General features: G+C 36.4%; 1 protein-coding gene across 1 annotated transcript; it reads right to left on the reverse strand.

Moving 5' to 3' along the window:
- Positions 1 to 229,460: 229,460 nt before the first annotated feature.
- Positions 229,461 to 229,934, reverse strand: LOC149166363 (uncharacterized). Its single transcript, XM_089430142.1, has one exon. The coding sequence runs from the start codon at positions 229,932 to 229,934 to the stop codon at positions 229,461 to 229,463; it is 474 nt and encodes a 157-aa protein (XP_089286268.1).
- Positions 229,935 to 288,358: the final 58,424 nt, after the last annotated feature.

A 288,358-nucleotide genomic window follows, 5' to 3' on the forward strand; every position in this document is an offset into this window, starting at 1 on the left:
TAATTCAGCTGGACATAGCGAAAGCCTATGATAAACTTAGTTGGACGTACATAAGAGCAATACTAAAGGCATATGGCTTCGAATATAATTGGATTAAGTGGGTCATGGCTCTAGTTACCATTGCTAACTGTTCAATTCTTCTCAATGGCTCTCCCTCCAAAACCTTCGAGCCTACAAGAGGTCTCAGGCAAGGCGATCCTCTTTCTCATTTCCTTTTCATTTTAATGATGGAAGGGTTAGGTAGAGCAATCAGTTCTGCTAAGGTGGAAGGAAGAATTCAAGGTCTAAGACTCACTCGAGGGGGGTACACGGTGACACATCAGCAATTTGTGGATGAAACTATGTTTCAAGACACACCTACAGTCAAGGAAGCCAAAGCTTTCAAGTTAATTCTGCATGAGTTTGCTATGGCAGTGGGTACTGAGGTAAGTCTTACTAAATCAAAGATTTTCTTTTTCAATACTAATATTTCAATTTAAAGAAATCTATCCAAAATTTTGGGTTTTCAAAGAGATTCTTTGCCCTCGAAGTATCTGGGAGTTCCCCTCACTGATAAACGACAAGGACATCTGGGAGTCTGTTTTAAATAAATTGAAAGACAAAATCAACAAGTGGATAAACAGAGCCCTAAATCTAGCAGGGAGGCTGATTCTCACTAAGGCTATCCTCCAAACCATCCCTATCTATATGCAATCAGCCATTTCGGCGCCAACTGGAGTCACCATTCAAATAAGAAACATTCAAAGAGACTTTCTCTGGGGGAAAGGTGAAGAAAAGAAGAAATGGGCCCTGGTGGCGTGGGAAAGGGTATGCAAACCTAAAGCCCATGGTGGCCTGGGTCTACATGACCCAAAAATTCTAAACAAAGTTCTGGGAGCTAAATTTTGGTGGAGATGGCTAAAGGAAATACAATCCCCCTGGGCCAAACTATGGAAGCAAAAGTATGCAATGAATTGGCAGGATATGAACCTCATAAGAATGACAGAACAAGTAAAAGGTTCTCAAGTTTGGAATAGAGCTTGGGAGAATAGGGCCATAGTCCAAAAACATAGTTTCTGGGAGATCAAAAGTGGAAATTTGGCTTGGTTCTGGGAGGACAATTGGCAGTAGGAGGGCAATCTCAACAGAGAGGATTTAGCTAGTATCCAAACAGATACCATCAGCAAAGGATTAAGGAGGGTAAGTGAGTTTTGGGATCAATCAAGGAACAATGGAAAATGGAAAATATGGAAACTTCCAGTTTATAATGAAATGAGCATGCTGAATACTCAAGCTATTGCCCTTAAAGGTCTTTTTGAAAAAATTAAAATCTTAACCTCAACCTCAGATGTTCAATTAAGATGGGGGAAGAACAAGGCAGGTCTCTTCACCCTTAAAGAGGCCAAAAGAATAGCTACAGGGCTTAACCTTGCAAGCACTGACAAGACTTGGAAAGAACTCTAGGATAACCCTCATTGGATGAAGGTCAAATTGTTCAAGTGGCTAGTTCATCAGGGCAAGATTCTGACATGGGATAATCTAAGACAGAGGCTTTGTTGGCCCCTCAAGATGTCACCTGTGTGGACAACAGGAAGAAACCACAAAACATCTCCTCAACAAATGCTCCTTCACTGTCACACTATGGAACTGGGTTGGAGATGTCTTCGAGCAAATAGACAAGCATGAAGATGACATCATTGCCACGCTGAAAAACTGGCGGAATGTTTTTCGAATAATGATACAATAAACTCAGCCTGGGCCCTGACTCCAGGGTTCTTAAACTAGAATGTTTGGAAGGAACGCAACAACAGGATTTTCAAAGACAAAATGGGCCCGATGAGCAACATCCTAAAGCTAATCCTTATGCAACTCAAGGAGATTTTCGACATTCTGGGGGGTGTTTCTACAGGAAAACCTATAGGACACAGAGAGGCCAGAATCCTGGAAAAGTTGGAGCTTCATGTTCATCTCCCTTAGTGTCCTCTGCAGATCAACAAGAATACCTCAGAAAGAAAGGATTTTTGGCAACCCCTTTCTCAAGGTTTTTTAAAATTTAACATAGATGGAGCCTCGAAAGGAAATCCTGGAGAAGCAGGTTATGGAGGGGTCATGAGAGATGAGGAGGGAAACATACAGGTCATTTTCTACAGTTATCTAGGGAAGGAAACCAACAATATGGCTGAGCTCATGGCGATGGAGCTTTGCTTGGAAATATTGCTCAAACACAACATTCATAATGTCATCATTGAGGCTGACTCGGAATTAGTAATTAATTTGGTCAAGTGGATAAGCGCAGGGGCAGCACCAGAGAAAATCTCAGGTCACTGGTGGCTTCTGCAAGTCTACCAAAGAATTCAATCACACCTAAGAATTCTAAAAACTCTTAAGTTTGTGCATGTTCGCAGGGGAGCCAACAAAGTGGCAGATTGGCTTGCCAATGAGGGGGTTAGAAGCAAGCTTACCGACATGTGCTGCTGGTGGGAAGAGGTAACAGATGACAGAATGAGAGATGAATGCTCAGAGTGGGCCCTCAGCAACAGGCAACAATATTAGAGTAGACAACGAGACAGTATTTCACTTCATGTCAATGAAGTATAAGTATTTCTCAGAAGATGAGCACTGTATGTTCTCACAGGAATCTCGAACAAAAACAGTCATCGGGCCAGGGGATATCTGCTCAAGAAGAAAAAGCTATGAGGAAATGGGCTACCATGAAGATGGACAATGAATGCCATCACATATCCAAGGACATTCCATGCATCAGGTGACATTGGAGGACAGAGGATTAGAAAACCAGATCCAAAAACTACTCGAGAGAAACCACCAGCATCGGCGCCCTTTGACCCGGAAGCAGTTTTCTGGGATGGTAAGCGATGCCACTTAGCAAGCAACGCGTGGCGGGGGAAGAAGAAAAAATACCGCCCTCATCGACAGGTATTCCTCGGGCTTATGGGCAGCGCGATATTGATTGTGACCATCAGATCAGGAGGGGGGAGATCAATGGCCACAGTGTGTCGTGCTAGTTCCTGGGTCTGAAAAGTCAAAACCACTTATGGTTTACCACCTTCATCGGGTGCCCTCAAACCAAAAGATGGTTTTCATGAAAATCCAATGATGCCACATAGTGAGCACCACATGGCAGGTGACGGGAAAGGTAAACCACCCTCATCGCGTGGTATTTATCATGCTTTTAAAGCTGCGTGATATGGATACTAGCCGTCGGATCAGAAGAAGAATATCGATGGCCAGCATTAGTCGAGCAGTTTAGAGGTTATTCCGCGGGCTACTGCACCGCACAATTTGATTTTAGATCACCGGATAAAGAGGAGACCGAACAACGGTGGCTATCTTGTGAGCGGACTTTGGGGTCCACGTGCGTGCTTAGGGTTCTAGAGCTATCTCGGCCTTGGTTTTAGTTTTCCTATGGGTGGGTTTTTTTAGGGCATGTTGTGTATTTTTCCCTCTTCCTTTGTGGCGATTTGCATCTCAGCGTGCTTGCTGTAACCTATGTAATGTATTCTCTTGCCTAAGTCAATAGAAGGACCGTCTCTTGCTTAAGCGAAAAAAGAAAACACAACCTAATGGCCAATAGTTTTATTTATTAAAACATTATATCTATATATATATATATATATAGATAGATAGATATATTATTTTAAAAAAGTAAAAAAAATCTTACCCTTTAAATAATATATATATATATATATATTTCCTATCTTTCATATGTTTTTCCAAAGACTATAAAGTGAAAAAGTACATATAATATATCTATATATATATATATATATATCTATATATATATATATATATATATATATATATATATATATATATATATATATATTATGTTTTAATAAATAAAACTATTGGGCATTAGGATGTGTTTTCATGTAAATGTAAAACCAAAAAATAAATTGTTTTTTAGTCATTTAATTATTTATAAGTGGAGTTGGTTAAACATAAATGTTGTTATCCATAAATGGAGTCAGTTATTAGTAAGTGAGAAATTTTCTGTGAAGAATGTAAAAAGTTTGTAAGAAGTGGGCACATGGGGTGATTCTGAGAATCGCCCTAGCCCCGCCACCCCGCAAAAGCATGCAATTTATGTGATTTGATGCTGCGAGATTAATCACTGTAATCACATAACTTGCATGCTTTTGAGAGGTGGCAGGGCGAGGGCGATTGTCAGAATCACCCCATGTGCCCACTTCTTACACTCTCCAGAATATTTTAAAGCAAACTTCTTACACTCTCCAGAATATTTTAAAGCAGAAAAATTCTCACTTACTAATAAATGACTCCATTTATGGATAACAACATTTATGTTTAACCAACTCCACTTATAAATAATTAAATGACTAAAAAACAATTTAGTTTTTGGTTTTACATTTACATGAAAACACATCCTAATGCCCAACAGTTTTATTTATTAAAACATAATAGATATATATATATATATATATATATATATTAGATGTACTTTTGCACTTTATAGTCTTTGGAAAAGCATATGAAGAGATGCAATGTGTAAATATATAAAGAGACAAAGCAAACAACATGGGACATTTGTTTCATATTATTATTATGCAAATTTCCAAAAAAAAAATGAAAACCAATTAAATTAGTGAAATTAAAATAAATAACAATTTACTTGATTTCAAATTTTCCAACATTTACTTTTAATAAGAAATATATATATATGTTTTTCCAAAAACTGTAAAGTGCAAAAGTACATCATATATATATATATATATATGTATTATGTTTTAATAAATAAAACTGTTGGGAATTAAGATGTGTTTTCATGTAAATATAAAACCAAAAAATAATTTTTTTTATTCATTTAATTATTTATAAGTGGAGTTGGTTAAACATAAATGTTGTTATCCATAAATGGAGTCAGTTATTAGTAAGTGAGAAATTTTCTGCGTGTAAGAAGTTTGCATTAAAATATTCTGGAGAGTGTAAGAAGTGGGCACATGGGGCGATTCTGAGAATCACCCTCACCCCGCCACCCCGAAAAAGCATGCAAGTTATGTGATTACAGTGATTAATCTCCCAGCATCAAATCACATAATTTGCATGCGTTTGCGGGGTGGCGGGGCTAGGGCAATTCTCAGAATCGCCCCATGTGCCCACTTCTTACAAACTTCTTACATTCTCCGTGGAAAATTTCTCACTTACTAATAACTGACTCCATTTATGGATAACAACATTTATGTTTAACCATCTCCACTTATAAATAATTAAATGACTAAAAACAATTTAGCTTTTGGTTTTACATTTACATGAAAACACATCCTAATGCCCAACTAGCCTTTCCCAAAAAAAATTATAAATATGTAGTCAACTCCTTCATCGTAATCTAAGTCAAATTGAGGTAATCAATTTCTATTCTTTCTTTACGTTTCAAAGATGTAATTTTAACTGTTTTGATCTACCATATTCTTTTTTTCTGTTTCCAAAATGTAATTGTAATCATTTTTTTTGGGACAAAATTCGCTTCTCGAAGTGATCTAACGTACTTAAAGTAAATAAAATCTTACCCTTTTAAAAGCTACACTTTTTTGCCTAGTATTCTTTACCTTTTTGATCTTTATCTTTATTTTCTTGGGGTTAATTAAAAAGAACACACAAAAACAAAACTTACAAACAAAAATCCTAGTTATATAGCCAAACTATTTGGCTTTATGGTTCATAAGTTTGTAACTTCGAAGTGACAATTACATAGTACACACCATTGGTCACATCATTGCGGCAACTTGTATCCATGTTATCTCATGTGTTGTGTTAGTGTTATATGGTTTAGAGCTTTTTAAGTATATTTTGTTGGTTGAATTTATTTATAAGTTGGTAGGAATTTGTTAAAAACACAAATTTCAAGTGTAAATTTTTAGTTAAAAGGTTTTAAATTTTTAATTAAAAAGTTTTAAGGATTTTTTTAAGCGTTGAATCTATATATAATTAAAGATTATATTTTAAATAATGAATGATCATGATTTAACCAAAATGATTTCTTTGACTACATAATAGTTAACCAAAGTCCTTTATCCAACTTTTTTGTTGCCTCCAATTTCCTAACTTGCATGAACGTCTTAATGGGAAAAAAACATGCATGAATGTTCTAGTTCATAATTACATTCCCATTGGAGATGCATAAAAGGAAATAGTTATGCTTGTATTCTCAAATATACTATCAGAATTTGTAATCTTACAGGTGTGTTACATGTGTGTTATATATTGTGATCGTGAGTTATAATTGTGAGTTTCTAGATTATATCTTTAGCTAATCAAATCCACTTTCTTAAATGAATAGGCTTAATGGTTAAGAGCATGTGTTTCCTCCTAAGAGTTCACAGGTTTAAAAACGAGAAGGGGTTAGAGTAGGTATGCCTTCGTAGACATAATAATCAAATCGTTGCGTGGAGGTGGGTCTCTTGTCCCACAAACAAGGGGGTCTCATACACCAATTTGGTGTCTGGCTTGGCTGTGAACTTAAAATTGGATAATAATAATAATTAGGATATAGATTGTTAGAAATTCATAATCTATAAGGGTGAAAGCATGGAGTTGGGTTACACTTTTAAGCAAGAGTTGGCACATTTGGGTGGAAAAATGATTGCTCGATTGAGCCCTTTTAAGCGCTCGATCGAGACGTTTGAGCACTTAAACAATGTAACCCAATGTTATTTAGGAGCTTGATTTAGCCATGTCTTTGCTGTAGTCAAATGAAGGAGATGGGGTTTTGGATTTATTTTCTGGCTCAGGTAAATTTTATTATATGGAATTGAATTTCAATATGTTATTTATTAATTTATACGTCATTGTACTAATTTACTTCATTATTTATTTTGTGCTTGATAATTAGGTACAACACTAGCATGTTGCCTTCAAAAAGGAAGAAATTGCATTGCCATTGAAAAAGATCCAATACAGTGCAATTTTATTTAGCAAAGAATTAATGCTCTTCAATTTCTTCCAGGTGCAATGAAAGAAATTGGGTTGAATAAAGGGGACTTTAGTAAATCACGTGTGGCGAAAAAGGCAAAGGAACCCCAACCACCATTACATGGAATGATTGGAAAGGCATACATTGGGAGATTCGCAGACATCAAAGATCCATTAGAGGAGGAAAATGAGAAAAATGAAGCAGAAAATATTGTGGAAGAAGACAATGATGAAACTCCAGAGGACGAAGAGTTTGAATTACGTGACATTGTTGATTAAAAATAATTTATGCTTGGAAATCAAGCTCATTTTTGGAAACTATTAATTAGTTATATTGTAATGTTTTGACTTTGACATTTTATGACAAGAATAAGCACTCAATTAAGGTTGTTATGTGTTCAATATTTGTATTATGTGATTTTCGCATTCATTTTTATGTTAATCATTATTTTTTTGAAAAAAATAGTGATTATTATTATTTTTTGAAAAAAATAGTGATTATTATTATTATTATTATTATTTGACATGAAATTCATAACAAAAACTATTATTTAACCATTTTTAGTTAAAATTTTCCTATAAAAATTGTGATTTTGACATGTCATCTGTAGCAAAAAATTATCAAAACAATTAGTTTTTTAGTTATATTTATGTTAAAAATGGTCTTTTTTTGTCAATTGTTAAAAATTATTGTTTTTTAGAGACAATTATTTCATTTGGATTGAAATATTAATTAACGATGTATAAATATGTAGAATATTGAAAATCCAAAATATCGACCTTCTTTAAATATGCAAAACAATAAAAACCTCACTACAAAAAAAAAAAAAAAAAAAAAAATTATTAAATAAAAACAAGAAAATATGAAGAACAAGACCACTTCAAAAATTATTAAATTTAAAAAATAATTTTTTACATTTCATACATTAGAAAATTTAAAGTCAAAAAATAGGTCTTTTAAAAAAATGGCCTGATGCAAAATTACCACTTTTTTAAATCAGCATGAAAATCACTACCATTCTAAACCGTAATGTACATAAAAAATTTAAAGTGCCAAAAACTATGCTCTAAAAAAGACATGTGTGTTCTGCATCACCCTTTTCCAAAATCGGGTCACTTTTTTGCTATCTCTACAAAACGAGTAACAGTGTCAGTTCCCGTTTTAAAGTTTACATTGTTATAGGCAAATCATCCACAAGGAACAACACAAGAAAATAGGAGCTTGGAGGGCAGAGAGGAAGGCTAAAGAGAAGCGAAGATTTCCTGTGAGAATCTATGAGGATTGCTCTGAAAGCTGGCTAGCTTTGAGAGCTAAGGCTTTGTATAATTCCTATGTATTTCCACCATGTATGATAATACAATAGTGTGGGGTTTTTAGCTGAGGCTTTCCCCAAAGTATTTTCATGTGTATTGTGCCATTGATTCTTCTTCTTCCGGTTATATTGTTCAGCTCGATCTTTAAGCTTCCACAAATTGATAGTAGAAGTAGGTTATAGTATTCTTCTTTGATTTATATTGCATTATTGGGTTAACCTATCACATATTTTCTACAACCCTTAAGGAGTGGGAGGTACCACTAGAATAAAAACATTGGCCCCCATGAACCCCTAAGCCCTAAGTCTATAGACTCAAGCCTATTCATTTACAAGAACCCTTACTCTCCACAGGGCTTGCCCAAACAATTCAAGCTTAAAACAAGGAACCCAATTATCAACATGCAGAGGAAACATCATGAGAAAAAACTAGAAACCAGTAAACATGCCCATGCGAGAAAGGATGTTTCCAAAAAAGATAGAAATTGACATTACATAGTCAAGAAGGCCAATATTTCCAGTCACAGAAACTGCTAATTTAACTAGTGTTTCCTTTCCCCTCTGGACACGAGGCTTATCATGAGTAGCAACCCCCAACCTAGGATACATAGATAACATACCAGACTTTATACGCCAACCTTGAGCTGAGACATGCAGAAGCTGAGTATATCTCTCGCATTCCCAGCGCCACGAACCTATAAACATCAAACTTAGGCTCCCTAAGAAGCTGAGGACCCGATTTTATATGCCAGACAGATGGTCTTAACTCCACCTCCGCTCCCACCACCTGTAGGCACCAAGGGTTACCAACCTTCATGTCGTGGATCTGCCTTGATCTGTGATGCTTCATGTTATCACAGTGAATAAGCATGTGAGGGCATGGGGGATACCACCCACCGTCCCAAACCAATAAATGCTCTGTCATATCAATCAAACCCAAGCAGGCCTCCAACTATTTCACACCCTGATCGGGGATTTTGATTAGGAGCCCGGTCCTCATTCAGAATCAGAATGAATTGGTTCATTCCTTCTTCCACAATCTCTCTTATCCAAGGCTTATCTATATTCACTCCCGGGTGAAGACAACCCCAATTTGCTAAGAAGTCTACAACTTTGTTTCCATTGCGGCGAACATGCGAGGGGATGATATATTCAAAATATTGAATAAGTTCACTGATATCCTGGATCAAACGAGAATTCCTCCAAATTTTACTAATATTTTCCCACTGGGACCCCTGGTTAAGCTTTTTAATAGTATCAATGACCAAAGAAGAGTTGCCTTCCACCACCATTTTTCTAAGCCCTTCCCTTCTGGCTATTATCAATCCATGTTTAACAACATTAAATTCAACTTCATTGTTACTTGCCATGCTACAATCGAAAGCATATATTTGGATAGCCCGACCCTGCGAGCCCCTAATGACCCCTCAAAAGCCTGCATATCCAGGATTACCTTTGGAATCCCCATCGAAGTTTAGCTTGAGAAAACCATCAGGGGGCAAGAGAAGCAAGAAGGGGATTGGCTAGGAGGCACCTTTAACTTCCAGGATGAGGGTGCTAGCATTTGCGAGGATAAGTTGAGAGTAGACAATATCTACGCTTCTTGGGGGGTGACCTTCCAATCATCAGAATGCCATTTCTCTGCTAGTATAGTTTCTCTTACATTTTGGAGTATTCCTTTCCAAATTTCCAAGTGCAATAGTTTTTGGTCCTTGAAAATCCTTCTGTTCCTTTCCTTCCATACTGCCCATAAAATAAAGCAGAGAGAAAGGCTCCAAGCTCGATTTCCAACAGGACTGGAAAAATTCCTTTCCTCCAACTCCCAATGGTGGATCAAATACTAGTATTATCTCGGTCTAGATGACCAAAAAGAGTATCTATATTCTGCTAGAGTTGGGATACAAAGGGGCATAAATTCAAGATATGCTCCATAGTTTTAGTCTGAGAGGCACACATACTATAGAAAGAGGGCCCATGGATTCCTCTCTTCTATAATTGGTCCCAGGTGAGAATCCCTCCACTGCACACTAGCCACAAGAAGTACGTTAGTTTCGGCTAGAATTATCCCATCCATATTTTCCTCTAGAGTGGATCCAGTTGGTAAGCTTCTTTTATGGTGAACATACCTTTGGTTTTATAGCCCCACCTCAAAATGTCCTATCCTTTTGACGATTCAATCCTTCTTGTGTGCAGCTCAGAATCAAATGCATCCCATTGATTTAAGTCAAGAGGGTTGTGCCAGTCTTGTTTCATTTTCCACTGTCTCCATTAAATCACAGGTCCCAAAACTATTTAACTGTCATGTTGTGGGGTTTATTAGTAAAGAGGAAGATCTCAGCTAAATCCTAGCAAATTAAGAATTTTTCCTGTCGTTGCCATGAATCTTACTAAAATAGAGCTCTCCTCCCATCTCTGATTTCCCAGAAGGTATGGTTGCAGATTAACTCTTTATTCTCTGAAGCTAAGTTCCAAATTGAGGATCCTCTTGGAGTTCCATGATTTCTCAGTCTTTCCTCTGTAGTTGAGGGCATGTTATATTTCCGACCCCAAATGACCTTCCAAAGATCAGTACCACCTTGAATCCATCACCACCAGAGTTTTGTCCCCAACACTTGGTTTAGGAGAAAAGGATCCCGAAGACCCAAACCCCCACAGCCATTTTAGGTTTATTCAACCGCTTCCATGAAAGGAGTGCCCATTTTTTAGCTTCCTTAGCCCCTTTCCATAGAATTTTTTTGAAGATATTTGTCATATCAGAGCAAGCTGTTTTAGGAGTAGCTAAACCCAAGAGTTGATATATTAGGATAATATTGCCAGAACTTGATGAAGAAGGAAAAATCATATTATATCCTGAAGCAATCACGAAAAAAATAACCCAAAAACTATGAAATCGATTAATTTCAGAGTATCTCATTAAGTGGAAGAACTTACCTACTGAATATTCCACATGGGAGGATGAGAATTTTATACAAAAGTTTCTAGAACTACTCGAGCATTGAGGACAACACTTTTTTGAAGGAGAGGGGCATGTTAGGTCCCTATAATACTAGTGTATCCCCTTTATTGTTATTTTTAGCGTAGCCCCTATTGGAATTGTTGGGTCCATGTGGCCCCCATATTGTTATTTTTATGCCCCATAGAAGCCCACTATTGTTATTGTCGTGTCCTTACATTATTGTTATTATGTAGGCTCTAGGTATATTGTGACCCCTTACACTCCTATATATAGAAATGATGTCTAGTCATTTGTATCATTCAAGAATTGTTAATTTATGTGATGTAAAGGAGGTTTCCCCCTTGAAGAGGCTAATTTTGAATTCGTTGATATATCTTTTTTATGATCTGATTACATAACAAACTTGCCAATAAACACTTCGAATTGCCCAACAAATTTAGAAACCCTAACACGAGAGAGAGAGAGAGAGGCCCAAAACTTCGATATTTCTCTTCTTCTCATTTTTCATCCTTTTCTAGCTTCTATCTTGGGGAGATCAAACTTGCTTGAGTGAAAATTCTAAAGAGGTTGAGTTCCTTCTTATTTATAGGCTTTTGAGGGGTACAAATTGCTTCTTTTATGCCAACTTGTCCACTTGAGTAGGCCGACTTGAAGGTCTTAGAGGGTCTTTTGACTCAAATAATTTATTCTTTTCAATAAGTAACATTCCCAAAAGGGTCTTTCATACATGAAAATGACTCAATTGACTTGTAGACTCAATGACAAGCCCTAGAAACACTCAATGGGTGATTGAACTAAAAATAAATTTCCTTGAGCATGAAACCCATGCCTCAAGAATAATAATAATAAATTTATTTTACATCAAATACATAAAATCATGATTATGTACGTCATTATGAAGACTGAACCTAGTTACATATTTTAACACTCCCTCTTAACTAGGGAGGTATTCATAATCCATACAAGGTAATTGGACATTATAAATATGAAGAATTATCATAAGAAGAGTCATATTAGCAAGCCATCTATTTGCATCATACCAAATAGCATTGTCACATTGCAAGGCCTTGACTAACAACTCTATCTATCCACAATATCATAGCACAATGCTGACAAGACCAATGACTGAAATACACAATCGTCATTGTCTCTCAAGTCACATACCCCTCCCGGGTGTTCACAGGGTATGCCCTTCAGGGATTATTCTTATCTTGGATTCCCAATCCTCAAAGAATATTGATCCTCTACGAATACTCTTTTCTTATATTTCCTACTACATCCTCAAAGAGTATTAGATGCTAGATTCTTACCCAATCCTCCATTATTTATTGACAATATGAAGACATGAATGATGTGTCTATCGCTCCCTCTCAACTAGGGAAGATATTCCCATTCATATAAAGGAATGTACCCATTCCTACAAAAGGAATGTACTCAAGCTTCCTCTTATCCAGGGACTTTTCCAAGCTCCCGCTTAATTAGGGAATTTCGTCCAACAACCTTTTTCTATTTGGTGGAGATTATGGTACTATCAGCTACTCGTGGGGCTCCTTATTTTTGATGTCATGAATTTCATGATTTTCATTATGGAGCCTTCATTAGTCGTAGGGCATCAACCATCCATCAATTTCATGAACCCAATCAATGATGTCATCCTTCTTTTCATCTGAAAGTGATCTTCTAGTCCACATATGGTTTTTCTTCATACTTCTACCTTTTCCACATCATGTTTAGGATCTTCCACCCAATATCACAAGTGCTAGTTGTAGGTGACATCTACAACTCTCTTTTCAGTAGCCTTGTATAAACCCATCCAGATGTTGTTCAAAAATAAAAAATGAACATGAAATCAAAGTTACCTTTTGTGATGACCTTTCATTATGACATCTTCTTGCTTGCAACATCAACATCCTGCACATTCATAAACACATCTCCAAGACTTCATATTTCAAGGGTATTCTTCCTTTACAAAACTTATCTTGGTCTTCTTCTCTATGGAGATGTTATGATCAAATCTTCTAGTCATTAGATGTTGAATTCCTTTTTCTTACATGACTATAGTTGCACCTTTCAAGATCTCTTCTTTCTTCTCTTCACATATTTCTTCCCAAGAACTTCCATCTATAGTTCCTTCATCTTTATCAACTAACTCATATTCCCTATGAGGACATATTATGTTGATTTCATCTTTTCAATATGTGAACCATGCCTTCATGCATCTTTATAAAGGAAGAGATCCCTTTTATTTTACCAGTCGCATGAGGTAGAGTAATTACCCATGTTATCTGAAACTATATGATGAAATGACTTAATCTATCAAATATATACATACCTCTTTTCTCCTATTTGTCATTTAGACTTCCTTTGGAAAATTCCTTTCCTTGATCGATAGTACTTCAATTATCTTGACCTGCTACACTCCTTTGTCACCATACCATCATCCTTCTAAACAATATATCCCACACATGGTGGAATGATCAACGAGACACTTTCTTCTTCCAAGTAGAGGTGGACCTTCTAATGAAGATTCCAATAGAGGATCAACATTATCCTCATCTGACAAATTCTCCTTTCTCATGATCACGATGTATGACAAATTCCTTCTACCATGCTAGATGAATTTATTTCAACCGAGCTACTTACTTTATATGATGACTACTACAACCATGTAGACTTCTACTTCAACTGTCCTTTCAAGCTTCTCTAATGATGTCATGATCTCTTGCTTCAACAATATGCTTCTAATATGATGCTATATTCTACTAAGATGCATCTCATCATAATGCTTCTCATCTTGATTGCCACGATGGAGGTATTTTCACCTCCTACTTCTCCTTGCTATGCATTGGACAAACCATAATAGTGAAAATCTATCCCTTTGGATTTCTTCTCATCAAGTTCTTCCACATCTTCAATGATATGACCTTCATTTATTTATTTCCTCTTGTTGTCCTTCTTGAATTTCAGACAATATCTTTTGTAATGCCCATATTCCTAACAACCATAATGTTGGATCTTTGACATATTCTTCTTCTTCTTTTTCTGAGGACCAAATTTTCCAAATTTTCTTTTTCTCTTAGCCATGACAGAAAATGCTTCAACTTGTTCATCCAATCCCACATCACTCTTTTCTTTTAACCTGGTTTTTTTAATCTTACATAATGACCAAAGTTCATTGAATGAGGTGGATTCCTTCTTTCCATAAATTCTTGATACGAAGTTTCCCCATTCATAAGGTAGTGCATTATGCACTATAGTGGTAATCTCTTTATCAAGCATTATTTCCCTCAACTCTTGAAGTTGGTCTCGTATTTCTGAAACCCTCATAAAGAATGAGGCTATTCCTTCTTCCTTTTATATCTTCATCTTGTATTATTCGGTTCTTAAGGATATGACTTCTCCAGTGGTGCTTACGGAGAACAATTATACTAACTTCTCATAGATTTCTTTTGATGTCTCCAACTTTGCAAAATATGGTATGAAGGGATCCTTGATGGATCCCATAAGGATCCTTTTGAGCCCTTATTTCCCCTTTCAAATACTTGGCTAGAGCTTAAGCTTCTTCCTTTGGAGGTTTAGTGATTGAACCCTTAACATGTCAAATGAATTCATTTTCTATGAGAATTGAATCTATCCTCTTCTTCCATGCAAGGAAGTTTGATGACCCATCCAGTTTATTGCTCTCCTTGTAAAATGAAGTCATTTTAACAAATTCATATATATCTATATATATATATATATATATATACTTGTGAAGATACTCCTTGATGACACTATCTTCAACTTAATTCCTTCTTGATTTTAATGTTGATGTTGATAGAAGATGCCTTGCTTTAAAAGTGGTCCTTAGCTCAAAGAGAGGGAAATCACCTTGATTCCTTGATCATGATGACAATGCTTCTTATAACTTCCTCGGATGATATAGTAGAGTGTGGTGGCCTTCCCAAGGTATTTCAAATGTAGAGTCTCTCTTTGATTGAGTGGATGTTGGGTCCTTGAGGTCTTCCTTCCTTTAAAGATTGTAAGCTCCCCAAGAATGCTTTAATTGAGAAACCTTCTTCAAATGATCTAGGGTTTCGATGTATTCTTCCTATTGTTGCTTCTAGATGGCGTGATCCTTGAGTATTCATTCTTAATGCTTCTTAGTTTGTTCAACCCTTATGTATCCTTTCTTGATTATTCAATGTCCTTGATGTTTCATGGATGATCTTGTTGTGCTTCGGCCCTTGAGTATCCTTATTTAAGTTGCATTTCCTTGATGTGGTCACCTTCGATCTGATACCATGTTGAACTTTGACCCAACAGTTTCTTCTGGAAATTTGACCCAACTATTTCTTCTGGAACTTCGACCCAATAGTTTCTTCTAGAACTTCAACCCAACCATTTCTTCTGGAACTTCGACCCAACAATTTCTTCCCAACACTTTGACTTTCCCAAGAGAACTTTGACTTGTCTAGTAGCACTTCAACTTGCCCAAAAACACTTTGAATTTCCCAACAACACTTTGACTTGCTTCACATCACTTCAACTTTCCCAAAAAAGCCCTAACACAAGAGAGAGAGAGAGGCCCAAAAGTTTGATCTTGCTCTTCTTCTCCTTTTTCTTCCTTTTCTAGCTTATATCTTGAGGATATTGAACTTTCTTGAGTTAAAATGCTAATTAGGTTGAGTTCCTTCTTATTTATAGGCTTTTGAGGGGTACAAATTGCTTATTTTAGGCTGACTTGTCCACTTGTGCAGGCCGGTTTGATGACAAGGTCTTGGAGGGTCTTTTGACTCTATTTTGACTCAAATACATTTTTATTTTCAATATGTAACTTGCCCAAAAGGGTCTTTCATACACGACAATGACTCATTTGAATTGTAGACTCAATCAGAAGCCTTAGAAGCACTCAATGGGTGCTTGACCTAAAAATAAATTTCCTTGAGCATGAAACCCATGCCAAATAATAACAATAGTAAATTTATTTTACATAAAATACATAAAATCATGATTGCATATGTCATTATGAAGAATGAACCTATTTACATATTTCAACAAGCATTTGCACTAGATGCCCATGGTTGGGCACTTAATGGCTCTTATGCATCCAATTTCTTATACCAATTCCATAAAAAAATGTGTTCAATCTTGTTTTGCAATTCTATAATTTAACTTATTTCTTGTCGTGTTGAATATGAGCCTGACTTGTGTGTGATTAACATGTGTTACCATGTTTCCTATAATTTAAGTTAGTCCATGTTTAAATTATTCCAATTCATTTTAATAGTATATTCAAGAATGCATTCATAATACAAACGACTTAGTTCAAAGGCAAAATATATTTTGTTTGTAATATATTCAAGAATGCATTCATAATACAAACGACTTAGTTCAAAGGCAAAATATATTTTGTTTGTGGTGCCTTTGGTTGGTAAATTGTGAAAAGTGCATTCATAATACACAGGTCTTCTTTCAAAGGAAAAATTTATTATGTTTATGGTGATTTTTGTTGGTAAACAATGAAAAGTTTTAAATTGAGTGAATTGGGTACTTGCATGTTGGTTAGGAATCCATGGATAAGTGACCCATGCTATAATACATCTAGTTACTCATAAAGAGCATCATAATGACAATCTTATTGTACTTTTGAATTGCACCTAATATGAAGGATAATTTTCTCATGAATAATTCAAAATCTACTTCAGGACACAAGTTGGACTTGGGAAGCCATGGTAATTTTGAAATATGTAAGACTACTAAGTGTACCTTTGGTTGTGTTCTTGGTCCTAGGCTTAAATTTCAATGCTTATAAAATGATATATTCTTGTAATCTACATTGGTTTTCAATGCAATGACCCTTTTTGTGCCTTTACATCATAGTGTGAGAGACTTATGACGAAATTATGCTATGAGTTGTTAGAAGCATCAAACATATTGAGTGATTAGAGAAATTTTGAGGTCTAAAATGGGCCTCCTAAGGAATATTATAAAATAATAATGGAAATAATAAAATAAGATTAGATTGCAACATCAAATTTTAGAGGGAAAAAAGAAAAGACTACTTTTTCAACTTGTATTTTCAACTTATCTCCATACAGTTTGTTTGATGTCCTTTAATACATTGATTAAGGCTTGTGTTTAGGCCAAGAGGATCTATAATGTGACTTAAATAATTATCCTAAAATATAGTTGAGTTGGTCATCTTCCCCCTCATTTCAATGGCGGTACATATGATCATTTCTTCAATTTGTCATAAATTATGTAATTGTAAGTATAGAGGATTCAAGTTAAAGATTTGTAGGCCATGTAAGTTTTTTTATTAAAGTATCTCAGGCCTATTACAATTGGCCATGGATGGTCCCATTCGTCCCTACTCTTAGCTCCATTCGTCCTAGATAGGATTAGAGGACTTGGAGTGGATCTCCTAGAGATTCATGAGTTATATAAACCTTTAATTATGTAAGGGTGATCAAAGTTGGAGGGTCAATCCATTTCATGTAATTCACACCTATATCTTTCCACATGGTCATATGTCATAGAGAATACATGAATCCTTGGATTTGGTGCAGTATTCATCAAAAAAATTTCAACATGGAAGTCTTGCAGTTCTCAAAAATTCACATTTCCTGAGACAATTCTGTAGAAATTTTGAATAATTTAACACATATTCAATGGAGATTATCCTGATCATGTACTAATGCGGAAAACATACACAATACATAAGCTCCTCTACGTTGATCAAGAATATAGCAGCATCAATAACAATAAAACATCAAGAGCATTCACACATTAACACAGTATGTATCACGGGGAAAGCATCTCGCTAAAAACCCCACACTATCTGTATATTAATGATTGAGTCATGTAACATTACACAGCATAATACTTCTCACAAGTATCTCCACCTCTGTTACACACAATACAGCTCAGATCTGATCTCCAAATCTCTTCCACTGCTTGCCTGCCTCCACTGCTCAATACCTGCTCAAGAACTGATGAGAATTGCTTCCCAAACTCGATTTTCACCTGCAAAATAGTCACTCACTCTTTGTGGACGTGAGCAAAGGCTAAAATGCGGGCCAAATACGTGAGCAAACTCATTGGCATACTCAATCCTTTGATTGTGCAAGATCTGGTGCACAACTATAGTCACAACTGATAGCAATCTGATTCTCTACCACCTGTCCCTGTTGAACTGAACATGCACTGACATGTAACTGAGTTAGCTGATGTATTCTTTAGTTGTATTATGAGTTAATAATTAGTTTAACAACTCATCATTAGTCTATCTGCAGTTAGACTAACTACAACCAGTTTAACTAAGTTAAACTGAACACAACTCCATCAACTGTACCTCCAGTCCACTAAACTCAACTCACTTGAGTTCTAACTGAAGTCATGCATGCAACAACTCAACTAACTCATAAGAAAAACGAATTTCCTTCTGACAGCTACATGTGCCACTTCCGTAGCTCAAACTGAAGTGCTCCAAGAGAATAAGATTAAGTTTATAGTCCAAATATTATTGTGAGATAATAATATTTGACTTTTCTATTTTTGACAGCCAGTCTAAAAATAGACTTGATCACTCACACTGTGATCACTCACACTTTCATCAAAAATAGAAGTCCATCTATTTTCCCAACTTGATCAATCATCCATAAACATAGACATGATCCATATGTCTAAAAATAGACATAGTCTAAAAATAGACTTGCGCCAAAAATAGCCTGCGGGCCCACTTAGTGAAGGCGACTCTTTTCACTAAGCTCCATCATCTTGTTGCAATCTCAACAAATTCATGTGGTCTCAAGGTCAAAATTCAGGAGGGTCTCAAATTGCTCAGAAATAAAATATAGATGACAGGCCACTTGGAAATTTTCACAAAATATGAAGGCATCATTCAAAAAAATGAGGTCAAAGGTGGCTGAGTGAGACATGGGACTTCCAAGTGGTAAAATAGCATGAATACTTCACATGAATTGGTAAACTTAATGGCAAAAGTTATGCAAAAAATCAACCAGACAAAACACATGTGGAAGAATCCTCAAATTCTCTAGGGTGTTGGAGATATAGCTTCCATGCAAGGTGACATCATCCTTTGGTGGAATGTGGGAGTTAAGAGAAAACTTTGAACCAAATCAAACCTCCTCTTTAATAAATCGACCCTAGTAAAGCGAGTCAAGCCACATCACCTAGTTGCAAGATTTTTAATAGCTTATGGTTAGTTTTCATCATTTTATGCTTCAGTAAAATCAAAGAGAGTGTTGCCTCCTCAAGGGTCAAATCAAGGCAAGTCAAAATATTCATTGTGGATAATCTATGTAATACATTTTTTTTCTCATGATTTACCTAATCTCCAATTTGTGGATGCCAAGTAAAAATTATTTTCTTGAGGGTGAGGTCCAACTATCCATTACTAAGCAAAAACATATAATGCTAGCCCCTCATCTCATTTGGTTGTTGTTGAACTGTGAGATCATTTTATGCCATAATAAAACTTTTCCATTTACAAACATCATGTATTGTGTGGGTTGATATTTTCTATACCTTATCTTCTCAACACTTGTAATAATTGTTATTGATAAGATAAACATTTGTAAATCTAGGATTCATGGTAGTTGGAGGGTTGATCCATTAAGGGGCTACATAGTCACATGGAAGGGATAACCAAGGTGCTAACCTTTATTATCTCCTTCGTTGGAGGTGGGTGTTATCAAATCCAAGTAGTTGGACAATTCCCTATCATGGATATCTTCAACTAAGTGAAGATCTCAACCAAATTGATAGTTGACCCAAAGATCAAAGTCGTTTCACCAAAATTCACTCTTAGTTGAGCTTGGGAACCTATGGGGATATTAGACAAAGTGGGGAAATTAATGGTCTCAACTCCAAGCCCACTTCCTATCCAAATTACAAAGCTAACTTAGAGGAGTTTGTGATTCATGACCTAGCAAGTGGAAAGGTAATATGGGGCCAAGATAAGTCGCATTTACAACAACCATTTATTTATAAAAAACTTCAAATCTTTTATTGTATTGTTAAAAAAAAAAACAAAAAATGTTTACTAGCTTGCATTACTAAATTTGTATATAAAGATAGTTAGTGAACCCTTGGGGTTTTGAGCCACATTTCTTTACTTTATCCAAGGGATAGATATACCTTGATTTTGGGTTCTTAACACTTAAAAGTGGGTTGTAGGAATGAGTCTTCCTTTCTTTCGTACTCATTGATTTGACTTTCCAAAGTAAGTTCTAATTATACAAACCCTTTCACAAGTTTCCATATTTGTTTTCTCAAGTGTATATCCTTGTTTTAGGGATACTTAATACATGTTCTATCCATTAGAAGGCTTATTTATTAGTTGGAATAGAGTTTTGGGATTTCACCCAGTGGAGATTTGGGGTCAAATCTCTACAACAAGTTTAAAGTTTGCAGAAATGAGGATTTTGTTCCAAATCTTAAGCTTAGGAAGGTATATAATTGTATTCTTGTTGTCCTAGCTTCCTCCATCCCTAAATTAGCAATCTAGAATGTACATACACTTTTAAGTGGCCTCAAATGGAGGATTTATTTTGTTGTTTCTACGTTTTTTTTTAAACTAAATTCGTAAGAAAACAAGAAGATTAGCACAGGACAACCCCTTACCAAAGATACACTTCAAGGATATCTTCCATATTTCGTAAGAAAATTATTTGTTTACTCTTTTGTGCTTTTTACAAATTTAATATCTTAATTTGAGAGTAAATTTAGTTACTTGTCTATGTTTTTTTCTACATTGATATTATTACTAGACTATCATAATTAGACACAGTGGACTCCTATCTTCACCATAAACTTCATTTTTAGGAACTAGTCTATTAATCCTTGGGTGAATCATCTTGTGTATAGTGAATCCTCCCATAGCCCTTTAGTAGGAGTTTTGGGTGAAACATCTTATGTATAGTGAAACCTCCCATAACCATTTAGTAGGAGTTCGGGTTAAAGAGTGGGGACTCATGCCAATATGACAAATGACACTTGTCTTGTGTGTTCCATCTTATCATCTTGTAAAGACCTCATCAAGTTTGTGTGGCAAGAGTTGCAAAACCTAAAATCAAGAGAAATTCAACAAAGTCAACAACACAAGAAATGAAAATACCAACAAAAAAAAATGATGACAACTTAGAAAACCTCAACAAGCATAACCTTGAACATAAAAAACTAAAAAAAATACAATAAAGTTAGCAACATGAAAACTCATAAAAGCTCAAAAATATCTCGAGAAATTATAGACATTCATAACACTCTTCAGTAATTGGTGAAAGCCAACTACACATATATATCAAGAAACTCATCAAGACAAATATCGATGTGATATAAATAACTCTAAAGATTTTCCTCTCAATGAAATTATTCATGCTCTATACATGAATGGTATCCTAGAAAAATTAATAAAGAAAAGTTTGTTAAAGAACATTACTCCTGTTAGACTTGATCTATCATTGATGGGTTTTAAAAAAAGATATGGGTGTGAGACAAATGATTCTCAAAGTGTTTACTCTTAAATAAAAGTATTCATGATCTATGCATATATAGTAGCATAGAAAAATTGATAAAATAAATCTTGTTAAAACACATTACTCTTGATAGACTTGATATCTCATTGATGTGTTGTAAAAAAAGACATGGATGTGAGACAAATACCTCCGAAAGGTTTACCCTCAATAAAATTATTCATGCTCTATGCATAGATGGAAGCCTAGAAACATTAATCAATTAAAAGGTAGAAGCTAAGGCATAGCCATTTGAGAGACAATAGCTTCATATAAGCTTCGTAAGGAAAGTTTGAAAGTTTGTTAAAATCCATTAGTATGGATAAACTTGATTTCTCATTGATGAGTTGTAAAAAAAGATATGGGTGTGAAACAAATAATTCCCAAAGCATTTACTCTTAGTAAGATACAAAATTAATAAAATAAAGTTTGTTAAGACACACTCTTATGTTGTAAAAAAATTACATTAGGTTTAGCTCAGTGTTTAGTTTACTGATTCTTTTGTTGATTCCTCATTTTTCTTGTAGGAATCTTGTGTTCTTGAAAAATTCATCTAAAAAACTTTAGCACCATGGATTCATTGGTTAAAATAAGCTACATGCAATTGTCTTCATGAATATACTATGTTGTCTCAAGGTGGATATAGTTTAGTTTTAATATAGTGTTAGACTAAATGGAAGCAATACGTCATTTGATGTATGATTCGTCTCATTGCATGAAAATGTTCAAACATATTCCAACATATCAAAGATTAATTGTCTAATTGTGCAAAAATGAGTTCTCTTCCAACCTACATGAAAATGCAAATGCAAAGGTATAACTTTTAAAATGGTTCAAAGGCAAAAAGACATACAAATAGCAATAAAGTGCCATTCTCACTATATGAGTCCTAAACATCTTGTAAATACACTATTGAAATTCAAAGCAACAATAGATGAAAGAGAAAACACACCATGAAGGTTTTTCAAGGCTAAACTATCTCTTTTTCTCTATGCATAGAGTGTGGCTAAGAAAATGTTATGAAACCAGCTCACAAAAAGATAGAAAAGATAGATGAACACCTTAGAAATAAGCCTCTTCGAGGGGTCAACCTCCTTTACATTACACAAATGAACAATTCTTGGATGATACAAATGACAAGACCTCCTTTCTATATATAGGAGTCTAAGGGATCATAATATAATCAGAGCCAACACAAAAATAATAATGTAAGGGCACAATAATAACAATAGTGGGCTTCTATGGGGCACAATAATAACAATATCGGGAATACCTGGGTACAACAATATAATAAGGGGGTTGTACTAATAACAATAAGGGGTTATACTAGTAGTATAGGGGCCTAACATGCCCCTCTCCTTCAAAAAGTGTTGTCCTCAATGCTTGAGTAGTTCTTTATGCTTTTGTATAAAATTCTTGTCCTCCCATTTGGAATCTTTAGCGGGTAAGTTCTTCCACTTGATGAGATACTCTGAAATTGATCGATTTCGTAGCTGTTGAGTTCTTGTTTCTGTGACTGCTCCAGGTTCCAATATGATTTTTCCTTCCTTTTCAAGTTCTGGCAATATTGTTTGAATTTTGCTTTCAATTTTTCTTTCCCACCTGAATGCCTTCTCCAATGAAACAGGTTCCCAAAGACGAACCTCATGTTGAATGCTATCCTTTAAAGTACCTACGAAGACATCAATCATTTTCTTCTCTGGAATATCATTTACCCTTATATTCAATTTTTGAAAGTCCTCAATGTGCTTTACCATTGAACACTTTTGTTTGAGATTTATCAATTGGCTAAAGAAGGTGTTTCTCTTTGTATCCTCATAATGTGCTATCATTTCCTCCATGAAAATTGACCACGTGACAAGTGGTTTACGAGAACAAAGCCCTTTATACCATAAAAATTGATTCGGTTCTAAATAATTAGATGCAATATGTACCTTTTGTAACAGTGGTACACCATGTAGATCAAAATATTTTTCCATCTGTAGTATCCAATTTACCAAATCCTTGCCATCAAACTTCCTCATCTCGCTTTTTCTTGATTTTAGGAGCTCGATCTTGAAACGACTGCAACTCTATAATTTCAAATCTTCTAGTTCTGAAATCATGATCTGCATTAGCCCTCTGTGTCCTCTTTCCAATGCCACCAATCAGATCAAAATTGGATTCCCCAAGAAAGAGTTATGCACAATCTCCCAAGATGACCTGATTATATACCTTTTCAGAAGAGCGTATACGTACGAAGTGCCACGTATCACTGTTTTTACCTCTGGATCTGAAAAATATACACAAGAAACTACAGTCTGTCCTCTTTCTGTAAATTCTTATGAAATTTCAATCTAATCCTCAGAGAGACAGCTATGACGATTTTCCCAAGGTGACCTGTTTGGAATGTAATTCGAGGGTCTGCCAAAATCCTAACTTCCTCAGACTATATCTCCGAAACTATAGTGAGACAAGCTCTGAAATTTTGAGCCGAAGTTCAGGCCAATTTCTTATCAAATGGGTTTTTGTTTTAGCTTCTGAAACTTTGTAGCGAAAGAGTTATAGCTAAAATCCCAGGATGACCTATTTTAGTTGAAATTCTAGAGCTTGCAAAAACTATAACTTCCTCAGATCATATCTCAGACAATATAGTGGCACAAGATCTGAAATTCGGACCTGAGGTTCAGCGAGATTTCATCTCAATTGGGTTTTATTTTTAGCTTTTGAAACTTTGCAAAAATAAAGTTATAGTGAAAATGTCACAATGACCTGTTTGGAGCAGTGAAAACCCTAGAATCCAAAGCTCTGATACCAAATGTTAGGAAATCAGCTCACAAAAAGATAGAAAAGATAGATGAACGCCTTCAAAATAAGCCTCTTTAAGGGGGAAACCTCCTTTACATTACACAAATGAATAATTCTTGGATGATACAAATGACAAGACCTCCTTTCTATATATAGGAGTCTAAGGGAGCATAATATAATCAGAGCCGACACAAAAATAATAATGTAAGGCACAATAATAACAATAGTGGGCTTCTATGGGGCATAATAATAACAATATCAGGAATACATGGGTACAACAATATAATAAGGGGGTTGTACTAATAACAATAAGGGGTTACACTAGTAGTATAGGGGCCTAACAAAAAACTTACACCAAATAGTCTCGATCTCTCATTGATGGCTTGTAGAAAAAGATGTCATGCTCAACTTGATTTCATGATGTTCATTCTCTTGTTGATTCTTATCAAGACATTGATATCCATGTTCAAAACAACAATTATTCCTCATAGGCTATCTTATGTACTTCAAAACTTTCATTCAGTGCATCCAAAAGATTAACATTATAGATAAATTGTCTAGAATATGTCATATACAATTGTCCTCATGGATACACTACAATGATTTGAAGGTGCATGTAGTTTTTATTTGATATTAGAATAAAATCCCGCGAGACTAAATTCAAGTAATGCAACATCATATTAGAAATTCAACACAATGTGTGCAAATACTTAAACATCCTCATGCATTTCAAATACTAGGATCTTAAAAACCCTTGAATCAAAGTATATTAGATAGTGCAGGTGTGCCAACAAGCTAAACTGCTACTTTATCACCTAATGAAAGTGGAAAATGAAGATAAAAGGCTTCCTTTAGTCAATAATGTTGTCAAAATCCTAGTAATCAAGAATTTTCCAATTATGCCATAATAAGTCCCCTTCCATCTTACTAGGAAAAGGAAAATACCAAGGTATAACTTTCAAAGTGATTCAAAGCAAAAGGGATACAAACAACAAAAATGTGTTTCAATAGTGAAACCTCATTGGCTCACAAATTTACTATTGGATTCAAATTCACTCCAATGGCCTTACTAGATGTTAGGGGTTGTATATATCTCATCATCAACTCTGGAATTTTGGGTTTGGATGATTTCATTGCTTCTTCAATCTTTATCTAGTTTGTGGGGTAGTATTTAACTTTAGTAACTTTTTGAAGTTTATTTTGTCGATTTACGAGGAGGAGGGGAATGCATAAGAGATGGTGATAATTCTTAGTCAAATTTCCATTTCCTTACATGACCCCATATGCTAGTTTGACTTTTTGAGGAATATTCCAAATGTTTTGATCCACACTAGACATCCACATTTTCCTCTTAATTTCTCTAGAATGCATGGTTGAAGTCCACGAAAAATAGATCCATTTCAGTAATAAATTTTGTCCTTTTATTTTAGGAATTGGTGGAATTTTATGAGTTTTCTATACAAGAAATTATAGCATCAAAACAAATATTTTATATATTATTGGTCCAAATAGATGATCATGGATTGATTAAGAGTACATTTGAACCCCAATTATACATTCTTCATTCTTCAATTAGGATCAAATATTTTAAATAGATAGTGTGGAGAAAGAACCTATATATTACTATGAAGAAGAAGAAGCATTCGAAAGATCCATCTTTGTGGCCGGGGACGAGTTGGTGGAAATATAACAAGGATCAAGGTTTTATTGTGATGACTCCACTCCACCATAGAAGATTCGTTAGAGTGTGCTAAGGGTAAACCTAAGTCTAAAAAAAATTCCAATCAATTCTAGGGTAGCAGCCTTAAATGATGCAAAGGGTGATAGGATACCAATACATACAAATTCTAAGATAAATGAATGGCATCCTTTATGAAAGCCAGACATAGATCGGCATGCAGACAAATACAAGTCATCATCAAGGAACAAATACCCAAAATCATGCCTACTAGGGGAGGAAGAAGGAGCAATTTGAAAGTCAAGGGTTCTAGGATAAAAAGAAAGGATTGGATTCAAATATCTATCATGGGAGGAGTTGAGAAGAGAAGGTTTAAGAGAATCCAAGACCAAAGAAATAGAACATACCTAGAGAAAGGATTTTAATGCATGAAAGCGTGTAATGAGAAGGTTAATTTAGTAAAGCAAAGATATGAGATTAGATGACATTACAAACTTAATGAGTAAAGCCCTAATCAACTATTTCATGGGAAAATATAATGTTAGAAGGAGGAATGAAGTGGTGGTTGGAATAAAACACATTCTGATAAGAGAGTGGATTTCCTTCGAGGTCCAAATTGAATGTTGAAGTGGAGAAAATTTTAGCTCATAAGTGGTTCTAGAGTCCATCATACCTTGACATTTAAAGGTGGAAACCCAAGCTTAATCAAACAAAGGAATCCATGTACATGTATCCCATTTGGGTGAAACTTCAAAATTACTAATGTAACTATGGAATGACCTGGAAGAAGGGATTCACTCAAAATTTTATAGAAGGGTAGTTAATATTCTAGTCGAATAACCTAAGGCAAAGTTTAAGTGAGGAGCTAGAAATTAAATGGGTAAATCCCAAGTCTAATCTAAGTTAAGATTGAATCCATCAATGGAACTATGGAATGAGAAAGGTGTTAAAAGTTAAAAGTTGATATAAGGGTAGTTAATATTCTAGTCAAATAACCTAAGGGAAAGTTTAAGTAAGGAGCTAGAAATTAAATGGGTAAACCTAAGGAAAGATTGAATGTATTAATGGAAATATGGAATGAGAAAGGTGTTAAAAGTTTAGAAGATGGAATATGAAAATTTAATGACCTAGAAGAGGTGCCTCAATCAAAAAGATGATAGAAGGGTAGTTACATCGACAATCTGACAGAAGGTTTATCTGATGAGCTAGAAATTACATGAGAAAATGGTATTTTCATTTAAGTTCTCAATTACTAGAAAATTACCTCCAAGTGTTTTAGACACAATGAGATAGGGCATCTCTGGAAACCAAAAGATATTATGAACCCTAAAAAGAATGAATAAAAACTTATGGAGGAAAATGAATTTTAGGGAACTAAGCTAGTGGAAAAAAACTAAAATGAAAGGGCTCAAGGAAATTGGTGAACAAGAGATCCTAAAACATGATGGAAGATCTTATGAACCCTAAAGATAATGAATAAAAACTTGTGGAGGAAAAGGAATTTTAGGGAACTAAGCTAGTGGAAAAATACACAATTAAAGGCTCAAGGGAATTTGTGAACAAGAGATCCTAAAACATAATGGAAAGGTTTAGAAAATGAATGCATCTATAGTTTAACTTGAAAACCCTTTCCCTTTCATATTTCCATAATTCAAAGGGAAGTGTAGATAGAATAATCCCTCTCTCAAGTTGTTTCTTGGGTCAAGAGGAGGGGGTGATAGACAATAAGGGAAACCCTAGTAGTCTAGTAGGAGCTAGCAATTACTACTCGAGTTAAAATCAAGTAGAATGTGTTTCTTGGGTCGAGAGAAAGGGGTAATAGACAATAAGGACAACCTTAGTAGCCTAGTAGGAGCTAGCAATGACTGCTAAGGTTCAACTCAGGTCAAATGTGATAGTAACAATACTACAAGCAAATTCCATGAATCTCCTCTATCCCAAGAATTCAGGAATTCTGCATTGAAGATGATGGTAGAACTAGTCCCAAGTATAACTTATGACCTAGATAATATGGTTCTTAGAAAGACAAAAAAGGGTGGAAGAACAACTAGTAAAACACAACAATCATGTATTAACAATGAGCGAAATATTCTACCTAACCATAGCAAAGAAAAAAGAATTAAGAAGCTTAGAGAAAAAAAAAATGATGATAAAATAGGGTCGTAGATCAAGGAAAGTCAATAAGAGAAACCGAGATAATTCTATCATTAAATGTGAAAGTGGTAGGGGACACCCACAAAAATAGCCTTAGAAGGTTTTTTGCTAAATTCAAACCAAATGTCATGTTGCTACAAGAAACAATGTGAAAGAGTAAGAAAGTAGAGGCTTATTATAAGAATTCCTAAAAGATTCATCATTTATTTCATTAGACTCTGAAGGAATATTGGGAGGCATTATCACCTACTGGAAGAGTAGGTGGCTGTCATTAATTTGTAATTCTTACCTACAAGTATCAAAATAGAACAAAAATCCAAAGAATTGGGGAAATGATTCTCTGCCATGAATTTATATGGGCCATATGATGATAGGAAAACCTTCTCAAAAATCTTCAAAGAGTCAAATAGTATTAAAGGTGACAAAGTAATATTAGGAGGTCATTTAAATTTAACAATGATGGGGAACCTTGGGGAGAAGGAGCCAAATAGAATCCCCTTGTTAGATTCTTTATCTAAATTTTGTTTGAAGAGCTATACTTATGTGCATTATGTTTCTGGTATGGCTATATGTTACAGATGTTGTACTTGATGCAAACTCCCGTGGCAAGGCTCTCAATTTGTTGAAAATTAAGAAGGACGCAGGAAAGCAGTTCAGAAGGTGCATACCCGCAGGTACACCATGCAAGGACTGCGTCCAGGTACGCAGGGCAGCCGTTCAGGAGGTGCGTCCCCCCAGTGCACACATTTCAAGGCAGAGAAAAGCTCACATGGGGTTTCTATTGTTTTACTCCTGGTATTTAGCCGACGGTATTGGGTTATTATGGTGTCGGCTCGTGGTATTGTTCCATGATTTTAGGAGGAGCTTGCCTATATAAAGCAAAGGAGATCATTTGGCATGAGCATGGTTTTGGTTGAATATCTTATGAGGGCTAGATCTGGTCTAGATCTAAACAAGGCGAATCTACTGATGGACCGAGATCTCTTCGGCGCATGTTCAGATCTGTAGATCTGACTGTCTGGGTTACTTCTGAAGTCTTGAAATCATCTATGCCCGGAGGTACGCAGGTGCAGTAAGGGTTCAGGTGCGCCGGGACGCAGCGCAGTAACAGGAGACCTGCGTGGGGACGCAGGGCAGACCAAGTTCAGGTGCGTCCGGGACGCAGTGCAGTAACAGGAGATCTGCGTGGGGACGCAGAGCGACTAAGGTTCAGGTGCGTCTCTGCAGCAAAGTACGCGGTGTGATAGTGTTTCTGCGTGCGTCTCTGCAGCAAAGTACGCGGCGCGATAGTGTTTCTGAGTGCGTCCCTGCAGCAACAGGACGCAGTGCAGTTGAAGGAACAGTGCGTGGGCACGCAGCGCAGCAGAAGGATCTCTGCGTGTGGACGCAGGGGAGCAGAAGGTTAACTGCGTCTGGTCGCAGGCCACAGAAGGGAAAACTGCGTCTCTGTCTTAATATGTTCTGTTGATTGAATTTCTCTGTTGCTAAAGTGTTCTGGGTTAGTTCTGTTATTACTGATTTGATAACTGTAGTGGACTGTAACTGTTATGTACTTGATGATCATTTGATGCTTTATGAAAAGAAGTAGGGGGTTGTAGCTTCCTTCCAGGAGAAGACTGGAAAACGAGAGAGAGTTGTAGCTCTCTACAGGTTGCAGCCTGCGTACTGGTAAAGGACTGCACCAATACAAAATCATTGTAAAAGGAGTTTCTAATTTGAAAGAAGATAGAGACATATTGCAGCAGGTGGTTTTCACCCACATTGGGTTTCCACCTTACATCTTGTGTTCTTTGGTGTGACTATCTGTTGTCTTTGTTCATGCTCATTATTTTATGGTACTGACATGCAAAAATAATTCAAAGATCAAATAAGGAAGATTTATTAAATTGCTAGATAATACTGATTCACCCCCCCTCTCAGTATTATTTTCAACAATTGGTATGAGAGCAGGTCCTTCAGAGAAGCTTGATCGCTTGAAGGTAGATCGTTCATCATGAGCAACTACGAGAGAGAAGCATCAATCAGGCCACCAGTTTTTGATGGGACAAACTTCAATTATTGGAAGGTAAGAGTTACTGCATATCTTCAATCTCTTGGTACAGAAGTTTGGGACATTGTTGAAACCGGCTACGCTTTTCCTTCAGCTACTCCTACAGATCCAGCTGAGAAAAAGAAGTATGAAACAAATGCAAAAGCAGTCAGTACTCTGTTAGGATGTATATCCCAAACGGAATTCATGAAGGTAATGCACTACAAATCCGCAAAAGAGATATGGGACAAAATTGTCACAAGCTATGAAGGAGATGAACAGGTAAAGCGTGATAAACTTCAAACTCTCAGGATTCAGTATGAGACTCTCAAGATGTATAATGATGAAAGTGTGGCTAACTATTTTCTTCGGGTAGATGAGATTGTTAATTGTATGAAAAATTTGGGTGAAGAAATAAGAGAGGCTATAGTGGTTGAAAAGGTTCTAAGATCATTGTCCCCCAAGTTTGAATCTAAAGTATCTGCTATAGAAGAAAAGGAAAATCTACGAATTCTCACTATGTCTCAGCTACATGGAATTCTAACTGCTTATGAAATGAGAAAGGGAGGTCCATCAGACAGAAGAGAAGCTGCTTTCAAGGCATCAGGTAAAGAAGATTATTATGAAGCAAGCCACGTCCCAGAAGAAGAGGAAGAAGAATCAAATTTTGTCAGAAAACTTCAAAGAGGTTCTGGAAGATTCAGAGGTAAGTTACCTTTTAAATGCTTTGCTTGTGGAAGAGTAGGTCATTATGCTGCAAAATGTCCTTATAAGGATAAAGGAAAGGAACCTGCTAGATGGAACAAGAAACAAAGTGCAAATAAGAAAAGCTACTACACCCATGAAGATAGTGATGGTCTATCGAACAGTGATGAAGATGAACGAGGTAATGAATATAAGTTGTTAATGGCATTTGAAGATGATGATTATATGGATGCTATAGATGTGGATAACCTTTATGATGAAATTACTAGACTCAAGAGATGTATAGAAGAAAAGAATGTGATCATTGATACTCTACAATTTCAAATTGATGAAAAGGAAAAACATCTTGAAAAACTAGAAGGAGAAATTGTTGGTCTTAGAAAAGAGATTGAGAAAACAAAAACTATTAATCTTAAGTTTGTCAAAGGATCTGAAACTTTGGATAAGATTATCAATGTGCAGCGGTCTCCTCTAAACAAGACAGGTCTGGGCTACAATGGAGAAACCTCTCAAGCATCCACCGCAAAAAGTTATCTTGATGCAGCAAGAAGAAATGAGCAAAAGAACAATGAAGATCATCAGGTAAAGCAGGGACGAATTACAAACAGAAACTATCAGGGGCAATCCATCTTAAGGGTGAACCAGCCACAGGTAAAATCTTCTCAATTTGGTTCAAGAATAGATGAAAATAGAAATTACAATCAGTTGGCTGGTAGATTCGATAACCGCAGAAGTTTCTTCAATGGACAATGCTTTTCTTGCCATAACTTTGGTCACAAAGCAGCTCAATGTGTTGCATATAAAACAATCATGACTAGGGAAGCTCAAAAACAAAGAAGTATGACAGGGATTACAAAAAGGACCTATAACAACTTTTCGGTTCTTGAAAATGAAGTTGAATGTTCTATATGCAATAATTTTGGGCATGAAGACTCTGAATGTAGGAGCAGGTTTCAGCAGAAAAAGGAACAAGCCTCAAGCACCAAAACATGGAGAATAAAGGAACCTCAAACAGAAAGATGTGGGATAGCTTTTTATGCAGAAGGACAGGAAAATCTATGGTACATTGACAGTGGATGTTCGAAGCATATGACAGGTGATAAAGAAAAACTTGAATCTTATTCTGCTCTAGAAAAGGGAAAGAAAGTCTCTTTTGGAAATGATACTCCTGCAACTATAAAAGGAAAAGGCATTGCTCATTTAAAAGAAAAGGTCAAGGCTGGAAATGTTTTGTATGTTGATGGATTGAAGCATAATCTTCTAAGTGTCAGCCAGATGTGTGATCAAAGAACCGAGGTTATATTCAGATCGAATGGATGTCTTGTTCGTGATCTTGATACAGGTAAAACAGTGCTCAAAGGCAAAAGAAATCCAAATAATCTGTACATATTTGAAGAAGGACAACAACAATGCTATCTAAGCAAGGATGAAGAGCATTGGTTATGGCATCGAAGGTTGGGACATCTAAGCTTCTCACAAATAAGGAAAGCATGCAAATATCAGGCAGTTCGCGATCTTCCAGATATCAAAATTCCTGACAACACCATATGCAAATCATGTCAGTTTGGAAAACAAACCAGAACTAACTTTCCAGAGAAAGAAGGATCAGCTAGCATGCCTCTTGAGCTAGTACATACAGATACATGCGGTCCCTTCAGAAAAAGAACACCTCGAGGAGAAGAATACTTGATATTATTCATTGACGATTTCTCCAGGTTTGTCTGGTTAGGACTTATGAAGCACAAAGATGAAGCATTCGAAAAATTCAAATCCTTCAAAGCCTTGGTTGAAAATGAATCAGGTCACAAAATTAAGTGCCTCAGATCCGACAGAGGTGGGGAATTTACTTCAAATGAATTTTTCGATTTCTGTGAAGAACATGGGATAAGAAGAGAATTCTCTACAGCAAGAACTCCCCAGCAAAATGGAGTTGTGGAAAGAATGAACAGAACAATCCAACAAATGGCTCGTGCTATGCTTGATGAATCAGGAACTCCCGCAACTTTCTGGGGTGAAGCTGCACATGCTGCGGTTGTTATTCTCAACAAAACGAATGTCCGGGTGAACAGCACTCAAACTCCTCATGAGCTTTGGAATGGTAGGACTCCTTCGGTAAAGCACTTCAAAATCTTTGGGAGCAAATGCTATATCAAGAATACTGATGAGCAGCTTGGCAAACTTGAACCTAGAGCAGATGAAGGCATTCTTCTTGGTTATTCTCCATATAGCAAAGCATACAAATGCTACAATAAAAGACTTGGCAGAATTGTTGACAGCATTGATGTAGTGGTTGATGAGAAGGGATACATTCCTAGGCAAGTACATCGTGAAGACATCGAAGAAGATGAAGGCTACCCTCAAAGACAGAATGATGAAGAAGAAGAATCTCAAGAAGAACCTCAAGAAGAACCAGAGGAGCAAACAAGAATAGAAGAAAAGACTCCATCCAGATATGTTCAGAAGAACCATCCAGAATCTCAGATTATGGGACAGAAAGAAGCAGGTGTACAAACTCGAAGAACAATTGCAGAAGCTTCAAGCTATTTAGCATTACTCTCCTCAACTGAACCACAAAATGTGAAAGAGGCATGCAAAGATGAATGTTGGGTGAAAGCAATGGATGAAGAACTTGAGCAGATCGAAAAGAACAACACTTGGGAGCTGGTTCCTAGACCAAAAGATAAGAATGTTATCGGAACAAAATGGGTCTTCAAAAATAAATTGAATGAAAATGGAGAAGTAATTAGAAACAAAGCCAGACTTGTTTGTAAAGGGTATGCGCAGCAAGAAGGAATAGACTTTGAAGAAACCTTTGCTCCTGTTGCAAGACTTGAGGCCATCCGAATGTTCCTTGCTCTCTCAAGTTTTCAAAACTTCAAAGTATTTCAAATGGACGTGAAATCAGCCTTTCTGAATGGAGACTTGGAAGAAGAAGTGTACATTGAACAGCCAGATGGGTTCATTCTTGGAAATGATCCAAATCTTGTATGCAGATTGAAAAAGGCTCTCTATGGTCTCAAACAAGCTCCAAGGGCTTGGTACTACCGTTTGGACAAATATCTTCATCAACAAGGCTTTTCAAAAGGATCAGCAGATAGCAATCTTTATATAAAAGTTGAAAATGACAAATTGCTAATACTTGTTGTATATGTAGATGACATTATTTTTGGGAGCAATGAAGAAGCTATGAGTCAAAACTTTGCCTCGGTCATGCAGAAAGAATTTGAAATGTCCCTGCTAGGAGAACTGACATATTTCCTTGGTTTGCAAATCCAACAAAAAGAAGGAGGAATCTTTTTATCTCAAACAGATTTTGAAGAAATATGGTATGGAAGATGCAAAACCAGTATGTACACCCATGGTCACAGGATGTAGCCTCAGTGCAAATGATGAATCTGCAGCAGTACATCAACCAACCTACAGATCTATGATTGGAAGTTTACTTTATTTGACAGGTACCCGACCAGACATCATGCATGCAGTTGGAATAGTTGGAAGATTTCAGGCAAATCCGAAGGAGACTCATCTTCAGGCAGTGAAGAGAATTTTCAAATATCTTCAAGGGACTCAAAATTATGGCTTATGGTATCCTAGAGATACAGATCTTACACTTCATGCTTATACAGATGCAGATTGGGCCGGAAGCGTGGATGACAGGAAAAGCACAAGTAGTGGTGCGTTCTTTATGGGTTCCAGACTGGTATCTTGGTTCAGCAAGAAACAGAGTTCAATTGCCTTGTCTACAGCTGAAGCGGAATATGTTGCTACTGCATCTTGTTGCACCCAACTCCTTTGGATGATGCAGACTTTGCAGGATTTTCAAATCACTTGTACACCACCAATCCCCATCTTATGTGACAACACAAGTGCAATCAGCATCTCAAAGAATCCTGTTATGCATTCAAAAACCAAGCACATACCAATCAAGTACCATTTTCTCCGGGAACAAGTACTTGAACAGAAGGTCAAGTTGGAGTATGTTCCTTCTAAGGAACAAGTTGCTGATATTTTCACCAAACCATTGCCCAGGGACACTTTTGAATACCTCAGGCAAAAGCTGGGGGTTGTTGATGCATCATCTTATTGTTGAACCCTTTCTGATTGATGGCACAGGTTCAGGGGGAGCATATAATGCATTGTTGGAATTATGGAGGATGGTCAGAAGGAGATCTTGGAAATAGCTGCAATATGTCTCTATCTCTTTCATGATGGATTATGGTTCTTTGTCGCAGATCTGGTTCATTTTCAGGAGGAGCATGATCTTAGGGGGAGCATACCCCTTTGCCCTTGATGTCAAAGGGGGAGAATGAAGCTGAAGTTTGTGAGGTTGCCATCAAGTCCAAAGGGGGAGATTGTTGGCATTATGTTTCTGGTATGGCTATATGTTACAGATGTTGTACTTGATGGCAACTCCCGTGGCAAGGCTCTCAATTTGTTGAAAATTAAGAAGGACGCAGGAAAGCAGTTCAGAAGTTGCGTACCCGCAGGTACACCACGCAGGGACTGCGTCCAGGTACGCAGGGCAGCCGTTCAGGAGGTGCGTCCCCCCAGTGCACACATTTCAAGGCAGAGAAAAGCTCACATGGGGTTTCTTATGTTTTACTCTTGGTATTTAGCCGACGGTATTGGGTTATTATGGTGTCGGCTCGTGGTATTGTTCCATGATTTTAGGAGGAGCTTGCCTATATAAAGCAAAGGAGATCATTTGGCATGAGCATGGTTTTGGTTGAATATCTTATGAGGGCTAGATCTGGTCTAGATCTAAACAAGGCGAATCTACTGATGGACCGAGATCTCTTCGGCGCATGTTCAGATCTGTAGATCTGACTGTCTGGGTTACTTATGAAGTCTTGAAATCATCTATGCCCGGAGGTACGCAGGTGCAGTAAGGGTTCAGGTGCGCCGGGACGCAGCGCAGTAACAGGAGACCTGCGTGGGGACGCAAGGCAGAACAAGTTCAGGTGCGTCCGGGACGCAGTGCAGTAACAGGAGATCTGCGTGGGGACGCAGAGCGACTAAGGTTCAGGTGCGTCTCTGCAGCAAAGTACGCGGTGCGATAGTGTTTCTGCGTGCGTCTCTGCAGCAAAGTATGCGGCGCGATAGTGTTTCTGAGTGCGTCCCTGCAGCAACAGGACACAGTGCAGTTGAAGGAACAGTGCGTGGGCACGCAGCGCAGCAGAAGGATCTCTGCGTGTGGACGCAGGGGAGCAGAAGGTTAACTGCGTCTGGTCGCAGGCCACAGAAGGGAAAACTGCGTCTCTGTCTTAAGATGTTCTGTTGATTGAATTTCTCTGTTGATAAAGTGTTCTGGGTTAGTTCTGTTATTACTGATATGATAACTGTAGTGGACTGTAACTGTTATGTACTTGATGATCATTTGATGCTTTATGAAAAGAAGTAGGGGGTTGTAGCTCCCTTCCAGGAGAAGACTGGAAAACGAGAGAGAGTTGTAGCTCTCTGCAGGTTGCAGCCTGCGTACTGGTAAAGGACTGCACCAGTACAAAATCATTGTAAAAGGAGTTTCTAATTTGAAAGAAGATAGAGACATATTGCAGCAGGTGGTTTTCACCCACATTGGGTTTCCACCTTACATCTTGTGTTCTTTGGTGTGACTATCTGTTTTCTTTGTTCATGCTCATTATTTTATGGTACTGACATGCAAAAATAATTCAAAGATCAAATAAGGAAGATTTATTAAATTGCTAGATAATACTGATTCACCCCCCCTCTCAGTATTATTTTCAACAATTGGTATCAGAGCAGGTCCTTCAGAGAAGCTTGATCGCTTGAAGGTAGATCGTTCATCATGAGCAACTACGAGAGAGAAGCATCAATCAGGCCACCAGTTTTTGATGGGACAAACTTCAATTATTGGAAGGTAAGAGTTACTGCATATCTTCAATCTCTTGGTACAGAAGTTTGGGACATTGTTGAAACAGGCTACGCTTTTCCTTCAGCTACTCCTACAGATCCAGCTGAGAAAAAGAAGTATGAAACAAATGCAAAAGCAGTCAGTACTCTGTTAGGATGTATATCCCAAACGGAATTCATGAAGGTAATGCACTACAAATCCGCAAAAGAGATATGGGACAAAATTGTCACAAGCTATGAAGGAGATGAACAGGTAAAGCGTGCTAAACTTCAAACTCTCAGGATTCAGTATGAGACTCTCAAGATGTATAATGATGAAAGTGTGGCTAACTATTTTCTTCGGGTAGATGAGATTGTTAATTGTATGAAAAATTTGGGTGAAGAAATAAGAGAGGCTATAGTGGTTGAAAAGGTTCTAAGATCATTGTCCCCCAAGTTTGAATCTAAAGTATCTGCTATAGAAGAAAAGGAAAATCTACGAATTCTCACTATGTCTCAGCTACATGGAATTCTAACTGCTTATGAAATGAGAAAGGGAGGTCCATCAGACAGAAGAGAAGCTGCTTTCAAGGCATCAGGTAAAGAAGATTATTATGAAGCAAGCCACGTCCCAGAAGAAGAGGAAGAAGAATCAAATTTTGTCAGAAAACTTCAAAGAGGTTCTGGAAGATTCAGAGGTAAGTTACCTTTTAAATGCTTTGCTTGTGGAAGAGTAGGTCATTATGCTGCAAAATGTCCTTATAAGGATAAAGGAAAGGAACCTGCTAGATGGAACAAGAAACAAAGTGCAAATAAGAAAAGCTACTACACCCATGAAGATAGTGATGGTCTATCAAACAGTGATGAAGATGAACGAGGTAATGAATATAAGTTGTTAATGGCATTTGAAGATGATGATTATATGGATGCTATAGATGTGGATAACCTTTATGATGAAATTACTAGACTCAAGAGATGTATAGAAGAAAAGAATGTGATCATTGATACTTTACAATTTCAAATTGATGAAAAGGAAAAACATCTTGAAAAACTAGAAGGTGAAATTGTTGGTCTTAGAAAAGAGATTGAGAAAACAAAAACTATTAATCTTAAGTTTGTCAAAGGATCTGAAACTTTGGATGAGATTATCAATGTGCAGCGGTCTTCTCTAAACAAGACAGGTCTGGGCTACAATGGAGAAACCTCTCAAGCATCCACCTCTAAGAGTTATCTTGATGCAGCAAGAAGAAATGAGCAAAAGAACAATGAAGATCATCAGGTAAAGCAGGGACGAATTACAAACAGAAACTATCAGGGGCAATCCATCTTAAGGGTGAACCAGCCACAGGTAAAATCTTCTCAATTTGGTTCAAGAATAGATGAAAATAGAAATTACAATCAGTTGGCTGGTAGATTCGATAACCGCAGAAGTTTCTTCAATGGACAATGCTTTTCTTGTCATAACTTTGGTCACAAAGCAGCTCAATGTGTTGCATATAAAACAATCATGACTAGGGAAGATCAAAAACAAAGAAGTATGACAGGGATTACAAAAAGGACCTATAACAACTTTTCGGTTCTTGAAAATGAAGTTGAATGTTCTATTTGCAATAATTTTGGGCATGAAGACTCTGAATGCAGGAGCAGGTTTTAGCAGAAAAAGGAACAAGCCTCAAGCACCAAAACATGGAGAATAAAGGAACCTCAAACAGAAAGATGTGGGATAGCTTTTTATGCAGAAGGACAGGAAAATCTATGGTACATTGACAGTGGATGTTCGAAGCATATGACAGGTGATAAAGAAAAACTTGAATCTTATTCTGCTCTAGAAAAGGGAAAGAAAGTCTCTTTTGGAAATGATACTCCTGCAACTATAAAAGGAAAAGGCATTGCTCATTTAAAAGAAAAGGTCAAGGCTGGAAATGTTTTGTATGTTGATGGATTGAAGCATAATCTTCTAAGTGTCAGCCAGATGTGTGATCAAAGAACCGAGGTTATATTCAGATCGAATGGATGTCTTGTTCGTGATCTTGATACAGGTAAAACAGTGCTCAAAGGCAAAAGAACTCCAAATAATCTGTACATATTTGAAGAAGGACAACAACAATGCTATCTAAGCAAGGATGAAGAGCATTGGTTATGGCATCGAAGGTTGGGACATCTAAGCTTCTCACAAATAAGGAAAGCATGCAAATATCAGGCAGTTCGCGATCTTCCAGATATCAAAATTCCTGACAACACCATATGCAAATCATGTCAGTTTGGAAAACAAACCAGAACTAACTTTCCAGAGAAAGAAGGATCAGCTAGCATGCCTCTTGAGCTAGTACATACAGATACATGCGGTCCCTTCAGAAAAAGAACACCTCGAGGAGAAGAATACTTGATATTATTCATTGACGATTTCTCCAGGTTTGTCTGGTTAGGACTTATGAAGCACAAAGATGAAGCATTCGAAAAATTCAAATCCTTCAAAGCCTTGGTTGAAAATGAATCAGGTCACAAAATTAAGTGCCTCAGATCCGACAGAGGTGGGGAATTTACTTCAAATGAATTTTTCGATTTCTGTGAAGAACATGGGATAAGAAGAGAATTCTCTACAGCAAGAACTCCCCAGCAAAATGGAGTTGTGGAAAGAATGAACAGAACATTTCAACAAATGGCTCGTGCTATGCTTGATGAATCAGGAACTCCCGCTACTTTCTGGGGTGAAGCTGCACATGCTGCGGTTGTTATTCTCAACAAAACGAATGTCCGGGTGAACAGCACTCAAACTCCTCATGAGCTTTGGAATGGTAGGACTCCTTCGGTAAAGCACTTCAAAATCTTTGGGAGCAAATGCTATATCAAGAATACTGATGAGCAGCTTGGCAAACTTGAACCTAGAGCAGATGAAGGCATTCTTCTTGGTTATTCTCCATATAGCAAAGCATACAAATGCTACAATAAAAGACTTGGCAGAATTGTTGACAGCATTGATGTAGTGGTTGATGAGAAGGGATACATTCCTAGGCAAGTACATCGTGAAGACATCGAAGAAGATGAAGGCTACCCTCAAAGACAGAATGATGAAGAAGAAGAATCTCAAGAAGAACCAGAGGAGCAAACAAGAATAGAAGAAAAGACTCCATCCAGATATGTTCAGAAGAACCATCCAGAATCTCAGATTATGGGACAAAAAGAAGCAGGTGTACAAACTCGAAGAACAATTGCAGAAGCTTCAAGCTATTTAGCATTACTCTCCTCAACTGAACCACAAAATGTGAAAGAGGCATGCAAAGATGAATGTTGGGTGAAAGCAATGGATGAAGAACTTGAGCAGATCGAAAAGAACAACACTTGGGAGCTGGTTCCTAGACCAAAAGATAAGAATGTTATCGGAACAAAATGGGTCTTCAAAAATAAATTGAATGAAAATGGAGAAGTAATTAGAAACAAAGCCAGACTTGTTTGTAAAGGGTATGCGCAGCAAGAAGGAATAGACTTTGAAGAAACCTTTGCTCCTGTTGCAAGACTTGAGGCCATCCGAATGTTCCTTGCTCTCTCAAGTTTTCAAAACTTCAAAGTATTTCAAATGGACGTGAAATCATCCTTTCTGAATGGAGACTTGGAAGAAGAAGTGTACATTGAACAGCCAGATGGGTTCATTCTTGGAAATGATCCAAATCTTGTATGCAGATTGAAAAAGGCTCTCTATGGTCTCAAACAAGCTCCAAGGGCTTGGTACTACCGTTTGGACAAATATCTTCATCAACAAGGCTTTTCAAAAGGATCAGCAGATAGCAATCTTTATATAAAAGTTCAAAATGACAAATTGCTAATACTTGTTGTATATGTAGATGACATTATTTTTGGGAGCAATGAAGAAGCTATGAGTCAAAACTTTGCCTCGGTCATGCAGAAAGAATTTGAAATGTCCCTGCTAGGAGAACTGACATATTTCCTTGGTTTGCAAATCCAACAAAAAGAAGGAGGAATCTTTTTATCTCAAACAGATTTTGAAGAAATATGGTATGGAAGATGCAAAACCAGTATGTACACCCATGGTCACAGGATGTAGCCTCAGTACAAATGATGAATCTGCAGCAGTACATCAACCAACCTACAGATCTATGATTGGAAGTTTACTTTATTTGACAGGTACCCAACCAGACATCATGCATGCAGTTGGAATAGTTGGAAGATTTCAGGCAAATCCGAAGGAGACTCATCTTCAGGCAGTGAAGAGAATTTTCAAATATCTTCAAGGGACTCAAAATTATGGCTTATGGTATCCTAGAGATACAGATCTTACACTTCATGCTTATACAGATGCAGATTGGGCCGGAAGCGTGGATGACAGGAAAAGCACAAGTGGTGGTGCGTTCTTTATGGGTTCCAGACTGGTATCTTGGTTCAGCAAGAAACAGAGTTCAATTGCCTTGTCTACAGCTGAAGCGGAATATGTTGCTGCTGCATCTTGTTGCACCCAACTCCTTTGGATTATGCAGACCTTGCAGGATTTTCAAATCACTTGTACACCACCAATCCCCATCTTATGTGACAACACAAGTGCAATCAGCATCTCAAAGAATCTTGTTATGCATTCAAAAACCAAGCACATACCAATCAAGTACCATTTTCTCCGGGAACAAGTACTTGAACAGAAGGTCAAGTTGGAGTATGTTCCTTCTAAGGAACAAGTTGCTGATATTTTCACCAAACCATTGCCCAGGGACACTTTTGAATACCTCAGGCAAAAGCTGGGGGTTGTTGATGCATCATCTTATTGTTGAACCTTTTCTGATTGATGGCACAGGTTCAGGGGGAGCATATAATGCATTGCTGGCATTATGGAGGATGGTCAGAAGGAGATCTTGGAAATAGCTGCAATATGTCTCTATCTCTTTCATGGTGGATTATGGTTCTTTGTTGCAGATCTGGTTCATTTTCAGGAGGAGCATGATCTTAGGGGGAGCATACCCCTTTGCCCTTGATGTCAAAGGGGGAGAATGAAGCTGAAGTTTGTGAGGTTGCCATCAAGTCCAAAGGGGGAGATTGTTGGCATTATGTTTCTGGTATGGCTATATGTTACAGATGTTGTACTTGATGGCAACTCCCGTGGCAAGGCTCTCAATTTGTTGAAAATTAAGAAGGACGCAGGAAAGCAGTTCAGAAGGTGCGTACCCGCAGGTACACCATGCAGGGACTGTGTCCAGGTACGCAGGGCAGCCGTTCAGGAGGTGCGTCCCCCCAGTGCACACATTTCAAGGCAGAGAGAAGCTCACATGGGGTTTCTTATGTTTTACTCTTGGTATTTAGCCGACGGTATTGGGTTATTATGGTGTCGGCTCGTGGTATTGTTCCATGATTTTAGGAGGAGCTTGCCTATATAAAGCAAAGGAGATCATTTGGCATGAGCATGGTTTTGGTTGAATATCTTATGAGGGCTAGATCTGGTCTAGATCTAAACAAGGCGAATCTACTGATGGACCGAGATCTCTTCGGCGCATGTTCAAATCTGTAGATCTGACTGTCTGGGTTACTTCTGAAGTCTTGAAATCATCTATGCCCGGAGGTACGCAGGTGCAGTAAGGGTTCAGGTGCGCCGGGACGCAGCGCAGTAACAGGAGACCTGCGTGGGGACGCAGGGCAGACCAAGTTCAGGTGCGTCCGGGACGCAGTGCAGTAACAGGAGATCTGCGTGGGGACGCAGAGCGACTAAGGTTCAGGTGCGTCTCTGCAGCAAAGTACGCGGTGCGATAGTGTTTCTGCGTGCGTCTCTGCAGCAAAGTACGCGGCGCGATAGTGTTTCTGAGTGCGTCCCTGCAGCAACAGGACGCAGTGCAGTTGAAGGAATAGTGCGTGGGCACGCAGCGCAGCAGAAGGATCTCTGCGTGTGGACGCAGGGGAGCAGAAGGTTAACTGCGTCTGGTCGCAGGCCACAGAAGGGAAAACTGCGTCTCTGTCTTAAGATGTTCTGTTGATTGAATTTCTCTGTTGATAAAGTGTTCTGGGTTAGTTCTGTTATTACTGATCTGATAACTGTAGTGGACTGTAACTGTTATGTACTTTATGATCATTTGATGCTTTATGAAAAGAAGTAGGGGGTTGTAGCTTCCTTCCAGGAGAAGACTGGAAAACGAGAGAGAGTTGTAGCTCTCTGCAGGTTGCAGCCTGCGTACTGGTAAAGGACTGCACCAGTACAAAATCATTGTAAAAGGAGTTTCTAATTTGAAAGAAGATAGAGACATATTGCAGCAGGTGGTTTTCACCCACATTGGGTTTCCACCTTACATCTTGTGTTCTTTGGTGTGACTATCTGTTGTCTTTGTTCATGCTCATTATTTTATGGTACTGACATGCAAAAATAATTCAAAGATCAAATAAGGAAGATTTATTAAATTGCTAGATAATACTGATTCACCCCCCCTCTCAGTATTATTTTCAACAATGTGGAGCCTATTGAGATGGTTCCAACATGGAGAAACTTCAAAAGTGGTAAATGAGTGTCAAAAGAATGTTTGGAAAAATTTCTAATTGTAGAAAGGGTTGTGGAACAAACAAATAGAATCAAGTCACGTGTTGGAGAAGGAAGTGGCTTTGACCATTTACCTATATTGTTATAAATTAATAACAATGGAAAAAAACCTCTAGATTCCTTCAAATTTAACCATACTTGGCTAGAAGAAGAAAGGTTCAAAACTCAGTCGTACCGCATTAGAGGAAATACAATCCAAATATAGGAGAATCAACATTTTAGTTTGCATAAAATTTGAAAAAAGTCAAGAGATTAATATTATAATGGGCAAAAAGAAAGCTTAGGAAGATCAAAATATCTAGTAGAGATAAAGGAACAAATTAAATTAATGTTTAGCATAAATAAAGAAGTTATCTTCTCGAAGCAAGTACTCAATGATGTATATGCTCCATAGTTCCACAGAGTTTTGAGTCAACTCTGTATTTAAATCCAACTCATTGAGTGGTTTGTCAGCCCAAGCTAGCACTCAAAAAATCACAAGCACTGAGTGGTTTCTCAGCGCAAGCAAGTACTCAGTGGTGGTTATATTGCTCCACATAGTAATTTCATATAGCTCCATCCTCAAGTCCAACTCACTGAGTGGTTTTTTATCCCCAAGGAAAGAACTCAGTGGCAATCATATTGATTCACACAATATTTTCATATAGTTACAAATAAGACCCACCCCTCCCCTCCCCCTCTCACTTACCTCCCAGTGAGCGCGGGCATCTACCATCATGGTAGTCTTCTAAATGGTTTGTCAACCTAAGCTAGCACTCAGCGAACTGTAAACACTGAGTGGTTGCTTTGTACGAGAATCCATTTAGTGCTTGTAAAGCCAAGAGAAACAATAAGGATAAGTATCCATTATCAATTTTAAAAAAAATTATGTTTAAGTTATGATTTAATATGTTCTCAAGTTTTTATGATTAATCTTATAAGAATTGTGTGTTTATGATGTAGGTGAACTACTGAACCATCTAACACAAATGTACGAGGTTAATTACATAAGAAAATAATAATAGCATGATAACATCAAAGTACAAAGCAAAAGCATGATGGAGTTGAAGAACCTGAAAACTAGGCCATTGTAGTGACACTCTAGATGCATGATGTGCAATAATCACCATGAAATGTTATGACCATGTGTTGTGTTATTAAAACAAGCTAGAGGGATGCCTTGGCTATGAAGAATTTTCTTATGTGAGGAAGCCTTTGCCAATTGATGGATTGCCTGAGGCACTGATAAAGAAGAGAAGGGGATCCTTGAACTTGGAAGGTGTGTGCCTGCAAGGAAGGGGAAACCAAAATAAATTGTTTCTCAAGAGGTCATGTTAATACTTTGTTGGAACCATACATGCATCACATATGCTCTAGAAAGTAATGAGATGAATATATTATGGTGTAAGACATTGAATGATGTGGTTGGATTGATAATTTCAAGACATAACAATTGTCACTGATGTAAGGAACCATGGATATATGGCCCAGTTGTCGTTGTTCCCTATTATAGAACACCCGAGGATGGTGTTCCTTTAAGGGGGTGAGGTTTTTAACACCCCCTATCTACTATGCTATTGTAAGTATAACATCGACAACCACACCAACATAGAGACAACCACGACTAGTAAAAACTCCAAATTAACGATCTATATTATATTTATTAATTAATACAACTGAAGTTACACCGCCTTAGGAATATTTGGTAGGAAGAACTTGTCAAGTTTTGCCTATTACCATGAAAGGCCACACCTTTATCCATTGAGTCAAATATCTAAACCCTCTATAGTTGAGAAAATTCAACTCCCTATTCTTAATAAGATATTAATTAATGTAATTATATCACTCCTACGTTAAAAAAATCCTTATAAACACTTTGCGTAAAAGGGAATGAGTATAGTAAATTAATAATGACAATAAATAAAACAAATGCAAGTTATTAAATACTCCAAATCATAAATAATAGTAATTATCAAAATTTATCATAAATAATTAATTTTAAATTATGTTCCAACTGTAATTTATTTTAAATTAAACTGTAATTAATTATTAATACAAATTAGGAAATTTAACAAAGGGTGGCACATAAAACAAAGTATGAAGTGGAAGACTGTGAGTGTACTCTCTCTTAGAAATTTAAAGGGACAAGGTGTTTTTGACCCAAAAAAAAAAAAAATTTAAGAGGGTGCCCTTTGCCCCCACTCAACCAAAAGAGGAGGTGAGGAGGTGTGGAAAAATGAGATAAATACATATCATCACCCACTAAATAGCATGCACTGCATATCATTTCTTCATTGTGACCATCACACCCATTTTGTTTACGGATTGAGATTTCATTATCGAGCCTTTTCTTCCTCATAACTTGGAAAGTGATCAGAGAACTACAATATAGATGATCTATGATTGAGAGGAGAGCGAAAATATCTACTTTAGTTGCCCACTGAATCATCCAAATAAGTATTCTATTTGTGTTTGTGAATTTTAAAATTACAATAAACTTGTGAAATATCATACATGATCAACCCTATTACTGTTTCTGGATCAATTTACACTGAGCAATTTATCTTGAGTAATTTATCTTTGATGAATGGCCTCTATTAAATGTCATGTGCGTGTGTGTGTTATGTATAGTTACAAAAGAGAACCGACAGGCTTTGTGATCAATCAATCGTACAGTAAAATTCAGTGAAATTTGAATGTAAAATGGCTTATGATGGTGCACTATATACTAGTACCAACTCTGCAGTACTCCTTTGTTTAATCCTGGCCGTAATCTGGCCTCAATTATTTCCCAACGAAACACCACACCATGCTTTTTTTGTTCGGTTAAAAATGTTGATCAAGTAATCTATTCTTGGTAAAACTTGATCTCGTATTAACATTAACTACTCATATTGAATTATTGGTACGATGAATAGTACTCATGTCGACTGTATTTTTATTGTGAGATAATTTATATATGTATTTTAGAACAATTAATTTGGTAGGAGTCATAAATATTCTGAGAAGTGGGTCGTCTAAAGTCGACCCTTCAAATTTTTTTATTCCACCCGTGTTTGATAAGTGAAAGTGATTTCTTGTTTGATTCTAATCACCTAACTATTATGGGTTGTCTGTTCGCAATTCATAAAACTGTTTTAGCAAATTGCTAGTAGATTGAGCCTTTGTGATAAGGCGCTAAGTGTGATTTTCTCAACTTTGTTAATTTATATATGGTTAGTGCAAGGGTGGATCGTAATTACTAACACTGGTGTGGGTAATATTATGTTGATTATATGATTAATACTGTTGGCATGGGTGTATGCTTAATTTGTTCCAGTCCCGAGGATGTGGTCCAATAGTTAGGTGTGGAGATTTGGTCCTCACAAGTCTCGTGGTGCAATGTTGGGAGGACTATGTACACCTCAGAGCTGCTCCAGGTGTGATTTCTTCAGGTGAAAAATAAAAACTAGTCCTAGGTCTTCCTTTTGAGTTGTTTATTTGAAGGTTGGGCACTGCCATCCTCATGTGTTGGTTCTCATATATTTTAACTATGAGAATTCTAATGTGTTGGCATTGTAGTTTTTTCTTGAAAGGAAGAAATGACATTTGAAACTTTCAGACGTATATAGTCATGCCCAGAATTGGACCTCAAAACTTGTGGAGACCAAACCTCCATACTTAGCCGTTAGACCACAACCTTGGGACTAACAAATTAGACTTAATTATACAAGTTCCCAAGCGAATCAAGCCCTTTTATACATATGAACCGGTATCAAGTTGATTTTACCCTTTTATACATATGAACCGGTCTCGAGTTGTTTAAAATCAGTATGTATATATGACTTTTTTCAGAATAAAATACACACCTGTACTCATAATGTGGTCACCCCTAAAGACACTTCATTAAATATTTATTTAGTTTTTGAAAATTATATATATAAACTATTTGTTTCACGCTTTTATATTTAGATCTTATAAAATTAATTGTATTATTACATTACTATATGTCACTGCTCATATAATGTGGGTACCCCCTTAAAGACACTATACTAAATATTCGTTTAACATGTTTATATATATATTTATTTATTTATTTATTTCTCTTTCATATATATATATATATATATATAAACTCTTTTTTACATTTTTACGTCTCTATTCATATAAAGACATTTTACAAATGTTTGTTTAAAATGTTTATATATATATATATATATATATATATATATATATATATAATCTTTTTTACGCTTTTATGTTTAGATCTTATGGAATTAATTGTAATATTACATTAGTTAGATTCACATATATTATATGTTCATGTTCTATATAATTAAACTTACTCGTTTAATTTTATATTTGTTATGCATGGCCTTACCTATATTGAACATCAACATATTTATTATTGATATATTTTTCAAATCATATATATATATAAAGTTTTATATAATAGTATTAATTCATAATTTTTAAGAAAAATGATATTTTATTACCAGTTTATTGTTAAATATTGAGAAATTTGAGCATCGGGCTACATTCAAGATCTCGTGAAGCAAAGACTTAATGGAATCTTAATCAACAAACAAAATGGATATGGTGGTCACGATGAAGAAATTATGTCTAGTTTGTGACAACTCCAACATTGGAATTAACTAAACAAGAGAAAAGAATGGTAGAAATTATGTGTAAGTTGTCACAACTCCAACGTTACAATTAACCAAACTAGAGAAAAGCATGGTGCTTAACGCGTGATGATACATATTTATCTTATTTTTCCCAAGCGCGTCACCACATCCTACGGTCAACATAGGGCCCACTCTAGTTTCTTCTTAAGAAAGTTTTGTCCCTTTAAACTTCGAGGGGAAAATATGCTAACAACATTTCATCTCATGGTTTGTATTATATATCACCCATTATCAAATCTATTAATTTGTATCATATACATAACAAAACAAGAGCCAGATAGTGATAATGTCACTTCTTACCAAATGACACTTGTTATAATAACTTTAATAATAACCTTACAACATCCCTTTAGTACTAGACTAAAAAGCACTTTGGCGAAATAAATTCGATATTTTTATTTATACTTAATTTTATAATATTGAAAAAACAAAATAAATCTAAGCATATAAAAGAAATAAAAATCAAATAAATAAATATATATATATATATATATATATATATATATATATTTTAAAAAAAATCTATTAATTTCTATCAAAATCATCGAAATGCTATTCTATTTTTTAAATGTCCTTTAATTTTGGCACCATATAAAATATAAAATACATAATTGGGTGAGAAAAGAATGATGTAATGATTACACTGCCACCATATAACATATGAAATACATAATTGGGTGAGAAAAGAATGATGTTATGATTACACTTGAGCATCATAACATATGAAATACATTTTTTTTAATTTCTTTTAATTTGGGTAACATATAAGATATAAAATACATAATTGGGTGAAAAAAGAATGATGTTAGGATTACACTTGCACCATATAACATATGAAATACATAATTTGGGTGAGAAAAGAATGATGTTATGATTGCACTTGAGCATCATAACATATGAAATACATAATTGGGTGAGAAAATAATGATGTTATGATTACACTTGAGCATCTTGTCCAGTTAAAGTTAGAATTTGAATATATACACGTTACCTAGCTAAACCTAATGGGTTAATAACTAAAAACATATAAAGTTAAAATAATTAATTTTTTATAAAGTTAAAATAAACAATTTTTGATAGAATATATGTATCAAGTTAGGGATTTGTTTATAAATTTTTTCCTTTCTTTATTCAATCTCGATTTGAAATCACGGAAACTCCTATTTCCAACTCTATAGAAAAGTAAATGCGCTCTGACATGCGAGGCAAATAGCGCTCGCCCTCTCTCTCCACGCTGCTATCTCATTCACGTGCTGTCACTCAGAGGGCAAGCTCTATTTGCCTCACATGTCAGAGCGCATTTACTTTTCTATAAAGTTGAAAATACAAGTTTCCTGAAATCACATGCCTTTGTACGTTGGAATCGGTAATGATTAAAATGTGTATCTTTAAGTCCGGAATTCAGGTAGTCAAATAGTATGGAAACTCCTGTTGCACTGACATTGGATGTGAGCCGGTGGCGGGGACCCATTTGATTTATGACTCACAACTGCAGTGACTTCATGAACGTTCAACAATCCTAACCATGGTAGACACTATTGTTTTGTTGACATTGGATAAAGGCTTTGGGAGGCAGTACAAGTTTGGAAACTTCGGGCCTTAGAGCCTTACGTTGGTAAGCCCGCTGATGTCCGCAAGAAATTCATATACAAAACTAAAGTTCCCGTTAGCAAAGAAAAAAAAAAAAACCTAAATTTTTTATTTAGGACTAACCACTGCGATGACTCCATGAGAGTTCAACAACTAAAATGCACGTGGTTCTCTTTCATCCCAAGTATGATGGACACTATTGTTTTGTTGACACCGGATAAAGGCCCACGGAGTAAGTACAAGTTTGGCGGAGTATGATTTATCAATCGCAACTGGACATTAATGAAATACAATTGGCGGAGTATGATTTATCAATAGCAAGTAAACATAATTGAACATTAATGAAATTTGTATGTTCCATGTCTAATCTAGAAATAAATAAATACAACGAAGGATGATGACTCATGAAAAACCTCGGGCATTAAAGTTCTACTCTGGCTGCAGAATGATATTCGCAAGAAATTTATATGCAAACCCAAAATTCACAATAGATAAAAACAAAAAATTTATAGTACAGATGAAATAATACAACACCAACGTCCCTATATGTCACTGTTATGGTAGTGACATAAAAACAGGATCGGTAGAATCCGGGTGCTATATATATAGATATGCCTTTGTTTAAAAGTAGACTATATATATATATATATATATATATATATATATATATATATATACCGAGGGGTTATATACATTTGAAATCGACCTTTATTTAAACCCTCTATATATATATATATGACTCAGGCTGTATATAATTTCACGGCAGTTCAGGCTTCGGTTGTAGTTAAAAACAATGGAAATAGGCATTAAATCATATGTCTACTTAATTATCATTAGTAAGATTATCGAACTCTTTGTTTCAACTCCCATTTATTTAGTTTGGACCTCTATATGTCAACCACAATTTTATACAAATATATATTATAGCATAACTCTCATTTATTTAGTTTGAACCTCCATATCCAATAACAATTTTATATAAATATATTATGGCATTTAATAAAGGTAGTTTAAAAAGACCATAAATTAATTTGGAAAATAATGGAAATTCTGGCAAGATTATGATAAAATTTGTGTCATCTACCGAGGTTGAGGAATTGCCCAGATAGCCAAAGGTGGCTGGAATCTGGCCAAAAAATTTCAAAAAAACTTGCAATAACAGTTTTTGAATCATGTTTTTGATGGTGGAAATGGATTCAGCACTATCAAAAACCTTTGGGGCACCCAAAATCTTGAAGTTTGACAGTTGTAACTTGGATTTACAAAAATCCCTGCAGGATTTTATCAAAATGTTGCCAGAATTTCCATGCTTTTAAGGGCAAAAAAATAGTCTGGTTACTGGTGGAAATTTTTGAAAAGCTGAGTTGTAGCTGTTAAACTTAAGAATTTTGGTTGTCTCAAGGGTTTTTGATTGTTCTGAATCCATTTCCACCATAAAAAACCATTCAAACACTTTGATTTTTTAATTTTTTTTTACCAAATTCCGACCAAAAAAACCACTGTATGTGTATGTGATATCGATAAGCAACGCCCATTTAATTTTGTATCAACGCTTTTACGAAGCTATTTGGTCAACTAATTTCTTCATATTAAAGAGTTATAAATGTATATGTCGATACATGACGTGGATTTGATATACTTAACAGTGTGTTTAAGTATATCCAAGGTTATATACACACATTGGGTTACCAACGTCTACAGTCGATTACACAATCTATAATTATTACAATTCGGCATTCCAATTTACGTGGTCATATGGTAGTTCAAATACCTCGAAAACCAACCCTTTTTTATTAAACTGATTGTTAGCGGAGTGTCTTTATTAATTAAGAATTAATAAATTTCATTAAAAGAAAGGACAAGGCTCGACCAAACCTTAGTTAATTAGAAATGCACTGACTTTCAATAGGTGACATTAATAGTAGTTTTTTTTTTTAAACATAGTTGTTAATCACTTTTCACTTAATTAGAAATGCACTCGTCTTTTAATAGGTGATAAAGGTGATTAATAAGACGAATTTCTTTTCCCACCCAAACAAGTTGTTAATCAGTTTCATAGATTGTAATTAATCAGTTTCATAGATTGTAATTAGTTAGTTTTATGGTCTAAAATTTGGTATTTTGATTTTGTAATTTCAATGAAGCATGGTCCCTGTTTGATTTGGACCTTCTAAAATCTATATTTCTCTATAAAACTTTCAAGAACGTTCATGCTTTCCTTATTAGTGAAATTGTACACCCTTAATTTTTTTTCCCTTTTTATTTTTTCCTACACACATAGTTAGTGTTCCTAACTTTGTAATGAAATGAACAGTTAACTTTGTAATGAAATGAACAGTTAGTGTAGACAGTTTGTTTTATATATATATATATATATATATATTCGTAAGTCATTGCCATAGCAGTGACATTTAGAGATGGTGTTATGTTTTTTTGAATTCTTTAAACCATACAAAAAAAATTCAATTGTACAATTTTTCTAGTTATTTTTGTCATGTTAGCTTTCAGTTTCAAAATTTTTTTCTTGAGGGCATCACCTGGCCACTAGGGTAGGGCTCCAATGCCTGAGGTTTCTCGTCAACCTATCAAGTGATCCATATTTATGAAGGAACAAAATGAAATACAAATTTAAATAGGACACAAAGATATAACAAAAGAACAAAACTTTAATTAATTAATAACAAGTACTGGAAATTGTTTACATGTAGAATGGAGCAAACTAGCTCAAGCGATGGTAGCTTATCTCTGATAAGAGATGCGATGGTTGCATGCCTTGTTAATTGCATTACAATGAAGCTCGAAGGTCTTTTTATCATAAAGAAGAAGTGTGAAACCCTAACCCTAGAAGATGAAGCGCCAACAGATTTGGGCCCCATTGGGGTGAGTTGGACCACCAACTTCCTAGGGTCGTAACTTTGACATCCCAAAAAATCTCTTTTAGAACCTCAAAACGACTTCAGAAGTTTAGGAACTTAAAAACTGCCAAAAATAGAAAGTTGTGCTAGAATTAAGGAAACTGAAAGGAAACAATGTTGGGGTCAAAGTGGAATAGGTGGGTGGCCATCAATATCCACCTAGATGATCAAGTCTGTAAATCTATGTGTATTTTCACTGTGTCAGATTGTTTTGTTATGTTGGGAGTACTGGCACGCAATGCTCACATGTTGGGGGTACACTGTCTGCACCTATAGTTGTTTGGTATGAACAATAAGTGATATAATTCTAATACAATATTTGCACCCACAACCCTTTCATGTTAGAAAAGGCTCATTTCATTTAAATGATATATTTGGTTGGAGACCTTGCGATTTCACAAATTATGATGTGCATTATGTTTAATTAAATATCACTGACCGCAATGCTCGCATTAACTTTGACTCAATTTGAATGTAGTGTCACATATTGACATGGAAAGAGTTAGGTGAAATAGAAATTGGATTGATGGCTTCAGTCTGTTAGTCATTGCAAACTATAGATTTCCCTTATTACACTCTGTGCATTCGTAGTCGCTTGAGTCTACGTGTGCATTCCATTATTTTAGGTTATTACAATACTGCAAAGTGACCCAATTTATACTGATTCACAAAGAATTTTTTGTCTTGTCTTAAGACCCTCCCTTATCATCTGGTGTGTGCTATATGGTAGCCTCGGAGATTGCATAATAGCTAGCATTCCCATGGTTTGGTTCGAAAATATATAAGGCTTTTGGTGTCAATTCCAAAAGTTATGCTCAAAATATGATTGGATTTGTAACTAGAAGGTATACTTAGTGCATGAGAAGATCCGGTGTGTAGGAATATACGTTTATAAATTCATAGAGTCTAAATCTGTGTGTTAATTACACTCTTTTTGCTTATTATAGTGCTGCAAATGGACCTAATTTGGATGATCCAGATCTTTTAACTTCAAGGATGCATTCAGAATGCATATAAAAGAGCATAATAACCAAGGAACTTAAACGACATGAAAAGAAGCAGAAATCATAAGCAGACATGTGAACAAAGACACAATGATTTGATTACGGAGTTCACCCAAAGTGGGCTACATCTTCGGGCCCTACTCAAAAGTGGGGAGGCCTTCTTTCATTAAGTAGAATCAAAGAAATTAGTTACAAACAACTTTACAAAAAATGACCCTTATACCTCCAATTCGGATGATGGCCTGAAAATGGGGAGCTCAGCTAGAGAAACATATTACATGAATGGATTCCTAGCATGAAAACATGCAAAATTGACTATAAACTTGCCCAATTCTGACACTTGCACCTCTGACACTCTAAGGGAATCTTTTCAACATCTCAATGATACCCTCACTCATTGTTCCACAGCTCTGCCGCTCAGGGTTCCGCTCCGCTTTCCATCGCTGAGCCTCTCCCGTCGAATGGCACGAATGGGTTCTTATGTAATTGTATGGGCGGACTTAACAACAAATGAGGGTTTGGCTTATTAGTAAGTCACGATGATTATTGCGGGGGCGGGCTGGGTTCAAAACCTGCCCACCCCAATTTTAAGCATGACATAACTGTTATGTGTTGATAGTATGTTATAATCGACAAATTCATTGTAACCGTCGACAATCACCAGTTGACGGTCTTTTGGAATGGTGTGTGTGTGTGTGTGTGGTGTATATGGGTTGGAATGACAACAATGCAAAATTTTACTAACATCCAAACCATCATAAATTTCTTTCAGACTTATCATTTTTCTCTTACCATTGCTTGATTCATCACCTAATTGGCTATTAGGATAATATCAATCTATTGATCTGCTTGAATATCCATGCTGCTAAAAAAATATTGGAGTCCTTGTTTGTGTCCACTCTTATGATTCTTGCTGCTCCTTCTTTGCTACATCCTCTTCTTCCATCAATGACACTTGTACATCAATTGTCTTGTCTATACTCCCATTCCATGACTCTTGTTCTTTGAACACAACATCTCTGCTAATTATGGTCTTCTTGGTGACAAGGTTATACAACTTGTAAGCTTTTGATTGCTCACTATAACCAATAAATATGCATTTTTCACTTTTATCATCCAACTTTCCTCTTAGCTCTTTAGGCACATGTGCATAAGCTACACATCCAAACACTCTAAGATGAGATACACTGTAAGACATACCTGCACATGCTCCTTTTGGTACTCTATTCATAATGCTCTTTGTAGGAGATATGTTTATCACATAAATAATACATGTAACTGCTTTTGCCCAATATTCATTAGACAAGTTTCTTCCTTTTAATATGCTCCTTTCCATATTCATAATGGTTATGTTATTTCTCTCTTCTACACCATTTTTTTGTGGTGTGTATCTAGATGAAAATTGTCTTCCAATTCCATGTTGTTTGCAATAATCATGGAATGCCTTTGAATCATATTCTTCACCACGATCTGACCTCAATACCTTGATTTGTTGATCACTTTGGTTCTCTGCTAAGGATTTGAATTCTTTTAACTTTGCAAAAGTTTCAGACTTCTACTTCAGGAAGTAAACCCATGTCTTTCTGCTATAATCATCAATGAAAGTGAGGAAACAACAACTTCCACCAACGATTGTGTCCTCATAGGTCCACACAAGTCTATATGCACTAGCTCAAGAGGTTGCTTTGCTTGGTATGCAACTCCCTTTGGAAAACTTTCACAGTGTTGATTTCCCAAGATGCAACACTCACAAGTACTCGTAGGTTCTTTGATGGGAGGTAATCCTCTAACCATTTGTTTCTATTGCAACAATCTTAAACCAGAGAAGTGTAAGTGTCTGAATCGAAAGTGTCATAACCAATATTCATTAGAACATGCAACTGTAAAAGAACTGACTTGATCACTGCAATTCATAACTAGAGGAAAGAGTTTGTTCCTCGTCATTTGTACCTTTGCTATCAGTTACTTTCTTGGGGGCTTGTCATATATAACACACTATTGTCCTTGAAAGATAACTATGTATCCTTTCTGCGTCAATTGACCAACACTTATCAAATTATGTTTGAGACCAAGGACATAATATACCTCTGAGTTTGTCTTCGACTCCCTCTTCTTGCTCAGAATGTTGACCACTCCTTTTCCATATACATCCATAGTCTTGTCAGTCCCCAAATTTACCTTTGTTTTCATAGATTGATCCAAATTTGCAACCAAATTCTTGTTGCTTGTCATGTGGTTACTACAACCACTGTCTAATAGCCACACATTATTAGAAGGTTCATGCATGGTATGGAAAGCTAGGAACATGGAGTTAGTACTCTTTGTAGTGACATTAGCTCTCTGGTTTCCTTGATCAACTATCCTCTTCCTGCAATCACGGGCATAGTGACCAAATTTATTGCAATAATAACATCTCACCTTTGATTTGTCAACTCTTTGATTATTGTTGAAGCTTTTGTTGTTGCTTCCACTTTCATGTTCATGCTCTTCTCAGCCATCTCTCTGACCACCATGTCTTCCACCTCGTCCTCTGCCTCTCGATCTACTTCTACCTCGACCTCTATCTCTTGAAATAGAAACCTGACTTTTGAAAGCAGTTTCTAAAGTGGAATCCTTATTTCTGTCTATCCTTGCCTCATGTGATAGAAGTGATCCCATCAACTCATCAACTATTAATAATTCCAAATCCATGGCTTCTTCTATGGCTGCTACCGCAACATCAAATTTGGTAGACAAATATTTGAGGACCTTGTCAACCACTATTTGATCTTTGATATCTCCATCATAATTGTTTAACTGATTTGTGATATTCACGACCTGATTCATGAATGAATCGATGTCCTTTGTCTCTTTCATCTACATACTTTCAAAATATCTCCTAGTATTATGCAACTTAACAATATTCAATTTGGTCATACCTTTATAGCTTGTTGTCAATGTCTCCCATGTTGTCTTTGCTGAAGACATGATCATAATCTTCTGGAACACTACTCGGTCCACCCTTTGCTGGATAAGCCGCAACGCTTGTGCATTCTTCTTTTTGTCTTTCTTCCATAATTCTATCTCTGCATTAGTGAGAGCTTGTTCTTCTGCTTCATCTTTAGGTTCTAAAAACCCAAACTGGACATTATCCCAAACATCATGCGCCTTCAACGTGGTCTCCATCTTAATGGCCCCCACATCATAATATTTCCCAGTAAACGGTGGGAACTGGGGCTAGAAATTTGAGAAAGCCATATTTCTTCAAAAAATACTCTTCAAATAATAAAACCCTCTTTTGCTAGAGAACTTTGTAAGCTTTTTTCAATAAATTCCCTTTTAAAAATACCTTTTTTATAAAAAAAAATTAAATAAACTCTCTCTTTAATATGAAAACCCCTATATAAATTTTTTTATAAACCTATTTCATAAAATAACTCTTCAAAAAAGTGAAAAGGTGTGCATAATATTTTGAAAAGGATGTCCACAAATCACTTTTGAATAAAAACCACATGCTCTTTTGACTTACTCACAGCCACACACTTCTTTTGACTCACTGTACACGTGACTTTGATTTTTCAAAATACGTTGGGATAATGATTTTTTTAACCTTTTAATGCCTCACGAGGTTTGTGCACCCCGACACAATTGTCCAACGCATATTACCCGAAATTCACCACCTGCACACTTGTCACTCGTTAATAAGGCGATGATTTTGCAACGCAATTTTAAAAAAGAATTGTTGGCCTTCTTCACTTGGCCTTTTTCTTACTGTCTCTGCAGACACCACAAATATTTTGATCCTTCCTCGACTCTGATACCAATTTGTTGGAAAGGAAGAGGAGGCAAGGCACAAAATAGCACAAATAATTCACACACAATAACACGAGTTGTGGCTCTTCTATTGATCACACAAAAACTTGATTATTACAATGAACCTGGTGAGGGGTATTTAAACCTTTTTTGACTAGCGACTTGCCTAAAATAACTTGACATGCAACCACACACTAAATTCAGCTATGAATTAACTTGACTTGACTCAACTTCTTTTTTTTTATGTAAGCATGGCAATACCTTTCTATTAATCAAATGTAAAGTAGGTTACTGAAAATATGTCCGGTGGCCTCAACCTGCTAAAAAAAAACCATGTTTGCTAGCCACCGATCAACATCATAAGCCGTCCAAAACATAAACAGTTTGAGTATGTCCATCCAAGATTTATAGGTTGCCATATCTATCACCCATCTATATGTACTGCTGACAATGTAAATGCTATCTGACCAGATCATAAAAACAAAAAAATCAAAAACTTTTGGAAATCTCATGACTTCCCGGTGGTCAATAGCCAAACGATTATACTAGGGTAGGGTCCTTTGCACTCGACCCTGGAATTTCATTTTGTTGTAGAATTTGTAGCTATTTTTCCATGCGACCAAGGCATACATTCTGATGGTACTGTTGTACCTGTATTACCCGTGTTTCCTGTTGAATGTCCTTGAGGCTCGGTTCAGATTTCTGGGTTTGTTGGGGGCCATCCAAGTTCTGGGTTTCCGACATGTCTCTCGCCAGTAAGCTTTTCATAACCCAATATAGTTGGACTGACTATTTGAGCAGAGTCAACCTTCCGTGGGTGTGTCTAGGGTCCATTACCAAAGGTTCCTAGTCCTCTATTGAAATCGGTTATGTTGTTGCCTTGGCATTCAATTCCACCTCCCATGACGAGATTACAGACTTCACTTGTGCCGGGGATCCAACACTGTAAGCATGCATGATATTTTGCATGCTCTCCTCCCCTGTTTTCCTTCCTTTTTTACGTTGGGGCTTGCTGGACGAAGCCAACAACACTTTCCCTTTTCTGTTGTTCTGGTTGCTATCGCGACGATGCCCTCGCTTCCCCACGACAGCCTCTACCTTCACCATTCTATCGTCAACTAGGTCTCCTAATGACTGTAGCACCTCCCATTCCCTAACCGTAGCGAGAACCAGTAGTTCTGGAGCCGAAGGAGTTTTCAGTTTAGGTAGACCTAAAAGGGTAGTCCACACAGATGGTTTAATAAATATTTTCCATCCAAATGCCAAATGCAGGCTTTACCGTCCATCTCTTTCCTATGGGATACAATTTTGGTTCCTCATTTCCTATTATGAGGAATGAAAGCACAAAGAACATCGACACCCTTGGCCTTTGCCTTTAGGCTGGCAAAAGACCTGACCATCACCATATCTTTCAAATGGCTCGGTTTCCTTACTCCTCCGAGACTCTCTAAACGACTCTAGGCCCAACCAATCCTCTGACTGCAGGAATTAAACAAAGCCTTCACAGGATTTACTGACCAGACGTTGGGTGATGACCCCAACTCCCCATACATGCCCATTTGGTCCGGAAGACTTCCAAAAGACGCCAGACTCTCTAACCGACCCCAGACCCATCTAGGCCTTAGACGCCTAGAATTAAAGGACTCATTAACAAAATTTACAGATAGATTCCTAAATGCAGGCCCCGAATCCCCATACATGCCCATCTGAGCTAGTAGATTTCCATAAAAGACTAAAATCGACATTCCAGACGCTAACAAAGAAAGACTTAACCCAATCCCAATTAACACATGCACTACCATCACCAAACCCTACCATTTTGGCTTCATTTCTTGCAACAATATCCCCATTTCATGGATTAATAAGGCTTGAGATACATCCTAGTAGCCCTGCCTTGCCATCACGTCGTTGACTTCGCCCTGGGTGCTTTGCTTATGGCATAGGTCTCTAGTCCCGTGAGAAAACTTCACCACCCCACAACAGCTCTTAAGGTGAAACCACAATGTTTGCATGCAAAATGAAAAACTTACCACTTGTAAAACCCAAATTTCCACACTCAAGGTCTGCGTTGCCACTTGGTTACGGGTCGTTAGATCCTTAATTACCTTGAGTGTCTGGTTGCATTGGGTGGGCCGCCTACTTGCCCTGCTCCACACTTGTTTAATCATAACGAAGATCCTCGCGGGGGTCTCGCATCCCATCACACCCCGATCGAGGGGACTTGAATCAACTTGACTCAGTTAACAAACTCTCTAATTTTAGCCAACTGTTCATGCGAGAGTAATTAGCTATTTTAACATTTCATAAGTGAATGCAATTCCCAGTTTGATTCTAATCACCCACCTATTATCGGTTGTTTGTTCACAATTCTTAAAATTGTTTGCTGAGTAGATTGAGCCTTTGTGATAAAGTGTTGAGTGTGATCTTCTCAACTTGTTAATTTATATATGGTTAGTGCAAGGGCGAATCATAATCACTGACACTAGTGTGGGCAGTGTTAGGTTGATTACTGTTTAATTATGTTTATGATTGACATTACTAGCTTGGACGTATGTTTAATTTGTTCCAGTCCCAAGGATGTGGTCCAACGATTAGGTGGGCAGGTTTAGTCCCCACAAGTCTTGTGGTCCAATGTTGGGTAAGACTATGTACACCTCATAGCTGCTCCAGGTGCGATTTCTTCAGGTTAAAAATAAAACTAGTCCCAGGCCTTCCTTTTGAGTTGTTTATATGAAGGTTTGACACTGTCGAGCTCCATATTGGTTCTCATATATTGGTTTGCACTTGAAACTTTCAAACATACATAGTCCTGCCCAAGATTAGACCGTGGAACTTGTGGAGACCAAACCTCCACACCTAACCATTAGACCACAACCTTGGGACTAACAAACCAAGTGTAATTATGTAAGGTTCCAAGCCATTGAATCGAGCCCTTATATATATATATATATATATATATATATATATATATATATATATATATATATATGAATCGGTCCGGGTTGTTTAAAATAAGTGTGTGTGTATATATGTCCTAAGCTATATATAATTTCACGTGGCAGGTGATGATCCGACTGTAGCTAAAGCAATGAAAATTAAAAAGATAGACATTAAATCATATGCCTGATTAATTATCATTGGTAAGAACATCAAATTCTTTGCATTAACTATAGAACTCTTTTTGTTAACTCTCATTCATGAAGTTTGAACCACCATATGACAACAACAATTTTATATAAACATATCATAGCATTCAATTGTGTATCATATGCTTTTAGGGCGTGTTATTTGGTCTTCACAACACATTTATTCATATTTATAAATAAAATATTTCATAAATTAATTGATATAAATTATTGTGATATTAATATTTTGTAAATATATTATTTATATAAAAATATGGTAGTTTTTCTTTCTTGTTTCTAACAATCTTATGGTTATTAGTGAAGATCAATGGTTGGAATGGCTTGAATAGGTGGAGTTAAGTTCTGAAATATCTTCAATTATGCTTTTTAATTTAACGAATGGACTCTTCATCGGTGTTTACAGTGGAGATGCCCTTGAAGGCAGTCCCAAATAGTAATTGTAGTTCCCGTTAATTTCTTAGAGACGGCCAAACCATTTTATTTAGTTGCTATCGGTGATACTTGCCCTACTTTTGGCTTTTAACTTTTGCCTCTTTTGAATAAATAGTCGCCGCCTTTCATTTTCTATTCTTAAATTGGATCTCGTATCCACTTTCAATACTAGTTTTTAGTTGATTATAATTCGAACTATGCCCACTTATGCGTGTTCCTTCCTGATCTTATATTTCTACAGGTTAGTAAACATGAATTCACAAGGTCTGCTTTGATATATATATATATATATATATATATATATATATATATATACCTTCTGGATTTTCACACAGACACATATAGAACACATAAAAGATGTTGACCTCAACAAAATGTAATTTCTTAAAAAGTAATGAAAAATTAGGATTCTGGATTTTTATATATAAAATGTGGGCACTCCTTAAAGACGGTTCACTAAATATTCGTTTAAAATGTTTTTTTTTAAGAATTATATATATATATATATATATATATATATATATATATATATTACGCTTCTATGTTTAGATCTTAGGGAATTAATTGTACTATTACATTACTTAGGCTCACATATATTATATGTTGCATGGGCTTGAACATGAACATGTTTTTTATTGATATATTTTTTATTGAGAAATTTGAGTCTCTAGCCATATTCAAAATCTGAAGAAGCAAAAATTTAATAATGAAAATTATATATATATATATATTGTATTTTCACACAGATACATAGAACACATGAAAACTTTAACGACAATAAAATATACATAAATTAATGAAAAATTAAGATTCTAGATTTTTTTATTATATATATATAATCTAGGCACCCACTAAAGACAATTCACTAAATTCTCGTTTAAAAGGTTTGTTTTTGAGAATTATATATATATATATATACTATTTGCTTTATGCTTCTATGTTTAGATCTTATGGAATTAATTGTACAGTTACATTATTTAGATTCCCATATATTATATGTTCATGTTCTATATAGTTAGACTTATTGTTTTAATTTTATATTTATTATGCATGGCCTTAATATTTTTCAAACCAGCTGTGTGTATATATATAGTTTTAAAGATTGAGAAAGTTGAGCCTTAAGCCACATTCAAGATCTGAGGAAACAAAGATTAATAATGAAACCTCAATCAACAAACAAAATGGATGTTGTGGTTACTATGAAAAAATGATGTTTAAGTTGTCACAACTCAAACTCTACAATTAACAGAACTAGATAAAATCATATTGCTTGGGAGGTGATTGTACATATTTATCTCATTTTTCCCCACCATTTCACCACCTTTTGTTGTAGACTAGGCCTATTTCATTTTTCCCCACCGTCTCACCAACTCCTATTGTAGCCTAGGCCTGCACTAGTTTCTTCTCAAGAACGTTTTGTTCCTTCAAACTTCTAGGGGAAAATATGCTAACAAAATTCCATCTCATGCTTTGTATTATATATCACTGATCCAAAAACAACAGAATTGACTATTTGCTCAATTTCTTCAAATATTAACAAAGGTTTCTTTGTAAGTGAATAATAAGGAAAATGGATTTTTATGTGCCTTAAACTCAAAAACTTGAAATCTAAAATTAAACATGAACAACAAATAATAAGAAGCAAACACAGAAAACTTGATGATGGAGTTCGTCCCTCCTGGACTACATCTCCGGGTCCGCTTCCAATGGGCGTCCGTTGTATTGAAAATGTTTATAAAGTCTCTGTACATCAAAATTCACCATTCTGGAATGTGCTTACAGACATCAATGACTATTGTTAGAATATAGACCTCGGCCTCAACTCTCCAACGCAACTTACAAATCTCAAAAAGGCTCAATATTGGCCAAGTTATGCCTCAAAAGGCATATTACAGGCACAATATCACAAATTCATATTCGACTTCTTTCAACTCCTCTTGCTCTGGCGCAATGGAAGAACCTTTTATAATTCCCATGGGAGGTCCCGGGGTCAAACCCGCAGGCCTCCTGGGGTTTGTTTTGGCTGTTTTGGCAAAACATAGCGTTAGGTTACAACCATATGGTATTACATTGAAATATTTAGCAATACGTTGCAACCAAATGTATTAACATAGTTATTAAAATGTCGCCCATACCATATATAACATATGGTTTCAACCAACGCGTGACGGTGACAACTTCGACCTGTGGCATATCATATATTCTGTATGGTTTTTACAATTAATATAAAACTTGTCACGATATAATCTTTGGAATATATCTATCATATGGTTGCTTTGCGCCGAATTTGGTGGAGACTCTGTTAACTATTTGGAGCATCGATTAAATGATCCGTGGGTTTGGTAGGCCGCTAGATATGGCAGGCTCCGCCAACCATTCTCCCAAATGTCAACAATACAACTGTTTAAATATAATATTGTGCCCATGTTTTAATAAAGCCAATGCATGGTTTGTTGGTAAAGTTTTGTATTGTGATTCCGGTGGTCGCGGGTTCGACCCACAACTTGGAAGTTTGACCTGTGCCTAGTTTGACTTAACTACCACATGCCTTGTTGTGAGATTGCCACATGCCCTATTGTGAGACTACCACTTGGCCTACTCTGGCCCCCTTTTCTTGCCTATTTGGGAAAAACTTCAAGACGTGTTTTCTCCCTCATACAAAGGCCATTTTGAAAACCGAACATACCACCGGAATCAGCATGACGAGATCTTCAACTTGGCACTAGTTTCATGATCATCTAATACTATTGAGTTTTAAGCATTTCAAGGATCCTCTTGGATCATTCCTCTCCACTAGAAGCTTTTGGACCACCAAACATTTGGTTTTAAGTAGATATGAGGTGAGGGTACAACTCCCTCACCCTTCCGATCTCCATCCACCTTACTTTACTTGGATTCATGCCTTTGAGTCCCACTCAAATATACTCTACATCTCCTCGCCTGGAAGTGTGTACCTTCCTATCCAAGATGGTATCTTCTTGTAACTCAGTCATACATTCAGGTGCAAAATCATCTATAGTTGGAATTTGAGCATTTTCGTTTGGATCCATGATCATTGGAGGTTCATACAAACTCAAATTTTCAACATTTACAACTGAATATATATGCATGTATGGATGAAAATTCAATGGAATGCATTGTGCCCAGTCTTTTCAACAACTTTAAAAGGACCACACCTTATAGGTTTCAACTTGTTACCTTCACCTTTCATCCTTTCTTTACTGATGTATATCCATACTTGATCACCAACTTGGAAGTGAAGATCCACCCAATGCTTATCATGATGCATTCTGTAATTGGCCTGACTTTTTTCCAACTGATCTTGCACTACTTCATGAATCTTTTGGATTCTTTGAATTAACTTGATTGCTTTGTCGACATCTCCATGTCCATCCTCCTTAGCTTCTTCACCTAACATAAATTCCATTGCTGATTTTGGAAGTACCCAAAACCTGTTTCAAAAGGAGATCTACTAGTAGAAGAACCTACACCAAAATGCCCTGAAACATGAGAAGAATATGCTTCCCTGATCACATGCACTCTTTCTCCCTGTGGTATGCACAACTTGCCAAGATGGTACAATAACCTATCATGAACATAATAATTCACTTGTTCCACCTGAGCACCATGAGTTAGTGATTCATAAAAATCGTTAAAATCAATATCTGTAGCATATTTTTCTATATAACTTTCATGTGCTAAAGAAATGTTTTGCAGAATAACTTAAACATTCAAATAAGTTCTTGATAACATATCAACTACTTTATTGCTGTCACCTTTCTTATATTTGATTACTAAATGAAATTGCTGCAAAAACCCCATCCATCTATAATGTCGATATTGTTGCAACTTAGTTGTGATTGAAGGTACTGAAGTGGCTGATGATCTTTATGAATCACTGTTTCTTTGCCCATTAAATAATGTTTCCATTTTTTAACACTTTCCACTAATGCATACAATTCTTTATCATAAGTTGGATAGTTAGCAACTGCTTTAGAAAATGTTTTTGAATGAAAACAAATAGGCTTTCCTTTTTGCAATAACACTTCTCCCATTGCATATTTACTAGCATCAGTTTCTATTTCAAATGGCTGTCGAAGGTCTGGTAAATGCAAGATTGGAGCTATCACAATTTTCTGATTTCAAGTATCAAATGTTTTTTTGTTGTTTTCCTCCCCACTAGAAGGAGACTTTAGAACTTGTTAAAGCATGAAGTGATGATGCAATAAAAGAGAAATGAGAAATAAGCTTCCTCCAATACTTAGGTGCACCCAAGAAACTTCTAACTTCCGTCACATTTTGAGGTCTTCGCCACTTAACAATAACATCAATCTTAGTTGAATCTATTTTTACTTGACCTCCTCCAACTATGTAACCAAGATATACTAAGGAAGTTTTTCCAAATTCACATTTAGAGAGTTTGAGATACAATTTCTCTTTTTGCAACACATCAAAAACTTATTTCACGTGGTTTACGTGTTCTTCCCAACTTGAACTGAAAATAAGGATATCACCCAGATAGACTATGACAAAATTATCAATAAAAGGACAAAAAACATCATTCATCACTTTCATAAAAGTTGTTGGAGCATTGCATAACCAACCATTCAAAAAGCCCCTATCTAGTCTTAAATGTAGCTTTCCATATATCATCCTCTACAATACGAATATTATGATAACCACTTCTTAAATCCAGTTTTGTAAAGTAAACAACATTCTTTAATTGATCAAGAAAATCATCGATTCTAGGAAGCGGATACTTGTTCTTAATGGCGATTTTATTTAAGGCTCTAAAATCAACACACATTCTCCAAGTTCCGTCTTTCTTTGGGACTAATATGATTGATGATCCACATGGAGAAGAACTAGGTCGAATAAAGCCTTTATCAACCAGTTCCTAAATTTGTTTCTTAATCTCTTCGTTTTCAATGTCTGACATATCATACATGCCAATATTTAGGAGAGGAGCATCCAATTGTAGTCAAATCTCATGTTGTATTTCTCGTTTTGGAGGTAAACATTTTGGTTCTTTAAACAATTCTTTATAAGAATCTACTATTTCAAAAACTTTGTCCTTAAACTAAGGATCACACCCTTGAAAAGCATCATACTTATATTTAGGTTGTTCTTTAACAATCATGAGAATATACTTTTTACTGAATTCATTAGCGCCTTTTCATTTGACTAACATTGATTAAATCCAAGTTTGTCTTAATTCTGTGTGCCCTGACAATGTATGCAGTTCCCTCTATAAAGAGATGATACTTATTCTCCTTTCTATGAAATATGGCATCTCAATCATAAAGATCCAGACTACCCAACACAACTCCACATATATCCAAAGGAATCACAATATAGCTCAACTTCATCAACAAAATTCGTTGTAATTGAAAACCTTAATCGAGACTGTTTTGTCACATGCATCTAAGTATTTTCTTTCAACCATCCTAATGGGTATGGTTTTGGATGATTTTTAGTTTCCGATCCCAATTTCCTTACTAGTTCCTCAGAAATAATATTTTCTTGTGATCCACTATCGAATAATGTGTCTATCTTAGTGTGCTTGGATATGATCCTTATGTGAAACAATTCAACTCTCTTCTTTTCTTCAATCACATTATTAGATTTTGAAGAAGATGCAGAACAAGTAAAACTAGAGCTAGTTTCAGAAGGATTACCTGTCAGATCCATAGCAGTGATCTTATTTTCATCACCAGAGTTAGATCCCAAATCATGTTGGACTGTAGCATTAGCTTTCATCTCACCCTTCTTCTTAAAGAACTTCTTTGGTTTATGTTCAGGATGAAGCTTCCAACATTTGGAGTCATCATGTCCAACCCTCTGACAATGAGTACAATTAGGCATTTCTCCTTCCTTCTTAGTTGTTTCCGATTTCTTCCCTTTCAACTTATTCTTTCCATTTCCTTATTTGGAATGTTTGTTCTCTGAATGATTGAATGGCTTCTTTGAAAAGTTTGACTGAAAAGGTATGCCATCTGATTCAATATGAATGGCTTGTACACACACTTCATCAAAGTCAGTTGGATTAAACATAAGCAAAGTATGCCACAAATAAGAATGAAAACTTCCAATATACTTCAACAAAGTTTCTCATGTGTTTAATGGAACATTAAGTGCTAATTCCTTTTTCCTGAACTCCTATGTAAACTCTTGCACACTCTATCCTTTACCTTGCCTAAAATGTTGCCAATCCATTTCAGCCCATTGCATATATCCTAAAGGATAGAATTTCTTTCTAAGATCTTTAAAAAACTTAGACCATAAAGAGATAATTTTACCTTTTTTCTTCAAATCTGATTGAGTTTTACTTTCCCACCAAATCAAAGTTGTTCCTCCCATTCTAAGTGTAGCTAACTAAATTTTTGCAGATTCATCAAAAACATTTTGAATTCTACAAAACACCTCAAGTTGCTTTATCTAGTTATCTAACTTTTCATGATTCATTTCACCATTATATATTGGCAATTCAATCTTAACATCAAGCTTCAAAAAAGGATATTTGTTTGGTTTCTTTTGTGAGTGTAAATCTGAACTTGAATGATAAGAGAATAAAGAAGAAGATGATGAAGATGGAAGAGAAGGACGTTCATTACCATCAAATTTTTCCTTGCCCTTTTTCTCTTTCATGGCTTTAGAAGATGAAGTTGCATCTCTAGTCTTCTTGTCTTCAAAAAGTTCTGCAATCATCCTTTGCGTATTAAGGAACATTTTCTGAAATTTCTCCTCTCCAACGACCTTTGCTTCAGGAGCTTCTCCTTCATTTGACTCTGCCATCTTCAACTTTTGAGAGACTTTCCTCTTTCCAATCTATGGATTTATCTTCTCAAGTTTCCCTTCTCCACGTTGCAACTTAGATCTAGTCAACATTCACATTGGAAAATATCCTGCTTATACATTATCAACCTCGCTTTGGTACTAAAATATGATCCAAAAACAACATAATTGACTATTTGCTCAATTTCTTCAAATATTAACTAAGGTTGGTTTTTAAGTGAATTAATAAGGAAAATGGATTTTTATGTCCCTTAAACTCAAAAACTTGAAATTTGAAATTAAAAATGAACAACAGAGAATAAGAAGCAAACACAAAAAACTTGATGATGGAGTTCGTCCCTCCCAAACTACATCTCCGGGTTTGCTTCCAATGGGCATCCACCATATTGAAAATGCTCATAAAGTCTTTTTACATCAAAATTCACCATTCTAGAATGTGCTTACAGACATCAATGGCTACGGTTAGAAGACAGGCCTTGGCCTCATCTCTCCAATGAACTTACAGATCTCAAAAAAGCCCAATATTGACCAAGTTATGCCTCAAAACGTTATAGGCACAAATAACACAAATTCATATTCGACTTCATTCAACTCCTCTTGCTCTGGCGCAGTGGAAGAACCTTTTATAATTCCCACAGGAGCTCCTGGGGTCAAACCCGCAGGCCTCCTGGGATTGGTTTTTGCAAAACATAGCATTACGTTACAACCATATGGTATTACATTGAAATATTTAGCAATACATTGCAACAAAATGTATTAACATAGCTATTAAAATGTCACCCATACCATATATAACATATGGTTTCAACCAATGCTTGATGGTGATATAAAACTTCGACCCGTGGCATATCATATATTTTATATGATTTTTACAACGAATATAAAACCTGCCACGATATAATATTTGGTACATAGTTATCATATGGTTGCTCCACGCCGAGTTTGGTGGAGACTCCATTAACTATTTGGAGTACCGATTAAATGATATGTGGGTCTGACGGGCCGCCGGATATGGCGGGCTCCGCCAACCCTTCCCCCACATGTAAACAATACAACTATTCAAATATAATAAATTGCGCTCATGTTTTAATAAAGCCAATGCATGGTCTGTTGGTAAAGTTTTGTATTGTGATTATGGTGATCTCAGGTTCGACCCACAACTTGGAAGTTTGACCTGCGTCTGGTTTGACTTGACTACCATGTGTCTTGCTGTGAGACTGCCACGTGCCTTGTTTTGAGACTTCCACTTGACTTGCTCTGGCCCCTTTTTTTGCCTATTTGGGAAAAACTTCAGAACACGTTTTCTTCCTCATACGAAGGCCATTTTGAAAACCAAACATACCACTAGAATCAATGCAATGAGCTCTTCGACTTGGTGCTAGTTTCATACTATTGAATTTTGGGCATTTCGAGGATCCTCCTGGATCAGTCACCCATTATTGAATTTATTAATTTGTATCACATACATAACAAGAGCCACGTGGTGGCAATGTCACTTCTTACTAAGTGACTCTTGTTATTATAAGTTTAATAATAACTTTACAGCATCACTTTTGTACTAGGTGAGAGAGAACTAATAAATTTGATATTTGGTTAAAGAGCATTAGTAAATTTGACTAAATAAATTTGATATTTTTATATTTAATTTTATAATATTAAATAAAACAAAATAAATTTAAACATTTTTATAACCTCATATAAAAAATAAAATATCTTTAATTTTAAAAATATATATTTTTAAATATTTTAAAATATATTTATTTTAAAATATTTTCTAATTATAATAATTTTATTTCTTGATATTCAAAATGATATTTTTAAAATCTCTTTTAATTTTGTCATGTTGATGTTAGGATTACACTACAACATATAAAACACATAATTAGGTGAGAAAAGAATGAGTTAAAATAATTAGATTTTTATTATTTTCAAATAGTTATATGTTGATCTCTGGTTTGTACATGTTTTAGGTATTGATTTTCTATTTGTACATGTTTTAGGTGAACATCTTGCTAAGTTCAGGTTCAAATGGGAATATATATACCTTTCATATTCAAAAGCTAAACATAAATTTTTAATAATTAAAAATATATAAAATTAATTATTTTAGTTTTAGGTGAGCATCTTGCAAGTTCAGGTTCAAATTTGAATACATACACCTTTAAAATAATTATTTTTTGATGGAATATATGTATCAAGTTAGGTATTTTTTTATAACGTTTTTCTTGCTATATTCAATCCCGATTTGAAATCACTTGCCTTGTAGGTTTTAGTGGGCAATGATAAAAATATGTGTATGTTAAGTCCGAAATTCAGGGAGTCAAATATTATGGAGACTCCTGTTGCGCTGACATTGAATGTGAGCAAGTGAAGCGGGGACTCATTTGATTTATGATTAAATGATTCACAACTGTAATGATTTCGTATTCATTTGTTAAATGTATTTGTTTTTTTTTCACAATTATTATTATTATTATTATTATCATCAAATTTTTAAGGTCATGACCAAAATACCAAATTGGTTTATGAGACGCTCTTGTTTGTGGGACAAAGGATCGACATCCAGGCAGTTTATTCAACGCTATTTGACTTCTAATTGTACGAAAGAATAGATAACTACCTCTCTGGCTTTGAACGTGTGACCTCTTCAGAAGAAACACATGCTTTTAACTATTAAACTCACTCAAACTGTATTCATGATGGACACTATTGTTTTATTGACATCAGATAAAAGCCTCGGGAAGAAGTGCAAGCATGGAGGATTATGATTTATCAAGAGCAACACATCAATGAACTTTGTATGTTCCATGTCCAATCTAGAAATAAATACATCGAAGGATGATGGCTGATGAAAAACCTTGGGCACTGGAGCCTTACTATGCACAACCAAAATTCAGATCAGAAAAAAAAATTAAGATACAAATGAAACAAGGGAGCCACTATCGTAGCAGTAGTCCCTGCAGGGATTGAGAAACTCCAGTTCAAGTGGGCCCATCTGTCAACCACTCGTCCACAGTAAAATACATTTTGTCATTTTGTACATAGCACACACGGAAAGCATATGGCTAATTACAAATAAGTTATTATCTTTGAAAATCTATTGTTTAAGAAAAATTGGAAAACGTGGCATCAATGTTGGTTGTATTATCTCATATATCTCCATGAATGGCAATTAAAAGGATTATACCTCATACCCACCAAAAGCATTTCGAGGATAACAAATATGTTTTTCTGTATTTATTGCGCGTTGAAATAAGTCTAACAATCAATTTGTGAAAGCTAAAACACGAGAATTATTTTTATTTTTTAACCTAGATTAAGTGCAGTCCAGGCAACCCAACCACGAATGAAAACCCATCAATTAAGACCATGGATTTCCGAATACTATGAAAGAGCCGATGAATCTGTTCATAAATTTTATAAAAATAAAGGGAAAGTAATTTGAGTGTAATTTTATTGTATATTCTAAAATATTTTATAAAATTAATGAAAATGAATCAAATTCTATTAACCCAGATTTCCTAAATATTCCATAATCTGAAATCTAGAGATGACAGGGTATTTTGAGCTTCTCTCCACTAGAGATTTAGTCATTTAACCGAAAAAAATGTGATTTAATTAAAAAGTTTGGTCGGATGGAATGGTTTCCGGATTATATGCTCATGTGTATAATCTATGGTTAATTGTTCTGAACATCTAACTCATGTATACAAATTAAATAAACAGCTAAAGTAGAAATACGTGATGCTTTATTTTTTTCTTTTCCCATATGTGTCTCTAGAAAAGACAGACTTATCTATAAGAAGGGAGCCACTGCCGTAGCGGTAGTCCATGCCAGAGAGAGTTTTTACAGCGCCAAGCCAGGTGCAAGTACTGGGGTTTCAAGGATGCGCTCTGGAGCACCCTCTGAGAACATCTCTGAAGCCTATAATTACTACACGGTTTGAGCAAATGCATCACCAAGCAGAAGAGGAATTGATGGCTACAAAGTCTGGTCTAACAACTTATCGATGTGGATCTTCCAGCATGCGCAGAATTCGCAGAGCTTGCTTTAGAGGTGGAGAGGTTCATTAGGAGATCCCAATTATCTGAAGAAGAGAATAACTGGATTTGTGCATCTTTTATGTCTTCATACCTGACAGGAGCACAATCCAAACGCTTCGTTGCCATCATCTTCAATAGCTGCCATCCTTTAAAGCTTATGGTGGCCATTCAAAGTACTGATCCCTCGGACTTTCGAAATTTCAACCTAGCAATGTGGTTGTTGAAGAACTGTGAACCTTGTGCAGGGGATGAAAATGAAGCATTAATTATGTTGGGGATTTTCAATGGGGAAAATACCAAAAACCAAACAAACAAACACCACAGACACCACAGAGGCAATGCTCTGTTTCCTTCTGCCACAGGATCTTTTTGCACAGGGAAGCTTTTTTAAAAAAAATCTCAGAACAGAGTATTACACAGCCATAAAAGTATTTCTATTGATTAAAATATAAAGCCTGAAACAACATTCATCCTCTTTCACTCAGAGGGATTTACCAAAATTTACATTCAGCCAAACTTTGATACATATTCATCCTCTTTGCTGAGAGGGATTCACCAAAAAAAATACATTCAACAAAACACTACTCTGTTTTCACCCTGAGAATTTACTGAGCTGGGTTTACTGCTGTAAAACCCCTTTTACATTTACTGGTGTAAAAACCTTCTTTTACATGCTGCTGTAAAAACAAAATTTACACATGCTTACCCAAGAAAATTATATGCCTCCCCTGCTTGCCGTGTTTTACTTTTCTTCACTTCCAGTTAATAAAAAAAATATTTACAGATGCACTCCCACCTTTTCTTTTCTTCATGCACTGCTGTGCGTTTCCTTGGCTTTGCCTCCTGCTTCGTTTTTACAATATATTCAACTGCATAAAAAAAATTACACAAGAACATATGCGCTCCACATTTTTCATTTACGGATAGCACTGCTGTGCAAATATTTTCATTCTCACACTACTGAGTTACATTACAATGAGCAGCATTTCTTATGCACTACTGTGCATTTCTATAACAAAAACATTCTTCATTTTGTTCGCACGAGATGTGCTTCACCCTTAGTTTTTCGCTGCTCCAACATCTCTCGAATGGTCAACACAAAAGAGACGTATTCCATACACCTTATCTATGTTAACACAACAAAACGATTATAATATAGGCCATATAAAAAAAACTTAAATGCTTTGCCAACCGGAGTAAATGATTTTAATTTCATGACGACGGTCAACCCACATTGAACTTTACTCCACGCAAAATTTAAATTGACGCAGGCCCGTGCACCTTCAGGAAAACAACGGCTGACAACACGCAATCAGATCGGACGGCTGGAGTGGATATCGGGAGGCCTCACTATGCTGAACATTAGCACCCGAGAAAATTACGTTTGCTTACGTATGGGGAGAGCCACGCGTCTGCCCCATATTCCATCGGGTTCAAAAATACGGAAACCACTTTCTGCAGGAAGGCGGTCTGAGAAATCTCAAGCTGGTTTGTGGTTTTGTTCTGGCGGTTTTGGGTGCTGCCGTATTGTCCACGTCCGCCTGCACGGTGTTGCGACCTGCAGTTGGAATTAACCTTCCAACACTCCCCTTTAATTTCAACTGCTGGGCATTCGGTCATACCCAAACACTTCCTCACATGGAGGGATTCCCCAACACTGCTTGTTACAAAAATATCTTCCTCACATAGAGGGATTCACCAACTGCTTCTGATGCAGTTCCACACACAACAAAATAGTCTTCCTCTTAATAGAGGGATTAACCTGTGATTGTGCTAAAGAGCACCTTCCTCATGACAGAGAGATTTACCTGTGACTGTGCTGAAGAGCACCTTCCTCATGACAGAGGGATTCACCATAACAATGTGCTGAAGAGCACCTTCCTCTTGACAGAGGGATTCACCTGTGACTATGCTGAAAAGCATCATCCTCTTGATAGAGGGATTTACCATGTGTATGCTAAAAAGCATCTTCCTCTTGACAGAGGGATTTACCATGACACTGTGCTGAAAAGCACCTTCCTCTTTAACAGAGGGATTTCACCAAATGACTGCTTCAAATGCAGTTCCAAAACAAACAATCATTGCACTGCTGTGTGTGCAAACTCATTACAATGTTCTTTTATGCTGATGCATATTCTCTGCTGCACTGTTGTGCCATCTTCTTTACTGTGTCTACCCCACACTGTTGTGTCTACACTTGCACTGCTTGTGCACTTTTCAAAGACAAAATACTCTGTCTTTTCTGGAACAATTACTCTGTCCCACCTTACAAATTTACACTGTTGTGTGTAAACATTTCTTACATTCACTGCTGTTGCATATGTTGCATTTCAATTCAATGAACAACACATTCACTATACTTACATTTACTGCTGTAAAGAAAAAAATTTCTTTTACATCTGCTGCTGTCCATTACCTTTCATTTCTTCAACAAAAAACTTCATGCTGCTGCATTTTCTTATTTGCATTGCTGTGTGCTTCTCCTTCTTGCCATCATGCTGCTGTCCATAACTTCTTGCTGCTGCATTTTTCATATTCACTGTTGTCCATACCCATAACCATAGACTGTCATCCCTGGGTTTTTATTTGTTGCTACGTTGCCTCTGCAATTTGCACTGTGGCTGCCTTTTGTTTCATCATACTGCTGTGTGCCCATACACTAACTCTTTACTCTCCATTACTTGCACATAGAGAGAAATCATCCTCACGCTATTTTGCGCTGCATTCTCCACACAAGAAAAAATTAACACGGGGTGCTGCCTTTTCTTTTTACACCCTTGCTTCACACAATCTTAGTCTTCATTCATTTTTTTTACACAATGCACTGCTGTGCAGTTCCTTTCATTTTTCTGCTGCCACACATTATCATTCACCCATGTGCATTAAAAATCTGCTGTCCCTGTTTTTCTTTATGCATTTCTTTGCATGTTGCATTGCATATGAAGAAAAACATTACATTTTTTTTTACTGCTATGTATTGTACTCACTCTGCTGTGAGTGTGTTCTCTCACATTACATAGAAGGAAACTACCTTCCATTGCTATGCATTTCAATGCATGTGCTCCATAACAAAAATTTCCAAATTGCTGTTTTATGTTCTGTCTTCCCACTGCTGTGAGGGTCACCATGCTTTGCATACTTTTCTTATTGCGCTGCTGCACTTCACATTTGAGCGCTGCCCCTTTTTCTTCTCTGCTTTTATGGCAGATTTAACTTCATATTTTTCCCTTATAAAAGGTCTTCATCAAAGAGTGACTGTTAAGACAGTTCAACAACAAAAAAATTACAAGCTCCCCTTTAATGTGTGCTTGTCTTCTTTTGGCAGACTCTTCTCAAAACAAATTTAGATCCACTGGGGAGTTCAAGGGGTTTTCAGATTGCATTTCCTTCCTTCTCCATACTTGTGTAACTTTCTTCTTTTGCATGGGTCTAGCTTGTGTAAGAGCCCATGTCAAGTTACAATCTCGTGCCATATGCCCAATGTTATGACACTTGAAACATTCAATATTGTTCATGAATAAGAATTCATGATTTCTTCTTGCAAAATTATTTCTTGGAGATTGTCGGGGACCACAACATCTATCTCCATGAAATGCTCTACAGTCTTTTGCCATATGACCAAAGTTTGAGCAAGCATAACAATAACCAAAAAATGAACTTTGGTACCTGGGAGATGGAGGTTTCCTTGATGCACTTCTGAAGCCTTGCTGCCTTGATATCCTTTGATGATAACCATTGCATCTTGCCTCTTTGACATCAGCTACATTTCTTCTTGGAGTGGGATTTCTTCTATTGCAGCCTTCATTTTTCTCCTTGCCTTTGCTGGAACTAGGAGCATCACCATCTCTTTCTGGCTTCTTCACATCTCCTTTGCTTAAAGCATCCTCATCCTTGTTTGAGGGTTCAGCTACATACCCAAGTCCTGATTTATCAGATGGAGATCTGTGATAGCTGAGCATGTCATCCAAAGCTTGAGAGCTCTTCATGATCTTGTTCATCCCTTCAACCTTCTTCCTGAGGAGGACAATCTCTTCTTCCAACTTTTCACATACATTACTTTTCTTTGCTAGTTGTCCCTCAGTTTCTTCCTTGCTACGAGTAGCTTCAGCTGGTACTATTTTGAAGGAGATAATCTCTGTCTTCATTTTGGAGATTTCTTCATCTTTTGCTTGACTGCTCTTCATTTTCTTTTCAGCTCCTTGTGCCTGATTCTTGGCTTCTTGTAGTTCAGACTTAAGGGAGGAGACCTCTACCTTGTACTGTCCAATCTCTTCCACAAGCTTATTCACTCTCTTGTTTCTTTGTTCAAGTTGACTTGACAAGGCGTCTTCGTGCTTCTTTGCTTCATTCAGCTGATTTGTCATGGATATGACTTCTTCATGATGTTTCTTCTTGCATTGGTCAAGCTCCTTCTTCAGCTTGGTAAGCTCTTCATCCCTTTCTTTAACTTGAAGCTTGATGAGGTCAAGCTTTTCATTCTCAGCTTCTATGATGGGTTCATAAGTTTCTTCTTGACTCATTGTCATGGTCAGTGCTCCCTTTGCATGAAGATCATGCAGTCTGTCCCATATATCCTTTGCTGATGTGTATTTTCCTAGATTCCTCTTCACTGAATCAGGGAGTCCATCCAAGATAGTCTTTGTTGCTTGTGCATCATACTCCATGGATTCTTTATCCATCTTGCTATCATCAATCACTGACTCCCAGACTTCAATCCCCTCAGACATTAGGAAAGCCCTCATCATTATTTCCCATACATCAAAGTTTCCATCAAACTTTGGGGTTTCAAATAAAATGTATTCAAATGGATTGCCTTCTATTTTAGTAGAGGACGGAGACACATTTTTAGCAGGCTTGGAGGCTTTCTTCTTTGACCTTGCCATTCTTATCTAGGCTTTAAATACTTGACTGTGTTTTTTTTTTAAATCACTGACTGTTTCTTCAACAATAACTCAAAAACTTGAGAAATACCTGAATCCCTTTGGCTGAAACTTCACACTGCTGGAGAAGTTTGACTGCTGCAACAAGAGTCTTTCCTTCAGCTTCTTTGAGCCTTCAAAGAGCCTGGACTTGCTCCGATACCACTGTTGGGGATTTTCAATGGGGAAAATACCAAAAACCAAACAAACAAGCACCACAGACACCACAGAGGCAATGCTCTGTTTCCTTCTACCACAGGATCTTTTTGCACAGGGAAGCTTTTAAAAAAAATCTCAGAACAGAGTATTACACAGCCATAAAAGTATTTCTATTGATTAAAATATAAAGCCTGAAACAACATTCATCCTCTTTCACTCAGAGGGATTTACCAAAATTTACATTCAGCCAAACTTTGATACATATTCATCCTCTTTGCTGAGAGGGATTCACCAAAAAAAATACATTCAACAAAACACTACTCTGTTTTCACCCTGAGAATTTACTGAGCTGGGTTTACTGCTGTAAAACCCCTTTTACATTTACTGGTGTAAAAACTTTCTTTTACATGCTGCTGTAAAAACAAAATTTACACATGCTTACCCAAGAAAATTATATGCCTCCCCTGCTTGCCGTGTTTTACTTTTCTTCACTTCCAGTTAATTAAAAAAATATTTACAGATGCGCTCCCACCTTTTCTTTTCTTCATGCACTGCTGTGCGTTTCCTTGGCTTTGCCTCCTGCTTCGTTTTTACAATATATTCAACTGCATAAAAAAAAATTACACAAGAACATATGTGCTCCACATTTTTCATTTACGGATAGCACTGCTGTGCAAAATATTTTCATTCTCACACTACTGAGTTACATTACAATGAGCAGCATTTCTTATGCACTACTGTGCATTTCTATAACAAAAACATTCTTCATTTTGTTCGCACGAGATGTGCTTCACCCTTAGTTTTTCGCTGCTCCAACATCTCTCGAATGGTCAACACAAAAGAGACGTATTCCATACACCTTATCTATGTTAACACAACAAAACGATTATAATATAGGCCGTATAAAAAAAACTTAAATGCTTTGCCAACCGGAGTAAATGATTTTAATTTCATGACGGCGGTCAACCCACATTGAACTTTACTCCACGCAAAATTTAAATTGACGCAGGCCCGTGCACCTTCAGGAAAACAACGGCTGACAACACGCAATTAGATCGGACGGCTGGAGTGGATATCGGGAGGCCTCACTATGCTGAACATTAGCACCCGAGAAAATTACGTTTGCTTACGTATGGGGAGAGCCACGCGTCTGCCCCATATTCCATCGGGTTCAAAAATACGGAAACCACTTTCTGCAGGAAGGCGGTCCGAGAAATCTCAAGCTGGTTTGTGGTTTTGTTCTGGCGGTTTTGGGTGCTGCCGTATTGTCCACGTCCGCCTGCACGGTGTTGCGACCTGCAATTGGAATTAACCTTCCAACAAATTAGGCAATACGTATCTGAGCAGGTGAGAGAGGCATGCATCAGTGTGTTTGGTAGACACCCTGAAGATGCTTTCCAAGCGCTTGTCCTCCACGAACAGGTCGAAGAAATTATCACTGTCGTTAAGTATGTACACGGAGTACTGTAAAGGACACCACCCTTTTCCCACTTCGGGGTCATATTTGATTTTCAAGACGTTTGGCATAGGCGTATTTTGTTTGAAACGTTCTAAGTGATTAGTTAAATCGTGATATCCCTATAAGAAGTTAAACTAAGGTTGAATACAATGCTCAAATGGCTTTCAAATTTTCTGTTTAGTGTTTAGCATTGATGCCCTGATTTGATATGGATAATTGTTTGGCATGGATGAACGCTGAATACAATGCTCAAATGGTTTTGAAATCTTCTGTTTGGTGTGTTTGGCATTGACACCCTATTTTGACGTGGACAATTGTTTGGCATGGATGAACATTGGTATATTTTTATAGGCAGAGGAAGGAATGTAAAGTGTAACTTTTAGCAGGTTAAATTATACATTTACAAAGCAGTATGGGTTGGACTTGGATTTGTTATATACTCTAAGGAGGTGGTTTATCTCTATAGCTATACAGTTTTTAACGCTACTACATATCCTATTCTATATGGGATAGGATATGATACCACACGTTGTTGTTTGAATGACTGTTGTGCATGTTTAATGCCACTACATGTGGGATATACGTTATTAGAATCTGACTATTGTGCATAGTATATAGGCCTTCAAATTTGATGGTCTACGTACCACATCCAACAACAGGGCCAATATTACTCACCATTCAAAGATACCAAACAGAAATACACTATTTGTACCTGTGATGATATAATTCCAGGATACGAAGGACGTAGCATGTATTTAATTTTGAAATAGAACGATCCAGACATTTCTGACTTTACTTAGGTAATTCAGACTTTTACTAAATAGCTATGTTAGTTATATATATGTTATCGTTATGTTTAAATTACTATTATTATTATACTCTATTCCAATTTGTTATGATATTTGTAATGTTCAGTTTTGTTGTTGATATTATGATTAAATGGTATCACAAGTCCAAACAGAGTAATATACATGGTTAACATTTCTTTTATATGATGTAAATGCTTGAAACATTAATTTTATTCTTCCTTGCCAATCGCCAATGCTCTAAGACTAATTTAATGTGTCTGATACTCATTTCGCCACATTATTCTTCATTAGCAATTCCACAAAATGCTATTTTTAATTAGCAGATGTTGGTGAATGAGGAAATATTAAATTTGAAGTTTGGACGAGATATTTTGATAAGTCTCGAAACAAAAGAGATCATATGTACAAAACGGTGAGACAAAAAAAAATTACACTTCATCTTTCAGTCAATAATTCCCTGGCCGACTGATATCGTACGGAGGTTGAATGACAAATAAGGGTGAAAACAATTGCCTTCGTTTATTAAAAAAAAACCTGAAATTGTTTCAACTTTCGCAAAATTATACACTGGAAGAAGCTTCACAACTTGTTTGGCTCTATTGACTTCACATGTTGCTAATTATAAATTATATTACTATACAATTTATTGATAAATACGTATCAGAATTAATAAAAATTAGAAACGTGGTGGACATAACTTTTGGAAAAATGGTTCGCGCTTCTGGCGTTAAGGTGATCTGTCAACCACTCGTCCACAGTGAAATACATCAACATGCATGTTTACCAGATGTCGCCAACACAGTTCGAACAGAGTTCAACATTTGTTCATCTTACCTCATGGCGCGGACACTTGCAGTGGCATGGTCGCGGTGGAGTTGAAGGCTTGATACCAATTGTCTTCTGTGCAAAAATCTTGTGACTGGTATTCTTCCGACCTCCTTTGAAGATTGAGTAGAAGTGATTAAAGGAAAACTTCATAATAGTGCGGCCTTATTGTCTAATCTCTGCAGTCATGAATATTCATCCTGGGAGGCCTTCTATCTGAAACATTTGGCATTGCATTCTCCAGTATTGAAAATTCACGAAGTCTTGAAATTGATCACTGAAGTTTCAGCCTAGGGCAACTTCTGATCTCGGTCCTGAGGTACAGCAGTGAGGGTTTTGCTTGTTAAGACATTTTGATCACCTTAAAGCAGCAGTTCTTCTTGAAGTCCAAAATTCTGAGCATAAGGACCTAATTACATTAACCTCTGTGGCAGTCTTTAGGGCATATATATATTTCTTCCTGTACATGCATCTATTTTTGTGTAGAGTTGACCTCTGGGCATCAACGGAGCAATAAACTTGTTGCCTGTGGTTTGAAGCTTGAATCAGCAGTGCCTACTTGAAGATCAGCGTCACTGTTGACAAGGATCCTAGTATCATCTGGGATTGCACACCTCAAATAGGAGTAACTTAACACATGTATGTTTTAAAGATCTGAATCATGCTTCTTATGCCTTAGATATTAATGCTTGGAGCTATGGGATATACATTCCTCCTTTCCATAATTACTCCTGCATTAATGCAGTTTTTTTATAGATTAATTGCTTAAATCTTGGTGTTATGGGACAAACTTGGAATAAACTTCAAACCAACTAAATCTGAAAAGTATAACATGAGGGACAACGACTTCTTTTTCTTTATATCTGCTTCTTCCTGTGGTCTGGCTTTGCCACTTGAATCGAGCCCTTATATATATATATATATATATATGAATCGGTCTCATATATATATATGAATCGGTCTCGGGTTGTTTAAAATCAGTGTGTGTATATATGTCCTAAGCTATATATAATTTCACGTGGCAGGTGATGATCCGACTGTAGCTAAAGCAATGAAAATTAAAAAGATAGACATTAAATCATATGCCTAATTAATTATCATTGGTAAGAACATCAAATTCTTTGCGTTAACTATAGAACTCTTTTTGTTAACTCTCATTCATGAAGTTTGAACCACCATATGACAACAACAATTTTAAACATATCATAGCATTCAATTGTGTATCATATGCTTTTAGGGCGTGTTATTTGGTCTTCACAACACATTTATTCATATTTATAAATAAAATATTTCATAAATTAATTGATATAAATTATTGTGATATTAATATTTTGTAAATATATTATTTATATAAAAATATGGTAGTTGTTCTTTCTTGTTTCTAACAATCTTATGGTTATTAGTGAAGATCAATGGTTATGGCTTGAATAGGTGGAGTTAAGTTCTGAAATATCTTCAATTATGCTTTTTAATTTAACAAATGGACTCTTCATCGGTGTTTACAGTGGAGATGCCCTTGAAGGCAGTCCCAAATAGTAATTGTATTTCCCGTTAATTTCTTAGAGACGGCCAAACTATTTTATTTAGTTGCTATCGGTGATACTTGCCCTACTTTTGGCTTTTAATAGTCACCGCCCTTCATTTTCTATTCTTAAATTGGATCTAGTATCCACTTTCAATACTAGTTTTTAGTTGATTATAATTCGAACTATGCCCACTTATGCGTGTTCCTTCCTGATCTTATATTTCTACAGGTTAGTAAACATGAATTCACAAGGTCTGCTTTGATATATACATATATATATACCTTCTGTATTTTCACACAGACACATATAGAACACATAAAGATGTTGACCTCAACGAAATGTAATTTTTTAAAAAGTAATGAAAAATTAGGAATCTGGATTTTTATATATAAAATGTGGGTACTCCTTAAAGACAGTTCACTAAATATTCGTTTAAAATGTTTTATTTAAGAATTATATATATATATAGATAGATATTTTGTATGGAATTAATTGTACTATTACATTACTTAGGCTCACATATATTATATGTTGCATGGGCTTGAACATGAACATGTTTTTTATTGATATATTTTTTATTGGGAAATTTGAGTCTCTAGCCATATTCAAAATCTGAAGAAGCAAAAATTTAATAATGAAAATTATATATATATATATATATATATATATATATATATATATATATATTCTGTATTTTCACACAGATACATAGAACACATAAAAACTTTAATGACAATAAAATATACATAAATTAATGAAAAATTAAGATTCTAGATTTTTTATTTTATATATATAATCTAGGCACCCACTAAAGACAATTCATTAAATTTTCGTTTAAAATGTTTGTTTTTGAGAATTATCTATATATATATATATATATATATATATATATATATATATATATATATATACTATTTGCTTTATGCCTCTATGTTTAGATCTTATGGAATTAATTGTACTGTTACATTATTTAGATTCCCATATATTATATGTTCATGTTCTATATAGTTAGACTTATTGTTTTAATTTTATATTTGTTATGCATGGCCTTAATATTTTTCAAATCAAGTGTGTGTATATATATAGTTTTAAATATTGAGAAAGTTGAGCCTTAAGCCACATTCAAGATCTGAGGAAACAAAGATTAATAATGAAACCTCAATCAACAAACAAAATGGATGTTGTGGTTACTATGAAAAAATGATGTTAACGTTGTCACAACTCTAACTCTACAATTAACAGAACTAGATAAAATCATATTGCTTGGGAGGTGATTGTACATATTTATCTCATTTTTCCCCACCATTTCACCACCTTTTGTTGTAGACTAGGCCTATCTCATTTTTCCCCACCATCTCACCAACTCCTATTGTAGCCTAGGCCTGCACTAGTTTCTTCTCAGGAACATTTTGTTCCTTCAAACTTCTAGGGGAAAATATGCTAACAAAATTCCATCTCATGCTTTGTATTATATATCACTGATCCAAAAACAACAGAATTGACTATTTGCTCAATTTCTTCAAATATTAACAAAGGTTTCTTTGTAAGTGAATAATAAGGAAAATGGAATTTTATGTGCCTTAAACTCAAAAACTTGAAATCTGAAATTAAACATGAACAACAAAGAATAAGAAGCAAACACAGAAAACTTGATGACGGAGTTCGTCCCTCCTGGACTACATCTTTGGGTCCGCTTCCAATGGGCGTCCGTTGTATTGAAAATGCTCATAAAGTCTCTTTACATCAAAATTCACCATTTTGGAATGTGCTCACAGACATCAATGACTATTGTTAGAAGATAGGCCTCGGCCTCAACTCTCCAACGCAACTTACAGATCTCAAAAAGGCCCAATATTGGCCAAGTTATGCCTCAAAAGGCATATTACAGGCACAAATAACACAAATTCATATTCAACTTCTTTCAACTCCTCTTGCTCTGGCGCAATGGAAGAACCTTATATAATTCCCACGGGAGGTCCCAGGGTCAAACCCGCGGGCCTCCTGGGGTTTGTTTTGGCAAAACATAGTGTTACGTTACAACCATATGGTATTACATTGAAATATTTAGCAATACGTTGCAACAAAATGTATTAACATAGTTTATTAAAATGCCGCCCATACCATATATAACATATGGTTTCAACCAATGCCTAATGGTGATATAAAACTTCGACCCGTGGCATATCATATATTTTGTATGGTTTTTACAATGAATATAAAACATGTCACGATATAATCTTTGGCATATATTTATCATATGGTTGCTCTGCGCCGAGTTTGGTGGAGACTCTGTTAACTATTTGGAGCACCGATTAAATGATCCATGGGTTTGGTAGGCCGCTGGATATGGCAGGCTCCGCCAACCCTTCTCCCACATGTCAACAATACAATTGTTCAAATATAATATTGTGCCCATGTTTTAATAAAGCCAATGCATGGTTTGTTGGTAAAGTTTTGTATTATGATTCCGGTGCTCGCAGGTTCGACCCACAACTTGGAAGTTTGACCTGTGCCTAGTTTGACTTAACTACCACGTGCCTTGCTGTGAGATTGCCACATGCCGTATTTTTGAGACTACCACTTGGCCTACTCTGGCCCCCTTTTTTTGCCTATTTGGGAAAAACTTCAAGACATGTTTTCTCCCTCATACGGAGGCCATTTTGAAAACCGAACATACCACTGGAATCAGCATGACGAGATCTTCAACTTGGCACTAGTTTCATGATCATCTAATACTATTAAGTTTAAGCATTTCAAGGATCCTCTTGGATCATTCCTCTCCACTAGAAGCTTTTGGACCACCAAACATTTAGCTTTAAGTAGATACGAGGTGAGGGTACAACTCCCTCACCCTTCCGATCTCCATCCACCTTGCTTTACTTGGATTCATGCCCTTGAGTCCCACTCAAATATAATCTACATCTCCTCGTCTAGAAGTGCATACCTTCCTATCCAAGATGGTATCTTCTTGTAACTCAATCATACATTCAGGTGCAAAATCATCTATAGTTGGAATTTGAGCATTTTCATTTGGATCCATAATCATTGGAGGTTCATACAAACTCAAATTTTCAACTTTTACAACTGAATATATATGCATGTATGGATGAAAATTCAATGGAATGCATTGTGCCCAATCTTTTCAACAATTTTAAAAGGACCACACCTTATAGGTTTCAACTTTTTACCTTCACCTTTCATCCTTTCTTTACTGATGTATATCCATACTTGATCACCAACCTCGAAGTGATGATCCACCCGATGCTTATCATGATGCATTTTGTAATTGGCCTGACTTTTTTCCAATTGATCTTGCACTGCTTCATGAATCTTTTGGATTATTTGAATTAACTTGATTGCTTTGTCAACATCTCCATGTCCATCCTCCTTAGCTTCTTCACCTAACATAAATTCCATTGTTGATTTTGGAAGTACCCAAAACATGTTTCAAAAGGAGATCTACTAGTAGAAGAACCTACACCAAAATGCCCTGAAACATGAGAAGAATATGCTTCCCTGATCACATGCACTCTTTCTCCCTGTATTATGCAAAACTTGCCAAGATGGTACAATAACCTGTCATGAACATAATAATTCACTTCTTCCACCTTAGCACCATGAGTTAGTGATTCATAAAAATCATTAAAATCAATATCTGTAGCATATTGTTCTATATAACTTTCATGTGCTAAAGAAATGTTTTGCAGAATAACTTAAACATTCAAATAAGTTCTTGATAACATATCAACTACTTTATTGTTGTCACCTTTCTTATATTTGATTACTAAATGAAATTGCTGCAAAAACCCCATCCATCTATAATGTCGATACTGTTGCAACTTAGTTTGTGATTGAAGGTACTGAAGTGGTTGATGATCTTCATGAATCACTGTTTCTTTGCCCATTAAACAATGTTTCCATTTTTTAACACTTTCCACTAATGCATATAATTCTTTATCATAAGTTGGATAGTTAGCAACTACTTAAGAAAATGTTTTTGAATGAAAACAAATAGGCTTTCCTTTTTGCAATAACACTTCTCCCATTGCATACCTACTAGCATTAGTTTCTATTTCAAATGGATATCGAAGGTCTGGTAAAGCCAAGATTGGAGCTATCACAATTTTCTGATTTAAAGTATCAAATGTTTTTTGTTGTTTTCCTCCCCACTAGAAGGAGACTTTAGAACTTGTTAAAGCATGAAGTGATGATGCAATAAAAGAGAAATGAGAAATAAGCTTCCTCCAATACTTAAGTGCACCCAAGAAACTTCTAACTTCCGTCACATTTTGAGGTCTTCACCACTTAACAATAACATCAATCTTAGTTGAATCTATTTTTAGTTGACCTCCTCCAACTATGTAACCAAGATATACTAAGGAAGTTTTTCCAAATTCACATTTAGAGAGTTTGAGATACAATTTCTCTTTTTGCAACACATCAAAAACTTGTTTAATGTTCTTTACGTGTTCTTCCCAACTTGAACTGAAAATAAGGATATCATCTAGATAGACTATGACAAAATTATCAATAAAAGGACAAAACAAATCATTCATCACTCTCATAAAAGTTGTTGGAGCATTGCATAACCCAAATGACATAACCAACCATTCAAAAAGCCCTTGTCTAGTCTTAAATGTAGTTTTCCATATATCATTCTCTACAATACGAATATGATGATAACCACTTCTTAAATCCAGTTTTGTAAAGTAAACAACATTCTTTAATTGATCAAGAAAATCATCGATTCTAGGAAGAGGATACTTGTTCTTAATGGTGATTTTATTTAAGGCTCTAAAATCAACACACATTCTCCAAGTTCCATCTTTCTTTGGGACTAATATGATCGATGATCCACATGGAGAAGAACTAGGTCGAATAAAGCCTTTATCAATCAGTGCTTGAATTTGTTTCTTAATCTCTTCATTTTCAATGTCTGACATATCATACATGCCAATATTCAAGAGAGGAGCATCCAATTGTAGTTGAATCTCATGTTGTATTTCTCGTTTTGGAGGTAAACATTTTGGTTCTTTAAACAATTCTTTATAAGAATCTACTATTTCAAAAAATTTGACCTTAAACTGAGGATCACACCCTTGAAAAGCATCATACTTATATTTAGGTTGTTCTTTAACAATCATGAGAATATACTTTTTACTTGAATTCATTAGCGCCTTTTCATTTGACTAACATTGATTAAATCCAAGTTTGTCTTAGTTCTGTGTGCCCTGACAATGTATGCAGTTCCCTCTTTAAAGAGAGGATACTTATTCTCCTTTCTATGAAATATGGCATCTCAATCATAAAGATACAGACTACCCAACACAACTCCACATATATCCAAAGGAATCACATATAGCTCAACTTCATCAATAAAATTCGTTGCAATTGCAAACCTTAATCAAGACTGTTTTGTGACATGCATCTGAGTATTTTCTTTCAACCATCCTAAAGGGTATGGTTTTGGATGATTTTTAGTTTCCAATCCCAATTTCCTTACTAGTTCCTCAGAAATTAGATTTTCTTGTGATCCACTATCGAATAATGTGTCTATCTTAGTGTGCTTGGATATGATCCTTATGTGAAACAATTCAACCCTCTTCTTTTCTTCAATCACATTATTAGATTTTGAAGAAGACGTAGAACAAGTAAAACTAGAGCTAGTTTCAGAAGGATTACCTGTCAGATCCATAGCAATAATCTTATTTTCATCACCAGAGTTAGATCCCAAATCTTGTTGGACTGTAGCATTAGCTTTCATCTCACCCTTCTTCTTAAGGAACTTCTTTGGTTTAAGTTCAGGATGAAGCTTCCAACATTTGGAGTCATCATGTCCAACCCTCTGACAATGAGTACAAGTAGGCATTTCTCCTTCCTTCTTAGTTGTTTCCGATTTCTTCCCTTTCAACTTATTCTTTCCCTTTCCTTATTTGGAATGTTTGTTCTCTAAATGATTGAATGGATTCTTTGAAAATTTTGACTGAAAAGGTATGCCATCTGATTCAATATGAATGTCTTGTACACACACTTCATCAAAGCCAGTTGGATTAAATATAAGCAAAGTATGCCACAAATAAGAACGAAAATTTCCAATATACTTCAACAAAGTTTTTCATGTGTTTAATGGAACATTAAGTGCTAATTCCTTTTTCCTGAACTCCTATGTAAACTCTTGCATACTCTGTCCTTTACCTTGCCTAAAATGTTTCCAATCCATTTCAACCCATTGCATATATCCTAAAGGATAGAATTGCTTTCTAAGATCTTTAAAAAACTTAGACCATCAAGAGATAATTTTACCTTTTTTCTTCAAATCTGATTGAGTTTTAATTTCCCACCAAATCAAAGTTGTTCCTCCCATTCTAAGTGTAGCTAACTAAATTTTTGCAGATTCATCAAAAGCATTTTGAATTCTACAAAACACCTCAAGTTGCTTTATCTAGTTATCTAACTTTTCACGATTCATTTCACCATTATATATTGGCAATTCAATCTTAACATCAAGCTTCAAAAAAAGATATTTGTTTGGTTTCTTTTGTGAGTGTAAATCTGAACTTGAATGATAAGAGAATAAAGAAGAAGATGATGAAGATGGAAGAGAAGGACGTTCATTACCATCAATTTTTTCCTTGCCCTTTTTCTCTTTCATGCCTTTAGAAGATGAAGTTGCATATCTAGTCTTCTTGTCTTCATAAAGTTTTGCAATCATCCTTTGCATATTAAGGAACATTTTCTGAAATTTCTCCTCTCCAATGACCTTTGTTTCAGGAGCTTCTCCTTCATTTGACTCTACCATCTTCAACTTTTGAGAGACTTTCCTCTTTCCAATCTCTGGATTTATCTTCTCAAGTTTCCCTTCTCCACGTTGCAACTTAGATCTAGTCAACATTCACATTGGAAAATATCTTGCTTATACATGATCAACCTCGCTTTGGTACTAAAATATGATCCAAAAACAACATAATTGATTATTTGCTCAATTTCTTCAAATATTAACTACTTAGGTTAGTTTTTAAGTGAATTAATAAGGAAAATGGATTTTTTTGTGCCTTAAACTCAAAAACTTGAAATCTGAAATTAAAAATTAACAGAGAATAAGAAGCAAACACAAAAAACTTGATGATGGAGTTCGTCCCTCCCAGACTACATCTTCGGGTTTGCTTCCAATGGGCATCCACCGTATTGAAAATGCTCATTAAGTCTCTTTACATCAAAATTCACCATTCTAGAATGTGCTTACAGACATCAATGGCTACTGTTAGAAGACAGGTCTCGACCTCATCTCTCCAATGCAACTTACAAATCTCAAAAAATATTTACCAAGTTATGCCTCAAAAGGTTATAGGCACAAATAACACAAATTCATATTCAACTTCATTCAACTCCTCTCGCTCTGGTGCAATGGAAGAACCTTTTATAATTCCCATAGGAGGTCCCGGCTCAAACCCGCGGGCCTCCTGGGATTGATTTTGGCAAAACATAGCATTACGTTACAACCATATGGTATTACATTGAAATATTTAGCAATACGTTGCAACAAAATGTATTAACATAGTTATTAAAATGCCGCCCATACCATATATAACATATGGTTTCAACCAACGCTTGACGGTGATATAAAACTTCGACCCGTGGCATATCATATATTTTGTATGATTTTTACAACGAATATAAAACCTGCCATGATATAATATTTGGTACATAGTTATCATATGGTTGCTCGGCACCGAGTTTGGTGGAGACTTCGTTAACTGCTTGGAGCACCGATTAAATGATCTGTGGGTCTGAAGGGACGCCAGATATGGCGGGCTCCGCCAGCCCTTTCCCCACATGTAAACAATACAACTGTTCAAATATAATATTGCGCTCATGTTTTAATAAAGCCAATGCATGGTTTGTTGGTAAAGTTTTGTATTGTGATTATGGTGATCGCAGGTTCGACCCACAACTTGGAAGTTTGACCGTCTGGTTTGACTTGACTACCATGTGTCTTGCTGTGAGACTTCCACGTGCCCTGTTTTGAGACTTCCACTTGACCTGCTCTAGCCCCTTCTTTTTGCCTATTTGGTAAAAACTTCAGAACATGTTTTGTTTTGAGACTTCCACTTGACCTGCTCTGGCCCCTTCTTTTTGCCTATTTGGGAAAAACTTCAGAACATGTTTTCTTCCTCATACAGAGGCCATTTTGAAAACCAAACATACCACTGGAATCAACGCAATGAGCTCTTCGACTTGGTGCTAGTTTCATACTATTGAATTTTGGGCATTTTGAGGATCCTCCTGGATCAGTCACCCATTATTAAATTTATTAATTTGTATCACATACATAACAAGAGCCACGTGGTGGCAATGTCACTTCTTACTAAGTGACTCTTGTTATTATAAGTTTAATAATAACTTTACAGCATCACTTTTGTACTAGGTGGGAGAGAACTAATAAATTTGATATTTAGTTAAAGAGCATAGTAAATTTGACTAAATAAGTTTGATATTTTTATATTTAATTTTATAATATTGAATAAAACAAAATAAATTTAAACATTTTTATAACCTCATATAAAAAATAAAATATCTTTAATTTAAAAAATATATATTTTTAAATATTTCAAATTATATTTATTTTAAAACATTCTTTGATTATAATTATAATAATTTTATTTCTTGATATGCAAAATGATATTTTTAAAATCTCTTTTAATTTTGTCATGTTGATGTTAGGATTACACCCCAACATATAAAAGACATAATTAGGTGGGAAAAGAATGAGTTAAAAAATATATATTTTTAAATATTTTAAATTATATTTATTTTAAAATATTTTCAGATTATAATTATAATAATTTTATTTCTTGATATTCAAAATGATATTTTTAAAATCTCTTTTAATTTTGTCATGTTGATGTTAGGATTACACCACAACATATAAAACACATAATTAGGTGAGAAAAGAATGAGTTAAAATAATTAGATTTTTATTTTTTTTTAAATAGTTATATGTTGATCTCTGGTTTGTATATGTTTTAGGTATTGATTTTCAGGTGAACATGTTTTAGGTGAACATCTTGCTAAGTTCAGATTTAAATTGGAATATATACACCTTTCATATTCAAAAGCTAAACATAAATTTTTAATAATTAAAAATATATAAAATTAATTATTTTAGTTTTAGGTGAGCATCTTGCTAAGTTCAGGTTCAAATTTGAATACATACACCTTTAAAATAATTATTTTTTGATGGAATATATGTATCAAGTTAGGTATTTTTTTATAACGTTTTTCTTGCTTTATTCAATCCCGATTTGAAATCACTTGCCTTGTAGGTTTTAGTGGGCAATGATAAAAATATGTGTATGTTAAGTCAGAAATTCAGGGAGTCAAATATTATGGAGACTCCTGTTGCGCTGACATTGAATGTGAGCAAGTGAAGCGGGGACTCATTTGATTTATGATTAAATGATTCACAACTGTAATGATTTCGTGAACATTTAACAAATGAATGTATCTGGTTTTTTTTTCACAATTATTATTATTATCATTATCAAATTTTAAGGTCACGACCAAGATACCAAATTGGTTTATGAGACGCTCTTGTTTGTGGGACAAAGGACCGGGGCAATTTATTCAACGCTATTTGACTTCTAATTCTACAAAAGAATAGATGACTACCTCTCTGGTTTTGAAAGTGTGACCTCTTAAGAAGAAACACATGCTTTTAACTATTAAGCCCATTCAAACTGTATTCATGATAGACACTATTGTTTTATTGACATCAGATAAAAGCCTCGAGAAGAAGTGCAAGTATGGAGGATTATGATCAATGTTTTACGACTCCGACTCTGACTCCGACTCGGCCGAGGATCGACTCCGACTCCGACTCCGACTCGGTAATGACTCGGCCGACTCGATTTCAATGACTCGGTCGTTGTAAAAAATACATTAAATATTTATTTTTTTATTAAAAAACATAATTTTAAATATTTTAAACATAATTTTAAAGATTTTCATTCATGTTTCCAAACACACAGTGGGTGAAGACAGTTTTGGAATTTATTGAAGGTGCTTGGCCCTTTCTTCTAGACCACATATGTATTATGAAGTATCTGTGGCTCCATTGAAGCTACCTGGAACTATAATCTTGAGCAGTCACATAAAATGCTTGAATCTCCATGTTCATTGCACATGCTAAGTATGAGTTCTGTTGAGGTTATGACAATGTTTGCATTAACAGTTTTGTTGGTGACTCTTCATCCTACAGCAGCATGTAAAAGTTACACAATTAACCAGTCCTATTGTTTGCAGCATTAAGGTGATTGAAGAAGTCTTTGTAACAGTATGGTGGTGGAGCACATACATGTGCATTGATCTTTGGATCCTTGATCAGAATTTCTGAAAGGGTTTGTATTGTTGATATGAGTATTTTCATAAACATTATTGTCCATACTGTGATAGACAGAAGATGCAGCCTTCTCTTCTGTAACTTTTGATCCATCACATGTGAAGGTTTAGGTCTAAATATTGACTCTACCGTAGTCACTATCAATACCCTGGTTTCACAGTCACTACAACTCTACAGGAGTAAGTTCTGACTCTGAGTACAGTGACAATGACACTATCAATAGTATGGTAGTATATAATAAAGTTGACATGATATAGATGCATTGCATGGATGTATGACTGGATGTTCATGTTGACATTACCTTTAGACAATACCATTGATCTACATGACATCACAATGCCCTTGGTATGTGACAGCATTAGCACTAGCAGTCACCCTATTGAAATTTGACACCAGTGACTTCTATATTGTGAGACAGAGTCACAGACTACAGTGACCTATTAGTATTGACAACGAGACAACCTTTACTTTGATATGTGACTATGACCGTGAAACTTTGGCAACAGTAATAACACTATACACCTTCAGCAAATCTTCACCTTCAGTAATAACACTTATATTGTGATTTGGGGAGTGACTCGGCCAGCTACTCGGCCGGGTTGACCGAGTCACATATGACTCGGCCGAGTCATTGGATGACTCGGCCGAGTCATATGTGACTCGGTCAACCGAACCGGGTAGCTGGCCGAGTCACTCCCCAGGCCTTTGACTCGGTTCGACTCGGGCGAGTCGGAGTCGATTCGGCCGTTTTGTAAAACAATGATTATGATTTATCAAGAGTAACACATTAATGAACTTTGTATGTTCCATGTCCAATCTAGAAATAAATACACCAAAGAAAAACCTTGGGCACTGGAGCCTTACTATGCGCAACCAAAATTCAAATCAGGAAAAAAATTTAAGATACAAATGAAACAAGGGAGCCACTGTCGTAGCAGTGGTCCCTGCCGAGGTTGAGAAACTCCGGTTCAAGTGGGCCCATCTGTCAACCACTCGTCCACAGTGAAATACATTTTGTACATATCACACACGGAAAGCATATGGCTAATTACAAATAAGTTATTATCTTTGAAAATCTATTGTTTAAGAAAAATTGGAAAACGTGGCATCGATGTCGGTTGTATTATCTCATATATCTCTATGAATGGCAATTAATGGGATTGTCATGCTGTCGTTCATTGCGCTTTCACACTGTCATCATAATGCATAATGTGAACTAGATGTTCTGTACATATCATACCCACCAAAAGCATTTCGAGGATAATAAATATGTTTTTCTGTATTTATTGCGCGTTGAAATAAGTCTAACAATCAATTTGTGAAAGCATAAAACACGAGAATTATTTTTATTTTTTAACCTGGATTAAGTGCAGTCCAGGCAACCCAACCACGAATGAAAACCCATCAATTAAGAACATGGATTTCCGAATACTATGAAAGAGCTGATGAATCTGTTCATAAGTTTTATAAAAATAAAGGGAAAGTAATTTGAGTGTAATTTTATTGTATATTCTAAAATATTTTATAAAATTGACGAAAATGAATCAAATTCTATTAACCCAGATTTCCTAAATATTCCATAATCTGAAATCTAAAGATGACAGGGAATTTTGAGCTTCTCTCCACAAGAGTTTTAGTCATTTAGCCGAAAAATAATGTGATTTAATTAAAAATTTGGTCGGATGTAATGGTTTCTGGATTATATGCCTGTGTATAATCTATGGTTAATTGTTTTGAACATCTAACTCATGCATACAAATTAAATAAACAGCTAAAGTAGAAATACGTGATGCTTTATTCTTTTCTTTTCCCATACGTGTCTCGAGAAAAGACAGACTTATCTATAACAAGGGAGCCATTGCCGTAGCGGTAATCCATGACGGAGAGAGTTTTTACAGTGCCAAACCAGGTGCAAGTACGGGGGTTTCAAGTGCAACTGCCGGAGATGCGCGGACATCTCTGAAGCCTATAATTACTGCACGGTTTGAGCAAATGCATCACCAAGCAGAGGAGGAATTGATGGCTACAAGGTCTGGTCAACAACTTATCGATGTGGATCTTCCAGCCTGCGTAGAATTCGTAGAGCTTGCTTTAGAGGCGGAGAGGTTCATTGGGAGATCCCAGCTATCTGAAGAAGAGAATAACTGGATTTGTGCATCTTTTATGTCTTCATACCTAACAGGAGCACAGTCCAAACGCTTCGTTGCCATCATCTTCAATAGCTGCCATCCTTTAAAGCTTATGGTGGCCATTCAAAGCACTGATCCCTCGGACTTTCGAAATTTCAACCTGGCAATGTGGTTGTTGAAGAACTGTGAACCTTGTGCAGGGGATGAAAATGAAGCATTAATTAGGCAGTACGTATCTGAGCAGGTGAGAGAGGCATGCATCAGTGTGTTTGGTAGACACTCTGAAGATGCTTTCCAAGCGCTTGTCCTCCATTATATAAACGAACAGGCCGAAGAAATTGTCACTGTCGTCAAGTATGTACACGGAGTACTGTAAAGGACACCACCCTTTTCCCGGCCACTTCGGGGTCATATTCGATTTGCAAGACGTTTGGCATAGGCGTATTTTGTTTGAAACGTTCTAAGTGATTAGTTAAATCCTGATATCCCTATAAGAAGTTAAACTAAGATTGAATACAATGCTCAAATGGCTTTCAAATTTTCTGTTTAGTGTTTAGCATTGATGCCCTTATTTGATATGGATAATTGTTTGGCATGGATGAACGCTGAATACAATGCTCAAATGGTTTTGAAATCTTCTGTTTGGTGTGTTTGGCATTGACACCCTATTTTGACGTGGACAATTGTTTGGTATGGATGAACGCTGGTATATTTTTATAGGCAGAGGAAGGAATGTAAAGTGTAACTTTTAGTAGGTTAAATTATACATTTACAAAGCAGTATGGGTCGGACTTGGATTTGTTATATACTCTAAGGAGGTGGTTAATCTCTATAGCTATGCAGTATTTAATGCTACTACATATCCTATTCTATATAGGATAGGATATGATACCACACGTTGTTGTTAGAATGACTGTTGTGCATGTTTAATGCCACTACATGTGGGATATACGTTATTAGAATCTGACTATTGTGCATAGTATATAGGCCTTCAAATTTGATGGTCTGCATACCACATCCAACAACAGGGCCAATATTACTCACCATTCAAAGATACCAAACAGAAATACACTATTTGTACCTGTGATGATATAATTCCAGGATACAAAGGACGTAGCATGTATTTAATTTTGAAATAGAATGATCCAGACATTTCTGACTTTACTTAGGTAATTCAGAGTTTTACTATTAGTTATATATATGTTATCCTTATGTTTAAATTACTATTATTATTATACTCTATTCCAATTTGTTATGATATTTGTAATGTTCAGTTTTGTTGTTGATATTATGATTAAATGGTATCACAAGTCCAAACAGAGTAATATACACGGTTAACGTTTCTTTTATATGATGTAAATGCTTGAAACATTAATTTTATTCTTCCTTGCCAATCGCCAATGCTCTAAGACTAATTTAATGTGTCTGATACTCATTTCGCCACATTATTCTTCATTAGCAATTCCACAAAATGCTATTTTTAATTAGCAGATGTTGGTGAATGAGGAAATATTAAATTTGAAGTTTGGAGGAGATATTTTGAGAAGTCTCGAGACAAAAGAGATCATATGTACAAAACGGTGAGACAAAAAAAATTACACTTCATCTTACAGTCAATAATTCCCTGGCCGACTGATATCGTACGGAGGTTGAATGACAAATAAGGGTGAAAACAATTGCCTTCGTTTATTAAAAAAAAAACCTGAAATTGTTTCAACTTTCGCAAAATTATACACTGGAAGAAGCTTCACAACTTGTTTGGCTCTATTGACTTCACATGTTGCTAATTATAAATTATATTACTATACAATTTATTGATAAATACATATCAGAATTAATAAAAATTAGAAACGTGGTGGACATAACTTTTGGAAAAATGGTTCGCGCTTCTGGCGTTAAGGTGATCTGTCAACCACTCGTCCACAGTGAAATACATCAACATGCATGTTTACTAGATGTCGCCAACAAAATTCGAACAGAGTTCAACATTTGTTTATCTTACCTCATGGCGCGAACACTTGCAGTGGCATGGTCGCGGTGGAGTTGAAGGCTTGATACCAATTGTCTTCTGTGCAAAAATCTTGTCACTGGAATTTTTCCAACCTCCTTTGAAGATTGAGTAGAAGTGATTAAAGGAAAACTTCATAATAGTGCGGCCTTATTGTCTAATATCCGCAGTCATGAATATTCATCCTGGGAGGCCTTCTATCTGAAACATTTGGCATTGCATTCTCCAGTATTGCAAATTCACGAAGTCTTGAAATTGATCACTGAAGTTTCAGCCTAGGGCAACTTCTGATCTCGGTCCTGAGGTACAGCAGTGAGGGTTTTGCTTGTTAAGACATTGTGATCACCTTAAAGCAGCAGTTCTTCTTGAAGTCCAAAATTCTGAGCATAAGGACCTAATTACAATAACCTCTGTGGCAGTCTTTAGGGCATATATATATTTCATATTTCTTCCTGTACATGCATCTATTTTTGTGTAGAGTTGACCTCTGGGCATCAACGGAGCAATAAACTTGTTGCCTGTGGTTTGAAGCTTGAATCAGCAGTGCCTACTTGAAGATCAGTGTCACTGTTGACAAGGATCCTGGTATCATTTGGGATTGCACACCTCAGATAGGAGTAACTTAACACATGTATGTTTTAATGATCTGAATCATGCTTCTTATGCCTTAGATATTAATGCTTGGAGCTATGGGATATACATTCCTCCTTGCCATAATTACTCCTGCATTAATGCAGTTTTATTATAGATTGATTGCTTTTACTGCATATTTGAAGTTCAAAAATCTTGGTGTTATGGGACAAACTTGGAATAAACTTCAAACCAACTAAATCTGAGAAGTATAACATGAGGGACAATGACTTCTTTTTCTTTATATCTGCTTCTTCCTATGGTTTGGCTTTGCCACTTGTTTTATTGCAAGAATCCTGGATGTTGTTTGATTTGTGTCCTCAATCTGTGGTTCAGACCTTGATTTTGATGCTTCTGGGATGCGTACAAATCACGAAGATGAAACCCTAGTCTGATTGAATTTTCAGATTTTATTACTATTTTGTTGATTTTTAGTTGTTCTTAATGAACAGTTCTGTGAAATGCAGGTGGGAACAGCCTGCTAAAGGGAAACAGTTCGCTGTTATTGCTTCTGCCTTACTTTTGTAGGGGCTCTGCTTTCAAGATGTTTCTCCATTCACTCATTCTTTCATTAATTAGGTAAATGGAAATTTTCCTCTTTTTCCTTACCTTTTTTTACTGTTATCATACGCATCAAGAAACGAAACCTTTAAAAATATAAAAGCTAGTGATAAGCTTTAAAGAATCGCCATAGTCATGAATCTAATCAAGCAAACCCTCTATATGCATTTTGACAGAAAATAATATGGTAATCAGCTTTACATAAGATAAAAGATATGATGCGGTATGGAATCTATAAAATACATGACCATTGACTGAGAAAGAATCTGCAGGCAAGCATAAAATCTTAGAGCTTTAAACTGCCAATCTGTTTACTGAATCAAGAAATAATAAACTTATAACAAACTGTAAAAAGAAAAAATTTGTAAGCGAAAGACGCTGTTGCAGGATCTGTATATTTAATGACCGGTATTTTGTTCTGCTAACTTTCCCTTTACTTCATCATAGAATGCGACCGGACAACTGTTATTTCATGACTTTTCTCCTGGTAGGAACAGCAGGCTTCGGAACAAAGGTTAGACAACATTCATCAGATCCTTGAACATTTGCAAACTTGCTAAAAGATCTGTCCATTCAAAACATTCAAGAATCGATGCGGATGATGCAGGATTCACAGAGGATCTTGCCTACCTGACAGGGAAGCTTCCGGGACCCTCTACAGTGCTCGAGAGGCCTTTTCTTCAGGGACGTCCCCCTTATTTCACATAAAGAAGGGATGATTACACACTTACCTCATGTCGGCTTGTCACTTGGATGGGCTTCTACTTCATTTGGAGATTGAAACTAGCCTTTCAAGCTTAGCTGCTGGTAGCTACCTTCTGTGGAGAATTGATAGCCTGAGTGAGGAGATGCAATGGAATGAAGAGCGGAAGAACAACATGTTTGCAATGCAATGAAGAGGGCAGAAGAGGGTGGTGGAATGAACGTGGCAGCTGTAAACAATCCTGGCAGCCAACGTGACAAGTGTAAGTTTGTAAGCTCGACAACTTTATGGGATGCTGTCTCAACAAAACTTAGGATAAAATAGCTTCCCCTCGGTAAAAACAGCATTGGGGCACGTGAAGCCTGCAATAAGAGGCTAAATTCAGAAGTTTGGTTAAAATTTTCATAACGCAAAATTGTTACCAAAAAACTTTGGTTAAGCTCTGAAAATCTACAGTTAGTTAATCGGTCAAAGTGATTTAATACCCGGTCAACGCCCGATCGAACGCTATAGTCCCTGCTATGCCGGAGGCAGGGACTAATAATTGTCGATAAGTATGTTGTATTTGGCTTGAACAACCACAAGAACATAAAGATCAAAATCGTTCTGTTTCATAAATATTATCTTTCATTTTCGATCATTTCATGACTGGAGTGATATTTGTGGCCACATTTATAAAACTTTTAACGTTTTCATAAAAGTTGTAAAACAAAAGAGTTTAACAGTTTTCTTGTTCCTCGAATAAGAGAGATTTTTCAAACGCGACTACCATAAAGTGGGCCCATCTGTCAACCACTCGTCTACAGTGAAATACATCAACATGCATGTTTACCAGATGTAACCAGATGTCGCCAACACGGTTCGAACAGATGTGACTCCTGTGCGGCCTCATCTCTGGATAGATTCAGTCTTATTTGAAACAAATCAAGGACTATTCGGCCCACTAATTAGGGTAGTTCTGAGACATTTACAGCAAATATCCATGATTGCAGTGGCATGGTCGCGGTGGAGTTGAAGGCTTGATACCAATTGTCTTCTGTGCAAAAATCTTGTGACTGGTATTCTTTCGGCCTCCTTTGAAGATTGAGTAAAAGTGATTAAAGGAAAACTTCATAACAGTGCGGCCTTATTGTCTAATCTCTGCAGTCGCGAATATTCATCCTGGGAGGCCTTCTATCTGAAACATTTGGCATTGCATTCTCCAGTATTGCGAATTCACGAAGTCTTGAAATTGATCACTGAAGTTTCAGCCTAGGGCAACTTCTGATCTCGGTCCTGAGGTACAGCAGTGAGGGTTTTGCTTGTTAAGACATTGTGATCACCCTAAAGCAGCAGTTCTTCTTGAAGTCCAAAATTCTGAGCATAAGGACCTAATTACATTAACCTCTGTGGCAGTCTTTAGGGCATATATATATTTCTTCCTGTACATGCATCTATTTTTGTGTAGAGTTGACCTCTGGGCATCAACAGAGCAATAAACTTGTTGCCTGTGGTTTGAAGCCTTGAATCAGCAGTGCCTACTTGAAGATCAGCGTCACTGTTGACAAGGATCCTGGTATCATTTGGGATTGCACACCTCAGATAGGAGTAACTTCACCCATGGAAGAGAAGAACTGAGGCATCCTCTCCCAAATTTTCAGCGAATTGGTGCTCGAGATAGGAAATTCACAAAACTTGGAATTCAAAGCGACTCCGTGGAAATGCTTTGGTGCTGAGGGATAGCGATGTGATAAATGTCACCACAATGAGTGGCAACAGCGAGCGGGGTTTCGCAGAAACAGATTTATAAGAAGTCATTCGTCCGTTATCAATGGCAGGCAATGGGCACCTGTTCGTACAGAAACAATTGCCATTATCCTCAGGGTAAGCTTCCCCTTTTTAGCATATTTTTTCATGAATTACATGAAAGTTGAAATAAAGAATCCATGGTAGATATCTTTACACCTTTCTAGCTGGGGTTTGGTATTCCGTTCTGAGTAACAGGTTTCCATAAGTCTCTGAAGACTTACTCCTCTTGTCATACTTCATTTTGGTAAGTCCATTTGAATTAAGTAATTAAGAAATTACAGTTTAACTGAATTTCGAAATTCAAAATTGTTTTTTGAAGAAGCATAACAAAAACAAGCTACTGTAATCATTTTTATAACTTGTTTAACTGAATTTCGAAATTCAAAATTGTTTTTTGAAGAAGCATAACAAAAACAAGCTACTGTAATCATTTTTATAATGAAAAGTTATGGTTTTTTTAGGCTGACAAAAAAAAATAATTGAATTTCGAAATTGTACCTCCAGGCGCAAATTAACCGGATAATAAGATAGGGGTTGGGTGAAGCCGTGGATCGATGAAAAAGTGCAAATCAACCAAAGAAGTGTTCGGTGAAACAGTGGATCAACAAAGAAGTGCAAATCAACCAAAGAAATGTTCGGTGAAACAGTGGATCAACGAAGAAGTGCAATTAGGCTCTTGTCTTTCTCTACTTTTCTTCTGCGAATTGAACCAGTTGACTCTGATGCGAATTGAATTGAACCGTGAAACAGTGGATCAACGAAGAAGTGCAATTAGGCTTGTCTTTCTCTACTTTTCTTCTGCGAATTGAACCAGCTAGCTCTGATGTGAATTAAATTGAAGCCACTGTGCTCTGATGCGAATTGAATTGAACCGACTGTATACAATCTGTTGTAAGCCACATGAGGATGCCTCTATCAATGTGACTACATGCAAAAAGACTCACAGACGGTCACCACCTATCTCATCATGCAGTTCACTGAACAATCATGTCAGCACGCAATGGTGGTGACAAGTGTAAAAAGAAAAAACTTAGGATAAAATAACTTGCCCTCACTAAAATCACATCAAGGCAAGAGACGCTTGCAATAAGAAGGTGAAATTGAAAGTTTGGTTAAAATGTTTTGGAGCCAAATCGCCAGCAATGAACTTTGCTTAAAATTACTTAAACACTGAAAATTTACGGTCAACAGAAAAACTAATACCTGGTCAACGCTCGATCTAACACTATAGTCCCTGCTATGTCAGAACCCAGGACTAATAATACAACACTATCGTATCTATATGTCACTACTCTATCAGTGATATACAAACATGATTGGTAATGACATATTAACAATATTGGTAGAATCGACGCAACCCTGTCTATTTAGTTTGTGATAATTATGCGAGGTGACTTCGGCCCAAGCCGTTGAATCTGGGGTTATATGGGCCTTTGTTTTGACCAGCGTGTGTGTATATATATATTTTGGACCCAGGCAGTGAAAATTTCACCAGGCAGGTCATGCCTCCGCTGTAGATAAAACAATGGAAATAAACATTAAATCATATGCCTCCTTAATTATCAATGGTGAAAATATCGAACTCTTTGTGTCAATTCTCATTTATTTAGTTTGAACCGCCATATGCCACACAACACTTTTACATTAATGTATTATAATATTCAATTTTGTATCATACGCTTTTACGAGAAGTTATTTGGTCAACACATTTCTTAATATTAAAGGGTTATAAATGTATACGTCGATACATGACGTGGATTTGATTTACGTGACAGGGTTCAAATATATACAAGTTTATATGCACATATTAGGTTACCAACCCTGTTACTGTCTTTCATATTTAGTCTCTCGTCCCTATTACTATCCTGTATATATAGAAGTCCCTATTACTATATATCCTGCGCGCGCGCTCTATATATATATCTAACCTTTTAGATTTCATGGGTCTGTGTTTTTAGCTATGAAATGTATAGTTACAGAAGAGAACCGATGCATTGTGTGATCATTCAATCAAGAAGTAAAAGTCAGTTAAAATTGTATGTAAAATGGTTTATGATGGTGCATTATTTCCCAGCGAAACACCACGCCATGGTTTTTTTGTTGTGTTAAAACCATTGCTAAAAGTAATATATTTTTGGTAAAACTTGATTTCGTGTTTAATATTAATTACTCATATTGAATTATTGGTACGATGAATATTTTTATTGCGAGATAATTTATATATTTATTTTAAAAGAAAGAATTGATTTTGTAGGAGGCATAAATATTGTGAGAAGTGGGTTGTCTACAGTCGACCTTTCAAATTTGTTTTATTCCACCCATGTTTGATAAGTGAATGTGACTTCCTATTTGATTCTAATCACCCACCTATTATGGGTTATCTGTTCGCAATTCATAAAACTATTTTCCGCAAATTGTTGAGTAGATTGAGCCTTTGTGATAAGGTGCTAAGTGTGATCTACTCAACTTGTTAATTTATATATGGTTAGTGATCATAATCAATGACATTACTCTGTGGGCAGTGTTCAACTTGTTAATTTATATATGGTTAGTGATCATAATCAATGACACTAGTGTGTGGGCATGTTAGATTAGTGTTTAATTATGTTTATGATTAATATTATTGGTCCGAGGCATGTTTAATTTTTCTCAGTTCCGAGGATGTGGTCTAATAGTTAGGTGAGGAGGTTTGGTCCCATAAGTCTAGTCATCCAATGTTAGGCAAGACTATGTACACCTCATAACTACTCCAGGGGCGATTTCTTCAGGGGAAAAATAAAAATTAGTCTCAATTCTTCCTTTTGAGTTGTTTATAGGAAGGTTGCACAACATTGTCCTGTCCATTTTTTTTGAAATGAAGAAATCTCACTTGAAATTTTCAAACGTACATAAACCTGCCTAAGATTGGACCACAAAACTTGTGGAAACCAAACCTCCATACCTAACTATTAGACCACAACCTTGGAACTAACAAACTAAACATAGTTATGTAATGTCCCAAGCCATTAAATCAAGTAGTTATTTGATTTCTTCAAGTGAAAAATAAAAACTAGTCCTAATTCTTCCTTTTGAGTTGTTTATATGAAGGTTGCACAAAACTCTCTTGTCCATTTTTTTTGAAAGGAAAAAATCTCATTTGAAAATTTCAAACGTACATAGTCTTTCCTAGGATTGGACCACAAAACTTGTGGAAACCAAACTTCCACACCTAACTATTAGACCACAGTCTTGGAACTAACAAACTATGACATAGTTATGCAAGGTCCCAAGCCATTAAATCAAGTAGTTATTTGAATCAAAATATGTATATACATATAAGTCGATCTCGGGTTATTTAAAATCAGTGTGTGTATATGACCCCAGCAGTATATAACTTCACCAAGCAGATTCGGCCTCAACTGTAGCTAAAACAATGAAAGTTAAAAACATAGACATTAAATCATATGCCTGGTTAATTATTGATGGTAAGAACATCGAATTCTGTCTGTTAACTATCAAACTCTCTGTGTTAACTCTCATTTATGAGGTTTGCACTGCCATATGATAGCAACAATTTTATAAACATATCTTAGCATTTGATTTTGTATCATATGCTTTTACGGCGAGTTATTTGGTCTTCACAGAACACATTTCTTTATATTTATGAATAAAATATTTCATAAATTAATTGATATAAATTATTGTGATATATATATATATTTTGTAGATATATTATTTATATAAAAATATGGTAGTTTCTCTTTCTTGTTTCTAACAATCTTATTGTTATGGTTATTGGTGAATATAAATGGTTGGAATGGCCTGAATAGGTAGAGGTAAGTTCTAAAATCTCTTCAATTATGCTTATTTATCTAATGAATGGACCCTGGACCCTTGACTGGGGTTTACTATGGAGATGTTCTTGAAGGCAGTCCTAAAATAGTAATTGTAGTGTCCTTAATTTCCTAGAGACGACCACATAGTTTTATTTAGTTGTTATTGGTGATACTTCCTGTTAAACACATACATGGTAGCAAAAAAATATTAAAGATAAACAAGAGAATACCTCTATTATTAATAAATTATATACATTTATAGTACATGGTGTGACCATTGGATTCCACATCCCAAGGTCTCTTGGACTTCCTTAGTATATTCGGCTTCCACACCAACCCTTAGAGGATTAGTTGTCCAACATTCCCCCCCTTAATCCGAAGGGTTATGTATGAGTCCAAAAAGAGAGTTGTAATACAAAATGTGCAAAAATGTATGGCAGCACTAAGTTGAATGTGCTCTCTAAAATGTTGGTATAAATGGTGGTGGTTTAAGGATGACCACCAACACTAGAACGCTTAGTGCAGTTCCCATAACTCTTCCAAGTCTGGCATGAAGCTCAAGTTTTCTGCTAGAGGAAGTGCTTCTGATGTTTTGAAGAGGGAAACCTTCAACCATGAAAGGGAGGTCTCACCCCGCATAAAAGGGAGAACTTCAACCTGAAAAGGGAAGTCTCAACCTGTGATGGTTTAAGGATGACCAACAACTCTTGAATGCTTAATGCAATTCCTGGAACTCTTCCAAAACTGGCAAGAAGCTGAAGTCTTATGCTAGAGGAAGTGTCCCTAATTCTTTGAAGAGGTGTCACAAACTGAAGGCATGCTCAAGGGCATCTTTGTCTTTGGCTACAACTCTAAATCTGGTATAGCAGGTTGTGACTCAAGCTCGCTTGATGTGGCTTTAAAGCTTGTAGATGACCATCATTTCCCCCTTATCAGATACAAGGTGAGATGATGGAGAAAACTCAACTGTAATACTGTTCAATACTCTAGAACAAGTTCAGACATATCACTGAAATATCTTCTTGGCTGTTGATGCCCATTGCCAAGAAGCGATCCATCTAAGATGAATCTTTGTTCTTACAGGAGGCTTGTTTCTGAAGCATCTGTTTGAAGAATGACTGGTTTTATGACAATGCTTACATGGATGAAGATCAAAACAGTGATCTTTCAGATGACCAATTCGGTCACAATGTTGGCATTTCACAATCTGTTGTTGTGGAAAAGGGGCAAAATCTGGAACAGCTGAAGGTGAATTATCATGAAGAAATCTAGCACTCTGAAACTGGATGGGCTTTGAGTAATCTGGAATATGAAAGGAAACCTCCTTGTCATATCCAAGACCTGTTCTGTGCTTGTTGTGGACAAGTTCTTCCCAAGGTCTGATGATGGGCTTGGGAAATGCAGACTGAATTTCTGCATCTGCATGTAACCTTGCTGCTTTATTGGGCACTGTATCTGAATCAACTTGTTGCTTATGGGAGTCTATTTCATTGTTCTGAATAGAAATAGGTTCATAATGATGACTCCTCTATTTTAATTCTTCTTGTTGCAGATAAGATTCAAGCTCCAAAAATTCTATCTTGTCTTGTCTATACTACAGATAGGTTTTAATATCACAGAGAGTGTTCTTGTCGATTTTCATTGTATCATGAACTATGGAGTGTATTACAGTATTTAACAACTCTAATACTTCACCAATTTTATCCATTTTCCAAACAATTAGACCAAAAATGCACTTGTAGAAAATTAATTTGCCAACACGAATTAATTTGCACTGATGCCTCCTCATGTTCTCACTTCACAGTGTCTTGTGGCTCAATTTCTACGCAGCAAGCCCAATATTGCTGCCTTAACAGAATGTACAGCTTGACAGGTTTGCAGCCCATAGGCTTTTCTTTTCCAGCAATAACAAGACCCCAACAGAAACGAGATTAGCTTCTATATTTCTTCTACCATACACCATATAACACCCATGCACAATAGCCTTCAATGCATTCAAAGCAGCACACAGTAGTTCCAGGCTGTGGAATTTCAATCGTCCCCACTCAATTTTGAATAATACAACACCAAGGGGATTGCCTTATGCAATGCTCAACGTTCAACATTAAAATGCTCATGCCAATGTTAAGAAACTTCAAAGATTTCACATCCACTTGTCAACCCTACTGGCATTTAGGTGTTATATCATGTCGGGCATCGTTATTATGATGGAAACGCAGTTGAAACAATACAATGGACATTGTTATACTATCTCTACAAACTGTGTTATACCAACAACGTTCAACCTATCAACAATGTATATATATGGACAATGTTAATGTATATAACATGGAGCAACCTTCTTTGCAGCTGGCTTCTTTGCTGGGGCAGCTGGTTTAGCAGCCTTCGTAGACTTGATGGACGGAGCAACGTTTAATGGATACCAAAAGTTTGAAACAGAGACCACGGAGGTATAATGTATATCGACGTTCTTTGTATATGAACACCACAAAGAACCACATACAAGGACTATGTGTTTTAATTCCCAAAGAACCCAGACAATCAACCAATAACGGAATACACGTAAACTCACCTTTTCACCAACCCGCAGCTTTTGCACAGTTCCCGAGGTCTAACTTTATCAGGTTCATTCTCCACCGTAGATTTCAACCCCACAATCTGGCAATTGATATCCTTTCTGCGATCAATCAAACTTGCACGACCATCCTCCGTCATAGATTTGCACTCACAGGATCCGATGATCTTCGTTGATTTTGGAAGGAAAACTTGCGTGACGATTACCTGTCTAAAATGGGCAGTTTTTCTCTCTCCTCTAGTGGCTACGTGTCGAACGGTGAGTGGAATCGGGCGGACTCACGAGATTACCGCTTACCACTTTTTATGCCCCCGAAATATCATTTCGTGTGCGAAGACCACCTTTTTCACTGGCTATCTTCCGTGAGCCTTTTCCAAGCGATGACCGTTAGATCTGTCAATCTCTCGATCAAACGGCTGTTGCTCCCCTTCAGCTTTTGACTCAAAATTTTCGGGTTTTCCTCTGTTCCACTATAAATTTAACACTTCCACCAGTTTATATTGGAGTCGTGGTATGGAGGAGCTCTGATACCGGAGTGTGAACCGAAGTGGTAGGATCCGGAGTGTGAATGAGGTAATAGCACGGAGGAGCGAGCAATGATATAATCAGGCCCAACAGACAACACCACAAGTCAAGTCTGACACACAACACCAAATCACAGTTTAGACAAGTGGTTTGGAGAGCCACGAATGGCGGTTCGCTTCAACGGAGTTCACAATGCATAGGCTGAGGATGACTGTCATTAGTTCACACAAACACCCTTCTTGCACAACACCTCCAGGCAATGACTTAATGTTCGAGTTGGGGCTATGGTCAATGTGTCAACACAAACATTCAATACAATGTGTAGAGAATAAAATTCTCAGTCGAATTTGAATGGACTGACCTTCAAACACACAACAATGATGTACTAGAGTTTCTGCTTATAATACATGGCTAGTGATTCACGTCTGCCATTGGAACTAGAATTGGAATGAATCGAAATAGAATAGAACAGTGAACCAGACAAGTATTCAAGACTTTGAAGATGCCTTTTCCAGCGTAGGTACGCTTTCATATTCAAAAGGAATGCTTTCCATTACCAGAGGAAAAATTCAAGGCTTCCTTAGAGGTAATAGACAGATAGGCTTAGATGGTAGAGCCCTAAATTTGACAAGACCACAAGTCAATTCCAAACCAAACTCAGATTGGAGTAGCTATGAACTAGCTATGAACCAGATGATATAGTGCTCACAATAATCTCAACGGATATATAAATACAACCGAAATTTACTGTAGGAGTAACGCTATAACTTAGCATATAAACCTTGAACTTCAATTAACGCATAGAGAAAGAACGTATATACCAGGAATAGAAATGTCAGAGGAGTTACTCTATATAAAACTAATTTGAGACCTACGCTCTGACCGGTGCAGATAGATTCTGGAAAGCGTATTAAGGCAGTTCACGAAATTCAGGGTATGGTATAACGTTTAACTCTTGACCAACTCATTCGACAATAGAGATTTTACAGAGATGGCAGTCTAGAATAGAGGTACAGGACTGATATGTATAGAAAGGCCACAGAACAACAAGCTCACATAAACAAGTGGCTCATACTTGAGCAAGGCAGGAGATCGCCCGCTCTGATACCATGTTAAACACACACATGGCAGCAACATAATATTAAAGATAAACAGGAGAGTACCTCTATTATTAACAAATGATATACATTTATAGTACATGGTGTGACCGTTGGGTTCCACATCCCAAGGTCTCTTGGACTTCCTTAGTCTAATCGGCTTCCACACCAACCCTTAGAGGATTAGGTGTCGAACACTTCCCTACTTTTGGCTTTTAACTTTTTCCTCTTGTGAAAAGATAGTGGTCGACCTTCATGTTCTATTCTTAAATTGGATCTAGTGTCCACTTTCAATACTAGTATTTAACTGATCATAATTCACACTATGCCCACTCAAGTGTGTTCCACTTATGTGTGTTCCTTCCTAATCTCATATTCTATTCTACAGGTATGTGTGGATCGTGAGTATCAATGGTTCACTTGTTGGGTAGGTGATTAGCATATTGTTAGTAGTGGAATTACGAAATGAACATTTTTACTAAGATAAATATTTTATTAGAATTTTTAATCTGACTCATCTCATGGATTGTAATATATATATATATATATATATATATATATATATATAATAAATGTGAATTTACAAGGTCTGGTTTGCAATTGTAAAAATTTATATGAAAGTCGTTTATATATCTTTTGGATTTTCACACAGACGACACAAAGAACACATAAAGGTGCTGACGTTAACAAAATGTGATTTTTCTTTTTTTCTCAGAATATATATATAATTGTGATTCACGCACACTCTGGTCATCGAGTGGCCACTACGTCCACGGAAAAATCTGGGCTGATCAACCCCGAAGGGAATCTAGCCCTGTGGCCAAAAACAGGCATAACCCCAAGAGGTTTGGGGAAATAGAATATATATATATAATATGGTCACCTGAAGAAAATTATATATATAAAAACAGACTATCTCTTTTAAGCTTTTATATTTAGATCTTATGGAATTAATTATACTTAGTTAGACTTAGCTATATTATATGTTCATGTTTTATATAGTTAGACTTACTAATTTAATTTTATATTTATTATGCATGAGTCTTATAAATATTGAACATGAACGTGAACATGTTTGTTATTGATATATTTTTCAAATCAAGTATATATATATGAAAATTCATAAATTTTAAAAAATATACTTTATCATGACTTATTGTTAAGTATTGAGAAAATTGAGCTTCAAGTCACATTCAAGATCTAAGGAAGCAAAGAATTGATAATGAAATTGATAATGGAATCTTTATTAACAAACAAAATGGATGTGATTGTCACGATGAAGAAATTAAATTACGTGTAAGTTGTCAAAACTCTAACATTGCAATTAACCAAATTAAAAAAAACATGGCCTTTAGCCAATGATAATACATATTTATCTCGTTTTGCCCCAGCAGGTCATCACCTCCTACAGTGAACATAAACCCCTCTCTAGTTTCTTCTTAGAAAGGTTTTGTCCCTTCTTACCAATACCATATGGTGCCAATGTCACTTCTTACCAAGTGGCTCTTGTTATAATAAGGTTAATAATAACTTTACAATATCCTTCTTGTACACCTTGACTGAATAAATTCAATATTTTTATACTTAATTTTATAATATTGAATAAAACAAAATAAATTCAAGCATATAAAATAAATATTGATCAAATAAAAAATAAAATATTTTTAGTATAAAATATATATATTTTTAAATATATTCTAAATTATAAAAATAATAATTTTTAAAATAATAATTCTATTAATTTTTATCAAAGTCTGGAAAATGCTAATTTTTAATTTTGGCTCGCTGATGTTATAATATACGAAAGACATAATTAGGTGAGAAAAGAATAAGTTAAAATAATTAGACTTTTATTATTGATAAACGGTTAGGTATTGACCTCCCGTACGTGTTTTAGGCGAACATCTTGCCAAGTTAAAGTTCGAATTTGAATACATACACTTTACATATCCAAAAGCTAAACATAATTCGTTAATAACTAAAAACATAAAAAAGTTAAAATAATTAATTTTTGATAGAATATATGTATCGAGTTAAAGATTTGTTTATAAAGTTTTTTCTTCCTTTATTTAATCTAGATTTGAAATCACCTCTGTACGTTTGAGTCGGCAATGTTTATAAAGTTTTTTCTTCCTTTATTTAATCTAGATTTGAAATCACCTCTGTACGTTTGAGTCGGCAATGCTTTTAGGCAAGAGCTAATCAGCCTTCCATAGGGCATTTAATATTCCTATGGAGGCCGGTTCACCATACATGGTCATTTGCTTCCATGTGAAGATTTGCTAGCAATCTGCATCTCCGTGCAATTTTTTGGGAGCGAGTGACCCACCATTGCGTGCAATTTTCGGTAGCGGGTGACACACTGTTGCCTTGCTGGTGCCTGCTATGCTGACACGTATTCAAATCTTCACCAGCATCCGCCAAAGCGACCCCGCATTCTATTTTCACTCCCCTGGCTCTTTTCACGTCCTCTGCAACCCTCACAGCGACCTTCACAGGAGCTCTCACGGTCAAGGCTACCTGCCATTTGCGCGCGATAACGGGTTATTTTGATCTTTGCAATTGTTTTTATCTGTTAACGATGTGACTTTGTTAAAAAGAAAACAATCGCAGAGATCAAAATAACCAATTAGCCCGTGCAAATCGCAGGAAGCGTTGACCATGAGAGCCCCTGTGATGGTGAGAGCTCTTGTGAGGGTCGCTGTGAGGGTTGCAGAGGACGCAAAAAGAGCCACGGGAGAGATAAGAGAACGCAGGGTCGCTTTAGCGCGAGCGGATGCTAGTGAAGATTTGAATATGTGCCAGCATGGCGGGTTGCTCCCAGAGAATTTCACGGAGGCCACAAATTGTCGGCAAATCTTCGCATGAAAACCCATGGCTATGTATAGTGAACCGGCCTCCGTAGGGACATTAAATACACTATAGTAGACTCGTTAGCTCTCACCCATTTGATTTATGACTCGCAACCGCAACGACTTCATGAACGTTGAACAACCGATTGCATGTGATTCTCTTTCGTCCTAAGTAGGATAGACAGTATTAGTTTGTTGAAATCGGATAAAGGCTCAAGGAGGAAGTACAAGTTTGGTAACTTCGGGCACTAGAGCCATATTTTGGTTGCCAGGGGATGTCCGCAAGAAATTCAAATACAAAACTAAAGCTTAGATGTGAAAAAAAACTAATAAATTTATTTATTACTCACAACTGCAATGACTTTATGAAAGTTCAACAACTAAATGCAGGTGGTTATCTTTCGTCCCAAATATGATGGACACTATTGTATTCTTGACACCAGGGCAAGGGAGGAAGTCCAAGTTTGGCGGAGTATGATTTATCAATCGCAACACAACACTAATGAATTTTGTTTATTCCATGTCTAATCTAGAAATAAATAAATACACCGAAGGATGATGGCTGATGAAAAACCTCTGACACTAGAACTCTACTCTAGTAATAAATTCATATGCAAAACCAAAGTTCACAATTAAAAAAACCAAAAAATGACGGTACCAATGAAATAATACAACACCACCGTCCCTATATCTCACTACTATGGCAGTGACATAAGAACAGGGTTGGTAGAATTGACGCAAGCCTCCATTTAGTTGTGAAATTATGCCAAGTGAATCCGGCCCAAGCCTTTGAATCTGGGGTTATATAGAATCTGGATATCTATATAGTTTAAAACTAAGCTATATATAGTTTTTAAAAAATATATATAGCCTAGCTTTAAACAAAAATATATATATCTTTGTTTAAAACTAGGCTCTATATATACCAGGGGTTATATATATATACACATACATTTGAATCAACTTTTGTTTAAACCAACATGTATATATATATGTGACCTAGGCTGTATATAATTTCACCAGGCATGTGAAGCTTTGGTTGTAGTTATATATACACATACATTTGAATCAACTTTTGTTTAAACCAACATGTATATATATATATATATGACCTAGGCTGTATATAATTTCACCAGGCATGTGAAACTTTGGTTGTAGTTAAAACAATGGAAATAGGCATTAAATAATATGCCTGCTTAAGATTATTGAACTCTTTGTGTCAACTCTAATTTATTTGGTTTGAATCATCGTATGCCAACAGCAATTTTATAGCATCCAATTAGTGTAGCGTAAAAAACTACTAATTAACTTGGAAGATAATGGCAAATTTGGTGGAAATTTTTGAAAATTTACATTATAACTATTAAATTTTAGGATTTTGGTTGTCCCAAAGAATTTTTTTTGATGGTACTCAATCTATTTCTATTATAAAAAACGATTCAAACAATTCAGCATTTTGATTTTTTGAATTTGTTTTACCAAATTTCGCCCAAAAAATCACGGTTCACGCGAATTTGTAATTTGTATCATACACTTTTAAGGGAAGCTATTTGGTCAACTCATTTATTCATATTAAGGATTTATAAATGTATATGTCGATACATGACATGGATTTGATATATGTGAGAGGGTGTTTAAATATATCCAAGTTTATATACACACGTTGGGTTACCAACGTCGTCTATAGTCGATTACAAAATGTATACTTATTACAATTCGACATTCCAATTTACGTGGTCATATGGCACTTCAAATACCTCGAAAACCAAACTTTTTTTAAACCGATTGTTAGCGGAGCACCCTTATTAATTAAGAATTAATAAATTTCATTAAAAGAAAGGACAAGGCTCAACCCAACCTCGGTTAAATAGAAATGCACTAACTTTCAATAGGTGACATTAATAGGATGACTTTTCTTTTTTTAAACGAGTTTTAATCACTTTTCGGTTAATTAAAAATGCACTCGTCTTTCAATAGGTGATATTAATAGGCAAATCTTAACAACTATGTACTAAGCCAATCACTGGTTTAGTGCGTGTATGGTATGGATGACCGTTTTACATCTTCAGGCCACTTCATGATTTTTTTTTTGGGAATAGCTGATTTTTTATAGGAAAGACGCCAGTTGTTTGATTGACAACTTAGTGAAAGGATTGAGGGACGGCGAGACATTAATGTTAATGTTATTGCATTGTTGTAATCTCTGCATTCGGGTTCTAGAGTAGGAGCTAGTGCCGAGGAGCTAGAGCAAGAGCTGAGCACGAACAACTGAGAAAGGAGTCGAGCATCATCACCACTGAGAAAGGAGCCGAGCATAGTCATAGGTTGGTTACAAAAAACTCAATCGCCCTTTTTCGTTGTGTTCTTCCCTTCCCATATGTCTGGTACAATCTTTTGAAATCCCTGTGTCGAATCCGCTGGGATACAACTCTATTAATTTAAGTTCTTGTCTAGCTCTAGCTCCTGCTCCAAAACTCGAATGTAGAGATTACAGGGTCATATGAAAAGGTTAAAGCAATGCAATATGACATAGGGGCGCGCTGGTAGATGGGCAGAGTAACTAACACTAATGTCCCACCATCCCTCAATCCTTTTGCTCATCTGTCAATCAAACAACTGGTGTCTTTCCTATCAGAAAACAACTATCCCAAAAAATTCATGAAGTGGCCTGAAGATGTAAAGCAACCATCCATATTATACATGGACATTGGCTATACATTAAGCCAATGATTGGCTTAGTGCATGGTTGTTAAGATTTTCCATATTAATAGGGTGTTTTTTTTTCCTCTCAAACAAGTTGTTAATCAGTTTCACATTGATTGTAATTAGTTTTCTGGTCTAAAATTCGATACTTTGGTTTTGTAATTTCAGCAAGGAGAAAACTTAGATCTACCACTCAATACTTGGTGGATTAGTCCCAAACTCAGATATATTATGCCTATCTCCAATACAAACTTGAAATCAATTTATTATTTATATATGTTACGCCCATCTCCCATACAAATTTGAAATCGATTTATTGTTTGTATCGTTTACCATACAAACTTGAAATCGATTTATTGTTTGTATATGTTATGCCCATCTCCAATACAAATTTTAAATCGATTTATCGTTTGTATGGTTGAACATATAAACTTGAAATCGATTTATTGTTTGCATATGTTATGCCCATCTCCGATACAAATTTGAAATCGATTTATTTTTTGTATTGTTGACCATACCAAGCCCGAGATTCAGATGAAACCAGAAAACCCTAACTGGCTTGCAAAATTAAAAAAATAAGGAACATTGTATTTTCTTTTTCTTACGCTAAGTTCTCATGTTAATGGTGTTACGGTTTCAATGAAGCATGTTCCCTGTTTGATTTTGACTTTCTAAAATCTACATTTATTTCAAAAAATTTAGGAACGTTCATGCTTTCCGTATTAGTGAAATTGTACGCCTTTATTTTTTTCCCTCCTTTATTTTTTCATACACCCAAGTTACACACATTGTGGAGAATAGTTACTGTTACTAACTTCGTAAAGAAATGAATAGTTAGTGTTGACAGGTTGTAATATTTTATTTAAACGTTAGTAGATATATATGTAGTTGGGTTAATATATTAGATTTGATATCTACAACACAAGGTTATATATATATATAGAGAGTGTCATTTCCATAGCAGTGACATTTGGTGATAGTGTTGTTTTCTTTTGAATTATTTCAGAGTAAAAAAAAAAAATTCAATCATACAAAAAAATTTGGGTTTTTTTTGTAATGTTAACTTTCAGTTTCAACAAAAAAATTTGGCACGCATCACCTCACCACCAGGGTAGGGCTCCAATGTTCGAGGTTTCTCTTTAGCATATCAAGTGACCCATATTTATGAATGAACAAAATGAAATAAAAATTTAAATAGAACACAAAGATATAACAAAAGAAAAAAACTTTAATTAGTGATCTATATTTATGAATGAACAAAACGAAATACAAATTTAAATAGAACACAAAGTTACAACGAAAGAACAAAATTTTGATTAATTAATAACAAGTAGCGGAAATTGTTTACATGTAGAATGGAGCAAACTAGCTTGGGTGATGGTAGCTTATCTCTGAGAAGAGATGTGATGGCTACATGGCTTCTGAACTATGTTACAATGAGGCTCAATGACCTTTTTATCATAAAGAAGAAGTGTGAAACTCTAACCCTAAGAGATGAAGCATTAACAGTTTTGGGCCCCATTCGAGTGAGTTAGATCACCAACTTCCTAGGGACGGAACTTTGACATCCTGAAAAAAGGTCTTTTAGAACCTCAAAATGGCTTCGGGAGTTTAGGAACTTAAAAACTACCAAAAATAGAAAGTTGTGCTAGAATTAAGGAAACTAAAAGGAAACAATGTTGGGGGTCCAAGTGGAATAGGCAGATGGCCATTAATATCCACCTGGATCATCAAGTCTATAAATCTATGTGTATTCTCACTGTGTCAGATTGTTTTGTTATGTTGGGAGTACTGGCACACAATGCTCACATGTTGTGTTGGGTGTCTGTTATATTATTGTGTTCATTGCACTAGGCATAGCGGGGGGTCACAGGGAGGGCGACAGCCTCACTGTCGGGTAGTTTTATGGGGGCAGTAGCCCCCCTCTACAGGGTTCGGGGTAGCGCCCCGGGGAAATGTTTTTGGACCCTATATTAGGTGGGTGGACCTACCTATGGTTTTTTGCATGGTTTTCGCACATGGTTTTGGGCATGATGGTTTTCTGCCCATGGTATATTTCAAATCCGGTCAAGGGACTATGATTATGTTCTAATCCAGAGTTATTGAATTGGGGTTTATGGATGCTTTGGCATGTATATATATGTATTGTAACATTGAAAGGAATATAATAAAAATTCAATCTGGTAGTCTCGGTTTTGGGATCCAGGGGAAAATCTTTGAGTATATCTATTTTATGTTTTATGCTCTCACCATTGTTTATTTTCTGTTTTTAGAATTCGTATGCAGGTAATATCTGTACAAGGTTAAAACCTACATTTGGTATCAGAGTTGTTTTGGCTTCAGGGGGATACCTTTGTTGCTGAGGTGTTTTTTTGGGCCCGTGGAAGACTTTATTCCGTGGGAGATCCGCGGGATCGATTTTTGTGGTGAAAGAAGATGGCGAGTAGTGGAAAGATAGAGATCGATAAATTTAATGGTTAGAGTTTTGAGTTGTGGAAACTCATGTTGGTGGATAAATATTAGCGGATCATGGTAGATCCGGGTATTAAACCAACGACAACGTCAGCTGAAGACTAGGCGAAGTTGGATCAAAAGGCAAAGAGCATAATACAGTTGTGTATCTCAGATTTAGTATTGTTGAATGTATCAGGGGAGATTTTGGCAAAGGCTTTGTGGCACAAGTTAGGGAATTTGTGCCAATCTAAGTCTCTAGTGAATAAATTGTTCCTACATAAAAAGTTGTATAACCCGAGGATGAAGGATGGAGACTCGGTGGCAAAGCATCTGAACGCTTTTAATATTGTGGTAAGCTAGTTGTTATTTGTTGATATAAAAATTTCAGATGAAGATAAGTGCATCAATTTGTTGTGTTCTCTACCAGATTCATGGGATATTCTGGTTGTTGCAATAGGTAGCAATGCGACTGCCTTGCAATTTGATGAAATAGTCTCATCCTTGTTGTCGGAGGAGTTGAGATGAAAAAATATGGAGGTCCAAAATGGTGATGCCTTGTTAGTATGAGGACGTTCATAGAATAGAAACAAAAATAAATCTTCGAGTGGGAGATCTAAATCTCCAGGAAAAACTATAAAGGTGTGCTGGAAATGTGGAAAAGAAGGGCACTACAAAAAGGACTGTAGATCTAAAGCTCCTGAGAAAGGAAAGGGATCTGATGATACACTTTCCGCATAGGCGAAAACTACCTCAAATGAAGGTGGGGACGTGTACTTGGCTTCTTCTTCAAGTACACATGTAGATCATGAGGCATGGTTGCTTGACTCAGGTGCATCCTTGCACTTCACTCCCCACAGGGAGTGGTTCTGCGAGTATGATAAATATGATGGTGGTGATGTCTTCTTAGAGGATGAGAGGAAGGTTAGAATCATCAGCTGCGGAAAATTCAAGTTCAAGTTGCAAGGTGGAAGGATTAGAACACTTCCGGGTGTTCCGTGTATTCCTACATTGGCTAGAAACTGATTTATGTAACCATGCTTGATGATGCAGGTGTTAAAACAGTGTTCGAGAAAGATACCTACAATATGGTTTGGGGATCAGTGGTATTGATGCAGGGAGTTTGGATTGGAACTCTGTACAATATTTAGGGTAGCACTATTATTGATGGGTGCAACAGCTCTGTGGTTCTTGAAAGTGGAGCATAAAATCTAGTGGTCTATGTAGAAAAAACCATGCTATGGCATCAAATGCTTGGGAATATTAGAGAGAAGGGCATTCGAATACTTCATGGTAATGATATGATAAAAGGTATGTCTAATTCACTCTGGATTTTAATTTATGTGAAAATTGTGTATATGGGAAGCAGAATCGAGTGAGTTTCCTCTCTGGTGCCAAGAGGGAGAAATAAATATTAGAGCTTGTGCACAGTGATGTGTTTGGATCTGTGTCGGTTACATCATTGGGTAAGTCAATGTACTATGTATCATTTATACATGAATTAAGGAATACATGGATATATTTCCTTAGAAATAAATTTGAAGTCTTTGACATGTTTAAAGAATTTAAGGCTTTGGTGGAAAACACAACAGAGAAAAAGATAAAGGTGTTGAGGACAGATAAAAATGGAGAGTTTTGCAAGAAATAATTTGAAGAGTTCTGTAAGAAGTGTGGTATAGCACAGTAGAAGACTACTCCATACACACCTCAGCAAAATGGAGTTGCAGAAAGAATGAACATGAAGTTGATGGAAAAGACAAGAAGGCTCAGTGGTGTCGGGTTAAGACAAGAATTCCGGGCAGAGGCAATGGAGATTGCATGTTACCTGGTCAATAGATCACCTTCATCAGCGTTGGAGGATAAAACTCCACAAGAGGTATGGACTGGTAAGAAACCCTCTCTTTCACTTCTGAGGGTATTTGGATGTGACACATATGTATATGTTCCAAAGGAGAAAAGAACCAAGTTGGATAGTAAATATGAAAGGTGCATCTTTATTGGATCTAAGGATGGTTTAAAAAGTTATAAGCTTTGGAACCCAAAAACAAGGAAGGTTGTGTACGACGATGATGTGGTGTTTAGAGAGGTGAAATATGTTATTAAACATGCAGTCCTACCAAAGGAACCTGAGAAGATGGAGTTTGAGCTAAAGGAGAAGGAATCAGACTCTACAACAGAAGAGGAAACAGAAGATGAAGAACGACAAAATCCAGCTATAAGAAGATCGGTTTGAGAAAGAATGCAGCCAGAAAGGTATAGTCCAGCTGCTTTCTGTTCAAATTTTTCTTTATCTATTACTGATGATGATACCAGAGGAGTCAAAGAATTAGTAGATTCAGAGGATGACAAACTCTAGAAAGAGGCCATGGTTGATGAATGGCATCTTTGCAAAAAAATGAGGCTTGGGATCTGGTGGATTTGCCGGCTAGAAGGAAACCCATTGGAAGAATATGGGTGTTTAAGAAGAAGATGAATGCAGAAGGAAAGGTGGAGAAATACAAAGCTTGGTTGGTAGCAAAAGGTTATTACTAGGTGTCGAGAATTGCTTTTGGTGATTTTTTTCTCCTATTGCCAAGGTAGCTTTTATTAAATTAATTTTATCTGTTGTTGTTGCTTTTTATTTTGAGGTAGAACAGATGGATGTGAAGACAACATTTCTTCACAGGGATCTAGAAGAAGAGATCTGCATGAGACAACCTGAAGGCTTTGCAGTGAAGGGTAAGAAAGAACTGGCATGCAGGTTAAAAAAGTCTATGTATGGGTTAAAACAATCACCAAGGATGTGGTATCAGAAATTGGATACATATATATGATCAGTTGGCTTCACTAGAAGCAAAGAAGATCATTGTCTATATTTTAAATTAATTAGTGACCGTATTATTTATTTGGTCTTGTATGTGGATGAAATATTTTTGATTGGAAATAACAAAAAAATTATCCAGGAATTAGAGACCCAATTGTCCTCCAAATTCGACATGAAAAATCTTGGTGCTGCAAACTATATTTTGGGCATGGAAATTAAACAAGATCAAGCAAAGAGGAAGCTCTGGTTAAACCAGAGGAAGTATGTCGACACAATACTGTAGAGGTTTAATATGCAGGATAGTAAATCAGTGAAGGTTCCTATTCCTGTAGGTGTAAAGTTATCTGCTAAATGATGTCCCAAGACAAATTGAAAAGAGGAAGAGGACATATCCCGTGTTCCATACACAAGTGCAGTCGGTAGCCTGATGTATCGATGGTCTATACTAGACTAGTAATTACACATGTAGTGGGAGTATTAAGCAGGTTTATGTCAAAACGAGGGAATGAATATTGGACAACAGTGAAGCGGGTTTTCAGGTATTTGCGTGGCACTAGTGCTTATGATCTGTGCTACCAAGGAAGACCAGGATTGGACAAAGTTTTGGACTTCCATGGCTTTGTTGATGCAGACTGGGCTGGAGATCTAGATCAGAGAGGATCTACAAGTGGGCATGTGTTTAACCTATTTGGAGGTGCAGTCAGTTGGATGAGTAAGAGACAATCTGTAGTGGCACTTTCAAATACAGAAGCAGAATACATGGAAGCCACGCATGCAAGCAAGGAAGCAGTACAGAGATAGTGTTCTAGTATGGGGTTAGTACAATGAGCTATAAGGATAGATTGTGACAACCAAAGTGAAATTTTCTTGGCGAAGAACCCTACTTATCATTCAAAGACAAAGCACGTTGATGTTCAGTATCACTATGTAAGGGATGTGGTTAAGGACAAAAAGGTGTTGCTTTAAAGTTGGACACTTTGAAGAATACTGCAGATGCATTGACAAAGTCTGTGAGCACTGAGAATTTCTCTTGGTGTAGAGAAATAATGGACGTTGTAGGGCTGAACTAATGACTAAGCTCTCCCGTGGAAAGAAAACAACAAGTGGGAGAATGTTAGGTGTGTGTTATATTCTCTCCACAACTAGCCCCAATAGTGAAGCCAGGGGGTCACAAGGGAGGCAGTATCCCCCCTTGCCGGGGGGTTTGAGGGGGCTGGTAACCCCCTTCTATGGGATCCGGGGCAGTGCCCCCGGGAATTCTTATTTAGACCCTATATTAGGTGGGCAGACCTACCTATGGTTTTGTGCATGGTTTTGGGCATGATGGTTTTCTTCCCATGGTATTTTGTAGACCCGTTCAAGGGACTATGGTTACATTCTAATCCAGGGTTAATATTAGGGTTAATGGATGCTTCAACATGTATATATATATGTATTGTAACATTGAAAGGAATATAATAAAAAATCAATATGGTAGTCCCGGTTTTGCGATCTAAGGGAAAATCTCAGTGTATATCTCTTTTATGTTTTATACTCTCACCATTCTTTATTTCTTTTTTTTAAATTTGTATGCAGGTAATTTTTGTACGGGGTTAAAATCTACATGTTGGAGGTACACTGCCTGCACCTATAGTTGCTTGGTATGAACAAGAAGTGATTTAATTCTAATACAATATTTGCACCCACAACCCTTTCATGTTAGAAAAGGCTCATTTCATTTATAAATGATATATTTGGCTGGAGACCTCGCAATTTCACAAATTATGATGTGCACTTGCTTAATTAAACTTCACCGACCGTAATGCTCACATTAAGTTTGATTCAATTTAAATGTAGTGTCACAGCTAGACGTGGAAAGAGTTAGGTGACACAAAAATTGGATTGATGGCTTCACATAAATTGGGTTGATGGCTTCATGGCTTCAATCTATTAGTTATTGCAAACTATAGATAACCCTTATTACACTCTGTACATTCGTAGTCGCCTAAGTCTACGCGTTCCTTCCATTATTTTTTGTTATTACAATACTGCAAAGTGACCCAATTTATACTGATTCATAGATAATTTTGTGTCTTGTATTAAGACCCTCCCTTATCATCTGGTGTATGTTTTCTAGTAGCCTCGAACGTCCCGTAATAGCTGGAATTCCCATGGTTTGATTCGAAAATAAACAAGGGTTTTGGTGTCAATTCCAAAAGGTATGCTTGAAATGTAATTGAATTTGTGACTAGAAGGTATACTTAGTGTGTGATAAGATCCATTTCATGGGAATCTACATTTATAAATTCACAAAATCTAAATTTGTGTGTTCATTACACTCTTTTTGGTTATTATAGTGCTACAAATGAATCCAATTTGGATGTATGTTTTGAGAAATTTTATCTTTAAATCTACATGTTTCCATGCAAATAAATCTTTGTTCGTGACAACTTAATGATCTTCTTTGAATGGAAAGAAGGTAGCGAAGAATGATTAGTTGAACTTACAAGAGGAAACAAATTCATATCCACAATGACCCCAATGTGCAAACATGATGTTAGTGAACTTATATGTTTTTAGTTATTTTCTCTCATATTTTTTGTGGGTAAATTAGTCCAATTTGTTTTGTATATACACAAGCACATCCAACGAAAGTGCTTGGGTTGGTTGTCAGAATTTGTATAGTCAAGTTGGAGTTGCATTAAATCTTTGTTCCTTGATATCCACAACGATTCCAATGTGCTAACTTGATGTTAGTGAGCTTATAGGTTGTTAGTATTTTGAACATACATTCCAATTACACTTACACTTAGATGTATATGTGATTTTTTCCCCTAATAAGTTAAATGAAAGTGTGAATCCACAACTTGTTGTGTCATTCCTGTGTCTGAGTGCAATTATGATATTTTCTACATTAAATTACAATGCAAACTGGGAGGACTAGGTGAGTGAACTTGAGTTAAAAATTGACCTAGGTATTGTATGTTATGGTTGAAAGCATTGTTACCAAATTCAGCCTAATAAATTCCAAAATTCCCTAATCTGCTCACTACAATTCCACTGAATGGGAAAAATGAATTCCAAAATTCCTCACCACTTTTCCACTGAAATAATATTAAATTGAGTTTATTCCAAATAAATAGGGTAAAGGAATCTCAATCACTCACTGCTCTGAGAAAAAGGGGAAGCTGACAAATGCCAAATACTTTCTCATATATCAAACATAAACGTCGACCTCTGTCTCCCTTCCAGGTGGAGCCACATTATTTATCCATACAATTTAATCATCAAAACCTATGGGAAATTGGCATTTCCATCTCTTACGCAAATTCCAAATTTTCGATTAAACGCAAGAAGATGAGATACAACCACAATTGTTTCAATTTCAAAGCTTTATCAAAGAAATATGTAAACATACTCATATATTGTTGTCTAACATCATCAGTGCCATAGGCCTATGTATTATGATGATGCTAAGATACTAATATCAATTGATGGCATGTTAGATTTCCTTGTGGTCATAATAATTTCCATAACTATTTTAATTCTGAAACTTCCCATACCATAGAAATTTGAATGACACAATTAGATTTTGTAAAAGTGTTAGTTTTACATGTGGTGAGTTGGAGTAGAAAATAAATTGGATTGGAATTCATGCCTATTTTAAAAGAGGATATAAGTGATACACAATTTGACGATAATGTAAATTAAAACATACAGGGAAATCTCATAAAAAGAAAAAGATGACACAAAATCTCAGTGAAAGATAGGGTTGTAGTTGTTTTCCTTCCCCGGACCCAATGCTAGAAGGATAAAATTTTCCCAATTATGTTTTGAAAATTGATGATTTGACTTACTTTAAAGTTAATTGAATATTTTACGATTTGGGTTATTTAAAATTAATCATAATTCTAGAAACACAATTCCATAAATAAAGCTAAAAAAAAACTCTGACTTTAGATATAATTCCTATCAAAATTTTGACCAATTTTATTTTGGAATAAGGGACACTATGAATGCCTCTATTGATGTCAAAGTGATTATGAGAAAGAGAGAAGGATCTTGTCCATTTTCAGAATGTGTATTCCTTTGGACATAAATTTTTTATACATCCATGTTTTTTAAGTTTCAAAATGTTGAAGTGTTTTTCACTCAAATTTCATAGTTGTTTAATGGCATTTGGTTGACTTGAGGAAAAAATATGGCGTGTTTGCTTTCCCTCTGCAGTGACACTGAATCTGGCTAGGGTTTCCTCCACCTGCATCTATCGAAGGGAACTCTAGAGTCGTGCACCTACCTCGCTCCGCGAGAGACTTGGGGACACAGCTGCTCTCTTTTTTAGCACCTTCCGACACCTCAAGTCGGGTTCGGTTTCGATTTTATTCCACCCATCACTTTCTGTCGGCAAGTATGGAGGAGGGCTCGGTAGACTATATGGATGACCCGTATGATTCTATGCCCCTTTGGACTACTACTCCTTCTCTCTTGTGATTGCGTCTCCATATGCTCACCTGGTTACTTCTAATGGTAACCTTAGGGTCGACTGTTCGTCTTACGCTACCTACCCTACGTCCTCGTGACCGGTCATCTCCTTGCCTGCAAACTCGAATCCCTGGCCAGGTTTTGATTATCCTCTCCCCCCTTCTCTATCATCCCTACATTTCCTGGCAACTTGTTTGGACCCAACTACCCCTTCTTATCCTTCGGGAAATGTTTTTACTTTCCCCTCTGTTGGCTTCCCTCTCAACTCTCCTTCGAAGCTGGGTCATCTATTCCCTTCCTCGGTGCCCCCTATTAGACCTCCTCTATCTCATCCTGCACCCTCTTCCCATCAGGTTTCTGCTCCCCTCTCTTCTGGTTGTTTTGAAGGCCCTTCTATTGACCCGTCTGCATGTGGTTTTGATCCTAGGGTTGATGATGTTTAGGATAACCCCCTGAGCCCTCCTTTGCTCCTCAGGTAGAGAAGTCCTCCAAGTCCGTGAAGAAGTATAAGTGTGTAAAAGCCAGGAACAAGGGAATTTCTCTCTGCTTTGGGGAAGGGCTCTAGATGGGGGATTTTATTGACACTACGAAAATGTTTATGGTCAGGAGATTGTGTGGTCATACTTACTCCACTGCGAGATTACGATAGTGGATCATTGAATTTTCGGGGTAGGTACTCTCAGAACTGCCATTGGTCACTACTCTCTCACGCAGGTGGTTCACTCTCCTGTTCTAGCATGAATATTATACATCTTGGGTTCTCTCAAAATATTGGCACATTAAATTGGCTCCTGTCCTCCTCAAGCGGTGGAGTCCTATGTTTGACCCGAAACAAGAATAATTAGGGGTTGGACCCATCTGGGTTCGCTTACTGGGTATGCCGCTTCACTTCTGGTATGAAGAAATCTTCATTCACATTGGAAATGCTCTCGGAACCTATCTGGATTACAAAAAATATTATATTATTTCGGGAAATATGTTGTTGGCCCTCATTCTAGTCCATCTGGACACTAGGGAGGGTTTGGAGGAGCAAATTACTTTACTTTGGAAGCATTTTAATCATATCTAGATACTTGACTATGAACGGGTGCCCTTCAGATGCAGATATTGTCATGAGGTGGGCCACTTGTACAAGAAATGTCCATCGTTTCTATCATCCTCCTCCCTTGTGAATGCACTAGAAGGCATCAGATTGGCACACCAGATTGGTTCTCAGGAAAAGCAGACGCCCAGAGCACCTGGAAAGCAGAAAAAGGAAAAATTCTGAGAGAAAAGGAATGTGACTGAACTGGTTCTTCCTCCCTTGCCTCCTCTTTCCAGGTCTCATGCGATGGCCACATCATTGCTCTCATCGGGTAACCCTTCCTCCTATACTTTTGTTTCATCTCTCTCACTTTCTGCATCTTTTCTGTCTTCCTCCTTGACTCAGTGTTACATGTCATCTGCATGCTCATCACCCCCTCTGACATGTCCCTCGATTATTCCTTCCCCCATTTTCTCCAACATTCCTCCATCCTTCCCTGGTCCTTCTCCTTCATTCCCTTCGACTGAGGCTTCATATGCTTCATGTCCTTCTCACTCCTACAATTTGCACTCCTTGGACAAATCTTCTTCCTTGGACATCTGTGGAATTGGCATCATCCCTCCTCCTAAGCCCACCAAGATCTCTAGAGGCAGACATTCCTCCATTTCTAAGGCCATCCATCAAGCTAGTATAGATGTGGCTGAGGGAAAACAACTTTCTATTGACAAGGTTCTTAGAGCACAAAACACCCTATCTTCTCCCCCCCCCCCATGAAGTGGCTATCCCTAAATTGTCATGGGCTGGCTAGCCCTGCCAAAAAGCTAGCCTTTAAAAGACCCTTGGACACTGAATTGGTGGATGTTATATTCCTACAAGAAACTCTAGGACTTATTGACCAAATTATCCCTGCTCTGGAATCCCTTGTCCATGGTTGGCAATTCCAAGCCCTAGATGTTCAAGGGTGATCTAGGGGAATTTATTTTGGGTTCAATCCCTAATCTGCTAGGCTTATTAATATTTGGGGAGGAGTTGGTTTCATTGGCGCAGACATCTTCTCATCTGACTTGGGGAAGGAACTAAGATTGATCAATTTGTATGGTCCCTGTCATAATCAAGCTACTTTTTGGGACCACTTCCTCAATTTATCTCTTTTGCAAGCAAAAAATATCATATTGGGAGGTGACCTCAATTTTTCTATTGGCCATGCTAAGTCCTGGGGGCACAATGCTCCTTACTCATTTTGGTTTCTCCCTAGGAGAATGGTTGTGTTGGTGGTGTCTTTTTACATTTATCTGATAATCATTTTTTCAAAATTCAGATGGGTTTGGGTATCGGAACAAACAACTTTTCTGAGTTGACCCTGAAACACTTTTTACACTTTGCATTAGAGAAGGAGTGTAAGCATATACATAGTTTTGGTGACTCTAAGATCATCATTAACTAGTTCAACAACATATCTATATGTCATGTGCACACACTCAGGAATATTCTCGATGATGTTTTTCTTTTGAAATCACATTTTGATTCCATCTATTTTCATCACATCTACATGGAATGCAATCAGGTTTCCGACCTATTATCCAAGGAGGCCTCGATCCAGCCTAGGGGTGTATGGCTAATTCAGGAGCAAAGGGGACCAGACTTCTACTACTACTTCCATCACCTATACATTAATCAGAGGATTCAGGGGACAAACATGCCCTGGTTTCATGGTTTTTTGATTCACATATATACTTTTTCTTCCAGTACAACTATTTTTATGTACATATCTATATCAGACTTGTAATTATGTAATTGTTACCAGACTTCCCTATGGGTTTTGTTGTATAAGAACATATGAGGGTGGACTGCCACACTTTACTGCATATTCTTCTCAAAGCATCTACAATATGTAATTTTCAACTTATTAATGAATATTACAATTTTTCCTTGGCGAAAAAAATTGGTTGACTTGAGTGCTATATGTATTTTTCTATTTAGTTTTCCTTAGGACATAAATGTTTTCTACATCCATGTTTTTTAAGTTTCAAAATGTTGAAGTGTTTTTCACTCAAATTTCATAGTTGTTTAATGGCATTTGGTTGACTTGAGTGCTATATGTATTTTTCTATTAGTATTCTTGGTTGCATATAAAGAGGGAGAAAACCATTAAGAAAAAGTTTGTGTTCCAAAACTGGAATGTACATGCACAAATAATATTCCAAGTAGCTTTGACCAGTTGGTATTTTTCGTATATAAAAATTAATCAATGTTAGTGTTTGGTCAATTTAGTGTGATCTAAATTGCTATTTATAATGTCAACCTGGGGTTCGTAAACTGACGAAGTGAAGTGTACTATATGTACTAGATAACCATTTCCTTAATCTTTTGTCGTTTTTCACTTTTTTAAGTTTGTTTTTGGATTTATCTTTCCCTAATGTGAGATGATGAAAATGTAATAAAGCAAGTGAAATATGGATGATTATGGTGATTTCTAAAACTTAAAAGAAAGCAAGCTTTAAAATGACTGAAATGAATTCAATTCTTAAAAAGAAATAAAGACATCAAACAATGAACTAATGACATCGGCCCAGTATCTTTGTTGCTGAATGAAAATGAAAGTGAAATCTACACTAAACTCAATTAAAAGTAAGAACAACTAATCCACACTAGTTCAACTCTTCAACTCAATCTTCCTTGTGAGAAGATATCATGAAATGTTAAGCAATGTGAAATCTCAAAGAAGTTAAACTAAACTAATCACACTACTTTAACTTTCTTGACCTTTTGCCTTTCAGCTTAATTTACCCTGTGAGAAACAGTCATGAACAAGTCAAGCAATGTGAGATCTAAAGCAACCTAAATCAAGCTATAATGAGTGATATTCTGATCCCTAATACAGTTATTTGATTATAGAAAGGAACCATTAACAGATGAATAGCATGATATCTAAGAACAGAAAATAAATGTACTACTCAAGGAAATGACAGTACTTGAAAATCAAACTTCAGAAAACAAGAGTCAGCGACAAAGACAAGATGATCTCGTATGCCAATAGTTATGGAAAGAAAAGGTGAAAAATTTCCCCGGGCTGCCTAAGAACACCTGCAAAAACACTGATCAGTTGTAACCATAAAAGAGCAGCAACGAAAATGTAAATCAACAGAAATCAAAAGCTTTGTTATGTACAGCTAATATACATGATGAAATAAAATGCAGAATTTAAATGCCAACTGTACAGCTAATATACATGAACAGAAATAAAGCAATGCAAAAGTTAAAAGACAACTGTACAAGGTTTCAGTAAGCAGGGGCCCTCTGCCACTTCAACCAATTCAACGAACAGCTACACGCAAAAGTTTAAACCAGTCTTCTCATATATTAAACAGCAAAGTAAAAGTGCAGTGGGGAAATACAACAGTCTTCAAATTACATTAACAACGATTAACTTGTACAGCGTTCATGGACGCATTATTTATAAGGAAAGAAAGCTAAAACAGATTAATTAAATCTACGCTATTAACCACGCTGCCAGAGACACGTGAATCCTCCTAAGCCCGGATCTAGGTAACTGTCATCATGTTTATTAAATCCGAGAGGTATGGCTGTTGGATTTGCGCTGCCAGGATGTCTTCGTGGCTAAGGATTGTGCCACGTAGCTTCACGTGCTCAAAAACAGAGCTACGCAGAGCCGTGCCACCGCTGAACACTTCTGTTGACTATCCTTTGCCCCTTGTTTGATCGCGGGCTTTTATGGCCGTGCTGGATGATCTGGAGGGACACGATCCATGTCCTTGACTCCTGTAACTTGCCCATGTGGCTCATTTCTTGAGAGGACACCTGTAGCATGGTGTTTGACAAAACAGCTGCGGAATCCTGTGCTGGCTGCAGAAACTTGGGTCAGCTGCGGAAACCTGTATCGGCTGCGGAAACTGAGAAGCGGAAACTGAGAAGCTTCCACAACTGTCTGAGCAAAATTCTAAACCAAACAACAGTCATCAGCGTAGTTAGAAAACCATGTCAAAAGCTCGTTTTTAAACTAAAATACAATGATTTAATCAACTTGGTGGATAAAATGAGTGGAAAAGAAGGGTGAGAGGGTGTATGGGAAAGTGCAGGTTCGAGGCTCAACAGTTAGTTTTGTTGGTTTGATACTTTCATAATCCGCCATTATCGGATTAAACACCATGTTTATAAATATTCACTAATGCTTGCGATAAATATATGATCATGGGAATCAACACAATCATCTACATGAATAAATTGAAACTTATAAATATTTTAGGTTTGTTTAATCCTAACCAACTCTGAATGAAGTTTGTCAGGAAATTCATAAAAATGGGCAATAAAATGCAACTTTAAATGTGACACACAGTTATTGGTTATGTACTTAACTAATTATGCCATACAATGTTGCTTAGAATCTTCATCTTACAAAGAACTTAGGATGTACTTTGGCTCTAGACTCATTATTAGTTAAATTTCTATGATGACAACTCTCCACCTAATTGCATAGAATATGAAAATAAAGTGACTCTGACAATCGAACTTCACAATTAAGGAGATACACGTCATTGGTACGAACCCGGGACAAGAAATTGCATGGGAACTTCTCAAACATAGTGATAGCATGGAGTAGCTTTAGTTGTTAATAAGTTGCACAAGAAAGGTGCATTGGTTTCATCTTGGATTCGTGTGGTTAATTCTTGGTTTCTAATGCTCTTTAATTATATTATCATGAGGGTTGCCCCGATGTGTATGAATGAAACATGCAATATATATATATATATATATATATCGCATAGGTAAATACGTGGGCCAAGCCATACCCACACACATAGATTTTAACACATACACACAATATATATATATATATATATATATATATATATATATATATATATATGCCACACCCTTCACTTTGCCTCAATGTGGATCTCAAATTTCCCACCTCTTGTCTCTTGTTGCATCATAGATCTTCATAAATATGCCAACAACAAGAAACAAGCAAGTTATATTTTCTAAGTGATATTAACCATAATTGTTGTTGGCTTAAGGGGGCCTAACCCAGGTTCAGAGTGGTTCGCGCCAACCAAAAAAACCCTAACTTCTAGCCCTTTCGGCAACAACCTACATAGCGTAGGTTGGAGTCTCACCCGAAGCAGTATTGGGGGATGCTAGAACCAGGTTTCTGCATCCATGGGCATGTGATAAGTGGTTCTTAAGCCCTTATAGCTCAGATCTGCCTTCGCACAGGTCGGTAGTCTTCTTCAGCCTGAGGGGCCAATTCTAAGAAAATGGTTTCCAAACCTTCGCGAAGGTCCGTGATCAGTCTTTGCATACTCTAAATGGGAAAATGATCAACTTTCGCATACTAAGAAATCACCCTAGATCTGTCTTTGGGAAAATCTATCTAATTCATCAGAAATCATAAAAGAGATAACCCTTATCTTCGCAAAAATGGATAATTACTTAAATCATGCATTAATAAGATATATTCAGTAGTTTCATGTAGCATTTAGTCATTATTCTATAAAAAAAAACATATTATAAAGCGACAGATCATAACATAAACAAAATAAACAATAATTCTCATATTACAAGATAATTATTCAAAATCAGTCTTTATTTATCTTCAACGTTCAGATTACAGAATCTTTCACCCTGCGCACTCAGTTGCGGACTTACAAAGGCCTCCTGCGCACTCAGCTGCAGGAGCCTTCCCCTTTTGCCTAAGTATTGGAAGCAGAGCCTTCCTTCCTTAGCACTTGCCCAAGACAATCTCTACCTTGACTCCAAGTTATCGACTACTTCTCTAGACTCGCTATAGCTTTCTTCAATACAATACCATGGTCTGCGGACCATGGGTGAGTCTTAAAACTGATCTATTTACTTATCCAAACAAGGAGCTAAGACCCCTTTGACTCTTATCTACCTGCGTGTTCTGCATCCACATTTTGTGGAGACTTTACATATTTTACAACAACTTATATAAAATTTGGGTTAACTAACCCCAAAACTGACCCTAGGGACCCTATCCCAATAGGCCCCTAACACAAAGATCGTGACTCACCCTTGAGTCATTCAGTTGGCATCTCGATCTTGCTATGGAGACCACCGAGCTCAACCTGTAATATGACAACTTCAGCAGCACTCTGTGTCACGACCTGCTACACTTCTTCTACCATCTTCTCTGTTATCGTGCCTTCCACTGCAAGATGAATTGTTCTCTTTGTCTGCTGCAGCACCTTCTGTTTTTCCTAAAGCAACAGAGTAAGCTGACAGGTTTCCTCTAGCCACAACTTTAATCTGGCCTTTAGAAGGGAATCCTTTCTTTGTAATTCCTCTGTATATTCTTGCAGCTACTAGCCCTCCTGTAACTTCACAAGGCATTACGCTGGCGCCAAAGAGCGTGCAGTCACTCGGACGTCATCATACTTCCATTGTGTCTCTCAGACATCGGTGTTCATCTTCTGCAAGTTTGGGTCATCTTGTAGATTTGTCTATAATTCCATTGCTTGGTTGAACATCATTACACAATCTGTGACCACGGTATCCAATGTGGTCATATTCTCCTTAATTGTTTCTTTGCATTGCTCCTAAACCTCTGGCGGAGTAGTTGGCTACAACTTCAACTACAGCTTGGATATCTTCATTTGGAAGTCAAAAGTAAGCCTGCCGACTGCATACTTTGATGTGCATATCACAACAACCAATTTCCTTACTTTTTCCGAAGCTTCAACATCCTCTGGGATGTTCAATTATGGCACTGTCTTGTAGGCCTTCTCTATCTCTGTCTCCAAGATTTGAATTCGTGTCTGCATCTCCTCCTTTGCCTTCAGTGCCTGAGTTTTCTTCGCGAACATTTTTTCTTCTGAAACCCCCTGATGCAGTGCATGGAGAGTTTAGAGAGGCAACACAGCCAAATTCAGTCCCATGTCCTTCATTGTACTGATCACAGCGCGATCCTCATCTGACTCTGCGCATACAGACCCTTCTGGAAATGGTATGACTCTGAGGTCCAAAGTCCATTCCAGCTTTGCGACTGTTCCACTTCCTTGTGTCAGGCTCTCTTGCACCCCGCTCACTTGCTCGACGCTCGCCTGAATCCTGCCAGTCTGGATTTGCAGCTCGCGTAGATCCTTTTGGACGCTCCCCAATGTCTACATATATTGATGCTCGAACTGCTACCACAAATCTATTGTGGTATCTTGGACCTTATCATCGATCTCATCGAGATCGCCTTCTGTAAGCACCATCAGATCAATGCGCATCTTCTTATCACACTTATGCTTTTTTCATTGTCCACAAGTTTGATCCTGCCCGCACCTCTTCAAGGTGAAGGGATTTCTCTGCTCCTCTCCACTGCCTCCTTCGTGCTCTAAAAGCTCCTGCTCATCTGTGTGTTGTGAAGCCGATTCTTTGACTTCTTCTGTGTCTGCGCGTTCTTTCCTAGCCTACTCTTTTGCAACATGCTCCTTCTCCACCCGTTCTTTCTCCTGAGCTACCTTAGCAGTGACTTCCTTCTTCTTCTGCTCAATGAGAGCTCGCACTGCCTTCTAAGCTGCCTCTCTATGCTTCTACACAGTAGAGCTCTCTACACCTTTACTTGTACCCACACCAACCTCCGTGGGTTCACGCCACTCTGCTGGCCAACTCCCCACAATCTCCTACACATCCGTTCCAGATACCAAATAGGACAACTTGTGCCATAGGTGCTTTGGGTCCTTCCACACTCTGATGGAAACATTGTGGAAATAGACCTTGAACTTTGCATAGGCCATGAATTTCACGAACAAGGTTGGGGACAACCTTGGCCTCTAACTGATAACCATTTGAAGGTCCATCTCCCTCAGGATCCAGCAAATTTTTGACTCCCTGATCCTTTGCTGGTCCTTTGTTTCCCACAGAAAAGCGAACCTTGCTGCCTCAGGTAAATCTTCCGGTTGCAGGGGAAACTGACTATTTTCCGACAATCTCCAAGAGACTAACACAATATACAACAAAAACCATGCATAGTGGAAGGGATTCCTCTATTCCTAAGATTCCCGACAATTTGCGAGGAAATCCTTGCATAGATATTTTGCCCAGTTGTATTGAACACCCTTCGCGCACTGGGCTGCTAGTGATACTACCGGCACCGGAACTTCGTTCGTGCAGTGTTTCCTCATGATCTTGCCTGCAAGAATCTAGGCGACAAACTGCACCACCTGGTCCTGAATAGATAGGATAGAATATCTGCGCAACTTCTTAACAAGCCCACATTCAGCCTTCATCTTATCTACTAAGTCTTTTTCCCCACTTTTCCCTCCAAACTCCTTGGCATGGTCCGCTCCTTTGTAGGGCAGCTTGGTTATCTGATGGATTAACATGTTCGTGATTGGGATGGGCTCGCCAAGCCATAGACACCCATCATGCACTAGCGCGAGGAGCTGGCACACACACACACCGTGTTGATTGTTGATTGATGAAAATGCGGTATGTAGAGCATGTGCAGCAACCCTGCCTGCTCAACACCTTTGACCCATTTCATGGGTTCCAACCACATAACCCCAGTCTCTTCATAGTATATATTCATCATATACTTTCTCGTTGCCAAATGTGGGAACCTCTCATGGTCCGCGAGATCCTAATCCTCCATTTTCAGCACAAGAATGCGTGCTAATGTTGTGCCTTCAAATTCCACCTGTTTAGGAAACAGGGGTGTCGAAACTGTGAATTTCCCTGAATCTGGGTCCTTGGTTACCTTGGTTTTTCCCTTCCGTGGAGGGATATACATGGGGAGATGTGAGATCAACTCGACCCCTTCGGCATCCAATTCCTTCACACCTTGATATTCCTTCTCCAAATCAACCAATTTCTTTGGTTGTTTATCTTTTTTCTCTTTCTGTCGCACCTTAGGGTTCTTCCTCGGTGACTGTCTCATCGGCATCGACTTCTTCTTCTTTTCTTTGGCAGCAGATTGCTTCAGCCTAGGCAATCTCGACATGGTAGGCACAAGGGGTTGTAGCTTCCATACTTGAACTATCATGGCCCAATGCATTGGAAACAACAACTTCAGAACTTACGAGTTCTGCAGGGTTTGTAGCAGTCATTCGTTGTATGAATAGTTCTCGGGCTTCTGCGGTGTAGTTTGCAAATGAGAGGCGCATCATGAACTCCTCACAGAATTTACGATTCATAAGCTTCAAACAGCAAAGCGCCCAAACATCTCTCAATATGCAAAGTGTTCTTCGGTGGACCAACATGCTCAATTTATAAAAGGTTTTGAATTCAAATCCAACCGTTCCCCCCAAATTCTGATAATAAATGCATCTTTGGCGGCATATCTCCATATATATTCACAATAAACAGCGCCCACCCACTCCTCTTAACTGATTTTTGGCTACCAAATCATGAATAATAACCCCAACAGCTACTTTTGGACCCATCTACGCGACACCATCCTCCATGGCGCAACTCATCCAGCGCACTACACTTGTCGCACTCCTGTCGTCCATCGTGAAACCTCCCTACCATATTCTTCACTTAGTTGGGTAGTGTAGTTTATAGTCCTGCAATCCCTTACAGCTGCCTGGATTACTAAGACTATCCTACTTCCATATACTCATTGCGCAGGGGCAAGATCCTCTGTGTACAACTTCTGTAAGGACTCTGGACACCACATATCTCCACAATGGTATGATATTGTCCACTTTGGGACTAAGCCCTCATGGATTTGCTTTTGGACTTACCCAAAAGGCCTCATACCAATGGAGATATTTGTCCATCCTTATATACCCATGATCCTCCCCACTTCTAGTCAATGTGGGACTATTGGTCGTATACCCAACAATCCTCCCCTCGAACAAAGGACCATCGAGCCTCCCCTCAAACGATTATCCATCCGTCCGCTCTCTACCAACCAGGATTCTCCGCTCCAATGCATTGGAAGCACACGCCTTACATGGAGCACCACCTGCCTCGAGAGCTTGCTCTATCCCAGGTCAACTCCTCTTCACCGTGTTGGGGCTAGGACACATCCATGAAGAATTCGGAGCACACCGCCTGTCTAACTGAGCTCATCCACGGATCTCATCGTGATATTACCGGGGCCCACCACCTTCGTTCGGTATTTTGAGGATTCATCCACTTGGCTAACTTTGGGGCATGGCTCTGATACCACTTGTAAGGACTCTGGACACCACATATCTCCACAATGGTATGATATTGTCCACTTTGGGCCTAAGCCCTCATGGATTTGCTTTTGGACTTACCCCAAAAGGCCTCATACCAATGGAGATATTTGTCCATCCTTATATACCCATGATCCTCCCCACTTCTAGTCAATGTGGGACTATTGGTCGTATACCCAACAACTTCAACCTACTTCTATTCACTTTTCTAGGGAATGGTTCCCCATTCAGCTTTGCGAGCGGAATTGCGCCACCATCCATGATCTCCTTAATAACATATGGCCCCAACAAGTTCATTTGATATTTTCTTGGAAACCTCGTGAACTTGTTGTCATATAACAACACTAAATCATTTACCTTAAACGTGTGCAACTTAATATGGCAATCATGCCTTGCCTTCTTGCGTTCCTTTTGCACTTCATGGTGGAATCCTGCAAGGAAGTGATCTTATTCTAACTCCATGATCTGCGTGAGCCATTCCTCCAAGGTCTTGCAATCCTCCATCTCTGTAAATGCTGCAATACATAAGACTGGCACAATATACTCCATAGGCATTACTGCTTCAATTCCATAGACCAACCTAAACATCGTTTTTCCTGTCAACTTCTTGCAAGTCATCCTATAAGCCCATAACACAACAAGTACACACATGTCCTAGTCATTCCTCTGCGCGTTGCAGACCTTTTTCAATGCATGCTCCAAAATCTTGTTAAAAGCTTCCACCATTCCATTCGCCTATGGGTGATAAGGTGTGCTCTTCTGATGATACACTTGAAATTCTTAAAGCATCGCGCTGAATGTCTCATTCAAAAAATGTGTACCCCTATCGCTCATCAAAATCTTCTGGCATCCAAACCGCGTTAAGACATATTCAAACAAAAAATTCACAGCAGTGGCCACTGTACAATCCTTCACTGGCTGTGCTTTTGACCATCTAGTTAAGTATTATGTTGCAGTAATTATGTATCGCACACCCATCTTCTTACCTGGTGGTTGTATGGGACCTATAAAGTCAATATCCCATTTATCAAAGACTTGCAATGAAACTTGAGGATTTAAGGGCAACTCATCCCTCCATGAAGGCTTCCCCGTCCTTTGGCAAGCATCGCACGCCTTGTAGTATGCCTTAGAATCCTTGTGTAATGTTGGCCACCATAGCCTAAAACGCAAAATATTTTGCGTGATCGCTTTCCCTACATAGTGACCTCCTGCCACTCCTCCATGGGCTTCAGCTAGGATACTAGCGCGTTCAAAATCTAGAACAGACCTTCGCAATATATCATATGTTCCCATCTTATACAAATGACCCGCAATTACAGAAAAATCCGCAGTGTGAACTACTAATTCCTTCTTCTGTTGTGTGGAATATCCTTCCAGAGTTATTCCCGTTGTTAAAAATTGAATGATGTTGGAAAAATGATCATCCGCAACACGCACTACAAAGAGCTGCGCATTCTGCAATCCTTCCTCCAAACTACTTGGTTCTTCACCTGTTTCAATCCTAGACAGATGGTCTAGACCAACATTTAGTCTTCCAAGCTTCACAATCATTTCAAAGTCATAATCTTGGAACAATAGTAACCATTGGCATATCTTCCCCCCCAACACAGTATTATTTACCAGGTACTTCAGCGCGGAGTGATCTGTATACATTTTAAAGTGTCCACCCAACAAATAATGTATGAACTTCTGCAATGCGTAGACCATCGCTAACCCTTCACGCTCTATAGTGGAGTAATTCTTCTCAGCTTTGGATAGCTTCCTGCTTGCAAAATCTATCGGATGATCAATCTCTCCTTCACCTTCCTGTGTTAATACAGCTCCTAGCGCAATACAAGATGCATCGACATGCACATGAAACTCCTTTTTCCAGTCGGGAAATACCAAAATAGGCATTGTCACCATTTTCTCCTTCAAGACATCCAAGCTGCGCTGACAGTATTCATCCCAACAAAACATCGCATCTTTCTTTAACAATTTCTCCATCAGTGCAGTTATCTAGGCATATGCCTTGATAAACTTCCTGTAATAGCCAGTGTGTCCCAATGTCGTGCGCAGTTGTTTCACATTCCTAGGAGCTTCCAAATTCACAACTACGACAATATTCGCAGGGTCCACCATCAAGCCCTCCTTGCATACAACATGGTCGAGCAAAATACCAAAGGTCACCTAGAATATACACTTCTTTAAGTTCAACACGATTTGATATCTTCGACATGTGTCCAGCATGAGGCGCACACTCGCAACATGGCTCTTCACTAAGACAAACACAATCTAGTCATTGAAATATACCTCCAGGAACTTATGAATAAATTCCTTGAACGCCGCGATCACTACTTGGGAAAAGATTGCACACACGTTCTTCAATTTGAATGGCATGACTATATATTGAAAGCACCCCCATTCAGTCATGAAGGTTGTATTACTTCGATCCTCCGACGTGATCTTTATTTGATGATATCCTGAAAATCCATCAGTAAATGAATACGCCTCCTGTCTGCCAACATTTTCTAGCACTTCGTCACTAAACGGTGTTGGAAATGGATCATGCAATAGGCATCATTCAAGTTCCACAGATCTACGCATATGCAGATTTCACCCTTCTGTTTCTTTTCTTAGACCACCGTTGTCTTACCCAATCTGATTCTTCTACTGGCTCAATAATACCAACATCCAACATCTTATCCAGTTCTTGGCATACCTTCTCTTTATATTTTGGATTCAGTCGATAAGGCTATTGCTTAATAGGATTCGCATCCGACTTCAATGTGATCTTCATAACACCTAAATCTCTGTTGATCCCTTTAAAATATGAAAACTTCGTTGGGAATAAATCCTGGTATTCACTCAACAACTCAACTACCTTATCAACCGTATCTTTGTCCCAATAGTCTCCTATCTTCATGAACTTAGGTTTTGTGTCATATCCAATGTTTACTTGTAGAGCTTTCAAAGGATCTGATATACCCGGTTTCGCCACCTTTGGTCCTTCGACTTTGCACTGTCCTTTAGTTTCAGCAATGGTAATATTTCGCAGATCATCCTCTTCTTCTTCAACAGTCACATTATAACATTCCAGTGCATGGCGCAACTGTGTACTCCAGTCTGGTTGAGTCCATTGTACTTCTTCCTTTGGCGTTCTGAATATAATTTCTTTTATTTCTTGTAGTGCCTCATCAATGCTCTCAAAACCATCCTCAAAGATGAAGGCTAATAGAAAACTTTCCTTGAAAATGTCTCATTCAGTTGTGCCATGGTGAAGCTCCATCTCCGAATACCAGTTCATTTGGACTGTATCTAAGGTATGACAAAAAATACACACCCATTCTGGTTGTGATCCTTTTCCCCAGGCCTTAGTTCATCGTGCTAAATGATCGCTCGAATCATCTTTCCCACTGTATTTTTATGTCATTATCATATTAGCATAGCTAAACCTTAACTTCATCATTCTTTTGTATTCTCTCCATCCAACAAATCTCTCCTTGTGCGTACCCCACCAACAGGCAAGCGTAGCGCGTAGCGCCAATTCCAATGTCTGGAATCGATTCTCTCCCGGTACTTCACTTTCAAATTCATCCAAAAACAACTCCACATCAGTCAAACCATCATAATGCAGAAGGTTTCTTACCTCAGTCGAGACACACCTCAGTGCTTTGGTCATCATATTTTAACAGAGCGTAGATACTTCATGCAATCAATTCTGCCATTGTTCAAGTTCTTCATCTAAATCTGAGGCGCAGGAGCTATCTCCGTCCCACTCAATTCATCCATCGGTTGTAGGATTGATCTAATCCTCATCTTGTGCTATTATTTTGTATATTTGGTCCAGATCATCATCACTTTCTACATAGTCGAGGATAGGTTAAGTATAATGCGCTCCCTCTGCATGGTCTAGTGACACTACAATCCTGAGTGACTTCCTTTCAAATGTCATCTTCCGCTTATTCAAGTTGATTACCCCATTCATATCAATAGCCCATTCAATCCCTAGTAGCACGGGGTATGGGTTACTATCATCCACTATTTCAATGACCTTAAAGTCAGCCAGTGCGCTCGCACCTTCAATGTCCACCGTTACACCATATAAGTGCCCCATTGGAATAATCTTCTGCTGATTTTCCATACGCAACTGAATAGAAGACCACTGCAGCACAGGTCTCCCCATCCTTTCCCATGTATGCTTAGGCAGGACATTTGCATCAGACCCCAGATCCAAAATTACCTGGTCCATTTCATATTCACCTATCTGCGCAGTTAGCCTCATCTCACACCCCGTTCGTGTTTTATGCTTACCAATCTTTCTGACGGTGCGTTGTTTAACAGGAGCCTTTTCTTTATTAGCGCACTTGTCTATTAACTCCTGCAATCCTTCTACTGCTTTCTGATCACGCAGTAACTTCATACAAGTCTTCAGAAAAGTAGCTAGTATTGAAGGATCTACTTCTTGCATTGCATTAGTCTCTGGCATTTTCTCTTGACTTCCTGAGGTGGAGGCCTCAGCGAAGTTCTTCTTTGCTTCCATGAAGGTCTCTTTAGTGCGATTAAGATCAAAATATACTTCCTTCTCAGCAACCTTGCACACCCATCCATCTTCCTCAAGCTACTTACCTTTATCTACACCAGTAGTCATACCACTCCTTAGCATGATATTTATATTCTGATCTTCTTCGCAGGGCTCAACCCTCATCATTTGAATGTTCTACATAGGCTGTTGGGGTTGCGCCTTCTTCTCTTGCATCTTTGCTAGAAGGATCGGGCATTCCTCTATGACATGGTCAAACTATCGACAATACTGACATGATGGATGCGTGGGATTTGTACAATCTCGCGCGAAGTTCCCTGCTTCACCACAGTTGTAGTAGATTACCTACCCACGCCCTCGACTTGGTCCAACTCGTCCTCCTCATCCTCAGCCTTGGAATTCTTCACGTGTTGTCCCTCCGCCTTGATCCTGAGGCCGGTTCTCTGCCTGCATCCTGCAGGCAGGGGTTCTATCCATCATCATCTCATAGCTCCTATAATGGCATTCATTTTGTCCTACAAACTTATATAAATTGCAAAACAACTGCTGAGGGGTCTGTACAAACTTCTGTAGTAAATGGTAGTTATCAGTAGTATGTTGTCCTGTAACCTGACAAATAGCACACTAGAGCGCAACTCCCATGCTCGTCCCAACATTATTTTCTGGCTTCAGGGGAACAAGACCTCCCCTTATGATATAGTTCCTAAAGACCGGGGAATGGTCATTATCATGTTCATGGCTCTTACACTTCAGACACCAGATCTCAGCGCCTGCAGCTGAGCTTCCTTTCGTTTCTTCAATCTCTGCAACTCCAAGTGCATGCTTTCTAGCTGTGAATGAATCTGTTGCACCCCAAGATTCGTGTCCTATATAAGCGAGGCATCCAACCTCATTGTGATCTCCAAGGCTTAAGTTTGCGTTGCTATCTTCTGCTTTGATAGAGGTTTTCTTAAATATGGCAAGAGAGATGCTATAAACCAATCGTGATGCTGTGAATATGAGATTACCATATTGGCCTACCTGATCAAGCAGTTTAACCTCTAATCAAAGTCCCAAGGTGTCTCATCTATCTTCTATCAGATTTCCTTAAATTCAATTACTGACTGCGCCTCTGACTTAGGCTTATTGAACTTCTTGTTCAAAGCTATCTGGGTATCCACCAACGTCGTGTTGGGGTTATCAGTGAAATACTTGATATACCATGTTAATGCGTGATCCTATAAGGCTGTAACCAACTGCGCTTTCTTAATATTATCGTCCATGATCTGCTGTGCTATCCAAACAGCTCCTGTGACAAACCAAAACTGTTCTGGATCTTCGCTCCCTATTCCCTTAAAAATTGGCATCTTCATCACGTTTGCCATGTTGAATGATGGAAGTGGAGGTGGAAGGGGTGAAAGCGTAGGTGTATGAGGCAGAGGTGGGGGTGGAGGTGGGGCGGATGGATGAGGTATCCTTAGAATACCCTGCGTAATTAACTGAACTGCACTTTGCGGCATAGTCAACACTGTCCCTTCGTCGTCGCTTGAAGGAGGTTCAATGAGCGGACTATATTATGGGTTGGATCCTCCGTTCCTTCTAAAGAATCTCCTGCTTCACGTAGCCCCAAACATCAAGGTAACTGCATAACCCTATTTTCACATAACAACATTTTAATCCAAGTCTTCAATGATTTCAAATACTTACCTCGCGGTACTTTAATGATCCTTCATTCCACTTTGCTATAGCTGATATTCCCGTCAATCATGAAATAAGTCACAAAACTTCCCAGTGTGAGATCAATCCAGTGATCCACAATCCGTGCGATATTGTTTTATGATGCTTCTAGACGTCACACCAGTTCAGGAGTCCACACTATAGCACCTTCGAGCCTTCACGTCCCTTGACTATCAGCCAATTTAGACAACCACTCGTATAGTTATTTAGGGAAGAAACAGAAGAACGTATCAGTCTTGTCTGTGTACAAAAATCTCTACAACCACTGCTACTTGGATAATTTAGGGCTCTTGATCTCTTAAGCCGTGAATTCGTGTGATTTTTTATCAATCCACTTACCAAGCTCTTTCTTCATAGGAAACCATTTATCACACATATCTTAGATAAATCCCGGTCTCAGCAAAAAAACCATTTGTGGGCTTAAGGGGGCCTGACCTAGGTTCAGAGTGGTTTGCGCCAACCAAACAAACCCTAACTATTGACCCTTTCGGCAACAACCTGCATAGCGCAGGCTGCAGTCTCACCTGAAGTAGTATTGGGGGATGTTATAACCTGGTTTCTGCATCTAGGGACATGTGATAAGTGGTTATTAAGCCCTTATAGCTCAGATCTTCCTTCGCGTAGGTTGGTAGTCTTCTATGGCCTAAGGTGCCAATTCTAATAAAATGGTTTCCAGAGCTTCGCGAAGGTCTGTGATTAGTCTTTGCGGACTCTAAAAAGGAAAATGATCAACTTACACATATTAATAAATCACCCTAGATCTGTCTTCGTGAAAATCTATCTAATTCATCAGAAATCGTAACAAAAATAACCCTTATCTTCGCGAAAATGGATAATTACTTAAATCATGCACTAATAAGAGAGATTCAATAGTTTAGCACAACATTTAGTCATTATTCTATAGAAAACATATTATAAAGCGACAGATCATAACATAAACAAAATCAACAATAATGCTCAGATTGCAACATAATTCTTCAAAACCAGTCTTTATTTATCTTCAACGATTAGATTACAGAATATTTCACCATGCGCACTCAGCTGCAGGGGTCCGCGCACTCATTTGCAGAATTACCAAGGCCTTCTGCGCACTCAGCTACATGAGCCTTCCCCTTTCGCCTAAGTACAGGAAGCAGAGCCTTCCTTCCTTAGCACTTTCCCAAGACAATCTCTACCTTGACTCCAAGTTATCGACTACTTCTGTAGACTCACTATAACTCAACTACATATAGCTTTCTTCAATACAATACCGTGGTCCGCGGAGCATGGAGGAGGTGTATACCAATTTAAGAAAGTGTAAACCATTTCAAATCTTTATTTTAGGAGCCATCAAGTTTTAACATAGTAGAAGTAGCTTCCTATTTTCCCTAAATGATAGATAAGTACAAAAATTGACTTAGAAGTAGAGGGAATAAAAGAGGAGTTAAAATATGTTTCACACTCCTGTGAAAACGGAAAGAGTTCAAACGCAAATGGGTGGACGCCATTTTTTTTTGAGACTTTATGATTTCATAAAGGATGATTTATTGAGGTAATTGAAGAATCAAGAATTTTTGAAAAAAAATTAGTGACTTTGAATGCTATGTTCATTTCCTTGATCCTGGAAAAAAAATCGTCCAAAAACAATTAATGATCACAAGCCTTTATCTTTGTGTAATTGTGTATATAAGATTGTCACAAAAACTTGGCAAATAGGATCAAAGGAATTCTATCGAACATGAAAGGAGTTTTATCAAAAGTTATTTTGAAAGAACAATTTTGATTTTTAAATAATAGACTAATTCATGTTGTGATTGGAAGAACTCAGGAAGGGCTTCCTACTAGAAAAGTTAGCAAGCTCACTGCAATGGTTATGAAACTTGGCAAGGCTTTTGATAAAGTTAACTAGATGTATATTAAGTCTATTATAATATGAATGGGCATTTAATTGGTGAATTGAATGATGGGATGCTTATCTTTAGCCTCATTTGTAGTATTGATGAATGGACCAATTTCTAGGCTTATTATCACAAACCAATTTATAGGTCCATTTATGCTACAAGGTGCTTAAAATAGGGTTTTTTGATATCATCTATTCTCTTGCTTTCAGTTACATTAGGATTAAGTAGAATGATAAAAACTTAAGCAAGAGAGAAGGAATAGGGTTTTCCGATGTCACAATTTCTCTTCCTTTCAGTTAAATAAGGCTTAAGCAAAATACCAACTTAAGCAAGAGAGAAGGTTTTATCAAAGGGATAAAATGAGGAATTTTTCATCTTTGTCACACCTATCATTTTGTTGTAGCGGCTACAACCACCCTCCAAAATTTTTCTTTAGCTTCATTTTGGAGCCTCCATACCAACCATCCTTAGCAGCATGTCTTACCGTGTCAAGTACATAAGCCTCATGGGTTTTTCAGCAGCGTGCCAGCCTATGTATGATGGCTTGCTTCACTCTCCTCATGGGCCACCACTCCAGACTTGGTCCAGCTGCTGGCCAAGCAACTCCCTCAGAAAATTGCATAATTCTGGAGGGGGACTAACCTTCCCTCCATAAATTTCACAAATCTGACTAGCAGCCAGCTAGGCTCAAACATTGCGCAATCCTGTCAAGCAATCTTCCTCTTGAAAATTGAGCAATCTGGCCCAGCGGTGCAGCTCAGCCCATAATTGCATAATTCTGGGCAGTAATCAACTTCTCCTCCCAGAAATTGCGTAATCCCTCTGGACAACCAACCCAGCTTCCTCCCAGAAATTGCACAATCCCTTTGGACAACCAACTTAGCTTCCTCCCAGAAATTGTGCAAAAATCCCTCTTAATCAAGTAGGCTATTACATGTGCCTTCAGGTTGACCGGTTCCCTCCGGGACCGAGAAAATTTGACTTGCATGCATGGGTTGCTTTTTCCCAAAATAGCAAAAAGAAACATGCAAAAAGCATCCCTAGATTTCAGGGATCTATTTTTAGCAGTTGGAGGTTACATGCAAAGATCATTTTAGAAACTTTCCCCCAAGTGTCTCTTTTTCCTAGATTTGTGGCATGCGCATCATGAGCCTCAAAATTATTTATTCGACGCTTCAGAGCTCATTCTTCACATCGATCTTGGAGCTCTAATATCCCAAAATACATCCAAGAGTCTTCGGCATATCCAACTCGGTTATTTCCGGGTAACTCCGCTTAACTTGTCTTTTGCAGCATTTCTGACGTTTTTTGTGTTTTGGCTTGTGTGAATGATGTCTGCTTGATTTCTATGGACACTTGTTGTCGTTTGCATGCATGTTAGCTTGTACAAGCACTGTTTCATTTTTCGTTTGAATCTCACTACTGTCACATGCATGACATTGTTTTGCATGAACGACCGCCGATTCAGCGACTCATTTCACACACATGCATGTTGTTCAGTTTTTTGAATCTTGCATTTGCTATTTTCATGCATGATCATTCACTCTTGCTTACACTCAGTATCGCCATGCATTCACATCTTCATTTTCTTTCAGTTGCCCGTCGGCGGGTCTGGGCAACCTTGGCCCGAAATCTGCCTTGGCCGGACAACATTGCACAATTTTGAGAGAGAAGGCTCTGCCTTCCTCCCAGAAAATTCGCAAATCTGTCCAGTTAGTGCCCCCTAGTCTTGCTTTCCGTAATTATGAGAGGTAGTGACTGCAAGCCCAAAAAATTGCGCAATGCGGTCCGTGGGCTGGCATCACTTGCCAACTGAAAATTGCGCATTGCGCAATCTCAGCACCCAGCAAGCCAATTTGGATTGTGCATTGCGCAATTCCACATTCAACCAACCTCCTGATAGTCCAGACTTCCTTTTGCGTAGTTTCGGAAGTCAGTCTCCCGGCCTCCCAGTGAAAATTGCGCAATCCTTGCCAGTAGTTCCCCAGGTATGTTGCATGTCAATCCTCAAGTTTTCTTTGGTTTTAACTGACAGATTTCTTGCCATGCATGTCGCCATGTCTCCAGATATAGCAGGTGTTTATCCATCTCTCAGCAGTTCAGGATCAATGGCCTCCAAGAGAGCAGGGTCAAAGGACACCAACAGAAGCGCAACTGGAGAAGCAGTTGAGCGAGTGTCTATGAGTTTGCCAATATACAAAGACACCAAGATGATCGTAGACAAAGACATCAAGATGAAATGGAAAGAGGTCAATGATGCATTCTCAGGCACATTTGGGGAAGATCTTGAAGACTGCCAAGTCTATGTGAACATTCATAAGTCCAGCTTGTACCAGATTGCATGCAGGTATCCCGCGTTCTGATGCATAGACATGATACATTGGATCGTCTCACACACTAATCCTGAGACGATGACATTGAGCAGTGTCAGCGGGACAAAGATTGCTACCTTCAGGGCACAATATTTTCAGTAGATGTACCACTTGTTGAGGCCAGTGATCACCATGGAGACACCCTTCAACATACCCAACAACAATGCCAACTCTAGGGATATCTTGAAAAATTAGGTGAGGAGCCAGCCAAATTCAGGATAACACCCAACCAGATTTACAAGACGAAGATACTACAGAAGGAGTATCAGTACTTGGTCATCTTTGCATGTCTCTTGTATGGCCAAGAGAGCACAGAGACCTTCCCACAAAGTTTGGTGATCGCGTTGGACCAACTGGCCAATGAAGGCAAAGCATGCAACTGGTTCGACATGTTGGCTCACAGGCTAAAGGAACAGGTAACAGGAGTTCGATAGCCACTCAAAGGTCAACAACTAGAAATCTACATGTTTGCATACATCTTGGATGAAATCTGTGTCCGTCAGGAGCAATGTTGCATGAAGCGGGGATGAAACGGGGACTTTTTTTGGAAGCGGGGACGCAGAAGCGTCATTTTCCAAAAATCTAGGAAGCGAAGCGTCTACATCTGCGGAAGCATCTGCTATATATATATATATATATATAGATATATATATATATATATATATATATATATATATATATATATATATATATATATATATGTATGTATGTATTTATATTTTTTTGCATTTATACTAAAAAAAAAACATCCCAAATACCAAATTAGTCGTAGAAGACATGAAAACATGCATATTTTTGCATAAATCAAGATAGATATAGCATCCATTGTACATTAATGATTAATTATTCGAGCATCAACCATTTAGATGCATCAACCATCTAGAATCTAGATTCTTCTCCTCATGTTTAGTCTTTGCCTCTACCTCAATTGTCTAGGGATATTAGTCAACATTGCCCAATTTTGATCAAACTACCTAATCCAAGACTTAAAATATGGTAGAAAAGCCTTAACATGCTTGATTGATGATTTTGACTTGATTGAAAGGTAATTTTTTGCTAAGGGCGTGACAAAGGAGTTCAACAATTACACCACCAACACTAGGGTACATATAAGGTTTGGTGCTCTTGATTAAATGCTAATCGCATACCCTCATACTTGATATAATCTCATGAAATACCACAATCCCATTGATCCTGAATTCCTGAAAACTATTAATTCTGCTAAATTTTGAATAGGATAAGAAATTCTATTTTTTCCATATGAAGTCCAATGAGGCTGGAACCACTCTCAAACATCGTGACTCATTTCATGGTAATGTTAAAAATTTAAGTAAAAGGATGAAAATAAAAAATAAAGGAGAATGTCACTTTTACTTTAAGAATTTAATATTACCATAAGGGATGAATGGGGGCTTTATTCCCTTCATTCATCAACCCTAACCCAAGGTGGACCCACCCCCAACAAGCAAACTCACCAAAAAAAAAAAAAAACCTGATTTTTTTAGGCCGTGCGACGCACTTTTCCGAAGCGCGTACGGAATCGTACGGGAACCGTATGATTCGGCTTCCAAAGCGTCGTGCTTTGTACGGACGAAGCGCCATACGAAATGCACTTCGAAGATTCCGAAATGTGTTTCAGAAGGACGCTTCTGAAATTTCCAGGAAGCATCATTATCAATCCGAAACACGTTTCAGAATTTCAGAACCGCGTTTCGGGAGGCGCTTCCTAGACGCATCTGTACGGACTGCGTTTCAGGGGTTAGATCTTGGGGGGGGGGGGGCATTTCCTGCAACATTGGTTAGGAGTTCCTAGGCTTGAAGTGGGCATGGACACCAGCGGAAACCTCTGTCAATACTTATTGTAGATTGTTTTCCGAATGCAGCTTTCGACGAGTCATCACACAGTTGTCAAATCATTTTGTCACCCCAATGTACAACATGATATTTGAGCAGGATCCACCTTGCATGTTGAAGGTAGCAATAGAGGTACTAATCGACATAGCAGATTGGTATGCCTCACCGTTTAGCACCTTCATATGGATGTACAACGTGGAAAAGCCTCTGCATGTTTTGCTGAAGTTTTCCATGGATAAGCTCATCATGCAAGAAGTATCATACCACATCTTGGCAGGATTGTCAGCTAGGCTGCACCGGAAGAAGAAGGCACCTGGCCCACTCTTCTATTGCGGGTCAAGTTGTATGAGATACGTGATACAAAATATCAAGCATGCGGATGTCAAAACAGAAGAGTTCAAGAAATATCCTTTCGGCACCAGAAGTTTTAATCTGTATGACACACATTGTTTCACGAAGCATCACTGCGCGAGAGTACAATTTTTGTGGATCCACGGGGCGTGTCATTGGGCTAGGGAAGAACCATGGAGATATTTCCACAGCTTCTCTAGGCCCAATGAACCGACCAACATCGTTGTGGAATGGTTAGCGAAGCAACATCCAGTAGAGCACCAATAGCAGCAGCAACAGAGGTAAACATATCAGCACATGACAAAGGCAAGAGAAAGATTGTCGATAACGCAGAGGCATAACAAAGCTACAAGTTCAAAGCAGACCCACTTGTGGAGAAAGCAACTTTGGCAATAGAGGAAAAGAGGAAACAACGCGACAAGAGGACTGCGCAAAGGCAGAGAGAAAAACAGAGGATGGAGGAAACAGTGAAGGAGTTGCATGAGTTGAAGGAGCAACTCTAGAAGGAACAAGAGTTTCATAGATATGAGAAGGAAGTGCAGAAAGGATAGGTACAATAGGGGGTGAAACATGCACAAACAAATGAAATTGCGCCTGTATAAGTAGTAGACTCATCTGAATAGCTGGCACAAAGCAGACAGGGTGAGCAGTCGCAGGAGCAGGACTTTGCTCAAGAGATTGAAAAAGCACTTAAGCAAGATGGATACGAAGATGGAGCATCCCGAGTTAGAGTAAGACATCGACCTCATGCCTTACCACCAAGAGGTCAATCCACCAGCTTCACCAGATCCAGAAGAAGAGCAGGTCCCAAGCGACCAAGGAGATAATGAGATCCTTGGAGAAAATCTGGAAGAAGATATGCACAACATATCCTTCGATGAGTTGCAGCATAGAGTTGTGCAATCACGCAGAGTGTCTACTTCGGATGACAACACATCTCCTGCGTAATTTGAGGAATGAGTGATCGTGTCTAATGTGCGCAAGCATCCGACAGAATTGGTCAATGCTACCAAAGCATATGCTGAAGCCACTAGCTCGAGTGTTCACTTCTTGATAGCAGAGAACGAGCGAATGGCTAAAGAGTTACATACAGTCGAGCAGGTAGGAGAACTAGTTACAACATCCGCCCGAGCAGAGTTGAAGAAGGAGATAATGGATGAAGTATCATCCCTGGAAACAGTCATGCGGGCATTATATTCCAGATTTGGTACCATGCATAAGGCAGTTTTCCATATCAATGGTTGGTAGCAACGATGTACTAGGAGAGCACGTATCTTGTCAAACTTTCGTACTCTTGTTGACCACATGCAAACATGGACAATAAGATACAAGGGAGCCCCGTTACACTTGCCCAAGATGATGAAGCCCAAAGCGGTTGAGCTGAAGGCACGCATCTGGAGTTAGATCAGAACTATGAAGAGCTCCCACAGCTCATCACTAGTTTGCAGGCTTCCCATGCAAGGATGTTGTTGTGCGCACACATGCAATCTAATCTATTGGGACACTCACCGAGGCAAAGACAAAGGCACAAGTCCGGTTGGAGATTGGCTCGTACTTTGACGAGTTGATGCACATAGCCACCAATGCAGACTTGGCGATCAGTGCAGACACCATGCATTAGTATGTCGCTGGTCTGACCACACTCAAGACAATGATGCACATGTTATTAGACGAGTTGAATAGAGGAGCCAAAGCAGTGTACCCAGATGCAACAGAGGCAAGAGTTCGTTTCCAGAAAGATGTCACCACATAGCACACAGACACCATCGTGGAATACTGAGCTTAGAATTAGTTCGATATTGTCGACCATCATCAGGATGTCGAAGAGTTGGTCTTCCCATAGTTGTCCGAGTCATAGTGATGTCTTGCATGGCTTGCTCAAGCCTATTTTGTCTCACATGTGTACATGTGCAGATTGTATGTAATGTCTTGTCAAGTGGAAGTTCAAGTGTAGATAGTTGGATGTAACTGTCATAGAGTAGTTGAAGAGTCATGAGGGTAGATGAACAATCACAAAGGGGAATGTCAAGGGTCACCCAATCCTTTGCTATATATAGTCCCTCATAACTCACTGTAGAGGCTTTTGGTCAACCAAGCTTCCGATAGGAGTATCTTAGAGAAAGCTTTGAGAGTATTGTAATGAGCCTTGGCTTCTTCACAGTGTAGAGCTAGTACATCACTTTGGAGGAGCATGTGGAAGTGACTATAATGTTCTGCTATCAGGACTAGTGGTTGGTCATGGTTGTACTATATGATTGGAACTTTCACTTCTTAATATAACAGAGCCAACACGTTTCATGCATATGTTGTTATTGTATTTCAACTAACTTGTTTACTCTAATGATATATGTATATGTTTACTTACGCATGTGTGTATAGACTCTTTTTGTATATGTATGTATGAATCTTACTGAAATGTGTTGTTGGTTTAACCATCACTTTGGATTGTTAGCTTACTTGCTTTCTAGTTTGTGATGCATCTTTTCTCGTGTGTTCCCTTCTTAGCCACGTTCTTTCACTGGTTTCCAAGGGGCACACTCGCCTCACTCTCCATGTGTTAGAATCATTCATGAACTTTCATTGACTTGTTGCATATGTCACACCCTTGCTACCAACAATGATATCTTATTTGCCTCTGCGCGCAACCGCGGTCAAGGCGATACCGTACGACCCACTGCTGGGACTCCTACACCAAACAGTTTGAGGTCTAGTTGGGACTTCTTACCGGGGAGATCCCCTGACATGTTGGTGGGTCTAGCACTGTCAACACATTTGTAGATGATATAATTCTATTTGGGTCAGGGAGGACTCATAAGGAAGTTGGAAAGGATAAGGATATCATAGACTTGTACAATAAAGCAATAGGTTAGGAATGTACGTGAATGTTTATAAGTCTTTTATCCTATTTAAGACCTTAATGGTCTTCGAGAAGAAGGGGAAAGACAATGCAAGCAAATTATATCATTCTTCTATCCTATTTAAGACCTTAATGGTCTTCAATAAGAAGGGGAAAGACAATGTAAGCAAATTATTTCATTATTTTTGTTCAAAGGTTTGTTCCCTTTGACAACGTGATTTCATTTAAAACTTAATGATTATAAGTCTAGAGGCTTTCTTTAAATATATGAGAAAATCACAAGGTGCTTAAGATAGGGTTGTTCAATGTCACCCTTTCTCTTCCTTTCATTTATAGAAGGTTTAAGTAGAATAATAACAACTTAAGCAAGAGAAAAGCTTTTATCAAAGGGATAAAATGGGGAATTTTGTATTTTGTCACATCTATCATTTGTAGATGATGTCATTCTATTTGGTGTAGGGACTCACAAGGTTGTTAGAAAGTATAAGGATATCCTAAATCTATACAACAAAGAAATCATATAGGAGTGGACGTGATTGTGTATACGTCTTGTAGATATTAATGGTCTTCGAGAAGAAGGGCAAAGACAATGTAAGAAAATTCTTCCATTAATTTTGTTCAAAGGTTTGTCCCTTTGACAATGGGATTTCATTATATATTTCCTTTGAATATATGAGAAAAATGAATAGAGTTACAAAAATAATGCTAAAGTGGTCTAGGGGAGGGAGGCTAATTTCAATGAAATCAATATTGGAGGAGATATTTGTACATTGGCAATCTATACTCCATAATCCTAAAGGAATTCTAGAGTATATAAGGAAAAAATGATTAAAAATAGAGAAAAAAACATATTCCCTCAGGGAAATGGAAGAAACTAACCAAGCCAAAAGAAGATTGGTGAATGGGAACTCAAAACCAAATTCTTGCTCAAAATGGTTTTAGCTATGTAGTATTGACCATAATCCCTTCAATGAAATTTTTTGAGTCCCCATATATATGTATGTTATTAATAGCCAATCTTCCGGAAAACCAAAGTAATCCCCATAGTGCCAAAACCTCTGCCCGCATTTTCGTACTAGCACCGACATTCCAAGATATTTTATAGTGTGACTTGTGATCCAATATGATCCATACACCACATTCACAGTTCCCTTACTAAGTCGCACCATGAAGGTAACTTGCAGGAAGTAATATCTGAGGAGGAAAGTTTCGGATCAATTGATCCTTAACTCTTTGTGAGCCAGCTCCGAGAGTGTCCAACCACGTACCAACTTTGTAAATGATTTTGTAGATGCCAATCCAATAATTATCAAAAATAAAATCATTTATGGCTTTCCATATTTCCCAGAAGATGAAAAGTGGGGTGGCTTGTAGTCAAACACCACATTCCATCCACCAATTGAGGAATTGTTCAATGGACAGTGAGTGTATGAAAGGAATGTTGCGCTATTTCATGGTGTATCTCCAAACATGAAAATAAATAGGACATTCCAAAAGAAGGTGTGTGTTTGTCTCTAGTGAATATTTGCAAAGGAAACATCTACTACGCCCTTGCATGCCTTTTTTCGTAGATTTTCCCCTGTCAAATTTTTATTGTGCCAAACCAACCATGTACACAAAATAATTTGTAGGGGATATTTAACTTCCACGTTTTATCGAACCAACAAGATTGTGTGAAAGAGTGGATGGAATTCACAATGTACCTATAAGTATCTTCTACAATGACCGAGTCGCCTCTCAAACAACCAGCGCATGTGATGCAGTCTCCTTCCACTTTTTGGCATAGTTCCGAGGGGGGACTGTATATATGTGCTCCATTCCTCCATGTTTTTTCCAGTTAAACACATTTCCTCAACATTTATCCATATAGGGAAAAGACCACACCATCCACATATGACCTATGCCAATATGAAATACCCTCTGGCATGTATTATACTTAAAGTATCCTCAATAAGTTTGAGATCCCCCTCAACTCCCAAGATATTATCCATACTGATAATAATTATATTTCCCATGTCAAAAGCCCAATTTGCCAGAATAACCAATCTTTAATCTTAAGAAAATTGTTCCATATACATGATCCTGATTTGATGCCTTCCTGATATAGTGCTCTCCAGGTTGATTTGATGATGAGAGCCCATCCAAAATATTTTATGTCAAGTATACCCCATTCACCAAATTATTTTGGGACTGTTATATTTTTCCACTTCATCAGATGGTACCTATGTCTAGAATCTGAACCTCCCCATATGAAATGTGCCATAAGAATTTTGATTTTGTTCACCAAATGTGATGGAAGTATATAAATATGTGCCCAATATACCATTAACTGTTGTAGAACATCTTGTGCCATACTATATCTGCCGCCAAGGGTTAACCATCGCCGTGCCCAATTATATAGTTTATTGTGAAATTTCTCCAGTAACTACTTCCAGTCCACAATCCTATAGTTATTTGGCTTTGAACGAAATCCCAAGTATCTAAAGCCATCCCCCATGGGTTGTGTGTGGAAATGCAAAAATGTAGAAATGAAGTTAATCTCCTCATGTGCACCGTAGGAATATATAATTAATGATTTTTCTTCATTGACCATCATACCTGAAGCCGTCGCGAACCTTTGAATAATTTGGTTTAATGACATCCATTGTGTTTTGGAAACCATCATGTGGGAGAGAAAATCATCCATGAAGAAACTTTGTGTGATATAAGAATGAGTTCCCATTTTAATGCCACTAAATAGTCCCAAAGAACGAGAATCATTTATCTTATGGATGATTCCATCACCAAAATAAAAAGCAATGGCAAGAGGGAGCATCCCTATCACAATCCTCTCCGAGCTAAGCACCGAATATTGGATATTGGTGAAACAACCCATGATCCATTCAACCATATGAATAGATAGACCAATCTCAATTAGAATGAGACGAAGAAGTGACAATCCACACATTCATATAACTTCTTTAGATCAACCTTCATAACCAATACCTCCAATTTCTTTGTGTGAATAGTAAGTATAGCTTCCTGTGCTATAGCCACAAATCATGTCTCAACTTGTTAATTTATATATGGTTAGTGAAAGGGAAAATCGTAATCACTGACACTAGTGTGGCCAGTATTATGTTGATTACTGTTTAAGTATGTTTATGATGGACACTACTGGCGTGGGCACATGTTTAATTTGTCCCAATCCCGAGGATGTGGTCCAACAGTTAGGTGGGGAGGTTTGGTCTCCACAAGTCTCGTGGTCCAATGTTGGGCAGTACTATGTACACCTAATGTGTTGGCATTGTACATAACAAACGGTTTGGTAGAATCAACACAAGATTGTCATGTCCATTTAGTTTGTGATATAACAAACTGGATGTAGTTTTTTTTTTTGAAAGGAAGAAATCACACCTGAAACTTTCAAACATACATAGCCTTGCCTAGGATTGGACTGCGAAACTTGTGGAAACCAAACTTCCACACCTAGTTGTTAGACCACAACCTTGGGACTAACAAACTAGGCGTAATTATGCAATGTCCCAAGCCATTGAATCGAGCCCTTTTAAATATATATATGAATCAATCTCAGGTTGTTTAAAATTAGTGTGTATATACATGACCCAAGCTGTATATAATTTCACTAAGCAGGTCCGGCCTCCGCTGTAGCTAAAGCAATGAAAATTAAAAAGATAAACATTAAATCATATGCTTGGTTAATTATTGTTGGTACGAATATCAAATTCTTTGTTATGAAGTTTAAACTGCCATATGCTAGCAACAATTTTGTATAAACAGATCTTAGTATTCAATTTTGTATCATATTCTTTTAGGGTGAGTTATTTGGTCTTCACAGAACACATTTATTCATATTTGTGAATAAAATATTTCATAAATTAATTGATATAAAATATTTTGATATCTATGGAGTTGTCTTTAGTGCAACTTTTTGGAAGTTTTTACGGTGGGGTTTTCCGGCCAAATTTATGTAAAATCCAACAAGAATTTATTGAAATCATAAGCTTGATGGGTAATCATGTGCAATGGAATTTCCCTAGGGGTTTTCTGGGATGTTGAATCCATATATACAGTAAAAAAAACTAGTTTAAATAACACAAATCAAGATTTCACCTCAAATGTTTCCACCAGATTCCGAGACTGGAAAGTCCAAAAAATCGCACTAAAGACAACTCCGTTATTTATATTTTGTAAATACATTATTTATATAAAAATATAGTAGTTACTCTTTCTTGTTTCTAACAATATTATGGTTATTGGTGAAGATCAATGGTTGGAATGGCTTGTAAAGGTGGAGGTAAGTTCTAAAATCTCTTCAATTATGCTTATTTATTTAACGAATGGACTCTTGACTCCGTTTTAGTGTGTATATGCCCTTGAAGGCAGTCCCAAAATAGTAATTGTAGTGTCCGTTAATTTCCTAGAGACGACCACACAGTTTTATTTAGTTGTTATCAGTGATACTTGCCCTACTTTTGACTTTTAACTTTTGCCTCTTTTGAATAGATAGTCACAACCCTTTATGTTCTATTCTTAAATTGGATATAGTATCCACTTTCAATACTAGTATTTAACTTATTATAATTCAAACTATGCCCACTTATGCATGTTCCTTTCCGATCTTATAATTCTACAAGTTAATAAATGTGAATTCACAAGGTCTGCTTTGCAATTATATATATATATATATATATTGGATTTTCACAGACACAGATAGAAACTTCTGGATTTTCACACAGACACACATAGAAAGCATAAAGATGTTGCCGTAACAACATGTGATTTTTCATAAAATAATGAAAAAATAGGATTCTCGGTTTATTTATAAGAAAATTTTTATTTATATATATAAACTATTTGTTTTACACTATCTGATGGAATTAATTGTAATATTACATTACTTAGACTCACATGTATTATATTACATTACTTATTGGTTTAATTTTATATTTTTATGCATTGGCCTTACATATATTGAACATGAACATGTTTGGTATATATATATATTTATATATATATATATATATATAAAAGTATAAGAGTTATATATAATAGTTACATTAATAATTAATCCATAAGTTTTAAGAAAAATGATACTTTATCACTAACTTATCGTTAAATATTGAGAAAGTTGAACCTCAAGCCACATTCAAGATCTCAAGAAGCAACAAAGAAAATCAATGTGATGGCGACTATGAAAAAATGATATGTTAAGTTATCACAACTCCAATGCTGTGATTAACCGAACCAGAGAAAAACATTTTGGTTAGTGGGTAATGATACATATTTATCTCATTTTCACTAACCATCTCACCACCTCCTTTTGTAGGCTAGGCCTATCTCATTTTTCCCCACCGTCTCACCACCTCTTGTGGTAGACTAGGCTCGCTCTAGTTTCTTCTCAGAAACGTTTTGTCCCTTCAAACTTCTAGAGGAGAATATGACAACAACATTCCTTCTCATGTTTTGTATTATATTTCTCCGATTATTGAATTTATTAATTTGTATCATATACATAACAAGAGCCACTTGATGGAATCTTATTTTTGGGATAGATAAGTTAACATGTATGCAATCCGCTGCGACCAAACCTAGGGTTTTCTGCGAAACCTGCAACGGCAGGCCTGTCAAACTTGGCACATTCGGTAGAGTTAGGCGAACTGGTGATCGCGGATACGCGGCCATAAGGAAAAAGGCAATATGCAACCTCCTCAGGGGGAGGGCCAGGAGCCTCCCCCCAATGCGGACAAGCATACACAGCACACGGAAGACAGGGAAAATGACAATGAAACAAGCGGCGGTACTATGGAACACAGTAAGAGGAAGGGTAAGGACATAGATGCAGAAGAAAGAAGCAGGGCAAGTTCTTCAACTTGCAAGCCAGTAGCTACCCACAGACCAAGGGTGGAGTTCCCAAGTCACCGTATCAATGCTAGGATACAGTACATGAGAGATCATGCGCTGATCGGTAAATTCATAGGAATATGGCCGACGGAGAAAGCGCTGAGAAGCTGGATTAGTGCCAAATGGCATCCAAAGGGGCACATCTCTCTGCATCTGGGAGCAAAGGGGTTCTTCACAGCAGTTTTTAACTGCCTGGAAGATCGCAACAGGATATTAGATGGGGGTCCTTATTTTTTCAACTCAGCAGGATTATATCTCAAAGCGTGGGTCGAAAGATTCAACCCAGATAAGGAGGACTTGAGCTGTGCGCCAGTGTGGATAAGGCTTTATTCATTGCCGTGGGAGTACTGGGAAGAAAAATCTCTACAAGAGATTGGGAACGCACTTGGCGAGTTTGTAAAGACTGCAGAAGAAACAAAATCATGTAGATACACGTCCTATGCTCGGATCTGTGTCTATATGGATCTCAAGCAACCGCTGCCAGATACGGTAAGTTTCTTTCATGAAGATTCTGAATGGATTCAAGTTATAGACTATGAGCATGTACCATTTAGATGCAGGAAATGCCATGATATAGGGCATCTCTACAGAGACTGTCCACAAAATAAGAAACCCTCCTCCCAGGATAGTTCAGATAATCAAACAACAGACGGCTTCACTAGGGTAACAAACAGAAGGAGAGGGAACAAGAAAGCAACAGGCAATCCCAAGGCAAACCCAGTCAATAAGACAATGCCAACAACTAGCAATAGTTTTGAAGCATTGGCCAACAATGATGAGCAAGATTTGGAGAAGGACAGGCAGAAGGACAAAGAAGCCGATCAAGAACAACCAGGAGAAACTTCAGGGCAAATAGGAAAGAAGATTCAGAAACAATCAAATCTGCAATCTCAACCTAAACCCACTACATGGCAATCACAAGGAATGGATGTGGAATATACGGTGCCAAATGAAAAATCAGTAAAGGAACGAGCGGATACCTCTCAAGAACCTCAAATTATGGAAGAAGATCCGGAGCCCTTAGATATAGGAGAGCTGGACATACTAGGTTTGGAACAAGCATGCAAAACAGGGAATTTTGAAAAAATACCAGAAAGGCAAGTGGATAACCTAGTAGAAGTCTTGAACAGAGCACAGAAGAAATACTCTCTAGGAGTCCAAATAGGAAGTCCATGGGATGGCAAATTTATCACCAAGGACAATAAGAAGAGAGGCATGAAAACGATACTTGAGAGAACCATCAAGATCGGAGAGATATTAGTGGAGTCAGGGAGGTATGCCAAACTAACCAAGTATTTCAATGCAAACCCCCAAACTTCTCAATGAAGTTGATATCATGGAATATCAGAGGGCTTAATGGCCCCAGGAAAGGCAGATTATTAAAAAATATGCTTATGCAAGAAAAACCAAGTATACTCTTTCTGCAGGAGACGAAATGCAGTTCAACAATTTTGGAAAAAATAGCAGCGAAAGCCTGGCCAGGAGGACTAGTAATCGTTGTTGATGCTCAGGGAGCTTCGGGAGGACTTGCAATCCTTTGGGATGCGCGAGCCATCCAACTAAACAATATACAAGCTAATAAAAGTTTCATTCAGGCAACTTTCCATCTCACAGGTACTAATATCAATGGGCTGATAACAAATGTATATTTTCCTCAGGATACTGCTCAAAAAGCTCAAATCCTGAATACATTGTCAGAACTCAACTCAGACAGACCACACCCACTTTGGATCTCTGGAGGTGATTACAACATGACAGCAAGCATGGAAGAAAAACAAGGCGGTAGAAGCAGAGCAAATAGTGAAGGAAATCTACTAAAAAATTTTATTCACAACAATTGGCTGATAGATGTTCCCACAAGCAATGGTCTCTTCACTTGGAGTAATAAAAGAGAAGGAGCGCAGCAGATTGCTTCACGTCTTGACAGGTTCCTTATCTCAGATAATGCGACTCACTTAGGAGGGGAATTTACAGCATCTATACTTCCTATCTCAGGATCAGATCATTGGCCTATCGAACTGCAATGGAACAGACCAGGCAACAATCTCAAACGTCCCTTTCGATTTGAAGAATTCTGGCTAACTCACCCAGACTTTGAGGAATTAGTTAGAACAACCTGGCTCAACTTCAATCCTTCTGAAGGCACCAGAATGTCCAGGTTTCAGCAAAAACTCAAGCATCTTAAAGGAGTAATCAAACGATGGAATCATAATACGTTTGGCAACATCTTTACAGCTCAAGCCAATCTCAATTTAGAAATGAAGAAAATCCAGCAAACCATCATCACTGACGGGCGCACGGAGGAACTAACCAAGCAGGAGCAAGTCATAGAATCTAGAATTTTAGAAAGGGCTAAACAGGAGGAAATATTATGGAGGCAGAAATCAAGGATCAGATGGTTAAAAAATGGAGAAAAAAACACAAATTTTTTTCATAAAACTACGGTGCAGCGCAGAATGATAAATTACATTACTCACATCAAAAATGTACAGGGGGATAAAATTGAAACTCATGAGGGCATTGAAGAGGAATTTCTCAATTACTTTAAGAAAGCGCATCAGGAACCCAATATCAATAGAATGCCGGCTATCAATAAGCTTCTAAAGAACATACCAAAGATAATAACAGAGGAACACAACAGTCTTCTCATCAAGCCTATCAACTTAGAAGAAGTTGAAGAAGCAGTACAACACCTGAAGGAAGGGAAAGCGCCGGGTCCGGATGGTTTCACGTCAAATTTCTTTCACAAGTTCTGGGACTTGATAAAGGAGGAGGTCTGGCATGTAGTGGAGGAATCCCGGGCACTCAGATGGATGTATCCAGGGTTAAATGCCACCTTCATAGCCTTAATTCCAAAGGGGGAAGATTCCAATACTCCAGACAAGTACAGACCAATTGCTTTGTGTAATATCATCTATAAAATTACTTCAAAGGTAATAGCAACAAGACTAAAGCCGCTGCTCCCTCTTATTATCTCGCCCGAGCAATCGGGTTATGTAGAAGGACGTCAAATAACGGACGGGATTATTCTAACTCATGAGATAATCCACTCCTTAAAGCAAACCAAGAAGCCAGGTATGCTGCTTAAGCTAGATCTATCCAAAGCTTTTGATAGTCTCAGTTGGGTCTATATTCAAAAAATTCTTATAGCCTTTGGTTTTGCTCATTCTTGGGTCAGATGGATTTTTAACCTTTTATCTTCAGTTTTTTTCTCTGTTTTAATTAATGGTATTCCCTCGGCCACATACCGTCCCTCCAGAGGTATAAGGCAAGGAGATCCCTTGTCTCCCTTTCTTTTTGTAATTATGGCAGAAGGACTGGGTAGAAGTATCACCTCGGCCAGGCTAGCTCAGCAACTAAGAGGCCTTTCCTTCAATAATTCCCCTGCTTACTCCCACCAGCAATTTGTAGATGATAATATGCTTTTCGGCCATCCTTCGGTGCAAGAAGCTCGCCTCCTCAAATCAATCCTGTCAATTTTCTCTGATGCTTCTGGAGCCCTTATTAATCGAGTTAAATCCCAAATCTTTTTCTTCAATACCCCTGTTCCTACCCAAAAAGCTATTGGTCGAATTCTGGGATTCACTATTGCTTCCTTGCCATCCAAGTATCTTGGTGCCCCTTTAATGGCCTCAGCTCTAAAACACTCTTCCTGGAAGCAATTGTTGGAAAAACTAGAGTCACGACTCTCCCTCTGGACCAATCGTGCTCTGAATATGGCTAGCAGAATTGTTCTCATCAAGGCGGTCCTTCAATCCATGCCACTGTATCTATTCTCCATCCTGGCCGCCCCAAAATGGGTTCTCAAAGAAATCAAGAATCTCCAGCGCAACTTTCTATGGGGAAGCTCAGGTCAAAATCGAAAATGGGCTTTGGTTAAATGGGATAAAGTATGTCTTCCTAAGAATGCAGGAGGCATTGGGCTAAGAGACCCTGAGCATAGCAATAGAGCAATGGGTGCAAAAATTTGGTGGAGATGGCTAGCCCATCCTAATACTCCATGGGCCTCTCTCTGGACAGCTAAATACGCAAGCAACAGTCCCATAGAAGAGCGAATACGAATGACAGAGATAAGCACGGGCTCGGTGATCTGGAATTCGGCCATACAACACAGAAGTCTCATACAAGAACACAGTTTTTGGGAAATTAAAAATGGAACAATTGCTCGTTTTTGGGAAGACTCCTGGCAGCAATTACCAAAAATAAGAGACATACTCCAAGATCATCAAATTCCAGAGCGGGAGATCAATCAAGGCGCCAAGGTTAGTCAATTCTGGAGCACAGATATGACTCAAGATCATAGGCAATGGAAAAATGCAAATCAATTTTTATTGCACAGCTCTGAACAAACGCAGCAACATCTCAATACAGAATTACAAAAGAGGCAAATCACTATCTCAGAAGAAATGGACATTTTAAGATGGGGTTATGAAGAGAAAGGAATTTTTACCACAAAGGAAGCGTATAAAATAATAGTCCAAGAGCACCTAAACAAAGATAATCTATGGGAGAAAATTTGGCATACTTTCAACTGGCCGAAGGTCTCTACATTCCTATGGCTCCTTTGTCACAATAGAATTTTAACTTGGGATAATCTTAGAAAGAGAAGCTTCTCAGGCCCTTCTATATGTCTCATATGCAGGCAGGAGGAGGAAACAACCATACATCTTATGCAAACATGTCAAACTGGAAGAAAACTTTGGGAGAAAGTCGCTTTCCGTTGTCAAAAAGAAGGTAGAGTACAAGGAGATCTCAAAGCCACTTTACGCAACTGGAGTCAACAGCCATTTCAAAGTAATCTCCTCAACACTCTGTGGCATCTTATACCTGGCCTACTGATGTGGAACATATGGAAAGAGCGCAATAGAAGAATTTTCAAAGATCAAACTATGTCTCTAGAGCAAATCTGGAATAAACTACATCAGAACATCATGGAGACTCTATCAATTAGAGAATGGCACTCAGACGACCTCCCCACATTACCTCAGGAAAAAACAGTATGGGATAACTGGAGGATCCAGATAAACCAAATGTCAATAAATAAAAGGAACCCCACAATGCAGGGAAAAGAATCAAGCAATTGGACTCCGCCGCCCATTAACATGTTCCAGCTTAACTTTGATGGAGCCTCAAAGGGAAATCCAGGGAAAGCAGGATATGGAGGAGTCTTCAGGGATCATAATGGTAATCCTCAATGCATCTTCATGGGCTCGATAGGCTGGGACACCAATAACTCAGCAGAATTGGAGGGCCTATGGAGAGGTCTCAAATTAGCCCATGAAAAAGGTTTCTTTCCACTAATTATAGAAGGGGATTCGCAAATCATAATCAGAATGATCATAAAACTTTTGCACGGTTCACCTATTCACAAAGTAAGCAACAGTTGGCGAATGGCCCAGAGGCTTGAGCTAATAAACAACTGGCTCTCTCAGCACCAAGCAATCTCATGTAAACATACCAGAAGGGAAGGTAATAAGCTCGCTGACTTTCTGGCCAATCTTGGAGTGGAAGCTAAGGGTGGCTTCTTTGAAGGTACTATCGCCAGCTTAGTTCCTGAGGACCAGATTGCCAAAATCCAGGAAATTGTCTCTCAGGACATTTCTCAGATAAAGAACACTCACCCGGATGCGGGTGACTCTACCAGCATTCAATGATGGACTTCGCTGGACAGACATCTGGCCTGACGGATGGCAGGCGGAAGGATTGTATGGTACACGTCGTAGGTTGGTATATCAGGTTCAGGGCAGAGGAATTAACTACCGCGCTGCCTCGAATTTGGTTTGAATTCATTGCAAGCATGGCTGCTCTGCATACACTTTGGTTCATTGATATGGATCCGCGTACCGCAGTTAATGACTGTGTTTATTATGAAGCAAAGCCGCTTCAGACTCGCGGCATAGTCATTCGGGTCTGGATGTTAGAAAGGTTGTGGAATTGCCCTGAATTTCTCAGCGTTTTCATTACTTCTGGTTGGCTCTGTTTCAAACGCTCTCCCAGTTCTTTAGTCTCTGGAACCATGCCTCGAAGACGAGGAATCCCGCGCAGAGGCAGTCATTCAGGGAACAGAGGAGGCCTTCTTCGACATGCCCCTCAGAATGTTGCTCCCATCGCTTTAGCTCCTCCTTCTTCTCCGCCTTCGGACCAAGATAGGCCTCTCCCGAATACTTCTTATCAGACCTCCAGGTTTATCTTCCAAAGTCGGCTCAACAGGCCCATGGTGACAGTTAATTTTACCATCTTTGTCTCGGAGGAGGAGGGCAACCAGTTCAGTTCGTCTCCGTCCGCTCCCTCACTTTCTCAGGATGATAGTGTTCTGCTAGGGGACCTGACGGGGAGAGTGTTTCATGCGGACCACATGCAAGAGGATGCCCCTGTTTCGGAAGCGCCTCAGCAGCCTGATCCAATACAGGAAGATGATTTAGCTTGTAGGACATCTCAACGAGAAGCTGGGGTTCTACATTTGGTTACTAATCCTGATGATGGTGAGCCGGTTCTGGACGAAGACGGTCTAGTGACCTGGGTAGCTTCTACTAGCCAGGCAAAGGAGGATACGCCAGCTTCACCAAGTCATGCAGATTGATCACAGCTCCTTCTTGCCGGGTCGCTTTCTTGCTTATATGCTTTGCAATCTTGGTCTTGTGTTTTTGAGTTTGAAGTCAGAGGTCTATGTATGGTTTATTCTCATGCTACAGGCAGTAACAACAGCCAATACAGGCTTTAAATTTTGTCTTAAAAATGCCTATGCTAGCTGCTACTTTGTTTTTTTGGTCAATATAGGCAATGAAGATGGTAGGTCTGGTCAGTTGGGTCAGTATGTCAGGAACCAAAGCAAAATTTTTGAAATCTGTACTGTAAATCTGTTTGAAGGGCTGAACTGTAATGTCCCTGATTTTTTGGCTGAGGAAAGGCTGCGGCCTCCTCTGAGGTCTTGACCCCATTGTATATATTTTTTCACTTTTTTAATAGAATTAGTATTTACAGAGAAAAAAAAAAAACAAGAGCCACTTGATGGGACAAAACTTCTAGATGAGAATATGACAACAACATTCCTTCTCTTTTTTTTGTATTATATTTCTCCCATTATTGAATTTATTAATTTGTATCATATACATAACAAGAGCCACTTGATGGCAATGGAACAACTTACCAAGTGACTCTTGTTATAATAAGTTTAATAATAACCTTACAACACCCCTTTTGTACTAGGATGGACACACTAATAAATTTGATATTTGGTTAGAGAGCATTAGTAAATTTAGTTGAATAAATTTGATATTTTTAAATTTAATTTTATAATATTAAATAAAACAAAATAAATTTAAACATAAAATAAAAATAAAAATAAAGATCAAATAAATATAAAGATTTTTATAACCTCATATAAAAAATAAAATATCTTAAATTTATATATAGGAGTGAGTGTGGATTCAAATGATAAGCCAACTCCTTGGATTGTCATTCGTGCTACCGCGACAATAATTAACATGGAATATTTTTACTTCCTTGCATGCCCCCTTAGCATTTATGGGATGCAATGCATGTAAAAGGTTTTCCAACAATCCAACAACATGTGGCATTACATGAAATACAACGGTTCCATCCTTGGATGTGACCACTGCTATGTACTCCATCTTGAATTGCATGAAGAGACCTACCATCTAGAAAATGTCGTTGTTTTCAATGATGCTACAACAAAACTCTTGGGTCTCACAAAAAAAAACCTTTGCCTCCTTTCAAGTGAGCTATAATCTATCATAGGCATCTCCACCAAGTTCAAATGTCATCACTTCCTTTTCACCCTTTCTATTAAAACAATCGCTTTCAATGGCGTTGAACGCGTCCTCCCAACCCTTATGGAATCTGATTTATGTTCAAAATTTATTTCATGCCATTTTAAAAATCCCCAAAAAAATGAACTCCTCTATTATGTACCTTGTTCCTACAAGGATTGCCATTATTTTGGGACATTTAAGTTAGTGTAGCTTTCTTCTTAAATTTAACCTCCTACTACATTCTACAAAGGATACATAGAAACTCAAATTTTGATTGTATTTCATTGTCCATGTATTTAGCTTGATTGTTTCCTTCCATATTCCCCCCACTCCTATTGGCATTCCTTTGCACCTCTCGGTGCAATTTCTAGTATATTCTTGGTAAAACTTGATTTCGTGTTAACATTTATTACCCATGTTGAATTATTGGTACAATGAATGGTACTTCATGTCTAGTGTATTTTTATTGTGAAATAATTTATATATGTATTTTAAAACAATTGATTTTGTAGAGTAATAAATATTGTGAGAAGTGGGTTGTCTAAAGTCGACCTTTCAACTTTTTTTTATTCCACTCGTATTTGATTTCTTGTTTGCTTCTAATCACCCACCTATTATGGGTTGTTTGTTCGTAATTCATAAAACTATTTTCCACAAATTGGTGAGTAGATTGAGCCTTTGTGATAAGGTGCTAAGTGTGATTTGCCCAACTTGTTAGTTTATATATGGTTAGTGCAAGGGTAGATCGCAATCACTGACACTAGTGTGGGCAATATTATGTTGATTACCGTTTAATTATGTTTATGGTTGACACTAATAGTCTGGTCGCATGTTTAATTTATCCCAATACCAAGGATGTGGTCCAATGGTCAGGTGAGGAGGTTTGGTCCCCACAAGTCTCGTGGTCCAATGCTGGGCAAGACTCTGTACACCTCAGAGCTACTCTAGGTGCGATTTCTCTAGGTGAAAAATAAAAACTAGTCCTGGGCCTTCCTTTTGAGTTGTTTTTGGGCACTGCTGCCCTCCCGTATTGGTTATCATATATTTTTAATGAGAATTCTAATGTGTTGGTATTGTAATATTTTAATTATGTTTATGATTGACAATACTGGCCTGGGTGCATGTTTAATTTGTGCTAGTCCCGAGAATGTGGTCCAGTGGTTAGGTGGGGAGGTTTGGTCCCCACAAGCCTTGTGGTCCAATGTTGAGCGAGATTATGTACACCTCAGAGTTTCTCTAGGTGCGATTTCTTCAGGTGAAAAATAAAAACTAGTCCCAGGCCTTCCTTTTGAGTTGTTTATATGAAGGTTGGGCACTACCACCCTCCTGTATTAGTTCTCATATATTTTAACTATGATAATTTTAATGTGTTGGCGTTGTACATAACAAACTAGTTTGGTAGAATTAACACAAGACTGCCATGTTCATTTAGTTTGTGATATAACAAACCAAGCATAGTTTTTCTTTGAAAAGAAGAATCACACCTGAAAATTTCAGACGTACATAGCCTTATCCAGGATTGGACCGCGGAACTTGTGGAGACCAAACCTCCACACCTAGCCCTTAGACCACACCCTTAGGACTAACAAACCAAGCATAATGATGCAAGGTCCCAAGCCATTAAATCGATCCCTTATATATATATATATATATATATATATATATATATATATATATATATATATATATATATATATATATATATATATATATCAGTGTTTGAAAATTCGGCCGGACCGAATCGGATTTGACCGAGCTAGACCCCTGGTCGGTTTGTTAAGGTGTTGTGGTTGGTGGATGGGAAAAGATTCTCTATGGGCTTCATTATGAGGTTATGGATCAATCATAGGAGCAAATAAATGCAACATGCAAGGATAGAGTGGCTAGTACTGGTGCCTAGTGATGTTTTACAGTTTACTTTTGTTGTAGAGGCCATCTAGATCCTCCTTGGTTATGTGTTTTTGTTTTGATCTCTATATCATGTATGTATTGGACAGTGCACTGGGTGCCATTTTGATATAATAGATGTATTCATGAGCCTACTTTGATCATATGTTGTCTTCTCTCTATATTCTAATGCTTTGTGTTTGGAAACATGAATGAAAATCTTTAAAATTATGTTTTTTCATAAAATAAATAAATATTTAATGTATTTTTTACAAGGAAGGAGTCATTGAAATCAAACCGTCTGAATTGACACTGATTCAGAGTCAGAGTCGACCCTCGGCCAATTCCAAACCAGAGTCAGTTTTAAAACATTGATATATATATATATATATATATATGGTTTTTAAAATCAATGTGTATATATAAGCTAAGCTGTATATGATTTATCCAAGTTGTCCACCTCGGTTGTAGCTAAAGCAATGAAAATTAAAAAGATAAATATTAAATCATATGCCTGGTTAATTATCGTTGGAAAGAACGTCAAATTCTTTGTCTTAACTATCGAAATCTTTGTGTGAACTCTCATTTATGAAGTTTGAATGCCCCATATGCCAACAACAATTTTATATAAACATATCTTAGCATTCAATGTTGTATCATAGGCCTTTAGAGCTAGTTATTTGGTCTTCACAGAACACATTTCTTTCATAAATTAATTGATATAAATTTTTGTGATATTTATATTTTGCAAATATATTATTTATATAGGAATATGGTAGTTGCTCTTTCTTGTTTCTAACAATTTTATGATTACTGGTGAAGATCAATGGTTGGAATGGCTTTCATAAATTAATTGATATAAATTTTTGTGATATTTATATTTTGTAAATATATTTAGGCCGATAGGCCTTCCTTTGAAAGAGACTTTCGTCGTCTTTTTGTTCCTAACGTTGACACTTGGCATCCACATTCAGTGGACATACAATCGTCTGACATCTGTGCGCCGAGCTACCGGAAGAGTTCGTGGAGTTTATGGCACAATGCCCGGAGTTTACGGGATGCATGCCCGCTGGTTTCGCGCTTAGCGCCATCACATGGCACACCACGCGGGTTCTGTCATTAATTCTCTTCCTGGCAGGACGTTCGGTCACAGCTTTTCCTCTTGGTACACCCGCCCAGATCGACGGTAAGAAGCCTCTGCTGCGATCTAACGGTGGATTAGCTGCTGGGCACTTTACCCTACTCCGGTTAGCTTGGAGAAGACCTCTTTCGTCGAGCAGTCTCTCCAGGAAACCTGCTCTGATGTTGATTCTCCCGTACGCTGTCTCGTTTGGTTTGCCGCCAGAACTGAGCTGCACCAGACTATGTATTCTCAGCTCCTTGCTCTGGCAACAGATAATCCCACGCCAGGTAACCTTAAGAGTTTTGTTTTTTTGTTCTTGCTACCCCCAGAGCGATGTTCCGTTTATTTGTCTAAGTTTTCCGCGTGAATTATTGTTTAAACGTTTTCCAAATGGGCTAATCGTTTTCTCTGTGTGTATATGCCTTGTAGGTAGAAGGATTATTGTTCCAAATTCCTGGGTACGCTTGGTGGTGAAGTGCTATTTCTACAACAGTCTCTCTGCACCAGACTATGCATTCTCAGCTCCTCGCTCTGGCAGCGGATAATCCCACACCAGGTAACCTTAGAGTTTTGTTTTTTTTGTTCTTGCTACCCCCATAACGATGTTCCATTTATTTGTCTATGTTTTCCGCATGAATTATTGTTTAAACGTTTTTCAGATGCGCTAATCGTTTTCTTTGTTTTTCCCCTTCACACTCCTACATTGTTTTCTTTTCAGCCGCAAACCCTAAATCCTGCATCTGCTTTTGCTAGAGTCTTTTGAAATTACTGTTATTTCTTTTAAATGAATCTATGAAACCATATGTTGCTTAATTTTTTACTCGAGCCAAATGTCTCTGCGTGTGAGGATTAACTTATCTTCTAAATTTGAGTTAAATGCCCTCTTCTTCTTGCTTAGATTATTAACATTGTTTTCTTTTCAGCCACAAACCTTAAATTATTCTTCTGCTATAGTCTTTTGAAATTATTTTTTCTTTCTTTTAAATAAATCTATGGAAACATAGGTTGCTTAAATTTTTACTCGCGCCGGATGTCTCTGCGTCTAAAGATTAACCTATCTTCTAAATTTGAGTTAAATGCCCTCTTCCTTTTGCTTAGTTTTTTAAGCATGCCAGATATCTCTGCGTCTCAGAGGGTTAACCTGTTTCTTCTAAATTTAAATTTGAAGACCTCTCATTCAATCATGATAGCTTTAAGTTTTCTTTAAAATAAAAAATGATTTTAACCTAAATTTACAAAAATCACCATATTCTGCCTGATCTGCCTGATCATTGCTGATATTGCCTCCAGTTTACATTTAAGTTCATACTAACTCCAATGGCTGTTATAGCCGGTAATTAAGCTACACAAATTAAGCGGTTCAATACAAATGTTGTTATGGGAATTGAGGTTGATTTGAAACTGCTAGAATCTTTTGCAGATACTCAATTTCATGACAGTGGCTTGGATGAGCTTGAAGGTGCAACAGATCCAAAAAAGTCTTTGTTAGAGGCAAGGCAGTTGGTTAGTCTTTTATTAAACAACCATCCAGAGAATTTCATGAATCATGTTATAAGGGAGAAGCATTATAGTTCTTTGGATTACAGAAAGGTGGTCATGATTTCTGAGAAATACAGAGATTCATCTGACAGACTCTTTGGAACCTTTGGTACGCGAACTTTGAAGCAAAATGCAAAGAAAAAATCACTTGAGACATTGATAAAGAGACTGAGAGAGTTGAGTTGATGTAATGACTGTTTCTCTTTTTCCAAGGTAATGGTTATCAAAGTCTAATGACTATAAGGAATACAAAGTGTTGGAGTTGATATTCCCTTGAGAGGTCCCGACATGAATCCTGGACCATTTATCTTCCTCCATGGTAATGGTTATCAGAGTCAATCTTGCCTCTGCAAGTCCCACACACTACCTCCCAACTATGAGGACGCATGTGGATCGTCAACCCAACAGTAAATGTTACAAATCACAATTGTTGATAGAATGTAATCCAATTCAAAACGTGATGCAAACCGTGGGAGTGTTGCACAAAACCAGAATTTTATACAGGGTATGATCTATATAACTAAATCCTGATCACAACATAAAAATTCTGAGCTCAGTTAAGATCAGTGAAGAATCTATCAATAACTCGAAACAAATTTTGTTTTTGTTTGTGAGGATTGCTCATGAACCAGTGAGGCTCCTGTATCATTTTGCATACCATAAAAACCCTATTTACATTGATTCTGCTGTCAGAGGGAAACATGTCATGCGTGACAGATGTTTCTCGAGACTCATACTGGTACTGCGGCTAGCAGGAAGGGTTGGTCCTCGAAGGCATGGAGTGCAGTGGATAATCCCTGTATATAAAATGACCCTATATATGATGACTTTTTGTTCTTGCACTAATTGCTGCTGCAGACCTGGAATGCCACCCTTTGGAATTGTGGAAAAATCTCGTTGTATGATTTAGGTTCTAGGGATTCTAGCAGTTTTCAGGTTTATGTTTGTTTAACTTAATTGTTCAGTATCTCTGTTAAATATATGCTGTATTTTATTTTAAACTCTGTTTGGCCATAATATGTGTTTTTTAAGTTTGATGGACTGTGTCAGTTCTGGTGCTACTGGACTTTGCTCTAGTCTTTAAAGTGATTAATTGCTATGGAAGTAATTTCTGTATTGAATGGTCAGTGCACATGGTCCCCAATCTTATAAGTCAATATGTTTCATCTCTTAATTGACAGAAATTACCTTTGGGTATGTTTTATTGACAGATTTGGTGAGTCAGTAAATGGTACTCCAAAGCCTACCTCTCTTGGTCTAGGAGAAACAAAAATATCAGAAGAAGAAAAGAGGAAAGGGACGGCTAAGAGGTCTGTTCTTTGAAAATTCAGGAATTTATTTTCTGTCTTCAGATTCCTGAGATTATGATGGTATTTTCCTTATCTTGTGTGTCTAATTTATTGTCAGCTTAATTTGCTTAATATTTTTATCCAAAATTATGATACACATTTTTTTTACTTCAGAATAATTGGAATCTGACAATGCCCAAATTATTAAATAGGTTTGGACTTACTTTGCGCTCATCTGTTGATGATGAAGCAAAGAAGAAAGCTCGTTTGGTTAGTTTTGGAGTGGATGTGAAATCATGAAATCTGCTTCCTTGGAAGATGACAAGAAAAAGGCAAGGGCTACAAGGTAAACTCCTATTTCAATGATTGTGTCTAAAAGTATTATTTGTTTGCTTTGTATGTTATGATGAAGATCACATCTGTTTCTTGCCTTTGTGCATTTCATTTATTAAACTTTAATTGAAATTTTATTTTATATGGAAGCATACCTGAGGGCATTTCTTGTTTAATATTGAAAAATTGATTATAAATTGTTTGTTTATCTCAGGTTTGCTCGGCATTGGATGGAAGCACTTCAGAGGTAAACAAAAAACTAAAGCAAACCTGGCAGAGACTGTGGCATCAACATGAATGGTGAGTGTAAGTTCCTTGATCTCTTAAATCCTAATTTGGTTTGATTTTTGTTGCATGATATAAAGAAACACAACTGATTACTTTATTTCTAATTCAGGTTTGGGATTTTAAGGCAAAGATGTTGTCCCTGTTGCAGCACAGCTCAATTAGGCAATGTTAGATACTGGATATGATAAAAAATAGGATAGTGGGGCTACAAATTGCATTAAATTTTGGTTAAGGATTAATGCCATTTTGGTAAAATCATTAATTAGTTTTGCTTTTATGTTTTGCCTAGCTTTCTCGTTTCTGGTGTCTTTCTTCGCTACGTTTTGATTTGTTGTTAGCCTTCCCATTTACCCTTTTTATAGCCTTCTCGTTTAACTTCACTCTTTCCGCCCCTCTTTAGTTTAATATTTGCAGTGCTTACATTTACATGGAACCTTATTTGTGTTTGAATTTTTTTTTGTTATTGTTGTGGTCGCTTAGGCTTTAACCATCCATTTTACAGGTTTAAAATTTTTCTCATCTGCAAGGTCAAATTGCCTTTGGTTTTGCTTTGAATTGCTCATCTATCCACCCTCTAGACTTTCTTGAAATGCCCTAACCAGATTGGGAATGTCAATTGACAGGCAAAACTTATATGATATAGAGGATTTGAAATAGAGCATGTGAACTTTGAAATTTGATGTTTTGCTGGTCACTTAATTTCTGTGGTGCTTCACATTTTCTCACTGGTGCTTCTAAATTTTGCTAATTTTCACTGTTGAAATCTGCTGAAATTTTATCATCGGTTATTTCACTTTTCATCAGTTATACTCAATTTCTCTTATTTTTCTTTTCCTCTATATCTGTTATGTTCCCATACTTTTCTTTGTCTCTCTTTGTGTCATTTTTGTTTTTTTCAATTGTTTCTCTTTTATTTGAAGACTATCCAGTGCCTTCATGTCTTTTTGGTCGTTTTAACCCCAAAGCATTTCGTTGGGGTTGCTGCATTTTCTTGGCTGATGGTAGGATTTTGGGATCAGTTTAATGTTTTACTAGGCTTGCTAATAGTATTTTAGGAATGAAGCTCATTTGACCCGCATAGACATGCAGTTTTGTGTTTTACTTAAAATGACAGGGATGCAAATTCCTTGGATCTAGTTGGACGACTTATTTGGTCAAGGGGGCCAGGCAGTGTTCGTTTTGCTTGGCAAATGACAAAATGTAATTTCGTATTTTTGACCTAGGTGAATGATTCATTTGCTCAACATGGCTATGTGCTGTATAGATTTATAATTGTAAATGGGCAACTTAATTGTATATGATATTTTGATAAAGCTTATGTTCGTCTCGATGTGGGTTAGACTGTGATGCAGTATATTTTGCCTTTTTTTCTGAATCTTTAAAATGTGGACTAGCTACACATATTTCTTTCGAATACTTTGTACACTGTAAAAAAAAAAATGAAAGATCAATTCAGGCTTGCAAATCTCAAAAACAACCAAAATTTGAAAATTTATACACACATTTATTTTGAATAATATGTACATTGTAAAAAATTGAAAGATCAATTAAGGCCCGTAAATCTCAAAAAACAATCAAAATTTGAAAAGCTATACACATAATTTTTATTTGAAAAGCTATACACATGATTTTTTTAATAATATGTAAAAAAAAAAAAAAAAAAAAAAAAATTGAAAAAAAAATTAAAGATCAATTACATACATATGATATGATAGTTATAACAAATTGAAAGATCAATTACATACATATGATCACTGCAACAAATTACCAATGCTCTCTCTCCCGGACCAAAAATGACGTGGAAATCTAAAATTATCCGTAATAATTCTTCAGTTGTGTTAATATTCAATTCCCATGGTAAGGCCGAAAATTAAACCAACAACTTAACACTTAGGAGTGTCTTAACAATAAAAATCATGTCTACAAATACATTCCACTTAAACAAATGAGTATTTATATTTTTATTAATTTTTCATCAAGATTTCTTAATTTTTAATGTTTATTTCTTTACATAAAGCCATTTTTCATTACATGAGACAAGAAACGTGAGATTTATTTCTTCATTATTGAAATACATTTCAGTTTCTTTGTCTTTACATATAAACCACTCTTCATTATTTTCACTTTGAACGAGCATACAAAGTGGATCCATTTAACAAATTTGTGTGGATAACTTTCTTTCTTTTTGGTAGAGTATTTGGATTTTGCTCTATGTATGTGCATAATTCTTTCCAAAGGCAATTTATTTGTGTAATTGGCTTGCTTCTCCCTCCCTAAGTATTCAATCTGGTTGGGTAGAGAAACATTGTCAAATGGTAGGGGATAGTCATGGTGGTTATTGCCTTGGTCACTAGAAAGCTTCTTAGATGCTTGGCCATCTATAGAGGTTTCTTAATTTTGGGTAATTAACTTACTCTAAAATGAAATAACACACTCAATGTGTTCAGTGTAATATAGACATAAACAAAACATCTAAAGAAAAGTAATTGCACAATAATCCAGTCCAAGAAAACGAGGTTTTCCACAAACCAATTAAACCTTTCACCCTTTTCGTCTTATTTGCTTATATCAAACATTTGTGCAGGGTTTCAACCAATTAACATTTCATTGAGTATATATCTACAAATCAATGATTTTGGGATCAAATCCCACAAAGCCATTCTATATCTGCTCTTCAAATTCCTTCAAGCTTTTGAAAGCAAAACCAATGAATTATCAATATAATTTTGCCATAATAAAAAAACAATTAGAAGGCGTTTAGCCAGCTCAAATTGCTCATCCATTAGGCTTGAACCAACATCTCTTCTAGAGAAATTCAACAATTCTAATTTAATAATCTTATCGGCCTCTCTTTGTACCTTTTGAGACAATTGCTAGTATTTATATAAAAATATGGTAGTTGCTTTTTCTGGTTTCTAAGGATCTTATGATTATTGGTGAAGATCAACGGTTGGAATAGCTTCATGGAGACGCTCTTGAAGGTAGTACCAAAATAGTAATTGTAGTGTCCGTTAAGGTAGTACGGAAATAGTAATTATAGTGTTCGCTAATTTCCTATAGACGACCACACAGTTTTACTTAGTTGCTATCGGTGATACTTGCCCTACTTTTGACTTTTTTTTCTTTTTTTTTTTTTAATATATAGTGACTGCCCTTTCTATTCTATTTTTAAATTGGATCTCGTATCCACTTTCAATACTAGTGTTTAACTAATTATAATTCAAACTATACTGACTTATGCGTGCTCCTTCCTGATCTTTTATTTCTACAGGTTTGTACGCATCGTGAGTATCCATTGTTCACTTGTTGGATAGGTGCTGGACATATTGTTAGTAGTGGAATTATGAAAGGAACATTTTTATTGAGATAAATGTTTTATTAGAATTTTTATTCTGACTCATCTCGTGGATTGTAATTATATATATATATAGTTTTGGCTAATAAAAGTGAATTCACAAAGTCTGATTTGCAATGGTAAAAAATGATATGAAAATCGTTTAATCATAAAAATTATATATAAATATTTTCTGGATTTTACATAAAATGCATAAAAATGTTTACGTTTTTTTTTTATTATATATAATGTGAGCATCCAAGACACTTGACTAAATATTTGTTTAGTCATTGAGAATATATATATATATATATATATATATATATATATTAAAATTTATATTTATATTTATATTGAGAATTGTATATTTGACTAAATATTTGTTTAGTCATTGAGAATTATATATATATATATATTAAAATTTATATTTATATTGAGAATTGTATATTTAAACTCTCTATTTCACGCTTTTACGTTCAGATCTTATGAAATTAATTGTATTATTACATTATTGTATGTTTCTAATGTTTGTTTTTAGAATATATATATATATATATATATATATATATATATACTCCCTTTTATGCCTCTACTCATATAATGTAGGCACTCACTAAAGTAGGAATATTCGTTTAAAATGTTTGTTTTTAGAATGAATATATATATATACTCTCTTTTATGTCTCTACTTATAATATGAGTAGGTACCCACTAAACACACTTTACGAATATTTCTTTAAAATGTTTATATTTATTTATATATATATATATATATATATATATATATATTATGCTTTTATATTATTAACATTAGAACTAATTCATAATGGGAGGAAGAAGGATGGAGCTCTGCAGCCCTAGCCCTGCTCTCATCAAGAACCCTGGGTAACCCTGAGCACAACTGTAGCGGTCAACCCGACAACCCACAGCTCCGGTCCCTGCCTGCACCTGTCATTTTCCGCGGTTAATCATGGACGGAATGGACCTCGATGCTGTTGATTATTCTCCGGATCCATTTTGCGACCAGGTCATATTTCACAACCCTGTTCAGAAGTCGGTTGCCGCTACATTTGCCCCATCATGTTGGCATCTGGCGTCGTTTGTCACCTTGCCTGGGCATTTTGACAACTCCCCCCGTCTCGGAACCCTCTCCATCGATTCGCCCGGTCTGGACTGCCCACCCCTGTCCCCCACTACCCTTAATCTACTCGCCTCCTGCTCATCCCCACTATTCGATCCCACCCCTCCCTCCAACCTCTGCTATTAGCAAAACCCTAACCCTAATCCCCAACAAGAGCCGAGTTCAGACTTCCCTCTAGCAAGCAGCAAATACCACAGGCGCTGGTAGCGCACCCTTGGAATCTGAGAAACCCTCTGGATGCTTTGTCACTCTGGTGGTTAGGGTACAAACAAAGGACCCATCCACAGAGACAAATACCCTGGTTGACCATCTGCAATCGCATCCAACTGCTCTGCACACAGGGAAGAAGAAATCGAAGTGTATCAAGGTCTCTGGCAAAGACTACACCATCAAGTTCGGTGAAGGCCTCGCCATGGGAGATATAGCAGACAACGCCAGCAAGGTTTTGGTGGGTAGGGTTCAAGGTCGGACCTACACAGCGGAGCGATTAGGGCTCTGGGTAAAGGAGATTTGGGGTTAGACGTTCCAACAATTGCCAGTGGTTCAAACCCTGGCTCGCGGCTGGTTTGTCCTCCGTTTTGCAAATGAAGAATACACAAACTTAGCCCTCGCTCAGTTCTGGCATATAGAAATGGCACCAGTGTTACTCAAGCACTGGAGTCCTCTCTTTGATCCTGAGAGAGAGAAAATCGGAGCAGGGCCACTTTGGGTGAGGTTACTAGGGCTACCCTTGCAGTACTGGTCAAAAGAGGTCTTCATAAAAATTGGGAACACCCTAGGCACTTAACTAGACTACGACAAGCCCACGGGGCTTTGGATTGACAGTGATTGGGTGCGCTGTTAAGACACTCCTTGCGATAGGTCACCGGTTCAAATCCCCCGTGGGTACTTAGGTTAGTCTTAACTGAGAAAAAAAAAACTAGACTACGACAAAACCATTGTGCAATCCAAAAATCGCTCTTTAGCTCGCATATTGGTTCATCTGGACACTAGGGAAGGACTGGAGGAAAGGATCACACTATAGTGGAGGAATTTTACCAGAGTTCAGATCCTGGATTATGAGGGTGTGACATTTCGTTGTCGCAGATGCCACAAGGTCGGGCATATCTTCAAAGAATGTCCTCTGGTAAATAAAACACAGGAGGCAACAACAGTACAAGGTCCAGCAAATGAACAAGGAACCCTGGTGCATCGCAAGAAGACCACAGAGCCAGCTCCAGATCCTCCTTGCATGGCGACTCCGTCCAAGCCTGTGAATCAAGCTGCGAGTACATCCTCTGGTCCCCCATCCCCACCACTGACTCGTGCACGAGCAGCGGCGGAAGCGGCTCGATCAGCGGGTACTCCTCTTCCCTCATCTCCATCTCTTTCTAATGTTAATATATCTACTGATCTGCATTTCATTCTCATAACAACTCCACCTTGGCATCCATTTTTTGCAATCTTACCCCTCACCATCTAGTTGATTCCACCACCCCCCCCCCACCATTCACCCTGTGACTCACCCTTCGCCCTCCTTATCCCCGGTGGATCCCCCATTCCCCTATAATCTCAGATCGAGAACTCCATCTGGGATCTCCCTTCCCCCTCCGGCCTGGGTCTCGCCCCCTCCAATTCCTTGACCAGGCCATCTCGTGGTCGCAAATCATACCTCTCCCATGCTATCCTACGTGTAGGGGCTGAAGTCCTCTCGGGTCGACAATCATCCATCGATCGGGTCCTTAGAGCAAAGACAACCCCTGCATTGGTTCCCCCATGAAATGCCTCTCGCTCAATTGTAGGGGAATGGCTAGCTCCCCTAAAAAGCTAGCCCTTCGCAGACTTTTTTCCATGGAACCGATTGACATTATTCTACTTCAAGAAACCCTAGGGGAAGCTCTGCTTGTCTCTAATACACTACAGTCCATCTGCCCTGGATGGATTTTCACTGCTCTTGATGCCATGGGATGTTCTGGGGGGTTGGCTATTGGATACAACCCTCGCTCTATAAAATCCCTAGCAACCTGGGGAGGAAAGGGATTTTTGGGAATGGATCTCTACTCTGCTGAATTGGGTAAGGAGCTCAGGGTTTTAAATGTTTATGGGCCTTGCCAAGGAAGAGAGGCCTTCTGGCAGCACCTCTCTAATCTATCTCTGACCTCGGTCGACAATCTCATATTAGGAGGGGATCTTAATTTCTCCATTGGATACAGTGAGTCGTGGGGCTCAACTGCTCAGATTGACCCTCTCTCAGAAGTCATGGAAACCCTCCTCGACTAGGCACAGCTTATTGATGTGCCCATGATTAAGCCCCTGCCTACTTGGAGGAATAGAAGGATTGGGGAGGCAGCCTTAGCTAGGAGACTTGACAGGTTTGTCATAAAGGCCCAATTACTCCAGCTACTATCTCATTATAGACAATGGGTTGGATCTAGGGGCATACCTAACCACTCCCCCATCTATTTGGAAATCACAGGACCTCCCATAAAACCTTGGGCACCCTTCAAGTTTAATTTTGTATGGTTACAGGACCCGGGTTTTAGTGAGATGGTTAAGACTCACTGGGCACATAACTCATCCCCTCAGCATCACTCCAAGGCGGCAGGTTTCTGCCAAAAGCTTCTACAGCTAAAGAAGCTCACCATTAAGTGGGCCAAAGACAAATCCCAGAAGGATAACCAAACCCTCATTTCAGTGGAAGCTGACCTTGTTGGCCTCAATGATGAAAATAATAGGGGTTATATCAATCCTGAGGACAAAGCCCACTTGATTGACCTGGAGAACAAACGAGCAAAGATACTAAAGGATCGGGAGGAAACATGGAGGCTTAAGAGTCGGGCCATTTGGCTCAAGGCAGGAGATGAAAACTCTAAGTATTTTCAAAATTTCGCCAAAGGTAGGAAAGTTGCCAACACTATCTGGGAATTGCCCACTCAGGAAGGATGCACTACTCATACTTTTCATCAACTCTCACAGCTGGGCATAGCACATTTTCAACACCTCTTCAAAGAACCTCCCGGATGCAATTTGGCTGAGATCATTCATGTTGCAGGGCATTTTCCTTGGTTTGTAGACCAAGAATCTGCAGACGAGCTCTCTGGCCCTATCACTATTGAAGAACTGGAGCAAACTCTCAAGTGGTTCCAAAAGGACAAGAGCCCTAGACCAGATGGATGGCCTATTGAATTCTATCTCGCCTTCTTTGACATCATTGCCAATGACCTCCTCAGTGTAGTAGAAGAGTGCAGACTGTCAGGAAGAATGTATGAGGCTATAAACTCCACTTTCATAGCACTCATCCCGAAATCAGACTCCCCGAGCACTTTCAATGATTTTCGGCCTATATCCCTCTACAATACTCTATACAAAATCATAGCCAAAATCATAGCCAATCGGCTTTGCCCCATCCTATCCCAACACATCTCCCCTGAACAGTTTGCTTTTCTCCACAAAAGGCAGATCCATGAAGCCATTGGAACAGCTCAGGAAGCCATCCACTCCATCAATTCAAAAGCCCTGAAGTGCATCATCCTCAAGATAGACCTTGCAAAAGCATTTGATCGTGTATCATGGCTCTACATTAAGATGATCCTCATTCATTTAGGCTTTCCTATTGAATTCATTAACTGGATCATTTGTTGTATAAATTCAGTCTCCTATAGCATTCTAATCAATGGATCAGCCACACCTTTCTTTCATGCTGAACGAGGATTGAGACAGGGCTGTCCTCTGTCCCCCCTCCTATTCCTCTTGGTGATGGAGGGACTCAGTAGACTCATTGCCTCTGCAAAGAGGGAAGGTAGATTGCAGGGACTCAAAATGACTGACCTACTATACCTCACCCACCTGCTCTTTGTTGATGATGTACTAATTTTTTTAAATGGCAGTACCAGGGACTCGGTCACTTTCCAAGAGATCCTCAACCTCTTTGAATTAGCTACAGGCATGTCTGTAAATCAGTCAAAGTCTACCATAACCCAGTCATGCATTACCCCTCTTGAAGCTAGAATGGCCAATCATCATTTTCAATACACTCCCCATAATCTCTCAGAGGGTCTCAAATATCTGGGTTTCCGGATCAAACCAAACTGCTACAGGATGATGACTCATGAACATTAATGAACTTTGTATGTTCCATGTCTAATCTAGAAATAAATAAATACATCAAAGGATGATGACTCATGAAAAACCTCAGGTATTAAAGTTCTACTCTGGCCATAGAATGATATCCGCAAGAAATTCATATGCAAAACCAAAATTCACATTAGTAAAAAAACAAAAATTCACAGTACAAATGAAATAATACAACACCACCGCCACTATATGTCACTGTTATGGCAGTGACATAAAAAGAGGATTGGTAGCGTCCGGGGATATATATATATATATATATATGTTTAAAACTAGCCTATATATACCGAGGGGTTATATATATACACACATATATTTGAAATCGACCTTTGTTTAAAGCAACATGTTTACATATATATAAATTGGACCCAAGTTGTACATAATTTCTGAATTTCACCAGGCAGGTCAGGCTTCGGTTGTAGTTAAAACACTGGAAATATGCATTAAATCATATGTCTGCTTAATTATCATTGGTAAGATTATCGAACTTTATGTCAACTCTCATTTATTTAGTTTGGACCTCCATATGCCAACGACAATTGTATATAAATATATTATAACATCCGATAAAGGTAGTTTAAAAAGCTCACAAATTAACTTGGAAAATAATGGAAATTCTGGTAAGATTATAATAAATCTGTTTCGTCTATTGAGGTGAAAGAATTGCTCAGACAACGAAAAGTGGCCAGAATCCGGGCAAGAAAATTTCAAAAATACTTGCAATAGCAGTTTTTGAATCATGTTTTTGTTGATGGAAATGGATTCAGCACTATCAAAAACCTTTGGGGCACCAAAAATCTTGAAATTTGATAGTTATAATCTGGATTTACAAAAATCCCTGTAGGATTTTATCAAAATGTTGCCGAAATGTCTATGATTTTCAAGGCAACCACTGCTATAAAATATGGTGGAAATTTTTTAAAATTTAAATTACAGCTGTCAAACTTCAGGATTTTGGTTTCCACGGTTTTTGATGGTGCTGAGTCCATTTCCACCATCAAAAACAATTCAAACACTCCAACACTCTGATTTTTTGAATTTTTTTACCAAATTCCGACCAAAAAACTATTCTTCAGGGGAATTTGTAGCGTAGATAGACAACGCCATTCAATTTTGTATCATACGCTTTTACGGAAAGCTATTTGGTCAACTCATTTCTTCATGTTAAAGAGTTATAACTGTATGGCAAAGCCTATTTCCACAACTATTGATCCATTAATGCTCTCCCTTACAGTACCCATCCCTCATCCTTAAGTCATCTTACAGTGCTTGTCGTCGTCGTCCCCATCATACATGCATGCAAGCTATGGTGACGGCGGGTACTGTAAGATGACGTAAAGATGAGAAATAGGTACTATAAGGGAGAGCATTAATGGATCTATGGTTGTGGAAATAGGCTTTGCCTTGTATATGTCAATACATGACTGGATTTGATACACTTGAAAAGGTGTTTAAATATATCCAAGTTTATATACACATTGAGTTACCTGTTAGAACTCTGGACACCACATATCTCCACAATGGTATGATATTGTCCACTTTGGGCCTAAGCCCTCATGGATTTGCTTTTGGACTTACCCCAAAAGGCCTCATACCAATGGAGATATTTGTCCATCCTTATATATCCATGATCCTCCCCATCTCTAGTCAATGTGGGACTATTTGGTCGTATACCCAACAATCCTCCCCTCGAACAAAGGACCATCGAGCCTCCCCTCAAACGATTATCCATCTGTCCACTCTCTACCAACCAGGATTCTCTGCTCCAATGCGTTGGAAGCACACGCCTTACATGGAAGCACCATACGACCAAATAGTCCCACATTGACTAGAAGTGGGACTATTTGGTCGTATACCCAACATTACCAACCTCTATAGTCGATTACACAATGTATAATTATTACAATTCGGCATTCCAATTTACGTGGTCATATGGCACTTCAAATACCTCGAAAACCAACCTTTTTTTTATTAAACCGATTGTTAGCGGAACGTCCTTATTAATTAAGAATTAATAAATTTCATTAAAAGAAAGGACAGGGCTCCATGTAACCTCAGTTAATTAGAAAGAATTAATAAACTTCATTAAAAGGAAGGCAGGGCTCCAGCTAACCTCGGGTAATTAGAAATTTCAATAAAAGAGAGGAAAGGGCTCCACCTAACCTCAGTTAATTAGAAATACACTGACTTCGACCTAACCGCAGGTAATTAGAAATTTCATTAAAAGAAAGGACAGGGCTCCACCTAACCTCAGTTAATTAGAAATGCACTGACTTTCAATAGGTGACATTAATAGGACGATGTTTTTTTTAACAAGTTGTTAATCATTTTTCAGTTAATTAGAAATGCATTCGTCTTTCAATAGAATAGGTGATATTAATAGGACGAATTTTTTTTTTCTCCCAAAACAAGTTGTTAATCAGTTTCATTGATTGTAATTAGTTTCATAGTCTAAAATTTGGTACTTTGATTTTGTAATTTCAGCAAGGAGAAGATTTAGATCTACCACTTAGTACTTGGTCCCAAACTCAGATATGTTAGGCCTATTTCCAATACAAACTTGAAATCGAAATCGATTTATTGTTTGTATATGTTATGCCTATCTCCAATACAAATTTGATACAAACTTGAAATCGATTTATTGTTTGTATATATCTGTTATACCTATCTCCAATACAAATTTGAAATCGATTTATTGTTTGTATATATGTTACACCTATCTCCAATACAAATTTGAAATCGATATATGTTATACCTATCTCCAATACAAATTTGAAATCGATTTATTGTTTGTATGGTTGACCATACCAAGCCTGAGATTCAAATGAAACAGAAAACCCTATATCGATTTATTGTTTGTATTGTTGATCATACCAAGCCTGAGATTCAAATGAAAACAGAAAACCCTATCTGGTTTGCAAAATTTTAAAAATAAGGAACGTTGTATTTTTTTTCCTTAAGCTAAGTTCTCACGTTAATGTTGTTACTATCATGTTTCAATGAAGGATGGTCCCTGCTTGATTTTGACCTTCTAAAATCTAAATTTATTTATAAAATTTTCAAGAACGTTCATGCTTTCCTTATTAGTGAAATTGCACGTCCTTAATTTTTTTTCCCTCCTGTATTTTTTCCTCTACACATTGTGGAGAATAGTTAGTATTACTTTGTGTAATGAGATGAACAGTTAGTGTTGACAGTTTGTAATCACTAACAGTTTGTAATATTTCCTCCTCTATTTTTTTTCTACACATTTTGAGGAGAATAATTAGTGTTACTAACTTTGTAATGAGATGAACAGTTAGTTAGTTAGTGTTGACAGTTTATATATATATATATATATATATATATATATATATATATTTGAAAGTTTGTATTATATATATATATATATATATATGGGGTTAATATATTAGATTTAATATATACAACACAAGGTTTTATATATATATATATATATATATATATATATATATATATATATATTATTGCTATAGCAATGACATTTAGTGATGATGTTGCATTTCTTTGAATTATTTAAACCATATAAAAAAAATTCAATCGTACAACTGTTTTTGTTTTTTTTTTTTTTTTTTTTTTTTAATGTTAACTTTTGGTTTCAATAAATTTTTCTTACGAGCATCACCCGACCACTAGGGTAGGGCTCCAATGCCTGAGGTTTCTCGTCAACATATCAAGTGATCCATATTTATGGAGGAACAAAATGAAATACAAATTTAAATAGAACACAAAGATACAACGAAAGAACAAAACTTTAATTAATTAATAACAAGTACTAAAAATTGTTTACATGCAGAATGGAGCAAACTAGCTTAGGGAATGGTAGATTATCTTTGAGAAGAGATGTGATGGCTACATGCCTTCTGAATTGTGTGACAGTGAGGCTCAAAGGCCTTTTTATCATAAAGAAGAAGTGTGAAACCATAACCCTAGGAGATGAAGCGTTAATAGTTTTGGGCCCCATTGGGGTGAGTTGGATCATCAACTTCACAGGGACGTAACTTTGACATCCCAAAAAATGTCTTTTAGAACCTCAAAATTGCTTCAGAAGTTTAGGAACTTAAAAACTACCAAAAATAGAAAGTTTTTCTAGAATTAAGGACACTGAATGGAAACAGTGTTGGGGTCCAAGTGGAATAAGCGGGTGACCATCAATATCCACCTAGCTGATCAAGTCTGTAAATCTATGTGTATTTTCACTGCGTCAGATTGTTTTGTTATGTTGGGAATATTGGCACGCAATGCTCGCATGTTGGGGCTACACTTTCTGCACCTATAGTTGTTTGGTATGAAAAAGAAGTGATATAATTCTAATACAATATTTGCACCCAGAATTGTTTCATATTAGACAAAGGCTCATTTCATTCAAATGATATATTTTGTTGGAGACCTCGTGATTTCACAAATTATGATGTGCACTCTACTTAATTAAATTTCACCAACCGCAATGCTCGCATTAACTTTGACTCAATTTGAATGTAGTGTCACAGCTTAACGTGGAAAGAGTTAGGTGAAACAAAAATTGGATTGATGGCTTTAGTCTGTTAGTCATTGAAAACTATAGGTTTCCCTTATCACACTGTGCATTTGTAGTTGCCTGAGTCTACACTTACCATCCATTCTTTTTGGTTATTACAATACTGTAAAGGGACCCAATTTATACTAATTCACAGGGAATTTTTTGTCTTGTTTTAAGACCCTCCCTTATCATCTAGTGTGTGATGTCTGGTAGCTTCAGAGGTCCCATAATAGCTAGCATTCCCATGGTTTGGTTCAAAAATAGATAAAGCTTTTCGTGTCAATTCCAAAAGGTATGCTAAAAATGTAATTGGATTTGTAACTAGAAGGTATACTTAGTGTGTGAGAAGATCCAGTGTGTGTAGGAATATACGTTTATAAATTCACAGAGTCTAAATCTATGTGTTCATTACACTCTTTCTGGTTATTATAGTGCTGAAAATGAACCTAATTTGGATGATCCAGATCTTTTAACTTCAAGGATGCATTCAGAATTATATATATAAGAGCATAATAACCAATGAAATTAAACCGCATGAAAAGAAGCGGAAATCATAAGCAGACATGAGAACAAAGACACAATGATTTGACTCCGGAGTTCACCCAATGTGGGCTACATCTTTGGGCCCTGCTCAAAAGTGGGGAGGCCTTCTTTCATTAAGTAGCATCAAAGAAATCAGTTACACTCAAATTTACAAAAATTGACCCTTATACCTCCAATTCAGATGATGGCCTGAAAATGGAGAGCTCAGCTAGAGAAATAGATTACACGGATGGATTCCTGGCGCAAAAACGTGCAAAATCGACTATAAACTTGCCAAATTCTCATACTCACACCTCTGGCACTCTAAGGAAATATTTTCAGTGTTTCAATGATACCCTCGCTCATGGTTCTACACCTCTGCCACTCAGGGTTTCGCTCTGCTCTCTACCACCAAGCCTCTCTTGTCGAATGACACGAATGGGTTCTTATGTAATTGTATGGGTGGACTTAACAACAAATGAGGTGTTGGCTCATTGGTACGTCGCGACGATTATTGTGGGGGCGGGTTGGGTTCAAAACCCCCCCACCCCAATTTTAAACACGACATAATTGTTATGTATCACTCCGAGCAATCTCATTGAGATCGCATTTTCAGTTGTAGTCCTTGGAGAGATATTTCTAACAAGGTATCATGTGCGTCAAACAGAGATAATATGACCAAGCTACGACCTCGGGAAGTTGTCTGCCCAACTAACCCCAATGGGGCCCATAAACTCTTGGTGTTACATCTCCTCGGGTTAGGGTTTTGGTTGTTTAGGGTTTTCTCTTATTGCTTAGTAATAAAAAGGTCCTTGAGCCTTATTGTAACACAGTTCAGAGGCATGTAGCTGACACATATCTTCTCAAAGATAAGCTACCATTGCCCGAGCTAGTTTCATTTCCATTCTGTTTGTAAGCATATTTCATTATTTGATAGTAATGAGAGATAGTGTTATTTCTACTATATCTCTGTATTTATGGTTATATCTATAATTTGTTGCATCCTTGTTTAAATTCAGATCAGTGGTATCAGAGCGGTCTGCTCTTTCTCTATTTTTCTTTGCATGTCCCCAACGAGGTCAGGATATAAGGAGTTAGGGCTCGAATTGGTTGAACCTTTGCAAGAACAGCCTCAGAAATCCCGATGGACTCCCACAGGGGAAGAAAAGAAAGACGAGGGAGCAGGAGATCCTATCAAAATATTGCTCGAGGAGGCCCTCGAGAAACAAAGGAACACGATGACCAATAACTTTGCCTAGATCCTTCAACGGTTGCCCACCAACGGTGCATCCACATCCAACAGTCACTCTGGAGGCTCCACACCTTTTAAGGTACAAGTAAACTTTGACATCCCCATATTTGAGGGCAAAATAGATGCAGAAGCATTAGATAAATGGTTGAATCTACTAGAAGGATATTTTTCTGTTCATCATTTTTCCAGCCGAGAAAATATTGCTTTTTCTCTTCTCAAAGCCGCCCTCCATATCAAGGACTAGTGGGAAACCTATTGTTAGCAGAAGGATGAAAGTACGACCTCACTGTTTTTAGTCGCTCCCACTTGGAATTCATTTCGGGACGCCATCAAGGAAAAGTACTACCCTGTCGGGAGCTACGAGGACAAATACATAAAGTGGACCACGCTGCGGCAGAGAAGGGGCCAAGATGTGCAAGAGTTTACCAATTTTTTTCATACCTTTCGCACAAAGTTTGGTATCAAGGATTCTGATAAACATTTGGTACTCAATTACCATGACCGCCTACATAGATACGTCCTGGACGAGATGAAGTTCCTGGACATCTGCTCGCTTGGCACAACGTACTGATACGTCGTCAAGATCGAGCAAGAGTTTAAATAGAAGAAGCGAGACTTTGGATCTGTGAATCCAAAGCAAGGGAAAGGTGCCCCCAAACCGCAAAACAAAGGACAAAGCCAAGGCGGGACGACCCAGGACAACCTGCCAAGGCCACAAGCAAAGGAAAACACTGCGAAGCCGAAGAAGGACACGGGAAAGTGGTGTGAGTTCCATAAGAGCTCCACCCACAACACAAGTGAGTGTCGGGCCAAGCAGTCATTGGTGGCTGAACTGAAGGCTTTAGAATCAAATGCATGTTTTAACTCTGAGTCAAAACCCAACAAGGGGAATGACAAAGGGAAGCATATTATTGATGCGGAGCCCAATGCCACCATCGCCACCACAAATATCCAGAAGGAGGAACCCGAAGATCCAGAGGAGGAGGAGTGTCTCTTCCACTCCCATATGTGGGTAAAGGGTTCCCCGCTACAGTTCATTGTCGACAGCAGGAGCCAAAAGAACCTCATTGCAGCAGAGGTCATGAAGTGGCTGGGTTTACCAACCACAGCACACCCACAACCGTACACCATCGGGTGGTCACTAAGGACGGGATTTGCGAGTGAGCCAATAATGTTGCCTTCCATACAACATCAAGCCCTTCACAGATGAGGTATTATGTGACATTGCCCCCCCCCCCACCCCCTGATGTTTGTGATGTATTATTAAGCCAACCATACATGTGGAAGCGACATGTTGTGTATGAGTCAAGGCCTCACGTTGTTATTGTTACATTGGGAAATAAGTTGTACAAGATATCAGAGGTAGCACTGCCTACCGCCATCTCTCTGGTAACTGCAAAACAATGCGGTAAGCTCATTTCAAAAAGCGGGAAATTTGTTTTCCTGATGATATGCCCTCAAGGAAATAAGAAGACGATGGCCACGACCTCCAGACAGGGCCCCTCTGCACGACAACAACAGATGGACAAGGTCGTGGAGGAGTACGAGGACCTTCACCTCCCCTGGAGGGGTGCCTCTGCACTGTTAGGTCAAGCACTCCATCGATCTTACCCTAGGTGCGTTGTTACCCAATGGACCAATATATTGGCGCTTTGTTCTAGAGAATGATGAAATCAAGAGGAAAATTCAAGATCTGCTACAAAAAGGTCACATTTGGCCAAGTTCATCACCCTGTGGGAGTTCAATCATGTTGGTACAGAAGAAGGATGGGTCTTGGAGACTCTGTATTGAATGTCGGGCGCTGAACAAGATCACTGTCCGAAATAGGTACTCGTTCTCGCTGATTGATGACTTTCTAGACCAACTCAAGGGGGGAAAATATTTCAGCAAGATCGACCTAAAGTCCAGATATCACCAAGTACTAATCGAACCTTCTGATGTGTGGAATACTTCCTTCAAAGCCAAGGATGGCCTTTTCGAATGGTTGGTTATGCCTTTCGGGTTGACAAATGCTCCTGCAACCTTCATGAGGCTTATGGATGACATCTTGCGACCATTCACGAACTCATTTGTAGTGGTATACTTAGATGACATCCTGATCTTCAGCTAGAGTTGGGAAGAGAACCTCCACCACATCTGACAGGTTCTCCAGACACTACGACAACACAAGTTGTGTGCCAATTTGGAGAAATTCACTTTTGGCATGACCCAGGTTCAGTATCTGGGATACATTATTGATGAAAGGTGGGTGCATGTGGATCCAGCCAAGATCCAAGTCATTCGGGATTGGCTAGCCCCGACCAGTCTAATGGAGTTTCGCAGCTTTTTGGGTCTTGTCAATTTCTACTACAGGTTCGTGTTGGGGTTCTCTCATATCACTTGGCCCTTGAGTCAAGTCACCAAAGGAGGAGTGAAAGAAAAATTCTTTTGATCTGAATCTCAACAGAAGGCATTTGCAGAGTTGAAACATTGCCTCTGCTCTACACTAGTGCTCACATTACCTAACTTACAACAACCATTTGAGATTGAGACAGATGGCTCTGACTATGCTATTGGGGCAGTCCTTACTCAAAAAGGGAATCCAGTGGAATATCACAGTGAGACACTTTCAGACATAGTTCAGAAGTATCCCACTTATGACAAAGAGATGTATTCCATTATACAGGCCTTCTGATAATGGAAGCATTACATTTTGGGGAAGGAAACGGTCATCCACACAAACCATCAACCCCTGCAGTTCATACAGATGCAAGGGAAGTTGCAAAATGATTACCATCAGAAGTGGTCCACATACCTGCAACAATTCCATTTGAATATCAAGTACAATAAGGAAAACACAAATAATGTTGCAGACTACCTCATCCGACCCCCGATCATGGCGTTAACCACCATGCTCAATTCTTGTGGCAAGAGACTTGTGATTGGCCACTTCTCTACAAAAACGACCCAGAATTCAGCCACACATACCATACGCTCTTGGAGGGTCAGCAAGTTCTAGATTTTCACCTCCAGGTTTGCATTGTTATGCCACCTAAGACACCTTTGTGTTCCTTCAAGTGAGCGTACGAAGATGATTTGGGAAGCACACGACAGTCAGGCTGTTGGGCATTTCGGGGTCAAGAAAACGGTGGCAGTATTGCAGAAGTATTTCTATTGGCCAAATCTTCGACAGGATGTCGGGAAATACATCAGATCCTGCACTGCCTACGCCATTGCCAAACTGACCATCAAGAAGCAAGGTATCTATACTTCGCTGCCTACCCCTAGTCGACCTTGGGAATCCATCTCCATGGATTACATGTCAGGTCTTCCTTCTACTAAGCATGGAAACAACTGTGTTTTTGTGGTCGTCGACAAATTCTCGAAGATGGCCATTATGACGGCCTGCAAGAAGAGTATCACAGTAGAAGCCACTACTAAACTCTTCTTTGAACGAGTGTGGGTACACTTTGGGATCCTATAGTCTATCATCTCAGATCAGGACAACAAGTTCCTCAGTACATTTGGTCCAGTCTTTGATCGATGTTGGACACCAAGCTCACTAAGTCCACAACTTTCCATCCTCAAACTGATGGCTAAACAAAGGTCGTCAACAGGATGATTGTACACATTCTACGCATGTACAACTCAAAGCATCCACGCACATGGGATGAGAGCTTCCCCTATGTCCAACACAACTACAATCGGGCTCTCCACAGCTCGACTGGCCACAATAATTTTCAGGTGGGCTTGGAATTCTAGCCACTATGTCCCATTGATGTGGCCATACCAGTTGCAGCGACTCAGGCAGATTCAGCTCATGTCAAGCCGAAATGGACAAGGCAAATAGCTTCATTGAGCACATTCAACACATTCGCCAATAGGTCCATGACATATTGGACAAAGCCAATGCTAAGTACAAGCAATGACATGATCAACATCGGGTGCCACACAAGTTCCATGTGGGCAACAAAGTTTGGCTACATCTGCAAAAGGAGCACCTCGCTGGGCCCCACCACAAGATTCACCTACTTTGATATGGCCCATACACCATCAACAAGGCTGTGGGAGATAATTATTTTGAGCTCAACATTCCCCCATTCCTTGGCCTACACCCAGTGTTCAATGTGGATCGCCTTCAGCCATACTTTCCACCATTACTAGACACATCTGACATTGTAGAACAACTCACACCAACAGAGTTAAATCCAGACTGCATGGAACAAGATGCAACTGATCGGATCATGGACACACAGATCAAGAACACTCGCCAGTAGAATATCCAACTGTATTGAGTTTTCAAAGCCGACCAGCTCCTACACCAAGGAAAATGGCTCACTAGGGACCAAGTTCAGCAGAAGTTTCCCCATCTCATGAAGGAACTCAACACAATGGAGACCATTGCTTCCTGAGGGGGGAGGAATGATCCAGGTGGATAGTGGTGGCCACCCACCTATTCCATGTGGACCCCCACCATTGTTTCTTTCAGTTTTTCAGTTTCCTTAATTGTAGCACAATTTATTATTTTTGGCAATTTTTTAGGTCCTGAACTTCCAGAACCGTTTTGAGGCCCTAAACGACATTTTTTTGGAAACATTGCTCTGATTTCATAAGCAATATTTCCAAAAAAATGTTGTTAGGGCCTCAAAATGGCCCTGGAAGTTCAGGACCCGAAAAAGTACCAAAATAGTAAACTGTGCTACAATTAAGGAAACTAAAAAACTAAAAGAAACAATGGTGGGGGTCAACGTGGAATAGGCGGGTGGCCACCAATATCCACCTAGATCACATTACCAAAGGTTCCCAGTTCTCTGTTGGAATTAGTTTTGCTGCCGCCTTGGCATTCAATTCTGCCTCCCATGATGAGATTACGGTCTTCACTTGTGCCGACAATCCAAAACTGTAATCGTGCATGAGATTTTGCATGTTCTCCTTCCCTGTTTTCCTTCCTTTTTAATGTTGGGGCTTGTTGGACGAAGCCAATGACGCTTTCCCTTTCCTATTGTTTTGGTTGCTATCATGATGGCGCCCTCGCTTCCCCGCACCAGCCTCTGCCTTCACCATTCTGTCATAGACTGGGTCTCCCAACAACTGGGGTACCTCTCGTCCCTCATCGTCGCGAGAATTTGCAATTCCGAAGCAGGAGGAGTTTGCAGTTTAGGCAGACGTAAAAGGGTAGTGCACAAATATGGTTCAATAAAATATTTTCTGTCCAAAGAATCCTGACACCCTCAGCCTTTGTCTTTGGGCTGGAAGAAAACCCGACCATCACCATATCTTTCAAATGGCTCGGATGCCTTACTCCTCCTAGACTCTCTAACTGAATCCAAGCCCAACCAAGCCTCTGACTCCAGGAATTAAAAGAAGCCCTCACATAATTTACCGACTAGACATTAGGTGATGACCCTGACTCCCCATGCATGCTCCTCTGGGCCGGAAGACATCAGACTCCCTAATCGATGCCAGACCCATCCAGGCCTCAGATGCCTAGAAATAAAGGACTCATTAACATAATTTATAGACAAATTCCTAAATGTAGGCCCCAACTCACCATACATGCCCATATGAGCTAGTAGATTTCCATAAAAGACTGAAATTGACATTCCAGATGCTAACAAAGACAGAGTTAACCCAATCCCAATTAACCCATGCATTACCATCACCAAACCCTGCCATTCTAGCTTCGTTCCTTGCAGCAATATCGTCATTTCATGGACTAAGAAGACTTGAGATACATACCAGTAGCCTTGCCTTTTCGTCCCGCTGTTGACGTCGCCCTGGGTGCTTTGCCTATGGCGCAGGTCTCTAGTCCCGCGAGCAACCTTCACCACCTCACAACAACTTCCTGAGGTGAAACCACAATGTTTGAATGCAAAATGCCAGACTTACCACTTTTAAAACCCAAATTACCACACCCGAGGTCCGATTTGCTACTTGGCTATAGGTCGTCATATCCTTCATTATCTTGAGCGTTCGGTTGCGTTGGGTGGGCCTCCCACTTGCCTTGCTCCACACTTGTTTAATGATAACGACGATCCTTGTGGGAGTCTCGCATCCCATCACACCTCGATCAGGGGGACTTGAATCAATTAACAAACTCTCTAATTTTAGCCAACTCTTCATGTGCGAGTATTAGCTATTTAAAAATTTGATAAGTGAATGTGATTTCCTTTTTTATTCTAATTACCCACCTATTATCAGTTGTATGTTCACAATTCATAAAACTGTTTGTTGAGTAGATTGAGCCTCTGTGAGAAGGTGCTAAGTGTGATCTGCTCAACTTGTTAATTTATATATGGTTAGTGCAAGGGCAAATCATAATCATTGGCACTAGCGTGGGAAGTATTAGGTTGACTATTGTTTAATTATGTTTGTGCTTGACATTAGTAACTTGGGCGTATGTTTAATTTGTTCCAGTCCCAAGTATGTAGTCCAACAATTAGGTGGGGAGGTTTAGTCCCCACAAGTCTCGTGGTCCAATGCTGGGCAAGACTATGTACACCTTAGAGCTACTCCAGGTGCGATTTCTTCAGGTGAAAAATAAAAACTAGTCTCAGGCATTCCTTTTGAGTTGTTTATATGAAGGTTGGGCACTGCCAAGCTCCTTACTGGTTCTCATATATTGGTTTTGTATTGGTTCGCACCTGAAAGTTTCAAAAATACATAGTCCTGCCCATGATTAGACCGCGGAACTTGTGGATACCAAACCTCCACACCTAACCGTTAGACCACAACCTTGGGACTAATAAACTAAGTGTAATTTTGCAAGGTCCCAAGCCATTTAATCGAGCCCTTATATATATATATATATATATATATATATATATATATATATATATATATATATATATATATATAGATAGAGAGAGAGAGAGAGAGAGAGAGGAATTGGTCTCGTATTATTTAAAATCAGTGTGTGTATGTATATGAACCAAGTTATATATAATTTCACCAGGCTATGCTGAGCCGATTGTAGCTAAAGCACTGAAATTAAAAAGATAGACATTAAATCATATGCTTGGTTAATTATCGTTGATAACTACATCAAATTCCTTTCCTTGCGTTCACTATAGAACTCTTTGTGTTAACTCTCATTCATGAAGTTTAAACTACCATATGCTAACAACAATTTAATATAAACATATCATAGCATTCAATTTTGTATCATATGCCTTTAGGGCGTGTTATTTGCTCTTCAAAGAACACATTTATTCATATTTATGAATAAAATATTTCATAAGTTAATTGATATAAATTATTATGATATTTATATTTTGTAAATATATTATTTATATATAAAAATGGTAGTTGCTCTTTCTTGTTTCTAACCATCTTATGGTTATTGGTGAAGATCAATGGTTGGAATGGCCTGAGTAGGTGGAGGTAAGTTCTGAAATCTCTTCAATTATGATTATTTATTCAATGAATGGACTCTTCAATTGGGTTTACTTTGGAGATTCCCTTAAAGGCAGTCCCAAAATAGTAATTGTAGTGTCTGTTAATTTTCTAGAGATGGCCACACAGTTTTATTTAGTTTCTATCGGTGATACTTGCCCTACTTTTGGCTTTTAAATTTTTCCTCTTTTGAATAAATAGTTGTCGCCCTTCATGTCTATTCTTAAATACTAGTATCCACTTTCAATACTAGTATTTAACTGATTATAATTCAAACCCGTGGGCCTCCCGGGAGTGGTTGTGGCAAAATATAGTGTTACATTACAACCATATGGTATTACATTGAAATATTTAGCAATACATTACAACAAAATGTATTAACATAGTTTATTAAAATTCCTCCCATACCATATATAACATATGGTTTCAACCAATGCCCGACGGTGATATAAAACTTTGACCCATGTCATATCATATATTTTGTATGGATTTTACAATGAATATAAAACCCACCATGAAATAATCTTTGGCATATAGTTATCATATGGTTGCTCTGTGCAGAGTTTGCTGGAGATTCCATTAACTGTTTGGAGCATCGATTAAATGATCCTGGGTTTGGCGGGCCACCATATCGAGTTTGGTGGAAACTCCATTAACTGTTTGGAGCATCGATTAAATGATCTGTGGGTTTGGCGGGCCACCGGATATGGCGGGCTCTACCAACCCTTCCCCCACATGTCAACAATACAATTGTTCAAATATAATATTGCACCCATGTTTTAATAAAGCCAATGCACGGTGTGTTGGTAAAGTTTTGTATTGTGATTTCGATGGTCATGGGTTCGACCCATAACTTGGAAGTTTGACGTGCACCTGGTTTGAATTTACTGCCACGTGCCTTGTTGTGAGACTGCCACGTGCCCTATTATGAGACTGCCACTTGGCTTCTTCTAGCCCCTTTGTTTTTCCTATTTGGGAAAAACTTCATAACACGTTTTCTCCCTCATACAAAAGCCATTTTGAAAACTGAACATAACATTGGAATCAGCGTGATGAGCTCTTTGACTTGGAGTTGGTTTCATAAGCATATGAGACTATTGAATTTTGAGCATTTCGAGGATCCTACTGGTTCATTCCTCTCCATTGGAAGCTTTTGGACCACCAAAAGTTTGGTTTTAAGTAGATACGAGGTGAGGGTATAACTCCCTCACCCTTCTGATCTCCATCCACCTCGCTTTACTTGGATTCATGCCTTTGAGTCCCAATCAAAGATACTCTACATCTCCTCGCCTGGTAGTGCGGATGTTCCTATCCAATATGGTATCTTCATGTAACTCAGTCATACATTCAGGTGAAAAATCATCTTCAGTTGGAATTTGAGCATTTTCCTCTGGATCCATGATTATTCGAGGTTCATACAACTTAAAATTTTCAATATTTAGAACTGAATATATATGCATGTATGGAGGAAAATTCAACCGGAATGCATTGTGCCCAATCTTTTCAACAATTTTAAAACGACGATACTTTATAGGTTTCAACATTTTACCTTCATATTTCATCCTTTCTTTGTTTATGTATAGCCATACTTGATCACCAACCTGGAAGTCATGATACACTCGATGCTTTTCATGACGCATTTTTGTACTTCGTCTGACTTTTCTCCAATTGATCCTGTACTGCTTCATGAATCTTTTGGATTCTTTGAATGAACTTTATTGCTTTGTCGGGATCTCCATGTCCATCCTCCTTAGATTCTTCACATAACATAAAGTCCATTTGTGATTTTGGCAGGTACCTAAAACATGTTTCAAAAGGAGATCCACTAGTAGAAGAACCTACACCAAAATGCCCTTAAACACGAGAAGAATGTGCTTCCTTGATCACATGCACTCTTTCTCCCTATGTTATGCACAACTTGCCAAGATGGTACAATAACCTGTCATGAACATGATAATTCACTTCTTCCACCTGAGAAACATGAGTTAGTGATTCATGAACATCCTTAAAATCAGTATCTGCAACATACTGTTCTATATAACTTTCATGTGTTAAAGAACTGTTTTGCAGAATAAATGAAGCATTTAAAGAAGGTCTTGATAACATATCAGCTACTTTATTGGTGGTAACTTTCTTATATTTGATTACTAAATGAAATTGCTCCAAAAACCCCATCCATCTATAATGTCGAGACTATTGCAACTTAGTTTGTAATCGAAGATACTGAAGTGGCTGATGATCTGTATGAATCACTATTTCTTTGCCCATTAAATAATGTTTCCATTTTTTAACACTTTCCACTAATGCATACAATTCTTTATCATAGAAAATGTTCTTGAATGAAAAAAAATAGGCTTTCCTTTTTGCAATAACATTGCACCCATTACATACCCACTAGCATCAGTTTCTATTTTAAATGGATGTTGAAAGTTTGGTAAAGCCAAGATTGGAGCGGTAACCATTTTCCGCTTTAAAATATCAAATGTTTTTTGTTGTTTTCCTCCCCACTAGAAGGAGACTTTAGAACTTGTTAAAGCATGAAGTGGTGATGCAATAAAAGAGAAATGAGAAATAAACTTCCTCCAATACTGAACTGGACCCAAGAAACTTCTAACTTCCGTCACATTTTGAGGTCTTGGCCACTTAAGACTTAGGTCAATTTTAGTTGGATCTATTTGACCTCCTCAAACTATGTAACCAAGATATACTAAGGAAGTTTTTCCAAATTCACATTTAGAGAGTTTGAGATACAATTTCTCTTTTTGCAACACATCAAAACTTGTTTAACATGATTTACGTGTTCTTCCCAACTTGAACTGAAAATAAGGATATCATCCAGATAGACTATGACAAAATTATCAATAAAAGGATGAAAAACATCCTTCATCACTCTCATAAAAGTTGTTGGAGCATTGCATAAACCAAACAACATAACCAACCATTCAAAAAGTCCCCGTCTAGTCTTAAATGCAGTTTTCCATATATCATTCTCTGCAATAAAAATATGATGATAACCACTTCTTAAATCCAGTTTTGTAAAGTAAACAACATTCTTTAACTAATCAAGCAAATCATCGATTCTAAGAAGAGGATACCCGTTCTTAATGGTGATTTTATTTAAGGCTCTAAAATCAATACACATTCTCCAAATTTCGTCTTTCTTTGGGACTAACATGATGGGTGATCCACATGGAGAAGAAATAGGTCGAATAAAGCCTTTGTCAACCAACTCCTGAATTTGTTTCTTAACCTATTCATTTTCAGTGACTGACATACGCTACATGCCAATATTCGGGAGAGGGGCATCATATTGTAGTTGAATCTCATGTTGTATTTCTCGTTTTGGAGGTAAATTTTTTGGTTCTTTAAACAATTCTTTATAAGAATCTACTATTTCAACCAATTTGTCCTTAAAATGAGGATCACACCCTTGAAAAGAATCATACTTATCTTTAGGTTGTTCTTTAACAATCATGAGAATATACTTTTTACTTGAATTTATTAGCCTTTTCATTTGACTAACATTGATTAAATCCAAGTTTGTCTTAATTCTGTGTGCCCTGACAATGTATTCAATTCCATCTTTAAAGAGATGATACTTATTCTATCCCGATAATAAAGATACGGACTACCCAACACAACTCCACATATATCCAAAGGAATCACATCTAGCTCAACTTCATCAACAAAATTAGTTGTAATTGCAAACCTTAATCGACACTGTTTTGTGACATGCATCTGAGTATTTTCTTTCAACCATCCTAAAGGGTATGGTTTTGGATGATTTTTAGTTTCCAATCCCAATTTCCTTACTAGTTCCTCAAAAATTAGATTTTCTTGTGATCCACTATCAAATAATGTGTCTATCTTAGTGTGCTTGGATATGATCCTTATGTGAAACAATTCAACCCTCTTCTTTTCTTCAATCACATTATTAGATTTTGAAGAAGATGTAGAACAAGTAGAACTAGAGCTAGTTTCAGAAGGATTACCTATCAGACCCATAGCGGTAATCTTATTTTCATCACCGGAGTCAGATCCCAAATCTTGTTGGACTGCAACATTAGATTTCATCTCACCCTTCTTCTTAAGGAACTTCTTTGGTTTAAGTTCAGGATGAAGCTTCCAACATTTGGAGTCATCATGTCCAACCCTCTGAAAATGAGTTCAAGTATGCTCATCATGTCTAACCCTCTGACAATGAGTTCAAGTATGCCTTTCTCCTTCTTTGTTGTTGCCTAATTCTTCCCTTTCAACTTATTCTTTCTCTTGCCTTCTTTGGATCTTTGTCTATGAATGCTTCAATGGTTTCTTTGAATTTTTTTATTGAAAAGGTCTACCACCTGATTCAATATGAATGGCTTATGTACATACTTCATCAAAGTCAGTTGGATTAAACATAAGCAAAGTATGTCGCAAATAAGAATGCAAACTTCCAATATACTTCAACAAAGTTTCCCGTGTGTTTAATGGAACATTAACTGATAATGCATTTTTCATGAATTTCTGTGTAAAATTTTGCACACTTTGTCCTTTACCTTGCCTTAAATGTTGCTAATCCATTACAGCCTAGTGCATATATCCTAAAGGATAGAATTGCTTTTTAAGAGATTTCACAAACTTAGACCATGAAGAGATAATTTTATAGTTTTGCTTCAAATCCGATGGAGTTTTACTTTCCCACCCATAGAAAGTTGTTCCCCCCATTCTAAGTGTAGCTAACTGAATTTTTTCAGATTCATCAACAACATTTTGAATTCTACAATACACCCGAAGTTGCTTTATCTAGTTATCTAGCTTTTCAGGATTCATTTCACCATCATATATTGGCAATTCAAACTTAACATCAAGCTTCAAAAAAGGAGATTTATTTGGTTTCTTTTGTGAGTCTGAATCTGAACTTAAATGATAAGAGAATAAATAAGAAGAAGATGAAGATGGAGGATAAGGAGGTTCATTACCATCAACTTTTCTCCTTGGTCTTTTTATCTTTCGTGCCTTCAGAAGATGAAGCGACATCTATAGTCTTCATAAAGTTCTGCAATCATCCTTTGCATATTAAGGAACATTTTCTGAAATTTCTCCTCTCCAACAACCTTTGTTTCAGGAGCTTCTCCATCATTTGACTCTACCATCTTCAAATTTTGAGGGACTTTCCTCTTTCCAATCTCCATATTTATCTTCTCAAGTTTCCCTTCTCCATGTCGCAACTTGCATCTAGTCAACATTCAAATTGGAAAGTATTCTTCTTATACATGATCAACCTCACTCTGATACTAAAATATGATCCAAAAACAACAGAATTTATTATTTGCTCAATTTCTTCAAATATTAACTGAGGTTTCTTTTTAAGTGAATTAATAAGCAAAATGGATTTGTATGTGCCTTAAACTCAAAAACTTGAAATTTGAAATTAAACATGAACAATAGAGAATAAGAAGCAAACACAAAAACTTGATGACAAAGTTAGTCCCTCCTGGACTACATCTCCGCACCGCTTCCAATGGACGTCCATTGGTATTGAAAATGCTCATAAAGTCTCTTTACATCAAAATTCACCATTCTGGAATGTGCCCACAGAGACATCAATGGCTACTGTCAGAAGATAGTCCTCGACCTCAGCTCTCCAACGCAACTTACAAATCTCAAAAAGGCCCAATATTGGCCAAATTATGCATCAAAAGGCATATTACAGGGACAAATAAAACAAATTCAGATTCAAATTCTTTTAACTCCTCTCGCTCTGGTGCAATGGCAAAACATTTTATAATGCCCACGGGAGGTCCTAGGGTCAAACCCGGCAAAACATAGTGTTACATTACAACCATATGGTATTACATTGAAATATTTAGCAATACATTGCAAAAAAATGTATTAACAAAGTTTATTAAATGCTGCCCATACCATATATAACATATGGTTTCAACTAATGCCCGACGGTGATATAAAACTTCAACCCGTGGCATATCAAATATTTTGTATGATTTTTACAACGAATATAAAACCCGCCACAATATAATCTTTGGCATATAGTTATGATATGGTTGCTCCATGCCGAGATTGGTGGAGACTCCATTAATTGTTTGGAGCACTGATTAAATGATCCGTGGGTTTGGTGGGCCGCCGAATATGGCGGGCTCCGCCAACCCTCCCCCCAAATGTCAACAATACAACTGTTCAAATATAATATTGCACCCATGTTTTAATAAATTCAATGCATGGTCTGTTGGTGGAGTTTTGTATTGTGATTTCGGTGGTCGCAGTTTCGACCCACAACTCGGAAGTTTGACCTATGCCTAGTTTGACTTGACTGCCATGTGCCTTGCTGTGAGACTGCCACGTGCCCTATTTTGACACTGCCACTTGGCCTGCTCTAACCCTTTTTTTGTTTGTTTGAAGTGACTTGGCCTGCTCTAACCCTTTTTTTGTTTGTTTGGAAAAAACTTCAGAACGCGTTTTCACTTCAGAACGCGTTTTCTCTCGCATACAGATGCCATTTTGAAAATAGAACATAGCACCGGAATCAACGACGAGCTCTTCGACTTGGCGCTAGTTTCATGAACATCGCGTTTTCTCTCTCATACAGATGCCATTTTGAAAATAGAACATACCACCGGAATCAACGATGAGCTCTTCGACTTGGCGCTAGTTTCATGAACATCTGAGACTATTGAATTTTGAGCATTTTGAAGATCCTCCTAGATCAGTCACTCATTATTGAATTTATTAATTTATATCATATACATAACAAGAACCACGTGGTGGAAATATCACTGCTTACTAAGTGACTCTTGTTATTTTAAGTTTAATAATAACTTTACAACATCCCTTTTGTACTAGGCTTTTGTTATTATAAGTTTAATAATAATTTTACATCATCCCTTTTGTGCTATGCTGAAAAGAACTAATAAATTTGATATTTGGTTAGACAACATTAATAAATTTGGCTGCATAAATTTAATATTTTTATATGTAATTTTATCATATTGAATAAAAAAAATAAATTTAAACATTTTTATAACTTCATATAAAAAATAAAGTATCGTTTAAAAAATATATAATTTTAAATTATATTTATTTTAAAATATTTTCTAATAATTTATTTCTATTAAAAATATGCAAAATGATATTTTTAAAATCTCTTTTAATTTTGTCATGTTGATGTTATGATTACATCACAACATATAAAACACATAATTGGGTGAGAAAAGAATAAGTTAAAATAATTAGATTTTTATTATTTGTAAATAGTTACATATAAAACACATAATTGGGAATGAGTTAAAACAATTAGATTTTTATTATTGGTAAATAGTTAAATATTGATCTCGCATTTGTACATGTTTTAGGTATTGATCTTCCGCTTGTACATGTGTTAGGTGAGCATCTTTCTAAGTGCAGGTTCAAATTTGAATACATAAATTTTTAAAATTAAAAACATATAAAATTAATTATATAAAGTTAAAATAATTAATTTTTGATAGAATATATGTATCAAGTTAGGTATTTTTTTATAACGTTTTTCTTGCTTTATTTAATCCGATTTGAAATCACTTGCCTCTCTAAATTTGAGTGGGGCAATGATAAAAAATGTGTATGTTAAGTCCGAAATTCTGGTAGGGCAATGATAAAAATATGTGTAGGTTAAGTCCGAAATTCTGGTAGTCAAATATTATGGAGACTCATGTTGCTCTGACATTGAATGTGAATTGAATGTGAGCAAGTAATGTGGGACTCATTTGATTTTTGTTTCACAAATGCAATGATTCTGTGAACATTTCATTAATGTATGTGGTTTTTTCATCCAGTATTATTATTATTATTGTTATTTAAAAGTTATATACATATCAAATTGGCTTATGAGACTTTTTTGTTTATGGGAAAAGGGACCCACTCCCAAGTAATTATTTGAGGTTATTTGAGTCTGGAGAGGAATACATAGTCTACTCCTCTAGTTTTGAACATGTGACTTCTTAAGAAGAAACACATGCTTTTAACCATTAAGGCCCACTCAAACTATGTTCATGATAAACACTATTGTTTTGTTGACATCATATAAAAGACCCAAAAAGAAATACAAATATAAAGACCCCAGGGAGAAATACAAGTATAGAGGAGTATGAGTTATCCACAACAACAAATCAATGAAATTTATATGTTCCAGGTCTAATCTAAACATAAATACACCGAAGGATGACGGATGATGAAAAACCTCGGGCACTAGAGCTTTACTTTGCAAAGCCAAAATCCAGATAAGAATAACACCGAAAATAAGATACAGATGAAATAATACAACGCTACTGAATCTATATGTCACTACTATAGCGATAATACAACACTACCGTATCTGTATGTCACTACTATAATAGTGATATAAAAACAAGATTGGTAGAATCGACACAACCCTATCTATTTAGTTTGTGATAATTATACGAGGTGAATTCGGCCCAAGTCGTTGAATCTAGGGTTATATCGGCCTTTGTTTAACCAACGTGTATGTATATATATATTTTGGACCCAGGCTGTGAAAATTTCACTAGGCAGGTCAGGCCTTCATTGTAGCTAACACAATGGAAATAGGCATTAAATCATATCCCTGCTTAATTATCGTTGGTGAAAATATCAAACTCTTTGTGTCAATTCTCATTTATTTAGTTTGAACCACCATATTCCACACAAATTTTTATATAAATGTATTAGAGCATTCAATTTTGTATGATGCGTTTTTACGGCAAGTTATTTGGTCTAACACATTAATGTATACGTCATATACTTGGATTTGATTTCTATAGGTGTTAGTAGTGTGTTTCGAAGACTTGGATTTGATTTCTATAGGTGTTAGTAGTGTGTTTCGAACTCGAGACCTCTTGCTCTGATACCACTTGTTGGAGTCACGATTGCTGTTACACCAAAACTTGCAGGTGTTAATAAACAAACACATCGCTAGATTTAAACACATGCCACGAAATACACGGGGAGCGTTGACCTTCTACACCGCCATTAATAAAGAGCCAACAGATTTACGTGATAGAGTTTAAATATATACAAATTTATAAACACATATTCGATTACCAACCTCTATAGTCGATTACACAATGTATAATTATTACCATTCGACATTCCAATTTAAGTGGTTATAGGGCACTTCAAAGACCTCGAAAACCAACCCTTTTTTTTAAACGGATTGTTCGCATAGAGCCCTTATTAATTAGGAATTAATAAATTTCATTAAAAGAAAGGACGGGGCTCGACCCAACTTAGTTAATTAGAAATGAAATAAATACTTATTATCATGGGCTAAGTAGCATGTCTTTTTCCAATGGGTTAATTGTCCAACGCTAGAGGTGAGATAATTTGCATATCATTTCTTCATTGTGACTATCACACACATCATTTTGTTCACTGCTTAAAGTTTCGTTATCGAGTCTCTGCTTCCTCAGTGCTTAAATCTGATTAGGGGTGATCCACAATAAGAGAACTACTATGTAACTAATTTATGGTTGGGACGAAAACGAAAAGAGAACTACTATGTAACTAATTTATGGTTGGGAGGAAAACGAAAGTCCCTCTTTTAGTTACCCACTTAATCATATAAGTATTAAGGTTTCATTATTGAGTCTCTGCTTCCTCAGTCCTTAAATCTGATTAGGGGTGATCCACAACATGAGAACTACAGTGCAACTAATTTATGGTTTAGAGGAAAAGAGAAGTCCCTCTTTTAGTTACCCACTGAATCATATAAGTATTCTATTTGTGTTTGTAAATTTTAAAATTAGAGTAAGTATAAGTATTCTATTTGTGTTTGTAAATTTTAAAATTATAGTAAAGTTGTGAAATTTTGTGCTTGTAATGGTATTAGTTGTATTGACTATTCATCTATGTTATACCTAACTAGTGTAATTTATGTCATACATGATCAACCTTGTTAATATTTTGCATACTTTAAAATGGGGGTGGCTAGTCCCCTGAAGAAGCTTTATATTAGGCCCAATGTACAATTATTTTACAAATATACCACTGATATCCATCACATCCGTCACATCCATCAACATACACCGATATACTATGCCAATATACAATCATGAAGTTACACATACGCTGTCGCGCAGCAACACAATAAAGGATTGAACACGAGCGGGGTGCAAGTAAGCCGAATACCCCGACCACTGAACCATGAACTCATGTGCTAATGTCTTGCATATTTAGTCTCTCGTCCCTATTACTATCCTGCGTGTATATATATAGAGTCCCTCTTACTATATATCTTGCACTCTATATATATAACCTCTTAGATTTCATGGGTTTGTGTTTTAGCTATACATAGCTATGATATGTATAGTTACACAAGAGAACTGATGCGTTGAAGTAAAGGTTAGTTAAAATCATATAAAATGGTTTATGATGGTGCATTATTTCCCAGCAAAACACCACGCCATGGTTTTTTTTGTTGTGTTAAAACTTAAAACTTGATTTCGTGTTTAACATTAATTACTCATATTGAATTATTGGTACGATGAATAGTACTCATGTCCAATGTATTTTTATTGCGAGACCATTTATATATGTATTTTAAAACCGCTAATTTTGGTAAAACTTGATTTCGTGTTTGACATTAATTACTCATATTAATTATTGGTATGATGAATAGTACTCATGTCCAGTGTATTTTTTAAAACCGTTGATTTTGTAGGAGCCATAAATATTGTGAGAAGTGGGTTGTCTAAAGTCGACCTTTCAAATTTTTTTATTCCACCTTCCTATTTGATTCTAGTCACCCACCTATTATGGGTTGTCTGTTCGCAATTCATAAAACCGTTTTCCGCAAATTGTTGAGTAGATCGCAATTCATAAAACTGTTTTCCGCAAATTGTTGAGTAGATTAAGCCTGTGTGATAAGGTGCTAAGTGTGATATGCTCAACTTGTTAATTTATATATAGTTAGTACAAGGGCTGATCGTAATAGGGTGGGTAGTATTATGTTGATTACTGTTTAATTATGTTTTAATTATGTTTATGATTGACATTATTGTTTATGATTGACATTATTGGCCCAAGGCATGTTTAATTTTTTTCAGTTCCGAGGATGTGGTCTAACGATTAGGTGAAGAAGTTTGGTCCCCACAAGTTTAGTGATCCAATCTTGGGCAAGACTATGTACACCTCAAAGGTTCTCCATGTGCGATTTCTTCAGGTGAAAAATAAAAACTAATCCCAATCCTTCCTTTTGAGTTGTTTATATGAAGGTTGCACAAGACTGTCTTGTCCATTTTTTTGAAAGGAAGAAATCTCACTTGAAACTTTCAGAATTACATAGTTTTACCTAGGATTGGACCACAAAACTTGTGGAAACCAAACCTCCACACCTAACTATTAGACCACAACCTTGGAACTAATAAACAAAGTCCCAAGCCATTAAATCAACCACATGAGTGCACGGTTCAGCGGTCGGGGCAGTCGGCTTTCTCGCACCTCGACCGTGTTTGACTCTCACTATTATGAAGCTGCGCGGCAGCCCATTTGCATCATTGTGCACGTATATCGGTATATGTTGATTGATATGATGGATGCCAGTTGTATATATGTAAAATATTGTACATTGGACCTAATATAAAGCTTTTTCAGGGGACTGACCCCCTCTCTTTCTTTCTAATATATATATAGTAGATTGTTTGAACCTTTCTTTCTAATATATATATAGTAGGTTGTTTGAATCGATATATATGAATATGAATGAATCGGTTGTTTAAAAAATCAATGTGTGTATATATGACCCAACATGTATATAATTTTACCGGACAGATCTGAAATTGTAGCTAAATCAATGAAAATAAAAAAAAATAGATATTAAATCATATGCCTAGTTAATTATACCGGACAGATCTGAAATTGTAGCTAAATCAATGAAAATAAAAAAAAAATAGATATTAAATCATATGCCTAGTTAATTATTGTTAGTACAAACATCAAATTCTTTGTGTTAACTATCGAACTCTCTGTTAACTCTCATTTCTGAAGTTTGAACGGCCATATGCTAGCAACATATCTTAGCATTCAATTTTTTATCATATGCTTTTAGGGCGAGTTATTTATTCTTCACAGGACACATTTCTTCATATTTATAAATAAAATCTTTCATAAATTAATTGATATATATAGATATATATAGTAAATATATTAATTATATAAAAATATGATGGTGGTTCTTTCTTGATATAAATTATTGTGATATATATATTTTGTAAATATATTAATTATATAAAAATATGGTAGTTGTTCTTTTTTGTTTTTAAGAATCTTATTGTTTTGGTTATTGGTGAAGATCAATGGTTGGAATGGTTTGAGTAGGTGGAGGTAAGTTCTGAAATCTCTTCAATTATGCTTATTTATCTCATGAATGGACTCTTGACTAAGGTATGCTTATTTATTTATCTAATGAATGGACCCTTGACTGAGGTTTATTGTGGAGATGCTCTTGAAGGCAATCCCAAAATAATAATTGTAGTGTATGTTAATTAATTAAAGAGGATCGCAGTTTCATTTAGTTGCTATTGGTGATACTTGCCCTACTTTTGGATTTTAACTTTTGCCTCTTTTGAATAGATAGTGGTCGCCCTTCCTGTTCTATTTTTAAATTGGATTAGTATCCACTTTCAATACTAGTATTTAACTGATTATAGTTTAAAACAAGTTTACTTGTTTTAAATTGGATTAGTATCCACTTTCAATCCTAGTATTTAACTGATTATAGTTCACTTGTTGGGTAGGTGATCGACGTATTGTTAGTAATGAAATTACGAAAGGAACATTTTTACTAAGATAAATGTTTTATTAGAATTTTTAATCTAACTCATCTCATGGATTCTAATCTTACACTTTACATACATATTTATTTAGGCCGATAGGCCTTCCTATGCATCAACAATCGTCAACACTTTTACCCTGCTCCGTTAGATCAGGTGAGACACTTTCAACCGTTGATTTGAAGTGTGACTACTTTTTCCAAATATCGGTTGAGTTGCCAAGATATTTTTACTGCTTTTCCCATTTTTTATGTCACTCTTGAAGTAAAATATCAGTTGAGTTGCCAAGATATTTTTACTGCTTTTCCCATTTTTTATGTCACTCTTGAAGATATTTTTACTGCTTTTTCCCGACGATCTCTTTATTAATATATTGATTTCTTTATTGTATATTTTTTATTTTCCTTATTAGTATATTTTTTATTTTTAGAAACGATCACTTGCATGTTCTCTATTCTATCGCCGCTTTTTTCTGTTATCAATCTTTTTCGCAGCTTTTTTCTTAGTGGCCACATCCGCATGTGTACAACTGCCCATTAGCCTATAATGATCGCATTGTGGGTTAAGCCATGGACTTTCCTTTCCTATCTGGACTCAATGGAGATAGGAAAGTCCATGAAGAGTAGGAAAGATGGAATTTTCAGCATGAAGAGCAGGAAAGTCGAAGAGAAACTCCTCGGGGCCTTGCAATACTTCACCAATCGAGAAAACTGGGACGAATTTTTCAAACTCCGCTCAGACGAGCCCTTCGAATGGTATGGCGACTGGAGGAATCTTGCGAAGCCCCTCGCTGAACACTGCGGCCTCAATTATACTATTTCGAAAAATGGTCGGCCTCGACTTCTCTTCTAATCGTGTGAACATTTTCAACCACCCCCAAAACATATATATATATATATATATATATATATATATATATATTCTTGAAAATCTGTTATCTCACACACCTTTGTGCGAAGTGAACACATTATATTAATAAAGATGGAAAATCTTGTGAACAGATTAGACGCAATTGAAGAAAATCACAGAGAAACGGCTGCTGATGTGACATCTCAGACGTCCATGGCAGCAGGTGAGTTAGCTATTTGTTCTTGATTATTGCATTCAAATTTCATTGTTCTATTTAAACATTCGTTTCTCTGCTTTCTGCGATTTTTGTCATTCGGGAGAAAGATTCTTAGTTTCTGCACACAGTAATGATATATTTTGTTATGATATTGGGCAGAAAGAGACTTAGTTTCTGGACTCAGTGATGACGTCGTTCTCGGGGAAGTCATTCCTCGATTCTGTCGGGCAATGCCATGGGATTCCAGGCCGGTCCTGAGGTTGTTGAGTCGATCGTGGGGCAATGCTATGGCGGATCATACCACATTATTATATGATCGTGTTTATAACGCGGCTGCTATTATCTCCCCAGGTGAGTTCATTGTATTGCGTATTTTTGAGTCCAAGAAATGCCTCAACAAGACGAGTTTGTGTGTGTGGAATCCCTCTCGTGGTATGGAGAACGCACTTCCACCACCTCCTAACGCGGCATTTGATTCTGTGTTTGTGTGCGACGGCGAGAGCTTATATTTGTTCACTCCAGGCGTTGTAAGAGAAGAACGCAAGGTTTGGCATAAGGTGTACAAAGTGTGGTTGCTCAATTTAAGAGAGTTCAATGTTGTTTGGAAAAGACTCCTCTGCCTGCCAATGTTAGGGGATTATATTTACGCCTCCACAACTTGTGGGGGACACAGCTACATATGGCAGCGAAGTGGATCTCATGCCTTAGAAACCAACGTATGGAAACTGTCGAGAAACGGAGAAAATGAAAGCGACTGGCAATGGGAATATGTTAACGTTAATACTCAACTTCCCCGAAACTTGATTCTGGATAAATCAAACAGGCTGCCAACCTATATTGAGTTGAATCGTAGGATTAATAACGAGCTTGTTTACAAAAGTGCATTCCGAAGATGTCCTGCTCCAGACGACCTCTTTCCAGAGGAGTTGACTGTAAACGGAAGACGTCCGCCTCCCTCTCAGTCTCAAAACGAGGATTATATTTTCATGATACCGAAGGCCGATCACGATGACAGCCAGCCTTTAGTCTATGGTCACTTGTATCGCTTGTATGTACATAAAGACATAAAGACATAAATGATGTACTACTGTGCATATCGAAAGTAGAAATGGAAAATGTGGAGCATAGAATAGTGGGAGAGGGTACTGAAGAGTGGGATGAATTTGCGGGGCATTGGGATAATGGGCTTTTTTGGATCGACGACAACAACAGATTGCCTAGGCGTAACCAAAGGTTCTCCACCGCCCTTCAAACATTTCTCTCACCTACTCCATGGAAAACACTGGATAACGCGTGGGATATGGAGATAAATAAAGTCTCCCACTTAATGCTGGCGCAAAATGGACCTATCTATTGGTTTGAATTCTTAGCTGGCAACGAACAATGGCGGGAAGATCAGTAGCCGTAGCCGTTTCTGTTTCAGCAAGATTAATCTTACATAGTTTGGTTTTGATTCAGGAATTGGAAGGAATTTTCGTTTTCAAATGTGATGCTATTAACCTTTAAACTTTAGTGGTAAAAATGTGTATAAGGGTATTAAATTTTTTCACTGTAGATGCTTATGTTGATCAAGTTTCTGAAAAATGTATTATTGGTAATTCCTTTCCCACAGGGAAAATGTTGGAGAGAAAAAAACCAATGGAGTTAGTGAATGTAGATATATGTGGTCTTATGAAAACATTGTCTCGTGACAAGTCAAGAAGTATTCTATTGTTTTTTGATGATTTTTGTAGAAGAATATGCGTATATTATATTAAACAAAAAAATGATGTATTTGTTATTGTTCAACAATTTAGACGTTGCTGAGAGGGAAAGTTGATGAGAGGGAAAGTGGATATGTACGGAAGACATTAATTATAGAATGTTCCCAATAGAATGTTTGCGAAGAATAGATCAATTGTTGAGATTTCTAGGAGTATGTTGAAAGTTAAAGGTCTTCCAAACACTTTTTGGGGTAAAGCTATAATTACATCTATTTTTTTTAGATGTCCAATAAGAAGTGTGCAAAATATGATTCCATATTAAGGATGGACTAGAAGAAAATTTAGTGTTGTTCATTTCAAAGTTATTGATTGTATTGCTTATGCTCATGTTTATTTTCAAAAAAGGATAAAAAAAACTAGATGATAAAAGTGTGAAATGAATTTTTATTGGCTATTGTGAGGCGACAAAGGGATGCTTGTATGAAAAATAAAAAAAAAAGTACTTGTATGTCATGATGTGTTATTTGATGAAATAGAGGAAGGACATTGGAATCAAGGAATACAACAAGAAAACCCAAAAGTTATTTAACAAGAAGATGAATCTTTTGTTTGTACAAATCCATCCAGTACCCTAAATACTTTTCCCACTACATCCACACCATGTCTTCTTCAAATTCAAGTACTATTACAAGATGAATTCCTCTTTTCATAAAGGTAAAATCTTTAAATGAAATTTAGAGATATACTATTTTTCCTTTAATGTCTCACATGGTTCAAAGAAATGGATGAAGAAATTGTGGCAATAGGGAGGAATGAAACTAGGGAGCTTCTAGATCCTCCTATTGAAAAGGAAGTCACTGGAGTCAAATGGGTGTGAAAAAACAGTAGTTAGAATTGTGATCTATTGCAATTAGATTTAGAAGGAGGTGGTCACTATGTTCCAAACTCCAAGTTATAGTTATGGGAATGGGATCTAAAAAAAAATTTCTTTCTTCAACTTCCTCAAAAATTCAAATGGACAATATCATTGCATCCATCTCATTGAGATGATTCCAACAATATAATTTTTTTTCTCAATCTGGTTCAAGGATCATAATTTATGAACTTTTAAGCATAGGCCATTTCAAACCTTACCACATCATCCGACCTCCACCTAGTAGCCACACAATAGCCCATGTGGCAAGTTATGTGCTTGCATCGCCATCGTGGACAGGTCCATGTGGCAAGTGATCCAAGCCTAAGGTAGTCGAAGGTCATCATTGTTACTGTAACACATTTTTCAGAGACAATGTTCGACCCTATATGGATGCAACATTAATAAAGGGTGGGACTGACCTGACCCTCGACCTCGCTAACCATCTTGACCTCGACTCGGTCCATGGCTTGCTTCCTCCCCTTCTTATTATCAACATGGATGTAGGAAAAATATTGATATAATAATTTTGAAAACCTTTGCTTATATAAATACCATAATATATTATTGGCAAAATAATGGGATGTAAAAAGGTATCGGAGAAGCTATATGATGTAGGGTTTAAGCACATAACAAATATTGACTTCTCTAAAGTGGTCATCGGGAATATGCTTCGAAAGCACCTTCGTGCCCGTCCTGACATGCTCTGGAGAGTTATGGATATGACTAACATGCAGGTTTTTAACTTACCCTTTTTAAATTCTTTATTTTGTAGCTATGATCTTTTTATGACTTCCAGTGGTTTTGTATGGCATTGGTGTGAATCGAACTCGAGGTAAGGTTTACAGTATATTAATTTGTTTACATCCACTACCGCTGTAAGAGTTTTGGTCTGAGTATTATGTTATTGTGCAGCGATGGGGCCCTATACGAAATTTAAATTGAACTTTGTTATGCTTGCCAATGATGCTAGCCCTTTCCATAGTGTCTACCTTTGGAGGAGTAGGATTATTAAGTTACTTTGGCACCACTAAACAACTTTTTCCTAGTAAATGTGATGGGGAAGATAATCACCAAGATCCCAGTATTTAGAACCGTGTTTACAAAAGTCGAAATAAATTACTATCTCACTAGCCAAACAAAGCGATGCCAAAATAACCTTACCCCCGGTACCTTCCCTTTGAAATAACAATAATGGAAATGCTCTGGACAACTCAATATAAATATAATTTTTTTGTTGGGTTATACATATATATTCCCAAATAATCTTGATTAGTTGGGATTTAATTTGGGAAATTTATTGATTTGATTTATTTTCAATGATTGATTGGATTTTATTATATAAATAATTGAGAGAAATGAAGAATAATAATTTGTATAATTTTCATTAAGGATTTATTTTATTTTGGGCAATTTATTGACTAAGTTTAGTTTGAATGATTGAATTATTATAGTATTTATTATTTTGAACCAAAATACAATTCTTTCAATTTAAAATTTCTATCGGCCTCTCCTTGCACCTTTTGGGGCAATTGCTAGTTATATTTAGTTTTGGTTAATAAATGTGAACTCACGAGGTCTGGTTTACAATTGTAAAAATTTCTATAAAAGTCGTTTAATCATATAAATTATATACATATGCTTTTTGGATTCACGCAGACGACACATAGAACGTGACATAAAGATGTTGACGTGAGCAAAATGTAATTTTTTTTTTTTTTTTTTTTTTTTTTTTCTCGAAATAGAACGCATAAAGTTGTCGACGTTAGCAAAATGTGTTTTTTCCCTCCCTCTTAGAATATATATATATATATATATACACCCTGAAGATGCTTCACTAATTTTTCTTTTTCTCTCTCAGAATATATATATATACCCCTGAAGATACTTCACTAAATGTTTGTTTTTGAAAATTATCTATATATATATATATAAAGTTTTTATATTTAGATGGAATTAATTGTATTATTATGTTACTTAGATTTACATATATTTATATATTTATATAGATTTGAAAATTATATATATATATATATATATATATATATATATATAAAGTTTTTATATTCAGATGTTATGGAATTAATTGTATTATTATGTTACTTAGATTTACATATATTTATATATTTATGTTCTATATAGTTAAACTTACTAGTTTATATATATATAAAGCTTTTATATTTAGATGTTATGATAGGATCGTAAAACAGATGTAAAGTAGTAAAGGAGATTTTATCCTGAACCTATAATGATTTTTCTTGAAATCTTACAAAATTAACTAACAGATTAACTGATAGCATTGTTGAGGGTACCTACCTGTGCCTTTGTGGTTGATGATGCCTCTAGCTCCCTGCTTTGGTTACCAAAAGACCGAATCCACTTAGCCAAACTGAGCAGACCCTGACTACTCAGTCTAGTAAGCTTCTGAGATGAAGCATACTGTTACCCCGTGCCCAGAACCTCAGAACAATTCAGGCTCTTCCTGTGGATAATTTTCGTTGATGAAGTTCCTCCTCCTTCAGAATTTCTTCCCTCCCTGTTTTTACCTTCCTCTTCCTTCGATCTCCCTCTAAATTTTTGTTCCGTGGTTTTATCAGGTTTCTTGGCGGTGGCCGCTCTTCCACTAGCAGCCCATCGCTTAGTTTGCTAGTGACACCTTTCCATGTCACGTATCATCTCCCATATTTCTTTTTAAGGTCACGTGTATATATATCTATATATATATATATATATATAATGATTTAATAAATTACATTTCTTTATATTTTATTAAAATACTTTTTTAATATAAATATTATAACATGATACTAAGTATCGCTTTTAATTAATTTCTTATATATATTATTAATTATTTTATATATTTTATTAATTATTTTTAATTTTTTTATTAATAATCTGAAATATATAATTTATATAGCCCTCTTATAGTATTTACCCATACATTAAGCAATATGGGTGTTGATGGATGAGTAGAACTTCCATTCGAAAAAGTGTCATGGTATTTAGTACTTATAGTTAATTTAGTATATAAATACTAGTGCGTCCATTTGAAGTATTATACGGCAGACCTTGCAGAACATCATTAAGTTGGGACAAGTTAGAAGGGGGGTGTATGTAATGACCTATCTATAAATATAGAGAATGCAAGAATAATAGCAGGCATATGATGCATGCATATGATAGCTACATATGCATGTGTTGCATACCCCGCACTAGTATTTATATACTAAATTAACTATAAGTAGTAAATGTCAAGACGTTTCTTTGAATAGAGGTTCTATTTATCCATCAACACCCATATTGCTTAATGTATCATGATTAATGGATAAAAACTAAAAGAAAGCTATATAAATTATATATTTCAGATTATTAATAAAAAATTATATTAATAAATTAATATAATATATAAATATATATATGAAATTAATTAAAAGAGTACTTAGTATAATGTTATAATCTTAATATTAAAAGGTACTTTAATAAATCATAAAGAAAAATTATTAATTAAATTATTAATGAAATAAACATATACATGACCATAACAGAGATTTGTGATACGTGACATGGGAGGTGTCACTAGAAGGCTAAGCGATGGTCTGCTGGTGGAAGAGCGGCCACCACCAAGAAATCAGATAAAACCACCGAACAGAAGTTTACAAGGGGGCCGAGGGGAGGAATGTAAAGAATGGAAGAACTGAAGGAGGAAGAAGATCATAAACTGAAATTATCCATAGGAAGAATGCGGATTGTTTTGAGGTTCTGGGCACAGGGGAACAGTGTGTTTCAACTCAGAAACTTACTGGACTGAGTAGCCAGGTTCTGCTCAGTTTGGCTGGGCAGATTCGGTCTTTTGGTAACCGAAGCAGAGTAACTGGAGACATCAACAACCGCAAGTGCACAGGTAAGTACCTTCTTTAATTATGTTAGTTAATTCTGCAAAAATTTCAAGAAATTAGTTACAGGTTCATGAATCTGCTTTAATGTCCCTTACATCTGATACCAAATGACAGGACCGTAAAACAGATGTAAAACAATAAAGGAGATTTTATCCTGAACCTGTAATTATTTTTCCTAAAATCTTACAAAATTAACTAACAGATTAACTAACGGCACTATTGAGGGTACCTACCTGTGCCCTTGCGGTTGATGATGCCTCCAGCTCCCTGCTTCGGTTACCAAAAGACCAAATCCATCCAACCAAACTGAGCAGAACCTGGCTACTCAGTCCAGTAAGCTTCTGAGATGAAGCAGATTGTTGCCCCATGCCCAGAACCTCAGAACAATTCAGGCTCTTCTTGTGGATAATTTATGTTGATGAAGTTCCTCCTTCATAATTTCTTCCCTTCTTGTTTTTACCTTCCTCTACCTTCGACCCCCCCCTAAATTTCTGTTCCGTGGTTTTATCCGGTTTCTTGGCGGTGGCCGCTCTTCCACCAACAGCCCACCGCTTAGTCTGCTGGTGACACCCTTCCATGTCATGTATCATATCCCATATTCCTTTTTAAGGTCACGTGTATATATATATATATATATATATATATATATATATATATATAATGATTTAATAAATTACATTTTTTTTTATGTTTTATTAAAGTACTCTTTTAATATAAAGATTATAACATGATACTAAGTACCCCTTTTAATTAATTTCTTATATATATTATTAATTATTTTATATATTTTATTAATTATTTTTATTAATAATCTGAAATATATAATTTATATAGCCCTCTTATAATATTTACCCATACATTAAGCAATATGGGTGTTGATGGATGAGTAGAACTTCCATTCGAAGAAGTGTCATGGTATTTAGTACTTATAGTTAATTTAGTATATAAATACTAGTGTGTCCATTTGAAGCATTATACGGCAGACCTTGCAGAACACCATTAAGTTGGGACAAGTTAGAAGGGGGAGTGTATGTAACGATCTATCTATAAATATAGATAACGCAAGAATAATAGCAGGCATAGGATGCATGCATATGATAGCTACATATGCATGTGTCGCATACCCCGCACTAGTATTTATATACTAAATTAACTATAAGTAGTAAATGACATGACACTTCTTCGAATAGAGGTTCTGCTTATCCATCAACATCCATATTGCTTAATGTATCATGATTAATGGATAAAAACTAAAAGAGAGCTATATAAATTATATATTTCAGATTATTAATAAAAAAAAATTATATTAATAAATTAATAATATATATATATATATATATAAGAAATTAATTAAAAGGGTACTTAGTATAATGTTATAATCTTACTATTAAAGTACTTTAATAAATTATAAAGAAAAGTAATTAATTAAATTATTAATGAAATAAACATATACATGACCATAACAGAGATTTGTGATACATGACATGGGAGGTGTCACCAAAAGGCTAAGCGGTGGTTTGCTGGTAGAAGAGCGACCACCGCCATGAAATCAGATAAAACCACCGAACAGAAATTTAGAAGGGGGTCGGGGGAGGAAGGTAAAGAATGGAAGAATTGAAGGAGGAAGAAGATCATAAATTGAAATTATCCATAAGAAGAGCGTGGAGTGTTCTGAGGTTCTGGGCACGAGGGAACAGTCTGCTTCAACTCAGAAGCTTACTGGACTGAGTAGCCAGGTTCTGCTCAGTTTGGCTGGGCGGATTCGGTCTTTTGGTAACCGTAGCAGAATAGCTGGAGACATCAACAACCGCAAGTTCACAGGTAAGTATCTTCATTAATTATGTTAGTTAATTCTACAAAAAATTCAAGAAATTAGTTACAGGTTCATGAATCTACTTTAATGTCCCTTACATCTGATACCAAATGACAGGGCCGTAAAACATATGTAAAACAGTAAAGGAGATTTTATCCTGAACCTGTAATTATTCTTCCTGAAATCTTACAAAATTAACTAACAGATTAACTGACAGCACTGTTGATGGTACCTACTTGTGCCCTTGCGGTTGATGATGCCTCCAGCTCCCTGCTTCGGTTACCAAAAGACCGAATCCACCCAACCAAACTGAGCAGAACCTAGCTACTCAGTCTAGTAAGCTTCTGAGATGAAGCAGAATGTTGCCCCGTGCCCAGAACCTCAGAACAATTCAGGCTCTTCTTGTGGATAATTTCTGTTGATGAAGTTCCTTCCTTCTTCATAATTTCTTCCCTTCCTATTTTTACCTTCCTTTTGCTTCGTTCCCCCTCTAAATTTTTGTTTCGTGCTTTTATCCGGTTTCTTGGTGGTCGCCGCTCTTCCACCAGCAGCCCACCGCTTAATCTGCTGGTGACACCCTTCCATATCACGTATCATCTCCCATATTTCTTTTTAAGGTCACACACACACACATATATATATATATATATTTTATGATTTAATAAATTACATTTCTTTATGTTTTATTAAAGTACTCTTTTAATATAAAGATTATAACATGATACTAAGTGCCCCTTTTAATTAATTTCTTATATATATTATTAATTATTTTTATTAATAATCTGAAATATACAATTTATATAGCGCTCTTATAGTATTTACTCATACATTAAGTAATATGGGTGTTGATGGATGAGTAGAACTTCCATTCGAAGAAGTGTCATGGTATTTAGTACTTATAGCTAATTTAGTATATAAATACTAGTGCGGTGTATGTGACACATGCATATGTAGCTATCATATGCATGCATTGTATGCCTGCAATTATTCTTGCGTTCTCTATATTTATAGATAGGTCGTTACATAATGTAAAGGCCATTAAAACATATTCATGAACCTATAACTAATTTCTTGAAATTTTTGCAGAATTAACTGTAACTAATTTCTTGAAATTTTTGCAGAATTAACTGTAACTAATTTCTTGAAATTTTTGCAGAATTAACTAACAAAATTAATGAAGGTACTTACATGTGCACTTGCAGTTGCTGATGTCTCCAGCTACTCTGTTATGATTACCAAAAGACTGAATCCGCCCAGCCAAACTGAGTAGAACCTGGCTACTTAGTCCAGTAAGCTTCTGAGTTGAAGCAGACTGTTCCCCTGTGCCCAGAACCTCAGAACAATCCACGCTCTTCCTGTGGATAATTTCAGTTTATGATCTTCTTCCTCCTTTAGTTCTTTCGTTCTTTACCTAAAAGACTTGATAATGAAATCTTAATCAACAAACAAAATGGATGTGATGGTGATGATGAAGAAATTGTGTGTAAGTTGTCACAACCAATGTTGCATGAAGCGGGGACGAAATGGGGACGTTTTTTGGAAGCGGGGATGCGGAAGCGTCATTTTCCAAAAATCTAGGAAGCGAAGCGTCTGCTATATATATATATATATATATATATATATATATATATATATATATATATATATATATATATATATATGTATGTATGTATTTGCATTTATACTCAAAACAAACATCCCAAATACCAAATTAGTCGTAGAAGACATGAAAACATGCATATTTTTGCATAAATCAAGATAGATATAGCATCCATTGTACATTAATGATTAATTATTTGAGCATCAACCATCTAGAATCTAGATTCTTCTCCTCTTGTCTAGCCTTTGCCTCCACCTCGATTGTCTAGGGATATTAGTCAACATTGCCCAATTTTGATCAAACTACCTAATCCAAGACTTAAAATGTTGTAGAAAAAGCTTAACATGCTTGATCGATGATTTTGACTTGATTGAAAGGTAATTTTTTGCTAAGGATGTGACAAAGGAGTTCAACAATTAACACCACCAACACTAAGGTACATATAGTGCTTGGTGCTCTTGATTAAATGCTAATCGCATACCTTCATACTTGATATAATTTAATGAAATGCCACAATCCCATTGATCCTGAATTCCTGAAAACTGTTAAGTCTACGGAATTTTGAATAGGATATGAAATTCTATTTTCTCCATATAAAGTCCAATGAGGCTGGAACCACTCTCAAACATTCTGAGTCATTTCATGGTAATGTTAAAAATTTAAGTAAAAGGATGAAAATGAAAAATAAAGGAGAATGTCACTTTTACTTTAAGAATTTAACGTTACCATGAGGGATGAATGGGGGTTTTATTCCCTTCATTCCTCAACCCTACCCACCCCAAACAAGCAAACTCACCAGCAAAAAACTGATTTTTTTAAGCCGCGCGGTGCACTTTTTCGAAGCGCATACGGAATTGTATGGGAACCATACGATTCGACCTCCAAAGTGCTGCGCTTCGGAGATTCCGAAACGCGTTTCGGAAGGACGCTTCTGAAATTTCCAGGAAGCGTCATTATTAGTCCAAAACACATTTCGGAATTTCGGAACCGCGTTTCGGGAGGCGCTTCCTAAACGCATCCGTACGGACCGTGTTTCAGGGGTTAGATCCAAGGCTAGGGGGGATGTTTCCTGCAACATTGGTCACAACTCCAATGTTGCAATTAACCAAACTAGAGAAAAACATGGCACTTAACTAAACTAGAGAAAAACAAAGCACTTAGCGAGTGATGATACATATTTATCTCATTATTCCCCAACAGGTCCCCACCTCTTACAATTAACGTAGGGCCCCCTCTAATTTTTTCTCAGGAAGGTTTTGTCCCTTCAAACTTTGAGGGGAGAATATGCTAACAACATTCCATCTCATGCTTTGTATTATATGTTACCCATTATTGAATTCATTAATTTGTATCATATACATAATAAAAGCCACATGGTGACAATGTCACTTTTTACCAAGTGACTATGTTATAATAAGTTTAATGCTAACCTTACCAAGTGGCTCTTGTTATAATAATAAGTTTAATAATATTAGTATAACATCTTCCGTTTTGTCCAAGCGGGATCAGAGGTATCCGCCCTATTAGGCAGAATGCCTTCCGCCGTGGGTTATAATTCTACCAGAGGAGATCCTATTACAAGAATATCCTATTACAGGAATAGCCTCAGGCACAACATCCCTTTCCCTTTCATACTCAATTAGAAGTTAGAAAGTAGCATGGCTAAATAAATTTATTTTTAAATATATTCTAAATTATAAAAATGTATTCTAAATTATATTTATTTTAAAATAATAATTTTATTAACTTCTATCAAAATCTGCAAAATGATATTTTTTATTTTTTCATTTTTAATTTTGGCAGACTGATATTATAATTATAAAAATATATATTTTTAAAGATATTCTAAATTATATTTATTTTAAAATAATAAATCTATTAACTTCTACCAAAATCTGCAAAATGATATTTTTTATTTTTATTTTTTAATTTTGGCATACTGATATACACCATAACATATGAAACCTATATGAAACCTATAATTAATTGAGAAAAGAATTATTAATAAACGGTTAGGTATTGACCTCCCGCTTGTTGTATATGTTTTAGGTGAGCATCTTGCGAGGTTGAAGTTAGGATTTGAATACATACACCTTACATATCCAAAAGCTAAACATGATTTGTTAATAACTAAAACCCTATAAAGTTAAAACAATTAATTTTTGATAGAATATATGTATCGAGTTAGGGAAGCTAAACATAAGTCGTTAATAACTTAAAAATCTATAAAGTTAAAATAATTAACTTTTGATAGAATATATCTATCAAGTTAGGGATCTGTTTATAAAGTATTTTCGAGTTTTATTCAATCCCGATTGAAATCACCTGCCTTTGTACGTTTGAGTTGGCAACGATTAAAATATAATATGTGTCCTTTTGCGCTGACATTGGATGTGAGCCAATAGCGGGGGCTCATTTGATTTATGACTCACAACTGCAATGACTTCATGAACGTTCAACAACCGAATGCATGTGGTTCTCTTTCGTCCCAAATATGATGGACACTATTGTTTTGTTGACATGGGGCGCGAGGAGGAAGTACGAGTTTGGTAACTTCGGGCGCTAGAGCCCTATTTTGGTCGCCTGGTGATGTCGACAAGAAATTCATATGCAAAACAAAAGCTTACATGTGAAAAAAAACAAATTTTTTTATTTACGAGTCACAACTGCAACGACTTTATGAAAGTTGGAGGAAGTACAAGGTTTGCGGAGTATGATTTATCAATCACAACTGAACATTAATGAGTTTTGTATGTTTCACGTATAAGCTAGAAATATATAAATAAATACAGTGAAAGATGATGGCTGATGAAAAACCTATGGCACTAAAACCTTATCCTCGTCACTTGAAGTCAGCAACAAATTCATATGCAAAACCAAAGTTCACATTAAAAAAACTTATTAATGAATTTTGTATGTTTCATGTCTAATTTAGAAATAAATAAATACACCGAAGGATGATGGCTCATGAAAAACCTTTGGCGCTAGAACCCTACCACCGTCCCTATATCTCACTACTATGGCAGTGAGATAAAAACAGTGACATAAATACAAGATTGATAGAATCAACGCTAAGCCCTCCATTTAGTTTTTAGTTCGTGAAATTAACCATTGCAGATGGTGGACATGGTTGAGCCCGAACGCTTCTGATGCTAGTGGTCTCACTCGCCTCTCACGTGATCAGACCCTTTCTCCTTTGGAGATGGCAAACCATTGCAGATGCTCGAAGGAACTTTCGATTCTTAAGGTCATACCTGTCAAGTTATGTTGGTTCCAGTCATTACTGTAATTGAATTATAATATTATTACATCAGGGCTCACGAACGCTTCCACTGCACAACTCTTATGTCAAACATGCTTGAGCCCGAACGCTTTTGATCCCAATGGTCCCACTCGTCTCTCACGTGACGAGACCCTTTCTCCTTTGGAGATGGCAAACCGTTGCAGATGGCAACACCTTGCCATCTCCAAAGGAGAAAGGGCCTGGTCACTTGAGAGGCGAGTGGGACCACTGGCATTAGAAGCATTCAGGCTCAAGCATGTCTACGATAAGAGTTGTGCAGTGGAAGCGTTCGTGAGCCCTGATGTGATAATATTCTAATTCAATTACAATAATGACTGGAACCAGCATGACTTGGCAGGTTTGACCTTAAGAATGGAAAGTCCCTTTGAGCTTCAACATGCATTGATAGCTAGCAAGCCTCCATTTAGTTTTTAGTTTGTGAAATTAGGCCAAGTTTCGGCCGAAGCCTTTGAATTCGAGGTTATATATACAGATATGCTTTTGTTTAAAACTAGCCTATATATACACACACACATTTGAATCAACCTTTGTTTAAACCAACATGTATATATATATATTTTGGATCCAATCTGTATACAATTTCACCAGGGAGGTCAGGGTTTGGCTATAGTTAAGATTAAGGGAAATAGGCTTAAGAAAGTCTTTCGGTAGAAATCACATAAGAAAATTTTTTGGCCGACGCATTTCAAACCAACAAGTTGTTCATCATCAGGACCAGATGAAAAGGCAAACCATGGCAAAGGCTTAAATAAAGAGCAATGTAGAGACCATAATTTCAAGTAACGACTATATTTGAACAATAATATTTAAATTATGATATTAATTATTAATATATTAAAAACAAATCTTATTAAGTAACGACTATATTAAACTTTTAAATTAATTTACTAAAATCAAATATTATTTAAAAATCTATTACTCAGAAATAATCGAACAAAAAAAAAAATCAAAGTCAAACTCCAAACAAGGATGGAAGTAAAAAAATATTAAAAGGAGTCAAGAGTCAAGACCCTAATCAAGACAACATCATTTAATAAATAAAAATAATTAATGAAAAATAAATAAAATAAAACAAAAATATAGACAAGTCAAATGTATATATATATTCAAAAAAAAGTAATCAATAAATAAAATAGGGTCAACAATAAAATACAGGGCTGAAGCCTATTGAATAAATAACAAAAACACTAAAAGAAATTAAGAATGAATAGGATGATAAAATACTTAAGAAAACACGAAAGATCAAGAATATAAACTCTAAAGAAGAATAAATCAACAACAAATACTATAAAAAGGACACCAATACCTACATAGATAAATAAGCAAACAAATAAATCCCAAAAAGAAACCTAAAAAACTAGGAGGACAGGACAGGGACCCAACTTCTACTACTAATCCAACCATCATCTCTATTCAAATTATTGGGTCTTTTTTTTATTTCTAGGGCCTCAATTTATGATGATGGAAATGACTAACCCTAGCAATGACTTGGGCCTCCTCAATGCAGATGTGATTCTTAGATTTATCTGCATGCTCTGCTAAAGCAGAGGAGTGGGTCCTACCATGCTTGATGTCAACGGCATGCTCATGAATCTTTTGATTAATCGAGCGACCAGTCTCACCAATGTAGGGAATCCCACAAGAGCATGGGATATCATAAATACCTTTCATATTCTTGGGGTCCATTGGGTCTTTTACATATCTAAGGGAGCTCCAGATGGTATTTAAAGGCATAAAGGTTGAAGCCACCTTATGCTTCCTTAGGATCCTCGCAATATTGTCAATGGTCCCTTGAATAAAAGGAAGATGAACACCAAAAAACCGATCATTGGTATCTTTTTTAGCACTAGGACCTTTTTCAGCTCTGAGGAAAGCCTTAGTACATTGTTGTATACTATACCCATTATTAAAGAAAATACTTGGGAGATGTTCTTTCTCTTCATTGAGATGGTTGTCATCAGAAACTATTAAAGCTCTAGTCCCTAAGGTGATGAGAACACCAAGCTTTTGAGCTGGGAAATGATGAGAATTAGCATGAAGATATTGTTCCGTATGAGTTTTCTTACGAAATACCCGATGAAGAAAAGATCCTATCATCATTCCTTGAGAGGAGGATGTCAAGGAATGGTAGACTACCATTACTTTCAAATTCCATAGTGAATTTTTTGGAACTAGATTGATTGTTAAGATGAAGGAAAAACAGTTCCAACTCTTCATTACCATGGGAATAGATGACACAAGTGTCATCCACAAACCTCTTCCACATCTTAGGCAGAAGACGAGAAGAAGCTAAGGCCTTTGATGCAAAATCCTTCATGAATAGATTAGCTACCACAGGGGAGAGGGGGGAACCCATGGTGACACCACAAGTTTTCTCATAGAATTCCCCATCGAATGAAAAGAAAGCAAAAGGAAGACAAATACCAACTAAATTAACCGTATTAGGATCTGTAATACGCTTGGTGACTTCGATGGCCTGGTTGATAGGGATATTAGTGTAGAGGGAGACCACATGGAAGCTCACAAGCTTGTCATCCTGATCAAGCTTGAAAATCTTTAACTCGTTGACAAACGATGCAGAGTCCTTAACGAAGGATTTTGTATGTCCAACAAGGGTCTTAAGATTCTGGGCTAAATATTTAGCAAGAAGATAAGTTGGCCCTCCTATCGTGTTGACAATGGGTCTCAAAGGAGCCCCTTCCTTATGAATCTTTGACAGGTCATGGATTCTGGGGGTAAGAGGGAAACTTTCTATAAGCTTATGACTGAACGAGCTGACTGAGCTACTAGCTTTTATAGTAAGAGCGACACTTTTGGAAATATTCTTCAAGGGATCCTTCTTGAGTTTCCTGTAGCTCCCGCTATTATGGAGGTGGTCCAACATCCTTCAACGGTAATCATATTTATCGAGAATAACCACAACACCTTTGTTGGCTTTCAGAACAACAATATTATTATTGTTGTTTAACGATTTTAGAGCATCAAACTCAAGTTTTCTGATGTTGTTTTGGGGGGGCTTTGTTTTTCTAAGGAAAACTGCACATTCTTGACGAATGATATCTTTAGTGACATCTGGTAAGTCTCTACTACCATATCCAATTTCACAGATGATATTGTCGACCAGGGTCTTTCTAGGAGCAAGAGCAAAATTTGAACCTTTTTCCAAAAGACTAAAGAGAGGGGGATCAAAAGAAAATCTAGAGAGATTGATAACCCTATTACTAAAAGAGGAAATAAAATTAGAACAGACATGATTATCCAAACCTAGAGCCTTATTACCAATCCTAATATTATTACAATTATCAGAATTGAAAACAGAGTCACTAACCTCATTAATATTATTATTATTGTTGTTGTTATTAAGCCCATATGCATGCTTAAGATTATCGAACTCTTTGTTCCAACTCTCATTTATTTAGTTTTAACCTTTTTATGCCAACAAAAAATTTATATAAATATAGCAACCAATTGATGTGGTGTGAAAAAACCACAAATTACCCTGGAAGAGAATGTAAAATCTGCAAAATTTGGTGGATTTTTTTGAAAATTTGGGTTATAGCTGTCAAACTTCAGGGTTTTGGTTGCCCAAGGGGTTTTTGATGGTGTGGAATCCATTTCCACCATCAAAAAATGATTCAAACACTCCAGCATTTTGATTTTTTGAAATGTTTTTTTACCAGATTTTGACGAGAAAATTATTGTCCAGGAGAATTTGTGGTATCGATTGACAACGCCTATTCCATTCAATTTTGTATCATATGCTTTTAAGGGAAGCTATTTGGTCAACTCATTTCTTCATATTAAGGATTCATAAATGTATATGTCAATACATGACGTGGATTTCATATACGTGAAAGGTGTTTAAATACATCCAAGTTTATACACACGTTGGGTTACCAACGTCGTCTATAGTCGATTACACAATGTATAATTATTACAATTCGGCATTCCAATTTACGTGGTCATATGGAACTTCGAAGACCTCGAAAACCAACCCTTTTTTTGAACCGATTGTTAACAGAGCCCCCTTATTAACTAAGCCTCCTTATTAATTAAGAATTAATAAATTTTATTAAAAGAATGGACTTGGCTCGAACCAACCTTAGTTAATTAGAAATGCACTAACTTTCAATAGGTGACATTAATAGGACATTTTTTTTTTAAACAAATTGTTAATCACTTTTAGTTAATTAGAAATGCACTCGTCTTTCAATAGGTGATATTAATAGGAAAATCTTAACAACCATGCGCTAAGTCAATTATTAGCTTAGTACATGGCTAATGTCCATCTATGGTATGGATGGTTGCTTTACATCTTTAGGCCACTTCATGAATTTTCTGGAATAGCTGATTTCTGACAAGAAAGACGCCAATTGTTTGATTGACGGATGAGTGAAAGGATTGAGGGACGACGGGACATTAATGTTAGTTACTCCGCCCATCTACCAGCTTGCCCCTTTGCCATATTTCATTGTTGTAATCTCTGCATTTGGGTTTTGGAGTAGGCGCTAGTGCCCAGGATCTAGAGCCAAATCCGAGCACGAACAAATGAGAAACGAGCCAAGCATGGTCATATATTGGTTACGAAAAACTCAATCGCCCTTTTTCGTCATTTTCTTCCCTTCCCATATGTTTGGATCAATCTCTTGAAATCCCTATGTCAAATCCACTAGGATATAACTCTATTAGTTTAAGTTCTTATATATATATATATAAGACACGACACTATAAAACACCATACTAAATAGAGAAAATAGGCAGAGATGTTTATATACACAAATAATAAGGACTGGTTGCGTTTTTCCTTTGCGAGTCCAGTTCTAGTCACGGTTGTAGAACAAGTTTCCTCTTAGACCGGTAGGATACATAAGAGGTTCTATCTCAGATACCCTTCAAAGACTCCAAATGAAAAGTTAGTTAAGACACAAAGATACAGAGTTTATGAAAGAAATATTTCTTACCCTAAGATATGATTAAGACCAACTTCGCAAGTCTATGATATATTAAAGTTCGTTAAAAGATTTCAGATGAATTTATGAGGTGTGATTGAGATGCAAATATCTCATCATATTTTCTAGAAGTAGATTTTATTTCTTACACAGATAGATAGAAGTGATGACATGATTTCCAAATCATAAATATATAAACACCTAAAGAAACAATCCACACTCAGTGTATCCATTTAAGACATGAATGAGAAGTTGGATATGTGAAGACATTTCACGCCCAAAATGGCTAATCTACCTAATCTTCCTCTGCACTTTATTTGAATGAATTAATAAGACACACTTTTCATTTCGATATGGTTTCTTCTCATACCTGAAAATATCTTCTTTAATGTACATTAGCAGGATTCGAGAACCATCAAACTCAATGAAGACTCAGTCATTTTCGGTGAAATTGCATTTTTCGTTACCACCATCTACATGCAGTGATTTTTTTTCTGATATGCCCCTCCTCTATCATATCTCTGCTTCGACCTCATGCTAAATATTTAGCTTTTTACCCTTCTCTGCTGAATACTTTTTTACAAATTCCGTGCCAGAGAGCATCTATTTATTTCAACATTTGTTTACTTCAATGCTTTCTGACACAAAATTTGTAAGAAGTATTTAACACAATATGTATATGTTGTGATTCCTTTGGATGAAAAATGCCTACTCAGTGGATTCTAAGCATTTAGTGACTGAATATTAAATACACCTAATGATAAAATATTAAACTGCAGAATGCATAAAGGTAGTTGGATTTTGCATATTCTAGATCCAATAATCTCTATGCAAGTTATAGGCTGGATGTAATATTAAATGTTATTGCAAAGTGTATAAATACAATTGAATATGGAATATCTTAAATTCAATGGCCTATGTACTTTTCACATAATCAATTGGATTTGAAATACCCTTTAGATTCAATATTTTCTATGCACTCTACATAGAAGCAGAAACCTGGAATACCCCATATCCAATAGCCTTTGTACTGAACTAGGAATACCCTAGATTAAATAGCCTATGTATTGCATTCAGCCATTACTGAAGGTTGGAAAGACCTACTCCGTATATAGATATGAGCTCCTCACAAATGAACTTTGTACAAATTATTAATTTTTAAGTTTTATGAGTTGCTTCACAAATGTTATTAATTTTTAAATTTGAAAGTGAATAGTGTATTTTAAATAAAGGGAACATGAATAAAGTATTGTGTTTTATCATCTGAAATTCATATGAAATCTTTTAATGAACTTTAATAGATCGCAGACTTGCAAAATTGCTCCTAATCATATCTTAGGGTAAGAAATATTTCTTTCCTAAAGTCTATATCTTTGCAACTTAACTAACTTTCATCTGAAGTCTTTGAAGGGTATCCGATATAGAACCTCCTACGTATCCTATAGGTCTAAGAGGACACTTGTTCTGCAACCGTGACTGGAACTGGACTCGCAGAGGAAAAATGAAACCAATCCTTATTCATGTATATAAACATCTATACCTATTTTCTCTATTTAGTATAGTGTTTTATAGTGTCGTGTCTTATATATATATATATATATATAGATATATAACAGACAAGAACTTAAACTAATAGATTTGTATCCTCACAAATTCGACATAGGGATTTTGAGAGATTGTGCCATACATATGGGAAGGGAAGAAAAAGAAGAAAAAAGGTGACTGAGATTTTTGTAACTAACCTATGACTGTGATCGGGTCCTTTCTCAGCTGTGACAATGCTCAACTCCTTTCTCAGTTGTTCGTGCTCGGCTCTAGCTCTAGCTCCTGAGCACTAACTCCTGCTCCACAACCTAAATGCAAATATTACAAGGTCGTATGCACAGATTACAACAATGCAATACGACAGAGGGGCGAGCTGGTAGATGGGTGGAGTAACTAACATTAATGTCCCGTTGTCCCTCAATCCTTTCACCCAGTTGTCAACCAAACAACTAGCATCTTTCCTATTAGAAAACATCTATCCCAAAAAATTCATGAAGTGCCCTGAAGATGTAAAGAGACCATCCATACCATACATGGACATTGGCCATGCAATAAGCCAATGATTGGCTTAGTGCATGGTTGTTAAGATTTGCCATATTAATAGCATGGTTTTTTTCCTCCCAAAACAAGTTGTTAATAATTTCATTGATTGTAATTAGGTTTTTGGTCTAAAAATTGGTACTTTGGTTTTGTAATTTCAGCAAAGAGAAGACTTAGATCTACCGCTCAATAGTTAGTGGATTAGTCCCAAACTTAGATATGTTATGTCTATCTCCAATACAAACTTGAAATCGATTTATTTTTTGTATATGTTATGCATATCTCCCATACAAATTTGGAATCGATTTATTGTTTTTATCGTTGACCATACCGAGCTTGAGATTTGAAATGAAAACAAAACACCCTAATTGATTTGCAAAATTTTAAAAATAAAGAACGTTGTATTTTCTTTTTCTTAACCTAAGTTCTCATGTTAATGATGTTACTTTGATGTTTCAATATAGCATGGTCCCTGTTTGATTTTGACTTCCTAAAATCTACATTTATTCCTAAAAGTTTTAGGAACGTTCATGCTTTCCTTATTAGTGAAATTGTACGCCCTAAAATTTTTGCCCCCCTTATTTTTTCATACATTACACACATTGTGGAGAATAGTTAGTATTACTAACTTTGTAATGAGATGAATAGTTAGTGTTGACAAGTTATAATATTAGTATTTGGGTTAATATATTAGATTTGATACCTACAACACAAGGTTATATATATATATATATATATATATATATATATATATATATATATATAAAAGTCATTTCCATAGCAGTGACATTTAGTGACATTTAGTGATGATGTTGTGTTTTTTTGAATTATTTCAATCTACCAAAAAAATCAATCGTACCAAAAATTTTGGGTTTTTTTAATGTAATGTTAATTTTCAGTTTCAATAAAATTTTCTGGGGGGCATCACCTAACGACTAGGGTAGGGCTCCAATGTCTGAGGTTTCTCGTCAACATATCAAGTGATCCATATTTATGAATGAACGAAATGAAATACAAATTTAAATAGAACACAAAACGAAATGAAATACATATTTGAATAAAACACAAAGATGCAACGAAAAACAAAACTTTAATTAATTAATAACAAGTACTGGAAATTGTTTACATGCAGAATGGATCAAACTAGCTTGGACAATGGTAGATTATCTCTGAGAAGAGATGTGATGGCGACATGCTTTCTGAATTGTGTTACAATGAGGCTCAATGACCTTTTTATCATAAAGAAGTGTGAAACCCTAACCTTAGGAGATGAAGCGTCAATAGTTTTGGGCATCAATGGGAAGAGTTGGACCACCAACTTCCCAGGGTGGTAACTTTGACATCCCGGAAAAAAGGTTTTTTAGAACCTCAAAACAGCTTCAGAAGTTTAGGAACTTAAAAACTACCAAAAATAGAAAGTTGTGATAGAATTAAGGAAACTGAAAGAAAACAATGTTGGGGGTCCAAGTGGAATAGGCGGCTGGCCATCAATATCCACTTGGATCACCAATTATGTAAATCTATGTGTATTTTCACTGCGTCATATTGTTTTGTTATGTTGGGAGTACTGGCATGCAATGCTCGCATGTTGCGAGTACACTGGATGCCCCTATAGTTGTTTGGTATGAACAAGAACTGATATAATTACAATACAATATTTTCACCCACAACCCTTTCATGTTAGAAAACGCTCACTTCATTTAAATGATATATTTTGTTGGAGACCTCGCAATTTCACAAATTATGATGTGTACTCTGCTTAATTAAATTTCACCAACCACAATGGTCGCATTAACTTTCACTCAATTTGAATGTAGTGTCATAGCTAGACGTGGAAAGAGTTAGGTGAACCATAAATTGGATTGATGGCTTCAGACTATTAGTCATTGCAAACTAGAGATAACCCTTATTACACTCTGTGTATTTGTAATCGCCTGAGTCTATGTGTTCATTCCATTCTTTTTGGTTATTACAATACTTCAAAGGGATCCAATTTATACTGATTCATAGAGAATTTTGTGTCTTGTTTTAAGACCCTTCCTTATCATCTGGTGTATGTTGTATGGTAGTCTTGTCCCGTAATAGCTGGCATTCCCATGGTTTGATTCGAACATAGACAAGGCTTTTGGTGTCAATTCCAAAAGGTATGCTCAAAATGTAATTGAATTTGTAACTAGAAGTTATACTTAGTGCATGAGAAGATCTAGTTTGTAGGAAGCTACATTTATAAATTCACAGAGTCTAAATTTGTGTGTTCATTACACTCTTTTTGGTTATTATAGTGCTGCAATTGAACCCAATTTGGATGCATGTTCTAGGAAATTTTATCTTTAAATCTACATGTGGTTAATTCTTGGTTCCTAATGCTCTTTAATTATATTATCATGAGGGTTGCCCCAATGTGTATGAATGAAACGTGTGTGCTCTCTCTCTCTCTCTCTATATATATATAGATATTGCATAGGTAAATAGGTGGGCCAAGCCATACCCACACACATAGATTTTAACACACACACACACACACACACTATATATATATATATATATATATATATATATATATATATATATATATATAGATATATATATATATATATATATATATATATATATATATATATATGCCACACCCTTCACTTTGCCTCAATGTGGGTCTCAAATTTCCCACCTCCGGTCTCTTGTTGCGTCATAGATCTTCAGAAATATGCCAACAACAAACAAGTTATATTTTCACTGTGATATTAACTATCATCGTTGTTGGATCTCCATGTACAACATTAAAAAAAACACTTGTACATAAAACATCGCCAAATTATATATATATATTGATTGTTTCATAGAATGAGATTGAATATTTATTTATTTTATTATTATTATTTTTTTTCAGCACGAAAAAAAGCTATATATTGATATTGAATAAATCAGCAAGATGCCTATACATGTACAGCTGTGCGGATTTCTCCACATCTATAAGTATGGCAGAATTTTATGATGTATGACCTGTATATATACAAAAAAATTTGGTGGAGATAGGAAGCATTTGTTCATCAGATATCTAAAACAAAATTGTTTTCCATGCCAACAGAGAAATATAATATTCATACCTTTGCTGTGTATTGTGCCAATGTATAGGCCTAGCATATGTAAAATACGTACCATGAAAAACAAAACCATACCATGAAAACAAAACATGATGAGAGTTAAATGTCAGGAAGACAAAAGTCCTGGATCTGGAAGCAGTTGTTTGCCGTTTTAATCTGCATCCTCCATACGCCTTGGGGAGAAGTAAGGCCCATTTTGGATAATGCATCAGCCTCCCTGTTATTGGATCTGGCAGTGTGTGAAATAGTATAGCTCTTCTTGTTGTTCCATAAAGCTGCAATTCTATCCAGCCATCTAGCAAGATGAATGTTTTCGATGTTATGTTTTGACATAACATGATCAGTAATTAACTTTGAGTCTCCGTAGATATGTAACTTCGGAATGTCAAGGAAAGTACAAAAGGAAAGGAGCCCTGCTAATGCCACTGCCTCAGCTCTGTTATTAGATCCCTGTCCTGCATTCCAATGGATTCCAAAAGACTGATCATCTATTATTTTGATGAAAACACCGCATGCGCTCCTCCCCTGTTGAGCAGCTCCATCGAAAAAAGCACATGGTGGATCCATGGACATCGATGCCGGATGACTTCTATCGCTCCCGTGCCTGTAGTCTATTGCTGTATTGTTTTATAAATATATAAATTCACATATTATATATATATATATATATATACTCAATGTGTTTTATAGGGTAAGATCATTGATTCACTCGATAAACCAATTTAAAAATCAGAGAGAGTGTCACAGAGACTCAAATAAGACTCGTGTTAGCATGAATAATAGTAAATATAGGTTTTCTTTTAAATTATACTTTAAATTGGGGTTTCAGACTAATGAAATATTTACATAATCGGGAGAACACTCTCATCAAGTACATCATTGGAATAACTCCCTCATCGAGTCAAACCAATGGTTACAATAAACTCTAATTCCACATTTTTTTTGAAAATAGTAATTTTGTAATCCACTACTTGTTAAACATTAAGAAATTGATATTAAAAATGACAATAGCACCTTCCACATCCCGTAATAATTCCAAGGGGATGGTAGAAGCTAAGAAATAACTCTCTCATCATCAAGTCGAACTGATAAGTTACAATAATTGTAATGCCATTTAACTTCCACCCGGTAATAATTCAAAGGGGCTTCTTAAAATTTGAGACATCAATACGGAAATGAGTGGACGCCAATGTCCAAAAACAATTAATGATCACAAGGCTTTATCTTTGTGTAACTGTGTATATAATATTGTCACAAAAAACTGGGCAAACATGATCAAAGGTATTCTATCGAACGTGAAAGGAGTTCTATCAAACGTTATTTTGAAAGAACAAATTTGATTTTTAAATAATAGGCTAATTCATGTTGTGATTGGAACAACTCAAGAAAGGCTTCCTTACTATAAAAGTTAACAAGCTTGCTACAATGGTTATGAAACTTGACCAGGCTTTTGACAAAGTTAACTAGATGTATATTAAGTCTATTCTAATAAGAATGGACATTTAAGTGGTGAATTGAATGATGGGATGCTTATCTTTAGCCTCATTTGTAGCATTCATCAATGGACCAATTTCTAGGTTCATTTATGCCACAAGGTGCTTAAAATGGGGTTGTTCGATGTCATCCTTTCTCTTCCTTTCAGTTACATTACTTTTAGTTATTAAGTAGAATAATAAAAACTTAAGCAAGAGAGAAGGAAATAGGGTTCCAATTAAGTAGAATAATAAAAACTTAAACAAGAGAGAAGGAAAGAGAAGGAAATAGGGTTGTCTAATGTCATCCTTTCTGTTCCTTTCAGTTACACAAGGCTTAAGCAGAATAACAACTTAAACAAGAGAGAAGGTTTTATCAAAGGGATAAAATAGGGAATTTTGCATCTTTGTCACACCTATCATTTGTAGATGATGTCATTCTATTTGGGTTAGGGAAGGCTCATAAGGAAGTTGGAAAGGATAAGGATATCATAGACTTGTACAATAGAGCAATAGGTTAGGAATGTACGTGAATAAACATGTATGTGAATGTTTATAAGTATTTTATCCTATTTAAGAGCTTAATGGTCTTCGAGAAGAACGTGAAAGACAATGTAAGCAAATTATTTCATTCTTATATCCTATTTAAGACCTTAATGGTCTTCCAGAAGAAGAGGGAAGACAAGGTAAGCAAATTATTTCATTATTTTTGTTCAAAGGTTTGTAGAGATTTCATTTAAAACTTAATGATTATAAGTCTAGAGATTTTCTTTAAATATATAAGAAAATCACAAGGTAGTTTAAAATAGGGTTGTCCGAGGTCACCCTTTCTCTTCCTTTCATTTATAAAGGGTTTAAGTAGAATAATAACAACTTAAGCAAGAGAAAAGGTTTTATCAAAGGGATAAAATGGGGAATTTTGTATTTTTTCACATCTATCATTTGTAGATGATTTCATTCTATTTGGTTTAGGGACTCACAAAGTTGTTAGAAAGCATAAGGATATCCTAAATCTATACAACAAAGCAATCAAATAGGAATGGACGTGATTGTTTATAAGTCTTGTAGATCTTAATTGTCTTCGAGAAGAAGGGGAAAGACAATGTAAGCAAATTCTTCCATTAATTTTGTTCAAAGATTGGTTCCTTTTGACAATGGGGTTTCATTATAGATTTCCTTTGAATATATGAGAAAATGAATTGAGTTACAAAATAATGCTAAAGTGGTCTTAAGGGAGGGAGGCTAATTTCAATGAAATCAATATGGGAGGTGATAATTGTACATTGGCTATCTATACACCCATAATCCTAAAGGAATTCTTCTAGAGTAGATAAGGAAAAAATATTAAAAAGAGAGAAAAAAGCATATTCCCTCAGGCAAATGGAAGAAACTAACCGAGCCAAAAGAAGATTAGTGAATGGGAACTCAAAACCAAATACTTGCTCAAAATGGTCGTAGCAAGAAATAGTGGAAGATTGATGCATAATAAAAGTCCAAAAGGAAACAATGATAGTCAAATACATAGAAATAGTGGAAGATTGATGCATAATAAAAGTCCAAAAGGAAACAATGATAGTCAAATACATAGTTATTGGTCAACCGAGCATTGGATTATAAAACAAGAAAAGGTATTCAAGGAAGCTTCAATTCTTTAGAAGACATTGATGAAAGTAATTCCCTTAAGGTGGGAAAATATAATAAATCAAAATTGGAGAGGGCACATGATTGGGATGCCCAGAAAGCTACAAGTTTTCCAACTTTATAATAAACACTCTTCATGTCAAGAATTATTTAGAAGACATTGATGAAAGTAATTCCCTTACAGGAAAAGGAAAATGACCAGTATAGAAGGTGGGAAAATATAATAAATCAAAATTGGAGAAGGCACATGATTGGGATGCCCAGAAAGCTACAAATTTTCCAACTTTATAATAAACTCATGTCAAGAAGATATATAGACTGGAAAATGCGGGTGAACAAGGGTCACATACCTTATAGAATAAGGCGGAAGACCCTAAAAACTGGGCATTGTAGCAACATTAGAAACAGATGATGTGCATTAATCACCATGAAATGCTATGACCATGCATCGTGTTATTAAAACAAGCCAGAGGGATGCTTTGCCTGTGAGAATTTTCTTGTGCGAGGAAGTCTTTCCAAGGGATGGATCACCCGAGAGACTAATAACGCAGAGGAGGACCGAGAGACTAATAAAGCAGAGAAGAGGATGCTTGAACTTGGATGGTGTGTGTCTATAATGCAACTGAAGATTGGTCTGCTTTACAAATTCTTGGTAGGAGGAAGAAATTTCTTATTGCCCTGAAAAACCGCACCTTTATCCATTGAGTCAAATATCAAAACCTCTACATTTGAGAAAAGTCAACACCCCTATTTTGACTTAGATATTAATTGATATAGTTGTATCACTCCTACGTTAAAAAAAATCTTATAAACACTTTGTGTAAACGAGCTTGTGTGTAGTAAATTAATAATGACTTGGTAAATAAAATAAATGAAGGTTATTAAATACTCCAATTAATAAATAATTTTAATTATCAAAATTTATCTTAAATAATTAATTTTAAATTATATTTAAATTACAAAATTTTTAATTAAACTATAATTAATTATTAATACAAATTAAGAAATTCAACTGGGTAACAAGTAAAACAAAGTATGAAGTAGAACATTGTCAGTGTATTCTCCCTTTGAAATTTAAAGGAAAAAAGCATCTCTGACAAGAAACTAAGGCAGTGCTCCTTGCTCCTACTCAACCAGGAGAAGCGGTGGAGCAAAATGAGATAAATATGTATCATCACCCCCTAAGCAGCATGCCTTTCTCTAATGTGGCTAATTGTCTAGTACTAGAACCAAGACAACCTACATATCATTTTTTCATCGTGACCATCACACCCTTTTTGTTTGGCGATTAAGGTTTCATTATCGAGCCTCTGCTTCCTTAGATTTTGGATCTATCTCATGGGTGATCCACTACAAGAGAACTGCAATGTAGTTGATATATGGTTGAGAGGAGAGTGGAAATCCCTCCTTTAGTTGCCCACTGAACCATATAGATAAGTATTCTATTTGTGTTCGTGAATTTTAAAATTACAGTAAACTTATGAAATTATGTGCTTGGAATGGTACTAGTTGTACCAACTATTTCATGTGTGTTAGATATAACCACTGTAATTTATGTCATACATTATCAACCCTATTACTGTCTTGCATACTTAGTCTGTCGACCCTATTACTATCCTCCTTATTCAATCTGTGATATATAACCTCTGTTGATCAATTTACACTAAGTAATTTATCTTTGATCACTGTTTTTTGTTAAATGTGATGTGTCTGTGTGTTTTAGCTATGGTATGCATAGTTACAAAAGAGAGTCAACGCACTGTGTGATCAATCAATCGTGCAGTAAAAGTCAATTAAAATTGTATATAAAATGGTTTATGATGGTGCACCATATACCAGTAACCAACTTGATAGTGCACCTTTGTACCATGTGTGTTTAGTCATAATTATTTCCTAGCAAAACACCGCGCCATAATTTTCTTTTTTGTGTTAAAACCGCTAATCAAGTAATATACTTTTGTTAAAACCTCATTTTGTGTAAACATTAATTACTCATATTGAATTAGCGGTACAGTTATGTACTCATGTCCAATGTATTTTTATTCTGAAATAATTTATATATGTATTTTAAAACAATTGATTTTGTAGGAGTGATAAATATTTTGAGAATTCGGTAAGTCGGCCTTTCAATTTTTCTTAATTCCAACCGTGTTAGATAAGTGAATGTGATTCCCTGTTTGATTCTAATCACCCACCTAGTATGGGTTGTCTATTCACAACATAAAATTGTTTTCCACAAATTGCCGAGTAGATTGAGCCTTTGTGATAAGGTCTTAAGTGTAATTTGCTCTAACTTGTTCATTTATATATTCTTGTAGGAGTGATAAATATTTTGAGAATTCGGTAAGTCGGCCTTTCAATTTTTCTTAATTCCAACCGTGTTAGATAAGTGAATGTGATTCCATGTTTGATTCTAATCACCCACCTATTATGGGTTGTCTATTCACAACATAAAATTGGTTTCCACAAATTGCCGAGTAGATTGAGCCTTTGTGATAAGGTGCTAAGTGTAATTTGCTCTAACTTGTTCATTTATATATTCTTTCAGATGAAAAAAACACTAGTTTATATTATGTATCAATATATTCTCCAGGATATTAACAAAATTACATGTTGTTTATATACTTTTATCCAGTATGTTACTAAAATTACATGTTGTGTATATACTTTTATCCAGTATGTTACTAGATCATTAATACTAACAAAGACAACATGTTCCAACTATGTATCAAAATGTGCATCTCATATATATTATCTTAGAAAATTATGTATCTAGCATAAAATCAACTAATTCAAAAACATCTAAAATGTTAGATGTCCAGGGAAAAGTAATGGAGCCTTCATATCTAATGTTATTATCTTCCATATATATATAGTTCATGTGACCCATACCATCAGATAGTCCCTTTTTTTCATAGAGAATCCACAACAATATTGGCTTCCCTAAAAATGTGTTGGAAAGTCTATCTAAGTCCATTGATGTGAGCGATCCAGCCACTAAGATTTGGTTTGGAGAATGTAGTATTGGCCATAATCCCTTCAATGAAAGTTTTTGAGTCCCCATATATATGTATTTTATTAATAACCAATCTTCTGGAAAACCAGAATAGTCCCCATAGTGCCAGAAACTCTGCCCGCAATTTTGTACCAACAACGACATTCTAAGATATTTTATAGTGTTACTTGTGATCCAATCTGATCCATACAACACATCCGCAACGCCCTCGCTAAGCCGCACCATCAAAGTAACTTGCAGGAAATAATGTATGAGGAGGAAATTTTCGGATCGATTGATCCTTAACTCTCTGTGAACCTGATCTGAGAGTGTCCAACCACTACCAACTTTGTAAATGGTTCTGTAGATGTCAATCCCACAATTCTAAAAAATAAAACTATTTATGGCTTTGCATATTTCCCAGAAGATGAAAAGTAGGGTGGCTTGTAATCGACCACCACATTCCATCCACCAACTATTTATGGCTTTCCATATTTCCCAGAAGATGAAAATTGGGGTGGCTTGTAGTCGACCACCACATTTCATCCACCAATTGAGGCATTGTTCAATGGAAAGTAAGTGTCTGAAAGGAATGTTGCGCTATTGCATGATGTATCTCCAAACATGCAAAGAAATAGGACATTCCAAAAGAAGGTGTGTGTTTGTCTCTGGTGAAGATTTGCAAAGGGAACATCTACGAGGCCCTTAGGACATTCCAAAAGAAGGTGTGTGTTTGTCTCTGGTGAAGATTTGCAAAGGGAACATCTACGAGGCCCTTGCATGCCTTTTTTTCGTAGATTTTCCCACGTCAAAGTTTTATTGTGCCAAACCAACCATCTATATAGAATAATTTTGTAGGGGATATTTAACTTCCACGTTTTAAAGAACCAACAAGACTGTGTGAAAGAGTGGATGGAAGTCAAAATGTACCTATAAGTATCTTCTACAATGACCGAGTCGCCTCTCAAACAACCAGCTCATGTGATGCAGTCTCCTTCCTCTTTCCCGCATAATTCCACTTGGCTCAAGGACTATATATATGTGCTCCATTCCTTCATGTTGTTTCCGGTTAAACCCATTTCCTCAACATTTCTCCATATAGGGAAAAGACCACACCATCCACATATGACCTATGCCAATATGAAATACCCTCTGGCATGTATTCCATTTAAAGTATCCTCAGTAAGTTTGAGATCCCCCTCAACGCCCAAGATATTATCCATACCAATAATAATGCTATTTCCCATGCCGGAAGCCCAATCTACCAAAGAAACCAATCTTTAATCTTAAGAAAATTGTTCCATGTACATGATCTTGATTTGTGTCCAATGCTCTGATTTCTGATCTAGTCGTATGCTGCAAATACTTAGAAAATATTATATCTTGTCAAATGCCTTCCTGATATAGTGCTCTCCAGATATTTGATGATGAGAGCCCATCCAAAATGTTTTATGTCAAGTATACCCCATTTGCCAAATTCTTTTGGGACTGTTATCTTTTCCCACTTGATCAGATGGAACCTATGTCTAGAATCTTAACTTGGCCATATGAAATGTGCCATAATAATTTTGATTTTGTTCACCACATATGATGGAAGTATATAAAAATGTGCCGAATATACTATTAACTGTTGTAGAACAACTTGTGCCATAATATATCTTCCGCCAAGGGTTAACCATCGATGTGCCCCAGTTATATAATTTATTGTGAAATTTGTCCAGTAACCACTGCTAGTCTACAATCTTGTGGTTATTTGGCTTTGAACAAAATCCCAAGTATGTAAAGCCATCCCCCATGGGTTGTGTGCAGAAATGGAAAAGCATAGCAATGAAGTTAATATCCTCTTGTGCACTGTAGGAATATATAATTAATGATTTTTATTCATTGACCATCATACCTGAAGTCGCCTTGAATCTTTGAATACTTTGGTGCAATGCCATCCATTGTGTTTTGGAAACCATCTTGTAGGAGAGAAAATCATCCATGAAGAAAGTGTGTGTGATATAAGAACGAGTTCCCATTTTAATGCCACTAAATAGTCCTAAAGAACGAACATCATTTATCTTATGGCTGAGTCCATCCATCACCAGAATAAAAAGCAATGGCGAGAGGGAGCATCCCAGTTGCAATCCTCTCCGATCTTTGAAGAAGTTGGATGGGAATCCGTTCACAAGCATCGAATGTTGGATAGTGGTGACACAACCCAAGATCCATTAAACCATATGGATAGATAGACCAATCTCAGTGAGAATGAGACGAACAAGTGACCAATCCACACATTCATATGCCTTCTTTAGATCAACCTTCATAACCAATGCCTCCAATTTCTTTGTGTGAATAGTATGTATAGCTTCTTGTGCTATAGCCACAACATCATGTCTCAACTTGTCAATTTATATATACTTTGTGATAAGGTGCTAAGTGTGATCTGTTCAACTTGTTAATTTATATATGGTTAGTGCAAGGGCAGATTGTAATCACTGACAATAATGTGGAGAGTATTATGTTGATTACTATTTAGGTATGTTTATAATGGACACTACTGTTGTGGGCACATGTTTAATTTGTCCTAGTCCCAAGGATGTGGTCCAATAGTTAGGTGGGGAGGTTTGGTCTCCACAAGTCTCGTGGTCCAATGTTGGCCAGTACTATGTACACCTAATGTGTTGGCGTTGTATATAACAAACCGATTTGGTAGAATCAACACAAGACTATCCTATCCATTTAGTTTGTGATATAACAAACTGGATGTAAGTTTTTTTTTTGAAAGGAAGAAATCACACTTGAAACTTTTAGATGTACAGAGTCTTGCACAGGATTGGACCATGAAACTTGTGGACACCAAACCTCAACACCTAGCCATTAGACCACAACCTTGGGACTAACAAACTAGGTGTAGTTATGCAAAATCCCAAGCCATTGAATTGAGCCCTTTTATATATATAGAGAATCGAGCCCTTTTAAATATATATATGAATCGGTCTTGGGTTGTTTAAAATCACTGTGTATAAATGACCCAAGTTTTATATAATTTCACTAGGCAAATCTGACCTTAGTTGTCGCTAAAGCGATGAAAATTAAAAAGATAGACATTAAATCACATGCCTAGTTAATTATCGTTGGTATGAACATCAAATTCTTTGTGTTAATTATCGAACTATGTGTTAACTCTCATTTATGAAGTTTGAATTGCCATATGCTAGCAACAATTTTATATAAACATATCTTAGCATTCAATTTTGCATCATATTCTTTTAGGGAAAGTTATTTGGTCTTCACACAACACATTTATTCATATTTATGAATAAAATCTTTTATTATTGTGATATTTATATTTTGTAAATACATTATTAATATAAAAATATGTTTCTCTTTCTTGTTTCTAACAATCTTATGGTTATTGGTGAAGATCAATGGTTGGAATGACTTGAATAGGTGGAGGTATGTTCTGAAATCTCTTCAATTATGCTTATTTATTTAACGAATGGACTCTTGACTAGGGTTTACTGTGGAGATGCCCTTGAAGGCAGTCCCAAAATAGTAATTGTAGTATTCGTTAATTTCCTTGAGGCAACCACACAGTTTTATTTAGTTGTTATCGGTGATACTTACCTTACTTTTGGCTTTTAACTTGTTCCTCTTTTGAATAGATAAACACATCCCTTTGTGTTCTATTCTTAAATTGGATCTAGTATCCACTTTCAATACTAGTATTTAACTGATTATAATTCAAACTATGCCGAATTATGCATGTTCCTTCCTGATCTTATATTTCTATAGGGTAATAAACATGAATTCACAAGGCTTTCTTTGCAATTATATATATATATATATATATATATATATATACACACATTATGGATTTTCACACAGACACACATAGAAAGCATAAAGATGTTGACGTCAATAAACTGTAATTTTTCACAAATTAATGAAAAATTAGAATCAAATTAGGATTCTGGATCTTTTATCAGAAAAATTATAATTATATATATATATGCGCACTCACGCACGCACACACCCCTAAATACAGTTCAAAAATACTTGTTTTTGGGAATTATATATAAATAAACTATTTATTTTATGCTTCTATGTTTAGATCTTATGGAATTAATTGTATTATTACATTACTTAGGCTCACATGTATTATGGATGGATCCATCACATAAATTTCACCCTATATAGTTAGACTTATTGGTTTAATTTTATATTTGTTATGCATTGGCCTTACATATATTGAACATGTAATGAAATTATATATATATATATAAGTTGTATATATATAAGTTCTATGAAAAATGATACTTTATCACCAATTTATTATTAAATATTGAGAAATTTGAACCTCAAACCATATTAAAGATTTGAAGAAGCAACAAACAAAATGGATGTGATGGTCACTATGAAAAATGATATATAAGTTATCACAACTCCAACCCTGATGTGATGGTCACTATGAAAAATGATATATAAATTATCACAATTCCAACCCTGTGATTAGCTAAACTAGAGAAAAGCATGTTGCTTAGCAGATAATGATACATATTTATCTCATTTTCCCCACCATCTCACCACCTCCTAACGTAGACTAGACCTATCTTATTTTTCCCCACTGTCTTACCACCTCCTGTGGTAGACTAGGCATGCTCTAGTTTATTCTCAAGAACGTTTTGTCCCTAGGCCTGCTCTAGTTTATTCTCAAGAACTTTTTGTCCCTTCAAACTTCTAAGGGAGAATATGCCAACAACATTCCATCTCATGCTTTGTATTATATGTCACTTATTATTAACTTTATTAATTTGTATCATATACATAACAAGAGCCACTTGATGGCAATGTCACTGCTTACCCACTAACTCTCCCTTCAAACTTCTAGGAGAGAATATGCCGACAACATTCCATCTCATGCTTTGTATTATATGTCACTCATTATTAAATTTATTAATTTATATCATATACATAACAAAAGCCACTTGATGGCAATGTCACTGCTTAGCTTACCAGTGACTCTTGTTATAATAAATTTAATAATAACCCTAAAACATCTTGTTATAATAAATTTAATAATAACCCTAAAACATCCATTTTGTACTCTTGTTATAATAAATTTAATGATAACCCTAAAACATCCATTTTGTACTAGAGTGAAAAACACTTATAAATTTGATATTTTTATATTTAATTTTATAATATTAAATAAAACAAAATAAATTTAAACATTTTTATAACCTCATATAAAAAATAAAATATCTTTCATTAAAAATATATATATATATATACTTTTAAATATATTCTAAATTATATTTTTTTAAAAATATTTTTAAAGATAATAATTCTGTTAATTTCTATCAAAATACCGAAAATGATATTTTTAAAATCTCTTTTTATTTTGGCACGCTATGTTATGATTACACCAACAACATATGAAATATTAATTTCTATCAAAATACGCAAAATGATTTTTTAAAATCTCTTTTAATTTTGGCACGCTATGTTATGATTACATCACAACGTATGGAATACATCATTTGATGAGAAAAGAATTATAGTTGCTATGTTATGATTACATCACAACGTATGAAATACATAATTGGATGAGAAAAGAATTATATTTATTTTAAAATATTTTATTAATTTCTATCAAAATATGCAAAATGATATTTTTAAAATCTCTTTTAATTTTGTCACGATATGTTATGATTACACAGCAATATATGAAATACATAATTGGATGAAAAAATAATGAGTTAAAATAATTAGATTTTTATTATGGGTAAACGGTTAGGTATTGATCTCCCAACACTTGTACATGTTTTAGGTGAACATCTTACAAGTTAAGGTCCAAATTTGAATACATACACCATACATATCCAAAAAACTAAACATGTTTGTCAATAACTAAAAGCATATAATATAAAAGTAATGTCCAAATTTGAATACATACACCATACATATCCAAAAAACTAAACATGTTTGTCAATAACTAAAAGCATATAATATAAAAGTAATGATATAAAGTTAAAATAATTAATTTTTGATATGTTAATAAATAAAAACATAGAAAACTAATTATATAAAGTTAATTTATAAAAGTAATGATATAAAGTTAAAATAATTAATTTTTGATATGTTAATAAATAAAAACATAGAAAATTAATTATATAAAGTTAATTCATTTTTGATAGATATGTATCAAGTTAGGTATTTGTTCATAAAGTTTCTTCTTTCTTTATTCAATCCTTATTTGAAGTCACCTGCCTCGGTACATTTGAGTCGGACCATGATTAAAATATGTGTATGTTAAGTTCGGAATTCAAGTAGTCAAATAGGGCAACAAATAAATAACATGTTATTTGGCTTTAATTGAGCGGCGGCTGTATATGTCCACTGTTCGATTTTATCAATGCCAAAATCCAACAGTGGGCATATACAGTCGCCGCTCCATTAAAGCTCGATAGCATGTTATTTATTTGTTGCCGTCAAATAGTATGGAGACTATCGTTCCGCTGACACTAAATGTGAGCAAGTAAAGTAGGGACACATTTGACTTCATGAACATTCAACCACTGAATGCATGTGCTTCTCTTTCGTCCCAAGCAGGCCTGGAATTTCAAATCTCCTATGCCCATCAAATGAAAATTTGATGACGTTTTGGCATTTTTCATGCCCTTCTTTTTACATTCTACCTAAATTTGTGAGTGTCGACCTTCCCTTATCTAGAAACTCTCACGTTTTGGCATTTTTCATGCCCTTCTTTTTACATTCGACCAATTTGTGAGTGTCGACCTTCCCTTATCTAGAAACTCTCTTTGAACTACTCCTGCATCTCAACTTTCTTTAATCTCCCTCTTAAAGTGCTTTGTTTCTTCCTAAGTTAAGATTTGTGTTTCCCCGTAGCATACAAGCATACTTTAAAGATTTTATAAAGCTTTTTAGCCTTTGGTAGTTAATAGTTTTGATTATATACATAAATTTTGACATGTGAAAAAAACTAAAGAAAATCATATAGTTAAGATGATAAAGATCCTCAACCACGGGTAGATGAGATAGAGTTATTTTTTTTAAATATAAATAATTTAACTATTATCCCTTTTTATAATTTATTTAAATCTAATAATCTATTAGATATGAATTTATTAAACATATAATTACATGTTTAACTATTTCTTTATAGGTTATTTTCACCAAATATTTTATTTACAGATGAGCACACACATCTTTATTTACTCACTGCATATTTTATGTACTAAATTCTCATCAAGATCTATTTATTTATACCAAGATAACTTTAATCCTTGTAAGTTAACTTTCAACCATCTATGAACTATTGAATAATAAATCTAGTGATGATAGCTAAATATTTTTAAAATATTTGTATATTCTTTCAACTAATTTGATATCCATTATACATATTTAGAATACATTAGTCCTAAAACCATGAAGCCGAAAAATGTCTAAACTAAACAAACTCTGCAATCTACAAGGTAATCAACTTATCATCTACATCTGAACATTGTTAACTAACCATTTTCATAATATCCTAAATATGAGCCTATAGCGTCCTCAACATAAAAAATTAAATTCACATTACTTTCCACAACATAGACTAAATATACAACCCAACCAATTACACAAAGCAATTCTTCCTATTGAGGATTACACTACAATACCATTACTTATTCTATTCATGTACTTAGTACCAGTTGCATCCTCTAAATACAACTATATTAGAAGTGGTTGACAGCGTAAATAGATACACTATATAAAAATGAGCACACTATATAAAAATGAGCTTGTAACATCTTCCATAATTATTTTTATAGTAAAAGAAATTTCATTGAATAACTATATAATTATTTTATTTTAAATTAACTGCTGTAAAAATAAGGTTGATTTTAAAGCCTTTAGTAAAAAACTCAAAAAACAAAATTAGTGAAAATAAGAAGGGCACTCAAAAAAACAAAAATAGTCGAAATAAGGTTGATTTCAAAGCTTTTAGTAAAAAACTCAAAAAACAAAATTAGTCAAAGTAAAAAAGGACACTCAAAAAAACAAAATTGGTCAAAGTAAAAAGGACACTCAAAAAAACAAAAAAAGTCAAAATAAGGTTGATTTCAAAGACTTGAGTAAAAAACTCAAAAAACAAAATTAACCAAAATAAGGAAGGGCACTAAAAAAACAAAAATAGTCAGACGCTTAGTTTTCAAGATGGTAATTGTAAGCTTCACTATGGAATAAATCACAAGCTATTTTCTAATATTGAACCTCAGAAAAATTCATTTTGACAAAGACGTAGATAATTTCAGAGGAAGCAAATACAGTAGGAAGAAAGAAAGAAAAAAAAACAACTGAATGAGATTCAAACGGATTAAAGAAGGAAAATTACTTGGGACTTGCAAATTGTTAAATCTTGTCGATTTTGATGTAAATGATGACAGTAATTTCAGTAGAAAGCTCCAACATTTTTTAGTTACCCATCCTTGCGTTTCAAGAAAATAACATGGTAGTGAATACAATTTTGAAGGAGTTTGAAGTCCACCTTCTGCTTACCCATTCTGAGAGTTATTTTATTGTCAGTTCTCTTGGGAAGGTGAGTAGCAATGGTGGACCAACTGTTTCCCAATAGAGCATGAAGTTGAATAATAGTCTACTCTTCTTGCATGCTGAACTTCCCCCTTGATATTTGGCCTCAGATAGTTAGTCAATGCAATTCGCAGATCTTGCGGGCAGCATCTCACAAACCCATCTCTCTGTCGTAGAGCCCTCCAGCTGCCATGGTCGTGCTCCAGTAACAAGCTTCTAATTTTCTTTGGGCGTCCGGGGGCCTTCTTGAACCCAACTTTTTCGCAGCAGGCAACCTTACTACCTTACCTGTTATTTTTTATTTGGTAAACTTTTGATAAACCTCCCGCCCCTTTCTAATAAGCAAGTTGTCGAATTAAACACTGCAACTACCCTTCACGTCACCAGTTGTTTCTCGGATGCTTTTATTTACCTATTGCACTTCTTAGTCGATGTAGGAAGATGGTGGGAATTGAACAAGAGGGAGAGTGTGGAACAGTTGAGGGAAGCCAAAGGAATAAAAACAAGTCCACTACCCCTTCTTAGTGTTATACTCACCAAAACGCAAGTATAGTTTTACTGTTTTACAATCACCTACTAGCGTACAGTTCGATGGTTAAATTCACATTCTTGACGTACACTGGTTGGTCGGTTCCTTGAAAGTAACACCTAACTTACAATCTAGTTGTTCTTAGTTTCCCAGGGTGAGATCTTGTTTCATAAAGTTCAAATCTACAAAAGGACTAGAGCTAGATAATATTTTATACGTCTAAAATCTATGAAAGTGTGGGAGGCTCTAGCGCCATGTGAACATGCACTGTATGCATTTTCCTTATGACCCTAGGCCTAGTCTTATTTTTTTGTTTTTAACTTAACACTGGTACTACAAATTTTGGTGTTTTTAACTCTAACAGGTACTATAAATTTTGATGGGAAATATCCCAAAATAAACATCAAAATGACGGTTATTGATTGATGAGGCATGTCAAATTTGATGGGTAAAAATTTACCGCAACTGTCAAATACGTCTTAAAATAGAAAATACGTGTTGTGGGACGTCAAATTCCAGGCCTGGTCCCAAGTATGCTGGTTGACATTGGATAAAAGCCATGTGTTTGTCTTTCGTCCCAACTATGATGCTTGACATCGGATAAAGGCCCTAAGAGGAAGTACAAGTTAGGAGGAGTATGATTTATCAATAGATACACATGAATGAACTTTGTATGTTCCATGTCTAATTTAGAAATAAATAGACCAAATAAATACAACAAATGATGGTGGCGGATGAAAATACACCAAATAAATACAACAAATGAATGAACTTTGTATGTTCCATGTCTAATCTAGAAATAAATACAACAAAGGATGGTGGCTAATGAAAAATTTGGGGTAATGGAGGTTTAACTTGACGGTTGAATGACGTCCGCAAAATAATCATATTCCCTATATGAAATGAAATAATACAACACCACCATCCCTTGAAAATACAACAAAGGATGGTGGCTGATGAAAACTCTGGGGTAATGGAGGTTTATCTTGACGGTTGAATGATGTCCGCAAAATAATCATATTCCCTATATGAAATGAAATAATACAACACCACCATCCCTTGAAAATACACCAAATAAATACAACAAAGGATGGCGGCTGATGAAAACTCTGGGGGTAATGGAGCTTTATAAACCAAAATTCCCTATATGAAATGAAATAATACAACACCACCATCTCTATATGTCACTGCTATGAAATAATACAACACCACCATCCCTATATGTCACTGATATCAATGACATAAAAAACAATCTAATACAACACCACCATCCTTATATGTCACTATTATGGTAGTGACATAAAAACAAGATTCTACTGTTTTTATTCTTTTTATGGCAGTGACATAAAAACAATCTAATACAACACCACCATCCCTATATGTCACTGCTACCATCCCTATATGTCATTGCTATGGTAATGACATAAAAACAAGATTGTACATCTTTATATGCCACTGCTATAGCAGTGACATAAAAACAAGATTCTACATCCCTATATGTCACTACTATAGAAGTGACATAAAAATGGTAATGACATAAAAACAAGATTGTACATCCTTATATGTCACTGGGAGAGACATAAAAACAAGATTCTACATCCCTATATGTCACTACTATGGAAGTGACATGAAAACAAGATTGGTAGAATCGACACAACCTTGTTTGTTTAATTAATCGACCCAACCTAGTAAACCCAGGGTTATATATATACACATAAACATAGACATACATTTGAATTGGCCTAGCGTGTGTCTATAAAAAGGTGATTCAAATATATGTATGTATATATAATTCGACCCAACCTAGTAAATCCAGGGTTATATATATATATATATATATATATATATATCCATCCATTTAAGGTCTAGCCAAGCTAGACACCAAATTGGTGTATGAGACCCCCTTGTTTGTGGGACAAGGGACCCACCTCCACGCAACGATTTGACTGCTAAGTCTACAAAGGCATACATACTCTACCCCTCTGGTTTTGAACCTGTGACCTCTTTGGATTGGCCTAGCGTGTGTGTCTATAAAAAGGCGATTCAAATATGTATATATATATATATATATATATATATATATATAACCCAGACTAAAAATTTCCTGGATGTGTCTATAAAAGGCTGATTCAAATTATGTATATATATATATATATAACCCAAACTGAAATTTCCCAGACAAGTGAGGGCTTCATTGTAGCTAAAACAAAATTGGAAATAGGGATTATAAAAAGCTGATTCAAATTATGCATATGTATATATATATATATATATATAACCCAAAACCGAGACTGAAAATTTCCTAGGCAAGTGAGGGCTTCGTTGTAGCTTAAAAAAAATTTGGAAATAGGCATTAAATCATATGCCTGCTTAATTATCGTTTGTGAGAATATCAAACCGTGTCAACTCTCATTTATTTAGTTTGAACCGCCATATGGCGACAACAATTTTATATAAATATATTATAGCGTTCAATTTTGTATCATACGCTTTTACGAAAGAAGTTATTATGTCAACACATTTCTTAATATTAAAGAGTTATAAATGTATACGTCGACACATGACGTGGATTAATATGAAAGAGGTATAAATGTATACGTCGACATATGACGTGGATTTGATTTACGTGACAAGGTTTAAATATATACAAGTTTATATGCACATGTTAGTTTACTATTTTTTTTGGTTTTTTTTTTATACTAATTTTTATAGTAGATTAGACAACGTATAATTATAAATTGGGATGGTTGTAATAAATAAATAATTTTGGGAAGTTGGAAAGCATTTTATTCTTTTCAAAATAGGTGTAGTTAGACAGGGTTATAGGATTGGAAAACCACTCAAATTCTTATTGGGCTTCTAGGGATTCCAGTGATTATCTATGATTGTGAATTGTGGGCCAACAATACATTTGACATGCATTGGAAACAAATTGAAAAAAATTCAAGCGTTTGATTACAAACAAATTCAAGATTAAAAGTGCAATTCCTTCCTTATCCTAGTTTGTTAAGTGAAACAGGGGTTTCTCCTATTGAAGCAATTGCTATGGTGTGAGACATAAGGTATTTAAAAAAAATTGAGTAAATGGAAGAGGGTAGATGGCGTAAGTTTGTCTTCAATGACATATTGTGCAAAAGAAAGAAGACTTGGATGCAACAAAATAACAAATGGTTTAGTATATGGGGTATTTTCTTGAACACGTGTTCCATAAACGATAAAGAGATAAAAGGTTTTGTTATGGATAAGTTCCACAAGCATACTTGGGATGAGGAGTTAGGGAGAAATAAAAAATACTATATTGAAGTGTTTAACTCCACTCATAATCATCAACAAAAAGCGTACATAAAGGCTAACATTTCTTAGAGACCCAAAATTCATATTGCTCAGTTAAGGACTAATTCTCATCAACTTGGTTGTGAAATAGGGCATTGGAAAAGGCCAAAAAAAGTGTAAGAAAAAAGAGTGTTTTTTTTGTTCTTCTGGAAAAGTGGAAACAAATTTCATTTTAGAATGTGTGACCTTCAAAGACAATAGGGAAAGTTACACGGATATTCTGCCCGCTAGCTCTTGGGATAATCTATTTAGCGAGGGGTTTGTCAAGATGCAGGGAGTGTTTATTATGAGACTTCAGGAAAAAAGTCGAATATATCAACCAAATGAAAAAACAACCTATCACATTTTAAACTCGTGGAAATTAAAATAATTCTTTTTTTCTTCACAAATTTGGCATTCCAATTCACAGTTATTAACCGAGCCCCTTGTTAATTAAAAATTAATAAATTTCATTAAAATAAAGTACGGGGATCGACCAAACCTCAATTAATTGGAAAGTTAATGCACTCTTTTCAATAGGTGACATTAATAGGACGAGTCCTTTTTTAAAAAAAAATTGTTAATGACTTTTCAGTTAATTAGAAAGTTAATTAATTTCATTAAAATAAAGTACGGGGATCGACCCAACCTCAATTAATTGGAAATAGGTGACATTAATTGGACGAGTGCTTTTTAAAAAAATTGTTGCTGACTTTTCAGTTAATTAAAAAGTTAATTAATTTCATTAAAATAAAGTACGGGGATCGACCGACGTCAATTAATTGGAAAGTTAATGCACTCTTTTCAATAGGCGACATTAATAGGACGAGTGCTTAATTTTATTTTTTATTTTTTAATTGTTAATGACTTTTCAGTTAATTAGAAAGTTAATTAGGTTAAATTAATAGGATGTTTTTTTTTTCCTCCCAAAACAAGTTGTTAATCAGTTTCATTGGTCTAAAATTTGGTACTTTGCCTTTCTAATGTCAGCTAGGAGAGGACCTAGAGCTACCACTCAATACTTGTGGATTAGTCCCAGACTCAAATAGTGCATGCCTATCTCCAATACAAACTTGAAATCGATTTATTGTTTGTATTGTTGACCATACCAAGCCTGCAATTCAAATGAAAACAGAAGGCCCTAATTGGTTTGAAAAATTTAAAAAATAAGGAACACTGTATTTTCATTTTCTTCAAATGAAGACAAAAGGCCCTAATTGGTTTGCAAATTTAAAAAAATAAGGAACATTGTATTTTCTTTTTCTTACGCTAAGTTCTCAGGTTAATGTTGCTACTATCATGTTTCAATGACGCATGGCCCTTCTTTTGATTTTGAATTTCTAAAATCTACATTTATTTATAAAATTTTCAAGAACGTTCATGCTTATTAGTGAAATTGTGCGCCCTTAACATGAATAGTTAATGAAAAATCTACATTTATTTATAAAATTTTCAAGAACGTTCATGCTTATTAGTGAAATTGTGCGCCCTTAACATGAATAGTTAATGCATAGTTAATGCTGATAGGTTGTAATATTACTTGTTTATATATATAACTGATAAGTTGTAACATTACTTATATATATAAAAACAAGCAATGTTACGACCTATCAGATTATATATATATATAAACAAGTAATATTACAACCTATCAGATTAGATATATATATATATAAACAAGTAATGTTACAACTTATCAGATTATATATTTATATTTATATTTGTTATGTCACAGTTATATATTTGTTATTTATATTTATATTATATATTTATATTTATATTTGTTATGTCGCAGTTAACTTTGTAATGAGATGAATAGTTAGTGTTGACAAGTTATATATATATATATATATAAGTCATTGCCATAGCAGTGCATTTAGTGATGATGTTGTGTTTTTTTGAATTATTTCAATCTTACCAAAAAATTTGGGTTTTTTTTGTAATGTTAACTTTTGGTTTCAATAAAATTTTCTGGCGGGCATCACCCAACGACTAGGGTAGGGCTCCAATGTCCGAGGTTTCTCGTCAACTTATCAAGTGATCCATATTTATGAATGAACAAAATGAAATACAGATTTAAATAGAACACAAAACGAAATGAAATACAGATTTAAATAGAACACAAAGATGCAACGAAAAAACAAAACTTTAATTAATTAATAACAAGTACTGAAAATTGTTTACATGTAGCATGGATCAAACTAGCTCGGGCAATGGTAGATTATCACTGAGAAGAAATGTGATGGCTACATTCTTTCTGAATTGTGTTACAATGAGGCTTGATGACCTTTTTATCATAAAGAAGTGTGAAACCCTAACCTTAGGAGATGAAGCGTCAATAGTTTTGGGCCTCAATGGGAAGAGTTGGACCACCAACTTCCTAGGGTGGTAACTTTGACATCCCGGAAAAAAAGGTTTTTTAGAACCTCAAAATGGCTTCAGAAGTTTAGGAACTTAAAAACTACCAAAAATAGAAAGTTGTGATAGGATTAAGGAAACTGAAAGGAAACAATGTTGGGGGTCCAAGTGGAATAGGCGAGTGACCATCAATATCCACCTGGATCATCAATTATGTAGATCTATGTGTATTTTCACTGCGTCAAATTGTTTTGTTATGTTGGGAGTACTGGGACGCAATGCTCGCATGTTGCAGTACACTGGATGCCCCTATAGTTGTTTGGTATGAACAAGAACTGATATAATTATAATACAATATTTTCGCCCACAACCCTTTCATGTTAGAAAAGGCTCACTTCATTTAAATGATATATTTTGTTGGAGACCTTGCAGTTTCACAAATTATGATGTGTACTCTGCTTAATTAAATTTCACCGACCACAATGCTCGCATTAACTTTGACTCAATTTGAATTAAATTTCACCGACCACAATGCTCGCATTAACTTTGACTCAATTTGAATGTAGTGTCATAGCTAGACGTGGAAAGAGTTAGGTGAACCATAAGTTGGATTGATGGCTTCAGTCTATTAATCATTGCAAACTAGAGATAACCCTTATTACACTATGTGTATTTGTAATCGCCCGAGTCTACGTGTTCATTCCATTCTTTTTGGTTATTACAATACTTCAAAGGGACCCAATTTATACTGATTCATAGAGAATTTTGTGTCTTGTTTTAAGACCCTTCCTTATCATCTGGTGTATGTTGTATGGTAGTCTTGGAGGTCCCGTAATAGCTGGCATTCCCATGGTTTGATTCGAACATAGACAAGGCTTTTGGTGTCAATTCCAAAAGGTATGCTCAAAATGTAATTGAATTTGTAACTAGAAGTTATACTTGGTGCATGAGAAGATCCAGTGTGTAGGAATCTACATTTATAAATTCACAAAGTCTAAATTTGTGTGTTCATTACACTCTTTTTGGTTATTATAGTGTTGCAATTGAACCCAATTTGGATGCATGTTGTAAGAAATTTTATCTTTAAATCTACATGTAGTTAATTCTTGGTTCCTAATGCTCTTTAATTATATTATCATGAGGGTTACCCCAATGTGTATGAATGAAACGTGTGCTCTCTCTCGATATATATATATATATATATATATATATATATATATATATATATTTATTGCATAGGTAAATAGGTGGGCCAAGCCATACCCACACACAAATTTTAACACACAAACAATATATATATAGGGCCAAGCCATACCCACACACAGATTTTAACACACAAACAAAATATATATATATATATATATATATACGCCACACCCTTCACTTTGCCTCAATGTGGATCTCAAATTTCCCACCTCCGGTCTCTTGTTGCGTCATAAATCTTCAGAAATATGCCAGCAACAAACAAGTTATATTTTCACAGTGTTAACTATCTTCGTTGTTGGATCTCCATGTACAACATTAAAAAAAACACTTGTACATAAAAACAAGAGAAGCAATGACAGCGCCAAATTTTATATATATAGATTGGTTCATAGAATGAGATTGAATATTTATGTATTTTATTATTTATTTATTTATGAAATATAAATTCACATCTTATATATATATAGACTCAATGTGTTTTATCGGGTAAGATCATTGATTCACTCGATAACCCAATTTAAAAATCAGAGAGTGTCACAGAGACTCAAATAATACTAGTGTTAGCATGAATAATAGTAAATATAGGTTTTCTTTTAAATTATACTTTAAATCGGGGTTTCAGACTAATGAAATATTTACATAATCGGGAGAACACTCTCATCAAGTACATCATTTGGATAACTCTCTCATCGAGTCAAACCAATGGTTACAATAAACTCTAATTCCACAAACTCTAATTCCACAATTTTTTTGAAAATAGTAATTTTGTAATCCACTACTTGTTAAACATTAAGAAATTGATATTAAAAATGACAATAGCACCTTCCACATACCGTAATAATTCCAAGGGGATGGTGGAAGCTGAGAAATAACTCTCTCATCAAGTCGAACTGATAAGTTACAATAATTGTAATTCCTCAATTTTTTTGAGAATGCCATTTACCTTCCACCCGGTAATAATTCAAAGGGGCTTCTTAAAATTTGAGACATCAATACGGAAATGAGTGGACGCCAATGATCACAAGGCTTTATCTTTGTGCAATTGTGTATATAATATTGTCACAAAAAACTTGGCAAACATGATCAAAGGTATTCTATTGAACGTGAAAGGAGTTCTATCAAATGTTATTTTGAAAGAACAAATTTGATTTTTAAATAATAGGCTAATTCATGTTGTGATTGGAACAACTCAAGAAGGGCTTCCTTACTATAAAAGTTAACAAGCTTGCTACAATGGTTATGAAACTTGACAAGGCTTTTGACAAAGTTAACTAGATGTATATTAAGTCTATTCTAATAAGAATGGCATTTAAGTGGTGAATTGAATGATGGATTGAATGATGGGATGCCTTATCTTTAGCCTCATTTGTAGCATTCATCAATGGACCAATTTCTAGGTTCATTTATGCCACAAGGTACTTAAAATGGGGTTGTTCGATGTCATCCTTTCTCTTCCTTTCAGTTACATTACGGTTAAGTAGAATAATAAAAACTTAAGCAAGAGAGAAGGAAATAGGGTTCCGATTAAGTAGAATAATAAAAACTTAAGCAAGAGAGAAGGAAATAGGGTTCCGATTAAGTAGAATAATAAAAACTTAAGCAAGAGAGAAGGAAATAGGGTTATCTGATGTCATCCTTTCTCTTCCTTTTAGTTACACAAGGCTTAAGCAGAATAACAACTTAAGCAAGAGAGAAGGTTTTATCTAGGGTTATCTGATGTCATCCTTTCTCTTCCTTTCACTTACACAAGGCTTATGCAGAATAACAACTTAAGCAAGAGAGAAGGTTTTATCAAAGGGATAAAATGGGGAATTTTGCATCTTTGTCACACCTATCATTTGTAGATGATGTCATTCTATTTGGGTTAGGGAAGGCTCATAAGGAAGTTGGAAAGGATAAGGATATCATAGACTTGTACAATAGATCAATAGGTTAGGAATGTACGTGAATGTTTATAAGTCTTTTATCCTATTTAAGAGCTTAATGGTCTTCGAGAAGAACGTGAAAGACAATGTAAGAAAATTATTTCATTCTTCTATCCTATTTAAGACCTTAATGGTCTTCGAGAAGAAGAGGGAAGACAAGGCAAGCAAATTATTTCATTATTTGTGTTCCCTTTGACAAAGAGATTTCATTTAAAACTGAAAGACAATGTAAGCAAATTATTTCATTCTTCTATCCTATTTAAGACCTTAATGGTCTTCGAGAAGAAGGGGGAAGACAAGGTAAGCAAATTATTTCATTATTTTTGTTCAAAGGTTTTTCCCTTTGACAAAGAGATTTCATTTAAAACTTAATGATTATAAGTATAGAGATTTTCTTTAAATATATAAGAAAATCACAAGGTAGTTTAAAATAGGGTTGTCCGAGGTCACCCTTTCTCTTCCTTTCATTTATAGAGGGTTTAAGTAAAATAATAACAACTTAAGCAAGAGAAAAGGTTTTATCAAAGGGATAAAATGGGGAATTTTGTATTTTTTCACATCTATCATTTGTAGATGATATCATTCTATTTGGTTTAGGGACTTTATTTGGTTTAGGGACTTGCAAAATTGTTATAGAAAGCATAAGGATATCCTAAATCTATACAACAAAGCAATCAAATAGGAATGGACATGATTGTTTATAAGTCTTGTAGATCTTAATTGTCTTAGAGAAGAAGGGGAAAGACAATGTAAGCAAATTCTTCCATTAATTTTGTTCAAAGATTGGTTCCTTTTGACAATGGGGTTTCATTATAGATTTCCTTTGAATATATGAGAAAATGAATTGAGTTACAAAATAATGCTAAAGTGGTCTAAGGGAGGGAGGCTAATTTCAATGAAATCAATATTGGAGGGGATATTTGTACATTGGCTATCTATACACCCATAATCCTAAAGGAATTCTTCTAGAATAGATAAGGATAAAATGATTAAAAAGAGAGAAAAAAGCATATTTGGGAGGGAGGCTAATTTCAATGAAATCAATATTGGAGGGGATATTTGTACATTGGCTATCTATACACCCATAATCCTAAAGGAATTCTTCTAGAGTAGATAAGGATAAAATGATTAAAAAGAGAGAAAAAAGCATATTCCCTCAGGGAAATGGAAGAAACTAACCGAGCCAAAAGAAGATTGGTGAATGGGAACTCAAAACCAAATGCTTGCTCAAAATGGTCTTAGCAAGAAATAGTGGAAGATTGATGCATAATAAAAGTCCAAAAGGAAACCATGATAGTCAAATACATAGTTATTGGGTCAACCGAGGATTGGATTATAAAACAAGAAAAGGTATTCAAGGAAGCTTCAATTCTTTAGAAGACATTGATGAAAGTAATTCCCTTACGGGAAAATGACCAGTATAGAAGGTGGGAAAATATAATAAATCAAAATTGGAGAGGGCACATGATTGGGATGCCCCAAAAGGTACAAATTTTCCAACTTTATAATAAACACTCTTCATGACAAGAAGATATATAGACTAGAAAAATGCGGGTGAACAAGCGTCACATACCTTGTAGAATAAAGGCGGAAGACTCTAAAAACTAGGCCATTGTAGTAACACTAGAAATAGAGGATGTTCATTGATCACCATGAAATGTTATGACCATGGATTGTGTTATTAAAACAAGCCAGAGGGATGCTTTGGCTGTGAAGAATTTTCTTGTGCGAGGAAGTCTTTCCAAGAGATGCATCACCCGAGAGACTAATAAAGCAGAGAAGAGGATGCCTGAACTTGGATGGTGTGTGTCTACAATGAAGGGGAAACCAAAATAAATTGTTTCTTAAGAGGTCTTGGGCATACTCTATGGAATTAGACATGCAACGTGTATGCTCTAGAAAGAAATGAGCCGAATCTATTCCAATGAAGACATTGAATGACGTGGCTGGATTGACAAATTCAAGACATAAAAGTTGTTGTTGATGCAAGGAACCATAGCTATATAGCCCAGTTGTCGTTGTTCCCTATTATACAACATTGATGATGTTGTTTCTTTAAGGGGGTGGGGTTTGTAATACCCCACTCTCTGCTTTGCTATTGCAAGTATAACAACAATGGGCACACCAGTGTGGAGACAATCACGACTAGTCAAAACTCCAAATTAATAATCTATATTAATTTATTAATTAATGCAACTGAAGATTGGTCTGCTTTACAAATTCTTGGCAGGAGGAAGAAATTTCTTGTTGCCCTGAAAAACCGCACCTTTATCCATTGAGTCAAATATCAAAACCTCTACAATTGAGAAAAGCCAACACCCCTATTTTGACTTAGATATTAATTGATATAGTTGTATCACTCCTACATTAAAAAAATTCTTATAAACACTTTGTGTAAACGAGCTTGTGTGTAGTAAATTAATGATGACTTAGTAAATGAAAGTTATTAAATACTCCAATTAATAAATAATTTTAATTATCAAAATTTATCTTAAATAATTAATTTTAAATTATATTTATAATACAATTTTTTTTAATTAACTATAATTAATTATTAATACAAATTAAAAAATTCAACTGGGTAAGAAGTAAAATAAAGTATGAAGTAGAACATTGTCAGTGTATTCTCCTTTTAAAATTTAAAGGGAAAAAACATCTTTGACAAGAAACTAAGGCAGTGCCCCTTGTTCCCACTCGACCACAAGAAGCGGCGAGGTGGTGGAGCAAAATGAGATAAATATTTATCATCACCCCCTAAGCAGCATGCCTTTCTCTAATGTGGCTAATTGTCTACTACTAGAACCGAGACAACCTGCATATCATTTTTCCATCGTGACCATCACACCCTTTTTGTTTGGCGATTAAGGTTTCATTATCGAGCCTCTGCTTCCTTAGACCTTGGATCTATCTCATGGGTGATCCACTACAAGAGAACTGCAATGGAGTTGATCTATGGTTGGGAGGAGAGTGGAAGTCCCTCCTTTAATTGCCCACTTAATCATATAGATAAGTATTCTATTTGTGTTTGTGAATTTTAAAATTAGAGTAAACTTATGAAATTATGTGCATTCTATTTGTGTTTGTGAATTTTAAAATTAGAGTAAACTTATGAAATTATGTGCTTGGAATGGTACTAGTTGTACCGACTATTTCATGTGTGTTATATATAACCACTTTAATTTATTTCATACATTATCAACCCTATTACTGTCTTGCATACTTAGTCTGTCGACCCTATTACTATCCTGCTTATTTAATCTGTGATATATAACCTCTGTTGATCAATTTACACTAAGTAATTTATCTTTGATCACTGGTTTTTGTTAAATGTCATGTGTCTGTGTGTTTTAGCTATGGTATGCATAGTTACAAAAGAGAATCGACGCACTGTGTGATCAATCAATCGTGCAGTAAAAGTCAATTAAAATTGTATATAAAATGGTTTATGATGGTGCACTATATACCGGTATGCATAGTTACAAAAGAGAATCGACGCACTGTGTGATCAATCAATCGTGCAGTAAAAGTCAATTAAAATTGTATATAAAATGGTTTATGATGGTGCACTATATACCAGTAACCAACTTGATAGTGCACCTTTGTACCATGTGTGTTTAATCACGGTCGTGATCTTATCCGGCCTTAATTATTTCCCAGCAAAACACTGCACCATAATTTTCTTTTTTTGTGTTAAAACTGCTACTCAAGTAATATACTTTTGTTAAAACCTCGTTTTGTGTTACCATTAATTACTCATATTGAATTATCGGTACAGTTATGTATTTTTATTGTGAAATAATTTATATATGTATTTTAAAACAATTGATTTTGTAGGAGTCATAAATATTTTGAGAAGTAGGTAAGTCGGCCTTTCAATTTTTCTTAATTCCAACCGTGTTAGATAAGTGAATGTGATTTCATGTTTGATTCTAATCACCCACCTATTATGGGTTGTCTATTCACAATTCATAAAATTGTTTTCCACAAATTGCCAAGTAGATTGAGCCTTTGTGATAAGGTGCTAAGTTTAATTTGCTCAACTTGTTCATTTATATATTCTTTGAGATGTATATTCTTTGAGATGAAAAAAACACTGGTTTATATTATGTGCTAATATATTCTCCAGGATATTAACAAAATTACATGTTGTGTATGTACCTTTATTCAGCATGTTACTAGATCATTAATATTAACAAAGACAATATGTTCCAACTATGTATCAAAATGTAAATCTCATATATATTATCTTAGAAAATTATGTATCTAACATAAAATCAACTAATTTAAAAACAATGTTAGATGTCTAGGGAAAAATAATGGAGCCTTCATATCTAATGTAATTATCTTCCATATATGTATAGTTCATGTGACCCATACCATCAGATAGTCCCTTTTTTTTTTTTTAGAGAATCCATAACAATATTGGCTTCCCTAAAAAATGTGTTGGAAAGTCTGTCTAAGTCCATTGATGTGAGCGATCTAGCCACTAAGATTTGGTTGGGAGAATGTAGTATTGGCCATAATCCCTTCAATGAAAGTTTTTGAGTTCCCATATATATGTATTTTATTAATAACCAATCTTCTGGAAAACCAGAATAGTCCCCATAGTGCCAGAATCTTTGTCCGCATTTTTGTACCAGCGACGACATTCCAAGATATTTTATAGTGTTACTTGTGATCCAATCTAATCCATACACCACATCCGCAACGCCCTCGCTAAGCCGCACCATCAAAGTAACTTGCAGGAAATAATGTACGAGGAGGAAATTTTCGGATCGATTGATCCTTAACTCTCTGTGAGCCTGATCCAAGAGTATCCAACCACGTACCAACTTTTTAAATGGTTCTGTAGATGTCAATCCCACAATTCTAAAAAATAAAACTATTTATGGCTTTGCATATTTCCCAGAAGATGAAAAGTAGGGTGGCTTGTAGTCGACCACCACATTCCATCCACCAACTATTTATGGCTTTCCATATTTCCCAGAAGATGAAAATTGGGGTGGCTTGTAGTCGACCACCACATTCCATCCACCAATTGAGGCATTGTTCAATGGAAAGTAAGTGTCTGAAAGGAACGTTGCGTTATTGCATGATGTATCTCCAATCCTGCAAAGAAATAGGACATTCCAAAAGAAGGTGTGTGTTCGTCTCCGGTGAAGATTCTACGAGGCCCTTGCATACCTTTTTTCGTAGATTTTCCCACGTCAAAGTTTTATTATGCCAAACCAACCATTTATATAGAATAATTTTGTAGGGGATATTTAACTTCCACGTTTTAAAGAACCAACAAGACTGTGTGAAAGAGTGGATGGAAGTCACAATGTAACTATAAGTATCTTTTACAATGACCGAGTCGCCTCTCAAACAACCAACTCATGTGATGCAGTCTCCTTCCTTTTTCCAGCATAGTTCCACTCGGCTCAAGGACTGTATATATGTGCTCCATTCCTTCACGTTGTTTCCGGTTAAACCCATTTCCTCAACATTTCTCCATATAGGGAAAAGACCACACCATCCACATATGACCTGTGCCAATATGAAATACCCTCTGGCATGTATTCTATTTAAAGTATCCTCAATAAGTTTGAGATCCCCCTCAACGCCCAAGATATTATCCATACCGATAATAATGTTATTTACCATGTCGAAAGCCCAATCCACCAAAGAAACCAATCTTTAATCTTAAGAAAATTGTTCCATGTACATGATCCTGATTTGTGTCTAATGTTCTAAGTTTTGATCCACTTGTATGCTACCCTATGCTACAAATACTTAGAAAATATTATATCTTGTCAAATGCCTTCCTGATATAGTGCTCTCTAGATTGATTTGATGATGAGAGCCCATCCAAAATATTTTATGTCAAGTATATCCCATTTGCCAAATTCTTTTGGGACTGTTATCTTTTCCCACTTTATCAGATGGAACCTACGTCTAGAATCTGAACTTGGCCATATGAAATGTGCCATAATAATTTTGATTTTTTTCACCACATATGATGGAAGTATATAAAAATGTGCCATAATAATTTTGATTTTTTTCACCACATATGATGGAAGTATATAAAAATGTGCCGAATATACCATTAACTATTGTAGAACAACTTGTGCCATAATATATTTTCCGCCAAGGGTTAACCATCGATGTGCCCCAATTATATAATTTATTGTGAAATTTGTCTAGTAACCAATGCCAATTCGCAATCCTATAGTTATTTGGCTTTGAACGAAATCCCAATTATGTAAAGCCATCCCCCATGGGTTGTGTGCAGAAATGGAAAAGCATAGCAATGAAGTTAATATCCTCTTGTGCACTGTAGGAATATATAATTAATGATTTTTCTTCATTGACCATCATACCTGAAGTCACCTTGAATCTTTGAATAATTTGGTGCAATGCCAACCATCATACCTGAAGTCGCCTTAAATCTTTGAATAATTTGGTGCAATGCCATCCATTGTGTTTTGGAAACCATCCTGTAGGAGAGAAAATCATCCATGAAGAAACTATGTGTGATATAAGAACGAGTTCCCATTTTAATGCCACTAAATAGTCCCAAAGAATGAGCAACATTTATCTTATGGCTGAGTCCATCCATCACCAGAATAAAAAGCAATGGCGAGAGGGAGCATCCCTATCGCAATCCTCTCCGATATTTGAAGAAGTTGGATGGGAATCCATTCACAAGCATCGAATATTGGATAGTGGTGACACAACCCATGATCCATTCAACCATATGGATAGATAGACCAATCTTAGTGAGAATGAGACGAAGAAGTGACCAATCCACACATTCATATGCCTTCTTTAAATCAACCTTCATAACCAATGCCTCCAATTTCTTTGTGTGGATAGTATGTATAGCTTCTTGTGCTATAGCCACAACATCATGTCTCAACTTGTTAATTTATATATACTTTGTGTAGGAATTTCCAGGGTAAGTTCCACAGAAGAATACCAAAAGGACACCGCTCACAACCAGATCTCAAATCAATACACCAGTATTTTTGACGTGGTTAAAACCCTCAGAGTGCAAGGAGGGAAACAGTCCACGGCCTGTCCCAACGTGGGTACAGACAATTTATTAATCAAAGAATGAAAATTTACATAAGCTTCTCTCATGCACGGATTACCCGAACAATGACCCTCCATGCGCTTTAAATAGAACTCATGGACCAATCGGGTGTCAAGCCACGGATCAAGTGTCGGTAATACCGAGGTGAGAGTGAACCGTCGGATCACTACATATCGTGACCGTCGGATTGTAAGTTACAAAATGTACAACGGTAAAGAAACACACTTTACCTAACTCTAACCTAACTCTATACTAGACCAAGTTGAACTTAACTATATCCTATGTGTCGGAATATCCTAACATCCCCCCTTAAGAACAACTTGGGATAGGATTGAAGGATTTACAAATATGACACAATAGGAGAAGGAAGGAGGCACTAGAGCCTATCCCCCCTTAGTGACAACTTCCTGAACTCCAAGCATATATCGAAGTTTAGTGAACTTCGCCTCTGTGAGAGCCTTTGTGAAGATGTCTGCAACCTGATCATCCGTTGGACAATATTGCACTTCAAGAACATGGTCAAGAATGAGCTTTCTGATGAAGTGCATGTGTAGTTCAATGTGTTTGCTGCGCTGATGCTGGACTGGATCTTTGCATAGCTGAATGGCACTTTGATTATCACACCAAAGTGTGGTTGGATGCTGCTGCTCAAAGCCAAACTCTGATAGGATCTGACGAAGCCACAAGGCTTCCTTACTAGCTTCCACGGCACCACGATACTCTGCTTCTGCTGACGAAAGAGAAATGGCAGCCTGTTTCTTACAAGCCCATGTAATAGGTCCTGAACCAAGAGTGAAGACATAACCGGCAGTAGACTTCCGATCATCAAGGTCACCAGCCCAATCAGAATCAGTGAAACCAACTAACAGAGGAGCTGCTTTGGCACTGTAATGAATCCCAAACTGTATTGTACCTCGAACATAACGAAGTATTCTTTTAGCTGCTTTCCAATGACTTTCACGGGGGTTTTGCATAAAACGAGCAACAAGGCCAACAACAAAGGAAAGATCAGGACGAGTATGGGTTAAATACAAGAGTTTTCCGACAAGTTGACGGTATAAGGTAGCATCAACTTCAGGAGAAGTACAAGAGACTGAAAGTTTGACTCCAGACTGAAAGGGAGAAGGGGCTGGCTTACAGTCTTCCATGTGAAAATGACGAAGAATATCACAAGCATACTTGGACTGGGAAAGGAAAATACCCTCTTGGGATTGCAAGGCTTGAAGACCGAGAAAATAGTGTAAGTGTCCTAAGTCTGTCATTTCAAATTTCTTTTTAAGGCTGGACTTCACATGGTTTATAAGGTTGGGATCACTACCAGTAAGAATAAGATCATCAACATAAAGAACAAGGATGATGAGAGAGTTGCCCACTTTCTTGGTGTAGACAGTATTGTCAGAATGACACCTAGAAAAGCCAGATTCTAAAAGAAAGCTATCCATTTTGGCATACCAAGCTCGAGGAGCTTGCTTGAGGCCATAAAGGGATTTCTTAAGGCGACAAACGAGGCTGGAGTCTGTTTGTATGAAGCCAATGGGTTGTTCCATATAGATTTCTTCCTGCAAGTCCCCATGCAAGAAGGCAGATTTAACATCCATTTGATGTACTTCCCATTTTAAAGAGGCAGCAAGGGAAAGAACAAGGCGGATAGAGTTCATTTTGGCAACTGGAGAGAAGGTTTCAGTGTAGTCAATGCCTTCAACCTGTGAAAAGCCCTTAGCAACTAGACGAGCTTTATGTTTGTTAACTTTCCCATCTGGTCCATACTTGGTTCTGTAAACCCATTTGCATCTAACAAGTTTGCGTCCCTTTGGTAGAGGAACAAGATCCCATGTATCATTTGTCATCAATGAATGATATTCTTCATTCATAGCTGTTTCCCAATGTGGATGGCCTGAAGCTTCTGCAAAAGTGTTAGGATCATGATTCACTGGAGCTTGAGCCAGTAAAGAAGAGGCTCTTTCAAACTGAGAACGTGTACGTCGCTGATCTGTAGGATCACCGGCAAGATCACCTGCTGCATCCCGAGTAGCACGGACCCATCTTGGAAGTTGAGGATCCTGAGAAGGTGGGGAAGGATTATCATCCTCGCTTTCATCATCAGAAGAAGAAATGTTCTCAAAGATAGAAGAGATGGGAAGAGGTGGCACATCCGCCGGACTAGGCTCGCAGGCCGATTTATTTTCATCAAATTTTACATCTCTTCTAATGATAACATTTTTGGACTTAAATGGAATAAGTCTATAGCCTTTTACATCTTCAGAATATCCAACAAAAGTACATTTCTCACTCTTAGGTTCTAAGGCTTTATGCTTTTCATCTGGAATATGGGCCCATGCTTCACTTCCAAACACACGAAAGTGACTTACATCTGGTTTAATGGAACTCCAAGCTTCTTCTGGAGTGATATTCTCTAGAACCTTAGTAGGAGTGCGATTGATTATATAATTTGCACAATTAATTGCTTCGGCCCAAAAACTAAGACTGAGTCCTTTAGATTGCAGCATACAATTAGCCATTTCCTTTAAAGTGCGATTTTTCCTTTCAGCTACACCATTTTGTTGTGGAGTGTATGGAACAGTATGTTGCATTTGAATGCCATTTTCGGTGCAAAAGGTGATGAATGCATTTTTAACATATTCTCCACCATTATCAGTTCTTAGCTTAAGAATTTGATGTCCAGATTGTTTTTCAACGAATGCTTTGAAGGCCAAAAAGGTGGTAAATACTTCGCTCTTGAGTTTTAAGAAGTATACCCAAGTGCGTCTAGAGAAATCATCAATGAAAGTTAAGAAGTACTTGCAGCCAGAGAATGAAGCAACAGGAAGAGGACCACATAAATCACTGTGCACAAGCTGTAAAGGGGCTGAGGCGTGCCAAGAGGCACGTTTGTCAAAACTGTCCCGATGATGTTTTCCGAGTACACATCCGGAACAAACACCATCTTTGCAAGATACCATAGGAAGACCTGTCACCATGTTTTCTTTACAGAGATGCTGAAGGGAGCGATAGTTTAAGTGACCATACCGCTCATGCCAAAGTTTGCTCACTTCATCATTATGAGCAACAAATACTGAGGGAAGATGGGATGACCCAAAGTTGTGAAACTTATACAACCTTTTGGAATCATCAGCAAGACCAGTAGCTAGAATCTGTTTAGGATCTTTTAGATCCTTGATTACAACATCATGAGGTGAAAATTCAACGATTTTACCTTCACCTGAATGAGTTATCTGATAGACAGATAGAAGGTTGCAGGATAAGTTTGGAACACATAATACATCATTGAACTGACCATTGTCTAGATGAACAGTTCCAGTCCCTACAACATTAAGAGATCTATCATCACCAACATATATATTTTTGGTGTTACAATCATTTAAAGAAGAAAACATGGCTTGGTTTTTGGCCATGTGACAAGAGGCTCCAGAATCAATGAGCCACTCATGAGAATGAGAAGAAGAAGAAGATACATTTAATGCATAACTAGACTGAGATGATTGACGATGACATGCAGAAAATGCCGTTCCGGAAGTTGAAGTTGAAGTAGGCTCCAGATGGATGTTATGTTTCTTCATTGCGGCTTCCAAGGCTTCCATCTTCTTAAAGCATTTAGATTCTAAGTGGCCATCTCGATTACAAAAGTTACAATGTCTTTCAGTCTTCTTCCATTTGTTTTTATTGGGCTTATCATATTGCTGAAATGATCTTTCATCTTGAGGCTGAGTTGGTTTAGGACCATTCCTTTGAGGATAAGACTTCTTAGGATTCTTTGAATTTGGATACTGCTGGGCGGCTAACGCTTTTGTGGAAGAGTTTCCAAGATTAAGAAGACCAAGGTGTAAGAGTTTTTCTTGTTCTCTTATTAAGGAATCACAAAAGGAGTCAAAGGAAGGGGGCTTGTAGTCTTTGCCTTGACAAATGAAAGCTTCCCTGGTAGAATGGAAAGTGGAAACAAATACAGAGTAGGCTGGCCCTAACTTAGTGAGGATGGAATAAATAAGGTTACCATCATCTTTCTTAACTTTAACACCTTCCAAGAGATATCTAAGGTTCTTGAATTTTGACAAGAAATCTTCAATGCAAGAAAAATTATTAGGATCCAAAGTAAGCAGCTCATTTTCAAGTTGATGGGATCTAATTTCATTTTTAATCCCAAAAACTTTAGCAAGTTTTTCTAATGCTTCATGAGGAGTTTCAATTTCTGCAATGTGGAATCTAAGATCAGGAGAAACAGACATTCCTATCAAGCCACGTGCTTGATCTTGTCGATTTTCCCATTTTTCGGCCTTGTCTTCATCTTTGGGTTTCTTCTCTTGGTCTGTGGCTATTCTGAAGAGACCTTTACTTCTAAGTAAATCTCCCATGTAGGCGACCCATTGGAAGTAGTTAGTGCTGTCAAGAATGACTTGGCATGGACTTTCCATTTTTGAAAAACAACTGAAGCTGAAGATGCTGAAAGTGAGTGGTCCAATGGATAGATCTCGAAAAAATAGGCGGTTTTAAAAAAAACGGCTCTGAAAAAGGCTTCCGGATGAAGAAGTTATGGCTTTTTGAAAAAAAAAAATTGTTGACGTTGCCGGCAAAGTGCGCGAATGTGCGGGAATGAAAAAATCCGCCCCCACAAAATGGAGACTTGAACCCAAGACCTCTACTCTCTTAAAAGGTCTTTGAACCAATTGATCTATACAAAAGATTTGAGAGAGAGAGAGAGAGAGAGAGAGAGAGAGAGAGAGGGGGGGGGGGGGCCTCGATTTGCGTGCTTGCCTTGGGAAGACTCTTTTCCCCTACAAAACACAAAACCCAACACGAATATCCAAAGAAAAACGAACCTTACGGCTCGAAGTTAGCTTTAGCCAAAAAACTAGAAATTTTAAAAAAAAAATCTCAAAGTTAGCTTTTAGCCGAAAAACTAAATATTTTCCTCAATGTTTCTGATTTTCCGAGATCACACTAAGGTGCAGGGAAAAGAGCATACGCATGAGAAAAATCCTTTCTTTCTGTTTCTGATTTGCCCAGATCGCACAGAGTCGCAGGGCAAAGAGCATACGCAGAAATGAAAGGTATAGATCCGGGAAAAAAAAGGCTAAATAAACCGAAACCGAAATAAGCAGAGAGAAAATGACAGTAAACTGCAAAAAAAAACACTGTATACCTCCCGATCTGAAAAATGACGCAGCTAGGGCTACCGGAAACCTTTTCGCGTGAAACGAAAGGGGTTCCTCACTGAAACAGATGCTCCGAATGCAACAGAGCAGTCCTCTCGGCCCGAAAGCAGTCAGAAACAGCAGATCTAGGAAACGACAGCCGCATGCAGTTCTACCGGCTTCAGATTTGGATCACCAACGGACGCGGCCCTCAAATAGCTCTGATACCATGTAGGAATTTCCAGGGTAAGTTCCACAGAAGAATACCAAAAGGACACCGCTCACAACCAGATCTCAAATCAATACACCAGTATTTTTGACGTGGTTAAAACCCTCAGAGTGCAAGGAGGGAAACAGTCCACGGCCTGTCCCAACGTGGGTACAGACAATTTATTAATCAAAGAATGAAAATTTACATAAGCTTCTCTCATGCACGGATTACCCGAACAATGACCCTCCATGCGCTTTAAATAGAACTCATGGACCAATCGGGTGTCAAGCCACGGATCAAGTGTCGGTAATACCGAGGTGAGAGTGAACCGTCGGATCACTACATATCGTGACCGTCGGATTGTAAGTTACAAAATGTACAACGGTAAAGAAACACACTTTACCTAACTCTAACCTAACTCTATACTAGACCAAGTTGAACTTAACTATATCCTATGTGTCGGAATATCCTAACACTTTGTGATAAGGTGCTAAGTGTGATCTGCTCAACTTGTTAATTTATATATGGTTAGTGCAAGGGCGGATCGTAATCACTGACACTACTGTGGAGAGTATCATGTTGATTACTGTTTAAGTATGTTTATAATGGACACTACTGTTGTGGGCACATGTTTAATTTGTCCTAGTCCCAAGGATGTGGTCCAACAGTTAGGTGGGGAGGTTTGGTCTCCACAAGTCTCGTGGTCCAATGTTGGCCAGTACTATGTACACCTAATGCGTTGGTGTTGTATATAACAAACCAATTTGGTAGAATTAACACAAGACTATCCTATCAATTTAGTTTGTGATATAACAAACTAGACGTAATTTTTTTTTTGAAAGGAAGAAATCACACCCGAAACTTTTAGATGTACAGAGTCTTGCACAGGATTGGACCATGAAACTTGTGGACACCAAACCTCAACACCTAGCCATTAGACCACAACCTTGGGACTAACAAACCAGGTGTAGTTATTCAAGGTCCCAAGCCATTGAATTGAGCCCTTTTATATATACAGAGAATCAAGCCCTTTGAAATATATATATATGAATCGGTCTTGGGTTGTTTAAAATCACTGTGTATAAATGACCCAAGTTGTATATAATTTCACTAGGCAGGTTCGACCTCAGTTGTCGCTAAAACAATGAAAATTAAAAAGGATAGACATTAAATCACATGCCTGGTTAATTATCGTTGGTACGAACATCAAATTCTTTGCTTTAATTATCGAATTGTGTGTTAACTCTCATTTATGAATTTTGAACTGCCATATGCTAGCAACAATTTTATATAAACATATCTTAGCATTCAATTTTGCATCATATTCTTTTAGGGAAAGTTATTTGGTCTTCACAGAACACATTTATTCATATTTATGAATAAAATATTTCATAAATTAATTGATAGAAATTATTGTAATATTTATATTTTGTAAATACAAATTATTTATATAAAAATATGTTTCTCTTTCTTGTTTCTAACAATCTTATGGTTATTGGTGAAGATGAATGGTTGGAATGGCTTGAATAGGTGGAGGTATGTTCTGAAATCTCTTCAATTATGCTTATTTATTTAACGAATGGACTCTTGACTAGGGTTTACTGTGGAGATGCCCTTGAAGGCAGTCCCAAAATAGTAATCGTAGTGTTCGTTAATTTCCTTGATGCAACCACACAGTTTTATTTAGTTGACGTCAATGATACTTGCCCTACTTTTGGCTTTTAACTTTTTCCTCTTTTGAATAGATAAACACATCCCTTTATGTTCCATTCTTAAATTGGATCTAGTATCCACTTTCAATACTAGTATTTAACTGATTATAATTCAAACTATGCCGAATTATGCATGTTCTACAGGGTAATAAACATGAATTCACAGGGTTTTCTTTGCAATTATATATATACCTTATGGATTTTCACACAGACACACATAGAAAGCATAAAGATGTTGACGTCAACAAAATGTAATTTTTCACAAATTAATGAAAAATTAGGATTATGGATTTTTTTTATCAGAAAAATTATATATATATGCGCGTGCGTACGCACGCACCCCTAAAGACAGTTCAAGAATATTTGTTTTTGGGAATTATATATATAAACCATTTGTTTTATGCTTCTATGTTTAGATCTTATGGAATTAATTATATTATTAAATTACTTAGGCTCACATGTATTATGGATGGATCCGCCACATAAATTTCACCCTATATAGTTAGACTTAATATTTGTTATGCATTGGCCTTACATATATTGAACATGAACATGTTTGTTAATGAAATTATATATATATATATATATATATATATATATATATATATAAGTTTTATGAAAAATGATATATAAGTTATCACAACTCCAGCCCTGTGATTCGCTGAACTAGAGAAAAGCATGTTGCTTAGCGGATAATGATACATATTTATCTCATTTTCCCCACCATCTCACCACCTCCTAACGTAGACTAGGCCTATCTCATTTTTCCCCACTGTCTCACCACCACCTGTGGTAGACTAGGCCTGCTCTATAGTTTATTCTCAAAAACGTTTTGTCCCTTCAAACTTATAGGGGAGAATATGCCAACAACATTCCATCTCATGCTTTGTATTATATGTCACTCATTATTAAATTTATTAATTTGTATCATATACATAACAAGAGCCACTTTGTCACGCCCCCAAGCCTGCGGTAGTCTTTCAACCGCTCTAGGCGAGGTGCAGCACCACCGAACACTTTCTTTTCACCAACACTTATGTTCGTGGACTACGCCTAACCACTTATTCCTACTTAGTTTGTGTTTTGCAACCAAGTATTATTAATGTTCCTTTATACCAATGAACACCCATACACATTCATTATCATCAGCAATTATACATGAAGAACACAATTGCACAGTATAAAGGGAGGGGCAACTCCCTGAACAACGAGTCTGCCCAACAATATATTATACAATATTTTACAAGTTACAAGGTTTACAAATATACTTGGAAACTCCACGTTTATACTTAGCCAAATTTACAATCTTCGGCAAAACTCGGTTGCCTAGCTCGTCAGCGCCTTTGCACGGTCGCCACATGACTCACCAACCCTTTGTTCACCTCGTCGCACGATCGTATTGTTTTCCCAACTTGGGCGCGCCTCCAAGTCACCACACACGAGTGCCTCTAACTGAGACACTCCTCCATTCACAATCTCAACACTTCACCAAGTCACCGTGCACACTTGCACGACGGGCGGGCGCTCACCCGAGTCACCCAAGAACCCGTGCCAAGTCGTTGCACAAACCGAACGTTCACCCTTCGTTTCACCGTCGGGCACTCCTACACATCACCGGGCACCACACCCGTGCACGCCTCACTCCAACTGGCAGCGACCTTGCTCACGCCTTCACCCAAAACCAAGATGTGCGTTTCACCTTCGTGCGGCCTTGCCCAAGAGCGGGCACATTGCCAAAACCTGCGCCTTCTTCTTGCTACGTCCACCTCTTGTGTCTACGCACTTCTTCACATGATAAGCGATGGGTGTTCGATGGTGAAATGAGCTCCAACGCTCCTCCAATATATATGAGCGTAGGGCGAGGTCGCAGCTACCCAGCCGACCTGCCCATGCTTCTAAACTTCATCGCAAATGCTTCAATCTTCATGTCGGCGTCCCCTCAAATGTTTACAACCATTGGTCGGCCCGTGGGTTGAGCCAACCGCTCCCCACGCCATCTAAATCAACGCGCCCAACTCTTATGCCTTCGCATTATGCCATAACGCCTTCGCACATCAAGTCGAGCTCGCACCTTATGCTGTTCGTTCAACTTCCAACCGCATGCTCTCCATTCGGTCGCGGTCGCACTTTGGGCATAACCGTTCAAGGACTGCAGGTCCTTACACACTTGATGGCAATGTCACTGCTTACCCAGTGACTCTCCCTTCAAACTTCTAGGGGAGAATATGCCAACAACATTCCATCTCATGATTTGTATTATATGTCACTCATTATTAAATTTATTAATTTGTATCATATACATAACAAGAGCCACTTGATGACAATGTCACTGCTTACCCAGTGACTCTTGTTATAATAAATTTAATAATAACCTTAAAACATCCATTTTGTACTAGAGTGAATAACACTTATAAATTTGATATTTTTATATTTAATTTTATAATATTAAATAAAACAAAATAAATTTAAACATTTTTATAATCTCGTATAAAAAATAAAATATCTTTAATTAAAAAAGATATATACTTTTAAATATATTCTAGATTATATTTTTTTAAAAATAATTTTAAAGATAATAATTCTATTAATTTCTATCAAAATACCCAAAATGATATTTTTAAAATCTCTTTTAATTTTGGCACACTATGTTATGATTACACCAACAACCGATGAAATATTAATTTCTATCAAAATAAGCAAAATGATATTTTTAAAAGATGATATTTTTAAAATCTCTTTTAATTTTGGCACACTATGTTATGATTACACCAACAACATATGAAATACATAATTAGATGAGAAAAGAATCAGTTAATATCTTTAATTTAAAAAATAAATATTTTTAAATATATTCTAAATTATATTTATTTTAAAATATTTTTTAAAATAATAATTTTATTAATTTCTATGTAAATATGCAAAATGATATTTTTAAAATCTCTTTTAATTTTGGCACGCTATGTTATGATTACATCACAACGTATGAAATACATAATTGGGTGAGAAAAGAATTATATTTATTTTAAAATATTTTAAGAAAATAATAATTTTATTAATTTCTATCAAAATATGCAAAATGATATTTTAAAAATCTCTTTTAATTTTGGCACGCTATCTTATGATACATACCAATATATGAAATACATAATTGGATGAAAAAATAATGGTTAACATAATTAGATTTTTATTATGGGTAAACGGTTAGGTATTGATCTCCCAACACTTGTACTAAAACTACACCATACATATCCAGAAAACTAAACATAGTTTGTTAATAACTAAAAGCATATAAAATTAATGATATAAAGTTAAAATAATTAATTTTTGATATGTTATTAAATAAAAGCATATAAAAATAATTATATAAAGTTAAAATAATTAATTTTTGATAGATATGTATCAAGTTAGGTATTTGTTCATAAAGTTTCTTCTTTCTTTATTCAATCCCTATTTGAAATCACCTGCCTCCGTACATTTGAGTCGGACAATGATTGAAATATGTGTATGTTAAGTTCAGAATTCAAGTAGTCAAGTAGTCCAATAGGGCAACAAATAAATAACATGCTATTGGGCTTTAATTGAGCGGTGGCTGTATATGCCCACCATTCGATTTTGGCCTTTGTTAAGGCCAAAATCGAACGGTGGGCATATACAGCCGCCACTCAGTTAAAGCCCGATAGCATGTCGCCGCTCAGTTAAAGCCCGATAGCATGTTATTTATTTGTTGCCGTCAAATAGTATGGAGACTACCGTTGCACTGACACGAATGTGAGCAAGGAAAGTAGGGACTCATTTGATTTATGACTCACAACTACAATGACTTCATGAACATTCAACCACTGAATGCATGTGCTTCTCTTTCGTCCGAAGCAAGCTTGGAATTACAAATCTCCTATGCTTTTCAAATGAAAATTTGATGACGTTTTGGCATTTTTCATGCCCTTCTTTTTACTTTCTACCTAAATTTGTGAGTGTCGACCTTCCCTTATCAAGAAACTCTCTTTGAACTACTCCTGCATCTCAACTTTTTTTAATCTCCCTCTTAAAGTGCTTTGTTTATTCCTAAGTTAACATTTGTGTTTCCCCGTAGCATACAAGCATACTTTTAAGATTTTATAAAGCTTTTTAGCCTTTGGTAGTTAATAGTTTTGATTATATACATAAATTTTGACATGTGAAAAAAAAACTAAAGAAAATCATATAATTAAGATGATAAGGATCCTCAACCACTAGTAGATGAGATAGAGTTATTTTTTTTTAAATATCAATAATTTAACTATTATCCCTTTTTATAATTTATTTAAATTTAATAATCTACTACAGATGAATTTATTAAACATATAATTACATGTTTAACTATTTCTTTATAGCTTATTTTCACCAAATATTTTATTTATAGATGGGCATACACATCTTTATTTACTCGCATATTTTATGTACTAAATTCTCACCAAGATCTATTTATTTATACCAAGATAACTTTAATCCCTATAAGTTCACTTTCAACCATCTATGAACTATTGAATAATAAATCTAGTGATGATAGCTAAATATTTTTTAAAATATTTGTATATTCTTTCAACTAATTTGATATCCATTATACATATTTAGAATACATTATTCCTAAAACCATGAAGCCGAAAAATGTCTAAACTAAACAAACTCTACAATCTACAAGGTAATCAACTTATCATCTACATCTGAACATCGTTAACTAACCATTTTCATAATATCCTAAATATGATCCTATAGTGTCCTCAACATAAAAAATTGAATTCACATTACTTTCCACAACATAGACGAAATATACAGCCCAACCAATTACACAAAGCAATTCTTCCTATTGAGCATTACACTAGACAATACCATTACTTATTCTATTCATGTACTTAGTACCAGTTACATGCTCTAAATACAACTATATTAGAAGTGGTTGACAACATAAATAGATACACTATATAAAAATGAGCTTGTAACATCTTCCATAATTATTTTTATAGTAAAAGAAATTTCATTGAATAACTATATAAGTATATTATTTTAAATTAACTGCTGTAAAAATAAGGTTAATTTTAAAGCCTTTAGTAAAAAAGGCAAAAAACAAAATTAGTGAAAATAAGGAAGGGCACTCAGAAAAGCAAAAATAGTCGAAATAAGGTTGATTTCAAAGCTTTTAGTAAAAAACTCAAAAAACAAAATTAGTCAAAGTAAAAAAGGACACTCAAAAAAACAAAAATAGTCAAAATAAGGTTGATTTCAAAGACTTCAGTAAAGAATTCAAAAGACAAAATTAACCAAAATAAGGAAGGGCACTCAAAAAAACAAAAATAGTCAAACGCTCAGTTTTCAAGATGGTAATTGTAAGCTTCACTATGGAATAAATAACAAGCTATTTTTCTAATATTGGACCTCAGAAAAATTCATTTTGACAAAGACGTAGATAATTTCAGAGGAAACAAATACAATAGGAATAAAGAAAGAAAAAAAACAACTGAATGAGATTGAAACGGATTGAAGAAGGAAAATTACTTCGGACTTGCAAACTATTAAATCTTGTCGATTTTGATGTAAATGATGACGGTAATTTCGGTAGAAAGCTCCAACATTTTTTTATTTACCCATCCTTGCGTTTCAAGTAAATAATACGGTAGTGAATACAATTTTGAAGGAGTTTGAAGTCCACCTTCTGCTTACCCCTTTTGAGAGTTATTTTATTGTTAGTTCGGTTTGGGAAGGTGAGTAGCAATGGTAAACCAATTGTTTCCCAATAGAGAATGAAGTTGAATAATAGTCTACTCTTCCTGCACGCTGAACTTCCCCTTGATATTTGGCCTCAGATAGTTAGTCAATGCAATCTGCAGATCTTTCAGGCAGCATCTCACAAACCCATCTTTCTGCCACAAAGCCCTCCAGCTACCATGGTCGTGCTCCAATAACGAGCTTCTAATTTTCTTTGGGCGTCCGGGGGTCTTCTTGAACCCAACTGCCTTCTTGAACCCAACTTTTTCACAGCAGGCAACCTTACTACCTTACCCATTATTTCTGATTTGGTAAACTTTTGATAAACCTCTCGCCCCTTTCTAACAAGCAAGTTGTCGAATTAAACACTGCAACTACCCTTCACGTCACCAGTTGTTTCTCAGATGCTTTTATTTACCTATTGCACTTCTTAGTCAATGTAGGAAGATGGTGGGAATTGAACAAGAGGGAGAGTGTGGAACAGTTGAGGGAAGCCAAAGGAATAAAAACAAGTCCACTACCCCTTCTTAGTATTATACTCACCAAAATGCAAGTATAGTTTTACTGTTTTGCAATCACCTACTAGCATACAGTTCGATGGTTGAATTCACATTCTTGACATAGACTGGTTGCAAGTATAGTTTTACTGTTTTGCAATCACCTACTAGCGTACAGTTCCATGGTTGAATTCACATTCTTGACATAGACTGGTTGCAAGTATAGTTTTACTGTTTTGCAATTACTTACTAGCGTACAGTTCCATGGTTGAATTCACATTCTTGACATAGACTGGTTGGTCGGTTCCTTGAAAGTAACACCTAACTTACAATCTAGTTGTTCTTAGTTTCCCAGGGCGAGATCTCGTTTCATAAAGTTAAAATCAACAAAAGGACTATAGCTAGATAATCTTTTATACACCTCAAATCTATGAAAGTGTGGGAGGCTCCAGCGCCATGTGAGCATGCACTGTATGCATTTTCCTTATGACCCTAGGCCTAGTTTTATTTTTTTGTTTTTAACTTAACACTGGTACTATAAATTTTGGTGTTTTTAACTCTGACGGGTACTATAAATTTTGACGAGAAATATCCCAAATTAAACCTCAAAATGACGGTTATTGATTGATGAGGCACGTCAAATTTGACGGATAAAAATTTACAGCAACTGTCAAATACGTCTTAAAATAGGAGAGATACATGTTGTGGGACGTCAAATTCTACGTCTTAAAATAGGAGAGATACGTGTTGTGGGACGTCAAATTCTAGGCCTGGTCCCAAGTATGCTGGTTGACATTGGATAAAAGCCATGTGTTTGTCTTTCGTCCCAAGTATGATGCTTGACATCAGATAAAGGCCCTAGGAGGAAGTACAAGTCTGGAGGAGTATGATTTATCAATAGATATACATGAATGAACTTTGTATGTTCCATGTCTAATTTATAAATAAATACACCAAATAAATACAACAAAGGATGGTGGCGGATGAAAATACACCAAATAAATACAACAAATGAATGAACTTTGTATGTTCCATGTCTAATCTAGAAATAAATACACCAAATAAATACAACAAAGGATGGTGGCTGATGAAAATACACCAAATAAATACAACAAAGGATGGTGGCTGATGAAAAATATGGGGTAATGGAGCTTTATCTTGACGGTTGAATGACGTCCGCAAAATAATCATATTCTCTATATGAAATGAAATAATACAACACCACCATCCCTTGAAAATACACCAAATAAATACAACAAAGGATGGTGGCTGATGAAAACTCTGGGGTAATGGAGCTTTATCTTGACGGTTGAATGGGGTAATGGAGCTTTATCTTGACGGTTGAATGACGTCCGCAAAATAATCATATTCCCTATATGAAATGAAATAATACAACGCCACCATCCCTTGAAAATACACCAAATAAATACAACAAAGGATGGTGGCTGATGAAAACTCTGGGGGTAATGGAGCTTTATATTGACGGTTGAATGACGTCCGCAAAATATCATATGCAAATGAAATGAAATAATACAACACCACCATCTCTATATGTCACTGCTATGAAATAATACAACACCACCACCCTTATATGTCACTGATATGGCACCACCCTTATATGTCACTGATATGGCAGTGGCATAAAAACAATCTAATACAACACCACCATCCCTATATGTCATTGATATCAATGACATAAAAAACAATCTAATACAACACCACCATCCTTCCTTATATGTCACTGTTATGGTAGTGACATAAAAACAAGATTCTACTGTTTTTATAGCAGTGACATAAAAACAATCTAATACAACACCACCATCCCTATATGTCACTGCTATGGTAATGACATAAAAACAAGATTGTACAACATAAAAACAAGATTCTACATCCCTATATGTCACTACTATGAAAGTGACATGAAAATAAGACTGGTAGAATCGACACAACCTTGTCTATTTAGTTAATTCAACCCAACTAGACAAATCCAGGGTTATATGTATATATACATAGACATAGACATACATTTGAATTGGCCTAGCGTGTGTGTCTATAAAAAGGTGATTCAAATATATGTATGTATATATAATTCGAGCCAACCTAGTAAATCCACGGTTATGTAATATATGTATGTATATATAATTCGACCCAACCTAGTAAATCCAGGGTTATATATATATATACACAGACATAGATATACATTTGAATTGGCCTAGCGTGTGTGTCTATAAAAAGGTGATTCAAATTATGTATGTATATATATAACCCACCCTGAAATTTCCTAGGCAAGTGAGGGCTTCGTTGTAGATAAAAAAATTGGAAATAGGCATTATAAAAGGCAGATTCAAATGATATATATATATATATATATATATATAAAACCCAGACTGAAATTTGAAATTTCCTAGGCAAGTGAGGGCTTCGTTGTAGCTAAAACAAAATTGGAAATAGGCATTATAAAAGGCCGATTCAAATTATGTATATATATATAACCAAGGCTGAAAATTTCCTAGGCAAGTGAGGGCTTCGTTGTAGCTTAAAAAAATGGAAATAGGCAATAAATCATATGCCTGCTTAATTATCGTTTGTGAGAATATTAAACTGTGTCAACTCCCATTTATTTAGTTTGAAACGCCATATGGCCACAACAATTTTATATAAATATATTATAGCATTCAATTTTGTATCATACGCTTTTACGAGAGAAGTTATTAGGTCAACGCATTTCTTATACTAAAGAGTTATAAATGTATACGTCGACACATGACGTGGATTAATATGAAAGAGTTATAAATGTATACGTCGACATATGACGTGGATTTGATTTACGTGACCAGGTTTAAATATATACAAGTTTATATGCATAATATATACAAGTTTATATGTATATGTTAGCATATATGTTAGTTTACTAATTTATTTTTATTTATTTATTTTTTATACTAATTTTTATAGTGGATTAGACAATATATAATTATATTTATTTTTTATACTAATTTTTATAGTGGATTAGACAATATATAATTATAAATAAATTGAGATGGTTGTAATAAATAAATAATTTTGGGAGGTTGGAAAGTATTTTATTCTTTTCAAAATAGGTGTAGAGATGCAGAGTTATAGGATTGGAAAACCACTCAAATTCTTATTGTGCTTCTAGGGATTTAGGTGATTATCTGTGATTGTGAATTGTGGGCCAACAATACATCTGACATGCATTGGAAACAAATTGAAAAAATTCAAGCGTTTGATTACAACAAATTCAAAATTAAAAGTGCAATTCCTTCTTTATGCTAGTTTGTTAAGTGAAACAAGGGTTTCTCCTATTGAAGCAATTGCTATGGTGCGAGTCATAAGGTATTTAAAAAAAATTGAGCAAATGGAAGAGGGTAGAGGGCCTAAGGTTGTCTTCAATGAAATATTGTGCAAAAGAGAGAAGACTTGGATGCAACAAAATAACAAATGGTTTAGTATATGGGGTATTCTCTTGAACACGTGTCCTATAAACGATAAAGAGATAAAAGGTTTTGTTATGGATAAATTCCACAAGCGTACTTGGGATGAGGAGTTAGGGAGAAATAAAGAATACTATATTGAAGTGTTTAATTCCACTCATAATCATCAACAAAAAGCGTACATAAAGGCTAACATTTCTTAGAGAGCCAAAATTCTTATTGCTCAGTTAAGGACTAATTCTCATCAATAAGGTTGTGAAATAGAGCAATGAAAAAGGCCAAAAAAAGTGTAGGAAGAAAGAGTGTTTTTTTTGTTCTTCCGGAAAAGTGGAAACAGATTTCAGTGTAGAATGTGTGACTTTCAAAGACAACAGGGAAAATTATGCAGATATTCTAGCAGCTAGCTCTTGGGATAATCTATTTAGCGAGAGGTTTGTCAAGACGCTGGGAGTGTTTATTGTGAGGCTTCAGGAAAAAAGTCGAATATATCAACCAAATAAAGAAGCAATCTGTCCCATAGGCTATCTTTAAGCTCATGGAAATTAAAATAATTTTCTTTCTTTCTTTCTTGACAAATTTGGCATTCCAATTTACAATTATTAACGGAGCCCCTTATTAATTAAAAATTAATAAATTTCATTAAAATAAAGTACGGGGATCGACCCAACCTCAATTCTCAATTCTTTAACCTCGTGGAAATTAAAATAATTTTATTTCTTTCTTTCTTGATTTTGGCATTCCAATTTACAGTTATTAACGGAGCCCCTTATTAATTAAAAATTAATAAATTTCATGTACGGGGATGACCCAACCTCAATTAATTAGAAAGTTAATGCACACGAAGCCCCTTATTAATTAAAAATTAATAAATTTCATTAAAATAAAGTACGGGGATCGACCCAACCTCAATTAATTAGAAAGTTAATGGACTCTCTTCAATAGGTGAAATTAATATTAATAGGACGAGTGCTTTTAAAAAAAAAATTGTTAATGACTTTTCAGTGAATTAGGTTTAATTAATAAATTTCATTAAAATAAAGTACGGGATCGACCCAACCTCAATTAATTAGAAAGTTAATGGACTCTCTTCAATAGGTGAAATTAATATTAATAGGACGAGTGCTTTTAAAAAAAAAATTGTTAATGACTTTTCAGTGAATTAGGTGAAATTAATAGGATGTTTTTTTTGGGCTATTCCTATTTCCACCACAAATTCATATTTAATGCGCCCTGACATGTGGGGGCGATAGCGAAATATAACGCGCGCCGTTTTTTTTTTCCTCCAGTCATGACGGTGCGCGTTATATTTCACTATCGCCCCCACATGTCAGGGCGCATTAAATATGTATTTGTGGTGGAAATAGGAATCGCCTTTTTTTTGTCCCTCCCAAAACAAGTTGTTAATCAGTTTCATTGATTGTAATTAGTTTTCTGGTCTAAAATTTGGTACTTTGCCTTTATAATGTCAGCTAGGAGAAGACTTAGATCTACCACTCAATACTTGTGGATTAGTCCCAAACTCAAATAGTGTATGCATATCTCCAATACAAACTTGAAATCGATTTATTGTTTGTATTGTTGACCATACCAAGCCTGCGATTCAAATGAAAACAGAAGGCCCTAATTGGTTTGCAAAATTTAAAAAATAAGGAACACTGTATTTTCATTTTCTTCAAATCAAGACAGAAGGCCCTAATTGGTTTGCAAATTTTAAAAAATAAGGAACACTGTATTTTCTTTTTCTTATGCTAAGATCTCAGGTTAATGTTGCTACTATCATGTTTCAATGACGCATGGCCTTTTTTTGACTTTGAATTTCTAAAATCTACATTTATTTTTAAAATTTTCAAGAACGTTCATGCTTATTAGTGAAATTGTGCGCCCTTAATCTTTTTGCCGGTTGTAATATTACGTGTTTATATATATAGCTAATACGTTGTAACATTACTTATATATATATATATAAACAAGCATATTACGTGTTTATATAATACGTTGTAACAAGCATATTACGTTGTCTTCAATGACATATTGTGCAAAAGAAAGAAGACTTTGATTTACGTGACAAGGTTTAAATATATACAAGTTTATATGCACATGTTAGTTCACTAATTTTTTTTGTTTTTTTGTTTATACTAATTTTTATAGTGGATTAGACCATGTATAATTATAAATTGGCATGGTTGTAATAAATAAATAATTTTTGGGAAGTTGGAAAGCATTTTATTCTTTTCAAAATAGGTGTAGTTAGGCAGGATTATAGGATTGGAAAACCACTCAAATTCTTATTGGGCTTCTAGGGATTTAGGTGATTATCTGTGATTGTGAATTGTCGGCCAACAATACATCTGACATGCATTGGAAACAAATTGAAAAAAATTCAAGCGTTTGATTACAAACAAATTCAAAATTAAAAGTGCAATTCCTTCCTTATCCTAGTTTGTTAAGTGAAACAGGGGTTTCTCCTATTGAAGCGATTGCTATGGTGTGAGACATAAAGTATTTAAAAAAAAATTGAGTAAATGGAAGATGGTAGATGGCCCAAGGTTATCTTCAATGACATATTGTGCAAAAGAAAGAAGACTTGGATGCAACAAAATAACAAATGGTTTAGTATATGAGGTATTTTCTTGAACATGTGTCCCATAAACGATAAAGAGATAAAAGGTTTTGTTATGGATAAGTTCCACAAACATACTTGGGATGAGGAGTTAGGGAGAAATAAAAAATACTATATTGAAGTGTAATTCCACTCATAATCGTCAACAAAAAGCATACATAAAGGCAATGTTGCTACTATCATGTTTCAATGACGCATGGCCCTTTTTTGATTTTGAATTTCTAAAATCTACATTTATTTATAAAATTTTCAAGAACTTTCATGCTTATTAGTGAAATTGTGCGCCCTTAATTTTTTTCCCTACTGTATTGACATGAATAATTAATGCTAGATGAATAGTTACTGCTGATAGATGTTACTGCTAATAGATGCTGATAGGTTGTAATATTACTTGTTTATATATATATATATATATATAAACAAGCAATGCAATGTTACAACCTATCAGATTATATATATATAAAAACAAATAATGTTACAACTTACAACTTATCAGATTATATATATATATATATATATATATATATATATATATATATATATATTTATTTATTTTTATAAAAAAATAAGTAATGTTACAACCTATCCGATTATATATATATATATAAAAGTATATACGATTATATATATATATATATATATATATTTATTTATTTATATATATATATATATGATGATGGTGGTTAACGTCCGCTGAGACCAAACAATGGTCTATCGGACCTAAAGAAACAAATTATCAGATTATATATATATATATATATATAAAAGTAATGTTACAACTTATCAGATTATATATTTATATTTGTATTTGTTATGTCACAGTTATAACAATGACATATAGCAACGATGTGTTTGAATTATTTCAAACGTACCAAAAATTTGGGGTTTTTTGTAATATTGAGTTTCAGTTTCGATAAAAGTTTATTACGAGCGTCACCCCACTACTAGGGTAGGTCTCCAATGCCCGAGGTTTCTCGTTGGCATATCAAATCTATAAATATGTATGTGTTGTCATTGTGTCAATCATTGCAAACTATAGATAACCCTTATTACACTTTGTGCGCCTGTAGTCGCCTGAGTTTGCGCGTTCATTCCATTATTTTTTGTTATTATAGTACCGCAAAGGGACCCAATTTATGCAGGTTAATGGAGAATTACGTGTCTTCTTTTAATTCCCTCCGTTGTCATTTGGTGTATGTTGTCTGGTAGCCTCGGAAGTCCTGTAATAACTGGTGTTCCCATGGTTTGATTCAGAAATAGACATGGCTTTTGGCGTCAGTTCCAGAGGTATGCTCTGGATAGAATTGTATAGAATTGTATTTGTAACTAGAAGGTATACTAACCTAGCGCACAAGAAGAAGATCCAGTGTGTAGGAATCTACGTTTATAAATTCTCATAGTCTAAATCTTCGTGTTCATTACACTCTTTTTGGTTACTAGAGGGTTGCAAAGGGACCCAATTTGCATGTATGTTATAGGCATTTGTATCCTTAACTCTACATGTTTTTAAGACATGTAGATAAATCTATGTTCATGACAATTTAATGATCTTCTTTGAATGTCAAGCATGTAGCGAAGAAAGATTAATTGTATGAACTTACAAGAGGAAATAATTTCACATCGACAATGACTTCATATCCAAAAATGACTCCAACGTGCAAACTTGAGGTTAGTGAGCTTATCCTTAACTCTACATGTTTTCAAGACATGCAAATAAATCTATGTTCATGACAATTTAATAATCTTCTTTGAATGTCAAGCACGTAGCGAAGAAGGATCGGATGAACTTACAAGAAGAAACAATTTCAATTCCACAATGACTTCATATCCAGAATGACTCCAACGTGCAAACTTGAGGTTAGTGAGTTTATTAGTGGTTAGTTATTTTCCGTGCAACTTGAGGTTAGTGAGCTTATTGGTGGTTAGTTATTGTCTCTCAAATTCTATGTGGGTAAATTAGTCCAGTTTGCTTTGTATATACAAAAGCACAACCAATGTTGGCCAGAATTTATATAGTCAAGTTGGAGTTGCATTAAATCTCTGTTCATGACAACTTAATGATCTGATTTGAATGGGAATTAGGCAGCGAATTGGAGGGATTGGATGAACTTATTAGAGGAAACAACGATTCTAACATGCAAACTTGAGATTAGTGAGCGTACAAGTTGTTAGTATTTTGAATATACAAACCAATTACACTTACACTTAGATGTATCTGTGATTTTTTATTTTAATTAGTTAAATAAGTGTGAACCCATGACCTGTTGTGTTGTGCCACTTAGATGTATCTGTGATTTTTTATTTTAATTAGTTAAATAAGTGTGAACCCATGACCTGTTGTGTTGTGCCATTCTTGTGTTTGAGTGCAATTGTGATAATTTCTGCATTAAGTCACGACACAAACTAGGAGGTTTAGGTGAGTAAACTTAAGTTAAAAGTGACCTGGTATGGTATCATATCGTCTGGTTGAAAGCATTGTTACCAACTTCATCCTAATAAATTCCAAAATTCACTAATATGCTCGCTATGATTCGACCGAATCAACAAAATAAATTCCGAAATTCCCTACTACGTTTCCGCTGAATTAATATTAATTCGAGTTGAATTAATATTAATTCAAGCTTATTCTAGATAAAATTGTAGGCAATTTAGGGTGAAAGACTCTCAATAACTAAGTACCCTAAAAAAAGGGAACCCAACAAATGCCAAATACTTTCTCATATATCAAACATAAGCATCGACCTAATTGTAGGCAATTTAGGGTGAAAGACTCTCAATAACTAAGTACCCTAAAAAAAGGGAACCCAACAAATGCCAAATACTTTCTCATATATCAAACATAAGCATCGACCTATGTCTCCCTTCTGAGTGGAGCCACAATATTTATCCATACAATTTAATCATTTAATTACCAAAACCTGCAGGAAAATTGACATTTTCAATTTTTACACAGAGTCCATATTTATTATTAAACCCATGAAGTTGAGATGCAACCGTAGTTGTTTCAGGTTTCCTCAATATCAACCCTCTCCTCGCCGAAGATTTAACAAAGAAATATGTTATTTAAACATATTCGTAGATTGTTGTTTGCCATCATCAGTGGTGCCAAAGGCCTATGTATTGGGGTGATGCTTAGATATTAATATCAATTGCCCTATGCATTGCGGTGATGCTTAGATATTAATATCAGTTGCTAACATGTTAGACTGCATCTCTTTGTGATCATAATAATTGCCATGATTATTTTAATTATGAACCTTCCCATACCATAGAAATATGAATGACACAATTAGATTTTGTAAATGGAGAGCTAGAGTAGAAAATAATTTGGATTGCAATTCAAGCCTCTTTTAAAACAAGATATAAGTGATACACAATTTGCTGATAATTATAACAAACATGGAAATCTTCTTACAAAAAAAAGGTGACACAAACTCTCAAGTGAAAGATAGTGCGTGGAAGGATAAACTTTCCCTAATTATTTTTTGAAAATTTGATGATTTGACTTACTTTAAAGTTAATTGAAAATTTGACGATTTGGGTTATTTAAAATTAATCATAATCTTAAAAACAAAATTCCATAAATAAATCTAAAAAAAAGGAACGCCGACTTTGGGCATGAAGTGTTCATCACTCAAATCTCACAGTTGTTTACTGGCATTTGGTTGACTTGACTAGTATATGTATTTTTCTATTTAGTGTTCCCTATTTCCTTATTGTGGACACAGGGAAAGCATTTGGCAATGCACTGGTTTCGAAAATGAAACTTTTGAAGTATGCCTTGGTAGGTCTATACACATTTTCTTCATTTGAAGAGAAGAGAACTTATTCTTTGAATGAAGGGGTAGGTGATTAGGGGTACGTGAGTTAAAGGAGGAAGAATCCAACCAAGCGGATCAATAGCTGATCTGCCCTAAGCGGATCAATAGTCGATCTGCCCCAATGAACGTGCATCTGCCCCAATATATGCCTCAATATATGCCTTCCCTAATCATATCTGCCCTCCCTAATTGTACTTAGGCATCCCATCCTCGAGCTTCCATTTCTTCCGTTAAGGGAGATTCGGGAAAGGATGGAATAGGAAGACGTGTTTCCAAAACGAGCAAGATACGGGTTGGAAAGAGGAAGTAGGAGGAAGAATCAAACTCTACAGCAGAGGAGGAATTAGAAGATGAAGAGCCACAAACTCCGGGTGTAAGAAGATTAATTCGAGAAAGAAGGCAGCCAGAAAGGTATGGTCCATCTGCTTTCTGTTCAAATTTTGCTTTATCTATTACTGACGATGATCCTAGAACTATGAAAGAAACAGTAGATTCAGAGGATGGAAAACTCTGGAAAGAGGTCATAGTTGATGAAATGGCATCTTTACACAAAAATGAGACTTGGGATCTGGTGGAGTTGCCAACTAGAAGGAAACCCATTGGCAACAAATGAGTGTTCAAGAAGAAGACAAGTGCAGAAAGAAAAGTAGAGAAATACAAAGCTTGGTTGGTAGCAAAAGGTTATTCCCAGGTGCTGGGAATTGATTTCGGTGATATTTTTTTTCCTGTTGCCAAGGTAACTTCTATTAGGTTACTTTTATCTGTTGTTGCTACTTTTGATTTTGAGGTAGAACAGATGGATGTGAAGACAACATTTTTTCACGGGGATTTGGAAGATGAGATATACATGAAGCAACTTGAAGGCTTTGCAGTGAAAGGTAAGAAAGAATTTGTATGCAAGTTAAAGAAGTCTTTGTATGGGTTAAAACAGTCACCAAGGATGTGGTATTAGAAATTTGATACATTTATACGGGGACTTGGCTTCACCAGAAGCAAAGCAGATCACTGTATGTATTTTAAATTAATTGGTGACCGTGTTATTTATCTGGTCTTGTATGTAGATGATATGTTGCTGGTTGGAAATGACAAAGAAATTATCCAGGATTTGAAGACTCAATTGTCCTCCAAATTCGACATGAAAGATCTTGGTGCTGCATACTATATTTTGGGCATGGAAATTAAAAGAGATCGGGCAAAGAAGAAGCCCTAGTTAAACCAGAGGAAGTATATCAAGACAATACTGCAGTGGTTTAATATGCAGGATAATAAACCGGTGAAGGTTCCTATTCCTGTAGGTGTAAAGTTATCTGGTGAACATTGTCCCAAGACACAAAAAGAGGAAGAGGATATGTCCCGTGTTCCATATGCAAGTGCGGTCGGTAGCCTGATGTATGTAATGGTCTGTACTAGACCAGACATTGCATATGCAGTGGGAGTATTGAGCAGGTTTATGTCAAAACCAAGGAAGGAGCACTGGACAACAGTGAAGTGGGTTTTCAGATATTTGCGTGGCACTAGTGATTATGGTTTGTGCTACCAAGGAAGACCAGGATTGGACAGAGTGTTGGATATTCATGGTTTTTTTGAAGCAGACTGGGCTGGAGATCTCGATAAGAGAAGATCTACAAGTGGGTATGTGTTTAACCTATTTGGAGGTGCAGTCAGTTGGATGAGTAAGAAACAATCTGTAGTGGCACTATCAACTACAGAGGTAGAATACAAGGCAGCCACTCATGCAAGCAAGGAAGCAGTTTGGTTGCAGAGATTGTGTTCAAGTATGGGGTTAGTACAGAGAGCTATAAGGATAAACTGTGACAACCAAAGTGCAATTTTCTTGGCAAAGAACCTTGCTTATCATTCAAAGAATAAGGATAAACTGTGACAACCAAAGTGCAATTTTCTTGGCAAACAACTCTGCTTATCATTCAAAGAAAAAGCACATTGATGTTCAATATTACTTTGTGAGGGATATGATAGAAGACAAAAAGGTGTTGCTGGTAAAGGTGGACACTTTGAAGAATACTGCAGATGCATTGACAAAACTTGTGAGCTCTGAGAAGTTCTCATGGTGTAGAGAAACAATGGGCGTTTCAGGGCTGGAAAAATGACTAAGCTCTCCTGTGGCCCCTTGTGGAAAGAAAACAACAAGTGGGAGAATGTTGGGTTGTGTTATATTCTTTTCACGACTAACCTACGTAGTGAACCGGAGGGTTAGAGGGGGGGTGGAGCCCCTCCTTCGTTTTGCCGATTGCGTAGCGGGGAGGTCATAGGCGGGGGTAGCAGTCCCCCTTGTCCGGGGGGTTTGAGGGGGGTGAGTAGCCTCCCTCTATGGGGTTCGAGGTAGCGCTCCGGGAATTTTTTTTTTTGACCCTATATTAGGTTGGGTGAACCTACCTATGGATTTCGGTCCATGGCTTTAGACGCGATAGTTTTCGGTCCATGGTATTGGATGCTTCAGCATGTATAAATATGTATTGTAACATTGAAAAAAATATAATGAAAAATCAAGCTGGTAGTCCCGGTTTTGGGATGCAGGGGAAAATCTTTGTGTATATGTGTTTTATGTGTTATGCTCTTGCATTATTTATTTTCTGTGTTTTAGAATTCGTATGCAGGTAATTTCTGTACAGGGTTAAAAACTACATCCACTAGCATATCATCTCATCTCCTTAATGGAAGGTCAATAAAAAATATGCAAATCAATAAAAAACGACAGTTCGTTGTACTAATCATATTCTTCATCGTTTCCACTAGCATATCATCTCATCTCCTCAATGGAAAGTTGATAAAAAATAGGCAAATCAATAAAAAATGACAGTTCGTATCAACGAGGCGAGTGTCGTTCCGTGCTTAGACGACTCTGTTTTGTTGCCTAAACATATCATCTCTTCACTAGCATATAATCTCATCTCCTCAATGGAAAATCAATCAAAAACTGGCAAATCAATAAAAAACAACAGTTGGCATCAACGAGGCGAGCGTCGTTCTGCGCTTAGATGACTCTGTTTTGTTGCCTAAACGGAGTGTAATGAATGAAGCCGAGGGCTGTACGAACCGAATTTTCCTGACACTGCACGTATTGAATTCCCAAATAAATAAAAATTCTTCGTCCTATCCCTGCAATTTGACTGAGTTCCTAAGCCTTCTCCGCTCATCTAGTTATTTGGAGAGCATATTTGGGACTTAAAATCATAACATAACCCAATTTATATAAGGTTATCATGGTTAGAAGAAAAGCAAAGAAAATTGTACTATCTTCAGGACAATGTTAGAGAGATTAATTCAAAAGGAGAAAATTGGTTTCAACAGCTTCAACATTCATGAGTTAACAAATATAATTCAAAGTGCACTTGGGAAGTGCAAAAGAGAAACAAATAGGAAATTAGAATCAAATTGTTTACTTGTAAATGCTTGGTTTCATGAGAAATGCAAAATGGCAAGGAAAACTTTGAAAAAGGCAGGAAAGGAGAAGATGAATGTAAAGATATATAAGAAAATACTAGAAAGGAAAAAAGATGAGTTTATGCAAACAAGGAGAGAATAGTTAATATATTTAAGCAAGAATAATCCAAAGCTTTTATGGCAGGAATTGTGACCAAGGAAGAAGAAAATTGAAAATAATATTACAGCCAATCAGTGGTTTGAATATGCAAGGAAACTCTATGAGAAAGAATCTAAGGCGGAAGCCCCCTAGGATCAACACAACTTCAAAGCTCTTCACGTTACAGGAGGTGGAGAATGGAATTGATCCGAATTGGATCCTTAAACATTTCCATGACTATTTCAAATTATGTCAAGCTTCAAAATCTTATGAATAATGAGCTTATCAGAAATGACCTCTGGACAATGGCAATTTGTGGCCAGCACGGAACAAAAAGGACCCTCGGTCAAAGTGCGCTGACCGTTGACCCATGGAAATCGTACATGGACGCAAATTGGCAATTGGAAGCCCAGATCCAGAAACATAGGTAGTTTCTGATATGCGATTAGCACAAATCGCAGGGCAAAACTCTCAGTGAAGGAAAACCCCAAGTGCTTGGTCATGGGGAAAAGCATAGAATCGCATGGAAATCCTTGAAATCGTCAGAAGGCAAGTCCCGTGCCCAAAACCAGCAGGATATCACGTGAACTTCGAGCGGTAAGCGGGTTTGGCCAAGTTCAGCGCAATGCCACACATTGGGCGATGCGTGTCTAGTGGATGAGAGAGAAAACCGCTTACATCGCGTGAGTAACGGTCGAGCAACTTACCCGTGCGATATAGACGGAGACCGTAGGATCTAGAGGCTCCAGATCAACGGCTGAGAATTAACCCGATGGATGATCGGATTCAACGGGGAAATAAACTGAGGCACATAAAAATTTAAGGTCCGGCATGACCGATGAGCTGGCAGAAGAATCAGTTTCGCGGGCAAATCCTAGAGTAACAAAAATAACGACCGTTTAAAGAAAATTGACACTTAGTTCATAAGGCGATAAGTGGCCACCTCTTTGTGCAGCGTTACACAACGATGATGACGCAGAGCAGGGGAATTCTAGCGGACCGAGGCAGGCGATCTAGAGAGCTAGGAAGAGGAAACGAACAGTCAGAGAGCAGATTTGCTTTAAGCCATGAATAGACAAAGACCATAGGAGACAGAAGTAGAGAAAGAAGCGAATTGCAGAGAACAGAGAAGCCGAGTTGACCTGCAGAGAAAAG

The sequence above is a fragment of the Pinus tabuliformis genome, chromosome 5_1, assembly GCF_031772625.1.
Source record: "Pinus tabuliformis cultivar Carrire ecotype Pingquan chromosome 5_1, CPIR1, whole genome shotgun sequence".
Classification (NCBI taxonomy): domain Eukaryota; kingdom Viridiplantae; phylum Streptophyta; class Pinopsida; order Pinales; family Pinaceae; genus Pinus; species Pinus tabuliformis.

Excerpts from the sequence above, each read along its gene's own strand:
- LOC149166363 (XM_089430142.1), bottom strand. The coding sequence starts at position 229,934 with ATGTCCATGGATCCACCATGTGCTTTTTTCGATGGAGCTGCTCAACAG.